This window comes from Anser cygnoides, chromosome 2, assembly GCF_040182565.1.
Source record: "Anser cygnoides isolate HZ-2024a breed goose chromosome 2, Taihu_goose_T2T_genome, whole genome shotgun sequence".
Taxonomy (NCBI): Eukaryota; Metazoa; Chordata; class Aves; order Anseriformes; family Anatidae; genus Anser; species Anser cygnoides.
The window spans coordinates 6,560,732-6,835,000 of NC_089874.1; the positions used below are offsets into that span (position 1 = coordinate 6,560,732).

Sequence of the window (274,269 nt, forward strand, 5' to 3'; positions counted from 1 at the left end):
GCAATGAAAGCCATGCCAGGAGTAAGGAAGACCTGCTGGTTTGAGGAAGTTCCCACCAAGATGACCACCTTGGGCTCACCTCACTAAACAAAGTGAAGTGTTCTTTGCTCTGAAGGTGGGGTGCCAGACCCCATTCCCAGCATGGTACCTTCCTCCCCTTCTTTTCATGTACACCCAATCTTCAGCATCCTCCCCACCACGAAATCCTACTTTTCCATCTCTTGTATCCCCCCAAATACTTGTACATCTCAGGTCTTTGGCTTAGGTCAGTTTTGGGAGCCACCAGCAGCTTCCCAAGCTCCCTGCCCTCCTACAGTCAAGAAGGGCACAAGCCTGACATGGAGTGTCCTGGCTTCTCCTGAAGGCTTATTTTTTTAGTAACTCTTCATTTTCAGAGATTATTGGCTTGCTTTTATCATGAAAGCTGCCCCTGGCGATATTCATCCTTTCTTTGTGAGAAAAACATCCCTGGCCCGAAGTTATATAAGTGTCATGTGGGTTTAAGGCATTTTTTCCCCACTCACTCATAAGTGTCAACTAGAGTTTCTTATCCACAGGCGGGGAGTCCAGGAGCAGTTTGGGTCTCTTTGGCTCCAGTATCTCATCACTTTTCACTTCAGAAATCTCTCTTCCCTTCTCAGGCTACTCCTCAAGTCAGGAGAAAGACTGTGAACTGATGTCTGAAGGGGGTCAGCACAGCAAGCAGCTTATTTTTTTTCCCTCTCCACAAAGCTGGAAGTCGGGAGTGTTTATAAGACAGAAAGATGCAAGCTGCTAACCCTTTCATCTCACATTTCCTTGTGAAAGATTTGAACCGTGCACTAAACAAGCAGGACACCAAGAAAAGTCCCAGTTGCTAAAAACCTCATAGCTGTGAGAGTCCCCTTGTTTGTGGAGTGATAGGACAGGATTCAAAGATAAAGACTCTTTATCAGGGGGTGTAGTGACAGGACAAGGAGTAATGGCTTTAAACTAAAAGAGAGTAGATTTAGATTAGATATTAGGAAGAAGTTCTTTACTATGAAGGAGGTGAGGCCCTGTCCCAGGCTGCCCAGAGGAGCTGTGGCTGCCCCATCCCTGGCAGTGCCCAAGGCCAGGCTGGATGGGGCTGGGGGCAGCCTGGGCTGCTGGGAGGGGTCCCTGCCCATGGCAGGGGGTGGCCCTTAAGGCCCCTTCCATCCCACACCATTTTTTGATTCTTTGAAAGATGTATAAATAAGTATGAAAAAATGCTGGGAAAGAGACAGCAGAAGTTGGAGAAAGAAAGAGAGTGCCAGGCTGTCCTCATGCTGGGGAGGTGAGCCAGCCATCAGCAGCACAAGCAGACCTGAGCTGGAAAAGCTCAGTCTTCTCCCTTATCTCTGTTGTGGGCACCTTCCTCCACACTGCCAGAAGTTCCTAGGAGCTATGGTCAAAGCCATGGATAACAGCATGCAAGGATGGTCCCTGTCTCTTCCAGACACACCCTCTGTACCAAAATCCAGGGTATCTGCTATGATTTAGCCTTAGACCATGAAAGACTCTCCCAGAGCTTAAGGACACCTCTCCAACCCCTTCCCCTGGATGGCTTTGTGGGAAGAGACAGTGGAGAAGTTTCCATGATTAACTCAAGGCTGGAGCCCTGAAGATTTCTAGTCATTAGGGCCAGCTTTATGAATCTGTGCTAATGTATTAGCCTCCTAATGTACCCATCTACATTAATGGTCCTGATTTATATCAGTGTTGAAATGACTTTGTTTCACTGTGTTAGCCTGAACACAACAGATCCTGAAACATTAAGATCTCTTAAGGAGAGGACACTTCATCATTTAGCTTGCTGCTAGGACACTTTTTCTAATATTCCATCAACATCAAAAATCTTTAAAATGGCCATGAAACTCAGATATAGAAACAAGAAAAGTAGTGTGAAGTCATGTTGGGTCCTGACAAGTTCTGGATAACTGCAAGCAAGATTTTTGCTCAAATTTCACACAAACTGTGCAAAATAAGATGGAAAGATGTCCTCCCATTTTTATTTTTTTTTTTTTTCTGACCAGAAATGATTCAGTTTCTTACAGTTTTAAGAAAAACACTTTCAGATGTAAAGCATGGTATTTGGACAAATGTCTCTTACACCTCTGGAACATGTCTTGCTGATCTATAAACTGCTCCCTTGATTCAGCCACAAATTTCTGCTATAGCTTTATCTAGGTCTCTTTATCCCCATATTACAAGAGTTTGATTCACTTCTTTCCCACCCATAAAATTTGTCTGAATACATGCAGTATCACAGAAACATAACTGCTGTCATACAAGAGGAGACTTTCCAGAGCTGAGATTTGTGCTCTTGCTTTCATTTTCTTTGAAGTACTTGAAGTGTATTATTTTACAGTGTTGTTAGCAGAGAAGTGTAGCACCTAAAATAAGAGTCTGAGCTGTGGACACGTTGATATTAAGGATTTAGCCAATGCACTTAATCCTTACAGCGGGGTGTGATATACTTCCTGGGTTTAGTTGAAAGAAATTTGTTTGATTTTGTTGTTGGTGGTTGGTTGATTTGGTTTTTTTTGTTTGTTTTTCTGATTCTTAGATCTTTTACAACAGCTTTACAGCCCACCCCCAGGCTCTTTTGATGAGAACTGCCACTGATCAGCACTGATAATGCAGTAAAAGAGGGACTTGATGGACATCTTCATATCTCTATCATCCAAATGCTGATGGGAACGCTTCCAGATCAATTGTATTGCCGTGTATGAAACCATCTGAAATACAATATTTTGATATGCAGATTTTTTTTTATAGGCTTGAGCAATGTATCTTGCTCAATATAAACTCAGAAAGAGGGGATAAATGCCTCCTCCAAAACCAAAAGAACCAAAAGAAACAGACCCCTTGGGTACCTACAGATTAGATGGCAGCTGAGTTATGGCTTTGAGAGCCTTGGTTATGTTGAAATTTGGTAGCCTTGGTTATGTTGAAATTTGGTATTTGCTTTAAGGCTTTTGGTTAAAGTTTCAAGAGATTGAAATCCCCAGTTCATTTTATTTCTCTAGAAGATATTCATGGATCATTAATACATTCAGTTTATTTAATAGACAATAATAGCATTACAACAGGAAAAGAAGGGGAAAAATCAGTACAATAATTTGGTTAAGTGGCTGAGCCTGCATGATGGGGCTGGGACTTCTGGGTTTCATTGACCCCATGTGTGACCTTGAGACAGCTGTGTCCGACTGTTCATTTGCCTTCTGAATAACAACCTGCATTACAGGGGTGATGCAAACTCACTGTTCTGCCGAGGAAGTCCCCAAAGAGCATCTCATGAATGGTACCTCCTTCACCTGGAGGAGCTGGCAGAGGATCAAGGCTAAACATCCCACCAGGACATCATCAGGGTGTGACACGCAGTCCTGCTCCCTGCCAGGGCATCATTGTGCCTGGCAGGTTTGGGTGAGGCAAAGGTGGGATATGGGAGTAACCAGAGAGATAACCTTGCACTTTGAGCTTCTCTCTCAGAGCTTCATTAGCACACAGTAATGCTCATTAAAACCAATGACCACCCAGTTCAAGCCCCGCTATTTCTTCATTTCCATTTCTTTAGTAAACTTGTAGCATCACCATTGAACATTTCATTAATATACGGCCATAGGTGACCTGCACTTGATCGATTACCTAAGCAGGTATCATGCCTCGTCGCCTACCTAATTGCATCCCTAAAAGAAATGGCACTTGGTCCTGTAATGCCCTATTTAAAAGTAATACAGTTGTGCTGGAAAGCTGTTAATGGTGCTGTGCCACATTTCAAAACAACACAGCGGCTAAAAACTCATTCAGGAGGAAGGCTCTGATGTTAGGTAATGAAAGGAGAAGTGATGTAAATCCTCTGTGTGTGCTCTTCTAATTGTTTAATGCATGAAAATGGACAAACGCTTGTCGAGTGTTTCTTTGTTTCAAAGACAGAGCTGGTAATGCACGGGAGGATGGGTTGGCTGCTGCTGGCGTGGGCTGGCCCACTCCCGATGGGGTCACCACACTTCTGGCAGTTTTTACATCAGCAGCGAGACTGGCTCTACAATTATGCCTCTTCTGAGGAGCTAATTGCATGCTTCATATCAGGCCCTGCCTCTCCAGAGCAGTCTTCGGTACCGATTCCTAAATAAAAGTGCATCTCAAAGGAGTTTGATTCGGGAGGCTGCAGGCATGATATGGATGACCTGCTTAGGTCCTTAACATGAGCACAGTGACAGCAAAAACACCAGGTGCCTTGCCATGCTAGGATGATCCAGACTGCCTGCATCGAGCACCTCCCGATGTTTGCCACCACCCGCCTGCGCAGGATGGGTATATTTTGGTGCTGGTGCCCTGGGGGGCTGACAAATGGGAGATCAGGTTTCTAAGAAGCAAGAACAGGCTCCATCCTACAGCTGCTCTATGCCAGCCCGTAGCTTCTCCATTCTAGCCCTGCCACAGGCCATGGGTACGCCAAGAGTAGGACTTTGTCCATGTCCAGCTCCAGAGGTGGAGCTGGGATGTCTAGGATTCACCATACCTAGGAAAGAGAGACAGAGCATGAGAGCATCACTCGCAGGCAGACAGACCTGCTCTGGTCTCTCATCTCAGGAGTATTCCTGAGTTTTTCAGCCAACAACTGTCTCATATAAAAGGAATAAGTCATGCTTGAAGGAGGACCGGCCATGAGGTGAAACTCAGCAGCCCTCCAGGGTCACCTGGGCCAGAGCATCACCCATCACTTCGCGGTTAGGATGCCCTTCCCTGAAACCTAACTTTATTTTTCTTTGCTGGCAAAATACAGCAATTTCTTCCAGCTCTGCCCCCACAGACATTCCCCACCCGCCTAGATTAGAAATTCATAGAGCACACAATAGGACCGTGATTGCTATTTTCCACATTCTGCTCATCGTTTTCTTTAGTCACACCTCTGTGATGTTTAATAAGTCCTTATTGAATTTGACAGCAGTCGTATGCCAGAAGCACAGACACAGCATTAGTCATATTTCCTCTACTCTGGAGTAATCCAATAATGGCTAGGTAATTAAAGCCTGCCCCTTACTAACATGTTGGGCTTCATGCTTTTTCTTTTGTATATTCAAAATCTAGTCATTTTTCTCCCCTGCAGATCAGCCTGCCAGAAGTGCATGGAACCTTGTGAGCTGTGTGGTGAAGGCAGTGCCAGAACATCAAGGAGCAAGGGAAGAGCAAGTAAAACGAGAGCAAAAGAGGAAAAAAAGGAAGAAAAGAAAGATTGAGGGAGAAGTGAGAGGGGACTACCTGCAAGCCACAGGCGCCCCAGGCCTTTTCCTGGTGCCTTGTTTTAGACTTCTGCAAAGTCACACCAAAAGTGAAGGAGCAACACGCACCCCATGGTGCAAGGTAATATTGCAGTAGGACACACAGGCACATCAGGCAACGTGAAATAAGAGTGCTTTAGAAAAGATGCTGGTCTCTACACCAAAATCCTTTTTTTTGAGTGTTGAGCTTTTACTTCACATCTGAAGAGAAGCAGCTATGAGGCAAGACAATTACATCTGCTGGTAAACCCATGATATTTGAACCTTTTTCTCACCGGTGCTCCTCATGGATTTCCTTTCTCATTTTGTTCTCCCTCGTCCTCTTCTACCTTGACTTTCTTTTGAAAGCCAAGGGCAGCACTTTCATATGCCAATGCTTAAAATTAGGACATAAGCACACTTTAAAATAAATATCAGGTCAACAGCACAACTATATTATCATTAAGACTGACAGCAAACTAATGCTGTCCACATAAGGTGGTTTCTAACCATTTCAGGTATGAGGTAGGAGAGCGAGGACCTGGTCGCACAGAGTGACCCTCAAAAGCCAGATAATTGGGGTATTTATCTAAATGTAGCAAGTGGCTTTAAGACTTTTCTTGGGAGCCATGATATATTGGCTTTCCCTAAGGGAAAGATCAGTGTGCCAAGGGTGCAGCGCTGTCCTCTGACCGTGGGCAACAGCATCATGAACCTCCTGGGCTCCAGGCTGTTCTGTGGATGAGATATCTTTTTGACATTAGACGTTTGCTGATGAGAGCTCTGGGGACCCAAACATCATGGCAACATCCAGAGCTGGAGCTCCACTTGTTGATCCTGCTCTTTTCCTGCACTCTCATTTGCAGTGCCTGCTACAACAGCACAAACAGGGGTTAAAACCAGGATCATGCCAGAACCCGAAAGCCAGTTCAGGAGTGACTTAGCAACATTGGCAGGAGATGGAAATATAAACTATGAAGGAGGTAAGGTGGGTCAAGGAGCCAAGCATGGTTGACCATGAGTGCAGATCCACTTTCACCTATAAAAAATGCTTAAATGTGCCAACCAACTCAAAGAAGAGTAGCAGTAGCAGCCAGGAATACAACACTTGTAAAAATAAGTGCACTTTCCCCGACCCCCCTTTCACATAATACTGAACTTTCAGCCTAAATAATGCCTTGAAGGCCAAAATCCCTTTCACATAGCTAAAGTTGGGTATATGTTTCTGTATCCTGATGCTTCAGGGCTTTTTGGAACCCAAATATAGCTGAAGAGAGCTAATATTAGTGCTTTAATTTTTCAAAGTCTTGGCCGTCAAGCCCAATATATTAGTGTTTATATTGTTAAATGTCTACCCTAAATTATATAGGTGGTGCACCATGACTGACTCAATGTTTTCATTTCCTGCCTTCTTAACTCTAAGGAGGCAAATTTCCTTTTTATGAAGAGCCCCCTTTGAAGTCATTGAGACTACTTGTGTGAATACATGTTTGTAGGATCATGCCTTGAAACTGTAAGTCTTTTGGGTGGGAGCCTCATCCTCTCACATGTACACAAAAGGCAGTAAACAAGTACATAATTCTGTGAAATTATACATTATAGCCGAGGCCTCTGCTCTGCCATGTGGACTCATTTGGAGCTATACTTTGCTCCATTAAAAAGAGTGTGTCTACTCAATAGCTAATGCTATATTGGTAGAAACTGAATATTTCATCCCCTGGTTGCAGATGTTATTGCGAAATCAGAACGAGAGGGACTTCATATTTGGGGTGAAACCCTCTAGCAAGACTATTCTTTCCTGAACTTCAAGGCACATTCAGTGTGTCTGTACTGGTAAATTAAGCAGCGTGAGATCTGCTTACTACAAATGGTACAGGGGCTTACACTAATGTTTCTCTTTACCTCTAGACTGGTTGGTTTTATCCAGATTTCTCAGGGAGAGAAGTGCCTGGCTCACACCATCACCCCTCCCACGGCCAGAAGCGTGCTGGGGGGCACGGGACAAGCCTGTGACAGAAACTGTGCCAAACTCTGGACACCCTGGATGCTGTTGGCCCCACACCAAGCCCCATCCTCATCCTTTGCATATTCCGAGCACGCTTTCTGCTGTCTTGGAGCCCCCCACAGCAGGTCCCGTAGCCCCCTGCCCAGCTCAGCAGCCCACTCCCTGAATAACAAAGGGGGTGCTGACACCCTCAGAGCAGGGCATGGGGCTGCTACATTGCCATGGGGTATTGCCCTTGGGCATCTCTTGCCTTATCTCCACCAAAATGTGGAGATGTTTGCTGCCAGCTGCCTGGAGGAGGTTGCTGGTGAGCCCTGTGAGGGCGAGAGCAGTTCCTTTGGGGAACTGAGCAGGCTTAAACCACCTCTCTCCTATGCCCCAGTTTAAAAATAAAATCGTGCTCCCTTTTTATAAGCCCGCTCCTTCTTGCGAGTTCCCAGAGATCTCTGAAAGGTCACGCAAGCTGCAATAACAGTCTTCAGTAATAGCAAAATGCTTCTTTTCAAGCGTTCGTGTTGGACATTGCTTACTAAAACATTCACCTAGCGGCGATGAAAACACCCCCTCAGACACACATACACACACACACACACCCCACGGATAAAAGCTCCTTCCAATTGCAGCAGGAGATGTGACATTTCAAACGGGACAGACGAGGGCACAAATAATCCCTGGTGAAGAACAAACCTGTGGGGACTGAGAGGGGAGTGGGCAACCGCGCTGCTCTTTTCCAGCCTCAGTGCCAATATTCACATTTTTGTGATTTAATCAACAGCCCTTCAACAAGCCCCCGCCATTCCCCTTCTCCCACGGAGCAAATACAAAGCGGAGAAAAACCTGTGCTGGGACAAAGGGACAAAATCAGTTTCACAGTTGTTTGATAACAGATGTATCTTAAATATTGTGTACGTTAAACTCACGGCTTGCTGTCCACTCCCCCAGGCTGTCACAGTCCCTCCAGATATTAACAAGGATGTAAATTCAGATCTTCAGCTCAGTGTATGATCACCAGGACCACCTACAAGCAATGCCATAGCACTTGTCAAAAGACACATCAAATGACACATCGAGACATGAGCTCACAGTCAATAAATTACCCATCTCTAATTTAAAAATCCCATTTCCCTCTTCCCCTCCACCAACCCCTCTTTCTCAGGCATGTGTTGGCTGCAGCATTTACCTGGATCATAATTATATGGTAATTATTCCTTATCCTACCCCATATGCAGACACAGCCCTCTGTGACACCGAAACTTGGCAGCATTAGGTGGGCCCAAGGTCCAGAAAAGTCCACCAGGTGGACCAGTTGGAACGCTGATCACCACATTGACATCTCAGTGTTCCCTGAGGCTTGAACAGGCTGAAATTGGGGCAGCCATCAGCACCAGTCACAACCAAAGACACCTTCCTGCAGGGAAAAAGCTTAAGGTGTCATTTCAGAAGCCCTGGCAGGGTGAGGCACCTTCTGCCCTGCCCTATGGGCATCCCAAGATGCGGGATATTCGTCTTGGACTTGTCCCATGCAGAAGAGCTGGGTTGGATGCGTGAGTCCGCACAGGCTCAGACCTTGGGGACAGATGTGTTATTGGGATGCTAGCATGGAAAACACAAGTCTCTGGGATATTTGCATCCCACCTTGTCTGTTTTGCTCCTTGCCCACCCATGGCACCAGCAAACCTTGTAAGGGAAAGGGCTTGGTGGAAAAAGAAAGGAAATGGGGTCTTAAGACCCCATTTAAGGTGTTGGCATCACCCCCCCCAGTGTCACCTCGTGCTTCCCTCGCCCCCCTTCCCTCTTCACCTTGCCATTGCTTTGCCTTTCTCAAGCTTCTCAGTCCAGTGTCCAGCTGCATTCGAGGAACGACTTTGTCGTCTGGGGGAGGAGGGGGTAGGAAGGGTGGGGGGAGAGAGGAAATAAAAAAAGGAAAGAAAGAAGAAAAAAGTAATTTACTGTGAAGCACTGGCTGAAAATCATTTTCTGAACCACTGCACAATTTTAATCAGGCGACCATACTGTATCCAATCAAGGGAGAATTTGCGAGGGGAGCGGGGGGGCGTTCACCGTGGTCTTCCCCAGAGGACTGTAAATCCAAGCTCTGCTCAGGAAGACAAGATGTCTCGGGCTTCGCAGCCTGCCCAAACCTAATTTGCACTAGAATTACATGGCCATTACTAATGTATACAGTGACTCGAAATGATTACTTTGCTATTAGTAAGAGCAAGGCACTGGCTTTGGTGATGGCAGCTTCCGACAGAGGGGGAGAACCAGGGGGCGATAACAAAGCCAGGCGGCTGCGCTGAGCCTGGAGGGGGGTGAGGAAGAGCGTGGGGATGAAGAAGGCCATGGGGATGGAGACGGTCATGCTCAGGGGGGAGTCTGGCACGGCAAAGGGGATGGGAATGGCTGGACTCAGTGTTTAACATGCTTAGCATATCTTGCATTAAATATATATATATGTATATATATATAAAAAAAAACCTGGCTATAAATATATATATATATATTAATACACATATATATTATATATATATATATAGCACCTGACTTAATCTTGGGCTCACCGAAGTTTTACCATGAGCACCAAAGCTAGGGAAAGCAGAGAAGATTTAGCAGGAGAGCTCAAGTCCCACCTCCTCCTATACCCCAACGGTGACTGTGTCCCCCCCAGTAGTGGGAAACTGGTGTTCAAAGCCCTGCTTGCATATTGACCCCTAATATTCACTTCTGCTTTTTATGGACATTGCTTTTGCAAGAAGGACATGGCCTGCCTTGAACACCTGGCAAGGGTTCAAAATGGGCAACTCCACAGATGGAGAGAGTGATGCTCTGCTACCGGCAAGAATTGTTCTGAGGGCAGGAACATCAGTTTCTCTCCTGAAACCACCTACTCACTACAGCACAGATCTCAGGTAATGAAAACGTAACCCTGGAGGCAAAGCTCCCTCTCGCAGCCACACGCAGATCCTGGCTCCACACGAGCACACCCTTCGCATCCCCACCCGCGGGAATCTCCCCACGCACTTAAACACCCGAAGATGAAAGAGGCTGGGGAAATTTTGCTGCAACCTTTTTGCTGTTCCTGCACAGCCGCTGTTACAATTGCTCGGCAGACTACAGGGTGCCTGCAACAAAGCAAAAAGGAAAGGTTAAGAAGTTGTCACCCACGCTAATGTGCACAAAGCAATCGCTCTGCTCGCTCTCTGGCCCTGACAGGTACTCGCAGGGCTTCCAAGTGCCCCTGGCAGGGTGTGGGGACAGCGGGTGGCTCCGGGGAGACATACCCCATCACCAGCACATCTCTGCAGGTATCACAAGGGACCTGTTGATGGCACAGGGACACGGTTTGGCATCCCCCCTCCAGCAGCACCATAGGTTAGGTCAGCTTTGTCACCTTGCTTTCACAACCTCGTTGTAGCTTACCTTGCATCTTGCAGGGCTCAGGTGTTGCAAATGAATCCGAGCCCACGTCCACTTTCACAGCCACACTAATTCAGCTATGGTTTCATTTCACTATGCTTTCTGTCCTACTGCAGCTCCCCAGGTGCTCAGGCATGGCCAGCCTGTTCCCGGGGCAATGCATTGCCAAAGAGCATCAGCTGGGTCACAAAACAGCCATGCAGGGAGGAATGCATATTTTTCCAAAGGGGAGTAAAATAAGGCTGGACTACTAGAAAATGGGTATTTTTTAATCTGGACCTGAAGCAGAATCCACGTGTGATTTTAGCCAAACTGAGATGTGCTGCCTTCGTTTGCTCTCCCCTCTACTTTATAACTACTGTGCAGAGTTGTATCCTCCTGCTGGTGCTCAGTGACCACTGAGCAAACATCAGCTCCTAGTGCAGATTATGGCTCCCATCCATCACAGAAGTGGTGGACCCAGCCTGATCCAATCTGCCCGGCTCACACAATGCCAGGGAGATGGGCTGGTCCTCCTCTGGATGGATGCACCATGAGAGGAGGAGATGGGGCTTGATTCTGAAGGGTCGCAGCTCCCAGTCCCAGCCGCGCTCAACGCTGAGCCCTGCTCCATCAGCTGCTAGAGAAGGTTTGCAAGGGCCTTTTTTTGTTGTCCCAGAAAACATTTATTCCTGGCACAAACCAAACTTACCTTTGTGAGCAGCCAACCACCTCCACTCTGCTTCGGAAGCAGAGCTGGAAGCACTTTGTTCCAAAAATGTTTTCTGCTTCTCTCCCCACCTGCCGAAGGCGCTGGCAGGGAAGCTGGGATGCCAGCCACTGTACCTCTTAAACCAACATCGAAAGCCTTGCATTCAGCAGTTTGAAGCGAGTATTTTGGGAATATTATGTCGCCACAGCCATTAATTTTTCACATGGCAGGTGGGAAACCTGCCCTGTTTGAAGGGCATAGTGGGAACTGCCAATCGCTCTGTAATATTTTACACCATGGGAAAGGGGGGGATGTTTGTAGCCAGTGCTGAGCATCCATCCCAGGGCATCCATGCAGACAGTTCAGATATTTGAAGGAAATACTCAAATCTCTTGTTCGGTCTTTTCTTCCAAGGCACGGCAAAGGCAGATAAGCCATTAATTGCACAGGCAGATGGCTATTAGGAAGCATATGAGAACTGGCTACACCAGCACTGTGTAGGTGGAGTTGATTAGATGGACCTGAATCAGAAAAAAAAAAAAAAAAGAAAAAAAAAAGGAACATTTCCTACAACCCCGCCGATACTGGCTGATCTGCTTTGCTGCATGGTGAGAAAAGCTTTTCCTGTGTAACTGCAGGAGAAGACAATTCAAAATAACAGCAAAATTGCTCTTCACTTACCCATTGAGCCAGGTTACTAGTAAGAGTGCTTTGGGGTTTATACATAATTCCACCACAGCTTCGCTGCCAGGCAACAAAACATGGGGACAGGATGAGGACAGAAGGATTTGCTTCACACCAGCTGCCATGGGTTTAACAGCACCAAGGGATTGGGTTGGCTTGGCAGCACCTCAGGGTCCCTCGGGCCCAGCCCCTGCCCCAGCAGGGCCACCCCGAGCAGGGTGCCCAGGCCCATGGCCAGGCGGCTTTTGGAGCTCTCCAAGGAGGAGACCCCACAGCCTCTGGGCAGCCTGGGGGTCAGGGGAACCTCCTGGGCTCCAGGCTGGGCCTATGGCCTCCTGTCCTGGCACTGAGCACCACTGAAAGGAGCCTGGGTCCGTCCTCGTTACACCCTCCCTTCAAGTGCAAACACAAAAAGAGTCCCAGGCGTTAGAGTACCAGAGGTGCCCACTGCTCTGGAAGCTGCCACCAAGTCCTAATGCCCCTCCCTGTTCCTCTGCCATTGTCTCTTTAAGGTGTGTATTTTGGGTGATGAACTCCTCAAGAGCCTCCTGGGGGCCCGAGGCCTTCAAATTCACCAGGGAAGGCCCCAAGCCAGGCTGCTTCCCCCACAAGCAGCCCCAGGGGACAGCAAGGCCCGAATCGGCTGCTTTGGCAGCGTTGACATAAGGTGGAGGTTTCCACTTGGAAGATCGGTGGCTTCGAGGCCGTGAACTGAATAAAAGGGCCTGTGACAGGACTTCTGCTTGGATGTCTCACAAAACCAGGTGGCATACTGGCCTCTGATGGTTTTCCATGAAGGGGTTATCTAGCCAGTTCCATGAAAATGCTCATGACTGAAAACCCTCAGTGAAACCCGGTGCCCACCTCCCACAGCAGTCATTGCTGGAAGCTTTGTACCTTCCACAAATCCTGGTTTTTCTATCTACCTGTCTCCATTTATTCTACACCCAAGTGTCTCTGTCAGGGAGATGATTCCAGTAATTGAAAGGACACAAAGCTGGGTGTTGTAGAAACTGAAGCTCTTTTATGGGTTTCAACCCAAATTTCTGGGTGTGTAGGTTCTCCCCTTCCGGTTGTCACCTGCTGTATCCAATACGTATTACATTTTCAGGACAGGGACTGTTTCTCCACAGGTTAGTACAGCCCTTAGCACAACTAGCTAATGAGACCCATTTTTTTTTCCACTGAAGTGCAAATTGAAAATTGTAAAACAGTGCTCCAAAGCGAGCCAACCACACAAAAAATAAAGAGCAGAACTTAAAACTGCTCAATAAGATGCTTTTATAGATGCAAAGCAATATTATTGCAAGGCTACGGAGTTAAATCCTCACCTAGAATGAGATTCATGAAGAAGCTGGACTCAAAATTGTCTTTGGAGCAGATACTCAATTTGGCTGGTCAATCTAAAGGCACTTTAAAACATTGTCAAAACCCTTATCCATGAAAAAACATTAGCTCCATCCTGCACTGCTGTCAGTATAACATTTCAAACAACAATTCATTTTAAATGGATAGCTTAGTATATCACAAGCAGAAAGAAAGTTATTACGGGCCAGATATACTCGATTCATATCCCCCACTATTTCTGGCCACCGAGGCCGACACTGCAGAAGCAGCCTGCCACCAAAAGGCCAGACACCAACAGCACACTGAGCTGGGACGGTGGCTGCAAACCCAAGCAGCACCAGCCCTGGTGAAGGCAGGAGCTGAGAGCCCTTGAGCACAGCAGCAGCTCTCACTGCGGTGTTTTAGACAGCATCGTCCTATTTACCACCACTTTCCCCGAGTCAAGATTAGGAGCAACAATCAGGAGTACGTAGTCAGTGGAATATCAGTAAATTACTGTATCAGGCCACGGCCAGTCTAGCTGTCAACTTCCCTCGCAAGTCAGCTATTTAGCTTTCGAAACAAACATATTGAAATAGTGGAGGAATGAAGGAGTCTTCTCTGTTTCTGGGACTCCTGGCACGTAGGTGCATCAAGGGGTTCACATCATCACTAGAGATGCACAGCTGCAAGTGATTAAGCTCGCAAGGGGAGTGACAGGTGGACGCAGACACAAGCGCTGTTCTCATGAAGAATCTTGAAGCAATTTCTTGTGGAGGTGGCTCAGATTGGTGTTGAGTCAGTCCCCACACCCCCTTGCCATCACTTGTCCTGTATTTCTCAGTAAAAGAGAACACATTTGTTTTGTTACATGCTAGACTCCACAATTACCTCAGGCGACATAGCCAGCCGAAGACGTGCAGGTGACCATATCCTTCAGCACATGAACCATGGTGTACAAACCTTTGACATATGAACCACCATGGACGTGGTTACACAGTTCATCACCTGCTGCCACCCTTCGAGGGAAGCTGAGGAACACCAACCGTGCTGAAACAGCTGAAAATTACACAGGGAGTCGATGCGGTAAACCACAAGGCATGAAAATTATGGTAGTTGGGGCTTGCAGGAATTCAGTGGGGCACAGAAGGCCCAAGGAGGTATTGGGTTAGGGGGCAGCTGGTCTCCATAGCTGGCCTCTGTCAGGTGAGCCACCCTCAGCACTTCTACTCCTGCTGTAACAGCAAGCTGGCAGCAGAACAGGGAGATAAGAGTTCTTCAGATACAACTGGTGCTGTCCAAACACAGGTTTTTGCCACAGTTGGACACGTACCTGTAGCAATGAGATCTGTTTCAGCTGTAGCTAGGTGTGTGTGAGCATCTGTACCTCTCTGTCCTCTCAGCTGAAAAATTCAGTGACAGAGGAAGAGGAAAGTGGAAGGTGGAATTAAAACCATAAATAACTTGGGTAATGTCGAAACGAGGAAGTTGATGCAAAAAGCAATGACCAAGTACCTTTTCGACAGAAGCTGATGCCACCACAGCACCAGAAGGCAGTTCTAAGGGCTGCCTGGACTCCTGTGAAGCACATGCAAGGCCCCCAGAACACACACGAAGCAGCAGGCAGTTTGTTCTTCCAGGCAGTAACACTGACATCTATATCCCACACAGTGAGAGGTGGCTTGTTGTTTTGCAGTTTACTGTTTTGTTACATTCAGTAAGATTAACAACCAAAATTCTGGGCTAAAATTGAAATGAGCAAACATTTTGTCAGGACTTCGCCCAATCTGTCTCTAATTTATGTGGGTAGTAAGCTTTTACGATGTCCTTAGCTAGGCACACTTCTCTGCTTTTAAATGTCTGGATTTTGTAAATGGGTTCTTGGCAAACACAGAAGTATCATGGGAACCATAACGACATTATAGCGATCTGCTTTTGGATCGTGCAACTGAACTGAGATGAAGGAAACTATACAGTTTTTAAAACATACACGTCAATGATTCACAACAGCCAAATAATGCTCCTGATTCATCCTTTAAGGAAACAACCCAATTCAGCCTGGCATCACGAGACCCTTCTCAGAAATTATTAGTTCTCACAATAAAACTATTAAAGGTATTTTTACTGCACAACTCCAAATTTATATAGATGCTTTTCATTAAAAAAAAATATTCTAAATATTGACTTTTTTACTCTTTCTTTCCAGACATAAAATCTCACAGGATACAAGTCACACTAATTTATGGCTGAAGCTAAGATGCATACGCAAGAAAACAGTGCAGAACTAATGAAAAAATTTATTAAAATCTCCCAAGAAGGTGAAAATCAGAGCAACTTCAGCTGCAGCTGGAACAGAAGTGGAAATGCATTTATAGTCAATCTGCTTTCATGTTGCAAAGCTGACAGACCAAAGCCTATGATGCTGGGCAAAAAGCCAGCGAGTGACCACCACAAATGAAAAGAGCAGCGTTAACCTCTCAAATCAAACAATAAGCAACAAAACACATCTATCCAAACTTAGTGGTTAAAGTGAAATATCTTACATTAATTTACGAAGACCTAATCTACGCTGGCAGCAACTTGTGTAAACTCTGCTTCAGCTGTTTTGGTTTGCTTTTTTAAATTTGCAATATTCTATGGGAAGAAGCCTGTTGCAGATGACAACAGTTGACAGCTACTGACATGCTACGGTATCCAAAGCATGCAAGGTCAGCAGAGGTAAGAGACAATGTGTTTTGTTTACCACAACTAACTAAAGACTGTAAGGGATTCAGATTATGCCTTACAAGCCTCTATTAAATGTGTTAAGTATTTCTAAATTAACTTAATTTTAAAAAATCCCAGAAACTACCCCCATTTCTACAGCATCATTCTGAAAGACAATTGCAGGCTGAATTACATTTAGACATGTTCCTGCTATACTCCCAAGGTGTCTACTGTCTATTTTTATAATATTCCTAGAAGGGATTCCGTACAAACCCCAAGTCTGACGTCCAGCTTGGAAAATAGCACAAAGCCTTTTCTGGAGGTCCTGTAATCTATTCATGCCAAAAAGGGGTCATTTTCATTTCCCACATCTAAATACTGCAGCAAGCCATGTGTGGGCATCGTGTTACACAAGAATGAACATTATCCCAAACCCATCATCTTCCAAATGTTTCTTTATTGTTTTCACAATTCAGAAAAGGATCATTTATAAAGCCCTGTTTTTTGTTTGCCTTCAGCTCCCCTCTCAAAGTACAAACACCAAGCATCTTCCTAAAGAAGTACTCAGCCAGCTTTCCCCTCTCTAGCTGCTGTTTGTTTTTCCTGCAGTAGTTCTTCCTCCTTCTTTTTGTGAAGCTTTAGGAGATACTCATCAGGCTCAATTCCTGCCTCCTTTAACTCTGACATGGCTTTCTCTAACCGGTGCAACGTACGGGCACTCTGCACTTTTCGAGTAGTGATGTACAACGTAAATTCCTTGAAGCCTATCAGTTTACAGGTGTCCACCTCACAGATATTTTTAACATCTCTGGTTTTGTCCACTTGGGGGAAGAAAACTAAACCTGCCATTTTTTCCAGCTCTTCAATATCTACTTGGAACTCAGTCAGCTGGTGACTGAAGCCTATGGGATCATTTGGCACCACAAAAGCCCCCAGCACCAAGGGTTCTGTCGATGTTCTGGTCCGTCTGGCAAGGATCACCTTGTAGAGGTGGGATGGCACAGCTACGTCATCCTTTCCAATTACCTGTCAAAAGAAAAGACACAGATCTTATTAACTGAGGGGAAAAGAGAAGTGAGACCAATCCTACTACCTCTAAAAAGGTGTCAGTCACAACACATAACTACACATTGAAATCATGTGCAATGTTATCAGACCAGAAGCTGAGGTGGAAAAGGCACAATTTCATTGCAGCTCCTCATATAGCTGGTCAGGACTGGACTAGTCATTCTACATCTGAATCTCAGACAGAAGAAGCAGGGCAGAGAACAGTTCACTGCAGGGTTGTTCGGCCACCATTGGTAGAAGACTCTCCCAGAAAGTTCTCTGCATTTCTCATACCGCCCCTGACTTTACATTGCACTATTAAAAGCAACGATGCAGACAAAAGGCCAAAGGATTAGCCAGTCATTGTCTACATATTTGTAAAGATCCAGAGCAAGGAGCTCTGGTAGAAGAATGAATTCAACTTAAATCTCCCAAGCACTTACAAACCAGAGCAACTTCAGTTACAGCTGAAACTGAACTGGAACCGAATCTGAAAAACATATTTGGAACAGGGAGTCAGTCAAGACCCCAGCTCCCTAATCCTCTGGTGCTGATCTGTAAGTGTAGCTGACATGAAGGCACGGTAGAGGTTCTTGTCATGCTGCGTCACACTGTTAACACTTTGAGCGCTGTTTTTAATAACGCTGGGTCTATACGTTTTACATGAATCCTGATCTGACTGCTCCAAATCATGTACCTTTTAGCACCCATTTCAAATCAGCTCTAGCTTACCTTCTGCCAGTCATTTTTCATATCTCTAATACCCTTACACAGGCTGTTTTTACAAGCTGTATTACCTAAGGAAATACATTTTTGAGAGGCTCTGGATATAAAGTACATTCGGTGACTCAGTATCCTGAAGAAAGCCTATCCAAAGAAAATGCATAATTTGATGAATCTACTTCTTCCATGAATTCACTATGATTCAACTTAAGAGCTCGTATGTATTAGATTTCCTGCTGTGTCACTCAGATCAGGATCCAGGAATTTAACTGAAGCACCAGGATGGGATGATCAGGAATCTGACGTCACATAAAGACCACTGCGAACTCACACACGTATGTACACAGAAGATATCCCACCATGTCTCAAAAATTAGTCTCAGGGAAGATACCTACGATCAAAAGTGTAATCTCTCCAGTATTCAAAAAGTGATGCTCATGCATGCATTGTTAGGCTTTTCTTTTTTTCCTGCAGCATTGCTGAACTGGGTCTGCCGTGCCGACAAAGTACAACAGGCTCATGCAGGGGAAGTTTCAGTTTTGCATAGCCCTTCTCTATAATCACCCTTCCAGAACTCATGCTTATATTCTAATGGCAACAGAAGAAAAAGATACAGACTCCCTGCAAGAACTACAAAGGCATCTTGTTTTTACATCAAATCCAGTAATTTGGTAGTATTTCCAGTACTTGCAATACCTGCAGAAGCAAAGACTGCCTATTTGATTTCTGACAGCTTTTGTTAGATGCAGTTAAAACACAATTTCAGAGAAAGCAGGCATTTATTTTGCTGCCACAACTGATCACATTAATTGCAAGTATTTTACAAGCTAAGTTGGTATATCAGTTCAGACATGCTTTGTCGATTTATATATACAGTATAACTCAACCAAAGAAGAAATATTTCCTATGCATGCTTTATTCTGATAGTAGTCAGTACTTCTGCAAAAGGAAACACTTTTTTTAAATTAAAATTTGACTGTGGGTACTGAAACAAAGTTCACTTCAGTCTATTCCAACCATAAACTATTTTCAGTTACAAATTCTTTCAGTGCTGGACGTGCGTCTTCTACTTCTGATGCCAGTCCTTTCAGTCTTACTGGTTAGACTGAAACCAGAGAAAAGCATCTTTAGGAGAAAGGCAAACCTCTAAATACAGAGAATTTATTTCATGCTTTGTACAGCAATGTAGTAGTAACCTTACTACTGTCTGTGGCAAATGTGCTCTTAAGATTTCTTTACTCTGTTACCAAAAACAGAGTATTTCCTCCCCTTCCCTATACTAGGCTGTTTAACAGCATTGCTGTAGTTTACACTTTTCTACAGAAATGATCTTGCTTGTGCCACCAACACTCTCCTAAATAAAGCTCTGCTTAAACATCTAGCAGTGATTGAAAACGGAAAGCAATAAATAAATGCCTTATGCCAAAGTTACTTTCCTTTTCTACGACAGATGTCTTGATAGGGAAATGAGAGCTCCCGAGTGTCAAAGCACTTTACATTTAGCATTCAGTGTGGGTGAAACCACAGTTACAGCTCCTCAGGATCGACTGCATAAATAATCAAAACCGACTGACGTACAGGTAATTTTAAAATACACTGAAAACTACGCTTCGACCCACTGTTATACCTGGTGGGCTACACTGAATTACAAAAACGAGGAGTGTCAGAGTGTAACCTGCTTGAGATAGCTGGCACTCAAACCCGGGAGCACATGCGATGTGTTGGGGGTGGGAGGGAGGGAGCTAAGCAGCATGAAAAGCCCTGAGGGGGAGAGGAGGAGGGGATTCATATTTCCATATTCACCCGAACACAAGCAGTGACTGATGCTGTTGAAGGCTGGAGCTCTTTTTTTCCCAGTGGAGAAGGGAGCTTGCAGAGCCTGTGCTGCAGTCCCACCTCCTGCATGCTGGCAGGGCAGGGCAGAGGAGAAAGAAGGGGCTGTGCACAGCTGCGCTGCACCCTGAAGCTGCTGTGGCCTCCCCAGGGAAGGCAATACTGAGAATAAACCCTGCTCCCCAGATTCCCCTGGGCCAACAACCCCTCCTCAACATCATTCCTGTGCCTGCACTGCCTTCTCCAGGGCTCTTCGCAAACTTTTTCCTACTATAAATACCTGCATAACACCTTGGTCCTCCTTAGCTTTGTCCTCTCCCCTCCTCAACACCTCCCACACACAAACACACACCAGCATCCTCTGCCTGTCGTATAAAAGACCAGAGGAAGGGTGAACATGTAGCTGGAGCTGCTGGGAGTACCTCCAATTAGGGGATATATATGGCATATGTAAAACAAACAGGTGAATGTGTGTGAGCGAGCTAGCAGAGGGAACAGGGGATTGAGGCTGAGGACTGAGTGGGTGGAGAGAAAGGCGAGGGAATGAACAGAGCTGCACAAAGAGGGGTTAGGTATGAAATGGAAACGCTGAATGCCTGGAGTGGGTGTTAAGGGAAAACAGACCCTGTGCTTATGCGATATTATGCCCCCCCAAAATACATATATATATTCCATGCAAAATAATGCACATTTATGCATTGTATATGAAGTAAAGAGGAAAAGAAGGAAAGAGAGGACTAGTTCCAGAAAAAGGAAGGGTTGGCCTTTTGAGAAAAGCAGTTCTAAAAAACTCAGCTCGGTACAGGCAATGGCCATACGTGTAATTTATGTACCACTTCTGTTCCATGCAAGCTCTCTTCTGAGGATTTAAACAAAATTTAAGGAGTGCACAGGCTTTATACCGTATCCTCTGAGTAGCAATAAACTATTTCTGCAATTACTTTGCTGAGTTCTAATACCGTTAAAATGATTAAGACAAATTCCAGCCTGCCGAATGGCCAGAGTCCATGGCAGCGTCCTCTCCTTACACAAAACGGGGTGTAAAAGCTCTGCCACCAGCTCATTCTGCAGGCAGGGAATACCACCAAAGGAAAACGGAGGGTGCCTCATTTCTCCGACAGACTAAATATGCCTGACAAAAATTTTTCTGCACTTTAACACTTACATGAACCACACACAGGAAGCATCACCAGTCAGCTCTGCTGCCAATATGATACAGTGATTCCTGTTAAAAAAAAGTGCAGTTCTGGAGCACACCATAATATTTCCATCATTATGCTCTGTGATATACCACAGTTTGCCTTTCTCTGGGAGTTGACACAGAAGCTGCAGACGAATGAATCCATATCACTGGCCCAGACACACAGCCCAGCAGCCAGGGAACGAAGCAGTGTGTGATCCTGAAGAAGTGAAGTTTGCAACAGAAGCAACTGGTAAGAAAAACAAACTCGACAAGTCATTTCCTAATGCCACCTAGAGGATTTTCCTACCTAACTACAGCAGCCTGAATCACTACCCTGACCTGTGCCATCCCGTTTATATCAATGCATGCCTAACAGAGGCAGGGAATATATGCCCCTAATGCACGAAAAGGGAAAATGGGTTAAGATTATCCATACAGAAGCTGACTTTGATTTGTGCTAGTCTATCCACAGGCAGCAGATGATCTTTTAGCAATCAATGCCTGCAACAGCTATCTGTCCCAGTTGGAAAAGAGCAACAGTTTTTAATAGTGTATGTGACTCAGAAATATCTCACGAGCTAATACAACAATCTAGAAAATACAGCCGTGGCATATTGAAAATCACTGCTGTCCCACATGCTTTTGCACCCTGCTGAGAGCCGGCCAGACGGAAAGTTTTCTCTATTCCTGTAAACTTTTGCTAAATCTTTCAGATTGTCAACAACCTCATGACAAGGAAAAAAATGCACTCTACCTGAAAGTCCTCTTTTTACAGCAGTAAAAGTACTCCTTTCCCATCATCGTTTGGGATACTGATGTGAAGTTTCAGATATGACTTCACTTTTTTTTTATTTGTATTTGTTCAGCATACAAATGTTCACTGCCCTTTTTGGAGCTGCTTATTCCGTTAGTTTGCTTTGTTCTTGTTTTGCTTGGTGATTTGGTGCTGGCTATAACTAAACTGGCATCATCTAATAATGCAACTTTATGACAATGTCATTTTCAGCATAGTGTTTATTGTGTTTTTTTTTTTTTTATCATTATTGACATTCCACAAGCGTGTATAAATTTGTTACACTCAATGTTAATGCCCAATTAAACATGGACAGCAGTCACAAGGACGGGCCATTAAAATGCACACAATTCCTGACATTTAGAGATACTTATATACTGCTAAAACAACAAATATAACAGCAGTTATCCAAACATAAACAGCCCACGTGGACAGACGAAGATGAGGGCAGGAACAACAAGATTTCTTAAAACAGAGAGAATTTAGTGAACTTTGATAAATTCAGTCTCATACCTAAGTCACTGGATGAGGATTCTTCCTAAACTTGTCTTTTTGCATAATATTTTTTGCATAACTATTCTTGCTTGCAGTTTCTTCAATTAGAGGAAGGACAAATTTGATAATACCTGCAGAGCAATTAGGTATCACAATAAAGAATGAAGGCATTTGCTGACAACGGCATCCAGGGTAAATTTAAGCATATGGCATTAAATAATGTCACCTTCATGGGGGTAATTAGATAAAGACAGGAAAAAGCAGTCCCTAAAAATCACAGTTTGGGTTTTATGAGAAAGAAAATTCCATTCTTACATAAACTGCTTAATGGCAGAATACCTGAAAGATTGTATTAGAACAGTAGCAGAACTGTTATTCTTATTAGACTTTTTAAAACAAGCTTTATCATATCTTTGTTTTACATTGTACTTGTTACAGCTGCCCAGAGCAGTAAAAGCCTTATCTTCTCTTGAAAGGGTAGGAATCATTTTTAAAAGTAAGGACTCATGAATGGGAAAGTAGTATTTTGCCACCTAGTGACGAGAAAATGAAAATCAACCACGAAGAGAATTAGCAGAAGGGACTAGCCTTTTACCAGCGAGTGCCAGGTCTCGGCTGGCAATTATCCGAGATTCTTGTAGAACCTGGTAAACAGAAATCATGTTCAATCATGACTTAACTGCCAGCACACGCTGAAGAGTCCTTGCATCAGAGGGTACCATCACAAAGACATTAAAACGATAGCTGCAGATTTTCCCTCTGCACTCCAGTAACCATTTCTTCCATCCCACTCTGTCTTTAATAACCTGATTTTAGAACAAAGCCATGCTGCAAGCCTGGATGGACTGAAAACAGCACACGTACAATTCTCCAGGTAACAACACTCCTACATCTGGCCATTAATGAAATTAAGACGTCCGTCACATTTCTTGAAGTAAAAAGGACATTCCTGTCACCCAAAATAAGACTGCATCTCTCTCTGAAGAGAGGCTTGTTTCATTTTAGCTGTAACTTACAGCATGACACTGACCAGGCCCATCAGATGTTTTATTGTAGATAGTATTCTTCCTGCTGATACGACCCCGTGTTTGACAGTCAGGAGCTCATTATAATTTGATATTGAATTCTATATAGAAGCAGACAATCTGGCAATGTAAAAAAATCCCGTTCCTATCAGTATAATTTGTTTACTTGATTGTTGTGACAGCTTTAACCGCCTTCACTCCAATTCCTTCTGGATTTGTGTTACGCAGCACTGATTCTGCTGATAGTGTTTTTTCCCCAGTATTTGGGAGAACTCCATCAGATAGCACTGAGAAGAACTGAATGTTGTGAAGGCAGTTCTAGTAATACAGAAAACATTACAGATAAAAACATATTAACGAACTGTTACAAAAATGCACAACTGAGTTCTCTAAATGTATGTACTTCTGAAAAATTTGTTACGGCCATTTTGCTATTCCAAATCTTTGGCAATCTTAAAAAATAAATGAAAAAAAGAAACAAGAGATGGTAAAAAAGCTGTGCCTAAAAACACAATTACAGCATTAAAGGACACCCTACGCCCTATTTTTTTTTTATTTTAATAGAGAGGATGTGTATAGGCATTCCAATCCCATATTTACGTGATGACAGACTACTACTCCCACAAAATCCATTTAGGTTATACTCAACACTGAGTCCACTACAGCCCCTATCACCACTCTTCCTATAATAAAAGAACCTTCAGCAGGGGTACAGTGCTAAATAAAAGCAACCCCATAAATCTACCCTGCACCTTTGGTGTCTCTTCTCCTCCAATCTTAACCCAGCGTCTATTATTTTCACTTGTACATCATGTCTAAATTTAGGGCTGACAGCGCTCTGGTCATTTACACCAGCTGATCTAGTAACTACCCATTTGAACGTAGGTTTTATGGGACGTGTATAATGGACCTACATCCCCTAGGTGGCTGTGCAGCCTTGAGCACATTTGGCAAAGCCCCAGTAGTCCCCAGGTTTATTTCTTCCTTTAACAAAGATGCCCGCTCTCCTGGCTAAGATACTATAGGGGAATCTCTACCACTTCTGAAAGCTGACTGGGGAAACCATAAAGTACCATCTTATATTTGAGAGGTGCAGTTTGTGTCCCAGGGACTTTTTGCCACAGAAATAGATGACAAGTAAGTGTATTTTCTGGTTCAGCTGTTGTGCAACTCAGGCCCAGCTTAGGAAAGGATCCATTCCATTTTGAAAATTAAACCACAAACATGATTCCAGTATGAGCTCACTAAAAAGTACCGGAAAATGTTGTCTTCAAGCAATAAACAAAGCGTTATCTAAACCATAGTTTCTTTCATAGGAAACCTTTCTCAAATTAAATGTTAACTACAGTGGCATAGGGAATAAGAGAGCGGAGGGTTGAGCACAATGCGGCAGAATTACTGCAAAATTTGTATTTCCAACTCCAAATCTGCTGACAGAGGAAAATCACTGAAGTGACAGTCACTGGAGAACAGCAACGTACAAAACGAGACAATGTCATTTTGATTCAATCTGGACGAAGACGAAAAACCTGCATCTGCCTCTCCAATGACACAGAACAGATTTTTCCTGTTGGCATTCTATTTTACGTATATTCTCAAAATGTATTTTTCAGATACCAAGCGTGGTCATCAATCTACTCTTTGCAATAAAAGCCACTGCTGGAGACAGATGAAATGACAGAACATATCTGAGGATACAGCAAGTTCAGCCAATAGATAGAACAACGCTGGCATCTAAGGAGTTCAAGGTTAATTCCCTTTCTGGAATTAAACAGCAAATGGTACCAGAGTCCAAGCAGGAACTGGGAACAATGCCATGACCGATGCTCTGTTTTTCCTCTATAGTGATCTAAAAATAACCTTTTTGGATGTCTGATGAGAAAAACACCAGCCTGTAAAGCCACGGATACATATTTCATCACTCCTTTAGCCAAAAACCAAGGAAACTACAATTGAAGAGATGAACTGAAGCAAATCAACGGGGACACATTCACTGTAGTACTTCTATGTTTTCTTTTTCCACGGCTCTACTCTTGTAGGATGAGAACAACATCAGAAAGGAGCTCAGCCTTAACAGTTACGTTGCCAGATTACACGTTGCGGGTTTCAGCACTTTGGTGTATACTACAGCACTTTCCCCTAAACAGCACATACAAAGAAAAAGGACACTTCCCACATCAGCTTCATAAGCCCAAACAATGAGGAGTAAAAGCCTTTCATTTCTAAGTCATTTGTTTGAACCTTACAGAGTTTGCTCCTGAAAGACAGCTAAGAGGTACCTTCCTGTCTCGTTCAGCTGCGAACTCTTTAAGTGTTCTCGTTTTAGGGGCAGAAGCCCAGACTACCAAAATCAATGGCGATGACAGCAATTGTGTATGTTTGAAAAGAACTTCTCCTCACTGTTTTGACAGGTTGTGTTCCCTCTTCTAAGAGTACGTGTTGATGGATGGAGAAAAAAAAAAAAAAAAAAAAATCAAAAAAAAAAAAATCCCTCGACACTCTACTCTGAACTCTCTCTCCCTAAAGGAGGACTCCAATGGCAAACAAAGGCACTTATGCTATAAAGAAATCTCACAATAACCAAATTCTCAGCCTGCATTTATTTATGCTTAGGAGTGTACCCAAACAGGATCCAGCTCAAATAATTGCATATTCAACCCAAACTAGCCTTCCCCTTCCCCCAATCAACATTTTATTTTTCCACCTGCTGACAGCATTATCTGTTCTTAAATACAGCTTAAATACAAATCAATCTATATAATGAATCTCATCCTAGGAAGCTGACCGAAGGATTTATGAATGGCCAAATGGCGAAATGAACACGTGAGTATGATCGTTCCACCCTTTTCAACTCCACACTGAACTTCACTTCATAGTTTATATTAAGACCAAAACTGATAAAACATTCGTAAAAGACCAGAGTTGTCATCAAACCCAAAGATGATGAAGACATCTTGGCAACAGACAAGAACAGAACGATATGATAATCAAAGCAGCACGGACATTTTGTGCAACTATTATTCCAGCACCAGATCCTGGTATCGAGTTACTTTGAATAAAGGCAGTAAGATGCAGTGCCTGCCCTTATTTTTATTTTACCTGGGGAATGCTAACGTTTACATTTCAAAACCAAAATGTAGAGCCATAACTGTTTTTCAGAAAATGTAATCTTTCCTCTTTTAAGTAAACACTTTCTCTAGAGAAAAAAAGTAGATAAAGACGAGCAGTATTAAACCAAAACGGTTGATAGATGCAGTTGATAAATGATTCAACTGCTTCCTGGAAAATCATTTTACCCTATACAATTTTCAAGTCTGCTCAGGATTTTTAGCTCTTTGCAATGTAAGACTAAGCTGTATTTTTAAGGATAAATAAATGAAGTATCTTGACAACTACAAGGAAACAAATTCCAGCAAGCTATGTGCAAACCTGGAGAACTCTTACGGTACCATTCTGCATGACAGTAAGCCAAATGTTCAGCTTGACACTGTTGAAAAGGAACATTTCCCTTCTGCTCCCAGCTACGTGGTTTTGCCACATATCTCACAGTGTCACCGGTACGTGCCGGACTCCTCTGTGTGCTGAGGTATCTTTCTATAGCAGCAGAAAAAAAGCCAAGGAAACAAACAAAAACAACCTGGTGTGGATGGACCTCTATTGCACTACTTCACTAAGTACCTTGTGGAAGGATGTGCCAATCAGCACCTGCACACAAGGTAAAAGGCTGCAAAGTATAACGGGCAGTAGCGAAGACAGCCCTCTCCCCTTAGGTGGCAAGGAACCAGAGCCAGAGTAAAGTCACCCTTGCCACTAACTTGTCGTGTGACACTGGTCATATCCTTTAGCCATGATTTACTACTTATCCCCTTGAAAATAAGCACGGTTGTCACCTTCCTCACAAAGATACGGTGAGAACTGAAGGTTGCAACTGCCACCCGACATGAAAAAGATGAATTATAATTATTGCATTTTCATGTGCGTAACATAGGACTGTCTGAGAAACAAACAAACAAAAAAAGAAACAAAAACCAAAGCAGTGATTTCATTACAGTCAAGGTTATAGACTTGTGGGTGATATAAGGGATAGCTTTTAAAGACGTAAACAGGTAAAAGTGAACAGGAAAAATTACGTTCTGTCACGACTGAGTTCCAAGTTCAATCAAACAGAACTGAATGTGCATTTACAACAGAGAAATAGTGCCTAAATCTTTCTGCTAAACAAGCTAGCATTGAAAGCTGAACATCGTTCCCTTTTGTCTCTCTCATATCCCTCAGCTACAGAGGCTTTTTTTATAGCAAGCTCGTTCATTGCTCCTCAGAGAACTAGCTGGACAGCTGAATCACTCGCGAGCTGAAGCTGCAGTTCATCTGAGCACTTACTTTCAAGGAGAAGCGTTTTTTCAAGAGGTACAAAATATTGTATTATTTGCATAATGCTTGCTAGCATCTAACAACTGAAAGCAGCAATAATATGTCATTACAGTAGGGGCAGAAGAGCATAGTAAGGTTTTCGAGGAACCTTACAGATCCTACAGATGCCTAAAAGCAAGCTTACAAGAAGTCACCACAAGCAACAGTAAATTCACCTCTCAACACGATAACCTTTCCTGTTTGTTCTATCAGTGATGGTTTCTAGAGACTGTGCCTGATCAAACACCTATCTTCAGAGTATTTAAAGCAAATAATAAAATGGGGGACCAAAAGAGGTACCAGTACCATGGACAAGCAATTATACTGCATTCACCTAAAAACTACCGAACTTGAATGAAGTCTTCCAACTGACTTTGGCGTTCTTAGAGAAGGCCTTGCAACTGGGATTTTAAGTGATGCATATGGGGTACCACCAAGCAGCTGCTTCTGAAATTGCTTTTAGCGGAGCACAGGCATTGCAATCCCCTAAACAGGTTTGAGAAACCCCCACTACCTTTGTAGCGCAGTGTTTCTAAAAAATACTTTAGCGACTGCATAGATGCATTCAAATCAGCAAAACCCACTAACTCTCTGCTCAGACACTGTCAAATATAAGTCAGAAAACAGTTTTACTGCAAATCGTGAAGACATTCAATAGTTCTCTCAGTGTAAATAAAACAAATTATTTTAAAATGATATTTTTAACATGTAGGCAAGATATTTCCAATGAACTAGTCCCAACTACTACTGGACATATTGTACATAGTAGGATGTTTAACTTTGTTTTATCAAGCTACAGAGATATCAGACCTGTTCTTAAATTTTAAATAGTAATTTTAAAAAAGTATAACTACTGCATTATTAACCCAGCAACGTATGTACATACCTGGTAAGTAACACTCTTCTTTCCGTCATCATTTGTTTGAGGCAAGGTCAGAGGTCCAGAAACTACCCAAACATCCTCAAATCTCTCGGTCAATTCCCGACAGTACATTTCCATTCTGAAACATATTTGTCAGACTGAGTAGAGCCAGCTGGGAAAACTTAACGCAACAAACTTCAAAACAGACTATGAAGGGCAAGAGGACTTCTCCACGCTCACACAACTGATTCACATGCCAAAGAAGGTAAACCACAGGCCCAAGTCATACTTCCCTCTTGTTCCAGTTTCACTTATGTACAGATAGGCATGTGTTATCACGCACATCTGAAAATGATTTCTGTAGCCTTGCCACCTAACTTGAAAATCTGAATTCTCAACTTACTCCCACACCTGACACCAGAAAGATAACTATTGGTTAGATTAGCAAGACACTTGTTTTAAACAGGCTGTGGCATTCTTAATTCAAGTGGTTCTACCACGTTACTGGGTTTGTATGCATCCCCCAAGGAATTAATGTCCTGAATAAGCAGCTCTCTCTGTAGCTCAAAGAACTTTTAGAGTTACTATGTGCCATTCCTACTAAGCCTACTTACTGCTTATTTTGATATGTAACTAATTAAAAATAAAGTAGTTACTCCAAAAATATTAACACTGTTTTTGTTTTCTAAACTAACTGATACAGTTTACAACATAAAATACTTCTCCAAACAAAAAGGTTTCTGGACCACACCTTTATTACAGAAAATGGGAGCTTGTAGCCGCTCTGATCTAACATCCCAGGTGTTACAGAAATTACATAAAATGAGTACCTACTGGGCCTTTACTAAAGACAGAACTGTACCTCACTCAAATGGACAACAAGACCAGAAAATGAGACAGAGAACTCCAGCTAATCTGGCTGCTTGTATGGGGGAAAGGTTTCACCTCCTTCTCCCTCCTGTTCCTCATACCTCTTACTTGGGCTACCTTTAGCACTCCTCACCTGTCCATAACCCTGAACAAAACCAGACTTTTTTCCTCTGATGGGTTAGTGAGTCAAAAAAGCTCACACAAACCAGAATTAGCAGGAATTAGCCCATCTTTCTTTGGTGATAGTGCGCTGCCATGTGACAAGCCAAAGCACTGACCACAGGCTAATTTTTTTTTTCTGCTGTTAGCTTTGCTTCCAAGTAGCTCAGCTCCTCTGGACGTCTCCCTGCATGGCAATACAAACACCACCTGGCACAAGGGAAGAAGGAGAATAAAAGCAGCTAGGGAACAGACTGCTGTTAGTGGCAGCAGGGACAGAGATCAGACTACAGGGACCATGAAGTTATACTCAAGACAGAAGGGAAGAAAGAAACATGTTGGTAGGAAGAGAATGACAAATAAACAGTTAGACCACATCAAGAAACCAATCTAACAGTTTACTATCTAACAGCTTCCTGAAAGACAGTCCTGCAGTCTCCTTTCCCCCTGCTCCCCTTGCCTGCCCCAGCTGCACTGTCCTACTCCATCTTCTACATTGGCTCTAGCGTTCGTCTCACCAGTTGATCCAATTTTCTAATCTGGCAGAAATGCAACAAACCAAACCAAAACGTGGATCAGTTTAACTGGGTTAGTAAATGGCGTCGACTCGCTGTAGAGTAAGGCATGTATCAGAGCTGGAACTGGGAAAGCAGCAAAAACACGCAGCTGGAGGGCAAACACCACTTTAAAAATCATCAGACTGTTAAACTGTCTGAGCTGTACTGTCTGCACCTCAAAAGACAATTCAAGAAGTGATTAAAATAAAGAAAGGAAGAGAGTACTGAAGACAGGAAGGGATACAACACACACGAAGCGCAGTATCCTTAAAACTACATATCATTTAAAAAGTGACTGACAAAACAAGTGACACAAATATCTGGCTTGTGTACTTAAACTGTGGGGATAAGGTGCTGGGGTTAGGAGAAAGTGATAACAGCAGCTTAAACTGCAGGGCTGATAGTGCCAGGGAAAATTCCGAAACGCTCCCCATGATTTCCTGATCAGGCACCAATCCTGCTCCAGAGAAATAAGGAGGGTTTCCAGCCTTAAACTGGTACCAACGCTTAGCTTTGGTACAAGGAAATTTTATGCTCAAACACTTGAGGTATTAAAACAAAACAGAAACATCTCTTAAAATGTTATAGCATTTTATTTGTCTATAAAATAGTGTAACCTTACTGAATGCCTCATATGATTTTATATGCATTCTTGTAAAACTGGAAAGCAGGTGTGTGTCGTTGAACGATGATGCATTTCTGATATACTTTTAGTACAATACTGTACACGATTTTGCCAACCTTCCCTTGAGTGAGCCTTGTGAAATTCATCATTCTCCCCTCCTGTTTCTGAGTCTTCACATTCTTTAAGCCCTATGCAAGAAGCACAGAATGAATGCTCGTTTTATTAGGCTTTTTTTTCTGCTCAAGGGAATGAAAGAATAAAAACCGTACATAAAGAAAGGTAAGATTTACTTCCACTCGCTTCACCTCCCAGCTGATCCAGCCAGCATTCACAAACAACAGAGAACTTGCCTGACTGCTACTTGGAAGCCAGCACTCCAAGAAATACCTAAAAAAGACCTGGAGTAGTCACAGCTCAGCAGGGAGCACTCAGTTCTCCTATTCAAAGTGAACAGATGTCCACGTACAGAGATGGGGATACTCTGATACTGGAAGTGCTTTTTTGGAGACGTTAAAACTAGATCTAAACCCCTTTCCCTGCTCCTACTTATTTTTCCTCAAGGACAGAAATGTTAAGCCTGGTACCTTTACCCACATCAGCCAGAATAAATGATTTTATTCTAAGTAAACGCCCTGCAGGGTTTTCCTGAACAAAGAACTAAAGCAGTCATTATACTGCTCTTGCATTGTGAGTACTGTGAGTTACCTTTCAGAGAAGGTTGACATGATCTCTACAGATAGCCCGATATTTTTCATTTAGTTAGTTCCCTTATAAGCAATTGCTCACCTGTTCCAAAATCCAGCATTATTTTCATAATTCTGAGGCACAATGTTAGAGAGATAAAATGTTTCAGCCATAGCTCTCTGCATGAAGAAAGAAAATAGCATCATTTCATTGAAACATCTGAGCTGTAAACACATTTTAAAAGTTTTTGGATCAGAAGCCATTTCTAGTTTAATTTTACCATTATCAAAATAAAAGGTCAGACAAGACCTGAGTCAGAATATCTACAAAAACATTTTGGAATAAGAGGTGTAAAACTGAGGAGCAAACCTTGCAAATTAGATCTACTTTTTTTTTTTTTTTTGACAGAAACACAGTATAAGAATGTCCAATTCTAGAGGTACAGTAGTAATTGTTAACATGCTAACAGACTACCAATTCTGTAATGTCTTTGGAAGCAACTAGATACTCTTTATTATGAAGAGGACAATGCTTTCACTTGTGCTTTTCATTTATTTGAGTGATTAATCACCAGCTTTTTCTTTCTGTTAGAACAAAAGATAGAATATTCACCTCTATCTTACAATTTTGCAAATACATAAGGTGCAGGTAATGAAATGACGAGACCATGATATGCCAACACCTACATACCTGTTTAATTTTATGCTTTAAAAGTGTCAGAAACCTCTCTGAATTGAAGCTTAACGTATCTCCAGATGTAAGGGATCTGGGGCTAAACAACTACACGTATGCAGGAAAATACAGTGAAAAAAAAATCCAAAATCTTAACCCAGAATCTTCACAGGTTCTGTAGCTGTCAGTGTTTTTCAGATACTTCATCAAAATGAAGGAGCTGACAGAACTGTTTAGAGTAATGGGCAAACACTGCCTGCACTAATTAAACTGTGAAATTAAGGTTTTATAACCCAGTATTGGAAAGACTGTATTATCTCACTGCATTTCAAACCAGGTAGAGAATCTCTCTGTGCAGGTAGCTCATCTGCTATAGCTCCACAGCTAACTCAAATAACCTCCCACCAAGATGCTTCTAGTAGAAATAAAATGACTGGTTCTTTGATCTGATACATGCCAGGGTGCTGTCAGTGCCCCAGAGCATACTACTCTGCAGAGCAGAAATACAAATTCAAACTGCTTCTTAATTGACAAATTGCCTGCATTAGGCACATTTCACATGAGGATCCAATAAATCCAAGGCTGCTTTGTTAGTCAGCCAAGGCATTAGGGCATGCTTTTCTTACAACTCAAACAAATGGCAGGTGAGGACATTTTATAGACTGGAAGAACTATGGCAAAAAGGTTCTAATTTACCTCGTACACATTGCCAGAAAGGAAAAAAAGGTTTTTAAATCATCCAGTCAATCCTCTTGCCAACGTGGAACAGTACTTAACAGTATCTTTGCTTTGCACAATCTAGCCTTAAACATTTCAGCACCTGCTGGCTGAAATGAAGTCATCTCTCCTCGTCTCCCTTTGACTGAGCTTCAGAAGACACTTGTGAGGTTTGGCTGGTGAAGGTTCTCACCTTCTTTGTTCCCATTTGACACTCTAAATTTCACTCAATTTAGACACCTGAATTAGACTGCATGAGCATCCTACAGTGCTCAGTCAAGAACAGACCTTGTAAGTCCGAGCTCAGGTCTGTGCTTCAACAACGAGGCCATATTCCATCTCAAAACAGTGAAAGGAACATCAGACATCACTCTTAAGGGTCTTTTTACCCTTTTCTAACCGATAAACACAAATTAAAAAAAAACTCCTACTGTTGAAAATTTGTTATCTCCTGCTGGTGCCATGTGTCCTCGCGACCACCCGCTCCCAAGGTAGTCTTCATTGACGGCACTGAACATTAGAGGGATGTTAGGATCTGGTCTGAATTTACAGTGCCTTCGGTCTGCATTGCCTAAGAAATAACACACTAAGTTGTTATCATTAAACTATCAACAACAAGACATCTCACCAAACTGCCCATGGTTAAGGATTCAACACAGTAATCAGAGTATTTTTCTCCTCAGCCATACGAGACAAGAACTCTACTTACAGATCCATGCTCCAGTTCCTACATTCCTTCCCACTACCCTTCCCTACTACAGACTACGTTTACTGTTTCATAGAGAAAAACAAAAGCAAAATAGTTTACCCTTATCATAGAGGCCGACTAATATCAAAGGCAAGTCTGATAAAGATATAAACCAGTATAGATTCTCTTTTTAGGACAATTAAGATTTACAAATCTTCACTGGAAGCAGTTCCATTTTTTAATGTTCGAACCACTACAAGCATTTTGTCTTTTTCCAAGTCTAGCCTGGAAGTGGAACGGCTGTATTTTATAAAGTTACCATTGGTAATAAAGCCTTTCCAGAGAACATCATTTCATTTGTTCTTCACGTGCATAGAATTAAGTGAAGAGCTTTCCTGCCCTTCTCTAGGATTCCCCTGCTGCCTTTCCAGACATTTGGAAATGATGTACAAAAAATGACCAGGCTTAAGCCTTCTGTAGGACAGGTTTTATTTTTATTTTTGCAGAGGGTTGTGGGAGGAGTTAACTGAACTGTTCCAGAGATGGCAGCCCACACTAAGCTGCTACCTCTGCCAGGGAGCCTGTGGCCTCTTTCTAGATTTCCTGGGCATACACCTTTTTGTGTCCTTGCACTCTGTCAAGTCCCAGTCCGCTCCTTGGGAAAGAAGTTACTCAGAGTGGGCTGCAGCTTTGAGAAAACTTCATCCCAAACACAGGCCACTTCCTTGAAAAGGTGATGGCCAGGAGACTTGCATGAATTATTCTGGCACTGACAACCTCCAACAAGACACCATTTTTCTTAGGGAACAGCCTTGGATCCATCCACGAACACCCATTACGAGCAAGGTGTCCCAGGGAGGCAGCTGAGGGACACCCAAGGGCTGATTTGGCTGTGTTTGTACAACAGGGACATGCAGGTAGGGGAAGAGCTTCGAGCACCATCACTGTTGTCCACATTTTTTTTTTCCAAACGCCAATATAATTCAAAGTGTCCCCAGCATACTGATTTTTCTTCATAAAATTCAGGGTGTCAGGCACAATTTCACACGCGCAATATAGGGGACCATTACATGTTCTCTTTTCATTCAAGCATGAACCAGGGCCTGTAGACAAGAATTTTCCTCAAACTTGGCACTTCATAAAGTACTTTCTCTTGCAATAAAACGCGAAGGGCAATTCTCAATGATTACCACTGTTAGTTGTTAGTCTTCTACAGCTGACTGTGCATATACATTCAGTGATATTACTGAGTGCATACACACCCTATGCATGCTGTGCTCCATGCTCTTCACTTGGCAGCTTCTCTATCCGAGAATATAAGAAGGACCACAAGAAAGAAGGGAAGGAGTGGGAAATCAGCATACATATTGATAATGTATATTGGGAACCAGTGTCTGCAAGCAATTTCCTCTTCTTCACTGGCCATCTGTGCATATGCCCACGGAGGTAATGTCAAAACAGAGAGGTGGTCAGAGCATCTTTATGCAGTGCAGGTAGAAGGAAGGAGCTCTCACTTTTCTTTTTTGGGGTAAAGAATGTGGTACGATACTTTAACACAGGATCAACGCTTAGGAAGCAACACCGATGATGTTATCAGCATGCAAAGCAACAGAATTATCATTTTAAAAAAAAATGACACTTCATCTCAGTATTTAAGACAAAGCACAAAGCGTAATTTATCAATAAACTTGAAAAATGGAAAATATATCATGATTTATTCTCTGTCCACTGCTTTGACCTCATTTACATTTAAAGCTAATGTCTTCCCACCATGCTACTTAAACGCTTAAGTTCTTAACAACACCCTTCCCCCCTTTTTTTTCTTTACATCACACAGTTTAAAACCTCCAGTACTTGGAAGGTTTTTGTGACAAATACCCTGAACAACACAGGTATGCCCCAAACCTCACTTACAGTAGCTCTCAGATATGTCTTGAGCTGAATGTCTCAAGATGCTTATTTTCAATTTGCAGTTAGATGTATCTGATCATTTGGAAAAAGTTTTAACAATTTAACTTTTAAGGCCTGCTTGAAAGTAAGCCTGGAACTACTGCTTTCTTCTCAGAAAGAAGAGAAATCAATGATGCTACTTAGGGGTGGGTTATAAATATTTTCAGGATCATGCTTTTAATTTTGAAAGGTAATTTGAAGACAGTGATAAAGATATATTTAGAGGGCTACTGCTTTCATAAAACATTTTATAATTATACAGTTACCTCCATTACTAATAATTCACCTTATAAAAGCTGAACTAATGTTATAAACTTGATCTATAATGACTGTATACCATTCACATTTCACTCAGCACTGACAGCAAAAATCACTAAGCCTGTCTTGCATAAAGAACAGGGAAGAGACTATTAGATAATGCACATCAGAAAATACAACAGAACTGCATCAAAGTAGGTAATGACTGCAGCAAGTAGGTATACATTATCTAGCTTTGAACAACTATAACTGTTGATGCCCTCTGCTCCACTTTTATCTCAGGAACACAGATTCATCTTTTCTTCACATTCTGAGCAAATCTCTTCAAGATCTATAGGTGAAACAGTCTGGCTATTAAAGGCATTGACTCATCTGGGGCAGTGCCTCAACTGACATAAACTGTCGCACAGAACTAACTACGCTAGCTAAGGAAGCAAGAACAATTTGAGGGACTTGAGCAATGAGACTGAACTTTGCAGGTCTGAATAACGTAAGAAGCTTAATTTTCAATTTTACTTTTTATTTTCTCTCCATTCACGGTTATTAGAGGGAACATGACTTAGAATGTTTACACTGATTCAGCTATACTAATCTGGTGCTTTTATACTGTTTCATAAACTCACAACAGAAATTTCTCCTGGAAGGTAGCTCTAGTTCTTCTTCACTCCCCTTTCACACTCAGCCCTTGGGCTGTGTCTTGCAGACCTGTCATACGTGCAATACTAGACAAATCCCAGCAATATAAGGAATACTGAAGAGACCTGTCAACCAGCAGTGACAGATCTCTTTTAATTCACTAGCAACATCACCCTTAAAACGTAACAGAACTGACAACCACTCAGAGGCCTGCTGCCTCCAGAAAGATTGCGAATAGGTGGAAAAAGCCATACCTCGAGATCACTACAGGGTTTTTCTCCCAGCCTGCTCCTGGGTCCACCTCCTGTGAACTGCAAAACCCATTCTCTGTGCTGTAAATCTAGTAAATAAACACCTACATACCCAGTGTCTTCTGTTTGGAAATATGTTCAATCACCCATCTAGGCACGCGTTTTGCCTGATCATAAGACAGTGCATGATTTGTGTAACATCTGGTCTCTGTTCCAGCTTCAGGGAATCCATATTTTTCCAGCAGAGAGTCTTCTACTGGTTCTAAGGAGAAAAATAAACAAAAAATAATCCAAACATGAAATGTGATCAGAAACAAGACAGTAAGAAAAGCATCTTGTTGGATGTAAATATACTGTATAGGGAACTACTTGAGGTTACTGCCACAATTAAAGACAAAAATAATTAAGAAAGCAATCCAGTGAAACTTTCTTCCATCAAAAATCAGCTGTGCTTTCCATCATGCCCTCACAGGAGGATCTGAGCTCTAGGACTAACTCATTCACTGTTATGCCTGCACACATCCACTTAGCAATCACTCTGGGCTGGCCTCAACAGGAGAAACTATCAGATATTTAGGGACGCATCGGACAAAGAGGAGTTAAGGACACAGGATATCAACACACAGATTTCCCCTTTCAGAAACTCAGCCAGAAATCAGACTCCTCCTTGCAAATCACAGTATGTTAAGTACAAGTCCTGCTATCACTAGGAATAGTTACACTCTGCTGAATGAACGAAAACTTCACTGTAAGATTTTTTTTACAATATTTTTATCTCATGGAGGAATATTCGCATCCACCTTACTCACTTTTAAAGCCTTCAAACTACAGAGAAATACATTCACTGCCACCAGACCCTGAGGCACCCCCAAAACCCCCTCCCTACAAACCTGAAACCCCGGGGGAAAAGGGGAGAAAGGGATGAAATATATTTACGGCCTGCCCGAACTGTGGGTTTACAAGTAAACATATGTGTACGTGTGCATGCTGTATCTTTACACAGACATGCCGAGTGACCAGACCACGCAGGGCTGCTGCAGCTGCCCACAGGGGCAGCATCCTGTCAGCTGCAGGCACCCGCTCTCCTCACGCACCACTTGGCTGCGAACGGGAAGCCGCGTTATAACGCTATTTTCAACCCTGAATCCCCAAAAATAACATCCCTCCGCCCTCCCTTGCCCCCTTCGGGCCCTCCACGGAGGAAAGAGCCAGGAAAAAGCAGCTCCGAGGGGGAACGGAGCGGCTGCGGGGCACGGGCGGCCGTGGAGCGCGGGGCCGCGCTGAGGCGGCGCCGCTCCCGCCCCGCGTTGCGCTACGGCTCCGCGGCTCCCCGCGTCCCCTCAGCCCCCGGCTCTTACCCTCCGGCAGGACCCGCTCGGGGGCCGGCTCCGGCTGGCTCTGGCTCCGCAGAAGCCGCCAGGCTGCCCAGCACGACGCGGCAGCACCCGCCGCGGCCCCGCAGACGAAGCCGCCCAAAAAGCGGCGATGGCGGGGCAAGGCCGCCATAGCGGAGGGAGGGAGGGAGGATGGCGGCGCCGCGCTGCGCTACAGCGCCCCCTGTCAGCCCGCCATGGCGGCGTCGCCTCAGTACAATAACGTGCTAATAAAGGGTAAAACGGGATTTCCCCGAAAGCTTTAAAAAAAAAAAAAAAAAAAGAGAGGGCTCGCCTTCGCGGGGACCGTGGGGACAGCCCGGAGAGGTGTGCTTAAACCAGTCCCCAGGCAGGGGACCGTACCGCCATTTGGTGACTGGACATAAGGTGCTTCATCAGTAAATCCGACAGCATGATTATTAAGTTTACCCCTCACTGGCATCCAAGCCTGTAAGCATTTCCTTCTCGGCTCCAACAAAGCAGCATTTTTGTTGAAAAGTAACTGGTATAGCAAAGAAAAATGCCAAAATATGAGGGCTGGGACTTCCCACCATCTCTTGCCTGGAGAAGGCCAGCCATGCTTCAATTTGAAGCTGAGCACACCTTTCTGCCTCACGTTTGTGGGATTACACTACTCACTATGCTGGTACAAGTATAATAAGCTCTTTAAAAAAAAATATTTTTCAATATTTTTCTATGTCCACCCCCCACCCCACGGTATCTTTCAGGGTATTCAGCTGAAGCTGAAGGGGGGGGGGGGGGGGGGGGGGGGGGGGAGAAATAAAGGCCATGAGTGGAAGCTCCATTACAATTCCAGGTCCAACGCTTGCTCTGAGCCATACCTCACACCAAAGCCATTTCCCCGCCTGTGACAGACCCCACAGCACTGTGCCAGCAGGGAATTTGCCAACAGCTGCACCAGTGCATCCAGCTGTCCTCGCACACTGTGAGCAGGGGTGTGCTGCCCCGGATCAACCATGGCTCTAAAACCGGCTTAGGGTTAGCGTAACTTCCACTTCCAGCAAATATTAAAGTGTTAGAAGGGAGGGTTTTGTAAATCCGGTTGGAACCATTTTAGGTGATTACTGTCCCTTGCTCTGTTCTGCTCCTCTGCTCAAGCTGGCAGAAGAGAAGACACTTTAGGGCAAGGTCCTGGGATTAAGCTTAACCCCCATCACTGATGCTTGCAGCTGTATGACTGGACCTTGTATTGATACAGCTTAGCGTGCACGTAGTGTTGTATTTGAACAGTTCTCTGGGAATAGTAAGCGCTGTTACCACGGTGCTACAAGGGGCAACACGCTTGAAAGGACGCAGCTATCTGAGCTAATTCCCTCTTCCCCTTAGAGGGGTTTGCGAACTATAGATCGAAGTACAGGCCTCAGCTATGCCTCTGCAGGGATTTCGTTTTGCAGCAGAGATGCCATTAAAACACCAAAAGGTTCTATAAAAAGAAAATACTTCGGATAGATGCCAAAGATATTACCAAATAGCAATGAGTTTTAACGTCGCAGCAACAACAGAAGCAATTATTTGTAATTTATTGTTTATTTTCATATACAAAAAGATAAACTTGAAATAGTTCTTTCTAGTTTTTTTCCTCCTATCTGTTGGGGTGTAGCTGCTTCACACAGGGCAAATACTACATTCATACTGGTTTATTCGGACACCCAGTGCAAAGCTGAAGCAGCAAAACTCCAACTTGGCAGATCTAATTTCAAACTTGAGACTCATTTCTAAAATACCACAGTAAAAAGGAACAAAGATCCACTGCAAATTCATGAACTATGATACAATGTTTTTTCCAAAATGTCTTCATTTCATAACTGCAATACAATGGATGTCTGCATTAGGCCTTTTTATACATACATTATATATATACTTTTGCAGAATATATATATAATATACATATAAAAATCAGCACACTTCAATCCAAAAGGGGTTACAGCAACGAGCTTAACTCTCTGTATACTTTTTTAACAGGATACTTTAGTATATCTTTTGTTAACTCAGTAGTACAAGCTATCTCTGTTCTACATTTTTATAGCTACAAGAGTGAAATATAACCTACAACATTTACATTTCACATATCTTGGTATACAAACAGTACTTATTGAATTTGAGCCAAGGACCAAAAGACTCTTTAAAAATTATTTCACCATCTGATAGAGCTTCCTGTAATTTACACTCAGTTTATTCTGCAATCTTCTAAATCATTTACGTAATCTCATAGTTTGAGTTTAAATCCATTCAAACTGGAAATCCTGGAGAAACAGGTTACTGCAAACTCTTATGTATATTCTATATATACAAGTTAAGTAACACAGCGTAATAAGACTTAGCTATTTATCCTAAAACTGATATACACATATTTCACTACGCTAGACAAGTCTTAGGATTTTTATTTTATTTCTTTAAATAAAGCACAAATTTAGAAGTAGCTGGTAAAACTTAATATACGATGGTTTAAAATGACAAATGGTTAGGGTGAGATTTCTTTCTGCTGGTGCCAAAACATTTTCTTGTGAGTTTTGTACTATGCTGTGTTGTTTAACTGTATGTGTCTAATGTTACATGCAGAAAGCTCTTTCCACAAGAATTGACATCAAACTGTACTTAAGTCAACTTTACAGTATAAAATTTGTCAAACTTAAGGACAAATGTGAAAATATTAACAGGTGAAAGATCAGGCTTTCAACTCTATCATGAGGATCATGCAGAATTCATAAGCAGATACTTTGAGCAGGTTGACAATGGCATTGTGCGGACTTATGGCATAGAGTAGAGGTCGAGAGTGTTACTTAGTTTGCAGTAACCACCTCCTTCAATTCTGATCCACTAACACATTCACTTTTGCATCATACTTATTCCATTGGAAGGCCAACAGCATTGCAAATGCCTGCTTCTGGGAGATTTTAATACTTTTGCAAATTATTTACAAAGATAATCATAAGCCATCAATAACCATAGAAACATTAGATGGAGAAAAAATGGGGAAAGAGAAACAATTTCTTTTCTTACTTCAAATTAATTACTATTTGAGTTAGAAAGTTACTTTTTTGGCTAAGTAAAATGAAGACTGTAGTGTGCACCAGTTACATAAAAAAATAATTAAAAAAAAGTCTTTCTTGGGGGGAGATTTATATAGTAGACTGTTAATGAAAATAATGTTTTTTTGTTGTTGTCATTTTTCTCCAGAAAAAATATCCTGAACCCAATTCTCTTTGGCAAAGTACTATTAAGGAGAAGTCATTGTGGTTGAAGACCTGTTTTTATGAGAAGGTTCTCCGGAGAAGGTAGTTGGAAAAAAGAAAGGGCTAAACAGGTATCAGGTCTTGCCAACATGTTTCCTGATACCCAGAAATTGTTCTGATGCTTAGTCCACATTCAGGAGCTATGAGTCCTCCTCCAACTTCCTCCTCCTCCTCATGGTTGTTTTTTTATTTGGTGGGTTTTTTTTTTTTTGTTTTTAATGGGGGTGGCACTCCAGAGATGCCAGTGACTACTGAATTAGAATTTTAATTGACTAGGATGGTTACTGATTAAACTTCAGTTCCTTAGAATGGTGGAAAAGTTGAGTAAAGTATGGCCAAAGCCCTCCCTTTCACAAAAAAACAAAAGCTAATGAAGTCTTCCCAGAATATGCTAAAGTTTTGCAATACTAACCTTACTGGAATGTTGTATACTGAGTTTTATTGTTTTTTTTTTTTTAACAACTGGAAAGATTAAGAGGCCCCTGCTTCAAAATGGGCCCAAAAATGCAGATATAGTGTTTGAATCACATCATCTGCCCCATTAAAATACTGAAATAAAAAGGCTAACAAAGGAAGCACTTTTCTGAAAACACTTTCTTAATATATATCCAGCACAATGCCATTATAGAGCTTCAGAGAAGCCCTTTTGGTTTCGATGTTTGAAAACAAAAGTTTTGCTTTTTTCCTTCAGTCCTTGGGGATCACTTTCCATTTATATATATATAGCACATACATGTATATATGTATATGATATATATATATAAACACATAGCAAGGTTCCTGTTTGTGTATGTTACAATATTGTAGTATCAAGGAGAATCCAGATAGCAACACTGTTTAACATGAGGTTTGAGGTAATTGGTTCTTGAAATACCTGGATCACAGACTGCATCCAGAAATAACAGCTGGGCAATGAAAAGTGTTTTTTCAGACAGAAAAAACTAGTAAACGAAAAGAAAAAAAAAAGAAAGAAAAGAAAAAGAAAAAAAAAAAAGCTTACAGCAGTTGCTTTTACATGGAAAAATAAAGGCACAACAGAATAGCATTACATTTCAGAACAGCTGGATGGGCATAACACAAGTATGACCTCTTTCTGTGGAAGTGTCCCGACAAAAAGGATTACTGCTTACTTGATTAGGTTATTACTTCAGTCAGGGAACAGAGCTTCACCCAAAGACTAGAATATTAGAAAACAAGTCCCATGTTAGTGAGTGAGGGTATTGACCAGGTATGTTTAGAAAGTGCTCCAGGAACACGCACACTCACGGTCCCACTGAATTAGATGCCAGCTCTGCCCCGGGCTTCCACAGGGCCAGGACTTCACCAAGAACAGAGAAGTAGGATTCAGAAATCACAGGGGCTTGCTCTGAATCATTCAAGCACTAATTTCAAAAGGCACACTGTCAAAAGAGCTTTCAAGTAGCACAACATATTGTTTGGTTTTAGGTTTTATTCAGTTAACTTTTACCCTGCCAGCATTGTGCTGTTGAGATTAAGAGAACCAAAGGCTGGAGTGATTTTTAGGTCCAACAGGCAAAGTTAGTTTACGTGAAAAGAAAATATTTTAAAGTCTTTTTTTTTTTTTTTTTTTAATACCTTTAGAATACGTTGGATTGGCTACACAAATTAGGAATGCTCTTTTTCTAAGTAGGACTTTGGATGTGCCAGTGCTCCTTTTCCTTAGTGCTTCTGACCCAGACAGTAAAATCTGACACTGGGAACACAGAGCACATCTGCATGTTCTGGTGAAGTCTGACTACTGTATTATTGGTGTCACTTCAGTGAGAAGGAACTTCTGGGAAATGCTTTTATCAAGACTCTACTGGCAACAGCTCCTTACAGATCATATTGTCAACGCAGCAAACGCAGCTGCTATAAACGGATATGGCAGCGAGTTAGATCAGCCCAACTATTTGGTCTCAGTAAATTTTTAACACCCTGACCTCACAACTCACTGCAGCATCATGGCATATCTCAAAAGACACACTGCTCACACATGGATACTTGCATGATTACATGAAAAAAACTTCCTGGTTAAACTGAAGATGGTCATAGAAAAGCAATAAGCATTTTTAGCAGAAGGGATGTGACATGCACGATAACCTATTAAACATATACTCAGTGCCGCCCTCAAAGCATGTCCAAGTACATCCAAACTTGCTCCTCACACTGGTTTCAGGCTAAATTTGTTCTACCCTCTAGACTTTGATGTAGTGCACACTTATTTTAAACAATATATATATATATTTATTTGCTGCGCGTACACAGACCTTTCTCCCTTTTCCCTGCAGAAACATATTAGACATTACAAAAATAATTTGTGGTATAAAAGAATTCTCACACAATGTAGAATTTTTGTTTGTATATGTAACTAAAATATATATATATATATTTCCAAAAGTAAAAAAGTCAAAATGTCCTTATTTTCCTCTATTATATAGTCTATTTTATTTACAGTGTTACCAAACAATATTCTGTATGTAAAAGTGATAGTAGTTTGTGGGACACTTCCTGCCTAGCAACTTCTCAAGGGGAGTGTGGCTTGTAGAGGACTGCAACAACAGCACTGTCACAATATTATCAACCAGCACCTTCCTCTGCCATAGCAGTTTCTTCCTGACTAAGTGAAACCAGATCTCTCACCTGCAAAACAGGTAAATTCTGACAGTCTGCCTAGAAAGCAGCACAAGAGGAATAAAACCTGTGCTCTCCAGTTTCTATGCTATGATATTAAGGGGGGGTCAGCATTCCTAACGGCAAACGCCTGTCCAACCAACCTGGAAACCCCACTCCGGCAACGCCGGCATTCAGAGGACCCAAGGCTGCTCCCACTGAACTGAACAACAGAATCAGCAGTGAATCACGAGACCTAAGCAAAATGCAGTAGAGTTACTGGGGTGTACTCACGTACCTTTTCTTTGAAACAAACATAAACACAAAGACCTTGGCATTTCCATAGGTGTAACTTTACCAAGCATAGTTTATTCTGTAAGAAAATTTCAGCCAAAGAATGAGGCAGAATAAAAAAGTGCTTTTCTTTTGTCTTCACTAGAGAAAACGTCATTATCAGGACTAGCTGAAATCCTTAATCAGAATAACGAGTAGGCCAGGTATCACTTAACTGATGGTTAGACCAGTTAATAATAGCCTTCTCTTAGAGTGTGCACATATATTTCAACAGGAGCCACATACACTTTCCAGCCTTGCTGTACTAATGCAATTGTAGTAGCAAGTCACAGCTCTATCACCTCAAGAAAGCAATTTTAGCTCCTGTGGTATTTCCAGTCTCAAAACGTAAGCTTAAACTTCCTTCACCTAGGAAACCGACCCAGCCAGTGCAATAAATTAATAAAAGGAGTGAGGCCGGAGAGAGGGGAATCCTGGCTCCTCGAGTCATGGAGAATTTTTACCAGGATATTCATGGTTAATATTTTCCTAAGAACTGCTATACAAGAGAAGAAGTTCAACAATACAATTTTGCGACAAAATTTTTAAGAGCTACTTCCTCAAAATCAGAATGGGAAGTGAAATTTAGTGTTTGGGAAGTAACATAAGATGTGTTGCACCCAGCGTTTTCAAGGGAGTGTTAAGAGGAAAAGAGTCACAATTGCTTATTACAGCTACACCTATGGATGTGCCCTGTTGCTGACCCGGAAAAAGCTTCTGCAATACTGAACAAAATGAAAGTTCAAATGCTAGATTAGTGATGAGGAAACTACTTGCTTGACAGCTCAAGTGTTTAAAGACCAATAAGTTCATCAGAGCTTGTCTTCAGTAATAAAATAAATAAATACCAGTTAAAAGAACAACTTTAGCTAAACTGGCACAAATTTGTAAATAGGTAAAAGTTCAGGATTTCCTTCTCTGCTGCGGTAGCAAGACACACATACCAACACACATTTACAATTTGTAACCGAGCACACATGCATTTTGGAAATTGTTTTTAAAATCAGTTTCTGAACCCTGCTGACAAGATGATCTATAAGGAACCATTACTCCAGCTAATACAATCAACATTCGGTCAGTTTGTACAGTTCCCCGCAGTAAGGTAAGCTACACGTGAGAATTTTTGTTTATGCTTTCTCAGAAGAGACGATTTAAGAGACTGTCTAATAGGCTATTAAAATCATATGGCACTTTCAATAAATACTTTAAAGCTTCTCAAAGAAATCAGGATAAAAAAGCAACTGCTGTAATAAGCCTGTTTTAGCCATTATACATAATGCTGAAGGAAAAAATCCAGAACAGCAAACAGATATTGACAGTTAAAAGACAGTACAGCTTTTTTCTTTCTGCAGCAGTGTGAACCAGCTCCCATTCTTGGGGAAATGGGAGCAAGCCCACCTCAAAACAAGCATTCACTCAGTCTTAACTCTGCTCTAGACTCCACCCCAACCCTTAAATCACTTCACTTCTAAAACATAGTCACATTTTCATATAAATCTCAGTGCAGAAATGTATTAGAATGTGAGAAGCGCTGATCCTGCAAACCTTTACGACCACGCTTAACGTTAAGTGAGCGATCGATGGCATGCCACCAGAAAAGCCACCCACACGCTTAACGTTCAGCATAGGCACGCTGCAGCATCAGCCCCAAAGATGTCAGCCCTCACCAGCGACATCGGCTGGGTCAAACTGGTGTCCTTCTGTCCGGTTTTGTCACGGTGTTCTCAACAGAATCACATTAAGGAACAGAAACTTCCAATCCTACACACGGAAACACAATTACATGTGTGTACATACTAATATGCAATATACATTCAGTAACTTGAAAGAATAGGTTAAGACTTTATTCAGATAGACAAATTAAGGCAATTATCTTCATGTCTCTTCGAGATAAAGGACTGCGTCCTCACTTGTGACCTCTAGGTTTTAAAGCTATATTTTTCAAGAGATATATTTCAATTTACTTTATATTTTCTCCATATTTTCTCCAATTAGCAATTTTGTTTGCTTAGTAAATTACATTTGTGCAAGGGTCCACACTGGCAATTTAGCAGTGACAACAAGCCCAATTCATCTGTATAGTACAGAATTTTACATGTTTTGTTTTTTTTTTTAAAGGGTGATTAGTTCAGGACTGCGTTTTGGCTTAACACAAGAAAAAATTTAGAAGTTCTGGCCATCCCATGGACATAACTTTGTCAGTCTAGCAAGACACAGAATTCATGTTATATTCAAAGACCAAAAAAAAAAAGAATAATAATAAAAAATAAAAATTAAAAAAAAACAATAATAATAACAATAATAAAAAAGATGTACTGTCCTTTCACTAAAACAGACAAAACAAAAACAAAAACAAAACAAAGCAAAAAAACACAGAATGGAAACAGCCTTCACAAATAAAAGTGAATAATGCCCAGGTACCTTATATAGGCAGTTATTCTACAACTGTATACAGTTATTTACAATGGTGCTTTATAAAACAAACAAACAAAAAAATGGTAGCACTTCCTAAAAGATTTTGGAACTTTTTTTCTTTTTTTTCTTTTTTTAAAACTCCCTTGTCATAAAAGCCAACTTACATTAAAATATACTTACTACAAGACAACACAACTAACAAAATATATAATAAAACTCATACAAGTAGAAAATTCTGAGGTATTTCTGGTTTGAGGTGGTCTGTGGTCATGAAGTTTTTAATTTTTTTTTTTCAGTTTAAACCTCGGAAGCCACGTAACGTGTGTGTGTGTGTGTGTGTTTTGTGTTTTTTTTCTTTTTTTTTTTTTTCTTTTAACATTGCATGTATTGCAAATTAAAAAAATATTTCAATGTTGAATCAGCAGCATTAGGAACATTCACTGACTAGAGCGAGTTTATGGCATAATAAGAGTAACGGTATTTTAGAATATGCACCACTTGAAGACAAAAGAGTTTAGTCACAGAGTAAGGAGAAAGTAGCGTCAAAGAAACCAGTCTGCGAGATGCCGTGAGAATCGCTGCTGCTGCTCAGCTGCCTCGGCAGTCTGCAGCCGTACAGTTCCTAGGCTTCTGGGATGCTACAGGAGCCATCTGCCACCGGTTCAGGTAATTTCCACCTCCCTACAACCCCAAATTAAAAAGAAAACAAAAAATTTACAGAGCCAGTTTTCACACTTTTCCTCTTTCCACCATCTGCACCGGTGGCTTGGGCTGGCAGATAATCAACCCCGAGGCCAAATTGCCTGAAATGACTCACGCTTCAAGCGAGATGCAAATTTTTTTCCTATGTTCCAGTATTTTACCAAAGTGCTTCTGAGAACACACTTTCCCACCTCTTCCAATTATGCTGCTTAAAAGCATCCTTCCCGTTACTATCCAGAGTTGAAAAACAAAAGGTAATCATAGTTCTGCTTTTTTTCTTTAACCACCCAAGCCCCAGAAGCTGGAGGAAGGATGAACTAGCGCCTTGCTTACAGCCACTGGCTCTTTAACTCAGCTTTCTCCATACGCTGCAGCCGTTAATACTCTGCCCAGAAATGTCCTTCCTCTCCTCTAATGGTTACCTGAGAAGTAGCTCCATAGCAAATGATGTTTCCCCAAATGCTGCCAAGTCCAACGTCACTCTCCCCACCCCTATTCTACGCTCCCCCCTTCAATTCTACCACCAAGAATTAACATTCTCTGCCCAGTTACTTTTTTTCCATGTTACAATGACACCCGTTAGATCCGTAAAAGACACATCTGCTGTTTTTTTTTGAAGCTCACTTCCAAAAAGAACCCTAAAACAGAACGGAACCCAAAAACCAAAACAAAATGGGGAAAAAATCCTTTTGAGGAAGGTGTAATCTTATATAACAGTCTTAAGTTTCCTCCAAAGTTTGCAGCATTGCATTTTCTAAGATGGTAGGTGGTTTTCCTTTATGTCACAGATGCTCCGCTCAGAAGACAGACCGATAAAGAGAAACCCAGAAAACTGAATAAAAAAAAAAAAAAAAAAAAAAAACGAACTGAAGTGAGTTTGTTGAGGTTCTGAGGTACCTGCACCTTTTCTGCATTCATTAGTCGGCACCTGAATGCTTGCTGAAATGTCCATTTTTTTAATACAGTAGAGCAATGTGCTGGTAAAATTGATCCAATCCAAAAAAATAATAATAATAATAATAACAATAATAATAAAAAGTCAAGATAAAATAGCAGCTGCATTCACGTGTTTGTTGGATTTTTGCGTTTTTGTTTTTTTGTGTGTGTTTTTCTTTAAAACTTTTTTCTTTTCTTTTTTTTTTTTTTTTTCAAATCCACTGAGTCTGGAAAGACAAATGTGAACCAGGACTTAGATACTAGACTCTTTGGGCGGCAAGTCCACGTTGGTGACGGACGTCACGATGGAGACGAGGCAGTCCGAGGTAGTGCCGTTTACGGATTTGCGGATCTGAGCGATGCGCTCCTCGACACAGCCCGCCGAGAGCCGAGCCTCCGCATCGTGGTCCCAGCACTCTTCGATGGTCACGCAGAGCTGCGCCAAGCCCTGTGGAGAATAGAAGAAAAGCTAAGCATCGTTTCTCCGTGGTATGCAAATTAGCAGGAGATTAGCTTTAAAAATTGCTTTCACTCCGTTGTTTTCGTTTTTTAAGCTTCTGGCTTTTAAGGCTGTAGGGTTTGGTCATATCCAGCTTTTTTCATAGACCCGAAAGTACTTTTTTTTTTTTTTTTTTTTTTTTAATAACAAAGTATATCACGAGATTTAGCAGTTAAAGCCTTAATAGACAAGCCATGATTCCTATGATAACACCACCAGAGCTGGCAGTTCTGTATCAGTTATGATGAAGCAGTTTTGTTTGCAATCACTTCTGTAGATATCCAAAAAACACCTGAATCCAACACTGCTGGAAGAGCACTGCTCATATTTGAATCCCACTCATCCGGAAACTGGAACAGTCAACTCTATCTACACTCAGCAGCTCTCCCTGACGTCTAGGCAATGAGTTATTACACCTGAATGTAGCCCAAACAGCAGCAGCTTGGCCAAAACAGAGGCATTTGGTTCTTACTGAAGCCCTGTGAGATTTCATGATCTGCTCACTTTCCCAGTCTGAAAAATCAGCTCTTTTATTAAAAACACTCATTTGAAATTATCTACCTCTGGGAAACCCATGCTGCATTTTACCTCATTGTCTGTTTGCCTTCATGTCTAATTAATTTTTCCCCAAAAAATTGCTCAAGTCTTGCATGCTATCTGGGTTGTGAGGAACATGTCTCCGATGGTATGGATCATTCTCTCTTCAATAATCAAAGGGACTTTATTTTCCATTCTTTAATCACATTAAATGAGTCCTACTAAACAAATGCACAGCACACCACGACACATTCCCCGTTTATTTGCTCCGTCTGATTTTAATCAGCCAGTTTACCCTCCAAATACAAAACGGGACAAACATAAAGGGAAATGCGAAGGTGCCATGCAAGCCCTCGTTCCCTGACTCTCTCTGCAGGAGGCCACTGTGCTAGGACAGCACCAGGGAGTGGTGAAGACATGAAGGTCACCTGCAGTTTAGTTTGTGCCTCGGGGCACCTCAATCCTGCCAGATCACTAGAAGATTTTCCTGCAATTTTTCCCTTTGAAGCTAACACATGATGCATAACCGCATCCCTCGTGCCCCTCACGCAAGAAATAACTTCCCCCGTTAACCAGGAGGGACCTACAGGGTGTTTCAGCCAATGATCCTTGAACACGGGGCGCATCTTCTTGTGAACCACCACTTCTTGCAGGTCCTCAAGGGATGGGTGCTGACCTATTTCTTCTTCGAAAGGCAGCATGTATTCATCCACCGGACCTACAGTGCAAGCAAAGGACCGGGTTAGTACAGAAACAGCCTCTGTAGAGCCACAGCCTCCACAGAGCCACATCTTCCTCGTGCACAAGCTGTGGCTCCAGAGCAACCTCAACCCACTGCAGCAAAATAACCTAAAGAAAGGTTTCAGCATGAGCATAATTTCACTTTAGACACTGACTAGCAAGGTCAAGCATATACAGCACTTGTAACAGCTTCCTATGTGATCTGGCTTGTTCACAGATTTAAGTCAGCCCTGATAGAGTACAGCCAGATGCATTTGTCCCAAGAACCAGCTCCGAACTGCAAAATGATTTCTGAATGCTTTCGTTATACCTGTTACGGCTGTGAACTGCTCTGGGCTCCGAGAATGAGAAAACTGTTCTGAGTGCCAGTGCAGACCCTGGACTGCAGCAATAACTTCTGATCATTGAAACGTCATTTGGCCTCTGGCAATGTGGAGATGCCCTCTTAGAAAAACGCAGCCCAGCTTAACAAATGGGCTTTCTCAGGGTGCTCAGTGGCATTACTTATGATTTCTCAGTAGCGAAAACTGACCTCTTGCAATAGTGGGAGTAATTCAAGAGGGTCTTTCCAGAATAAAACAAAAGAACCGACCACTTTAGCTGGTCATGAACTGTGACACCAAGAAAATTATGTTCAGGTACTCTGAAAAAAAAAACAGTCACTAAAACAGCTTATCACTATTCTTGTTGACACAATGCTAGTCAGTAAAACAAACTGAAGTGCTTGTTCCAACAGATGGCACGATAATGCTCATGACCTTCCATTCCTCTTCTTCAAAGAGGAATCAAGACTATAAAGAGCTGCACTGGTGATCTCCAAGCCAAAACCTACTGATAGTACAACCATGCTCTCCAACTAGCCTACAGCTGGAATTGAGTCAATGCTCTGTTTCTGAAGTTACACTCACTGCCTTTCAACTTCAATGAGCAAGACAAGGCCCATCTGTCAATGAAGTCAACAATGTTGACCATAACGATGGAACAGATCTGTTAAATAAGGTTTTGTACGATATCACTTCTGAGCTAAAAGTGCAGATAGGGTTCGGCGTAACTCTCCCTCAGCCCAAAGAAAGTCTTCCCTACGATTTAAAGGTGCTGTGTGTGACACTTGGAGTATCCTGGCCAGCTACTTCCTAAGCAAAGTTGAAAGGGGATCACAAAAATAAAAAGCAAAAATCCAGATAGATATCTGGGGGGGCTCAACTGAGAAATCTTATTGCTGCCTCTAATAGAGACCAGCAGAGTGATCCTGGGTACAACTGCTTCACCCTGCTATGCTCTTACGTCCCTGCTCCTCTGGCATTTTATCTGGTTAGACAGGAACTTTTTGAAGAACCACACTCCTAGGCTCACATCCGAATTACAATCAAGTTCCTCTGTGCTCCTACAATATTAACGTCAATGTCTGAAGTGCAGGTAAGGTACTATTAATTCACAAACTTGATGTTCAGTCCAGAGCACCCATATCTACACAAGTAGGAGTTGGAGCAGGCAGCTTTGGAGATAGTACAACAAAACGACAGCTTCCGTGACCAGAGGCAAAGTCCTGCAAATAGCAAGGATGTAACCAAAAGCAGATGGGCTACTTGGACAGAAAAGATGACCCATTTTGCAGCATCATTTTAGGATAAACCCCCCTGTGAAAGGGGACACCGTGAACTTTGATGGTATTAAAAGCACTTTGAGACTTGAACACTACAAAGGCTATTACCCACATAAAATGACAGCTTACATTATAAACGAAGCAAATGAAAAACATGTTAGCAGCCTAATAAGAATATGCCATTGATTTTTTTTTAATTATTATTTATTTTTAACAAAGCCAGGCCCATTCTCTGGGCCAGCAAACCATGCTGAAACAGAGCTGTCCCTGGGGCAGATCTTTAGTCTTACCATCAACTGCTCTACATCTGGAGACTAATTCCCACAATACCAGTCCCATTGCATACATGTCTATTCTCAGGAAGGCGTCTCGTTGGAAGTTGATTGCTCCCTCTAACACTTCAGGAGCCATATACCTCCTCGTTCCCACCTGCAGAGAAAGAAACAGCTCGAGTTAAATTCCAGTTGGGTCCGTCAGCCTCCGTTGGTCAGAGATGAATGACAGCTGCTTTCATTAGCCTTAAGGCTACTTCTGCCAAATTTGCACCTCGCTCGAAAGACAACCAAAAGGGAGCTGTTTCTTCTGACACCGATTCTCATTAAGCTCACTTGAGCCTAGATAAGCTACCTGAAGGAAAAAGCCAAAGAGCATGGCTATATGTGTCGTATACATTCAGCGTACGCTATAGGTCTAATTCAGATGCAGCGAGGCACAGCGAGTGGGGATGAAATCCTTTGCATCCCACTGCATCTTGCTCCAGCAGCACATGCTGGAGGAGAAAATGCTGCCTTTGGAGACACACACAACACCCCGAGGTCAAGACTTGGTTATTGCAGCCGGTGAAAGTTCAATTCCCTTTCTCTAAAAATACATATGGAAAAAGAAAAAAGAAAAGAAAAGAAAAAAGAAAAAGAAAAGAAAAAAAAAAAAAAAAAAGAAGAGTAAAATCAATGTATCCTGAAATGGTAGGAAAAGGTGTTGGTTTCAGAGCCCTGGATAAAATCATCCGCAGGAATGGTAAAAGCACAAATCCCCCCTGCCATGACTTACCAGGGTCTGGTTTGGAAAAAACTTCCTTTCCCCACCACATAGCACGCCTGGGTGCGTTCAGCCCAGGCAGAGCCATACAAAACTTCTCAGATATTTATGGCTATGTATGGGGCAGAATCGTAGCCCATGATGTAGGAGAGAGGAGAGCACAGCAAGGTGAAAAGCACCTTTTTAATATGGGAGCTGAAACAGTTTTTAATATTTTTCTTTAGGGGTTTCTCATCTGATTTTACTGCAACCTGAGGAATTGGGCAGAAGGGGAAACGTAGATGTGAGAAAGCATGGGAAATGCTGGAAAAATCCAAAGAAAGGTGGCAAAAATGAGGAAAGCTGTGAGGAGCTAACCTGAGGTAAGGGTAAAAAGGGAGATGGCATTGGAGACACGCATTCCTAAAACCCAGGAGGTGCCCGGAGGAACAGCTGCCCTTGCTGCACCCCTGCCCAGAGACACGGTGAGGGGCCACTCGCTGCAGCTCACCGGTGGAAAATCCAAAACTGATCAAAACGCAGGAAATTGTTCACACAGCGCAAAGCCAGCACGCAAAGTTCACCATTGCGAAAGGTCACCCTGGCAGCGAGCCTGGCTGAATTCTTGAAAACAACTCTACAGTTTTAGGAGTGTTAATGTTTAATACCGAGGCAATAAAAGAGTCATCACGTCCCGTGTTTGAAGGGAGAAGTCGCTTGCCACCAGGGCCAGGACAGATTGCACCTCTACTTGTACAGAAAGTGCCTGTATTGGAGGAAATTAAATGCACAGAAGCGACACTGCAAGGAAAAGGTGCGTGAGGGGACAGGGGAGATGTCATGTTTGCACCAGCATGTAGGGGTGGGTTCCCATCACAAAGGGCCAGGGGCTGAGAGCTGCGGCTGGGCTCAGGGTTGCATGCTGCTCCCGTTCCCCTTAGGTCTCACTCTCCAGGGTCATGCTAAAGGGGAAAAAAAAGGTGCTTTCCCCCATATGAATTACACAAGGAAGAGGAAAACATTCCCGTAATCTCCCTGCCTCCAGTCTGCATCTGCACAAACCGCCTCCACACACGAGAAGCTGACTTTTTACAATGTTATTTTTAAAGATAAAGATTACCTGTCCATGAGTGTCCCCTGGAGGTTTTCCAGGTTCAAACCGTACAGCTAGACCAAAATCGGCCAGCACTGCCGTCAAGTCGTTCTTCAGCAAGACGTTTTTACTCTTGAAGTCCCTAGAGAGAGCCAAGAAGCGAGTTTAGGAGGGTTTATTACAGCACGGGTCTGAATCACAGAGCAACACACCACTTTGTAACCTCTACGTTTAGCAGCCCTGGGTGGCATCAGCTCCTTCCTTCCTTCCCCAGCTGGCAAATTCAGCTGCTCCCTGCTGCTGGGTGTCCGTGAGATGCCACCAGGCAGCCCCGTGCTGCTGGGCTGGGACCAGACCTAACCCAGGGAAGGTGCTGAGGTCCCTGCTGCCACCCTGACCCCGACCACGCATTTCTTGGGTGCTTTTGTTGACTGCCATCACCTGCTGGAAACAGAGGTGACTGAGGGTGGCACAGCAGCGGTGTCATGGGGGTGCTGGCAAACAGTTTCGCTCAGCGCTGTGCTCACATGGTGTGAAGGTCTCCAGCCCTGCTCTCTGCAGGAGCTCACGCTTGGCAGGAGGGTGCTTTACAGCATGTTTCGGGCACATAACCCTGAGCATCCTCAAGCCCTGGGTACCGGGGGAGTGCGATCAGACCTCGATGCGCTGCCCAGCCATGTGGCAGTGCCACCTCCTCTCCCTGCCCAGAGGGGAAGCAGGGCACAGGGACAAGCAGCGGGGCAAAGGAAGGAGAGAAAGCACAGCTTCAGGACAGGCACGCTGCAGAAGTTCTGAGGAAATTACCAGCAAAATAAAATCCAGATAATGAGTTTCCCACCCACAGCCTGTGTAGGCCTTTGCACCACCAGATAACTCCGTATCCCTCCCATCCCCTCCAAGAGGTATCAAAGGAAGAAAGAAAGGGCTACATATTTATCCCATTTAGAATAGAATAGAATAGAATAGAACAGAACAGAACAGAACAGTTCCAGTTGGAAGAGACCTACCAAGATCACCAAGTCCAACTGTCAGACTACTTTGGGGCTAACCCAAAGCTAAAACACATCAGCACGTGCATTATCCAAATGTCTCCTAAACACTGACAGGCACGAAGCATCAACCACCTCGCTAGGAAGCCTGTTGCAGTGTCTAACTACCCTCTCAGTAAAGTTTTTCCTAATATCTAATATGAACAGCCCCTGATGCAGATTTCAGCTATTCCCACGTGTCATTAAAACAGAGAAAACCAGGACCGAGCCTTCCTTGGGAATCAGCCACAGTCTTCTATTACACTTCTGCTTTAATTGCAGGACTGACTTCCCCTGGTTGGAAAGCAAGCAGGAGAGGGGGTGAGCCCCCACGGAGACGAGCTGCCGGGATCAGCCCACGCAGCCGACCAGTGGGTGTCAGCCTTTGCAGCGGAGAGGATGGCACTGCGCTTGAAGATGACTTCAAGGGGACATTTGGGTCAGCCCTGTGCTGCAGCACTGCTGTTTCGGGGCAGCTCAGGTGAGTCTGCAGGAAGCGGGGAGGGGGGGTTGGATGGCACCGAGATGACTAACCAGCCCAGCCTCGTTCCCTGGGCTTCCCGCATTTTCATCTGAAAAGGAATGTTTGGCAATATAATTAAATTACAGACCTTAGACAGCAGATGGCAATTGTCCTGTATGCTCAGCATTATAATTTCCCTATCATCAATTCACTCAGTGACCCTGCTGATTGCAGGACATTGCAGGCCTGCGCAAAATAATTAATGAGGGCAGATACAATTGTTCCGCGCTAGAGCGACCTGTCAAAATTCCTTGGGAAGAGAGAAACTGCTGGACCAGAGAAAAGAGCTGCTGCCTGTGGCCTTGGAGAAAGCATCACGTGCAAAACTCATCCTGTGTCACCCGACCCTGATTCTTAGCTTAAAACATCAGAAGGTTTGGCCAGAGCGCAGCAACACAGCAAGCTATCTGCAGCACGATGGGCATTGCTGGCTCGGGGATTAGCACGGGGGAAGTGGGTTATTCCCTTACAGCTGTGAAGCTTGAGAGAGGAATACAGGCAGGGACCCCCAGCAGAAATCTGCCTGCTGTGGCCACAGGGTTTCCAGGGACACAGGGCAGTCTTGTAGAGCCTGCAAAACATTTGCACATCTCTGTTACACCTGAAAACACCCCTAACCTACTACTTGCCGTCTTAGAGACTGGCTGCTTCCAGGCTATAGCACTTTGCCCACAGGCTTAGAAAGCAGCCATCGCCCAATGACACAGATAAATGACTTTGCTCGGTCAGCATTAGGGGATTACACCCTCCAGGACGGTACAGATTGTGCACGAGATTTCACAAAGCAGTGGCTCAGCTGGGACCGAACAGAAATTGTGCAGCACTCTGCCTGAGCCACACCTTTCCCAGGTGAAGTGAAATGTAAAGCAGGATCATTGCATGGGTGCTTGCTGCTGCTGTCCACCCACACCGCCCTTGGGGCATGCGACAGCTACCTGCTACACCTACACATGGAAGGCAGGGATTTCTTTTTGTGCTTCCTTTTTTCCCCCATATCTCTATAAACTTCCCCGTTTTTCCTTCCTTCCACAAACACCCTGAGATGGCAAGAGTGAACTCAATGCAAACATACCCAGGACTGGGAGAAAGGCTTGATTCAACACACACCCAAGAGAATTCCCACCAACACCATTAGTAAGGACCCTAAAATAGTTGCTAGTAAAAAAAGTGGCCTGAAAAGGAGAAAATACCCTTTCCAGTGTCATCCTTGAAATCAGGGAACAAGGGAGCGAGCGGACAACAAGTGGTCGGTGCGTTAACCTGATTTAGACACCAGAGATTTTATTTTCAGCTTCCACGTGGGGGCACTTTAGCACCGACGAGCGATCCCATAACCTCCATCCTGCTGTGCTGGGGCCACTGTCCTAGGAGTTTGCTCAAAGTCTGCAGAGCAGCGACTCAGGGAGTCCTAACCTGGCCTTCCAGCATCTTCGCACGCATCGTGTTAACCCGTTCGGTGACGCCCCAGCTTTAAAAAGTATTCAGCACTGTTTGTTTGTTTGCAGTACAAAAGAAAAGAATGGGGTAATCTGAGGAAAATCCACTGTGTCCTGAAATCCCGCTTCTATAGGAATGTATTCAGTTCACCCGAGTGGCACGCTCTCCATCTTTTATCATTTATTAAATGGATGGGGACACTAATGAGCACGATCTGTTGCTTTAAAGCCTTTCTGTAGCTTTTCTCTGCTCCCCACCCTCAGGAATTTTCATGCATACACCGCAGCCTTTATTTTCATGGGGACAAATGTCAGGGCCACGGGGTCAGCCCCAGGAGCAGCACAAAGGCAGCTGCAGGCTCTTTCACCAGACCCCAGCTCCCACCAACTTTAAGGTTCGGGGGGGCCCACGGGGGCCGGGACATCCTTTTAAAAACAGAGATCATCTTGCCGTATAGGAAGACGGCCCCATTAGGTTGGATGCAGATCGCTGCAGCTGGGCACAGGGTTTAAGTCTCTCCTCGATGAAGAGCAGCGGGGGAGCACGGCTGTGGATTACCGCCCGCAGCCACACAACCCTCACAAATCCCTTCGGGAAAGCTCCCCCTCCTGCCATGCTGCTGGCGAACAACTCGGTAGTGAGGGGGTTGGAAATGGATGATCTTTAAGGTCCCTTCCAACCCAAACCATTCTGTGAATCTACGAGGTTTTAGGCCAGGGCAAGGGACGTGGGACTGCAGGGATGGGCAAGGGCTAAAACAAGCATTGCTGCAACCAGGATGGTTTCACCCCCTTCATTTGGGATTCCTGCTGCCCCCACATGTGGGCAGGGAGGTGTTGGAGGCACAGCGCCCTTCCTCTGCTGTCTCTCATAAGCACCCTGGCAAGATTTGGGCACCATAAAACTACCGTGAAAAATAAATAGTAGCTATTTTCTACATTTCTACATTTTTCTCATCAAAACCAAACACTCAAAAGCTCCGTGGGAAGACATACAGTGGAGTTATCAGCCTAACACACGTAGGGAAGAATACGGTCCAAACCTTCAGGTAGCCATACAAATACATGGATTATAATGTAACTCATCAAGCACAATCCCTGCCAAGAGAGGTTCTCCAGCAACCAGGTTCCCCTTCCTCATACACATCAAGAGAAGAGCTGAGGGCAGAGGGAAGCGCCTGCCCTTCAGACATTTGCCATAAACCACCACCAAGCACACATATTGCTTCACAAACAAGGTGCTGATTACCTGCTCTTTGCCATTTCAGATGCAGGTGAAAGAATTCTTCTCTTAGCACAGGATTTTGGGGGCTAAAAGGCATTTACTTTCCAAAAGCACAATCTCCTCCTCTGTTTGACAGCATCATTTCAAAGAGGTTGCGAGTATCTCAACAGGGAACTTGAAAAGCGTTCACAAAAGATGCCATACCTGTGTGCTATAGCAGGTTTGTGCCCTTCACCCTTGCACCAAGGGACATCTTCATGTAGGTAGGACAAGCCACGGGCCATGGTTTCTGCGACATGGCAGAGCTCATTCCAACTGATGATGTTGCCCTTCAGGTAATCCGTAAGAGACCCCTATAAAACAGGACATCGCATGTTCTTAACCACAGCCTCTGCTACGGACAGATGTGCAAATTCATCAGTTTAGAAAATGGTTTTCGTCAGTGCTTGAGAAACGTGAACCTTCATTTGAGAGGGAAAAATATCACTAGCAAAAGTGAAAATGAAGGAGAAATAAAAACCAGAAGCATTTATGAGTTCTGAGCCCTTGACAGCACAGAAAGTGTCTGATCTCCAAAACAAGCCCCAAGTCTACTTGCCTGCCAGGGGAGGGAAGGAAGGGAAAAAATGGTCTCAAAACAGAGCAAGTCGTACAGCTTAGGAAAGCGGAGAACCTTGCATGCAAGAAGATGTTGCATGGTATCAGCTGGTGGTGGAAATGATTGACTCAGTAGGCCTTGAATTAAACAGAGGGATAATGCTGCTGGCTCAACCCCGATTTGTGCATGTTTGTTTTATTTTAAGTATTAGTCATGTTTGATAACTAAAGCAATCCGTGAAAGAGGAGGTACGCCCCGAGCTTCTAAAGCAAACACAAAGCCTATCTGCAAGGGCTGGGTTGGGATCTACGTGTGCTATGAGACGGCAACCACGGCATACAGGAGCCATGGCCTTTTGTACCACCTCTCTCTCCCCAGCTCCCACCTTTCTTCATTGTGTGTTTGTGCAAGAAAACCTTGAAAGCTAAAGGAAGGGCCTTTGAAGAAGAGGAGCAGGAGCAGCCCTCCACAACCACCAGTGGCAGACTAACTGGACCAAGGGGGAGCTTCTGGGAGAATATTAGACACCAAATGCTGCTGCTTCACGCCCAGCCAGCCCTCTGCCTCCCCTGAATGTATGTGCAACGATACGTTACCTTGTCGTGGAAAGCTGTGATCAGCCAGAGCTCTGTCTCTAGGTTTGTCCCTCTTTTCTCTGCTGCGATAAATTGCAAAAGGTTTTCATGCTTCATGCCAGGAGTATTGAAAATCTCCCTCTCGCTCTGCCAAGATTGCTTATCCTAAAGCAGGGAGAAATGCACCATCAAAGATCACTCTTCCCTTTAAAGCAAACAGCTCCTTCAGCTCAGTCAGAGCTGCTCATGTTCCTCTTAACACCATTCTCCAGCGTGAGGATGTGATGCATCCCTTCAAAATGAGGGTGTTTTTCTAAAGGGTGGGTGCTGGAGGAAGAATGGAAGTTGCTGTTCTTGGTCTCCCTTCTCCAAAATTATCCTCGGCTATTCCTAAAGCGCATATTTGGGTTTGGATTCCACCCCCCTGCCCAACCTCACTGAGAAATAACATTTCCCAAGATTTCCGAAGAAAGAAGGCAGAGATAAAGCCTGTGCATGCAGCACCCAGATCTGCATTGTAGCCGTAATTGTTACGACTGCAAAATCTAATCTAGGCTCTATTGAATATTTACTAGTAGGTCACAGCTGGCATGGACAGAAGATGTGCAAATCTCCTTTAGCAACGCTATGACAACAAATACAGGGAGAAAAAATTAACGAATAAGGAGGTAGCAGAGGAGCACAAAGGCGTTTCAGTCATTCTTCTCTCATTTGACTTTTGATTGCTCTACTCTTTCCATTTACCATTCCTAGAGAGTCAAGTCAGGAGCATTCAAAGGTTTCCTGGAGTGGAAGACGTGAGCTGAGAGACACGCTGCAGTGCTGTGAGCTTGCACAGTACCAGGGCTGTGCCTCTCTCTGTAAGCTGAAAATTGTTTGCTAGGTTGGGGTCTGGGTTTAGGATTTGTGCGCCAGGGCAGGACACACAAAGCCAGGGATTTGGTCCTTTGTGCACTTCGGGCATTGCAGACCGGCTTTTAACAACACGGCCATTTGCAGTGATCCCGTGGATTTCAAAATGTGCTTGTTTGCCCTTCTTGCAGCAACAGCTACTGCAGGAAGCATTCGGTAATGAGGTAACAGAGAAAAGTATAGGGGAGGGAGGGTCCTTGAACTCTTTCCCCCAGCAGAAGAGCCCAAATACATCTTTGTAATGGTCTCGAAAATACCTCCACAGGCACTCGGAGTGTCTCAGCACTGGCAGACAGCTCTGCAAGTGAGCCCTGAAGGTGATGCCCTTCTCACCTGAATAGGGAAGATTTTCACTGCCACGTAGTCGTTCATCAGCTGAGCCTTCCACACGCAGCCAAAGCGTCCCCTTGCCTTGATCTCCAAGAGCTGCAGAGGTTTTAGGCCAACCAGGGGAGAAGGAGGTGGTGGGCCGGGGTCCTGCACAAGAGAAAAACACTGTCGCAAGTTGAAGTGAGACTGTGGAACAAAGGGGGAGGAATGGAGAGGCTGTGTGTGGGGAAAGAGAAGTGAAGAAGGGGCCTGTTATCTAATCCAAATTATTGAGATGTGCTCTTCACAGCAAGAGCAGCACTAAATTCCCTATTTTGCTTTGCAGGGTATTTGTACAGAACATATATAACAACCTATGCCTTCAAGTGTCACTCTGTGTGTCAAACCACTGCCTGTCATCCTCTGGCAAAACCTGAATTCTCCAGTGTTTTCAAAGCAATGGCTATTTTGGGCTGTAAAACACTGATGACCTCAAGGCTACCTCCTGCCAAAAGTAGGAACTTTTTCACCTTTGTGACCCAACGGCAAAATACACCTAAAACCTCCAACTGCTTTGCAGTTAATTAGGAGTGCTTCCCATAGCCCTAGCAATGGGCAGTAAACAGGTCTGTCAGCATTATAAAGATAGTATCTGTCGGGAGAACAATGCAGCCCCGACATGTGGCAATGGAGCTCTGTCCTATCTACTTTCAGCTTTGAAAGGCTCCCAGCATGGTCTGTACAGGGCAGAGGAAGATGGCAGAGAAAGCTGCTGGCCCCTTCAGAAGAAACCAGAAGGCTCAGGGCACAGCAGAGCCAGCAAAGACCAGTTCTCGATGGCTTTGGGCTGTGAGGATGACCTCCTGCATGCATTCACTGGTGGCTCATAAAAACTGAGTTTCAACAGGGAAAAAACATCTCCTCTCACCCCATAAAACTGATAGGGACTTTCTAATCTCTACAATCTCCACTCCTCCGCAAAGTTGGCTGAAATTAGGCAATGGGTTTGACGGTTTTGGAGGAAGGGTAGCCACCAAGCAGGGTTGTGTAACCCCATCCCTTAGGAATTTTGGAAATGGTGATAACCCAGTCTAAACCCACCAGCCTCACAGGGGGTGCTAACACTGTCATGGGGCCGACTGTAGCGCTAACCTCATAAAGATGGAGAAGAAAAGTTAGGCCACCTGAAAAGTGTGAAATTTGAAGAAAAATGATGAAATTGTTCATGATAAGGGTGGTGAGGCACTGGAATGGGTTGCCCAGAGGAGCTGTGGGTGCCCCACCCCTGGCAGTGCCCAAGGCCAGGCTGGATGGGGCTGGGGGCAGACTGGGCTGGTGGGAGGGGTCCCTGCCCATGGCAGGGGTTGGCACTGGGTGCGCTTTGAGGTCCCTTCCAACCCGAACCAGTCGGTATTGTATATGCACTGAGCAGCCTCTGTGCCTTCCATAATGTACAAACAGAGGGAAACGACTTGGAGAAGCCAGAAATTTCTCCTCACCTCATTGATGTCGACGTGCCCGTAGGGGGGCTTGCGGTGCCGATACATCCAGAAGGCCAAAAGGATGGCCATTGACAGGACAGCAATGGGGAGCAGAGAGTACACCAGGATGTTGAGCAGAGAGGGCGTTGGTGGCGGCGGCTCGTATATGACTGTGAGGAAAGATCAAGGAGAACATGGGGAAGGACCCTTTAGAAGCGTAACCATGCCGTGAGCTACCTGTCCAGACATAACCAAATACTGTCCTTTCTTCTGCTTCTAAGTCAACAAGGCTTAGTGGCATGCCTCATCACATCCATTCACAAGGCTCCAACATTTACTCTTTTCCATACTGCTATTACCAACAGTCCAGTGGTCCAAAGCACACTTTGCAGAATGAGCTTCCCTCTGACCTTTATTTAAGATGGGCATTCTTACTGGGATACATAAAGGCCGAAAATTTCCTTCTCTTAACCCCTCCGAAGATATGAATCGAGCAGAGCACAAAACCCCTCACGGAGTTGCTTTGCCTTGTGCAGTGATTGACAAGACGTCAGTTTTCAGTAAAGTGCTGCAGGAGCCACAATCAAATGCACTATTCCCACAGTAGTTCTTGTTCCAAATTACATCAGTGCAGTTGAGACACAAACAATGGGAATACTAAATGGAGCCATGTTGCTATGTTGGAGACAGGGAAGGAAAAAATAGCAAGACTTGCCAAATTAAACAAAAAAACTGTGAGAGAAAGAATATTTGCTACTAGGTTGCTACGGGTACATTAATAACAGGAGATAATAAAAACCATGTAAACAATTAAAAACCTAACAGGAAAGCCCAGGAAAATCTGATAATGGTCTCTGGGAACATCTCAGTAAATGCAGGTAGTTGATAGCAAAAGAAATCATCTTACGGAAAAGATACACCTGCTTTAATAATTTTTATTGAATGATACTTGAATGTGAGCCTACGGCAAAAAGAACCAGCACTTTTCTATTAGCCTCTAAAGCAGGACCGACTATGACTTTTTTTTTCCTTGAAGTACATCCAAAACCTCACACCCATTCCCTTTTAATCCTCAGACCAACACAACACCGCCTTTCAGCCAATAAAAAGCAAAAACTCTGGATGCCCGAGGTTTTTGGAGTCTTGTGAAATGAAAATCTAAGAAGTAGGTGTCAAAATGCCTTTAAGAGATTGAGTCTTGATCCCCCTTGTGTAAGTTACACTGACCTCTTCCTTCAGAGCTTGTAAGAGCCCACTGTGAACATCCACCACCAAGAAAACCCTACCCTCACTAGTGATGGACGAGGTGTTGGTACAACACACTTTATCCAGAGTTAAATGACATTAAAAAACTGTTCTTAAAGAACCTTAGCAGAAGGATTTGGGAAGTTTGTAGGCAAATGACAATTTGTGTCCTGTCAGATGCATTTTTGTGCTCAGCATCCAGCAACCCAAAGTCATCACAAACTGGGTCAAGGCAAAGAGACCCCCCAGTTCCTCATCCACAGCAGTCACTCACCTTCTGGGCCGGTTACTTCAGGCAAGTGGGTGAACTTCTCGTTGCAATAGTTGCCCTCGCAGCAGCAGAAAAAGACTTGAGGGTTTTCTTCTGTGGCTACACACTCCTGCCTGCGTCAGGGAGGGACACGCACACCAGCAAAGGGAAGAGAAAAACAACGTCAGCCAACTCGTGTCTTTGGGAGCAAATGCAGACATCCTGCAAAATCGTCTTCTCCACATGCCTTGTCCTGCCGGCACAGCCTGGCAGGCTCTGCTTACAGGAAACCCGGCACTCACATACCCCAGTGGATAGCAAGGACCCTTGAAAAGGCCATAAAGGAAACAAATGCTTCCATATGTACTGAAGGCATTAGATGGTGAATAATAAATAACAGCAGGCTCCGCTAAGTGAATGAGAAGCAGAAAAACAACGGAGAGGTGCCTCGCATCCTGAGTCGTGCCTCTCCTGCAGCCTGTACCTATGCTGCCAGGGGAGAGAGGTGTTTGAGCGTGCAATTAAAGCTTGTGCCATAAAGCTCGTATGAAGAGGGCTGTGCTAAGACTGCTCTCACAGGCGTTAGCATCCCTAACTGTACGCGCCGCAAGACACCTGCAGTGCCTCTGATTGCTGAAGGCAGGAGGGAGGCTGGAAGTTTGTTGGGTTTTTTTTGAGTTTTATCTTCAAGTGCCATCTCCTTCCCCTTTAAAAAAATCCCATACCTGTACGAAAGCCTTTAAGGAATTCAGGTTGCAGCCCTCGCGTTTCTAATTTCCCCTTTATCAAGGCAGCCTTCTTGGTGCTGTTTCCCTCCCCGTTTTGCAAGGCGTGAGGGGGCTTCCACGTGCCAGAGCAACTCCACTTCCCCCCATCCTCCCTCTCCCACAGATCAATGCAGAAGAGATGATTTCTGCAGGGCTCCAGCAGTTCTTTCTTTCTGTTTCTTAAATACCCACTTACCTTCCCTGCCACTTTTCGCGGTGTTGCCCTCTGCTTTTAGTTATTCCGCTTGCAGAGCTGCTCTCTGCAGAGAGCTGTATCAAACTATTTCCTGAAGACCAGCTAAATTATATGCATAACTTCCTTCCTTCAACCACTCGGAGGAAGTAGCAAAACAATCATATGTGTTTGACATTAATACTCATTTATGAACCCATGCCAAGCCTCCCTTTCCGTGGTATCACTGACTTAATGCCACGAGGAGGATGGAAACGGCTCTCTTAAATCGTCATGCAGGGTAGTTGTCAGGACTTTATTCCTTTCGGGGAAAAAAAAAAAAGGCAGCTTTAGCTGAAATGCCTCATGCCAGGCCTCAGCTGGGAAGCACTTGGTTGGTTTGGGGGGCTTTTTCTTTTTCAACTTCAAAGAAGAAAGCAGCTATTTGAGTTATTCAAATGGACACAGATATTTCAACAAGTTAAGCAATGCTTCCAGATGCTTTTCCTTGAAATCAGATAACAAGCCATTTGGATTTAAAAGCATCGGTATTGGAGTCTTCAATAGCAAACACATCCTTTGCTAAATCTGTTGGTTAAGAAATCAAGCTAATGAGTGAAAACAGCCTGCTCCACATCTGCAATTCATTATCCCTGTCTTTCAGTTGGTGCGCGCTCAGGGCAGCCATCCAGGTACATCTGACATGTTATACTTAGCAAATATTAAAAATGATATAGTGGGAGAGAATGACACATTTTTCTATGGCAGCGAGAGCACGTTTCGAGGCAGTTCACGTGCTCTTCAAGGGAATGTGAGCACGACCTCTCCGGTGGGGCTGTGTAAATAAACAAATAGCACCCGGTTGATTTTTAACCAGTCCCCTTTCTCTACAGCCTTCAATGCACGTGTGCCGCGTTCTGGTTTCCTTAATATAAAGAGCAGAGGAAGGAGCCCTCATCCTCAGCATCCCGACTGTTGCTGTCCTGCAGTTGTCACCTTCCTGTGACACAGTTACAAGCCTGTCTTGTAACACCAAGTGCTGCTGATGTGCTGAGCCCAGAGATGCTGCAGGAGGACACAGCAGGGCCATGTCCTGCGTGCAGGGGACACTGCAGGGAGCTCCAGGTGCATCGCCCAAGGAGCTCAGCACCCAGGAGCTCAGCATCCTGCACAAAGGTGCCGCAGATGAAGAAGGGAAGGGCAACAACACAGCACCGCTGATTGCAAAAATCATCTTTTAAGCTGTTTTTGCCATCATGGGATGCGACGCTACCTGCATGAAAGACTGAAGAGGGCACTCAAGGGAACAAAAAAAAAAAAAAAGACTCGATTTAAACAGCCCTTATTTAATTAAAGTTAACCTTTATTTCAAATGCTGCTTTCAACACTTGCACTGTTTGCTAATTCTCAGAACATCTTTTAGCTCTGCCCTGAACTGCGACTTTGAAGAATCGGGCTGCAGGATAATGGATGCTCAACCCCAGGGCTGAGAAAAGGCTTGTGAGGAGCCCTGGAAACTTTTAACCATTGTAACGAAGCAACACGTTATGACAAAGATTAAGAAGCACTACATCCCTGCGCGGAGACTCTCAGTGACAATACAAGTGTCACTGTGTACGAGAGCAGGCACTGAAAGGAGAAATCTGTTTACAGTAAACACTTCTGCTTGGAAGTAGGGAACTGGCGTGACCTTCTGTTCTCAGAAGGATTGGCATTAAAAAGACTAATGGGCCGAGAAGGATTGATTTATCAGTTAAAAATAAAAAGTTAATTTTATACAGAGCCCAACCATGCAACTGGCAAGGGAATAGGTGTGGTAGGAAAGCAAGCCTAGCGCTAATAAGAGAAGGAAGATGAGGAACTAACTCACAGCTGGGACATGCCAAGACAATAGGCACAAAACCAGGGACACCGTGCAATGACTAAGGAAAACTTCCAGCCATCGGACAAAGCTGGTCCCAGCTAAAGCCCACAGCTTAGGACCTGGTGTCCTAAAACCTTTGGAATCAGAAGCTACAAAAACGATGCTGTGATTGCACAAAGGTGACAGCAGCTTATGCTGCTGTGATACCAAGGGAAATCCTTGAATTCTGTATTCTGATACTGCTTATTGATAGGGCTGGGCTTTGTTTGGTTGGTGCTTGTTGTTTTGTTCTCGCTTCTAACAGAAACGCTGCCTGAGCTCAGAACTACTGAGCATTGTCCTTTTGAACTGGGAAACTTCAGAGGGCTGTTTTCTTTAGCTGGAGTTATTTTCCCCTCTGTAGAATTGCATTAAGGGAAATGAGAAAAGACTAGCTTATTCTCCCAGATATTTAATGAGGCCGGAGCCTTCGTACTACAAAGCTGCTCTGCTTTTCAGCTCGCTACAGGCAGCAACACGCAAACATGAGCTTTACTTTTGCTGTCCCACTCTTTCTCCCAGCCCATCTCTTCGCTCAGCCGAAGAACAGTCAAACTTTTTGCAACATCACAAATGCCAGAATATCTCAACCTCTAAACACCCCCAGATATCTGTTTGGGTTTTTTTTTTGTTTGTTTTTTTTTCTTCTAGAGAGCTCCAAATGATTCCAAGTTTTCCTTTGTATCGCCAAATGCTCTTGGAAGAACATATTGCTCTTCGTTTGATGGTACAGGACACGTTTTTCAAAGCATGCCAGAATTATCAAAGCTTTGCTAAGGGAAAGGAGAAAAAAAAAAAAAAAAAACACCACACAACAAAAAAACTTAAAGTGCATTTTGCAGCCTCTATTTAGAAACTAAAGTGACAATTTTGAGAGCTGCATTAGCAACAGAGGTAATTACTGGGGATGAATGGGCCAATTGACTTGGACTTGCTTTCTTTTCCTCGATGCAGAAATCACAAGCTTTTGCACTTAGAGCAACAATTAAACCTGCCTTCAGAGAAACCAGTTAGGCTATTACCTGTCGTAACAGTTGAAGTCGTCTAACCAGCAGCCTTTCTTCACCAGCTCGATAGAGCCCGAGTTGTTTCTCCAGGAGGCGTAGCAGTGGAGCCGCTTGTCCTTCTCCCCCTCGCAGCGCTCCACGCCGCTCTGGTTGGTCTTCTCCAGCTCCCAGTTGGCGTTGTAGTAAATGCATTCCCTCGTCTCCGCCTCCCCGTGGCCTGGTCCTGCAGCAAAAGTCAAAGCCCAAGCACGTTCAAGCAAAATCATTCACAGATCTCGGGAGGCGCATCTCCACGGGGCTTTGGTTTGGGTGACGCACGCGTTGGTATCGAACAATGCTTGTCATAGACACGAGCTTCAGCATGGCGTGTTCTCCTTTGCCAATTTGAGGTGGAGAGCAGAGATCAGGTTGGCCTCGGCTCACACCAGGAGCCTGCAGTGAAGTCAAGAGCCCAGCACAGATCCCCCAGGTCCCCTCTGGCCAGTGCCTCAACCACAGGTCCCTAGCACAGGGAGGCACACAGCAACCCATGCCCAGTATTTTTTAACCACTGAAGGCCTGTTTAGGAAAGAGAACCTCCTAGGGTGCTGCTTGCCACATGCAGGGCTGTCACACAAGGTAGTTACAGCCTCCCTCTCCACCACTATTTCAGGAAACACCATGTAAAAATAAAGGGTTTATTATGTGGGTAGGACATAACTGGGAATAGAGAATATTCATCCTGCAGAGGAGGGCCAGACCGGTACCAAGTCCTCACTTAGATCCCATTTCAGGCTTATTTCGCTAAGCCTCCTCATGCTAAATGCCATGTATTTATTTCATGCCACCTCTCCACCCGAGCAAGACCCTCGGCAAAAGCAACTCCACTCCCCGAACAACTTTGGTCACCCCACACAGACCTCTGGCCACCACAAACCAAGGGCTCTCTATGGAGAGCCTGTCTTTTTACTACATCACAACCTCGTATCAAAGAACCAAGGAGTTCTTGCAGCCCCTAAAGTGAAGCAATTCCTCCACGGCCATCAGACCGCACAGCAGAAACACAATTATAGATACATCAGTTTAAAAAAGGAGTTAAGCAAGGACATGGTGATATCTGCACGTGACATATTTTGTCTTAAACCTTAGAAATCCTCTCTTCATTTGGAAATACTCTGCATCACGGCATTTTGATGATTTGTTTAAAACGAGAGGAAAGAAGGAAACCAAACACACGAGATGTAAGCAGATAGCCAGAAATAGCACCACGAAGCGCGTGGCTTTCTGAATCCTGAGATGTTCTGCAGCCATCTGCCCTTGGGATCACCCAACCAAGGCAAGGTCAGACCGGGCTGTTACACTGATGGATCGCAATCACAAAAAAAATGTAGGTATCCCAATAAACTGTGCGGACAATTGGGTAAAACACATGAATGGGTCCCACAGGATGGTGAAATGAAAGTGCTGTGCTCCCAGAATAGCCAGAGCTTTGCAAAACACTGAACTACGCTTCTGGCAGGAAAATTTTGCAGTGTTTTTATGACTCTGCCTTCTCCCAAGGCCGTGTGTGCAACTTTTAATGTTGGGTTTAAGGTGGTCAGGGCCACGTCTGGATGATCTAAATGCAACTTCATCTGTGATTCCTGCTCCACAAGGCAAAGCAGCCACTTCTGAAAGGTCTCTAAAAGGTGATTCAATTCAGCTTTCAGGAGACACGGAGCAGTGAGTGGTTTAGAGCTGGCAGAGAAAACACCCAGCCAGGCACAGACATCAGCTCCTGGCCTTGGACACTCTTTGTAACATCGCACTTAGCCCATCTGAACACCCATCCGCCGCCAATGTAAGCACACTCACCACTCTGAGCTGGAGAAGGCAGCACTGCTCCCACCTGAAAAGCTAAAGTATGAAGATTAAAGGACTGGTCCCATGTGAACAAGGAGGGAGCCTGAACTACCTTCCCACAGCCTGCAGCTCCTGAAGCCCCCACATCTCCAGACTGTCACCAGCATCAGCTTCCAGTTGTGCAGTGCACAGTGCACTCAGGAGACGGCACTTGAGCTGGAGATGGCAATCAAGCTATTGATGCAGCCTTCTGCTGGCCACAGGCAGCAGGTAAGGAGTGCACAGCGTCACAGCACCCTGAAGCTTGGAGAAGATCTTCGAGATCATCAAGTCCAACCATCAACCTGACCTACCGAGTCCTGACACCAAACCACATCCCTTAGTGCCACGTCCATGTCTCTTAACACCTCCAGGGATGGGGACTGCACCACCTCCCTAGGCAGCCCGTTCCAGTGCCTAACCACCCTTTCCATCAAGAAATTCTTCCTGATGTCCAATCTAAACCTCTCCTGGTGCAATTTGAGACCGTTTCCTCACGTCCTATCACTTGTCACCCGAGAAAAGATTACCTGGTACACAGCAGAAGTGTGACCACAAGAAGACTGACCACAAGAAGACTGACCACAAGAAGTGTGACCACGGTGGCTGCGTGGGCTGGGGGTGATGTGCCCAGCCTGCTCCCGGTACTGACACACCTAACCTCAGCAATGGGTAATTCTTGTGGTACTTAGCAAACCCATCGGACTAGGAAGATCTCTTTGCATTTTGAAGAGGTGTTCGATTCTTCAATAACTCTTTTTTGGGAAGAATGTTTCATCTTCATCGTGGGAGAGACTGGAAGGGAGGAGGGGTACGAGCAAGTCATAAAGCTGACTTCAGGAACTGGAAATTATATTCAAAGCACACACGAACAAGAGCTCAATTTCAATAGCACCTGCAGGTTTTATCGGCACTTGCAAAGCTCCATCTGAGTTTTCCTCTGACAAGTTGCTTACTATAATAAAAACAACCTACCAATATCCCTCAACACGGAACAGTGTCAATATTGACACTCCTTGTTAAAGCCTTGATATTTGTTCTGCTGCTACTTATGCTGTGCTTTGTTAGGGCAGATTAAGCGTTTTTGCTAAATAAGAGTTAAATCAGCAGGAAAGCGAGGGAGCATCGCCTCGTGTGCAGAGGGGTTGATGTCTTTTTATTTATAAAGGAATGGGTAAATATCTTAGCATCATTGTAATACTTAACATGGCTTCCAGCTGATACTCACTGTTACCTTGTGGTCCACTCCTCGAATCCCATTTTGTAATATCTTTCCCATCAGCCCAACCCAAATCCTGCTTCTGCACTAGATGGAAATTTCCTCTCCCTCCCCCAGCCAAATCTCCCAGAAAGGAGGAGATTTAATGAACCATTTGGCTGGGAAGCAGCCCCAAAATCTAATCCCAGCTCAGCTACCGCTGTCTGTAACCTCAAGCAATATTGGGCAGCCTCCGCTTTCTCCACCTGCGCCGAGGGCCGATGCAATGCACAAAGCTGTGGGGAGATTTGAGGTTTCTGCTGTGCTTTGAAAAGAGAAACTTCAGCCTGCTAAATCCTGAGCTCAGCCCAGGCTCCCTTCCCCCAAGACAGTTGTCTTTTCTGGAACAAGTTTCAGATTAAGAGTACGATCTGCTTGCAAACACGCAAAGCGAACTCTGCAAACAGCAACCGCGCCAAGAAAACGGCCTTTCGCAGTTTTTTCCCCCTATCAAAGTTGAACAAAAGCACGTACAAAGTTTGGGATGGATGACTAAATACACATACGTTTCCCTTAACACCGCACTCAAGGATGCTCACCTTCGGGAGATGCTTTAAAAGTCCCGTGTGTTTGCTACATGCTTTCAGATCTTCTTAAAAAGCCCCTTGGTGAGCATCCCCAGCCTGCTGGGTGCCCGGAGCTGCAGGAAACCCTTCTGCTTGTGCCTGAGAAGGTCTCAGCATGAAGGACACAGCTCCAGGAGTGGTTGTTGATGTGCCCACTGCTTCAGCTCATCAGGAAACCCTCCCACCTTGCTCTGGGATGGATCAGGCAGAGAGCAAAGTTTGCAGCTGGCTGCCTTATCTGCATTCGCTGTGTTAAAACCCCCTTGCAATGGAGGGAGAGAAGGGTTAAAAATGGGATTTGTCCCTTGGAGGGGGAGTAAGAGGAGGAAACCTCTGCTCCTGCTTCTTCAAGGCGAGAAGGTCTTGCTGCCTCCTGTTCCCCCCTTCTGTCACGGACACATACCCAGTTCCCCAAATCCCCATTAGGTCTGCAAGAAATGCCAGGCTGGAAGCTGCTGCGGGTGGGAGAGGTGCAACTGAGCCGTGCCCCGCTGCTTGCTTCAAGCTGCAGGAATCAGAGGGTTTTGCCCCAAAAAGGGCAAGGGAAGCACTCTTCTCCTTCCACCCGTGCACACCCGATGCAACAAGGCTTGGCTTGGAACACGGGCTTCTCTTTGTGCACAGCAGCACCGACTGGTTTTAACACCACAACCTACAAACACCCATGCAGTGAATAAAATCTCGAGTCCTGCTTGAAATCGAAGAATAACGAAGAATTAAGGCTTTGCACCAGCGACTTGGTTTCTGGCACCCTGCTGCACCAAGCTGGAGCTTCGGGGACGATGCAGCACGGCTTCTCCCCAGCCTTCCTCGAACAGAAGCCATGCACAAACATCCTCAAAGCACCACCCAGCCCAAACAACACCCAGCGCCCCAACACTACGAGGACAGAGGGAGCCCACCCACCAGCACCCAAATTCAGCCGAAAAGCTGTCATCAGCCTGATTCCCTCAGGTGGATTTTCTGCTCCAAATGAGCGGAGCATCACCAGGGTTTTGCCGAGCAAGGCCCCCAAGCATCCATCCGAGGCAGGTAATGATGGAAGAGGAGCCGAGGCACCGTGCGACGCGGGAGGACCACTCCTGCACCTGGGAGCCGCCAGGCGCACGGGGAGCTCATTAAACAGGGTCCTCCTGACCCGCAGGACCTCAGCCTTGGGACCTTGCTGTTGATCTGAGACTCAGGCTCTGCTCTCCTCATTTGGAGCGGCCGACAGATCAACGGGGCTGTGTCATTATCCGACAGCCGCTAAATTATAGCCAGGATCCTGTGTAGCAGCGCCAGGTCTAGGTGTTAGCAGTTGCTGGGCTCCTAACTCATAATTAGATACACAGGGAATATCTTCCCCAAGGCTGAAGGCTGCTATAAATCTCAGCTCCTTATCTCTGCCTGCCCCCTTTTTAAAACCTAAAATGAAAGTATATACGAGAAGATGGGATGTGTCAAAATAGTCTGCATAAACACGGAGTGATTTCCCAGACAGTCTGTTTGCCTAACTGTCAAAACCACCGGGCTTTATACATGAAACTGTGTATGCAACTGAAGTTATTTGCAAACACTTAGTTATGTCCCTATATAGCTATTTGTACATGTAATTTTATAATATAAAATGACAGAGATTGTACACCGAATTGGGGTAATTGCCCTCTAATTTGGAGGGTAATTGCATGTAGCAATTAAGCAACTGCGGATGCATTCTTGCATGTGTGATTATGAAAGTCGGGCCCTTTGTTTGAGGTTTGGTTTTGTTTCCAAGAGCTATCCCTCAACTCACGGCATGGTTTGGGCAGGCTGGGGACTGTGAGGGTGCTGGGCGTTCACCTGGCCGCACAGCATCCTCCAGGGCAAGCCACTGCAGCGCGGGCACACGCACGCCCCTGGCCCTTGCTCAGCACCCATGGGGATGCTCACCCAGCCACCAGGGCTGCCTTTTGGCACAGGGACAACATTTGGTTGGGGAAACAACGATATGAGCAGGTGTAGAGCACACCAGGAGGCATTGGGTGCGGGAGGGAAAGGCAACGAAATAGGGCTGCTGCCCCCAGCTCTCCCTGCCCCAGACACCAGCCCTAAAGTTTCACGCAAGTCTGGAATTTAAAGGAACTCCAGTTGTTGTTGCTAGCGTTTCAGATCACGAAACAAAGCCAGGAGAAGCTTGCAACTGGAAAAGTTTGGAAAACGTTGCTCTAGAGAGACCACCCAGTTGCATCTCCGCAGAGCCTATAACGAATCCACAATTAGTATGTGGTGCTCCAGCGCGTATTCCCCGAGCGCAGTGATTTCATTCCTGCCGTCCTTAAATAATAGGTCTAAATACGTTTTTAGGCAAAGCATCAAACCAGCGATGACATCTGTGGTTAAGTATGTAACCGTGCGTGAGGATTTAAAGACTCGCTGCTCGTATCCCCCGCTCTTTCACCAAAGCTTTGACACGGCGAGGCCCCACGTACCAGAAACAAGCCAAAATTTCGCTGTGCCCCTGGGGACCCCGGGGCTGGCAGCCCAGCCCCGTGCCCACGGACACCCAGGCGCAAGCCCCAGGCTCAGCCCTTCCAGGCAGCTGGGTGTGGGAGATCCTCCAGGGCAGTGCCTTGGCTAATTAAAAATCCTGGTAAAAAATCAACTATTTCAAAACGTTTTGGCTCTCGAGCCGGCTCAGGTAAAAGCAGCCCATGCAGCACTGAGAACATAACGCCAAGGGAGGATATTACTTTGAATTCTGTTTTCTGTCAATAGATTTGGCATATCCCACGATAAAAGAGCTCCAAGTTTTCTAGTCAATCAATGGCTGTTAATCTATTATCTCAGCATCTATTGCCATGGTAACCTGCAATGATGCCATTGACAACCAGTCTCAAAAGGACAGGAGGCTTTAAGTCATTTTCTTTTAAAATTAAAAAAGGAACTTTAATATTAAGAAATACATCCTCCCTGCTCACCAGGGATGACAACTCAGGGCTTCTATATTCACACCATGACTCACGCTTCACAGCTTCCACGGACATCTGTGTAGCAATCCCCTCCCCATATATCTCTTTTTTAACTTGGGCTTAAGTCTGTTAAAAGATAACAAGGAAATTATTTAAAAGAATTAGATCTTTATTACAATTTCCCCCCAAACTGCCAGTTAAACCTGTTTTGTAAAATAGAAGGAGCACGATTTAAGTCATTACCACCGACCGGGGGAAAGGATGCAATAAAGATTTAATCCCTCTGAATGATTTCCCTGGCATTTTAAGTCAAATAGGGTGGGTAGAAAAAGGACTCAGTGAAATACGGAGCGCGCACGCACACGCGCGTGGCCGGTGAGATTAATCTCTTGGCCCAAAGGGAAGGATCGGGCAGAAAAAGGCTTTGTAAATCATTTCTCCGGCCAGGCAGAGGGATCCAAGGAGGTTTGGCCAGGTCAGCGGCTGGACTGGCGTGCAGCAGGACAGAAATGTTGCCAGCAGTTAATCAATTTTTGGAAGCAGTGCATTTTTTTTTTTTTACTTGAACTCAGCTGGTTGTTCCTATATTTTATCTAAAGAAGAGATCATTTTAGTTAGCCATTAGAAAAATCCTATTTTGTACCATTTCGGTTAAAGACAAAGCCAAAATGTAATTAGATTTCTCCCTTTGCATTGCTAACTGTTTCTGTCTCCCCAAAAAAGGTTTTAGTTCTTTAATAAAGCCATCAGGGAGATCAATCAGAAGCATTTAATGCCATGGTGCTTCTGCAGTTCATGTTTAAATGCACTCGGGGTCACAAACGAGGCAATTTGGACAGCAGCGCTCAAACTGGATTAGTAATAACACACAAAAAGGCCCAATTTCTTTTCTCTTTTTTCCTTTTTTTTTTTTTTTAACATAGACACGCACACACTCCTCCACTGCCCACAGGAGGATAAAAACAAACTGAAGCCAGCCTCAACCAACGCGACGCTACACACCAAAAACCGGCCCCGCACACGGGCTGAGCTGCTCGTCCCCAATGTGTCACCTCCCCGAAGGACACCTGCATGTCCAGGACCATTGCCACAAGTCTACCAGGAAAATGCCAAGCTTATCTCCACTGACTCCTCTGCACCACCAGTCTTAAGGAAATGTCTTTCTTGCTATAGGATTTCCATAAATGAGAGGTCGCTTTTTCCCCTGATCCATGAGTTTTTGAACAAGCATATCGTTTTTTCGCTATTTCTTTTTTTCTTATTCAAGATGCACATTTGTAAAAGCATTAAGCAGACAATTTATTTGCCTTTGGGTAGCAACAACTACTCTCTGGCATGAAAAAGGACCCTCTTGGGATACACATTGTGCAAATAACCTACCAAGAAGGTTGTGTCAACCCCCAAACTTTGCAACCTTGGCGAGAAAATATTAGAATTTAATGACAAGATAAAGATATTTCCAACTACACTCCTAAAAATCAAATACAGGGCAGATTTTGACCAGATGCCACAAATCACTAAGTAAAATATGCAGCAAATTCTGAAATGACATTTAAAACAAAATCATTTGTTCTCTCCCATTCTCCTCGGGAGACAGCATGAGGTCTCAAAAGAGCATGGGAGGAGGAAGTGAAATCATGTTATGTTCATAAATATTTTCTCCCTGCATGCTGAAGTTTTGAAAAGCATTCAAAGCAAGCCTACAAAACCAATTTCCTTCACGGCAAAGGGATGAGGATACAGGAGCATCTCCTTGTGGAGTGCAGAGACTTAAAGAAGAGCGATAGCCATGCGGTGATACCTTTCCCAGCCATTTCACACGTGCCTACTCCATCCCACCACCTTCATCCTCCCATGCTGCTGTCACCTGCAGAAATGCCCTTTCAGAGCTCCTTATTTCTCAGGTCTTCTCTAGGCAGAGCCTGATGTGTCTAACACACCATGCACACCTAAAATTATGGTGAAACAGCGCCCCTGGTAAGCCATCGAGAGTTTTGGTACCCAAACAGCAGCACCTCGATTCATAATCTACACGTGGTCCTCTGAGATTTATCAGCAGGGACATTTCAAATATGCTTTAAAATGTGCTGAGTCTACTAAGATTGGGCCCCAAGTGCTTTTCTATTGATTCTGCTTGACATTTCCAAATACCACAATTCCAAATTTAATTCACTGGTAATTGGAAAAACTGTAATGCATGTAAATGGACAAGGAGATGTTGGAAGTCCAAAAGGTCAGGCATCAGGAAAGCATGCCCCCAAGAACTAAATGATGTTTGTTTGTCTTCTTGTCACCCTCTTCCACTTGAACGATCAAAACTCGGAGTTGGGCGGTTTTCTCAGCAGGATGGAGGAAGAATGAAAATAAAACAGCACAATCTTTCTAAACTGCCAAGACAGGGTTCAAAATCACTATTTTAAACTCCATCAGTGACCGAAATCCAAATGTACCCTAGAGAGGACTCACTTTATCAGCAGATTACACAAGTGAGTGGTAGACTCATGGAAGAATTAATCTCGTAACTCTTTGTCACTAGAAGATTCTCTCTGTCTGGAAATCTGGTTTGTAAGGTCACCCCCCTTCTCCTCCATGGCTTTACAGGTATTTAGCTTCTCCTTGCCAGCCAGGTGAAGAGAAGGCACAGGAAAATTAAAAATTTTACCAGATCTCCCCCTTTCCAATGTATGAGGACCAACCTCCATTCTATCCTGATGATGAACATTTGTTGGCTGATCCAGAGCCTCCACCTTATCCCCTAGACAAAACCCAACTCCTGCTTCAGAGGCACAAGGGGCTTCAGCAAGAGGAAACATTGCGGGATCACACAGGGGATGCTCTTTATGTAGAGGCCTGAGTCACAGCAAAGCCCACAGTTCCCAGTCTGCTTAGATTTGCATGGTCAATGTTTTGATGTTGTTATAAGCCCTTTTGGGCAAAGACTCATATTATACGAAATACAGAATGACAAAATCCCCATATTTCAATATGTACTAAAGAATAAAATGTGTAAGTTTTAGTCGCTGGTCCTACCTGCAACCACCAGTGCGTGAGCGATCACTGATGCTCTGTCGCCCCAGTAAGTTTAAGCTTAAAAGGTAAGAATACAACCCAAGCACAGTGCACAAACAAGCACCAGCACGATTTATAGTTTATATAATTTATAACTGGTGAAGGACAAACACACGTTACCACATCCCAGTCAGAGTTTCCTCAGTTCTGCCCACAGCATTATGTATGAAAATAGGGGATAACTCCTTGAAGCAAGCAACATTTATTATATTACTTACATCATTCTACTTTTGAAAAAAAAAAAAAAAAGGCCAAGGAAACAAACGAAAACAAACCCACAAATATGCTGACTTTTGAATGCCTTTTTTCCAGCATACACTGGTATTTCAAGAGTTAACAGGCTTCAGCCAACGACTGAGAAGGAGGCTGAACCTAGGGAGAAAGAAAAGGGAGGCAGCAAGAAAAGCAACTCTCTAGCCTTTGCAATCGCACACTAGCCTTAAGCCCTCCAAAAGGAAGTAAAGACATTCCTAAAATTCTTCACAGGATGAGAAGCAAGTTGTCAGCTGAATCAGAAGTCCATTTCTCCAGTCTTTATGCTCCTAATGGCAAATCCCACACGAGCAATTTCAAAAGCCTCCTTTACAATGGAGTATCTCCCAGGTGACTACAGCACATCTAGGACTTGTCTCTTGTTTACAGAAATATACCTTTCTCCTTTGGGCCTATTGAAAAAAGCAACCATCAAATGACCTGAGGAAGGAATGCAGCACAATCCAATAGCATCATGCAATTTCCAGTGATTGTTTCTGTTACAATAATGAAAGGCACAAAAGAAACGGCTGGATAACTACAGCGAGTCTCTAAAGACAAGTTATACAAGAGATGCTGAAGAGTTATTATGTAAAGAGACCAAAAAAAAAAATGAAATCACCTTATTAGCTTTTATCTTGATTACATGCAGTCACCAGCATTTGGATTGCACTTTGAAATAAATGTGTTTCTGAGCAGAGCTGTCCCAAAGAGCTGAAACTCTGCCTGTTCCTGAGGTGGAAAACATCAAAATAATTGTGTGCTCTTGGGCAGGTATTCTCCTTCCTGGTCTTTTACAGTGTTTTCAAGCCATAAGGAAGACTAAAACACTTTGGACCACTTTGGCATAGAAGCATTTACCTTCCATCCATGTCCAAGCTTTCTGGATGACAGGAGCTCAACAGTTCCACCCCAGAAACTGCATGCATCCTGTTCAATTTTCTATTTAGATGCCCATTCCCATGGTGACTAAGCTCCAGTATTACAAAAAATGACATTAAATAATATTCTAGGATTCAGGAGTGTACTCCTAGATGACTTCCAAACCACAGATAGGTTTGGGAACCTCCACAAGCCCCATTTCTGAAGCTGCTCCCACATATTCAGGTGCTGACATATGAGAACAAGGAGATGGAGGAGCTCTTGCCTGGGCACTTTCAGGAACACCGCGAGTCTTTGGAGGGATTTATCACTGGAAATGTAATGAGAACCCAGGTGGTGGAGGCAGATGAGTTGCTGAAAGGAAAACAACAGTATATGGTTGGCAGCCTTGATGACACAACTGTTGCAGTGACAAGAGAAGGTTTTATCCCTGGCGATTCACATCATGTTGAGTGCTACTGGCACTGCTCTGCTGCCAAAGTCACCGTCCTGTTTCCACCACAAGTCACCCCCGACTTGCCATGCCTTGGTTTCCCCGTACATAAATAGGATGATCAACAGGCAACAGTGTGCGAAGCACTATGTGAGAGCGGGCTGCATTTCTAAGCTATCATTTTATGCAGATATCCTCCCTCTACTGACCCGAATACTCAGCGGAGAGACCTTTCCTGATTTCAGAGCGCAGGTCATACCCAACCTTGACAGAGCAGACTGCTTCAGCCTGGAGATATTTTACATTTTTTTCCCTCTCACTCCTCCGGATTTCACTAAGAGGGCAACTGAGGATCAATTCATCCTTGTTTAAAACACCCTGCAAAAATCAGGCAAACGCTCCCTCCACACCCTGCAATACGTTCATTTTAGGCTGCAGACAAACCCTTTCCCTTCTCCTCAAGAGCTTCATCAGCAAGGTGCAATAATCATTTGTTTACCTCTGCGTGCATGCGTTGTAAGACGAGAAAGGTGCCTGCAGGAACAGGCTCACGGAGGTCTGGCAGCCACACAGAGATGAGTAAACTGCAATCCTGAACACATCTTCTCACTGCCTCCCCACGCTTACATACACTCGGGGGGACAGGCGTGCAAACTACTCCCATCTGTCTAATAAAAAGGTGCGGTATGAGACATTGCTGCGCACTCCTGGTAATCAGCGGGAGCAGAAATGGAAGACGTACCAGCAATAAACTCCGTTTTTACTCTAAATAAAATAAAACAAAAGAATTCCAAGGCAACGTGAAAAGTTTCCCCGTGACGGCAGCCGGTGGAGCAATAAAACCAGTCGGCTACCCACTAGGGTTGAACGTACGGCTTTTCAGCCAGTTTTCATGAACTTTGGTAACGCGTGGCAGCTGTCCAAGAAGAGCAAACAAAGCTTTAGATAACTTTTTGGAGGGTGCAGGCCTGTCCATCTGCTTCACACGGACAAGCAGGTGAATGCACCTGCCCCAGGCAGACCAGCTCTGGCCAAAAGGATGGAGAGCTCTCCACCTTTTATCTTTATTTTTAAGGTCAGAGTAAACATAGGACTATGGGAGTGTTTCAGCCCGCTGCTACATGTGGACATCTCCCATGGGCATCCATCACATTTCAAACTTTCCAATATAAATACTCCAGTATGGGATTTATGTTCTTTAATATAATAACCCCAGCAAAACATAATCTGTTATTATGTTATTATCCTAGGGCTTCTTGTGAGCGCAAAGACGCGCGCTCTTCTTAATGCTGAACTAAGACTGGAGAATAATATCTCTGATTGATCTCCTCCACCTCAGGGATGGCCCCAGCTTTGCAAGGGTGAAGCCACCGACGATGCTACAATCAAAGCTGGTGGGATACAGGTCCAAAGCAGGCCTGGAGGAGGTGGTTCCTCACGCAAAGGGCAGGTGATGTGGGGAACCCTTCCTACAGGGTGCTCAATCAGGTGTATTTGCTTGTCCTGACATTCTTCCCCAGGTGTCTTTTGGCAACAGCTGGGGACAGGACACTGGGCTGGGTGGGCTTCTGTTCTGGTCCACTCTGGCCAATGTACATTGGCCATACTTCATGTCCTCAAACCAAAAAACACCATTTAAAAATATTCTGAATTTACACCTGCCATTTAAAGAGGAAAGTATGGTCATTATTCACTAATGACACATTATAAGTGACCTCTACACTGAAGCAGAGGAACCTGTCCGTGCCCACTCCACTGCATCCTGGGAGAAGACATGGTCCAAGAGTTTCAAAGGCAGCGGAGATGCTCATGCAGGGCAGCCAGCCTTATCTATCTTAAAATGATTCTCAAGGGGGATGAAAACAAGTTTTAAATGTCTCAGAGTAAGCACTACAAGCCACTACATAGTTTGAAAATCTAAGCCAAGAGTCCCCACAGTGCTCTGTCTGAGCCAGCATCTTGCAACCACGTTTGAGCTTGGCATATCGAGGATTCAACATAGTGTCTTCCTTGCCATAAAAGATATGTTGGGATAACTGATGGGGATTAGTTTTCTCACCCTGCAATCTGAATTTACAGTGGCGTTTCTGCTGGAAACAGTTGTACAAATTGCACCAAAAGCCAGGGCAGACCTAGCGACCTTGCAGCAGGAGCTGAAGTCCTGCTTCCAGAAGCCTTTTCTAGTGGGATGGGAACTACACGTTGGTTGTGCTGATATAAGCCTCATGTCTAGTGGAATATTCAACTCCTGTCCCCGTGCCACTGCTTTTTTGGAAGGAGATAAGTAAGCTCCTTTATTCTCAGAAGAGGACTAGTCCCGTCTTTAGGCTAGAGTCTCAGGTGTGCATGGAAGCAGGTCGGAAGCAAAGCCCCATGCACCCATGTGAGAAGAAGAAACAAAACACACGCACACAAGTTCCCGACAGCAGAGTCATTCACAAAGTAAAAATAACGTGTGCATCCGTTTACATTGTAAAATTACAATTCCAAAAAGCAAAAAAGTGTTAGGAAATGTTTTTGAAGACAGCCAGGAACGTTTTGCAAGGATCGCTGACTCAAGCCCTCGATCCGGCTGTTTAGCTGATGACTGGAAGTCAGCCCTGGCTGTGTTTATTCTTTAGACAAAGTCCAGCTAAAAATGCATCCAGGCTTAAATAATCTGTGTAACAATGACCTCAGAGCCCCAGATACAACATTGCATGATGTGCAGGTTTCCCAACAGCGGAAGGCATTGTCCGGGCTGATACCCAGCTCGCCCCTTCCGATGCGCGCTCTGCCAACACAGCGTTCTCGCCCGCACCACCACGACTGCTCTTGGATGTAACACGCCATTTCATTTCCATTTGCATTTCAGTATGGCCCCAAGGGCTTAACATACATCTGGTCCTCGCTGCGTTAGTCTCTTCCGAAGCGGCCATCGCCGGAACAAGGCGAGACAAAGGATGCCCACGCTCAGCCTCACGCACGGCACTGGCGAGCGCAGCCTCCTGCATCCCCGTCCTGCGACTTCTCCTGGTTCACCTTGCAGCTCCCCATCCCAGCGCTGCTTTACTAACGGCAGCAAATATCCTCGCCCTGGTGTCATGGGTGGGGAGAACCGGAGCAGGAGGCACAGCTCCAAGCCCCAGAATCCAGACCAGCTATGAGCCAGCAGCGATATTTGACTCGTCAATGTCACAAGATCCCAAACTTCCCAAGTCCCAGTTGACAAAAGCTGAATATAAGACACTGTAACTCAGCTTGGGAACCGCAGCTCTTGCCTGCAGGCTCGTGGCTTTACACCCATCCCACGCTATAGCTGCCCCTGCACCTCCCCATGCAGCAGTGGTTTCGCGCACGCTGTGAGCATCGCCTCCGGTAGGAGCCAAGGACTTCGTGTATTTGTAAGATGTTTTGCAGGAGCTCAGCAACACGGACTGTAGTGCGCTTATCTCTCCATCTCTAAAATAAATATATAATATTCCAAGCAAGGACACATATCAAAGAGCACAGGATGCAGTGCAGTGACTCATGCAACCGGCAAAGTATAAAATTGGCTGCATGCATGCCCGCGTAGGGCATTCTCAGCTCTTCCTATAATTAGTCCTTCAGACGCTAGAGGGGAAAGTAACAAATTCAAAGAGGTTCCACTTCCCAATTATTCACATATTTCCAAATCAAATGGTTGTCTGTCAGAGAGCAACATGCCATTGCCCTAGGATATCAAAATGCAAACTGAAAAGTCTCTCCAGGAACAGGATTTGCTTTCATTACATTTATATCACCTAATTCATTTTAAGATTATATATAATTAGTCTCTCCCTCCATTTCTTCACCCCCCCCCAATTCAATATTCCCTGCTAAGCAATTTCAGAGCACACCGCACATGCCGATGGCCCTTCTTCTAAGCCTCTTGCCATTCAAACAGTTTTAGTTTCTTTTTTTTAGCATTTTCTTTTTTTGCCTTTGAATTGTCAAACCTTTCGGGTATGCACTAGCGAAAAGCTGCTTCCAAGAGATTTTATTTTATTTTGCTTGTTTAAGCAAACACCTCTGAGGAAGAACTTTTAGCTTCACTTTTCGTTTGCCTTCTGGCCTCCCGAAATCTCAGCCCGCCCTCCGTAATGCTCCAGAGCCAGTTCCCACCACACTCAGACCAGCACACTGCCTTCACCTCAACATCTCCACTTTTCTTCAAATCCTCTCGTCTCCAGCAGCTTCAACATTATAGAAGCTCAGCCCAAATTCTTCGTAAAGCTGCACGTGTGCATGCCCTCCGTGGTTCTGGCACAGAAGCAGGTACCTGCTGTCAAACTTGGGATGTGGGAGCTCCCGAAGGTTATGGGGCAGCATGGTCCCCACCCTTTCCTCGGTGCAGATGGGGTCTCACGCCGAGTTTCTCCTTCCCACCTTCGGTGGGGAGAGCTGATAGCAGAAGAGAGTGACCTGGTTGAGGCACAGCATGCATTAAACCAAGCAGGTAAACCCGCTGCCAGGTTTGATATGAGATCCTACAATCAGAGTCACAGAATCCCCTGGGTTGGAAAAGGCCTTCAAGATCACCAAGTCCAACCAGCAGCCTGACCTACTGATTGCCATCACTAAACCATGTCCTTAATGCCATGTCCATGGGTCTCTTGAATACCTCCAGGGATGGATGAAGCCACTATGCCTGGAGCTCTCTCCCACCCTGACCGATGCGCTATCACAGCAATGTTCCCAACAATGAGAAATTTTCTTGATCTAGAATAAAGTGGGCTCTGCATCCTGAACAAGGCTTTTGGAAAACACTTGAGGAGACTCCTGAGATGTTCAAGGTATTTCTGACCATTAGTACAAAGGACTATTTCAGGACTATTAATTTTTTTTTTAACGGGGAAGGAAGAGACTCTTTCCCCATCAGGGAGAGAGCATTTGCTGCTGTTTCCAGTTGGGCTGCAGCCTTCTGCTGAGATTTCCTTGAATTCAGGGGAAAGTCACATTGATCACCAGTCGTTTTAGTGCAGATGATGTTGGGGCTAGATGAAAAGCAAGGATTTCTGTTGGATGTGTATTGTAGAGCATAGTATTGAAATAAGGAATACGCCTGGTGGGCCACCACCACCACTGTGCCACCAAGCCCAGTTCTCAGTGAAACCACCCAGCTGGTTTTGCTAAGATAAAATGAGCTGTTCCCTTATGGCCAGGAGATGTCACAGGGCTGTAATGACTCCAGTAACCTAGGATCCTGCAGGACTTCACTGCTACCCCCACCAAGGACTTCAGCTGCAGCCCTGGTCCTGTCCTCCCTCTGCTCTTCCCTTCTACCTCCTCCAGTTCTGCTTGTTCCCCACCAGTGATGTCGAGATGGATGGACACCTGAAATCCTCCCCTTCCAGGGCAGGAAAGCCTGGGTAACTGCTCTCTTTTGCAGCAATGAAGGGGGTTGTGGTTTTGAGTGACCCATGAAACAACCTTGTAGGGCTTCTTCCAACTTGCAGAAGCAATTTATACGAAAACCCAAAAAGCCAAGGGAAGTTTCACCTCATTCCCACCACATCCAGAGCCAGCTCTATGACCACTGCAGTGGGTGCTGGGATGGGTGCTGTTTAGCACCCAGGCTTTGAGCCACCCTACAGGGCTAAGAGGAAAATATTGTAAGTCTTAGTTTGGGTAATTCCCAGCCTGGGTGTAGAAATAGCTGAAGTACACCATCACAACCCCCCCACGAGAAGGAAAAAAACAAGGGAAAAAGAAGAAGTGTAGAAATAAAAAAAAAAGGCAGATTTTCTATTTTGAAAAGCAAAATGTGGCATCCTGCATTGCTTCAAAGTCGGGGACACGGTAGCCGGAGGAGCCCCACAGCCGCACATGGCATTTCTGCTCCAGCAAGGCCGGAGTGCCTTGAGAGTTTTGCAGGCTGCTCGCCCTCGACTGGGAAGCAAAGGTGCTGTTATCCCTCCCTCCTGGTCCTCAGGCGTGACTGACACATCACCTGCGAGGGATTTTCTACATCATGGGCTCCCTCTTCAAACTGCAGCCCACGACTGCTGGTTGCAATCGCTCGGTGCTTTGTGCACGCACGGGGCGATTGCAGCAGAGCTGTTCAGGCACGGTTCTCCCATATATCTGCTAGCAAACACGCTTATCCTGGAATAACATTTCTTTTTCCAATTTAGCCTCCTGGATACATTGCAATGACACAAAAACAGATTAAAAATTAATCTCTGCTCCAGATTAGGAATATCCACATTGGCGCAGCCATTTAGGAGTAGCTATTACACATTACATTTATATCGCATTTTATTTTCAACAGCACATCTGACCAAATCGTTAGCAGCTACTGCTTAAAAGCTGCAGAGCTCAAGAGCAGGAAAGCTAATGAATTCCTGCAAATAGTTTCTGTATGCAGGAACTGGTAACACTTTAAACCGGGTAGGCAAACACAGGGTGTGCTGAGCGAGAGCGTTACAACAGCAGTCCAAAGAGCATTTCCCAGCGCAGCATTCAGAGTTTCTGGCAACAACGCTTTCTGTCACATACGTGCTCGGGTTTCCCTTTCCAGAAAACAAAACCGAGGTGGGATGGGGAGAGGGGAAGCACTCGCAGGTCACTGCTGAGATGTGGGGCTGTGCGAAGCTCGCTGCAGCGGTGGCACTGCAGCTCACGCAGCCAGGTCCCCGTGCAGCGGTGGTGCTCCCGCTGAGATGCATCGAGCACATCACTTGAGGCTACCTTGTATAGCTAGGACAAGCTAAATTAAGGCCAGAGCTAATTAAAAACAAAGTACACAGCCCTTGGGCTTTTTTTTTTTTCCCCCGAGTCTTCCCAACACTTCTAAGAGCGCTGTTTCCCTGGGTTAAGGCTCTCTCTGTGACTCACCCTGCCGCATTTCCAGGCATCACAACAAACCACACAGAACATTTCAGGTCACCAGCTTCGAGCGTGCAAGCACCCAACTGCACCCAGTGTTTTGGTGCTGGGAAAACCAGAAAGCTGCTTCCCAGAGCTTATCCGCGTGGGAAACCCCACTCCCAGCTCCAGGGATGCTGGCTGCAACTTTCTGGCATAAAAACAGAAGGTCCCTAAAGACAAAAAAAAAAGAAGAAGCCCAAAATGAAGGCGCCCAAGAGGCTTTGGATCAGGGTCTTTCACTTCTAGCCATTGTCGCTATAGAGGGAAGACAGACGAAGAGCTGCTGTAGAACTGAGGTACGAAGCCTCCAGGAATCCCAGCTATCTGCTGCACACAAAATCTTGGTTTCAAAGAGCAGCAGGCAGCCCGATCAAAGCACATGTGCAAGTCCCCCCAGACCCGAGCAGTTCCAGGAGGGGTTTCGCGAGGCCCTCGGCAGATATCTCCCCTTGCAGGGCTGAGTCAATACCGAGTGCTTTGGGGAAATCCCGCCTCGCAAACTATCTGCCTAAGGGACAGGGGGAACAGAGCGTGTCACAGCAGTGCTAGAAAGCAAGTGACTCTTTCTCGTGCATTTCAATGCACAGTAAAGCCCAATGAAGCTGCAATATGATTTCTGGGGCACAGCAGGAATCCCAAACTCAGTGCATCCTCAGTAGGAGATGAGGAATTGACATATTTTTTCACAGAAGTTCTATACAGCAGCCAGATGTGCCTCCCAGGTACCTTCTCCCCATGAAACTCTCCCATCTTCACCCCCATTTCCCTAAGGTGCAAGATTTCTACCTCCCGACCTTATTTCCATTCCCCATTTACAGATGCATGACACAACTTCTGCACGGTTCCTCTTGGAAGCACACCGCCTTATCTGGCTGGAATAGCAGGAGAGCTCGAGCAGACGGTTTTCAACTCAAACGCCAGCGTGGATATTAGATTTCACCGCAGCCAGATTTCTTGGTCCCAATTCCTTCAGCAGAGCTTCGCCTCGGTAGCAGCCGCCGCTGCCACATCCCGGGTATCCCCGGCGGATTTGGAACCGATGCGCCGAGTATCATTTCTCTCCTCAGCCAACCGTGCTGTTTGCAGCTCTGCTGAATGCTAAGCGATCTGAGGGGCTTAAGCAGACTGTTATCTGGGAAGGGATGTTAAGCCCGAAGAGCACCCCGCAGAAAAGAGTCAGGAATCCAAGGATACAGTCCCGCTGTCCACGCACTGCAGAGGGCTCAATTAGTGCATCACAGCTGCCTCGACAACCTCAACGTCTGCAAAATCTAAAGGCCGTCGCAGTAAGCTGCTGGGTGACTCCTTCGGGCAGCTGAACGCTTCCCCGAATGGTCAGCCTGTGGCTGGGGATCAAGAAGAGTCTTCCAAGCACACAAACACGCCACAAACCCTGCTCACGGCAGCATCTCTCTAACTCAGGTTGACCAGGGGATGGAGTAAGTTTGGCAGGTTGAAGTTTAGCCCTGCTTTTAAAACATACTTATCAGAAAGAAAGTGAGAAATACGCATCCTGCCCTCCGAAGTGAAACATTCAGGGGATTAAGGCAGGTGGCTCAGGTAGAAACATGCTTCATTTCATCCCAGAGCACCTCTTCCAGCTGGCCTCGTGCAGTGCCACGGTTACCCCAGCCGTGGGGGCATGGTGTGGTCATGAACCAGGTGCCAACCAGGCTGAATTACGAAGGAGGGCTGTGCCACAGGTGGCTCCAGCAGAGCAGACACATCCCTCCCTGGTGCACTGCCCATGAGCTGAAGGAGACCTAACCACAGCTTTGGTGCTTTCCACGTGGCTATTTCATGGGGTAGGGCTCATTCATTCCCTCTGCAGCCACCACTCCTGTGTCCCAAACCCAAACCACGTCCCACCTGCATGCAGGAGCAAGGTAAGAGAAAGGAACAGAAAGGGATGGGAGTAGATGAGCAATCTTCTTTTTTTTTTTTTTTCTTTTCCCAACCAGAACAAACCTCCTCCATCATTAGCGATGGTAAGGATGAGGATGCATTTACACCCTCAGCCACACAACCGCTCTGCTTCAAGAGGATGAGAGGTGCAGAGGGTGAGAGAGAGACACAGTCCTCGAGAAAGAGATACTGCCCTTGAAATGGTGGCTGCAGTGATGTGTGGCCACGAGACAAAGCCTACCTGGAAGGACATCGGAACAGCAGGAGCCCAGGCACTACCACGCAGTGACACAACAGCATTTTCTAACGGGACAGAGCCCAAGCAAGGAGGCTGTCCATGTCTGTGAGTAACACCAGGCAGATCGTCATGGCAATTTAGACAGAAGCAAGCCCCAGTTTGCGGGATTTCTCCCCAAAGCAAAAAAAATCTGCCAGGTTGCTGGCTGCTATGGATGCTCCAAAGCCAGACCCCGCTTTACCTTCGCCCTAATAAAAACCATGCTCCTTTTTCATTAACATTAAAACATTCCTGACCACAAACGCCCGTTCTCAATTTCATTTATAGCATACTTAGATTGAGAGTCGCTGGCCAAACAAAAGCCATTAGTAGTCTAGTGCTCAGAGCACTGGGAGGGCTGATCTCGCCGTATACTGTGAAATGCAGATAAATCATTCCCATATTTTAAATGCAATCTCCTTCACCTTTCACATTTTATTTTTTTATTTATTTAGCCGGAACTAAATGCCAGTGGCAGGTGCTGTTACAAATGGTATTTCACATTTCACATTCGCCAGTCGATGGATGGATGCTGCGTTAGTTCGCCCCTCGTCACCAAAACTGAGTTTTGGCCAGGACAACATGCAGATACACCTCAGGACAAGTCACAAGCTCAGGGTATGCTATCTGGCAACCATAAATCACCGAAACAAAAGATTTCTGCTGGTTTTTCCTTCTGCAAATACATTTCATCCTACTTTTTGTTGATTAAAAATGAGGCGGCGTCCATGTACCAGAAGAGCCTTCTCTCACCAGAAGAGCCTCATTCCTTGCCCACAAGCAGCCCCAACACATTAGGTACCGTAGATTAAACTGCAGCGAGCATTAGAGAAATTAATGTAAAGGCAGCTCATATCCATAATAGGGGAAGAATAAGCCCAGATAGAAGCAGCACATCTGCTCCTAGCATCCTCAGTGTATTCTTCAAACAATGGAAAGAAAAGCCTAGAGAAGCACTGACCCTCACTTCATTCAGAGAGTGCCCCTGCTCAATTCATGAAAGTTTGCCTTTCCTTTTCAAGTGAAAAGGCCAGAAGAATACTTGGGAAACCAAAAGATCGCTTGAAAAAAAAAAAATTCATTTTAACTGCAGGAGGCTTCAAACCATCAAACCCCATAAACTTTATTTAAAAGATTTACAGCAAAGTAGTGTGCTGGGAATTTCATTTTTTTTTTCCTTTCTGGGTTTTTAGGGAGCGAAGCAAATACAGTAGTTTTTTTTTTTTAATCAATCCTTCCACAAAGAGATTTACGACACTAATGTGCTGAAGCATAAACTGATACAGTGACAAACCCCCTTTCTCCTTAAATGTGCTAATAAGGTTGATCCTTTCTCCAAAGCTTTGTTCTTGGGAGGTTTCTGCAATGAGTTCACGTCTTTCACCGGCACAGAGCCCTTCTCATGTGGAAATCATCGGGCTGAATGCATTCGCTGCCTCATCTGCCCCTCCGCATCAGGTCTCAATTGGGGTTGGGGTGGTGGGCGAATGACCGGCCAGCAATGGGGAAAAAAAAAAAGGAGAAAAATAAAAAGAAAATGAGGGGAAAAAAAAAAGGAGGGAAGGGTTATTTTTACAATGCAAAGTAAGGCGCTATTTAAAATGATCTGTCTGGGACCGGGAGCAGCTAGCACACGGCGTAGCCCTCCTCGCGTACAACTTCCCAGCGCCTTAGTGAGACAAACAAGGGGCGAATTTTCCATCTATCAGGGCAGCAATAACCCCACACCAGAGACTTAAGAAGACTAATGGAAACACTAAACTGAAATTACCTGCAGAGGTGAAAAGCCTTCGAGACTCCCCCTTCTCGCCCTGCACGACGGAGGCTTGCAGCACTAAACTCTTGCACTGACGGGGGTGGAGATGCTCCATCCTGCAGCCGCGCAGGGGCAGCCCATCTCAGCACCCTCAGCCCATCTCAGCACCCTCAGAGGGTGCTGCTTTTGGAGGCAACCACAAAACCGGCAGCCTCCTCCAGCCCACGTTGAAGATAGCAGCCCAACAGCTCAAGCCTGCATCCATTTTCCGGTGCACGGGGAGGCTAACAGGGATTTTAGCTCCCCTACCACCCCAGGGACACTTCGGAGATGGGTTTGAAGCGCCTCTGGTCTTCAGCACAGCACCGGAGCAGCTCAAAATTCTCAAGCAAAGTTTAGAAAACAAACAAAATCCCTGACTTTCCTCACTAAAACCTCCCCAGGAAATCACGTCTTCCCATAAGCTGCTCCCCCCTGCCAGCGCGACGGCCGAAGGAAGCTCTGCCTGCAATATTTTAAGCCGAACAAGCTCTGTGTTTATTTCTTGAATAGGAGAAACCTCCTCAGGGCTGCGTTGATGAACACATGTAAGCCGACATTTAATTCTTTCCGTGAGACAAATGTGAGGATAAACATCGCTGCAGACATTTGGCGGAAAGACGGGGATTTCCTCTTAACACCTCGCACGTTTCAGCTCCTGCAACCCCTCTTCCTCCATCCCTTAACCAAGAGGCACCTGCAAACCCCTTTTACTTAGTCTGCTGCCCAATGGCCAGCTCGTCCCTACGTCCCTAGGAGGAAAACAATTAAATTGTCCTGTTTCAAATGAAGTTACCACGAGCACACAGGTGCCCTAGCCTCTAACCCTGGTCTGGGTTGCTCACCCACACACCGCTCAGCCCGGTGCTCTCTCCTGGATGCTGTAGGGGAGGGAGCGGTGCAGGATAGCGTCCTCAGGAGGTGCTGAGTCCCATGGCAGCTCCTTCCCCAGCTGTGCCCTCTGGCCATCATGCCCCACGGCCACCCCACACTTGCTGTGGACGGGTGGTTAGAGGAGTATTTATGGCAGAGGTCTTCTTCCATAAAACAAACACGACTGACTTTGCATCACTAACGCAGTCTGGGCACGCAAGGCAGAGAATAAATAACCTGCTTACCCTTAAAACCTTCTTCCAACACACCTATGCCAAGTATTTCTGCAGAATCCCTGTCCTAATTTAGCAGCCAAGTGCATTCTGAACAGGAGCGAGCACTGAGCATCTCTCACCTCCCGGCCAGTGACCAGCAAGGAGCTGCTGCCCTCAACCTCATGGTTTCACGTACCCACTGGAGGGATACTGCAGGGAAATACAAGGAATAAAAGCAGGGATGAGCACAGCATCTGCTACGTGTCTTCTTCCTTTTAAACGGGACCTGAAAGTAGCCTGGAAAGGCAAAGCCCCAGGCTGGGCGGTAGCGTGGGGACAGGGCACTGGGATTCGTGGAGGTGGCAGTGCCACCCCTCTCCCCGCCAGCACCAGGGCACAAGGACCTGAGGCTGGCCCCAGGCAGAGCCCGAAACCTGCCGGCCACCTGCGTGCCAGCCCATTGGGAGCTCAGCCGTAGCCAAAGCTCTTGAGGACAGGAGCTCAGCTAATCCCGGCTCATCTCGCCCAGAGCCACCGGAATGATCTCAGCCTGTGGGCAAGGTCAGCGAGGTGCTGCTGCAGCACCCAAGCACGGGTTACAGAATCAAGGAGCGGGTTTGGGTCCCTCGGGCCCAGCCCCTGCCCCAGCAGGGCCACCCCGAGCAGGGTGCCCAGGCCCATGGCCAGGCGGCTTTTGGAGCTCTCCAAGGAGGAGACCCCACAGCCTCCGGGCAGCCTGGGCCAGGGCTCAGTCCCACGCTGTCTGAGTCCCACCTCATTTTTTCATTCTGTTTTTGGTTCTAGGCCTCTAGCAAGAAATATTTCATTAAAGAAAAAGAGTTCTGAGTGCTTCGGGAACCCCAGGCTCTTGGAGACCCCATGCACACCTATCCCACATGCCACGTGAGCTGTGCAACATGGTCCCTGAGTGACTGCACCGCTGCTCCTGGCAGAGCCTTGAGCTGTCCCAGCGTGGGGACACCGAGCTGCTCGAGGGATGGCTCAGCACGCCCAAATTTTGGCCCCTGGTAGCGAAAGGTGCAAGGCCAAAACTCCATTGATACAAGCTGAAATTCTATTTACTTCTGCAACAGGAGACGAAGGGGGGCAAGATTATCGCGAGATAATCACTCCCTTGATGAATTACAAAGCAAAGCCAGCTGCTTCCAATTCCGACACACAGCCGGCTGCTTCCCGAGGAGCCAGCCAGCATGGGAAAGTTTCAGTTGCGGGACTCCTTGATGGTTTAAATCTCAACTTAAGAAAATAATCGCCCCACAAACAGTCCCACATCCACCCCCAAAAGCACTCAAACTGAATGGATCGCTGCTTTAACGCGAACAGCAGCGCTGTACAAAACCTGCTCGTTCGGGATTCATCTGCGCTCAATTAAAGAACACGGGAGCAGCTGATGAATGCGTTTACAAGGCATTATTAAATTTTACAGAGGGGGAAAAAAAAAATAAAACAAGCTGAGAGGAATCCAGATATTCAAATTTTCGCAAGGATTGATTTTTATTCCACACGCACCAAAAAAAAAAAAAAAGAAAAAGGAAAAAAAAAAAACCAAGCAGTCACTGTAGAAGGTTGTTTTGCCTCACCAGAATTGCTAAGTGCAGCTATCAATAATCACTGCAATAAATAAAACATTTGCAGGAAAGAAAATACCTGCATAATGATAAATTCGATGAAAGTCATCTTTCGTGTTTAGGGACTGTGCTAAGCACCAGGCAGGCTGCCTGGCACAGCTTGTCCAAATAGCAAAGTAACCTGGGACTCGTAGTCCGGAGGGACGTATGGGAGCTGCACTTGTAAGAGCAATGGAAATGGGGAAGACCAGGATGGGTCCCATGTCCCATGTCCCATGCTATGGGGGCAGCCAGAGAAACCCCCCAACCTGCTGCGTTTCTTCCTATCGAGGGAAAGCTGGCAATTCCCCAAAAGCCATCCTAAAAGGAGAAAATCTCCTTTTTCCTCCTTCCCCACGCAGCCCTCAGGGACCAAACCTGGAGGGGACCGGGATGCTGCCCACGGGCACCGTGTCCCCGCAGCAGCCCAGGAGCTGATCACGTCTCCTTGTGTCCTGCTGGGCGCTGCTGCTGCCTCTCGGGGGAGAAACGATCCCGGGGGGAACAACCAGAGCAGGTTTTTGTGACCGTGAATTCACCCGAGAGGCTACACGATGCTTGTATGAAAGGGAACCTGCGCCGAGGAGCGGCAGTGGCAGGGATCAGGTGAGAGCCCTGCAAGCATCCCCGCTCGTGTTTCCTTAGCAACTTCAGCTCCTGCTTCCCCCGGCGCATTCCCTTCCTCTCGCTTCAAAGTAGGCCAGGACCGTCCCCATCGCTCTGCTGCAAGAAACAGGAGCTGGGGGAGTCCGGCGAGCCCTGCTTGCGTTTCGGACTGATTTTTGACATGGGATGCCCTCGCATTGAATCCCGTCTCTGCCCAGGCGACCGCGGAGCTCCCCCGGGCTCCCCTGCAAACAAAGGAGGATCCCTGCGGAGATGCGTCGCAGCGTCTCACCCCAAGCCTCTTAGCACTCAGGAAAAAAGGCAAGGAGGACCAAACTCAGTCATGAGTATCGCCAAAAAACGACACTCACCAACACCTTTTGAAAAAACAGCTCCAAGGCTCAGAGCTTCCAAGACACTGAAACACCTAAATGCCTTTTGGGGATGGAGATGTCCAGCATCTTTTCCATCCTGGAGGATTAGCAGCCAAGGCAAGCACCTTGGATCCCTGGCCACCCGTGCTCCTACCCAACCCCAACACGTCACCACTTCAACCAGCTCCAACCCCAACGCATCACCAGTTCAGCCAGCCCCTGCAGCTGCTTTTTCTTTTTTCCCCATAAAAACGACTCAGGAATGAACGTCCAAACCCAAGAGCGGGCATCAGTCCACATCCATCCATTCCGACCTACCCCACGACGGAGGAATCGGTTCATAAAGCAGCTATTTAATCATCCCAATTTGTGCAGCTTGGTGGGAACAGAGCACTTCTCCTCCTTGGCCACTTTGATGCTGACGGACCAAAAAGGGTTCTGTGTCTGCTACAAGTGACATCTCAGTGAAACGTGGCAGTTCAGAAGGACCTAAATCCTCCTCTCTCCAAGGCATGTGGTTAATTGAGGCTCGGAGATGCTCAAGCTAGTGGGTTTTGTGGAAGGCACACACTTAAAGAGAGCAAAACCGACAAGAAACAGAGCAAGAAATGCTACGGGGGAGAGGAGGCAGACAGCTTTCTCATTAGGAAAAGACACACCAGATTGCAGCTGAATCTCAATCCACGCTGCAGGAACACATCTTCCTCAAGCCAAGAGCAATTTTTGGCCCCACGGATTAAAAGAAAACCATCAATCAATCTAAAAGAAAAACAACTCCAAAACCAGTCCCCAAACGAATGAATGAATTTCAGGATACTTCTCCTGCTTTTGCACCAATTCAGCAAGAAGGGACCCAACCGAGCTATTTTGAGGCAGCCAGCTTTAAAAGAAAATCCACCGCAGTGCTGGGGAACCCGATACTGCAGGCACATGGGCTTTGCCAACCGGAAAGATTTTCAACGTGCTCAACAAAACGCGCTCAAAACCTGGATGCTGCAGCTAAAAATCACCCAGGTCTGAACCAGAAAACACTGATGGAGTGGGGAGAGCCCGTCAGCAGGCACCTTTGAGAGGCACTCCTCCATTTGTCTCCTCAAACACACAAAATCCATTATAGACAGGGAGGGAAGGGAAGGGGGAAGGGAAGGGAAGGGAAGGGAAGGGAAGGGAAGGGAAGGGAAGGGAAGGGAAGGGAAGGGAAGGGAAGGGAAGGGAAGGGAAGGGAAGGGAAGGGAAGGGAAGGGAAGGGAAGGGAAGGGAAGGGAAGGGAAGGGAAGGGAAGGGAAGGGAAGGGAAGGGAAGGGAAGGGAAGGGAAGGGAAGGGAAGGGAAGGGGAAGGGAAGGGAAGGGAAGGGAAGGGAAGGGAAGGGAAGGGAAGGGAAGGGAAGGGAAGGGAAGGGAAGGGAAGGGAAGGGAAGGGAAGGGAAGGGAAGGGAAGGGAAGGGAAGGGAAGGGAAGGGAAGGGAAGGGAAGGGAAGGGAAGGGAAGGGAAGGGAAGGGAAGGGAAGGGAAGGGAAGGGAAGGGAAGGGAAGGGAAGGGAAGGGAAGGGAAGGGAAGGGAAGGGAAGGGAAGGGAAGGGAAGGGAAGGGAAGGGAAGGGAAGGGAAGGGAAGGTTGGTGGGATCACCCCAGTGCTGGGCATGTCCCATCAGCCAGAAGTTTGCTATAACTGGCCACATGATTCACACCCCAAAACCCCAAAAGCCCAGATGCGAGAAAATATTTGACAAAAAGATGGCAGAAGCACATCTCATTCAACCCAGCATTTTTTTCTCAGGGTAAATGGAGAAAGACATGCTGCCTTCAAAAAATTCATCCGCCGAGGAGCAGAGACCAGAACAGGTGGACACGCAGCGCTGCCAATTAACGTCCCGTTAGGAAACCTCTTGGGATAAGAAGTGCTCATGGAAGGAAACACCAAGCTCTGCAGAAATTATTTCAACAATTTTGTTGAAAAATGGTTAGTTTTCAGAACATTTACTGTCATCTGCATCTGGATACACAAATGTGGAAGATGAACAACTATGTCTGTAAGCGTTAGAAAAGCAGAGAATGATAGGAAGAGCTTCCCTTCCTACGCTCCATCTGCATACGCCCCCCAAAAACAGGCTGCCGAACATCTGGCTAATGTTATTAAAGACCCAGATTCAGAAGAGCATTCAGGTACGTGTGTTAGCCCGTATCTTTCAGGTAAAGGCCTTAAACATGACATTTGGACAATATTTATAAATATATGATGGGTGTAAACTAGAATCACAAGATGCGCTCCACTGAACTGGGGCCAAAACTCAGAGACGGGAAGATTTCACTCAAAATCTCATTTTCTTTGAATGAAACAATTGTCTTCAACGGCAGGAAAAAAAAGATGAAAAGAGCGAAATTTTGCTTTGGAAAAAGCAAAACACTCAGTTTTTTTCAGCGCTGCCTCCTTGGAGAACAAACCACCACGCTGCCCCGCAGAGAAGGATCCTTCAGCGAGGATGCTGCGATCCCGCGACTGCAACTCTGACTTCAACAGCATGACAGGCACAACATATTTCAGCTGAATTAAAGCACTAATGTACCATAAGTAGCACTGGCAGTGAATATGTGTTTATTTTATATTCACATATTGTATTTATGTGTGCATGTGTGTATATGCGATCTTTTTAAAATCCAATAGTATGTGTTTAGCTGGTCACAAATCTCTTTTTTTCTTCAACAAAAATGAAGTATTGCCTGGGTTAACTGGCCACAAATCTCTGCAAATTCTTGGGTTTTTTTTCAACAAGAATGAAGTATGATGCAGGTTTGAAGATGAGGGCTATGGATCCAGCCCGGCTCCATCACACGTGAATCCTCCTCGCTGGGGAATGCTTTGCATCAGCACCGTAAGGTTATATAGGAACATAATTAATAAGGTGACATCTCCCACATAAATAACTTATGAGAAGCCTGCGGTGTAGAAAAGAGATGGCAGCCAAAAGGTATCCTGATTCACTCTAATAACGGATTAGAGAGAAAATACAAATACCTGGATGAAGCGTTAATCTTGGAGCTGCCAAATATCCTCAGCCAAGAGGCATCTGCACATCTGCCTGGAAAATATTCTGCTGTTTTTTGATCCTCTTTCTTCCCCGTCACCCCCTTTTCAGGGAGTGAAGGCTTGCATTTGGGGCACATTACAGGTATTTTCACAGGAGAAGAGTTTATGAGGAACTTCTAGAAGCTGCAGAGCAGCTACTGAAAGGTAGAAAAATCTATAAACTGTTCCTCCAAATAAATGGATTTGCTTTTGAGCACAGCAGTCTGACAGCCCTGACACACAAATGCCATCCTTCCTCCTTAAAAAGAACTTGAAGGCTTTACATATCCCCCATATTGGATGCTAAACAATTTTGAAGTCATCTAGTTTATACCAGAGCTGGCACGTTCCCCTAAGTGCATCCTCTTCCCTCCCTCTGGAGCCCCTCTCTTTCTCCACATGTCCTTCCTTTCTCCCTGCAACCTTCTGTCTTGGAGTTGCCATCACAAACTCATGGAAGCCACCAACCACCCCAGCTCCCGCTGATGCCCAGGTCTTTGCACCCCTTTCCTGCCTTCGTGATAAAGGCAACTTTCGCTGGTTGCTTTGGCCCATCTGATCCTAGCCACTCTTTACCTTTCTCTTTCTTCCTGCTCCTAATGCTTTCTCCTCAGAAGATATTTACGTCTTCCATGAGAAAACGAGGTAGGAAATAAAGAGAACAAAAAGACAGAAAAAACCCTCCCCAGCTCACACCCACCAGCCCATCACCCCCATCACTGGAAGCCCATCCTCCTGCAGCCCCCTCTCTGCTCCCTGCCCAAGGAACACCAAGGTTGCTTCTCCCTTCCTTCCTCCCATCTCCTTCAGCACAATCCTACAGCTTCATCAACATGCCCACAGGACGAGGACCCAGAAACTCGTTAGCATCATTGTGCTGAAGCCACATTAGCTTCCAGTGATGCCAGAATTCAATTTGCTCCATTGTGCTGGACCATGGATGGGAGCAGGTTGCGCTGAGAGCTGGTGGGAGGGTATGAAGAAGCCACCAGAAGGTCCACCAGAACATCTCCCCTTCTGAAAGGGCCTGGAGGCATATATCACAGAGGTGACATATTAAATCTGCAGCTATTACACGGAACAGCTCGAGATTATTTGCTGTTTTATAACAACGGAGCATGGGATGCTCTGGCACCGCTCCCACTCTCTGAGCGTAACGAACCTCCAAGGCTGCTCAGGCTGTCAGGAGGCTGATTACATGAAATAAAACACTGCATTTGACTATTAATTAATATTGACTTCACTGCTTGACCCCCCTAACATGTGGAAATTTATAGGATCACTGTCCAGGTTTATTAGGGCACTATTAATAATTCTGGAGTCAGTCACCTTAAAGAACTGAAGAGAGCTCTTCGGTACAAAGCAGGCGCATCATCTCGGGCTACTTTTGGCTCGCGAAAGCATTTGGCTAATTTTCAATTTGTCAAGCGGGTCCTGACAAGCTGGTAACATACACCAGAGCTGATCTGCGGGGATCTCCCGCAAGCTTCTTCACAGCCGTGGCCGGCTGCTTGCATGGGGGTATCGCACGGAGCCAGGTACCAACCCGGCGGAGCAGTCACCTGCACTATCCGGGTACCTCCTCTGCACATGAGCAAGACACAAAAGACAAGGAACTCCAAAATGTCCGACACATAAAATAGTTGTAAATAGAAGTTCTTCTTCTTTTCCCACATTTTCCCTAAATACTGGGACTTATACAATATTCAGATTTTTTTTTCCCAGCAAAGATGTAATTAGCCACTTCAAAAAAAATTCAAAGGGAGCTTTCAAGTATGAAACATTTTCACTCTATTAAAAAGCAAGAAAAATTAACCACTTCTGTTAAAAAAATGTTGTTTTTTTTTAAAAAAGCAGCTTTTCCTTGAAAACTAAAAAGCATCTTGGCTTCTTATATGTGTCACGTGTTAAACCATAAGAACTATATTTTGAGTAGTTTCTTCAGAGACAGGGAGAAGGAGACTTACAAAAAAGTCTCCAGAAATCTCACTTCCGTGCCATCACGTTGTTTACAAAACCCAACATGCTTTTAGAGAGGCCAAATCTGTAAGTATCAATCTCCAAACATTAAAAAGGGTAAATTTAGCACGCGTGCTCTCCTCAAAAGAAATAATAACAAAAGTATGCGCTGAGACGACTAACAGCCTCCAGCATTTTATCTCATAAATCTATTTGTGACTTACAGATGCTTAAAAGCAACGGTCCAAGGCCTGGGAGCGCCGTGCCGGAGATGTTAAAAGCACTTTAAATCCTCTAGGCTGCTTTGAAAAATCTCGGCGTCGCTGCCATGTGCAGATGTTTTGCACTCCCAGTCAGGAATCAATGCGAGTGTTTAAACTTCCTTTTGTCAGGAATGACTTACAGGGGAGGGGACAGGGGCTCGTAAACAGAACTGCTGACACCTCCTGCTCGCTGCAAGCGAACCGTGATGTGGCACCGCTTGAAGGGGCGCCTTCAGTCCCTCGAGTGGCACAGCACCGCTGGGGCTGCTGCTGGAAGGGCTCTGCTGGATGCTGCAGCCCTGAGCGTCCTGCAAGGAGCTGTGACACTAAACGGGTGGTTGTGATAGCTGGAGACCTGTGACTGCGTGTGTTGGGCTTATGTGGCAAGGGTTTGGTTGGTAGCTGGGGGTTGCATGGGTGGCCTCTGTGAGGAGTTCAGTCCCATGTCAGATCAGAGCCAGGTCCAGTTGCTACAAAGGGACCCACCACTGGCCAGAGCCAAGCCATGAGCAACACTGGTTGGGCCTCTGGGAGAGCAGATTTAAGAAAGGGGGGAAAAAAAACTGCTGCTGAACAGCAGCTGGGAGAGTGAGGAGACCCAGCCCTGCGGCCCCCAAGGTCAGTGCAGCAGGAGGGCAGGAGGTGCTCCAGGCACGCAGCACAATTCCCCTGCGGCCTGTGGAGAGGCCCCTGGTGGAGCAGGCTGTCCCCCTGCAGCCCACGGGTCCCACACGGAGCAGATCTCCACGCTGCAGCCCGTGGAGGAGCCCCCGGTGGAGCAGGTGGATGTGGCCTGGAGGAGGCTGCGGCCCACGGAGAGCCCCCGCAGGAGCAGGCCCCGGGCCGGAGCTGCAGCCCGTGGAGAGGAGCCCCCGCAGGAGCAGGGGGTCTGGGGGGAGCTGCCGCCCGTGGGGGACCCGTGCTGGAGCAGTTTGCTCCTGGGGGACGGACCCCGTGGTACGGAGCCGTGTGGGAGCAGGTCTTGAAGAGCTGCTGCCTGTGGGCAGCCCCCGCAGGCTCAGTTGGGGAAGGACGGCATCCCGTGGGAGGGACCCGCGTGGAGCAGGGGCAGAGAGGGACCGTCAGGGAGCGTCGGGGACAAAGCCTCAGGGACTGACCGCAGCCCCCAGTCCCTGTTACCCTGCACTGCTCGGGGGAAGGAGAGAGAAGAAGGTGGATGAGGAGTGAGAAGGTATTTTTAGTTTGCTTTTGGTTCTCACTGCTCTAGGCTGTTAGTAATAGGTGATAAATTATATTAATCCCCCTCCACTGAGTACAGCCCGTGATGGTAATTGCTGAGTGATCTCCCTGTCCTTATCTCAACCCATGAGCTTTTTTTCATCATATTTTCTCCCCCTGTCCTTCATAGGAAGGGGAGCAGCGTGCTGGAGCTCAGCTACCTACTGGGTTTAAACCACCACAGGGGCCACCTCAAAGAGATACAAGGACCGGCACAGCCTCTTCAGGCAGCCTGGGCATGATCAGCAGCACCTACGTGGCTACTGGGAGTCTCACAGGACCTGGAGAGCTCTGCCTTTCCACCCGTCAGACCCCACAGTTCAGGCTTATCCTGACACAAAACCCAAATATTTTCCTTCCAGCACTGCAGAGTCACCACAGCCATGGTGTTCAGTTTTGCGCAGCTTCCCGTGAAGACATGGAAGAGCTACAGAACAACAGAGCTTAAAAAAAAAAAAAATACAGAAACAGCTTCAATAGAGGAACATGAAATTGAAGGAAGGTCTGGACTACCACATCACGACCATTGCTTCAGCTGAGATCCTGCCATCTCTGGAGCAGAACACACAATCTAGCTTAAATGGCTGAACTGCTTAAAACCACTTTACCATGTGAGCAACCAAGGCTTCCACTTCCCTTCACGTTAAAACAAAAGAGAAATAGGAATGAATAAGAAGATGCTTGATTTTCAACCTCATTCTCCCACTGCCTTTACCCTTTCTGAATAGAGGAGTTGTGTTACACTTGTTTTTAAGTAAAGGGTTAGAGAAAGACATTTGCCTCTTCAGCAGAGAAAAGAGAAATATGTAGTTCCAATTAACTAATTTAAGAGAAAGTTTTTCATTAGCAGGGCTCTAGACTGCTATAAAGATGGGATTATAAAAAAAGCAAGACCCCAGCACAAGAGCTACTACCCTCCCAGGGATCTTCTCCTTTGGTGGGAAAAAGCAGAAATCAAGCTTTTTCTCTTTGCTTTGCTCTTCTCTCCGCATCCAGCCTGCAAGCCTGCCAGCATGAGCTTGTGATGCCCAGGAGGGCAAGAATCAGCAAAACAGACTGATACAAAGCTCCTTTCTCCCTGAAATGACCCAGCTTGTTGCAGGTGGAATTATTGTTTAATAAATGATGGTTAACCATCAGCAGCAGTTTTCTGGGGAGACAGCACAGCCCTGGGAGGCGACATGATGCTGAGCAGCCAGGATGAAAACCTCCTTCTGCTTTAATGTGCATATGCTAATTTGTGTGGTTTTTGGTTATAGTTTACCAAAACAAGTGACAAGAAGGCACAGCCTGAAACTATGCCCATTTAATACAACCAAAACTCTGATCAGCAGTGAGCAACTGATTGTTATTGTCACTCCACTGATGGAAAGGGTTTTTACCTTTCCTTCTAACCATATTCCATCCTCTCCACGTCTTTAAGTCACAGTGTTTTGCAGCAGGAACTGGAATTCTGCTTGGCACTAGAATTAATTCTCCCTACTGCCTCATTTTTTTTGTAAAAACCTGTAAGTACAAACACTTGAATTGGACAGACATCTGCATTATTGGCTCTTGTAACTCTAGGTACAAGACCCCTCTCAACTCTCTCTCAGAGCAAAATTACTAGTTTTTTTCTTAATTACACCACCCGTTAATGCAACCCCTGACAGAGGAAAGGTTGAACATTTAATTTGGCAAGGTTTAGTGCCAATCTGCATTAGGCCACTGCGATTTCACCTCTACCTCCATGGCAGCGTGCCTTCAACACTCTGCTAATAGCTGGCGTCCCTGCCCTGCGCATCTCACTGGGGACTTGCGGCAGCTCAGCCCCAGCACCCTGAGCCAGCAGAGCTCAGTGCAGGAGTCAGGGACACCCACAACCCAGCACATCGACGTGCATTCTTCCCAACCACTCCTTTGGATGTCAGAACTAAGGCTTTCATTAATTAGAAGGGTAATTACACTGATGATTACACTGTGCACCCAAATACTTGCTTTCCATCTCTCAGAAAGACAACTCTGATCTCATACTCCAGTATGAGTTTCAAATACAGAAAGAAAACATGAGGTAGGAATGCTTGCAGCCCACTCTCTCCAGTGACTACAGGCATCCAGATCACTCATTGTGTTTTGCTCCTGAAATAGCCCTGCAAAACTGTGTGAACTCCTAGCACACTTTCCACGATTTCAATGCACGTATGTATCAATACACACAAGATGTACATAACAGTAGTAACAAAGACAGAGACTTGCTGATCGGGGATGACGCATCTTGTTCTTCGCATACTGAGTGCACTTGTCATGACCTGGCAGTCCTTCAACCCAGCCCGAAGTGATGCAACCTGATCACCTAGGGCAAGGAGCACCTTATATACACGTGGTTTGAGCACAATGCCAGTTTCTTGTACGCCTAGCCAGGAGACAATTTCAAGTAGCTCGTGCTGGATGCATACATAAGCTCCACGTGATGGCTCGAATATCTTGCAGACATCGGTATAGTATTTTCAGCCTCCCAGTGCAGCATTTTCTGTGCTTACAGACTAGGAGGTCTCAATACAGTCAAAACAGAAAGAAAACAAACAAAAAGCTGTGAAATGTAGAGGTATTGTAGCATAATAAGCCAAATTTCAGCCTCGGGGCTAGCACTAACTCCTACCAACTCTTGGATTTTTCACGAATTGCACAGCCCAGGAGTGCCCCAAGGTCTGCATGAGGCCAGCAAACCCCGGAGTGCTTTCGGTGCTGATTTCTCATGCAGCGCCTTCCCCACTAATGTGTCCTTATCCGCTATCTCTCAGTTATTAGAGGACAACACTTCCCTATCAACAACCCGTGCTGCCACGAACGTGCCGACACCGCAAAGGAGGGAGCTCACAGGGACTGGAGCAGCAGCGCTCCAGCCACCTTGCTTCGCTCAGGTCTCTTAAAACGTCTGTCCTGTGCTGAACCATTTAACTTGTGCAGATGTCGTGACTGTAAGGGGAGCAGGCTCTTTGCCAAAACCAACAGAACCAGAATTTTATCACAGAGATAAGAGCGTTTCCCTGGATAGCAAGGTATTGCTGTGGAGAGGCTCCCCCGCTGTGCCTCGGATGGAAACCTCCCATAGCCAAGCACGGTGCCAGCAAAGGCAGAAACCACAGCTCCGAAGTCTTAAAACCACCGTGGGACTGCAGGCAGTGCCCTCACCTCCTCTTCTTTGCAGACACCCCACATTATCATCTGCAGACTCCCTGCTCGGGCTGGCATTTGGTCTCTGACCTCGGATAGCAAACCCCAAGGAGCAGAACAAATCGCCTACTTTGAACAAGGGAAAAGCACTGCTCAGTGTCATCCCAGAGGGCTCCTGAGGACCTCGGTCACTCCCGTTGCCCCTAATGGCATTCCCAGCCTGCAGCCCCGACCCCGGCCCCTGCCTCCAGAGGGTCCCTGTCTGAACCAGCTGCCCGAGGAATGCGAGGAGCTGCAAAAGCCCCCTCGGTGTCAGGAGCATCCCTTCCCCTTGCAGCATCTCGCGTTCCACCGTGGGAGATCAAAGCAGCCCCCGTGTCACGACAGCACAAGGGAAAACGTGGATGTTTTGCATTCTCCCCCACCAGAAGCACACACACAGACATGGCTGTGCCACGCAGCTGTGCTGCTCAAAACTTTCCGCCTCCTCCTACAGAAGCAGAAACGACAAAATCCAAACCTGGAACTCCATAAAAGAAGCCTCAGCAGTTCACATGAGGGAGAATTTTTTTAGTCCTTTTACTCTAGCTACATAAATCAGCCCGTTAAAAATAAGACTCTGACACAAAGGACCACTCATAAAAGCAGTCCAATTAATTTTCCACTAAACAGTTCAAATAAATAGCGTGCCATTTCTGCATTTTGAGACTATTCAATTATAGAAGAAAAAACTAGCCAGCACTATAATGCAGCGATAGCACATGAATAGGTATGAAACCAAAAGGATGGGATTTATTTATTTACTAAACTACTGCTCCACTATCTATATTGCAGGACTGTCAATGTAATTAGAATGAAGCATCCAAAAAGAAGGTCTCTAAAACATTTAAGGGAGCAAGCACCACAGCGTGAGGCTTCTCTGAAGCAGACCCTGCAGGATCTCTGAATATTTTGGGCAGGGATGGTTACTGCTCAGTCATAGCACAGCAAAGACGACCATAAACGTTGCAGTAGATGGGGCTGCCATACACACAATCATTCACTCATTACCAGCACTATTAAAAACTAATGCTGCCTTCCTCGGCATATCAGCTGGTCCCAAATGCCCTGCTTACTTTTTTTTTGCAGTGCTAATTCATCAGTTTTGAAATTTTAGGAAATCGTGCCCAGTTAAGTAAATCATTGACTGTACTTCTTGAAGGATGTCACTTTTTTTTTCAGCAGAAATATTCCTCGCTGAGTTTGCAGACAAATGATAACAGGGAGACAGAAGAACTAATAAATTGCCTAAACTTTCCTACTTCTTCCCCACTTGTGGCAGCTCACAACCCATCGAAATACTCCAATTTTACATTAAAAGTCGTGAATTCAGTCTGTACTCAGAAGGAAGGTTTGGTGGGCTTTTGTGCTGTTTTTCCATTAGCACATGGAAAGCCAAAATCAGCAGCCTCAGCCCTCGTCCTGCCCTCCCACAAAGCCAGCCCACGCCCATGGCAGCTCTTCCTCGAAAGCCCATCGGTGCTGCGGGAGGAATGGTGCAGGGCAAGGTCAGGGTTTTCCCATTCCAGCTCAGTCTTCATTGAAAAAGTGGCTCTGAGTGTTCTGGTAGAAACTCACTTACCAGTAACAGCGCCATTTAATCCCTCCTTCTACTTAAAGGCACTTAAAGGTACTTTACTACTCTTTAATTTTTCTTGCGAATATATGTAGAGACAAAAGACTAAATTAAGAAAATATATTTAAATTGGGTATCTATGCATTGAGGGAAATATGTGTGCTTATTTAGGGTGATTTTGAGTATTTCCTTGCAGTCTCCACTCGCATCAGCCAGCACCCTCTCGGTGCTGCCATAACACCAGCATCCTCCCCACTGCCCCGGGCAGAGCCTGGCCGTTCCCTTTTCCCTTCCCCAAACCTACAGGACTTAAAGCTGGGCAACAAGCAGGCAGCGCTCCCCCCCTGCCTCGAGCGCTGCCATTCAGAAAAGGCAGCCGAAGCCCAGACACGCACCTCTCACCGGAGAAAGACCATCTCGCTTCCCTGCTCTCTCCTTCCCACGCTACCTCCGAGCGCTCGGCTGCTGAAGCAATGCGCTGCTTGGCCGGCGGCCAGCTGGAAGCCAAAAGGGGCTTTTCCTTTCCTGCCGCTCAACCTCATTCAGGCGCTTCTTGCTTGTACACAAGGCTATTTATAGCCGCTGGCGAGCGCCCAGGCACAGCTCGACCGCAGAGCCCCAGCGGTTCCAAAAAAAAAAAAAAATTTAAATAAATAAAATAATCGTCATCGTAACAGCAATGGAGGCAAAAGGAACGGAGCTGAGAGAGGGTTGGGGTTCTGCTCGCATGGGCTGCGTCGCGTGCGGGGAGGATAGCAGGGAGAGGAGAAGCACGGCTGGGGCTGTGCCTGGTTAAAAATAACCCGGCCAAAAAAAATCACGGCAGGGAAGCGCGACCTTTACACTACTACTACAGGAAGAGAGCGAGCTGCGGCACGGCTGACCGGGTGGGTTGTGCTGCTTTGTGAGGCAGAATGCAAAATAAAAATGTTGGGGTGAAAGGGAGATGGAAGGAAAAATTAAAAAATAAAAAAGTTGCAAGCAAAAAAGCTGTAGATACTGCCCCAAAACAGGAATGGTCCGTTTCTTCTGTTCTCCAAAAATGCAGAACTCTCCTTTGGAAATTTCTTCCAGAAATATGTTTTGGGGGCGGGAGAAGGGGAAGAAGCAGCTAATTTTCTTGTAGGATAATTTTATTATTATTATTTTGGAAAATGAAGATAGTAGAGAGGATGCAGCTGCACTCAAAGCAGAGCTGGCCCCAGGCAACGCTGCAGCTGGGGCAGTCACCTTCCTGCAAGTGCCAGGTGCCACAGTAAAACCTACCCAAATCCTCCCCTTTTACACCCGTTTTCCTCCCAAGTCACACTTAATCCTAATGAAAGAAGCTGCTGCCCACGGTGGAGCTGCTCACCTAAAGCAAAAACATGGCTTGACCTAAAATGACCACTCAGCACTGACCTGTCCCCAAATCCTTGAGTTCCCCCCCCCCAAAAAAACGAAGAGGCACATCAAGTCTTGCTGAGGATGAGAAGTAGGGGAGCGACCCGCGGCGGGTGAGCACTGCCAGGTTTGGACTCCCCCTCTCTTCCCCTCCTTCTCCCCTTTTTCTTTTATTCCCCTAACTGAAAGCACTTTGATTTTGCCAAGACAGGTGTTTCAGATACAGCTTGAAAACTAATTAAATCATATCTGCAGCTTGAAAACTAATTAATCCTTTATTCCCTATTATAATAGATAATTACAATGCATGATAGGAAACGACTTGTCAGGTTTTCTGTTTAAAATGCTTGCACTTTATGGAAAATAAAATGGGGGAAATGGTTACAGGGCCTTCCCATCCTCCCGGAGCCCACCAGTTGAGACTGCCACACAGGTTTTTCAGACGTAGCGCAAACAAAGCCTACAGTCACTGAAAATAGCTTCGAGAACAAAAGGCAGTGGTAGGTCACATTTCTTGAGTTGCTTTTGTTCATTCCAACGTACGGTCAAGGAGCTCCTGCTAGAGCCCTGCCCCCATGCAAATGAAAGGTAAAATATTTGTAATTAAAACAATGAGCGAGGCAGGATTCAACGTCGTCCTCAAGGTCCATGCTGTGGCTGGTTCTTCGTTCCATTGGCTTCCCCCTTCTTACTTTCTCCTTTTCTCACTTTCTCTGAACAGCACAGATATTGCGGAGACTTGAACTATCTGCAAAATATAACCTCCTCTCCCAATAGTTTTTCTTAGTACACAGCTACAGAGAAGATGGGTGGAGAAGCCAACTGTGAGCAAACATCCAAAAACCATCAGTCAGTCAAGGCTCCCAAGAACCCACTTCCCCCTAGATTTCTCAAAAATGCTCCAGCATCTTTACTCCCACTGCAAGATCAGAAGTGCGATCATGCTGAAAGTTTCCATAACTCCTTTGCAACACTACCAAGTTTCCAGTCTTCCTCTGCGTTTAAAGAAATAAAGAGCTGAATGGGACCCAGTCCATCAGCTGAGGCACCACTGCAACGCAAGAGATGAGGAGTTTCAAGCTACTGATAAAAGAAGCCGTAGGATATTGGGATTACTCGTGAAGGGTCCAGGAAGCAAACTAATAAAAGTAAGTCTATTGACAGAATAATTAAATGTTCCACAAGATCTGTAAATCTAGAGCGAAAGCGAAGAAAGGTCCACAAACCCACACAGGACAAAACCCACTGGGTACCAAAAGATAAATCGTGCCAACGGGCGAATGAAATGAGATGATGTGATAGCATGTGATGGAAAGCTGCCTACCCCACAAACACACTGGATGCCTTTTTTTTTTTTTTTTTTTTGGAAAACCTCTAATTAATCAAGGTCTTTTTGCATTCATTTTCCCCTTCTCCACTTGGTTACTATTCTGTGAATCTCGTAGCTCTGTGCGGCACCATGTTGTCATGCACTCGTGTTTTGGGGAAGCAAGAAAAAACACAAAACGCAAAGCCATCCTGCTCCATGCTTTTCTCATTTTACACTTTCAGTTCTGCTTTGCTTTTAGAAACAGGTTTTGCTAAAGTACCAAAGGTGAGAAACACCTTTCAAGTCCACCCCATCTTTCCCCTGGGTTTAGCAGGGGCTCCCACACCACCTCCTCAAATCCCTCCCAACAGCACCAACAAAACAACCCTTGCTGTATAAAAGGAACTAAAATAATAAAATATAGGCAAGACTGCTTGCATTTCAAGGAAACTCTTTGCCGTTCAGGAAAATTTCCAACCCCGCGTGCCGCTGGCAGCAGCAGAAGGCTGACACCAGCAATTAGCACCACGGACAAAAATCTTCAGCACGTCCTGGTGCCAAACGCACTTATCATATACTCCTTTAGCAGGATATCCTTGGAGCGATCGCCCAGAGATTGATTGAGACCCCGTGTGCCGTATTAATGAGGCTAATTATAAACTCTGTTACCAGCAGGGGGACTAAAGGGTGAGAAAACAACTCGAAAGGGCCGGCTCCCCTTTTCCCTGCCCTGGGAAGCTGCAACCCAGCCTGGTTTTCGTCTTTCCCCATGGTGATGACCAAATGGCCCACACCCAACAGCAGTTTCAGACTGTACCTTGGCCCCATCCTCTGCCACCAACACAACAGAGCTCCTCCATCTCCTCCTTCCCTCTTAAAACCGCGCTCGCCCTGCAAATCACCACCTTCAGCCACCAAAAACCATCCACATGCTGCCCAATTTTACTATAGATAATCTGTCGCCAACAGGATGACTGTGGCAAGAGATTGGGGAGCCGGAAACGGGAGGAAAAGAGGAGAAATGGGTTTTAAATCAACACAATTAATTGCTTTGGTATTTGTTCATATATTAGATTAGTAGACTTGAAGGCAATTAAGCATCTTTGACAAGAGGATGCCCCGTGGCAAAGCTTACCCAGCTTTTCCAGCCATATATGAGCTCAGGAAGAGATGGATAGAAGGGAGGGAGGAAATTCCACTACTTCGGATAAGGTTTTGATCAAAGAATACCATATGTCTAAACTTTGCACAGCAGGTTAAAATATTAATTTGGAAATAATCCTTTGTGCTTACCACTTTTCTTTAGAAATATGAATTTTGAATAACAGAACTAATACTGTTTATGAATAATGAATATTAGAGAGAAATTAAACTCTTGACCTTACTTGCCTACACTGCTTTATTTTCTGTTTTTCACCCCAACCCAAACTAATGTTCTTCTAATAGCATTTAATAAACCCACCATGGGGAGCTGTGTTTCTTCAAGCATGAAATCATCTGAGGATACTTACGCTGACCTTTTATATATCCTAGAGCCAATCAAAAAACCTCATCTCTTCACCTGTTACTGACTTTGTTTTCATTGCCACTGTCAACATGTCACAGACTTTTCCACCTATGCAACAAATAGACCCTCCAAGGCCACCGAAGCATAGCTTTGGGCATGCATTCAAAATACCACTGAGGTTATCTCCTAGTTTTGATTACTCAAGCACAGCTCTCCCTCCACTCCCGTATTAATCTCCACCACAATCCTAAACTTGTTTGTCACCCAAACACTCATTTACTACTCTTTCAGTAATTAAGGTTGCAATGGAACAGCCTGGCAGCATTTAATGCTGTTTTTATTAATGCTGTAATGACTCGAGTTACAAGATATCGAGCCATTTTCATGTTTCTGCAAACAAGCCTAACAGTTCCCCACGCTGCTGCCGGGTTTTTCTTTCTCCATATTCCTATTAAAAATATCTTCTAGATTCCAGTGCAGTGCAGGCAAAGCCCAAAAGGCTTCTGAGTTGAACTCATCTCTCTATGTAGTCCAGGGACAGAGAAAGATTTTTCAAAACTATTTATATTACAGCTTTGAATTTTTCTGACGTCCAATTTGCCCGACGTTAAAAGGTCCCAATTTTTTAAGAGAGTGCCAGCTCTTTATCCTCTGAATAGAAACCCTTTTAAGTGATACCTCAAAGCCCCTGAAGTCAGTGACTATTTGCAAGACCCTGGCTCAACACCTTGCCATTACGATGAGAGATGCTCAGCGGCATCTTGCTTGGTCAGTAGTAGCAACATTTTCTTTAAGAAAACTTTGAAGTGGTTTCAGGCAAGTTACAAGACATATTAAATATGACACGCCATCTGCTTCCCAATGCGATGTTTTGTATTGTGTAACTAAACCAATTTAAGAACTGAAGTCTATTTGACATCTAATTAGTCTGTTTGGTAGCCTGATCACTTGTAGATGTTTTGGAGGGGAAGAAACACTCTAACAATCTTGATCTTTTTTATAAAGAAAACAATTAAAAATAATTAGTCACAGAACTGTTTTTCCTTCCTAAATATTTTCTTCTTCTCCATTTAGGAATCAAGGCATATGTTTCTCCCATGCCACCCTCTCTCTGTTTCCAGTAAAATCTAAATCTAACCATCTTTAGCGTCTTTTTTTTTTTTTGGGGCACCACAATCACAGAGCTTTACCAGAGCCCTGGGAAAGGGGGAGGAGCATTTATCGGGTTGTAGAACCAAAGGCTCCATCACCATTGCCTAACATCACAAGGCGATTTCCCAGGTCATTCATTTGTTTGCTTAAGTTAATTATATTTCTCAGGCAATGCATGGTCACCTCAAGAGCAATTTATCCTGGCAGGATAGCACTGGTGTATAAAAGTATTAGGCACAATCCAAACAGAAACAAAACAAGTCATAACAGAGCAATTGGAATTCAAAATCTAGACACCAGCTTGTGTGCTGCTCCAGCTTCCTCACGCATTACAACAGCACGAAGAGTAGGACTGCAGACAGCCAGCATCATGACACATCCCAAAGCACTGAAGCAGGTCAAACTCAAAACCAGAAGTACCTGGTAGCATCTGCTCAGTATGGATGGGGATGTTCAGATCCATTGGGAAAGTGCGTCAAGAAAGGGTTATTGTGAGCACCTCGAAAAGGGTCAGTACATAAGGTAGTTGCACCAAGGAGAAAAGACTATTTTTCATTCACACACAGATGATGGAGAAGGAAGTACACATTTAGAGCCACATCTCCAGAAGCATTTCAAACGTCTTGTAGAAATCAAATAAAACAGTTTCCAGTGCTGTGCGTGCACCCACACACCAAATGCATACGCACGCTAGAAGACCAGAGACAAAATCTGATTCGAGCGGCTGCCATAAACAATAGCTCGCAGAAGCACAGCACTCCATGCACTGTTTCCCCAGGAAAGACAAAGGGGAAAAACATCAGGCAGTTTTAACCCCTGACATCTATGTCAGATACAGTCATACTCTGACAGCTGGGCTACGACAAAGTGCAGAGCAGCCACCTCCAGCCACACTTGGAGCTCCTACCCCGGTGCTCTTCGGAGACGATCCCGTCTCCTGCAGCCTCTGCCCACAAACCACATCTGCTGCAAGCCCTAAATGTTGTGGTTCGAAGGTGCTTTGGGTTGGGAGCAAGGACAAACAAACGAGACCTACAATTAGAAAAGGGTGACAGTTGTAGGGAGGGTCAGATCGGGTCACTCCCAGAGGATGTTGTTTCTGGAACCTTCGCATTTATGATTTGCAACCTTTATCAGCTCCCGCAATGAAATACGACCACTCTCCTGGCCCCTCGTGTTTTCCGAGTTTTATTTGCTATTGTTCTGTACGAAGTAACTGTCGGCCCTTATCACTGCCGCCCTGGTCCCGCGTGTTTTCCTGTTACCTTCCCTTGCACGGCGCTGATTTTTCAGCTGGGAGTTTTGGAAGGAGTGATGAGCTCCATAGCCTGATCTAATCACCTCCCAAAAAGGAGTCAAAAAGGAGAAAAGAAAAAGACCATTTCAGTTTAGCATGAGCTAAATGGCTCTAGTTAAACATGCTGCTGCCCAGGAAAAGAGCTGGAAGGAGATGGGGGAATTTACTAACTTTCACTCGGCAGCGGAGCAGAGCTGCTTTCAATGTGCCATATTGACTTACCGCTGCTGGAGGCACAATAAAGGCAGGCCTGGGAGTCAATGCGGGCTCCTGCGGCTCTGTGTAAACTCCGCTTAAAATGTATTTCAAGGAACTTGATCTATTGACATGGCAACTGTGAAAACTTGAGGCCATTTGAAATTTAAATAGCATTTCCACCCCTCTCTAAATGCCAGCCGCAGGGTGGGCCCCACGGCCGTTGTGTGGAAAATGCTTTCACTGGAAGACATCTCCCCCAACAGAATGCCTCCAGACACAACTGCTCTCCTCAAAAGCAGCCAGCACAACTGATTGGGACCTCTTTTTGATGCAAATTCATATTATTCTGTTGGGGAACAGCAGGTGTTCAGCCATGCTTTCCTTTAGAAAAATTAGGACCTTGCTTTCCCCCCCTCCTCCTCACTCTTGGCTCCTGGTTTGCCCCAAGCGCTCACGCTCTGCACACACTTGGGTGCCTCCTGGGCTGGGAAGGCCAAACCGGTGATATTCAGGATGGGGATGATGCAAATATAACGTGATATGACTTATTGGACACAGCAAAAGCTACACGGCGAATGCCCACAGCAGAGAGCACTGGCTTTGGCTCATGGAACTGGACTTAGGCCTCAACTGGCAACTGTGCTAAGTTACCTACTCCAGCGTCAGGAAAGGGCCACAAGGAAATAAATTTGGTCATTGTTCAGTACCTGAAGGACATTGTTGTCTATGTGAAGGACATGTGAAAGCTTCAAGAAGGTGACAATGGACTGTGGTGTTGGGGAATCACTCGTGGCGCTCAATGGAAAGGGCTGTGTTAAATTAGTATCCAAAGGTATGAACAGGGCCCAGCTCTCCCTGTGCTAGAAGTCATTTAAGCATGGAAGGAAAGGTTCCTGTCCTCCCTCCTGCTCTGCACTGCCCTGCCATCCCGTAATTTGCAATTTAATTTGAGAAGAAACAATGGAAAGGGACAGCACTATAGACAAGAACAGAAATCCAAAACAAGACACACAGATAATGTGATTTACACGGGCACCATCTAAAATTCATGGGGCTTGGCAAGTTAATGCCCTCAGCCTCCCATGGAACCACTTCTCCGGGATTCTCTGAATTATCTATTTCAGCAAATCCAAAGGGCCTTTCTCCTAGCGTGTGTGAATACCAGCTCTCTGTGGGAGCTGGGGAATCTTAAAGAACAATTTGGAGGAAAAAGAAGCTGCTTCACAGACCCGTTTAAGAAGCACATGAAATTGCAGCCAAGGAGGCCCACAGGAGAACCAGACAAATGGAGGGCGAAGGCCGGCATCGCACCAGCAACGCGGCAAAGCACCCCATTACCTCAGTGCCTTAAAAATGAGGAAAAGGAGATTAAAAAAAGATGGTGTGATACTGGGTACAGAGAAAATACGTTGAAAGGGAGAAGGAATAGGAGGGGGTGCTGACAGACATGATGCCATGGGGGTGGCTGTAACGGGGATGCAAAGCAACGAGAGGCCAAAGAGGCAAACGCCAGCGGCCTAGACATGGGGAGTACATAGTATTTACCTATCACTGCAACTTACTTTCAAAATATAAAATAAAATAAAATAATTTTAAAAAGGCTCAAAATCTATGTCTCATGTCTTCAACTCAAACCTCAACTCAAAGCTGCTATTTGCAGTCGAAAGCGCATACTAAAACCAACAGTACCAACATTTCATCTGAACACATTCACAATATTTCGAAGCTGTCGTTTCAATCCTCTTCACTAATAAAAAGGGAGGGGGAAGAGTGATAAAATGAAGCGGTTTTATTTCAGCTCTTCAAAGTCAAAACAAACATCATGAAACTTGTGGGAACATTAGTCTAATTTAAGCCTTTGATTCCTAATCTGAGACCCGTTTATTTAAGCATAATGTAAGGAAAACATCTGAAGTTTTAAAATCACAATACATTTCCAGTGATTTTGCCAGTTTTTATTGCTAATAATGATCACTGTCTCTATTATGGGCTCCAGTTAGGACTCTTTTATGCTGGACTCTTTATAAAATACAATCTGTACCATTAAGTCTACCTGGCTGGCTTACAGCAGCTGGATGACACAAAGAGGAATAGCTAATAAAGAACTGAAAGAAGGTTTGAAAGTCTTCTATTTTCTTTTAAAGAAAATTTTAATCAGACAGACCATTACTCAGCAGTTGTATCTGCAATGCTAATAAATACATATGTAGGCTGAGCGTGCCACATCCGACCAGATTTCCTCTCCTTTCTCATTTGCAGAAAGCTCAGGCAAGTTCTCGTTTGGAGCAGTTGGTGCAGATACGCAACTGGAGCACGCAGAGACAGTCCCAGCACTTTAGCAGAGATTAATTTTGCAGATGAATACAGTCACAAAGCAAAGGCAGGCATGTGCTGATGCAAGCTAACTGGTTTTTAACTAGTTTTAGAACAACCCCTCCTGTATCAAGCTTTTAGCTCTCACTTCCCACCATGGGCTCAATGCTCAACCCTTCCACAGCTTCACTTGGCTCTACATATTCTTATTGCAGCAGCAGAAGGCACTCTGAAACAGCAGGGCACTTCTCAAGTGAGGAAAACAGGAAAAAAAAAAAAAAGTAAAAATGCTTTTTGAGGAAATACAAAGGAGGTTTGCTGCTAATATTCTTCAGGACAAATTGATATAGAGCGATCCCTGTAACACCCTGCTCTGTCAGGAGGATTTCTTCCCCTGTGCCCAGCACACATGGAAAGGATGCGGAAAGAAACTCAGAGTGCTGAAATGTGGGATATAAATGTGCTATTGAAACTGGAGGTTTTACACTAAAAGATGGCGAAAAAAAATACTCGTGTCCCCCAGGCGTTTCATATGCCTGCCTAAATATCCTCTATTAACATAAAACTTAGAAAGAGTTGCTGAATCAATGTCAACGTCAAAGCACAACACTTGGCACTTGTTTCCCAGAAATTAGTTATTGGCAGCATCTAAAATGCACTGTGCCACCCCAGTTAACAGCTCGGACAAGAACTACAGTCACAGAATTCACTTCTTAGCTGCTCAGATCAAGGATAACAAACATGCATTTGTCAGCCACACCACGGTTCGCGCTAGCAGCATTCCTGACGTCCGATTATGTTTCATTCTGCCTCTGGCAGAAGTTTGGAGTTTCATTCTTGAAGTTGTATAATAGATACTTTTGATTTGTAATTGAATGGAAGATTATAATCAACCTTGGGATGTTCACTCGCTCGTGGAATAAAGCCACTAAGTCCACTATAAATATTTATAAATTTTTCCACATTTGTTAGTATAATTAAAGGGAAGGAAATTCAATGCAACAGTTGGGGGAGGAAGGGAAGTAAAACCTGTTATTTACAGTGTCCTTTAAAATTAAATGTATAGGCATTAATTGCTTATTATACACACTGTTATTCAACCAGCAACCTGCAGAAAACCGAGCCAAAGAGAAGGGCCCACTGCTTACAAACACCCTTCAATAATTTGTCCCAGCTGGTCATTCAGACAAGAAAAGGCACAGAGCATCTCGTTCGCTCCATTTCCACCAGCAGAGGATATAAGATGCTACCGCAGCAGCTCGGGATCATTTTACACAGCACAGCACCGTGTGAATGACTGTGCAGTGTCAGATGCTACCAGCCCAATTTAGGAGCATTTTATACTGCTACATCCCAGGCAAGACAAACGCAATCGGCCCCGTTATCACTATATATAAACCACCCACGAGTCCCTGGCAGAAATGCAAGGGCACGTAGTGGTTAGGAAAATGCTGGCTCCAGCTCTATCCTTGCTGCTGCTCCTCTTGGAGGAAAAACACCCATCACCTGGGAACTAGATTTGCGAAGGCAAACAACAGCCTTGTCACCAGCTGAGAAATTCCAAGTTTTTACACTGCAGTTCCAGAAGAGGAGCACCCATTTTTAAAAACGTTGACTGTTTTGGCTTTAGGATTTTAAAGCTCATCTTCAAGCAAGAAGATGGGGTAGTTCATTCCATTTCTGTCACCTATTCATTCTTCTTTTAATAATGCATGTTTCTGTTAAAAAGGGCAGCGTTCCAATTTTAGACTATCCTATAAGATATAAGAAGGCATCCACCAGCTTTTACTTCTGGTACCAGGAAGGTTTGGGAGTCTGTAAAAACCGGGCACAAATAGGAGCTGGTCCCAGTTTGCAGGGAAGGATGTGCACACTAGATGAGAAAGCGCCAAAAACGTGCCCGGCTTTCTTCGACTGCCTGAAACGTGCTGCCAGAAAAGTGGGGAGAGAGGAAGAAACAAAACAAAAACACTGAAGTGCTATTGCTTGGAAACCACTTTAATGAAAGCTGCCGCAGAATATGACAAGATACCTAACCTGCGCTGACAGGGGAAGCAGCGAAATGAAATCCACACAGCCACTTTTACATGCCCTCCGCTATAAAAATAGCTGGATAATAACCATTTCGCAGCTGAATACGTTTGAAGGATCCGACACCTCTCTGAACGTAAAGACTGCTGCAGAACGGGGAGAAGCCCTTCTGGAAGCATCAGCTTTGAGGCAGGAAGCTCCTTCTCCACTGCCGCCGTAAAGGACAAAGAGCTTACTGGAATTAAGGGATGTCTCAGTCCCTTCTCAATAAAATACTCCCTCTTCCTATTTGCTTTGCTACAAATAGGCTTAGTTTTTTTTTTCTTTTCAACAGAGAAGCATGGTACGTTCCTAAAGGATGCTGCCTGCGTGCTCATTTTGGGAGCCCTGCGTGTTTCGCTGCCCAGGGAGAGGTAGCCCAGTCTCTGCCCAGCCTCCGTCAGCTCAATGCCCTGGGAATAGGAGCAGGAACAGCCTTACGGTCTCTCTAATTTCTCTCAAATTCATTCCTCTGCAAAAAGGAGTTTCTCCTTCTGGCACTGAAACTGAACTCCTGCCCAGGGATTTGATAAGCAATGCTGAGTTGGTCTGATAAAACCCTGACTCCTGCCGCAAACGCGGGACAGTCAGACACCAGGCTGTGTGGCAGGATCACATCAGGAACAACAGACGTGGAAAAGGTCACGGCTCCAACCTTTACTCATTAAGCCCTTCCTAGAGCCCAGCAGAGTTTGTTTGCTGGACATAATGGCATCCCCCCAAAACACGTCAGTGATACACGGGCTTTAAAGCGGATCATTGAACCAAAAAAATAAATGCCAAGTCAGAAGCAGCAGCGTATGCCAAGGGACATTTTGCTCAAATAAAACCAAACACATTTTAAAACCTCCCCATTGAGTAGCTGTGCCCATCTACACTTCCGAACTCCTCAGCACCTATCTGGAGACATTTACTGTCTACACATGAGCAGTGAGCAGCTAACAAGGACAATATCATCTTTAGAAAGCCCAATGACAAATGGAGAAAATAGGGAAAAAAGAAAAAAAAAGTTTAAAACTGGAATGAATGATTTCTAGCCTAATATTTAAAAAAGCCCAGCTGTGAAGCATGCCCAGGTCACACAGGCAAGCTGCCTTCAGATTTATATCCTAATCCCACCTTCATTCCTTTCAGACTGTACAATTTATTTATTTATTTTTAAGAAAGCAGAGTTCAACAGCACCATGCTTTATATCACTCTTGTTTTATTTCAGCCAAACCACAGAGTGACCCAGGCAGGTGGTAGCACTTCAGACCCTCAGAGCCCTATTGCCAAGCATCACGCCCTGTTTGCTGGAGGATTTGCAGGTACTACTGCACTGCAGTGCCTCTTCCAAGAGGCTACAACCATATGCTGCGCTTCCAGATAAAAAAAGAAAACCCATTTTTCCCTTCTCTCTCTCTCTCTTTTTTTTTTTTTTTTTTTTTTTAAGCAACACCCAGTACTTGCACCCTGCTGCGGTGTACACAGCGTGGCCAGCTCAAACTGGAGTCCAGCTAAGCACCCTAACCCGAATCCCACCAAATTCATCCATGGCCAAAACTCACTGGACAGGGACATGGGCTGGGCTCCCTGAATTCACTTCTGTCCTCAAATCCCTCCTCTGCCACTTGCAGCACAGAGATGGGAAAAGCCTCCATTAATCACTCCTTATTTTGGAGGCAATGTATTAGCTGGGAAAACTGGAGCCCAGGAGGTTCCCCTGACCCCCAGGCTGCCCAGAGGCTGTGGGGTCTCCTCCTTGGAGAGCTCCAAAAGCCACCTGGCCACAGGCCTGGGCACCCTGCTCGGGGTGGCCCTGCTGGGGCAGGGGCTGGGCCCGAGGGACCCCGAGGCGCTGCCAGCCTCACTGGGCTGTGATTCTGTGAAAAGCTATTTTCCGAGGCACTGGGCATAAACAAGGGCACGGGGCAGCTGGCCCCACACCACCGCAGGAACCTTTAGGGCACGGGGAGTGGAAAGGCTCGGTGAAAGCATCTGCACTGCCACATCCACAAGGGAAGCCTTAACCTGGATCGGGACCAGCAACATGCCAGGCTACCCGGAGGTTACTTTGTGTAGGACAACAGAGGAAACCCCCATGTACTGCGCAGGGTGGGGTTTTTCCAAGATTTTTGCCCAGCCAGCGATGGAGAAGCAACAGAACAGCTGCAGGAGATGAGGAGATGGATACTCTTTTTTTTTTTTTTTTTTTGGTCCAGTTCCCTATCACAGTGTAAGTAATCTCTGCTCTCATCACCAAGAATGTTTGCAATGACTGCAGAACAGAAACCCGATTTTCTCCGTTGGATCCCTCTCTCCCGTCTTCGGCTAATGTCTATATTAAGCTTTCGGTTCCTGGCCTGGGTTTTCAGCTTTTGTGTTTTTTTTTAAATTGATCCTCCCTGTACTACATGCAAGCCTTCCACGTAATGAAGTAAACAGCACCACAATGCATTCCTCAACACTAGCTGAACCCGCTAAATAGCTGCTTGTAGTTGGAGGCCGAAGCAGCTGGGTGTTGGATTACAAACGAAAAACAAATGCCAAGGCATGGCCGTAATATGTGCAATACATTGATGACCTACTGCACCGAGCTCTCCGCGCTTAAATAACTCCTCTCAAAGCAGGCTGCCCATTCAAAATGTTTTACAGCTAAGGGAAGAGAGCGCGGTTCATGCTTGAGAGGCACGCTTTAAAAATTCAAGGCAACCTTTTTGCGTGATTTTTGCACAAACAAAAATTTCACTGTCCAAAGGGGGGGCAGGGAGAAAATTCATGCTGCTGGACGGCATTTCACGCTCGTGAATCGCTTCCAAAGGGCAGTGGCCCTCCCCACCGGATCCAGGCTCAATGCGGTCGGGGGGAGGATTTGTGAGGCTGTCCACAGCCACTTGAGCCCCCCCAGAGCCTCCTTTTCCAAGCCTGCCTGCCTGGAGAAGAGCAGCGCTTTTCGGAGTATGCAGAGTACACAGCCACGGCCAAACAGCACGCACAGCATTTTCAGGCACTGTATCAGCATAGCACAATCTGGAGTGCACCTAGTAAAACTAGCCACGTAGCTCCCCGAGTGCTTTTAGGTTTCAGGCGAGGTATGCAGGGTCTCTGACCTCGTGCGCAGCAGGAAGAAATGGGTGTTTTCCCTCAAGCTACGACCGGAGTTAAGTTAAAGCAGCTAACAAGTAAAATCTCCCTGAAAATTCTACTTTTTTTCCAATAAGGTAACAACTGCACGATGGTTATGCCGCTCTAAAATTGTAGCAGGGAAGCTCTCATCCACAGTTAAGTGAGGTCCTGGGAGGTCACCTAACCGTGTTCCCGTGAACAACTTTTACATCTCATCTCCAGTAAAATTCCTAGCAGAAGGGGAGGACGTGGTAGCTCATTTCACTGCAACAACACGCCTACTCAGCCGCAGAGCCGCAGCTCCCACTTGCCTTGTCTTCCCCCAAAATCAGAGCGTGGCCTAGTTTAAAGCTGTCGTCTAAAGCCGCACGTTGCGGGACCAGAAGCAACATTTCAAAAATTCCTTTTGGTCCTGCAAAGTTAGCTGTAGGAGCTTGCACTGCACCACGGCAACTTTGCAAGGAGAAATGAATGGCCAGCGTGCTGAAGGATCCCCCCCATGGGAAGAGAGACCCAGGGGCTGGCACCCACCTGCTCTGCTGCCTGCACATTGGGAGGTCTTTGCAGAGGAGACGTGCCTCCACTCAGGCAGAAGGATGTAGTGGCTTGAACTCTAGGAATGACAAATCAGCCTCATGATAAAGCTTAAACCCTACTTGTAGTAAGTACAAGTGTAAGACTGCCTCTGACTCTGAAGAACTGCTCACTTTGGAAGAGGGGGATCCTCATAATACTTCACTCGACCTTGATTTCTCTCTACTTTTTGTTTTTGTTTTAAATGCTGCGTTTAGTGCAGAACAGGAATATCTCACTCCGCAAAGACTAACTAACTCAAGTTGTCCCAAGAGAGTCAAAACTTCTTGGGCATATTAGCAGTGAGTGGGACACAACCATCAACATCTCATCAGCTCTGCCAACATCTCGGTCCCTTGGTTGTAGAAAGTTGCAGACAGCTGAATACGTCTCAGGCAGGATACATGACTGCAGACAAAAAGCCAGTGCAGCAAGAAAACAAAAACAAAATTTCACCTTATTAAAAAGTTTATGGATTAAGAGGTGACTCAAACAGGAAAGCAGGCCGTTTAAGAAGGGGGTCACAAAGGACACATGCTTTATAAATCAGAGTAGTGCAGGCTGAAGAAGTTGGCTCTTCGTGTTTTGTTTTGTGACAACATTCCTCACCAAAAAGAGGTGAGATGCTGCTGGCAGAGTTTTTGACTACACATCCAAAAGAAAAACAAGTCAGAAGCCACTGGCTGCTCTGCACTTGGTCCTGACCCATGCTGTTGGTTAGGCAGGGAAGGCTCCAAACAGTTCATCATCACCTGTGCATAAACCATAGGCTTAAATCTAAGAGTGCCTAGGGTATGCTCTTATGAATGCAGAAGCTGGATAGGGCCCAAGAGTATTAGACTGAGACAGACCTGGAGAAATCTCTAGAGGAAGCAGAGACATTTGCAAGTGCCAGCCTAGATTAAGATCAGTGCAAGTGTACCTGTCCCCGATGGAGCTCTCCTGCTCCCCATTCCATCCTCTTCTGATTTATCTCATTCATTGAAAATTTGTCCCTTACTCCCTTCTCCTGCTGGGACAACTGTTGAGCACAGTAGAGTCAGCTCACAAAGAGGTGAGGACAACAAGGAAAAGTCCAAAATCACCAGAGATGCTCACTCCACTTTCTGACCCCTCACATGTGCTGTTGTGGAATAAGGGAAGGAAAAAAAGCTCACTACAGCAAAACGCCATTTCTTTCTTGGGGTCTATAGTTTTGCCAGCAGCTGGACCACAATCTGCATGGTATTTCCAGAAGTGCTTCAAGGACAATCTACTCAACGGAGCTAGAGCAGCTCACTCGTTTTGTAACAGCAGCTGGAGAGGTTTGCAGCACTGCTGCTTTTAAGAAGAGGAAAAGTCTGGATGACTTTTAGGAATGCAAACACACACACAAGAAAAAAAAAATAGAAGCAAGTTTGGTTCAGCTGTGATTTCAAATTAGAGGGCACTCTAAAACTTGGCTCCTGTGAGGATAACAGCAGCTTTTCCACACGGGGATTTTAACCCAACTTCTAGGAAGGAAAATCCTGAAGAGCACTGAAAGCCACACCAACAGCACTGCAGGAAATGACGGACCTGGGGAGCCACCCATCAAAGATCCCCAGATGTCCTTCGCCTTCCCACTGCCACAACCATGTCCCACCAACGCATCTCCTCCTGGCCCATCCTGGCGTCTGCTCCCGTGGTGGCCAGGCTGGACCTTGCTTTGGACAGCATCACCTGTCCCACAGCCTGGCCGGTGGCCCGCAGACCAGGCGGAGCCACTGTTGGGATTACAGTAGGTTTTAAAAAGCACCCAGCGGGTTATCTTGGAAAGGAGCATTGGGCCAAGGAGAATCAGGAATGTTGGATGAGATGCAACTGCAGGAGTGCATGTGGGCACGGAGCCGCATGGCCAAGTGCCTGGCTCGCTGGCTGTCCTGGCAGCGTCCTCCTCCTTATGTCCTGGTGGGACAGGGCCATTTCTTCTGGTTTTCCCCATACTTTGGTCACTTCCAGAAGAGAGCACGGTAAGAAATGTGCTGTTTCCCCAAGCAGGACATGGAAGGGCAAGGGGAGCAGCCGCCTCGCCATCCAGCTTCTGGAGGCTGGAGGGAGGGGATAAGTGGAACAAGATGCTGCTTTTCCTCCTGGAGACATCAAAAGTGACAAAAATTCAACCTTCCAGCAACTCTTAGTCCCAACAACAGGCTTTGAATCGCCTTAACCAATGTCTCTGCAGCCTCTGCACCTGTCCTGCCAGTCCAAGTCCCAGGAGATGCAACAAGGGCAGGGCACGCAGCAGCTCCCATGCCGAAGCTCGGGTTTGTCCTGTGCTGACAGCATGCCCAAAACCCTACAGTCATGGAAATCTGTATGTCAGGCTGGAGAAACCTCTTCCTGGCGCAGGGTCAACAGAAGCAGACGTAGGTGGACATGGAAGAGAAGTCTTTACCGTAGAATAAAAATACCCTTGCCTTATAAAGCTGTCATTCACCCTCAAGATTAATATGTCACGAGGGTCTGTAGCAACTCAGAACTAGCCATTTCCATGCGGAACCACCTCTTCTCAAATAAGCAAAATGTCAGGTAGCATCAGGTCAGCCTCAAATGGGATTTCTCTTTCCCTGCTTTGACTGCTAGCCACTTACCCGGCTTACCTTGAAGGGCACGGGATACAGAGCAACTGAGGTGAGGCCTGACAGGACAAAGGTTGCTTGGTTGCCTTCAGAGGCGGCAGGCTTGCACACACACACCCTGACCTTTGTGTTTTGTGGAAAAGATGATTTTTTGCTTGGAAAATCGGTCTTGTGTCAGGCACCATCTCAGGGAGAGGAGCTTGCAGAGTGCTCAGGCAGGCAAGAAGCTGCTGCTGGGTTTTGGAGCGACATCCCATCACAGAGGCCTTCCCCACCTGGTTTATGTCTTTTCCTGGCTGACTTGAGGGCAGGACTTCCAAAGTTTGCACTTCCAATGACAAATGAGGGGAATTAGGTCATCAGTTACGTTCAGTAAGTCTCTCTCTTGCCCTAAAACCTGGTCTCAGTTAGGGTCAGCGTCAGCCCTGCTTACAGGCCTGGCTGGATGCCACCACAGCTCATGACAGGAGTGGGCCCCATGTCTTTACGGCTGCAGGTGGAAATATTAAGAACAACTTAGGTAGCTACGTTTCATACAAAGGTACCAGCCTGAGACTTTTAAACACCTTCCAAGCTATTTTTTCCCTGTGTTTTTCTGACCCAGGGATTCCCAAGTGGTGCTCAGGGACCCACCAGGCTGTCAGTGCCCCACAGTCAGTGCAGGTTTTCAACTGCACGTCTGACCATAAATAGGAATTTCTTCATGAAAAATTCAAAGGGGGCATCAGTGTTGAGAAAGCTCAGGAGCATTTCTCCATTACACTACAATCGCATCTGAATTCTTTCCAGCTTTGGCCTCGCTGCACTGAATCCATCCTTCGCAGAGCTTGTACGCTAAAATCTGCCAGGACTTCTGTGTAAATGGGTCCCCAGGTGCTCAGCAAAGGGCCATACATGCCACCAGCCTTCCAACCCAAACGCGACGTGTTTTTAACAGGAATTTTAACAGAGGGACACACAAACACACCAGAAATGCAGCTATCAAAAGCTTTAAGTTGCATGATACCACGATCCGGAGACAGAAGAGGTGCAGAAACAAAAAAGCAAGGGAAGTGCTGAAAGGAAACATCAGCGAGCCTCCTTGTCTCTCTTCCTGCAAATCTTCCGACTACCCCACTCTTTCCTCTCCGAATCTACTAATGTTTGGCATTCCTAAAGGTCCCCTTCCTCTCCTCCCCTGGGAACCAGGCCCTCCACAGCTCCAAAAACAGGATAATTAAACAAAACAAAACAACAAGCTTTGCATGCTATTAAACTCGAGCATTATTGTAAACATACACTTTCTGCCACTTGGCCAGCTTTGGCAACAGAAAGGAATTGATCCTTCCCCCTCTCAGTTTCATATCTGCTAGAGAAATACCAAAAAGCCAGGGAAAAAAGTACTTCCAGGCTTTTTTTTTTTTTTTTGAAGTACCACTAAAAATAAAAACAAACACATTACTTTCACGAAACTGACCACAACACTTTGAGCCCTTGAGGCCTCAATAAATATTTTTATGATGAAACTGGCAAGAAAAGATAATACTTGAGACATTTATAGGGCTTTTTTTCCCGTCTTTGTAAACATACCACGAAAGTTGAAGCAGAAAAGACAGAATGATTATTTCCCTAACTCTCCAAAGTTAGAGCAGAAGAGACAAAAAGAGATGCCTTAACATTTTATTAAGAGGCGACTTCGTTGGGAGACCTCTCTCAGGAGCTCCCATTAACTCATTCTTGCAGCTTCTTTGAAGCGACATCAGCAACAGTAATTTAATTTACAGTCCAGATAAAAGGCATTTCCAAAGATGTGACAGTAAGGAGAGCGGGCTTGGTGGGGCATTGCCAGCTGAATTCAGCGCAGTTACCTGCTGCCTGCTTGTGATTTAACTCCTGACAGCTCATCCTCCACAAAACCCCAAACCGCTGCAGAGCATCACATCCCAGATGCCATTGGGGAAAAAGGGGGAGCAACAAATGTGAATGTCCATATACGTGAGTATGCCCTACAACGTCTTTAAATTGCAGATGAAATGCATTGGATCAAAGCAGGCAATGCCCAGATTTTGCAAAATCTGTATTTTGTATCAGATTTTTGTAATTTGCATGTCAAGGTGGCTGGGGGAGCTACCCCGGGCTGCAGATGCTCCATCCCCGCAGGTTTGGTTTGACCCCTCTCCAGGGCCCTTTGAACAGGAGGAGCAGCAGCAGAAATATGCATAAAGAATCGCAAGCATCCACCCCAAACAGCCACTTGGGAGAAAGATAAATAAAAAGCCTTTATCAGGCATGGGGCTTAAGGACTCCTGACTAATAGCCGGCCGTTTGTCACTCAGGCTCCAAAGAGCGGGCTTGGACAGGGCCTTCCCCTCCACAGGGACAGGACAGGGAGGGCTTCCTCCGTTTCCACTAGGGATCCTCCAGCCGTGAGGAGCAACAAACGTGTGTGATGGCAAGGGAGCAGAGTTCATTGCAAAAGCAGAGAGCCTGACACGACCATCGCTGCAGGACGACTTCACTCTTGCGAGGGAGAAGCTGTGAGAAGGCCCCATCCACAGCGCCCATCGCCTCCTCTATCAGGCAGGAGGACGTGTCTGCTGCCAAAGGTCCTGGAGGAGCGGTGTTTACAGCTGTCACCTCCACTGAACTACCAGAACTGACTTCAGGCTACCCTTCCCTGCAAACAGGAGATAAACATCTGTGGAGATATGTAATCTGTAAAGGAGCCTGGCTTTCCCGGCCCAGCCGCCGCTGACAAGCTCGGCAGCGCTGCCCATAAAAACACCCTGACACATTCCCTGCACACACACAAATAAAAAAACTACCAGGCTCACCTGCTTTTGTTCTGACAAGTGAGAAAACGTTTACTGAAGTCGGAGCAGACAATTTCTTCTGAAGAGAGAGAAAGGTGAAGAGAGCGCACCCAAAAAGAAGCAAGAAAAGCCGACAAGTTGCATGAGAAATGTTAAAAGAAAAAGGTTAGTAAAAGTGAAAAACACAGCCCAAGCCCCTGTATTACTTGCTACTGGTCACATGTCCCATTAGGAGAAACCTCCTGTAAATGCCCCAGCAGCAGCACACAAACCTGGATTGACGCAGGGACGAGGAGGAGGTGACCAACATGAGGTATAAACAAGCCCCGTGTCCTATAACAGGTGCCTGATCCTACAGCCTCCAGGATCTGAAGACCTAAGAACCCCACCCGGCAACTGAACAGAGTAAAACTCCCCTAATTGAGGCTATTTTTCAGCAGAACACAGGGATGACACCTGGGGAAAATTTCACTGGCTAGGAAGAGCTCAGGGACATCATCCATATTCCTTCATGGAGACCATGCCCTTCATGGAAAGTCCCAAAAGGACCAGAGCTGCTCACATGAACCCATCCTTCAAGCGGTACCTCAACCTGCAACACTGAAAGAGCTGCTAGCAGCTGGGTTGCACCCCAAAAAAGACAAGAACCTCTTTGTTTGAAGAAAGCATGCAGGGACAAACTTCACGCACTGCCATGCCCAGCTGACAGCAGCCAACCTGTCTCTGCAGATGTGGCAGCATCAGCTCCTGCCCTTTTCCTCCTTTGCAGGGTTTCTCACTACCCTGTGAAGAGCTGGATTTTTGTCTGCTGCAAACCCATCTCTCGGAGACATTTAGAGGAGATGTAAAATGTTACCTTCCATTTAAAGAAAAATACCTTCCAGCCCTCAAGCAACAGGAAAAGAAATATGAAAAGCACAAGAACGCCACCAGCGCGCATTCTCACACCTGAAGCCCCAGATAGCAAATAAAAACAAGCCAGTTATATTGGTGGTTGTTTGCTTTCAATTCCCAATATCTAAAGCCAAGTCTGCAGGTTTTACTGAGAGGGAGGGAGAGAACAGGACAACAAACTCATCATTTTTAACACTGACAATAATCTGCTGCTCAGACCTGTTCGTCCGGCGCGGCAGCGGGATGGGAAGGAGCAGTAGTATTTCACGCTCCCAGACCCACAGTCTACATCCATAATCAGCTTTCCAGCACCACCACACGCTTCAGGAGAAGACCCAAGCAGATTTATAGGAGGCTGCTTCTGGATTACAAGTCCCCAAGGAAATTTTCCTCCCAACACCCACAAGTCAGAGGTTGATTTATACCCAACATATAATAGACTCTATTCCTCGGAGACAACTCCTTGTCTTCAACCTCACTACCATTGCTGCAATTGGAGGTTCAGTTTGTTTTAACAGTTGTAGAGTTTATAAATACTGAAAGCAGCACTCCATTTAGGCTGGAGACAGTTAAACTAGCCTACACCAACAGGACGCCAAGTGGTAAAGAACAGTAATGAGATGATGACACATTCATAACCTAAAGCTTTCATTAAAAACTTGCAGCCCAAGAAAGCTCTCCTGTTCTGAGCCGAAATGTTCGCTTCCCGTAATTGCTCAAAGAGCAAATTTTTGCACAAACCCGCGAAACCTGGAGAGAGCTCCTGAAGAGCACATGGATCTGTTTGACAGAAACTGGGGAAGCACCAGCTGGAAGGGTTGCAAATGAGGTGGGGTGCAAAATATTTCAGACGCCACCAAATCTCTGGCGCGCATCCACACAGCAAGGAGCCACTGACAGTGGTACCAGCATGAAGTCGGGAGCCCTCGGAAAGCCAATTCAGGAAAAATCAGGATTCCTGAAGAGGAGTTGCTGGATGCCACAAGTCCCTAGACAGAGCTTTCTTCATCCGTAAGCACATCACAGTCGCTTCTCCAGATTTTGGTGGGTTTAATTATTTTTTAAAGGTAAAATATGTAACACTGGGGCATGAACTGGATAATATTTAAGGTGCCTTCTAACCCAAACCGTTCTGCAGTTCTATGAAACTCTGAACAAAGCCATGGCACACCCACCGACCAACTGCAAAACCAGGAGCTTGACACAGAACCTGAGCTCGAGGTGAAGCTACCTACGTGGTAAATTATTACAATGATAACAACCTTTCGTATTTACCTCCCAGCATTTTCCCTGGCCTAACATATGATGGGAACATTGAGATGATCTAGAGGTTCAAAGCCCTGCCTTTGGGGGTCAGACCACAGACTTCAACTCACCCAACCACCACCAAGGGTGCAGGCATTGCTCCCACAGAGCACGTCCCTGCTTTGGTCCCATCTGTGCGGGTGATAGCAGAGTGTTCACACCCCACTGGTGTGGTACACCCAGAACATTATCTTCAGGATGTCTGAAAGCTAAGCTGGCACTTGCATCGCAGAAGACAGCCCTTTACAGAGACGATCCGATTGTGCTGTTGCTGCTTCTGCAAGTGTTTCTGACACCAGTGAATGTCTCAAGGACACAGGCACTTCCAGAGCATCACAAACCCAAATACAGGGGGGAGAGAGGCACCAAGATTTAGTCTCCAAAACCCTGCGAATGAAGCTCTGCCAAAGCATGAGTTTAACTTTTATAGCTGTGCAAAATCAGATCAAACTGTCCAGTAAGTGAGAAAGATCCATTTATCTATCCAACTAGAAAAATATCTGCTGGTTAAAGAAACAGCAGCCAAACAAAGAGATTTTAAGCTCTGGCTATGTTTCACAATGCAGAAGTCAGAGCCTCAAAACTATGTCCCTGGGAGTGCCAACATGTAGCACGAATGAAAACAAGACCCAGAATACAAAAAGGGGGCAACAAAAAAGGGGCAAAAGCACACAACCTCCTTTCCCCCACAGTTCTGCCCTGTGACCACATGCCACTGAAACAGAGTTTTGTTTGGGTTTGGTTTTGTTCTTTCTTTTTCCCCCAAAAAAATTAAACCCTTTGGCTTGGGCTTAAGGAAGGACAAAAGTAACCACTTTTACAATTAAGTTTGGTTTCATAAAGTTTTGTGTATTTGTTTTTTCAAACAGCACACACCAAAAGGAACAGCTGTTCCTTCCAGAAGGGCCACCCCCTAGATCTTCTCAATACAAGAGGAAGAGAAGAGGAGGCCAAACACCTTGGCTCTCAAAACCATGGCCACAGATGGGAACCATCTCCATAAAGAACATCCCAAAAGGGGGAAAAAAAAAAAAAAAAAAAAAAAAAGCTACCAACCCCATCTTCAGAGCCTTCCCCTTTGCAGGATTCTCGGAGAAGAAGAAAGGAAAGTCATAACACAAATTCGCATAGAGAAATGCATTTAAGAAAGCAAAGCACAAAGATTGATTAGAGTGTTCCGCTGCTTTAATAAAGAGCCTAATGATGTCCAAATTATAGCAAAGCTCAATTGTGTAACCAAGGAGCCAAGATTTCATCCTTGATAAGGACATGGATTTCTGTCTCGCAGGAGAAGCCTGCAGTTCACTAACAAAGATGACCTTTTATATTATACCCTTCAAGGCCACAATTAGCTGGAGAAATACTGTACTAACTTGGCAACATGAGTTTTTGTACACCGTGCTAATTTTTAGCAGAATCTTGCCAAGACCATTACCATCTCCTAACAAGAAAAAAAAAAACTACAAATACAAAACCCACTGCTCTCCAGACCCAAATTACTTTCCACAATTCAATGCAATTTTAATTAAGATGATTAAATTACAGCAAAAATGATTAAGATGATATCCCACAGCAAACCACTAAAGGTATAACACCTTAATCCAGAAGAAGCTGGCATGCACATATCCATGATAAAGCATTCATGAAAAGCTAGAATTTTACACATGAACCAATTTTACATCACTCAAACAATACCTTGGGAGATATTTGTCACAAGTTAAAAAACAGTGACATCCATCAACAGAGCACAGTTTTTCTTAGACTACACAGAAAGAAATCTACACAGAAAAATTGAAAAGGCTACAATTACTTTGACAATGTTTCTACAGCTCAAAGGAATTTGGGGGTTGAAATAAATGGTTTCCTTCTCCTTCCCAGGGCTCCCAAAATCAATTTTATATATAATTCTTTTCGTTTTTAAACAGAAGTCAGATCAGAAATACATGTGAAATCAGGTCAGCGCAATAATCACGTACATGGTACATTTCCACTATTGCCTATTAACTACGAGGGTTAAATGAATGAGGAAAACCTCAGATCCATATTTCACCAGTGGAAATTATTAATAAAAACATATCGCCGCTCAGCTGCTAACCCCACAACCCAGCCGGGCCTCTTCTCCTTCAGGGCGGGGTAAGTGGCACCGAAGTGGTGAGCAGGGCTCAATGCACAGAGCGATGCACCCCATCGAGACTTCACATCCACAAATCCTTTAGGGCCACGGGCTCACCCACACTATCTGTTAGCCCTCAGAGCGGGTAGCAATGTGGGAGAAGAAAAAATCCCTAAAAAGTGGAGGGGGAAGAAAAAATCTGCACGTGACACTAAGCAGCCAGAGTAGGATGCCGCGAATGACCCTGCAGGGTTACCCAACGGCACAAGAGCTCAGGACACAAAAAAGCTGAAGTGTTCTTTAAGGACAAGTGCATTAGTGACACTTGGATCTTTTAATTTATTTATTTATTTATTTATTAAAGATAACTCTGGCTGCTCAGTTAAGTGCTGGCTTCCTCCCAGTAGTAATTAGCCAGAGCCAGCCCAGGTGAGAGGTTAACTCTGTATTTTTCTTTAGTAGACGAAGATAAGTCTAAATGGAGAAAGATAAAATTCCAGCGTAATCCTCTGCCACGGCTGCTATGAAATAACTCTTTTGTTTAATTATTATGAGCTGGATGGGCAAACACTGGATCCCGATGGACAGAGAGCAGCTGTTACTATAACAGAAAGACATTCATCTTCCCTTCCCGGGACCCTGAAACTCGACCAACAATGCCTGTAAAACGACTCTCGCCTCCCTCCGAGTTTTCAACCGCCTTTCATATCCAGGCCTATTTTTAGCCGACTTTATCTCGTCGCACTGCGCTTCAAAGTTTTGCACGTTGGCTCTTTCGAAATCATTTCCATGCGCAAAAAGCGTCAGTCGGGCAATAACCGGCCCCGGTTCTCCCGCAGGAACGGCGCGTCCCTCGGTCGGGTTTCTTCTTTCATCAGCCACTCACCGGGAAGGAGCCTGCAGACGGAGGCACACGGCGAGGTACGCTCGCATCTGACTTTTCTAGCAGGGTAGGAGCGATCTCATTTACCTCTGGGGCTTCCCATTACCTTTGAAGGGCTTCTTGTAGCTGTTATTTACAGAATAAATAGTCAATCCGTACAGGATTGCGTGGGAAAGGAAACTCTATCATCAATCGAAAGAGGTTTCCCGTGTTTGCTTTTAGCAGCACTAACTCCGTCCCATTAGACGACAGCAGAAGCTATCTATGGAAAATTATCTATAGCCATAAAAATTATCTATAAAAGACTTCCCCGATTATCTCAGGTACAACATAAATGTTAAAATGCCCCCCCAGGAAGGGGTGCACGGGGACAAACTCCCTGCTGATGCCAGCGGGCACGGGGCCAGGTGGATGACGCTATGGTTGGAGGGAAGTGTTTATTTTTATTGCGGGTTTTTTTGCACCTACCACCTTCCACACAGAGGAAGGAGGAGCTTTGTGCCACCCAGTTTTGGCCACGAGGGGAACCGAGCTGCCCAGCAACAGCAAGCGTGCCCATCAGAAATGCTCTGTCAGGTGCCCGTGTGAAGAAGCCTGGCAATCGAGAGCACAACCTAAGACACTAAAAGGTGATTAAATCTATAGGGGAATTTAATGTTATGGCGAAGCGTGCCAAGCCTGCCCCCTGCTTCATGCTTGCACTTTAAAAAGATGCACCAGGAGCTCAAGAAAGAGACTACAGTTTATCGCAAGGCAATAAAACAACAGTGAGCAGATGAAAATGGTCACCTCCGTGAGTTTATGTTTTGCTAAAGAAAAAAAAAATTGTCTTTGGACTACGTAGAAGGAAGCACAGAGGAGGAGGCTGCATGGCAGGGTGCACAGAGTGACAACATCCCCACCCGAGGGCACCCATGCATGTGCACAGCGGTTTGGCCGGAGATGCTCTGGTCCTGTAGTATCCCACCAAACCTACCCACAGCCAGACCCCAACAAGGCAGCACCAAGTATCAGACACAGCATCTGCCCTTCTCCTCCTGGCTGTGCTAAGCTTGACACGAACAGGAATCTCACGGCAGGGCATTCCTTAAGGTCTCTGTCTCAGCACCGGTGCCTGCTGGCACCACCTCAAGCTCGCTCTGTAGCATCTCACTGCCAAGCGGGCGAGCGCTGGCAGCGCTACCACAATAAGTATTTTGGAAAATGTGTTGTCCCAGGCACAAGGCTGGGCCTTAGCAGAGGTTTTCCTACCAAAATAAACTGCCTGGTGAGTTGTGAGCGCATGTGAAAGCGATGTCGAGTTCAAACTGGAGTGCACCAGAGCGCTGCCCAATAGCTGCTGGGCTGTAACTGGATACTCCCACCACGAAAACCCAAGGAGAGCTGAACTTCTCAGCCTGCACATCTATAGGAGAATTAGCATTCTGAAGCGATTAGTTACTCTCAGGAACTAAAGCAGGAATACAAAAGCCGGCTGTGTTTCGGTTGTCACATTGGGGAAAGAACCAAGACACCCACGAGCCGCGTGCGCCCGGGTTGTGCTGCCAGCTGGGTAGTCCCAAGTGAGCCGGCCAGGACAAAGTTCCCCACAAGGCTACCTCACTGAGCAGCCACAGCGTCACCCTGCTGGCTGCTGAGCCTTCTGCGAGCACACGTGGTAGCATCCCGGTCTCAAACAAGCAGCAAATGCCCAGCGCTCAAGCACAGGTGAGGGCAGCTCACAGCTCTCCTGACACCAGTACCGGTCCCCTTAACGGCTACACTAAAGGAGGGCTCAGCTTTCTGCTGCCTCGACATCAACTCTGCGAAGCTTGAACGCACTCGTTTCAAAAAAAAAAAAAAAAAAAAAAAAAAAAAAGAGTATCGATAGCAAATAGAGCCCCAGGAGAGCGGCGGAGTTTGCAGGGCTCAGCTGAACTGCAAACAGCACCAGTCCGCAGGAGCGAGCCGGAGACTGCAAAACACGAGCAGAGCACTAAAAGGGCTTAAAAAGCCTGAAATGCCCTCGTTTTATGAAACACTTTTAAGAAGTCGCAAAAAGGAGACAGAGCTTGATCGAACACCTCTTCCCGTCCGACCCACGTTCCAATTCCTTCCTCCCCACGAACTCAAACCTGTCTGCAGAGGTAAATTAGGTACATGTAAACTATTCCTAAAAGCCAAATTAAAAAAAAAAAAAAGTTTCACACGTTATGTGATGCATTTTAAGCAGACAACATTAGAGGAAAGAAGAGTTAGCTGCCCAGATTGACCATTCGATAAATCAGGCACAAATGGAGCTAACTTTATCCCTCTCATCCACTCAAGAGGCTTATAATCTCACACCTTGGAGCCATACATTAGGAATAAGCATTGCATTAACACTACAGTCACCGCACATAAAAGTTCAACTTTTGCCACCAGTTAGAAAGCCGGTTATATAATGGGAAAAGCTTTAAATAATAATAATAATAGTAGTAGTAAAAAAGAGAGAGAAAAAAAAAGGAGAGACAGTCACAACACCTAGGATACTACTGTGCAGTGGCAGCTACTGTGTACTTGTTAAAATGAGAGCCTTTGCTGCTGTGCTGGGGACAATTCGGCACAGGCCTAGGATGTCGGATTGCCCTGACAAGTGCCAGGGACATGCTCTTCCCTCCCAGTGCTGGTTCCTTTCTGTGCTCTTGTAGAGAAGTCGACTCTTCCAGCTTTACTGGATTCATGCACTGCCTCTGCTGCTGCGAGCCTCTTCTTCTACCGTTATCAAATGAGGGTGGAAATCAGATGTGAAGAGCAGAGTTCAAAACACAAGGCTGTATTCGCACAAGCATCCACTTGGATGGAAAATTAATACAGCTCAGACTGCAAAGCACCGCATCTTTTCACGAACACACTTTATTCTTCTTTAAATAAAGAGCAGGAGCGCATGTATGGACATGGCAGTATGAGACGGTGACAAGAAACAACACATTGATACATCTGGTATCATATGTTAACGTAGCACTCTGTCTTTTTTCCAGCAAATTTAATTCCAGGTGGATGAAAAAGGCTTATATAGTGGTCAGAGCTTGGGCCATGGGCCCACGAGCAACACGCTCGCCAGCATCCAACTCCCAGCACCTCAGGACAGTCATGGAAAAGGGCAGGTCCCCCAGTGCAAAACCGTGGTAGGTCTCTGCCTCGTTGGGTGTTAAAACAACAAATACAGGTTGGTAAACGTTTGTTGTGTCCCATAAATTGCATGCTGTAGGAATAGGACACAAACATACGCAGAGAGGGGTCTGACTCCTGTGCTCCCCTCAGCTCCTCCACCTCTGAGGCCCACTACCGCAGGCCGAGCCCTGCGGCCTCCTCCCCGAGCCTCCCCCCAGAGCCTCCCCCGGCCCAGAAACCCAACCTGCCCTGAAACAGCACACCACAACAGGCTGGCCACGGCGGAATTATTCATGACAGCGGGTAACTGGTGCCTTCACAAACAGGCTCAGCCTTTCCACCTTGCTGCTTTTCTGTTCAAACTCCCAAACCTCTGCGCGCAAACCCGACCCTGCTCACTGCCAGCCCAACCCAAAAGGAGCGGATTTTCTCCAAGAGCAAATTTTTGGCGTGACCTTGGGTGAGCCCTTCCCTTTTGCAGTGATTTCTTCCCATGCTTGTCCCCCAGGGCTCTGTGTCTTTGGGGCAGGGACCCCCTCTCCACACAAGCATCGCCTTGTAAAAGAGGAGCCGTTTTTTGCCAAAGCACCTAGACATCAGTAACACTTTTTTCTTTTTCTTAAGTACCATGATGGACTGATGCCACATGCAATAACATAATCAGAGCGACAAAACTCGAATACTGGCAAAATAAGAGGCACTTGTGTGCTGGAGGGAAGTATATTATTATTTTACAGTGTACACTGACAATTGCTGCTCTTAACTTTTAGTTTGAATTGAAACCATACTGTACTAAAGAAGGAAGATGACAGAGAGAAAAGAACATGAAATTGGTGGAAAAGACCAACAGTTATATTCAAATCTAAGCATAAAATGTGCTGGGTCTGCAGAACGCAGGCAGAGTGTTTCATCTTTAATTTACTTCTCTGCTCCCTTGACTTCAACGGCTCCAAGAAAACTTACGAGGAAGGTTTAGGAAAGCAGGAAAAAAATAGCGATGTGTTTTTCTTTAAAACACCTGAAAGGAACAAACGACTAATGAGACTCAGAATTATTTCAGAGCGAAGGACTAATGAAGAAAGGATATTAGACATCAGTTGATCCTCAATGGTTAATGGAGGGGAAAGGCAGGGGAAGGAAGAACTTATACTGGTGCAGGCTGCGGCCACAAACACCTCTCTTAAACACATCCAATTTCACTGATGTGAAAATCTCCACATGAAGGAACAGGCGAAAAAGAGCTTAAGTGGGAACAGGGCGCAGAATGCCAAGTGCTACACTGAATAATTCAGGTCCAGGCAGCGCTATTGGCCAGGCAAGAAAATCACACCCCCCTGCTAGTTTTAAAATCAAAGGCCAAGAAGGGATAAAAGGGAAAGACAACACCTCTTTAAAGCAGAGATTTCACCCCGCGGTTCCCACTTCCCAACTTCCCACCCCGTTCTGGAGCACCTGGGTGCTGCGGGGACGCTGAGCGTGGCCCCGTGCTGCCGCACCGCTTCCTGCAGCTGTCTTTGGGAAGTGTTTCCTCCCTTCCCACCCCCCTCCACCAGCCCCAAAGCGAGGGGAAGCCCACCCCGAAGCAGATACCGACCCTTTGCAAGGAACAAATCGCCCTTCAGCGAAGGAAGCTGCCCAGGGAAAACCCATCAGGGCTTTCACTCGGGTCCTGATCAGGGCTGCACTCAACAGGTCATCAGCTCCCTGCCTCCAGCCTTCCCAAATCGCAGCACGCTCCTCCAGCGCTGGCTGCGGGTGTCCGGCCCCAAGGGGAAGCTGCTCTGTTTCTCCCTGGGGATGGGATTTCCAGCAAACTGCCTCAAGTTGGCCCTGTGCAAGCAGCAGCGGAGGTTATCGGGCGCTTCTGCAACTTTCAGAGCAGGGCTGTGATGTTAAGCTGGAATTAACGGGCCTGGGTGCGGTGGGCAGGTGGTGCTGGATTTTAACAGGCCCGAAAGGTGCGGTGCTACCAGAACCCCATACAGCCCTCGCTCTGTCCCAGTGTGGCTCCAGGTGGTCAACAGTTATCAACAATAGAAAATTTTAGAAATCCTAGAACCAGGCCCTGAAACACGACAGCCAAAACCCTTGTCACTACAACACCCAAAAGTCCAATAACTTTGACTTCTTCCCTTTATTTTATTTAATTATTTTCCAGATGCCCTGCCTTTTGAGGAACAAACACCATGAGCACAGAGCATGTAAGGACGCCTTCGCTGGATACCCAGTCTCAAACCACCTCTTCCTTCCACCTCCTTTGCTCTCGATGAACTACGACAGACGGCCACTGGTTCCTTTTACACCTACAGCACTCCTGCAAGGGAACCGACCCCACAAAAGCGCAGCGGCTCAGTCCCTGGGCTGGTCCAGCAGCAGTGGGGCTCCAAAAGCTACTGCTGCTCCTCCATCCACCCACAGCACTGCATCTTCCCAAGGGCTGGCGAGGCCAGGATACCCCTCGGGGTTGATCTGCAAAGCACCGTGTGAGTGCCAAGGAAGGATGACAGTGGGAGGGAGGGAAGAGAACAAAAGTAAATAAATAAAAAGAAGAAAAAAAATCAAAAAAAAAAAAAGAAGTGAGGCTGGCCGGCTTCTTTCTTCTCTACCATCTATTCAGTGGCAGCAGGGGAGGTCTACAACTGTTGCGTCACGCCAAGCACAAAAAAACCTGACAAGCGTGTTTTAGCTGATGGAGACCAGACTGGACAGGAGGTTGGTGACAGCCCTAACGCGGAGAGCAAGAGCCCACCGCTTTAATTGGCTGCCTCTCGCTGTCTCATCAAGCGAGCAGGGGTGTCACAGCCCCGACGGGCTGCTCGGAGACACGAGAAATGGCAGAAATTTCGGTGTGTGGATACTTGGGCTGACCGGCCGGGCTCACATCAGGCTCTCGCCCTGGTCCAGGGATTCCGAATTCGTGACCCTGCCCGAGCAGCAGAAGCATGTGCTGAAGGAACAGTGCAGGAGATGCTCTGAAATGGGGAGGGGGGAGAGGGAGGGGGACTAAACCCAGGCTGCGCAGGACCCAGTTTATAAATAATGCCACTAAAAATAATGCACCGCACCACTCGCGCCTTTACCACGGCATTTTCTTCTCCACGGAACTGTGACAATGGTTATCTCTGTGGTATAATTATCTGGATTTGATGACAGATTAAAAAAATATATATCTCAAACACCTGTTCAAGAGTTTTGTGTTTTTAAAGGCCATTGCCATTAACCTTGGGCCATACACTTCATTGTGTTTAATTAGCAAGCTAATGAAGCCAGTTTTATTCCCTTTCTCAAGCACAAGAGGATAAACACAAGACAGTGAAAGAGCAGACCAGATCCATTTGCAGCACAGTTCATTGCTGCATGGCATTACTTAAACTTGCACCAAAATAAAAGTAATGTAATGGCTCGGAAAAGCATGCTAGCAATGCATTCTGCAAGACAAATCCTTTTACACCTTCTGTATTTTCTATAGCTCCTAGATTAAAACATGATTTCTGAACATTTGGGCTGCAGAAAATTTGCAAACAAAGGGCTAAAAATGAACATAATGTTTTCCTCAATGAATCCTCAGTATTCCAAAAATTAAGCATAACAGATTTTTTTTTTGATTTTTTTTTAAAGAATAGCAGCCCGTGCTTGCTTTGTTACAGCCAGCCAAGGTAGCGATGAGAAGCATCAACAATGGAGGTCAAGCGATTTTCGAAAAGCCCACCACTTTCGCCCAGTCCTGACATGTACACACACAAAAGACATACTTCAAGCAAAGCCCAGCGCTCTGAAACCCCAGCAACACGCTGCAACTTTGGGTATTCAGGTTTGGTTTCGCTCCTTTTTTTTTTTTTTTTTGACTGTGCAGCTTAAGGAAAAACTGGACAATAAAGATCACGTTGATAAATGCTCATAAATATCACAAGAAATGCAGAAAAGGCTTTAAAAGAGAGGGAGGGATTTACGGAATTGCTAATGCACTGATTGAATGATCCAAGGGGACCCCTCCAAACAAACAGAGTAATATTCATTTTCTGGGGTTTCTTTATCATATTTTCGGGGGGGGATCAGCGTAGGTATGCCCGATCAGATTATCCTTTTTATAACATGATACATTTAAGAAGCTTTCAGGGTTAATTTTTTTTTTTAAAGCAACTGTGGGTTTGTTTTTTTTTCCCTCCAAGTTAGGTTTCTGCCACTGTACAGACAGCTACAGGAACAGGTTAAAACCAAACCAAAACAAAAAAATCAAAACCAAAAACCCACCAAAACAAACAAACAAACCCACCCCAAACAAAAACAATAACAATAACAGAAAGAAAAAAAAAAAAAAGGGAAACGACCCGGAAGCCATCTCTTTTATTGAATCACACGAGATAAAAGCATTCCAAGATATATGGAAAGAAAATACATTGACCATAAATCTCCCTTATGCACATAATAGAATTTTCCAGCCAAGAGAGCTGTTGTGCTGATAGCAACGCCGAGCCCCGCGACTGCTGATGGCACCGCACCGCCCGCTGGCTCCCAAATACCTGCCCTCCCAGCCCCGCGATGGAAATCCCAGCCCCTCGCCCCCCCCCCTTCCCAACACACGGAAACAAAGCTGCGCGCAAGTGTCCCAGCCACCAGATATTAAAAAAAATAAATAAATAACAACAACAATAAATAAAAAAACACGCTGGCTTTGCCCATCATCAAATCCATTCATTTTTTTTTTTTTGCCTCCCCCCCCCCCACACACACACACCTTTCCTTTCGCTTTTCCCCTCCCACCCCTCCTCCGGTTTTGGGGTGAGTTTACCAAAAAACTGGCAATAATTAAGCGATGGCACCGTTTGTCATGCCAGAGGCAGGCGGTGGCAGCGCATATTTAATGGGCACTCGGAACAAAGGAAGCCCGGCTGCAGGAGAGCCCCGGGGCCGGCCCCGCTGGGGGGGTGGGGGGTGGGAAGGGGGTAAGGGGGGGGGGTAAAGGATGAGGGACCCCCCCCCCCAGCCCCCCAAAACACCTTTTCGCAATGCAATGAGAGCGAGGTGTTGGCGCCGAGGGGATCCCCCCCCCCGGCTGCAGCATCCCACCCCCTGCCCCTGGGAGCCCCCAAGTGGAAAGGTGCCCCCCCTCCTCGGGTGGGTGCCCCCCCCCCCAATGTGTCCCCCACCTTGATGTGCCCCCCCCTTTCTGTGTATGGGTGTCCTCCCCACCCCTCTCCGGGGGGGGGTGGAGAGTAACAAGTTACTGCCCAGCGCTGTCTCGGGGCAGGGGGTTATTTGGGGGGGGGGGTCACCAAGGGGGGGGGGGGCAAAAGAGCTGGTGTCCGTACACAACCATAATAAAGAGTGAGGTAATAATAATAATAATACTAATAATAGAGGAGGGAAAGAAAGCGGGGGATAAAGGGACTTCAAGTGGAGGGGGGGGGGACACAAGAGGGGTCCCCCCCCTTCCCCAGGGATGCTCTCCGCGGCGCCCCGGCCCTTTCGGTAACTCCCCCCCCGGCTGCAGCTGAACTTTGGGGTTCACGCCGGTCCCACAGAAGCGGAAGGACCGAAAGCAATCCCAAAGCTGACCACCCCCGTGCAACAAAAGCCTCGTCCCCCGGGGGGGGGCGTGCTCCCCCCTATCCCCCCCCACACACACACACTCACACCCCTTTTTCCCAACTTTCTCCCAGCTCCCCGCAGCGCGGAGCGGCCCCAGTAAATGCTCGCTCCCTGCAAACAGCCGGCGGCCCTAAGGGGGACCCGGGGGGGTCCCATGGGTGCTGGGGGGGCTCTTCTTTGCCCCCCCAAGGCTTACACAACCGCAGCCCTACAGGAGCGGGGCGCACACACGGCACTACCTGAGCAGCTCCGGGGCACCCCAAAGGTCTCCTCCCGGTTGCTCCCAACTTGTTACCCCCCCCGGACCCCCCCGGCACCTTCCCACCTCCCCCGCCCCAGGACCACATACCCTTTTCTTTCTTTTTTTTTTGTAAAGTTTCCTCGATATCTCGCCGTGTTTACATTGCCATTAATTCCCACAGCCTGCCTGAAAGGGAACAAAAAGCAGCACGGGAAGGCTCGTCCTGCGAGCGGGGGGCAACCAGGAGGAGAGGGGCGAGAAAAAAAAATAATAAAGGGAAAAAAAAGGAAAGAAAATGAAAATCGCGGAGGGGGGGGGGGGGGGCTGTTCCCCAATGGGTTGGGGTCTTCCCCCAGTCGGCCGGCCCGGAGGGTGGCTGCAAAGAATTGAACGGCCCATTCAATTCTGCATTTGGAGAGGCGACCGCAAGCCCGAGCGGGAGGTAAACACGCCGAAATGCTCTTACCTGCACAGAAAGTTCCACAAAGCAAGGCGAAAGTCAGCCACGAAGCGATCATAATTCCTTTTCCTTTATTTATTTTTTTTTTCCTCGTGCGCCCCTCTATCCCCAAGGGGAAAAAAAATAAAATAATAATAATAAAAAAAAAAAAAGAGAGAGAGAGAGAGCGAAAGGAGGAGGGAAGCGAGGCTCTGCCCTCTTAAAAAAAAAAAAAAAAAGAAAGAAAAAAGAAGAGAAAAAAAAAAATCCCGAAAAATCGGATTTAATTCCTTCGCAGCTGCAAAATGTATCCAGTGGAGAGGAGCAGCCCCCCTCGCAGCGCCCGGCCGCCTCGACCTGCTCCTGCCCGGCCCCGGCGTTTGCTCCGAGCTTTCCAAGAGTTTCTTTCCCTGGGCTTTTGTGCTGGGAGCGCGGCGTGCACCACACACCGACTCCCCCTCCTCCTCCTCCTCCTCCTCCTCCTCCTTCTTCTCCTCCTCCTCCTCCTCCTCCTCCCAACCCAGCCCCTCCGGCTCCCCCAGCAGCCCGAGCTCCCCCGCCCGCCTGCGCGCACCCCGCTGCGCTCCGCGCAATGTGCGCGCAGCCGTGCGCCAGGCGCTCAGAACCCCCCCCCTCGATTTTTTGGGATTTTTCCCACCACCACCACCTTTGTTTTTTTTTTTTTTTTTTCTGCAAGGCACGCTCGTTCCCAGCGCAGGCAAGAGAAACAGGGGAAGCGGCGGCGAAACTTTGCGAGGTTACGGCCCCTGGAAGCCCGGGGGGGTGCCGAGCTGCAAGGCAAGAGCCCGCGGAAGGGGCGCGCAGCGGGCGCGGGAGTTGCCATGTACACGGTGGGGGGTGGGGGGCAAAAATAAGATAAAATAAAATAAAAAATAATAAAATAATAAAAAATAAAATGAAAGAATAAAAATTAAAAAATAATAAAAAATAAAGGTTAAAAAAAATAAAGATTAAAAAAGCAGAAAAAAAATAAAGCGGGTGTCGGGGGGAGGTTTAAAAAAAAAAAAAAAAAAACCTGAACCGAGTCCAAAATGGCTTCTAAAAAAAAAAAAAAAAAAAAAGGAGAAGGCGAAGCGGAGCCAGCGGGGGAAACCCGGATGTTTGATACAAAGAGGCTGGAGGGAGGCGGAGCGGCGCGGGGGCTCCGCGGCCGCTGAGTGGGGAGCGGGGCTGCCCGTCACGGCCGCGCCCCGCACGGGGGTGTAGGGGGGAAAAGGGGGCTCTGGGGGCCGAGGGGTGAAGCTGGGGAATGGGGGGAGGTGGTGGGAATAAGCTGTGTCCTGCTTGGAATAAAGCCTCGTCTTCCAGGCGTGGGGGTCCTGCTGCTGGTCAGCCTGCCCCGCAGCACCCCCGTGCCCAGAAATGTCCCCAGGGAGGCTGCAGGAGGGATGGGGACGGCAGCTGGGGATGGCAGCGCTGGAGAAGCACCTCGGCAGCCCCATTTTTCAGGCCCTTTCAGGGTTAATAGGGTTTTCTCTATTGCCAGGGCTACAGGAATTGAACTCTGCCTGCAATTTATTTTAATTATAACTAAATAACGCGGCGTTAGGGAGCCTGAAGGAATCTTAGGGGGAAGGAAGAGGAAGGGAAGATGCCAAAGTTCAGCCATGCCCAAGACTTTGGGGTGCAGAGACCCCATCACAGGACAAGGCAGATCAGCCTGATGACTGTCTGATGGGGAGCGAGGCTGAAAATATTCATAAAACCATTTGTTTTTCCCTCTGGAGGGAGATAAGAGTAAATATGAATCACTCCTTCGAAAGTTTGAGAAACGTTTTGGTCCAAGAAGAAATACTTCAATATTTATTTATTTACGATGAGAAGCTCGCAGGAAAGTGCGGGAGGTTTTTGTGAGAGCTTGTAACCTCTTTGAAGCTGGAGGTTTGTTTTTCTGTCTGTATAACACCTGTGTAACAGGCTCTTAGCTGTGAATGGGATTCTTAGGTGGAGTTGCAATAAACTGATTAATAGTATCGTTCACAGTATGTTCGCTGTACGTACAGCGGAGTACCTCTGCAGGAATGCAGCAGTTGTGACTTCAACACCAGACTCTCAGGGAAAAGTTAGAGGTAGCACACACGTGGCAGGGCAACCTGTAAAGCTACAAAAAAGGGTCACGAAACTAATTTAGGTGTTGTGGGGTAAGAAGCAGCAAAGGCAAGCCCATGAAGAGTCGTGATGGGCAGGTGAGGAGGGAGCCAGGTCGTGTCACCTCGCTGCTCAGAGTGCAGGGAAAGCAAGATGGGGATGTGTCTGTGACAGGGCGGTCAGGGATCCATCCCTGGCCGTACAGAAACAGCTCTCACATGTTTGGGTTGGTTATTTTTTCTTAATCTGGGGGCACCCAGGGCTCATTTTGTCACTGAACCCTTAGGGGACAACGTGCTGAGAGGGCCCTGCAGGGTGTGACAGGGACAGCGGTGCAGGAAGAGGTGGGTGGCCTGGCCAGGGCAGGGCCTCGAGGGGAGAGACAGGGAACAGGCCGACGTTTCCTATAAGGCTGCTTGTTTCATTCGAGGGGTGCATTCTTAAATGAAACAGCTGAAGTATGGGGAGATGTGTGGGACAGGAAAACGTGATCCATTCCTCGGTGCTGGCATCCACATGGATAGCCACAAGGAGATGTTCGGCGGACGGGCGGCGCGGCCTGGCTGAGGCAGCACCCGCTGAAATGCTCCCCGGCCAACGCCACTCCTATTTCTACACCCTATAAAAAAGCTCCTTTCCCAGCACCCAAATTTGTGATCTACAGGCAAAGATCTCCATACACAGATATCATCGTTTTTGAGGAAACAGGCCTGGTATTCTTTGGCCATTGTCCTGAGGCCTCCACGCACGTGGCCATTTGTGCCTAGGCATCCTGCCACGGGCACCACAAGGAGCAGAGGCTGAGAGCCAGGCCCCAGGGTGATTTTCTCCTCGGTGTGAATGGCACCCCGAATTTTCCTTAGTCCCCCGAGCAGTCCGGCGGCTGGCTGCCTTGCTTACATTGTTTCACAGAGAGGCGTTTGCTGGCCTGAAAAGCTAAAATGTTTTCTCCTCTTGCAACTTGAACACCCAGGACTGAGCATTGCGCTGGGGATAGTGTTACAGCCTCAGCCAGATGACACTTGAAAACTTCGCCAGCCTCCAAGAATTTCGGAAATGGCGGTGAAGAAAGGTAGCAAGCTGTAAGAGCAGTGCCCTTACAAGCGGTGTTTTCAAGAGCTTTTTCCTGTTTCCAGTTATCATTAGAGCTGTGCAGCTCAGACCGTTTTTAAATAATTACACTTAGCAGTTAAAAAACTCTCCTGCGCTAAAATAAATTTTAGCTGATGGTTTTATGCTTCACAGCATCATATGACACTCAATCTTTCTCGCGTGACTGTCAGAACAAGTCAGATTCATGTATTTTGATACCCCGCACGTGATAAAGATACTTGGATCACTTAAGCCTGTATGAAACTGCAGTGCTCACATGTCATTTATCTTAAAATCCTATTGTAGCTCTTGTGAAATGTAATTTCTTCAGCAAATGGAAATTTATACTGACAGAGGTGTTATAAAGCGTGGAAAATACTGGGGTAAGGGGACCCAATGTTTCCCTTATCCCTTCCTGTATTCACTGGCATGGATTTATTTTGCAGCTCATGGTTCATTGCAGGGTGCGGAGCCCTAACGCAGTAGCAGTGACCCCTCTGCAGGCCTGTGAAGCCAAACCTGTGCTCCTTGCAGCAGGTGAGAACCACATCCTGGGGCCCCAAGACAGCAACCTGGTTCCTAAAGCTGACACTGTTCGTAGGAAAACATCCAGCCTAAAGAAGCTACCAGCACCTCTCAGCCTGTACCTTCCCATTTCAAAATGCATGGGTAAGAGAAAATAAATAAATAAATAAATATATATATATTATATATTAATAACTTCGAGTAAATAAATTGTCACTTTACACGTTGTATTGTAATACAGCTCATTGCAGTAATACCCAACCCACACTACGGAGCGGTTTCTCAATATAACAGTACTCGAAGTTGTCAGTTGTAATTAGGAAGGTTTTAAAAGCACAGGCCAATTAATATGGCAGGGCGGTGTCGCATGCTTATCAGCACACGGAGGAAAGGTGGTTTTGCTCCAGGTCTTTATCTGTGCTGTGTGGCAATGCAGGAGTTGCGCAGTCGGTGCCTCACCTGCAGGATTTCCCAGGAGGATGCATACCTGCTATCGGCCTGACTCTGCTCCCGGTGGCTTTGCATAACTTTAAAAGGCAGATTTTAACCTTCCTCGGCTTTCGAAGGAGCTGCTGGTGTCACCTCTCCGTAACACGGCTACAATTAACTTTGCTGGAATTTCTATATTTGAAGCAGCTTTAAATTAGAGCCTGGACCTCCAGACGTTCCTGCATATGGTCTCTGCTGCTGTCTGAACGAGCCCTTGATTTTCACACTAAAAAAGCCCACCCACGTTGCCAAATTTGCCCTTTGCGGTCTGGCTTCAGTGAGGCCGGTAAAAATAGTGAGTGGTAGGGCAGACAGAGCGGGCCCTAAGCAATACGGCGCTATTTTCAATAGCTTTTCTTAGCTCCAGACTAAAGAGCAAGGCATCAGATGTTGACAGACCGGGGGGAGACATACCAAGAAAAGGGATCTGCTCCCAAGATACCCAAAACCCAGTAGTTTTGCAGGTCACCAGAATCTGAGCTCTTCCCTGTTGTTTTTATTATATTGAGGTGTAAATTCCAGCAGCCGGCACGTGTCTTCTGGCACACGATGAAGCTTTGTTCCCGTTGGATCCTTAGCGCCGCTTTACTCATCCACGAATTTTGCTAGGGCTTCTGGGGCATAGCTCGTTATTTTTACTGCTGTAAGCAGCAGCATCGCCGTGTAATTATTTCCCTTTAAATCCAGGGACACTTGCCCGGACTGTGGGTGGGGAAGTTAATTGCGAGGAGGCTCCAGAGGGCTGCCAGCACCCAGTGCTGGCAGCACTGTCACCGTGTTACCTCCCCAAAAAAGCAGAGTCCCAGCTTTAATCCTTACCTCGAGCCCTGCCAGCTAGCTGGGAACCAACCATACCCATGCTCAAGTTGGAGACTTCTGCACTCAGACAAGGATTATGGACATCATATGACTAATTCTGCAGTGACGGTATATGCTTAATCGGTAAAGGGCTGCATTTTCTATCTTTTTTTAACCTAGGACATAGCATCAAAGTCTGCCTAATACTTGAGGTTCCTTTCAGGTGTTTTCTTCATTGAGATTCACTGTACTTAAGGTTATGTGGTTGCTGGTTTTATCTTATTAGACTTTTGTCTGTCAGGCGTTTTAGTGATGAGATGACAGCATTCAAATGTCCCCAAAACACCGGGCTGTGCTGCTCTCACCATGGGGGAACGTCCCTGCACTGCATGGACTAAAGCTCTTTTTGCAGCAGCTGGCCAGGGCTCAGAAAAAGCTGAGTGGTTCTGGAAGTGGATTCCTGTACCTCACTTCAGACATTCCCATTAACATCTTGGTTTCAAGCCCTCTGCCTCAGTTTCCCTGTAAAATACAAATACGATGGTTTCACTATTGTTGATGTTTACCTCCTGAAAACTAAACCTATCTGACTTTCCAGAGTGGGCATTGCAGAGTTGAAGTCAATGCTTCTTAAACTCAGTGGAAGGAAGATATTTCTAGCATCTTAACAATTCAAACAGATTACCAAGTGCTGTGGCAGTAAAACCCCTTCCACTCAAAATGCTTAAGACTGCCTGCATGTTCTGAACAGGTGGTTGCAACACCAAAACCAAGTCTTTGGGATAACCATAGTGAGTGTGACAGCCTCTAGAAATGGGATTCTATTAATGTCTTTCTCTGTGCCCATAAAACACACCACACTCCTTTCACGAAAGGCTGAAGATAAATAGAGGTCCCACCATCAGAACTTTTTGCTCCCATAGAGATTGTCTATGAAGCCTCTGCATGAGTTGGGCAAGCAGCAAGGACAGAAAAAAAATCTTCCCATTGTCAGCATAACGCCAGGATGCAATGCTGGGAGCCTGGGGCTGGGGTGAGGACCCCCCAGGTCCCTCTGGTCATTCAGCTCTGCCTTATGCAGCAGCTGCTGGTGCTGATACTGGCTGGGGCAGCAGGCAGAGGGTGAGTGTGAAGCATCCTCTGGGCTTGGAGTGTGTTAGGAGCAGGTCAGGGCAGCATTAAGTGCCACGCTCATTTGGGTGCCTGCCAGCAGATCCTGCAGGGTTTAGCAACACCTAAAAATGAGCCTGGGAATGCAACAGCCCTTCAGCTGTGAGAAGAACGTGTTTGATTGCTGCCCATAGGCTGGTCCCTGAAACTCCACTTGGGTTACCACCCTCTATAAAAGAGGACAGTAGGTATTTACCCACATTGTCTTTATCTGTTGATATTTTACCTGAAAATGCAGGTGTTTTAAAGTGCATTTGGGAGCTACAGAGCCAAGACCTGTCATATCTCTAGCTCCCTCGCCCTCTCCCTCCCCAGGTGTTCAGCTGGCAGAAGAACATCTTTCAAATTCCAATTTTTATTTAAAAGCCCAGACTTGGCATTTTTAAACCACTTGCAATTAAGCTCTAACAATGGGAAGGTTCGTACAGAGGCACCGTGCCTCTGAAATCACTCTGCCTGCAAAATGCTAGCAGCAACATTTCAACGAGAAGCATCCCCATCCCTCCTGCCGCCCAGCCAAAACGCCCGCAGCCAGCTGGACTGCGCTGGGGATTTGGCTTTCAGCACCCTTTACCTGTGGCCTTGTGCCTCCCGACACGCTCGAGGCATGCATGGAAGGACCAATAAAATATGTCCCGGAGTGTTTGGTGTATTTTTAGAGTTTGTCCCGGATTATTGGCCTTTGTCCCAGATTTCAGTGGTTAGGGTATAAGAATGCCCGGTGGGGCCAAGTACTTCCTGCATTGCTCTCATGAAGGCTTGACTCAGGAAAAATACCCTCTTGGAGAAGGCAAATAATTAAGTTTTTGTGGCAAATACTCTGCTGCCATTAGCAGGAGGTGATAAACACTCAAGACCACAGTATAAATAGAGCAAGGCAGATGCACGGAGCTTTAAAGTGCAACATTACTGTGTTACATGGTATTGAGTAATAAATTGGGCATCTCTAGCGTGGTGGTTTTCCTTGGGTCCAGGGGTTTCTTTTACAGCATAAAGCGGCTGTCTCTGCTTATCCTCATGGGGGAATGCTGCTGTAAACCGCCTGGAGGAGGCTCATCTCCATGTATTGGCAGCTGGTGATGTACACGTGGGGAGCAAGCATTGAAAGAGATCTTTCTCTTTCGATGGAAAGGGCTCCCTGCTGGGCTCATCCCAGCAAGTCCCAGGTTTCACAGACTTCCACAAGGGCCTTACGTCTTCACCGTCCTATCAACTGCTTCTTGCCCAGATGCTCAAATGCATTGTCTCAGCAAATCTCTATTTGCCTAGCTTCATACCACATGTCATAAAAGTACCAAGTGTAAAAACTATTCTGTTAAGTTTCCCATCACTGGTCTGTCTGTTTTCCAGGCAAGAGTGACACATTGCCAATACGGGTGTAGGTAAAGCACTGCTGCTTGTGAGAAGAACCTGGTCTGCTTCCCAGCCCTCCACAGAGTTCATCTCTTGTACATTTTGGCCTGTTATCGGTGAGAAATGCATTCACGAGTGAGAGCAGCCAGCCCTGCTGGCTGCGATGCCAGGGGATCGTAGGTTCCTGGCACGGGCAGCGCCTCTCCATGTGTTTAGCAAGAACCTCAAGGTTTAGTCTATTTTTAGGTCTCTTGGTGTCCCCTAAACTGGGATCAGGTCCTTTGGAAAGAACACTGCACTTCACACCTTGACTTTTCTGGCCCCATATCCACTCGGCCGCTCTTGCTCCCAAAGGCCACTGATCTCATTCTTTGTTTTTGTCACCAAGTGCCACTCACTTGTGTTGAGAAGCAAGAGCTGGAAGCAGGGATGTCATCAATAATCCATCGAGTGACCAATGTTTTCCCGTTGTTGTAGCCTAGCCATTCTGAGGGATAGTGCACAGACAATTATCTCCCCTACCATCATTTAAATGATTGCAGCTACGAACATCAGATCTGAAAAGATTTCAATAATAATGAAGGGAGGAGAAAGATTCAAACCCTATGCCAGGGATGGCATGGGACAAGGATGAGAAGGTTGAAGGATGTATGGCAAAAGAACTGGGGATGTTCTGGTGGCCTGGGTTCCAGCTCGAGGTTCTGCAGGATCTCTGATAAGCTTTGCTTTACTTATCTCTTAAGTCCTGATCAGAATGGGAACAACGGGCTTTATCCACAGAAGTAATTAAAATGTTGCACTCCCTGTCAGGAGAGTTAAAATCAATTTCTCAAATACAAGACGAGGAGCAATTGGCTGGACTGCTGTCGTGCGGAAAGGATCCAGGGCTGTGATGCTTACGAGCTCTGCAGGAATCCAGCACTGCTAAAATCCTGCAGCGGTGCTGGGATCCTGTTCGGAGGGGCACCCCACAAGAGGCACGGGACAGTCTCTCCATTCAGCCTGGCAGAGGCAGGGGCTTGGCTCAGCAACAATTTCCACACCTCGGGAAAGATACAGCTCAGCTGGGAAAAGCCCAGAGAGGTGCAAAAGGAACAACTGGAGGTGTAGAAAACCTAGCTTTGAGGAAAGGCTGAGGGAGAGAGAAGCGTGTGGTCTGACGGGGGGACCGGGATGAAACAAAGCACGTTGCCAAATACATGCAAGGCACAATGTGTCCTCGTATCTTCTGCTAGTAGGGTGAGTGATGGGCTTAAGCCTCAATGGGTAAGGTGCAGATAAAACATCAGGAAAAACGCCAGTGCTAGGAATAGTACAGCATGGGGATGTACTCCTGTTGTCACTGCAGGTTTTAGACAAAGACCATGCAGGGATGGTCCTGGTGGTACCGAAATCATTGGAATTCAGCACTGCAGTGCTTGGGAGGACCTGCAACAGCAGTAACCTCTATTTGCAACCGAGGAGATCACCCTGTGCATGTTCAGCTGCTGTGCAGCTCCCAGGGCTGTGGGGTACAGGCACAAGTTAACAGATACATGTGCCATAGCCACAGAAGTTAGTTATTTGAGATTATTAAAAATCCAACCTCTCTTTGACAAGCAAACACTGCAGATGAGCAGAGCATTTCCGTGTGAAATGCTGCAAAGAAATATCAGTTATGTTTAGTGTAACAGAGGCACAAAGAAAATCTCATTAGAACCCACTGACAATGATCTGTTATAAAAGGAACAGAAGCAATTTGTGAGCTCTATGAAAAATAAAGTACATCTCTGTTCTGCCCTGTTCTCACAGTCTGCTGCTACTTTAGGACAGATTTCCAGCGAGCAGGATCTGTGCCTTCTTGCTTAGTTAGCTCTTATACATCACATTTTATTTGCTAGGAGACTTGAACGATAAACAGCAAACACTCTTGTTCCTATTTTAAACACATGGTAACTGCAGCACAGAGAAATAAAATGACTTGTTCAGGGTCACAGAGCAATTTTGTGGCAGAGCTAGGACCAGAACCCAGCTCTCTTGTTCCCAAACCCATCTGCCAGCCTTCAGCTTTCCACTGACCCTGGATTTTAATCGCCTTCCAGGGAAGGCTGTTGGTGTCTTCCAGTTGACTTCCATGGGAGTAATGCCAGGTACCAAATGAAGTCACTGGGAATATCAGTGCAAAAGAAGCCAACGTTAGATGCAAGGAGAGAACTGATGGAAGGGGAAAAAATAGATTTTACAGAAAAAGGAATAAGTTCTGATGTCGCTTCCATAATATCATTCTGCCTTTAATTTGTGTCTGGTCAAAATTAAAAAAAAATAGATTGCTAATATTAATAGATGAAATGAATCTTGAATTTTATAATAGTGGAGGAAATGAAAGGACCAAAGTGATATTGTGTTGTTAACTGAGATTTTAATAATGATTCTGTCCTCAGTTGGTGCATTTATTCCACAGAAAGTAAATCATTAATGAAGAGGGAGTGGAAAACAGTTTTATGGTGATGGATTTTTGCAAGAAAAGTTGAATTTTGCTGAACTTCTAGAAACTCTGCAATATGCCTTCAGCTCCAAAACCAAAAGACAAACATCTCAAAAACAGTCCATAGAGATGGGATTTGGCATGGTATCTGCCTGGGTTAGGATGGAGCAATGCCTGTGGCTCCTCTCCAAGAGAGCTGAGGTGGATGGAAGAGTTATGTTGGAGGTGTCATTTTTGATGGAGAAAGGAAGGTTTGAACAACAACACGGGCTGGTTGTGTTCTTATAAGATGGCCCCTAGAAAATCTAAACTGAAGGAGCCCACCAAAAGGGGCTCTTCCTACAGTTTTTGTGGACTTTTGTGAGATTTTTCCACCTTGTCCCCTACAGAGGATGGGTGGACTCCAACCACGCTTGGTTCCGTGAGGGTGTTTGACTTCCCAGGTGAAGAAAGAGTCTGCCAAAGTCACTGTGTCCAACGGCAGCTCTTGTCCTACCCACCTCTACCTTCAACTACCTCCAAGGATTCCCCAAACCAGCCCCACCCCAGAGCAGCAGCTCATTTCACACCAAGCTCCTTGAACTGTCAAGTACAGGGAGGATTTCAGGCTCAGAGTGGTGGAGAAAAACATCTCTGTAGCTGGAATTTGGGGCCTGAAAAAACCAAATATGGAACATACATGCCTGGGTGTGCATGAAAGAGGTGGGGGAAAAGAGAGAATTCCCCTGATTCCTTAATGAGCACAGCACCCCAATGCTGAAAGTAGAAATTTGCAAATTAAACAACATTTTTGTATTTAAATTATCAAATCAATAAAGAGATACAAACATTAAACAACATTATATGAGAGCCTGGAGTGTCACCACAAAAATTAAGACTATGTAATTAAAAGTACAATGCAATTTGTTTTTATATCGTTCTTCATTCCAATCAACAAATCTTATTACTTACCCAAAAATGTAAAGCAGACTGCAAACTAATTTAAAAGATGAAGACAAAGTGGCTACTGAAAAACCTATGTTTCTTGGTCCCTTAGATCTGGCAGCTGTCATGATTTAATATTTTAACTACTGTAATAGGTTATAGTGCTGAAGAAAAGTGCATTAATTACTATGGGAAACCTAAAAAAAATCTAATTAAGAAGAATGAAATCATTCTTATTGACTGGGAAAAATAAAACTATGTAAAGGGAAATGAAGGATGAAAAAAAAACCAAAGACAAATACTAATAGATGTGGTCTGCGTGGGGTAGGAAACACAGTTCTGGTGTTGCTGGGGGTGTGGATTTGAATCTGGCGAGAGACCGTGGTGTGCCATGGCTAAAGCATTTCTCCGGTACCTCACCCACTGGAGGCACCCTCTAATCAGTTACAGGGTAGGGATTTGCGTTTGCTCAATGTGTCCATGCAGAGCCAGCCCCACTGGCTGTTTCTGAAACACCAAGCCAAGAGCAGGAGATTGCCCTGCATTGCTAGATACAGTACAGCTAACAAAATAGTAACCTCAATAGTTGCCATCCTTCCAAAGGGTCACAGAGGATACGTTTAAGAAATCAGTCCTGTGTCCCAAACCATGCAATAAGCCATGCCCGGGGACACAGTAAGGTTGAAACTCCATTGGCAAATGCAAATCTCCCTTTCAATTAGCCATGGATCTTTAAAGTGATGTAAATGCAGCCTCTCTGTGTGAAGTACCCACCACCTCCTTTGCTCAGGCCCGGCTAAGGTTGGTTGGGTTCCCTGTGTGTACCTGCAGGGGATGCCTGGGGACTTAGGTTTTTTATAGAGGCAGGCACATCGTGTAGCTTCCACAAACATCAGCCCAAAATGTTAGGAAGTGTTTGACCCCTTTTTCCATATATGAATTTAGGTGGGCATGTGGTTTTGTCATTTTGTCTGACTGGGTGCTGGGGCTGTGATTCTGAGCTTTCATCCTCACGTGGAATAAGGGTGGATTTATTTCATGACCTTGAGCATTCTCATGATGGGCAAACTGTTTCCTGTCCAGCTTTAACTGCCCTCATTGCCAAAGATCCCATGGATTTTGAAATATCTGTGGATGTTAAAAAGAAGGATGCCGTAGGGTCAACAGCTACACTAAGTGTTTAAACAAATACTTGCATTGTCATTACTTCAGCTGATATCGGTAACATTAATGCATTCTCAAGCCAGAAGTTCTCCTTTGATCACTTATATTTACTTCACAGATAAAATAGGCTACAGCAGCTCAGCCAGTTATCTTGTACCGAATCTGGTAGCTTGTACATCATTAATACCTTCAAATATGAAAAATTACTGGTATAAATTTTGAACAACCCTTCCAGGATTACAAATCTTCATCCAAGGCAAGAGGACTTGTCTGAGGAATAAGGACTTAAAGATTCAATGAGCACGTACCATGCCAGAGAGGAAGAAACCAAGTGAAATCTTCACAATGATGCTATTATGGATACGTGCTTGCATGGAAAGCCAGTAGAAGGGCACTGCACCACCTCAGCTATATTCTGGTGATATTCCTGACACCCACAGTTGCACAGCTCTTTGCTCAAAGGTAAGCACGTTCCCCTTTCCCACCCTCACCCACAGGAAACAAGGTCATGCAGCAGTAAGTGTAGGCAGGGATTTTTTTGCAGGGGGTTTTGGTTGACTGGGGGTCATTTCACAGCACAGAAACATTTGAGCAGTGATGGCTTTTGATTAGCAAAAAAATAAATAAAATTATGTCAAACCTTGCAAAACACACAAGGATTACTCATGAAGGGTATCACGTAGACCATATGTAGATATCTACACAAGGATTGCAGAAACAGCCCTTAGTTATGAAACAAGAAAATAAGCAAAGACTCAATTCACATCTGAGGGAAAGAGAAAAGTCGGGTGTTTTTTTGGTTGGTTCAGTTGGGTTGTGGGTTGTTTTTTGGTTGGTTGGTTGGTTTGGTTTTTATCTAGGAGTGTCCACAGGCTTCAGCCTCCTCAGCAACGGGACCACACTCTACCTTTCCAGGACCTGTAGACATTAGAACATTGCATGGTCTGGCCTGAGCATGACCAGACACCCAGGACTGATGTGATCCCAATGCAAAAGCCATTTTGAGTCCTGTGTCCTTGACACGTGAGTAGGTCTGGGTGGGTCTGGGAACACACTGGAAGACCTGGTGCTGTGGGCTGTTGACCGGGGTGGTATGTTTTTGAGTGTGGGACTGCCACCTGTCCTCTGCTCTGGCATCTCTTAGGCCAATCGTAGCTCTCTGTGTGCACCCCACGATTCAGAGAGAGTTGCACTGGCAAAAGCCCAAGATGTGCACAGAGCATCAGGACAGGGCCAGGTGGGATTAGACTCACCTCACTTCACTTCAGGTCTCTACAGAGTAGATGTCTACATGCAGACAGTCACTGGGCTTTCCAGGCAGCAAGAAGAAATAAGTGTTTTTATTATGCAATTCATCTGCTCTGTTTTAACCATCTACTTTAGGATGAGATGAATCACTGTAGACTCCATTGACTGTATTGACTGGCTCTCCATTGACTAGCAAGGAAGCCACGGGTGACCAGCTCAGATACAGATTTCTGCTTTAGTCGGGTGAATCTACCTAATGCTTCATGCCCGTGGTATAAGAGTCGGCTGCTCTGAGCAGTTCGGGCTGTGGCATTTCAGTCAATAATTTCCGCAGCAAGCACAGTATTTCTGGAGGAGTGACACCCATCAAGAGGAGTTTGCAATAAAAGTAGGTAAAAGAAATAGCGGTTGGGAATCAGAGCAAGGGTGGACAGCAGGAAATACAACCTACACCTCCTGCTCCTGCACCCCTGAAACTCTGCGTCTCTTTTATAGCAGTTTTCCAAGTCTTCAGGTTCAGGTATTTGTTAAATTTTGTTGTCACCCCTCCAACTGAAGGTGTCCTGTTGAAGCCCTCTCTGGTACCCCTGTGGCTACTGCTGCACCGTATCCTCAGCACATCAGCCACTCCTGAGATCATCTTGGATCATCAGAAGAGACACCGGCTGGATCAACAAGAAAACAAAAGCTTGCAAGAGAGAAAAAAAATTCTGTCTGTAGACGCGTATGCCATTAAAAGCAAAAAGCAGCCTACACGTGTAAGAGCGGCAGCCTCTACAGCGTGGTGTACGTCCACACACTTAGCCCGTTGTTTCAGAAACTCCGTCTCCCTTTGGCTGTGATCACTCTTGACTGTTTGCAGTCTGTGTGCAGGGACATGCATGGAATATTACTATGAAAATGTGCATTCTTGTTAATAGGTATAGTTTAGGATGATTGTTAGCAGAGCATAAGGCCTTATTGATTGAAAGTGGCATATGGCAAGGATGTATAATGATTCACTTTGGCTGCTAGTTTGAAATCCTATTCACGGGAGAAAAAAAAAAACACTCTCCTTTGCAGTCAGGCTTCATTCTTTCTGCAGCATGTTTTTCAAACTGGGCCATTTTACAAGTGATCCATAGGAGAGATTTCCTGCTCTCCTGGGTGTGTGCTCAAAGCTCTTTTCAGTCTGGCAAGGGCAGGTCACAGGAACAAAAGCTGAAGTTATCACACACCTCCCTTTGAGGAGCTCTCTCCTCTAAAATTTTTTTTCAGGGAATTTAGTGTTTGTGAAGGGTGGAAGACTTGAAAACCTGATGCAGTGTAGAAGTCAGGGACAGGTACAGCACAAGCAATGCCCTTTTTCCAGCAGCACACCTTGGTGCCTGGTGGGACAGCTCCTGGAGCAGAATCACAGGAACGATGCTGACATTTGTACCCACCATATTTTTGAAAGATGAAGCAGACAATGTGCTGAGAGCTGCACTGAAGGTGAGCGCTTCTCTGGAACTAGTTTGTCTTCACCACAGGGAAAAAAAATGCATGTTTCTACATGGCATTAGCAAATACAGAGTCATTAGCCGGAGGTGAAATCCCAGCGAAGGCAAAGCAGCCAAAGTATTAATACATATGAACTGACAGAAATAAGCCCTGAGGACCTCATCCATCTTCCGTGTGTGCCAGCAGGTCCAAGCAAGGCTGAGATTGTCTCACCTGGTTTGCCAGGTGGGGGCTGACAAGGTGAGCACTGACCTTGTAGGTCTCTGTTAGACCCAAGTGCTCCTCGCTGCCACGTCACTGGTGCTTCTGGAGGATGTGCTGACCCTCAAGAGATGTGTCCCTAAGGAAACCATGAACAATTCAAATGGCATTCCCCTCGCTTCTGGAGATATGGCCCTTGTGTTTCCGCCCCAGCAAATGAAGAGTGGAGCTTTCATATCTGGCTTTTCTGGGAACTGATGCTTTCTAGGAATTGCATACAAAGAATTAAGTAACCCACTTGATTGTCATCCAGAAGCTCCATGATCTTGCACGATTTTTTTTTTTTTTTTTCCAGAGAAATACATCTTCAAGGTGGTCTCGAGGGTTTGCCTGTGGTAGGCAAAACAGAGCTTCCTTGAATGAAATCTCTCTGAACAAGAAAATAAACTGAATGCCTTTCATTATACCTGTCACCAGTTTATTTACTCCATGGCCTCTTTCTGCCATAAAAGTCTTGAGTGATTTCAGCATACTAAAACATCTGCACTCATTTTCAGAAAATAACAACAACTGCCAGCGTATGAACTCACTATTTTCTCAGAATGCCTATTGTTCAGTGTCCAACCCTCATTGTTTCTCATCTCTTGCGAGTGGTTTGCAATGAAATCAACTTTATTTACAGTGGAAAGCAAAGTACATCAGAGCAAGACAATTGACTATAAGCTTTCAGTCAATAACAGCTTAGTTTTGTGCATGCAAAAATGTAGCTGTTTCTTGCATTCGTTGAAACTGGTGGCAAAATTCCCATTCTGAGGCGTCTGTTAGGTCCTGGGCCAGATCCTGGATGCCTGCTAGCCATAAGCTGGTGTTCCTCATCCTGCACCTTCTAACACCGAATCCATCCTGCAGACTTTGCAGACTCCATAAGCCATCCTGCAGCGAGCACTCACACTTTAAGACCTCACATCAGTACAATTCTTGAGCATCACTCAGCTGGTTTGCTGATTAGGAACCTTTGTAAGAGACTGAGCTATTGACAGGTGAATCATCTCTGTCCCACAGTGTCTCAGTCTTTATTCTTGGTTTGTGGCCAATGTCAACTCCCACCGAAGGTCTTTCTTATGTAGTTTTCCAGTGAATGCTTTACATGGGGTCATCACATCTCCGAGATAGACACTGAAAAGCTGAAACATGCTATTAAGCTTCTTAAAATATTAGAAAGACAATCATTTCGACAGAATTGATGTTAATCACGCTTATATAAAAGCTTTTCATCTTCAAAGCATTTAACCAACATTAATTACAAGTAATTGGCTTTTCCACGTACGTCACACAAAATGCACCTTTCATGTCACTTGTCGCTGCTATCTTAGCCAGGATTACTGAGAAAAAAGCTGTGCATGTTCAATTCAGCACAGCTTCCTGAAGCCACCTGAGGCCTCGTCTTGCAAATCACAAAGGGAAACATTTAAAACAGCAGTTGCATAAAACAGAAACACCTCAGCTGAACTGAGTGATCTGGGATAAAGATGATGCCATCCCACTTGGGTGCCTGTAAAGTTGTAAGTCTCCATTTCCATGGCAAACGCTTCATAGAAGGCTCCTTGAAGATTTGATCTTCTCTCTGTCTGGGGACGTCTTGTCTTCACTAAGGCAATCCAGGTCCTTTACCCAGATGGATGTTGGCACCTGCAAGCACTGATGCTTGCCTGAAGTGCCCAGGATGCCCTAGCCAGAAGGCAAGGTGCCTTCTGGACTCCAGAAGCATTGTATTTGAAAGGACACAGTGAAAAGAGAAGGAACCACATTTTCTGTTGTAATCTTGTCTTCAGGCACCTACCCAAGAAGTTGAAGACTTGGGTCTATTCCCTTCCTCAGCCTGAGGACATCTGAAACCTTTATCTGCCACCACTCTGCCATGATTTTCTTGCATGGCCTTTTCATTGAAATAACTGCTATATTCAGCCACAAGCAACTTGAAAAAGTTAAGATTTTTATTCCAATTTATGGTGTGTGGGGGACCAAAAAAAAAAAAGATTTCTTGCCCAGTTAACTGTCAGGACTCAGCTAGGAAATATGAGTTCCATGTGTCCTCAGAAGAGCTGGCTAGTATTCAGGTTCCTTAGTGCTCAAGGCTGAAAAGAATTTTGGAAACATCAGTCACAGAAAAAATAAATTCCACCAGAAAGAGTAAGTGAAGAAAATTTCCAAGAAAAAAAAAAAAAAGAGTAAATGTATGCAAGGACTAGGTCACTGGGAATGTTTCTTGGAGGTGAGCATTACATTGAAGATACAGTTGAAAGCAGGTAAGAAACCCAAGCACTGACTGTAACCAACACCACCCGGGTCAGAAGCATAGGACCTTTCCTAACAGCAATTAGTGCAGGTCCTAATAGGTGTCTTCACTCTGGCTGTCTTCCAGAAGGCAGTACTGTGGGTGATATTTTGCTTTCATATTGCATGTAGTGCCATTTACAAGCTGATCACCTCTATCCCCATTCAGATATGTAGCATTCCTGCACTGTGCTGCAGTAAATAAAGGTGCTTTTCCAGAAGCCCGGGATTTTCTTAACCCTCAACTTTTATTCTTAACCCTAGAGGACTACTTAGGCCCACGCCTGAGTTTTCAGCTGAGCTGTTCAGGTCTGGGATAACAAGGTGCAAAACTCTTCAGCTGTCTCACCCATTGAAAGACTCTCCATCCATCATTAGCATGCATTAGAGAAAAAGATGCCTATGTGGTACGGTCAGGATGAGTGGAAAAATAGTCCTGCAGTGCAAAAGAGAATTCAAGGAGCCAGGGGACCTAACCCAAATCATCAGAAGGGAGGTTTTTAGAGAAGCATTTAAGCAGCAGGTTCCACTGCAAGTAAGAACTGTGCTCATAAATCAACAAGATCCTTTAAAAACCCCACAGTGTCACCTGCCCTCAGTAGTTGGAGTGGTTGTTTATTTTGCAGACATCTTCACAATTTCATTCTCAAGATTATAATTCAGTTGGTGGTACTGCAGCTCTGTCAGACTACTCCTACCCTTGAAGTTAAGTAAATGGTTAAGTGCTTTAGTGGTTCAGAGCTAGAAGACTCTCCATCTTGCAGGATTGAGCCCTGTAATCTATTCGTATTTCCTTTTCAATTTCTGCAAGTAACCCCAAACAAGCTGGAAACACTAAGTGCAAAGTTACGGGAGATGACTGTGGCAATTTCTGAATGACAAGAGCATTTAAAAGAAATGTCAAGAGTCTGTGGGCTGCAAGCTTTTATGTTTCAAGGAGAAACAAGAAGAAAGGAGGGACAATAAATCAAATGCAACAGCTTAGCGTGCTCCATCTCTGAGAGTTAACCTCTTGAAAACCATGTCCCTGACACAGAGTGGGCCATGCTCCTTTGATCAGGTCCTTTATTTTCTGCAAATCGATGGAAGACGCATGGTGGGCTCCTCCGTGCATGCCCAGGGGCCATGCATACTCCGCCTTGCTTAACATGTGCTACGCATTTATGGGTTAACATCAAACATGAGCTGATTTATAATTTTTAATCAAAAAAGGATTATAACCTAATAAATCCTAATAACATATTCTGTCTGGAGGTTGTGTGATGTAGTTATATAATACACTGGTAGCCTTGCTCTGCTGAGTCTGGAAGACCAGGTAAAGTTTTTTACTTGTCAGTAAACGGCTCCCTGGAAATGCTGGATGGAGACTCTCTAAGAACCGTGATGCAAATGGTCATCCCTCTGGATGGAGCCTTTCTTGCTGTCACAGGTTTTGAAGTCCCTAGACAGAAACATGCAGGGAAGTTTGCAGCATCCCTGTGTACCGTATGTCTCCTCTCACTTCAAAGGCTCAGCAGAGCTGGTTAAGGGCTAATTCTTGGTAGTTAGCTAGTTGAATGTAAGCATTAAGCATGTCAAACACATCAGTGATGATAGAGCCCTAAGGAGACCTCAACAGCCAACTCCTAGAGGCTAAGTGTCAGTTTGTAAAGAGCCATTGTTTTCTAAAGTTAAAAATGATGACTACACAAAGGGAAAATTAACACTATCTATTGGATTTCCTGGATTTTGGATCTCCCACCTAGAAAGACAGGTATTATTGCAGGGAGTCTGTAAATAAGCTGGTCCTGCCAATTATCTAAGGGGATTTCTGAGCCTTCTGTTCCCAAAGAATGATCATCTCTCCAATCCATACTCTGCCTCCCAGCAAAAGGCTGTCCTGGAAGAACATTTTACTTCCCGGGAGACCTAATTAACATTGCAAGACTAATGGAGGCTAAGAATAAAGAATTTTTTTATAAAGTTCTTTGACTGCAGTGCCATTTTAGAAACTCATCCTCCCTGCTCTTTGTTTGCACACAATAGCTCAAACACCGCAGTGGGGATGCAGCAGCGGCCAAGAAGCCCATGGTAGTTTCAAGCTAGTTGTGGTGATCTTTCTGCTGCCTCATGCTTCCCTACTGTGTTTGTACTCATCTGGTTGTTGTCATTGTTGTTGTTTTTTGTTTGTTTGTTTGTTTGTTTTCCATACCCAGGGATAGTGTATTTGTATGTAATGCAAGTGCACGGCATGATGATGCTCAGCGGGTGGTCAATGAGCAAGAACCCAACAGAAACTCCCAGTCTTGCTCCATCTTCCACTGGAAAACGGTGTCAACGGGAGCATGGCCCAAGGCACAGTAACCTCAAAAGGGAGTTGGAGTCATTCCTTTATGCATTGGTTTACTAATTAAGGAAAGATTTTCAAACTGATCAAGCCAGAGAAATCATTCAATACCAACCAAGCCCATGTCAGTAGAATTGCTCTCAGGTGTGGAGACCATGGACAGGATATTTCTAGGAGGTGATCCTCTTGCAACTGTTTGGGTTGGAAAATTTCTCAGGACAGCTGCAACCCTGAAGACGTGTACCTGACAAAGGTACCTCTTTTGGTCTTTTTCCACTGGGCTACAGTTAAAACTCCTAGTTTCTCCAGGGCTCAAATAAAACAAGCCCAGGCTGACAACCCTAGGTACAAGTTCTTGTAATACTCTTCATCGGTACTTTGCAGTAGGCCCTGAACGTGGAGATTGATACCCTTTTGTCTTAATCCATCACTTCCCAAAACATCGTCAAGTACTACTTCTTCCACTGGTGTCTGTGGAAGGAGGAACACCCTTACCATTTTTTTCCTTCCATGGTTCAAAAACATCTCCTGCTCTCCATTTCTCAACTTGTCTGAGCATTTCCTGGGAGAGAGGAATGACTCTGTGAACCAACAAAGCTCAGCCAACTTCTCAGAAGAGGAAGTTTTCTGAAACCAGAGTGAGATTTATCCAAAACACTGCCAAAAAAAAAAAAAGGGGGAGATTTCCAAGAACAGGACTTGTTGGACCTGACAGAACCCACCCCAAAATCCTCTAATTACTAAACTGCTGTAATTAAAAAAATAAAAATAAAAATAAAAATAATAAAGTGCCAGTTGCATGCAAGGCCCAGCAACAAAACAAAGAAATGAGAAGCAGGGAAATGTTCCTGATTCAGACAAAATGCTTCCAATATAGAGCAGCCTCACTCACCGCAGTCGTTCTCCTTCACCAGCAGCTTTCTGGTATAATAAATAAGAGTTTGGAGCATGGATAATTCATAGAGCCAAATCAGATTTTATTTCTGCTTAGCCCTTATCACAGCTCGTCTCGAACCCTAGTCTAAAAGAATGGATGTTACTACAACAAATGCATTAAACAGCTTCATGACCTCCTTCTTCCCCTCTTCCTGGTCTCCTTCTTTCCCCTCCAGCCAGTCTTTGCCATATCTGCAGCATCAGGCTGCAATCTTCATAGGTAACTTGATAAGTCTATCTATTATGACCACAATCTTTGCCAAACCTGGAGGCTTTAAAGCCTAAAATGGCGATCTGCCACAGTGTGGGTTAAAGACACCAAAGGCTGTCTGGATGGAGCTGCAGTAGATCTTTCCTCTGAGGATGAGATAGTAAGAGAGTCATGCAACACACACCTAGGGCTCCTGCCACCCAGCTTCCTGACTCAGCCTCTTCGAGGCATTGCACAGCCGATGTTTCAGGGAGCTGGAGATGCAGTTCCAGGGTACACGATGATTGCTGTGATCCTGCTCAGTAAGATCCAGAGAGCTGGAAATTCCTCACGGAGGTTGGTCCTGCACCCATTGATGCTGCGGGGAAAAAAGTACCTGCAAGATTTAATGCTGCAGTTTTAGGTTCATAATCAAAGCCTGCATCTGTATTGCAGGTCTTAAGGAGTATAGCTGGTTTTCTCAAGAACTTCTTTAATTGCACATAAGCACTGATTTTTGCAGCTCCAGTTTTATAAAAGTCTGTTTAGCTCTTATTGCCTTAAACCATCTGAGGCTACACAATTGTCCCCAGTATTTTAAAGCTCTGTTTTTTTTCAGTGGTGTTTTAGTGTCCTGAGACTTTTTGGAAAAATGAGAGTTAGAATTGCTAATAAAGAAGTGGTAATAATTAGAAAATCTCTTGCTCTGTGCAGATTTTATAGCTCCACAGATACCGTGGTATTAACATTCTGTTTGTCCACCTGTTGGAAGAAACAGATCTGAAGAGTCATAACTCTAAAACAGTGGGTGACAATTTAATGAAAAATTGAGCTCTGCATTTAATTTCCTTTTAAGTTCGGTTGAGCATTCTGCAAGATCAAAGGGGCTTTGTGGTTTGCAAATGATCTACGATATCAGAGAAACAGATTATAACCCAGGCACAGTTTGGTATTTAAGTAAGTATCCGCTTTTAATACCAATGTTTAAAGTAGGCTAATGGAACTAAAGCGCAAGTATAATTTCCTATGATACAAGTCTATAATCCAGTTTAATATATCAGCTGAACACTAAAAGCATATTGTGAATTTAGTTCTATGGTTTGGCCCTGTTTGTGACACCATAAAACATTCTTTTAACTAAAAATAGGCCTACCTTAATTTGTAAGCCTTTGGGGCAGGGACCGCACCTATGTGTCTGCAAAAATGAAGCTTCTGAGTCCAGCATATTAAAAATAGCTAAGCAATAGCAAAACTACATGTCAGGGAGGAATTATTTATTTATTTTTGTTTATTTTAAGCCTAGATGCTGGAGTTCTGCCCAGGAGACATCCTACGGCTGACTTTTCCCCTTTCACATCCATGCGATGCTACTGGGTGCAGCAGACCTACCAAAATAAATAAATAGAGTTATAACAAAGTTATTTCAGGTTAAAGGGTTCCTCTAGATTAATTTTATTTTATTATTTATTTTGTTTTGTTTTGTTTTGTTTTGTTTTATTTTATTTTATTTTATTTTATTTTATTTTATTTTATTTTATTTTATTTTATTTTATTTTATTAACAAATTCCTTCAGTGGCAGATCCTATATTTTCCCTTTCAGAAATGTTCATGCTCCTACTCCAACCTAACCAGAGTTTTCCCCTCCCCAGTTCAGAGCAGAGGCTGCTCTTCTCTGAGAGACTCACTCCTCCTTTCTCTTGCACACTTCTTCCTCTTTAGTAGTTCACATTTATGCCCAATTTTTTCCTGCCTATTCTTGTGATAACATTGTCCTGCAGGCTAACAAATCCATCCCCCTTGATGTTTACATCGCGGATATGTTTATAAACAGTCTTTATATATGTTTGGCTTTCCCAGGCTGAAGGAGTCCAATTTGTAATCTCCTCTGGTAAAACAACTTGTCCATTTCCCTCCTGATCAGTGGTCCTTCCTGCTTCGGTCTGAATTCATCAGCTGCTTGCACCAGCGATGGGAATTGTACATGCTGTTCCAGGAGAGGCCTCATCAGCCACCTGTACGGTGGCATTAGTCCAGCTGTACCTCTGCTAGAAATGTGTCTCTTGATACACATCAGGGTTGCATTAGGCTGACGTGACGTGATGTGACGTTGGTAGCTCAAACATGATTAAACGGTACATGCAGGTCTTTCTCATCTGCAACCTCAGGGAATCCACAGAATTTCTGATTATGGCAGGAATTAGTGGAAAGTGCAAGGTCATACATCCAGGTTTTCACAGTTTCATCCTGTTTCTACTATTCCAGTCTGTGAGGTCATCCAGGCTTTTCTGTAGGAAATCTGGATCCCTTTCAGTATTGATAATGCTTCTCAATTTTATGTTACCAATACATTTTCCCCCTTTTGCCTTTGGGGCCAAGCTCAATTTGTATTTTCTGCCCCATGGAAGAGGTCACCATCAACACAACTGATGATCATTTCTCCTTAGCATAGTTCCTTGACCTTCTTATAGTCTGCTGCTCATTCTTGGTTTCTCCAACGAACTGGTTATTTTCAATGTGTCATTGGACAAAAAGCAAAATGAGAGAGCAGTTTAGGTTGATGGGGTAACACTGGAGGTCCTCTGATTAAAGCCCCACTCAGACTGGTACCAAATTTGGAGTTAGAGGCATTTTACTAATGGCAAGAAGGACTAATCTGCTGCACATCATTAGTCTTGAATATGAGTTTTCTTTGCCATGCAACAACAACAAAAATGTTTCCCTGATTAGAGGTAGATAAGAGACGCTGTTTGCTTATCACTGATTTGGAGAGGTGAACATTTTTGCTGGATTTGTGATTAAAGCAGGTCTTCAAAACTGGCTCAGGCAGGACTTTGTGGCCAATTTGGGATGCCATGCTGTTGATGCTACACGTACCCATGTTACCTCAAATGGGTCCTCAGAAGGAACATGACTATTATCTTCAAACAAACTCAGAAGAATAAACTGTACATTTATAGGAGTTGCTCCTTTGCTTTGAAAGACTAAACTTACATCTACAGTGCTTCCACACCCCAGTTTCTTCTACTCATATCCTGAAGTGAAAGAGAAGGCATCCAATCAGGTACAAAAATACAGGATTCCATTGCCAAAAAATAAGTGATGGTCAAATGGATGTAGGGATATCCATGTCTTCTGTATGGGGCTGGTAGATACAATGTAAAATCTACTTATGTTCCTCAGGAACAAGAGATGGGAGATGCTAGACCATATAGCATAGAGGTCCTGGGAGCAGGGCAAGAAGAAAGAAGATTTAGATAGACCTCAGATTACATCCCCAAGACTTTTTCTATATCCATGACCCTACTGACCAGTTTTTAACCTAGTTCCCCTTTCTGAAGCTGGACAGACTCAGGGCAGCAGCTTTGCTTAGACAGGATGTGCAGGAGAAGCAGAAGGTGAATAGTAACTTAGAATAAATTGAAACACTGAAGTATCAAAATTAGGTCATCAGCTGTAGTATAATAGGATAGGTGCTTCAGTTTTCACTCTGTTAATCCACTTGCCCCCTTGGATAAACAACTCTGCCTTGTACTTAATCTTCAAATAAATATGCTCTTAAAACCCATTGGACAGTTATCTAATATAGGATAACTGTCTTTAGTGAAGTTAAATGAAATGCTTTGGGGTAAACTTAATATATCATCTTACTGGAATGTGTCCTGAATGAGGTGAGGGAGAGGAAATGTGCTCCTGTCCAGAGCAAGGATGGTGGCACCAAAGGCTTTATGCTGGGGACCAGTGCCTCTTGGGGAGCCTGTGATGAAGCTGTGAGCACCCCAGAGCTCCTGATCTTCATTCAGAGCTGCAGTGCCAAACCCCACTGCTTTCTCCAAGCCATGAGGAAATGTATAAATGTCATGAGAGCTGAGCTTCCTGGAGAACAGCCCCTTCCATGCAGGGGAACAGGCAGCTAGTCACACTGAAACTATCCTGCCTAGATCCTGCCGTGGACCTTGCCTCAGACTATTTCATCCCAAGTGCAAGAAGAGAGATCATGGTCTCTGTGGAGACCACATTCTGCATGAAGATCTCAGCTCCTGATTGTTAGGAGATGGCTTAATCCCCAGAGATGGATACTGTTTGCTCCAAATACTCCGTTCATGTTCACTGTGGCAGTACTGGGTTTAATTCCTCATGGGAATGGTCAGCCTCTCTTTGAATCTTGTTAAGTCCTCTGCATCTACAACACACGGTGGAACTGAGCCCCACAAACCCATCAGGTTTCCCACAGCTGCTTTTCTCATTAACCTCAAGTTTCTTGCCTTCTACTCTCTTACTTCATGCCTTGGTTCGGTTCAGGAGACGTGAAAAAAATACGGAGCCTGCTGAAAGACTTTTTACTGTTCCTGAGTTAAGGCAGGAAGTTTTGGCAACCAGCATGTGACTCTTCCCTTTCCAGCCCAGGTCACGTCCTCAGCTCTAGCAGGGTTTCTGGCTCCTTCCCGGTGCCCCCAGCTCTCCCACCCCCTTCCTGACTTCTTTCCCAGCAGAGTCGTGGCACCGCTGCCCATGGGCTCGGGCACGCTCACACCTCTCGGGTTCCTCTTCCCCATTCCCCCTCTTTCCCTCACCACAGCCCTGACAGCATGAGCTTTTATTACAGCCCTTCTTATTTAGCTCCCTTCTACCGTAAACACCACTTATCTTTTCAATCTCTCCCCGTATAAGATTTTTTTTCCTCAGGTCTCAAATTATTCTTGTCATCCTTATCTGAACATCCTTTAATTCCCTTGGCAGTGACATATAGCATTCCAGATGAGAGAGAAGCCTTGGTTTTATACTGTGCTGAAATTTACTCCGTCCCATTTCTAACACACCCTCACCCTTTGTTTGGCTGCTTGACACAAGCTGTACCCTAAGCTGAAGACTCAGCGGAGGAGGGTGCAATAATGATTCAGAGAGATTTTCTGCTGGTCACTGTTGTTACTAAGGTGCTTCTTTGTTTCTCAAGCTTTCTCTCTTCTCAAGCTCATCTACTCCAACCAGGGAGCTGCTAACTGCCTTTCATTGCTGACAGCAGCTCGGCCCTCCAGGGTGGGAGACGAAGAGGCACCTGTAATTAGTGGTTGCAGGGATAAACACACGCTAGCCCCCACAAAGGACTTGTATTGAGCCAGTGTAAGTCAACAGAACTCAGTTTGTTTTCTCTTAATTAATACTTTTTAATTAATAGAAGATTTTTGTAAACCTTCTCTAGTCAACCTTTGAATTATCCTGAGATCCCCTGCCATCTATCACTGCAAGTCTTGTGATAGCACAGCATCTGCAACTAACAAATGTTCTCAAATTCCTTTCCACTTTTAATATGGCTGATTTTACATTCACCAGTGGTTTAAATGAAGGATAACAGGGCAAGGACTCTCACCTTGAGCTGAGCTTATATGGTGTCTAGCAAAGTAAGACCTTGATCCACAGCTAAGCCCACAAAATAATGCTACTGCTAACACTAACTTGTCATGTGCCTTCATGCTGTCCACTCACCTAATTCAGTTACGACCTTCAGAAATTCTTTATCACCTATTCTGGACACAGGAGTGATGTTAGCTATAAATTTTACCACCTTGCTTCTCCATCCTTTTTCTCTATCACTCTTTCTTCTCTTTTAGTTTGTGTCTTCTTGCCTGCTGGTCTTAGGTTTCAAGTTGTTTTGGATGTGAACATTCCCTTGTTGAATGTGTGGTCTAACATGTTATGCGCTCTTCCAAAAATAAATACAAATGAATAGCATATTTTAAGATGAACCCTCCCATTGAATTTAAGAGAAGTCGTGGTGGGAAAAGGTACAAGACAAATAACAGTAGTAGAATCTGCCCCTAAGAGTTTGTCCTAATTAAAAGTATAACTACACACATTAATAATTTACACCTGAAAAGGTTATGGATGTGTAATGTTTAATAACAGTAATGCAAAAAGGTGATATTTAGTTTCCAGCAACCACCTGAATGCTCAGCCTGTGAATTTAGAAATAACTATGGCTGTGTGGTTTGGACTATAATTAAGATTTGATTAATCCCTAAAGCTCAGTTTAACTTAGATTAGACCTATATTGCTTTGTATTTCTTTACAATTACACTCTTAGTACAGCAAACTTTCCTGCTTATCATGCTGCTGTTCATAGTGCTAGTGATGGAATAGAGTCTGATCTCCAACTAGGGTGTCATATAATAGAAAAAGTGTCCATGTAAAGGAAAGGCACTCACTTGGTTATACATGGCATTAGGAGAAATGACCAATGTGATATGAATGGAAAACACCATTTCTTCCAAAATTAGCTTATCTCTGTGGGGCTGTATGGTATGAATCACAAACCACAGTCCACCAAAGCCAAGGAGAACTTTTTCCCCTTAATCTCAAACACATGGCTGTGGGTCTTGCCATGAGTTTACCTTCTCACAGAGGAGGCAAAAAGCCTTTTATGGCATACTGGTTTCATTGCCAATGAGATGTGTTTACAAGAAACGTATAAAGGTACAGCTGTATGAAGGTGAAGTTCAACACCAGGACTTCACAAGGTAGGATTAGACCAATAGTTTTCGCATAGCCTTTGTTGAATATCTCAGTAAAAATTCCCTTGGGGACTCACATTGTTACAGTCATTAAAGTACTAAGAAATCTTGAACCTGGTGTAAGAAAGTCCAATTTTTCTAGCCTTAGCAGAACGGCAGTTGATTGTCATGGTTTTCCTCCAGTGAGCTCAGTACTCAGTCATTCAGAATAAATATACAAGGGTGCAGACACGGTCTGTATTAAAAACAAATAGGGAAAAATGCTGTTCTTTCCCTAAAATTTACAATAATTTTCCCATGTTAAGATTAGGGAATCAAATAAATGAACTTGTTTCTAACCCTGGCCAAGGACTTGGACAACAGCACTGCCCCCAGAATCCACAACTACCTCTGTTTTATATTTTGGTGGCAGAGTTTTGGCCTGGGCATCTTCTCTCATGCCCAGCCTTGCTGCCTGAGGCTTAAAGAAGCTGGGCCCAGGTCTGTTCCCCAGAATTTGTCCCCAGGGCTGGTCCCGAAACCTGGTCCCCAGACCTGCTCCTCTGATCTGATCCCCAGATTACTGTAGCCTGTCCTCTTCCTATAGCTAGATACCTGGGTTAACCAAAGTTGTAGTGTTTCCTGATCCATGTAATTCCATATTAACCATAACCTTCAGTCAGTCAGGCTCAGCGACTAAATCCAGAGATGTGCTGAGTTTGTAGGCTACCTGAACACTAAAAAAATCCTCACACGACTCCTTGTCCTGTATCTAGTAGGCAGCCCTTCTTACTCAGCTCAGAAAGAAGCCGTCTGTTAAACAACTCCCCAGCTCCACATCAGCTCTACGGGTGCAGTGGAATTACAGTTTCAGTGAACCATGCATCCAGGCTTAAAATGTATTATTAGGAGGATTTGCAACGACTTCTTAATATCCAGAGGAATTCTGCCTTCTAGAATTATGTGGCTGAATATTTCTTTTTGGGACCTGCAGGCTACCTGTTGGCAGCATGTTACCCTGAAGTGGAGCTTTTAAACAGCCAATTAACCTCCACAGGGCAGTCAGCATCATGCCCACAAGAGGATACCTGGAAGGTGAATAACATTTGTTTCGCAGGTAACGAGGAGTGGTTGCAGCCATTACAACCACAGTGGCCAAGTGTTAGGCTCACCCATCTGTTATTGTCTTTTTTTTTTTTTTTTTTCCCCTGGTTCCCTCTATGTTTTAGAGGAGGTTTCAGAACAAAGTAGCAAAAGTCTTCAGCAATGGCAACGGAGCTGCTGGGTAGGGATGGCCCAGAGGCAAACACTGGGATATGACCCCTAAAATGTGGGGAAGGGAATTATGAAGGCACCCACCTGAGACTTTGAAGATATAGCAGTGCTCCCTAGTCACTGCTATTCCATTCAGACATGCAATGTTCTTAGTTTCACACTGCCCTCCTCCTCAGCCTGATATTTAGCCCTCTACGTCATGCCTCCAAAAGCAAAGTCTTTGGGGCTGAGCCACTCTCCATTACGTCAAAGCCTCAAGCAAACACCTCTGCCCCCCACGCAAAACTGGAGAGCACATACACCCTCTGCTTCTGCTGCACTTTGGGATCCCCGGGTGTTTTGGGATCCCACACCCATGTGCTCAGCAGTTTCCTGTGATACAACCCACTGGGGAGAAGCACAGAAGTACCTGCCTTGGTGCAAACACAAAACACGGACTGGAAAGACATGGTTTCCCCTGTCTGAGTGTGCTCTGCTTGCCAGACATGAACCCGTTTGCAGCTGGAGGTGATGGCTTTCTTGCAGGAGATATGAGCAGCAGCTCCTGAAAATGGGGATGGAATTGCTCTGTAAAGACCTGGGAGGCTGTGTTGTGCATCTTCCTGAGGCTGGCCTCTTCATTTCTGCTACTGTTTATAAGGAAGGAGCACATTTGCGGAAACAAGACTATGCAGCTCCTTTAATCTTTCTGGGGATTACTCAGTGGCTCTGCCTCAGGAACATAAGGAGAGACAGTTCTGGGGAAATCATATAGAAAATATGTGGTGAGTGGATTATTAAAGGAAAGGCCTGATTGCTATAGGGGTGTCAATGTAGTGCATGTGGTATATAACTTTATAAATAATGCATCCTGCTGCCATAGGTACAAACGGGAACATCGCACGGGGAATAGGACTGATGCCATCTCAGACACCAGCACAAAATCCAAGCAGGCAGCTATGTCTCCAATAACAGGACAATTTTATTATTTTTTTTCCTCACATGCTACACAGCAGACATGGTTATGGGCTATCAGTACACATTGACTTCCAAGCTCAAAGGCCTGTTCAGTTTGGGAGGAAGATTTAAATGTTCCCAGCTCAAGTTATGTAGAGTCCTGGGAAGATCAAAGCAGTCAAGCTATAAAGAGTTTTGGTTTTGGTTCTCTCTGTTCCTGTGGAGTCTGAAACATGGTGCTGTTATAAAATTTTCAGTTTATGGCCCCTTCTGCCTCGGGGGTCTCACTAAAGCAAGTTACCCTATATACAGACTGCACCCGTGGTAGCGTTCCCTCTCCGATGCAACCTACATGGCTCATGCTTTTTGTTACTACTCAGGATGGGAAACTGGGGTCTGAGAGGGATGTTTAGCTTTCAGAGAGCAGTCAGACTGGTTTGTTACATGTCCCCATACATCTCCAAATTTCACTTTAAGTAAGACAATTGGTAGGGTTTCCTAAAGAGCTGTCATCATGCTATTTTGTCAAACCCAAGCTTTGGTCCATGATCATTTGAGACTGCTAAGACCCCTTTAGCCACAAAATCTGAAGGGTGACCTTTAAGCATTGCACCCCTTCCTGCTCTATGTGAGCTCTGAAGACCAGTTTCCACATACTACAGAAACAACAGGACCTTCGCCCTCACCAAAAACTCTTGCCTACCATCAGCAGACCTGGCCACCTTGAAAATGTGAAAACAGACAAAGCTGTTCATGCCACATTATAACAACACTCCTAAGCCATGCACATACTTTACACAGACACCACAATAGTTATACACCTGCAGGAGCATCCTGAAGATGTGAGTAATGCCTTCCACAGAGACCCAAGCACTTCCACACATTCTCCTTGACCCTTTGTTCTGCCTTGTGTAAGTCCCACTCACTGGAAAGAGTTTTAAGTTCTGTAGTAGTTCTCTTTGCTTATAGTGGTGCCCTTTATCAGATAACCACTTGAGATTATTCTGAGGCTCTTCTTTGGTAGCTTGCCCCTGATATCCATGACAGAAGTCCAGCCTGGAAGAGCAATGTTGCTCACGGTGGTAGCTAGACCTCCACACCAGAGTCTTCCTTCTGAATAGATTGCCATGTTTATTCATTTTCTATTCTGTTCTAGGTATTCCCATGTGTTTTCCCTAATATTTCAGATCAAGTGCCCCACACTTGCCACACCATTTCAGATTCAGATTGAGGTTTTTTTTTCTTTTTTTTTTCAGAAGTGAAGGCAGAGTATGGTTTGGCAATTAAAGTAGCATTCACAAAAAGTGTGAATTTCTCAGCACATGTTCATCTGCCAAATCACTAATATCGATGCTGACCAAAATAGGTGCACAGGGGAAGAAAAAGAACAACTTGGAAGTTCCATTCCTACTTCTGTCTCCATGCTGGTTAAACCATCAAATCTTTCTTACAGTGCAATGACACTAAGACAGCAAATGAATAAAAAGGCATTTCTAGGAGAGGGGGAGCTAAAAAGCATCCAGAGTGACAAGTTCCTCATTTCCATAAGTCATTTCCTTACTGAGAATTTGGAGCTCCAAAACAAGTACCCATTGGTGATGAAAGTGAGGGTAATAAACGCTGCCACGTAACCTTGGCTGTTCCCTACACACTGCAGTTACCCAGAAGCCCAGCCACCTAACATAAAAGGAAACTATCCACTTTAATTAGCAGAGCAATCAAAAGGCTCTTACGCAGGAAAGCATTTATCACCAAATAGAAAATGAATGATACTTTAAAATTAGAATATGCAGAATTTGTAGCCAAAGGCACTCAGGAGAAAAAGAGCTTTGCACCAAACCAGACTGGGATTTTTTTGGCTTCAGTCTAATGAACTTTCACAATAGATATCAAATTCTGTCTGGCAGCACATTTTAGCAAAGGGGCTGATTTTCAGAAATACTCAGTAGCCCTCACCAGCGTCAGGAGGAGGAGACGAGCATTTAGGAAACTCTTATTAACCTCTATTCAGACCTCAGTGCCAGATCCATGGGAGTTTGTGAAAACTCTTGATTTATACTTCCAAATACAGTACAAACAAACAACAGGATTTTTTTATATTTTATTTCAGTTGTTAATGCTGATGAAGACTTTATTTTATCCCACCTACAGCCAAAAATGCCTCTCAGGGCAGGAACCAGACAACAGTGTATTTCATTATCGGCAGGATGAGCAAAGCCTGAATTGGAAGAAGAGGACAATTTTCTCTGAGTCTTTGCTATATTTAATGAAGCAATTGAAATGCTCAAAAATAAAGAAAAGTAGAGAGATAAAAATACTTTCCTGTCACCTTGGGAGCTCACAGGGATTTTGAAGTACAGGAGATCAGAAAAGTTCTGAAGACAGTAGAAGATGCTGTCACTACGTGGTCAGTCTTCCTAGAGCTAATTAAAATGTAAAATACAGAATTTTTCATTATGTTTACAAATCTCATCTTGCGAGGAATCTGAAAGACAAGAGGATGGAGGTGTAGCTCAGCCAAAATGCATCCTACCAAGGAAGTTCCATAATTGCTGCAAAAAGGCAACTGTAAGTCAGCCTGCTACAAACTCCCAAGTACAGATGGGATTATTTGATTGTAACATTTCAAAATGCACAAGCTTCTGTTCATATGAACACAAATTACGCAAGCCATCTTAGGTCTGCAAAGTTAGGATCCCACAAGCGGCAGCCAGAGAAAAGTCGGTTTGAATGCTAAGTAAGGCCGTAATGACAGATTTACTCACGGTAGCTACTCAGCCATTTGAAGTATAGAGAGCATAAAGGGAATGAGACAGGGTGTGAGCCCTGATAAGCAGGAGGGAGGCAAATCAGGAAGCCAATCCATATTCAGCCTGTTTGTTTCTGCTTTCTTCAAAGGCCCTCCTCTGGTTTAAGAAGATCTGTGATTTTATAGACCCACTGGAGTTGCCATTGTCTGCAGACTGCAACTGCTAGGGCCTGGCTTGAGATATACAAAGATTGCTTTGAACTGGGAATGTAAGATGGGTCCCCAGTCTATTGCTCCAGCCGCATATTCTGCAGAAATAACAGTTCTAGCTGTGGTCAAGGGATATCGGTGCCCTTGGCTACTGGTGAAGTCTCTCAGTTCTTTTGGCTAGTGCTATAAGCAGGCACTTGCATGACTTAGCTACAAGGGATTTGCTGGCTCAGAAAGAGGTAACACAGAATAGTGCAAACAAGAAAACCACTGTCTGACAACGAGAAGGTCCTTGTCTGAACCCAGCCTCACTTCACATCTCCATGCAATGAAGCAACCCTAACTCCATCTACTTCCAGTTGGTACTTGCCTTTTGAGTTTGGAATTCAGGTTGTTCTGCGCTTCAAAGACACAATAACTAGCAAGATAATTCTTGAAGGTCTATGTACTAAAGAATTAAATTTGTCTGTGGAGATTTTCAAAACACCTAATAAAACTTGTTTATTACCCCCTTGTTTACTTAAAAATCTCTCTTAAGTCTGAAGCACCCTTGGATATCGCAGTACCAGGGTCAACAAATATATGCACAGAATAATCTAAAGCATCTGTTCTTACATTTTGGTGGAACAATGACCAATCACCTCATAGTTCAGTGGAAGATTTGAATAACTTTGTTCACCTTGTTTAAGAAATGTGGCTCATCTATTAGCTGGTAGCAGTCATAAGCCAAGGTCTTATACTGGAGTAGGGAGAGAAGTGCCTGGTAGAGCCTTGTTGATAAAGTCCAGTGCCATCTGCCAGGAATGGCCTCAGAATAGCTCAGGATGTAAAATCCATTACCATTTTTCCATCCATGGTTTTGATGGAAGTCAAGCTGGAAGATGCCTTGTGGGCGGTTGTATTCTACTGCTGATCTTTATCATTTCCAGAACTAGATTTAAATATCCCAAACAATAGAGCTTCCACTGGAAATCATTCTATAGCATAAGAGATCTGCCTGTTAAGAAGTAGCCCTGATTTCTAGGCTGCTGTTCCTTCGGCCCAGTCTTACTCTTTGTTAGATAATCCTATAAACACCAAGGTTTGGATGTCTTGTGTAATGTGAGATGCCTGATCTATATCTGAAGTCTGCCTTGAGTATACAGCACTGGGCAACACACATTAATGCACCAACAGGGGTATGGTGGTCTGCCTAAGCTCATTAGGCCTCCATCTCAGTTGCAGTCACATCTCTTGGTATAGGAACTCTCTGTCCTTCCAACTTCTAATCTCTGACTTAATAAAGTCACCAAGGTTATTGGTATAGAGACAGTACAAAGAGCATACCTGAGTTCTTTTTTTTCTTTTCTTTTGTGTCTTTGTATAGGCCTCCAGAAGAAACAGAAGCAATTGTAGCTTGAATGATTCCTACCTCATTGTAAAGTGTTGCATGCATCTCCATGGTGAGTTTGCACTGATTTGATAGTAGCCTGAAAATAAAGAAAATAGAAACCCATGAGAGCAGTGTTTAAAAAGTGCATAGGTTAAAAACAGTTGTGGAAATAGTATGCTGTTTATTTATGGCCTAAAAAGAAACATTGAGGTTCTGACGATGGTTTACATACATGGAAAGAAGAGAAAGACAGTTTTAAGAGAGGACTGGGGGTAGCTGGTGCTGGAGGAAAGGTTGAGTTGCCTATGTACACAGATGAACTACAGGTAACTGTGATCCTGGGAACTGGGCACTTCCTGACACCCCTGAGTGCCTAGCCCTTGAGCTAGACCTGGGCAGAGGACTTGATCAGGAGCAGTTGCATCTAACCCATGTTTGCCTTGGAACCCACAGTTTCTCAACAGGGATGGTGAAGGAACACAACTCTGAGAAGTGTATCTGGGGTTTCTCCCAGAGATATCAGTAGGTCTAATAAAAAAATTGTCACCACTCCCTCCCCCTTCTGACTTGACTGCACTGAATTCTTGTCTGGAGATTGGTTCAAGATATGAGCAAATCTATCTTGGCTCTATATCAATCTGAGCTTGTCACACTCAGGTCCTCTTATACTCACTGCCAATCCAGATGGTAGAGCCAAGGGAGCCCAGGACACTCTTCACTTAATCTTCATCTTAATGCCGGTCAGAAGAACCCCATTTACGAAGGTTTATTTCTCTCTCTTCCGTTATACATGGTGACTGGCTCAGGGGGGACATCAACAATGCAGACTACTGCAAAGGTGGTTTGGGTGAGCTTCATCTTTCTGTCTCCTTGGAAGTAGATTTAGGAAAAGGTGGAGTATGGAGGTTTTAGGAATAAGTTCCAGGCAGGAAGGAGAAAAGAAACGTTAATAAAACCAGCTCCACTTTTTAAAATCCTGTCATTGTGTTTGCATTTCAGCCTTGGATCAAGGTTCTGGACCCCTTTAGCATTGCTTTTGAGAAAGCTCAAGAGCTGAAACAAGAGCTTTATACAGAAATGAAAAAATGATGATTTATTAAAGGTATTTACTCTGCAGGCAGATGCAGTTGGTCAAGAGTGGTGAGGAACATGTTGTTCATTGGTTTCAACAACTCTAAGATCAAAAGGATTTGGTCTTACCTCCCACAGAATGTAGGCTGGAGAACCTTACTGCTGGACCTTACCACTTCAGGCTCTTAACTTGGAGCTGATTTGGAGCACATTATCTATGTACACATCCAGACTGGATTTACAGATGTCAAATGATGGGGAATTTAGGTCAGTTGTTCCAGGAGCTGAACATCCTTACAGTTAAGAGTGTGTTCTCATTTTCAGGTTAAATTTTGAGAGATTCGTTTTCCACCTACTAGATGTCATTGTGGGGAGGGAAAATCCACCCTACCCCTAATACGAGATGTAAACATGTAGCCCACTGTACTAAATCTCCTTGGAATAACTCTCCTCATGACAGAAGACTTACTGCACCTTGAAAGTGAAATGGCCCACCTTGTACTTACTGAGCCAGGATTGCTAATGCATTCTTTACCTTTCTGTGCAACAGCTTCCCCAGGTAGCCTTTAATCTGCAAGATGAAAGAGCCTTCTCATAGTGTATCAGGAAATTTACCTGCACACTGTGATTAAGTCTGGCTTAAATTTCTGTTTGTTAAATTAAACAGAATAAACATTTCTCTCCCTCCCTCCCCCCTTATGGCTAGCACAGAAGCTATGGGATGTTCCAAATCCCAGAAAACCCTGATTGTTTTCTGTCCCAAAGGCATCTAGCTCTTTCTTCCTTAAGTCAGAAATTGCTAAAGAAGTACATTTTAAGATATACTGCAGACAGGGATTATTTTTTTTTTCTACACTACATAAAATAAGGAGACATGAACAGAATGTCTATTAGGAACCCATCTAATATGAAAGCATAAAATTCTTCTTGTTGTTAAACACTTATAAGATCCTGTAGGATCACAGGCTATTTACTCTGACATCTCTGTAAAAGTTGCTGAAGCTGCCAACATTTTTTAAAAAAATAAAAAAACTGCAGAAAGAGTGTCTTAAGGGACTTCTCCAATGATAGTTCTTTATTTATGACTCCATTTAAAAAATTTAACTCAGCGCATTTGTTTGCTTATGATGGGACTGGCTTTTCCCCATCCCACATGCCTTTGTAGGGGAACAAAGGAGTGCCAAGAGCTAGCCCTATAGCAAGCAGCCCTGTGGGACATGTTAGTGCTCTCTCTCTAACATTTTTCCCATTACACCCAGGGCGGGGAGAAAGTCACAGCCTGGCATAAAGGAAGCCAAGAGGAAATGAATTCCTTGGGCTGACCTTGGGGGCTCATGCTTGTGACAAGTGAAAGATCATCGAGTGGACCCTTATGGGCAAGGCCAACATTCAGCATCGGGGGGCTCTGGGAAAAATTGCTACAAAGGAAACAACCCCAGTCACAGCCTGCAAACCCAACAGGGAGCAAACCCAGGTGCTTCCAGCAACCCCGTCACCCCAGAAGTGACACCTCCTTTTCAGTCCCACCCTGCCATGGATGCAGACCGCCACCACAGCCACAGAGGACTGCCTCTTCTCCTTGTCCCCAAGAGGAAAAACCTCAGGCCGTTCGAGGGGTCATAGAGCTAAAATTTAGTCTGAAAGCCAAAAACGAGCCAATTTGGAACAGTGAACAGAAGAGCTATCCTGAGTTGGTCAGCATGCAGCAGATCACTGCGACCTGCACCCACTCAGATTTCCACATGAACTACCAGCACTGAAAGGACCAACTGCCTCCATCATTTGGTGTTGGAATTGTCCTGAGATGCTCAAGCAGAGAAGAACCAAAGCTTGTTTTTAGATCTTCCTATACCTCAATACCCCTGCAGTTTGTGGTAGTAAATGGGTGCAAGTTTTCTAACTAAAGATGGAGTGAGAAGGTTTCGAACGCACTGGATTTGTGCCTGGCTGCAGGACTGGATTGTGTTAGGGAAACTTCACAGAGCTTTAAAAGGGATTGTGTAAGGGCAGCCATGCCCCTCCAAAAAATAAATGTCTCTCCAGCCCGAGCTTTGTTTCCCCATTGTCTCCCTTCAGCGGCCCAGTAATCCCACTGTTTCACTGTTTTGCTTTGTCCTATTCAGAAGGACCCCCCTTACACAATGAGAACCCTTTGGCACAGGCGAAACGTCGGGGGGTGTTGAGCTGTGAAGAGCTGTGTCAGTTGTAAGCCTGTTCAGAAGCAGTGTGGGTTTTTTGTCCCCAGAACTGGATAGAAACAGGGGAAGAAAAAGAAGGAAAAGAAAAAAAAAAGGAAAAAAAAAAAGGTAGGGGTCGGAGGACTATGCACAGACCTCCTGAAGTCTCTGTGATTGTAGGAATGTTCCATTTCCAGGTGCTGTTTGCGAGTGCAGCTGCAAATATCCTGATGCCAGCTGGAAATCCCAGTGCTCTCCTCCATGGGCAGTGTATGGCCAGGCAGATGCCTCCCGGGCTTCCAAGCCCCCAGCTTCAGGGACTGGAGAAGGCTAAGCCCTACTATGGGCTCTCAGAGCTGGACATGTTATTACCAACAAGAACATCAGCACAGGATGCCCCTTTTCCATCCATCCTCACCGTGTTTTCGCCACACACAGACTGAATGTGAAGCTTGAACATCTCACTGATGTGATCAACACTGATTTCCCATGCTGGAATAAATCTGTGCGGTGGCTTTTGCAGAGCAGCAGGGCCCAAGCCGAGGGGCTGTTTGGTTGTCCCTATTTATGAATGGCAGAAATTGGTATTCATCTCTTCAGGCAGGTTTCTGAAATGCATACTGTCCTTTAAATGATTCCTTAATATTTAATATCATGGTAGGATGAAGTCTGATTTTATGGTTAAAAATGTCAATTTTCACAGCTGATTGAGCTTGTTTAAATGGCAAGCAGTTTACTTGTATTGAAAACCATATAAACAGATCAACTTATTTACTGACATTAAAAGAAGAGGGCACTTTATACTCCAAAGCCATTCAGTTTTGAAACTGAAAATGAGCTCAGATGACTGAGTTCATTTTGCAGTTTCCCCCCAACGGCAGATTGATTGTAGTTTGTAAAACAAGCCCATATATCTGGCAGCAAAAGGAATTGCTTAAGATGCTAAGCCACCCTTTCAAAAGTTCCCTATAATTAATTATTAGCTGCTTGCAACTCCATTCTGTTTTTCCTTTTGTTTGTATTATTTTGATGGTGACTATAATGTACATATGATGAGAAAAGCAGCATCTTGTAAACATACAAATAAATCTTAAGTCTTTAAGCAGGATTAAGCAAGCTAAAAGAGAAAAAAAGAAAAAAAAGAAAAAAGAAAAAAAAACCACCCTGAAATCCAGATGCGTGGAATCACAAAAATCAGCTTTGTTAATGCTTTCCTAACCCTGAAGCCAATTAAAGCATTCATGGACATGAAGGAACCAAGATTCGCAATGGCACAGATTTCCTCTGCCTCTTCTTAAAAATAGCTGCAACATTTAGACCGATGTCTGCGCTATTAAAATATATATACACTTTATTTTGATTCAAGAGAAACAGGGAATAGAAAGTGGCTTAGACATGGATATTAAGTCTCCTGCCTCATTAGTGGGTCAAAGGACTAGATCCTATGCGCAGTTCTGCTTGGATGAGGAGCTCAGTTTGAAATCTATCCATTAGAGGGCAATGCACTATCCACAGTGACATCCCGGAGACAGAGAACAGCAGCAGGAGTTTGAGGAGGGGGCAAGAGAAGGGCAGAAGTGACAGCTGAAGAGCAAAAGCAAGAATTAGGTCTGTGCTTTGGGTGGTGCCTGGAAGATGCTCTGGAAGACGCATGATGCGAGGCAATAGCAAACACAGAGAGAGGGAGGGTAACGTGGAGCACTTGAGCCCTGGCAACATCAGGCTGATGGGATCTGCAGGTTTGTACTTAAAGGATAACAGCCCAAGAGGGTAACTCTTTACAGGCCAGTCATCATCACCAGCTGGGTGTCCCTACATGCAGTGTCCTTGGGCAGTGACCAGTGGGAACCATTGGTTCGACTGATCTATGCAATGGGTTGGTAATATCAGAAATGCCTTAAAAATTTGAGCTTGCAAAGGGAATCACAGTCTTTCTCTGAATGTTGTGAACACAATGAAACAATTTCCTTTCTACCAAATCATGCACAGGGGCGTGATGTTTTCAAAGAGTCCTTCCCATATCTGCCCCCAAGGCAACCACTGACCTTACCATCCGAGGCGACCCCTATGGCATCCCCCAAGGACATCAGTTCCCCACCTCCTGCCCTCTGTACTGACAGATCTGCTCCTTTGGAGGCTTTTCTGGGGGGCACCCCCAAGGTCAGGGAATCACTGCCTTCCTGCCTGCTACACCTGGAGACCCCCTGGTGCCACCCATGCCATGAGACACCGTCTCAAACCCCAGCCTAGCGACATCAGCACTGTCCCCGTGAGCATCCTCTCCAGCAGCTGGCAGGGCTGCTCCCAGCGGGATGTGGCCACCCAGTTTTTCAGAAGAAGAAATTTTGTCCAGGCGGGTGCCAGGTGGGCAGTGCCAGCTGGCCTGAAGATCAGAGAATGGACGGAGGGCAGCCTGCTTTTGCTGGTTCAGGGATGTGCTGGCTGGGAGCAAAGGAACTGCTCTGTAATTCTTGCTTACCGACCACCTCTTTGTTGCAAAGAGCCTTGAATGATGGTGCAGAAATTGTGCAGTGAAGAGCGAATGAAGAAGGCACTTGGATATCACCGTGACTGCTGCTTTCGAGAGAAGAGTAATTTGTCTAATATACAATCTGTCATCCTCCATTCGTGCTGAAAAAGTGAGGAGCTGCTGGAAACTAACCACACATATGGTGACATGGCTCCATCATTAGCTTGGGTAGGAGACAAATCTCCCTACATCGCTCTGGCATGCTGCATTGGAAACGCATCTCTCGGGCTTGTGTTAAAGGCTGGCCAAGACGGACCCTTCTTTCCACCTGCTCTGCCTCACAGGCTGTGTTGTCACCACACAGCATCCACCAGCAAGTAAATGTTTCTCCTAACTCAGAGCAACTTATCGGTGGTAAAGTTAACTGGTTATGCTGGGGCTCCCCAAGCCATATATTCAACGATGCAAAACCCAATATATATAGATATATACCAACAATTTTAGCTGACTCTTCCCTAAATCAAAATAGACCCCAGAAGAGGTATATTCTGCAATGTTTCAGAGTGTTCAGAAATTGCCTTCTGGGTGGGCATGGGTGTTTCCTCTTCCTCTTTTACTAGAAAGTTTTTTTCTAAAAGCTGCCTCCAGCTGGGGCTCATTCTTCTTACTGGGATTTCCACAGGCTACATTTTGCAGGGCCAAGGAGTTCAAGATCTATTGATTGCAATAATAATAATAATTAAATAGCTACTAATTCAATTACCATGTCTAATAATGATAACAATAGCCTGCAAATTATCATTTCAGGTCCCTCCCTACATTGATGAAAATGTTATGGCAACCCTTCTGAGGACACTTAAGGGGTCCTGCAGAAATATTAAGAGGAAGAGAGGTCTGGGTCTTCCTGATGGCACCAAAATGTTCGGTCCCACTGGACAGAGATTTAGATGCACCATTTTCGGGGTGGCTGATATCAGCCCAGTTATTCCAGATTTACACCAGTACAGCTGGGAGCAGAGTCAGGCTGGGAACTTTTAGCAGAGCATATAAAACAGTGGCGCATCCACCTGACATACCCTGAGCCTTCACATCAATATTTATTCCCAGCCCTTCTCCCTTCCCCTGGGCATTCAGATGTACGGCCAGCCCCTGCTGAAAAATTTTATTTGTATTGCACGTAGCCGAAACAAGTGCATGCTAAGTGCGGAACGGTGGTGTGTTTGAACGCATGCCATCTCCAAGGGCCTTCTGCCCATCATGGTGGGGCTGGCTCCTCTTGCCACTGCTGGCTGCAGTCCCAAGGGAGGCTGTGATGCAGCAGGCACAAAAATGCTTACCCGATGATCCCATCACATCCCTCTGCCAGAGCCAGCAACTAATTTTTAACAGGCCCATGGGATGAAGACCTCAGAGGAGACCCTTTTGGAGGGCTAGTTGGCTGCTAGCTCTGTGGCCACTAGTTTTTTGCCTCCAACATGGGCCACAGGAAAGGTGTGAGCGCACAAGCTAAATGATTTCCAGGACTAAATGAATGATGCTTTTTGCAATAAAAGACCACTGAAGAGACATAACGTGTTAAAAGAACATCATTTTTCCATCCCCTCAGCCTTCCCCTAGCCTCTCCTCTTTCCCAAGGCCCAGGGCAGCAGGCAGGCTTTGCTGCTTGCCTGTGACAACCAGGTCTCAAGTCATTACCACACGCTGCCAGGTCCAAGGAGCCGGCTCGCATAACTAAATTGTGGATGAATTTTTATTTCCCTGATGCAGAGGCAGGTTTCTCTTTATGCTAATCCCTCGTGCTTCAGGATGTCACAGAGCACGGGAAGCACAATATCATGCTTTATGAGTACGATCTGTCTGCAGATGCAGTACCACTTCCCTCTCCATCTTACCTGCCACAGCCAGCTAGGGATCATAAATACACCCCTAATGCCACAATTAGCATACGCTCTTGAAAGAAAATTGTGCTTGTAGCAAGAGTCCCCAAGGGCCAATACCAACAGAGAGACATTACAGAGCAGAAACCGGAGATCAGGGCTGAGCTTTTATGTCTGTGCTCCCGCGCTTGGCAGGTCCCTGAGAGATTGCTCCTGCCTTTATCAGGAACAGGCAATGCAAGAGGACTGCACGTGCTAGCCCTACTTTGACTTATGTTCACACCATTTTTTTGGTGGGGCAGTAACCAATGCCAGGCTTTCAGCTCCCCACTTCACTAAATTATTCTGGCTGAATAGCTGGAAAAAGAAAAAGAAAAAAAAAAAAAAAAGAAAGAAGAAAAAAACCAATGACCTAATATTTAGCTTCATTTTTCTTTTTGCTCTTCTCCATCAGTTTTCTAAGCTGCTCCTGGCAAAGGGGACTAGCTCTCTTGCCAGCTCTGATGGGATAGATTGACGGAGTTCCTGCACAAAGCAGAAGGACAGATGAAGGAGACTATTTAGAAAGCAAAGGTAATGAACAAGGCCTGCCTCTTTGATTTGCGCGTTTGTCTTATCAAAGCTGGTCCCCAACTTTCAGGGACTTGCACGCCTTTTTTCCTAGGAGTAGAGTTAAGCACCAGCTTAGGGGGTTGCAGCAGGGCACAGTGCTCTGCAGACTCTCCAGAGCAGGCTCAAAAGAGCATGGGTTTGTCTACTGCCTTCTCTAACAAGTCTTTGATCTTACCGAGTCTTCTAATGGGATCCAATTGCAGCCGTAATCATAAATAAGTGAAAAACATAAAATAGGTAACAAAAGCAGCACAGATGTGTTGCCACTTGAAGATTTTGAATTCCTCCCTTGCACAGTGTGGTTCACAGAAGTAAATGGAAGCAGCGGACCTGCTGAGGAGGAATACTGACATTTTGTGGCAGCTGATCTGCAATGCGATGGGAAGGCTGGGGGGCAGTGGGGACAAATTTTCACTTTATATTCTGCTCAAATGAGACAAAGATTACAGTTAGGAGTCAAGCGCTATCAAATTATTTATCGAATTCTGTTGGGGTGGAGAGGGTATTTGCTCTTTTTTTCCAGAAAAAAATATCGATTTTAAGGATGGCTTTGATATCAATTAGGCTCAACATGAGAGACAGGCAGTCACTTTGTATAGGGAATTTAATTAAAAGCTCTGTACTTAGTCAGAAGAGTGTTCTAAGGATAAAATTGTTTTCCCCCTTTGGGTCAATTTTCTGTTATGTTTGTATAATGCAATTAAAGAAGAACCCATGCCAAGCAATACTTATGTCTGGTATAAAGCCGTCCATACATAATGACTGGCTCCTTGGACTTCCAGTGCATAAACAAGTGTTAGCCGCATCTGGATTTTGTTGTCTTTGCCACAAAAACTCATCTTTATGGATGCACACCTCTGATAAAGCTCTGTAAAGGCCAAGCAAGGGTAGAAGCAAAGAAACGAAGAGTGGTATTTCAAAAATCTCTTTCCTCTTGGAAAATTGGAAGTAGCAACTGACTTGACCTAGAGCTGTTCAAGTTCATAGGTGGTTACTAATGAGAAGTCTGTGTCAGTGCTTGTAAGATTAGTCCTTAGTATAACAGCATGTAAACTAGCAGCTTTTTGTGAACGAGCTCCGAGGGACACAGAGCTAATGTCCACCAGACATCCTGGAGCTGAATCGTTAACACTGGTTGATGAAAGCCTCGCATGGAGCTGGATGCCAGCCCAAGGCTCCCCATCACCTCAGTGGGCTTTGGGGCATCGGTGGTGTGGTTTTCCCCAGGAACAAGCCTGGGAAGGATCACAGAGACCTGCTGGCATGAGGTGAACAGAGAATAAGCCAGCGCCAGCCTCAGGGCATCCTGAGGTCTGCACATGCTGCGGTCCTGTGACTCGCCACAGCCTCCACTTGGCACTCCAAATACGAACAAGTGGATTTTTCCCTCAACTTATTTATATGCATGGGAGGTTGGGGCTGTGTTTATGATTCCGAACAAAGTTTTGAATACAGCTAGTTTCCTTTCTGTAAATTATATTCCGTTTTCAAAAACATATATCTGTCACAGCCGTTTTAACTCCTAATTAGAGAGGCAACAACTGCCATTAAGCCTGCCCAGGTGGGAAAGCATCTGCAGAGTCTCTGAAGCCCCCTTGATTTTCTGGAAAAAAAACATGATCTGCTAGTTTTTGCTCATCATAGGATGAAACTCCAAGCTATTTCTGCTGTAGGGCAGGATACCCAGAAAAAAAACTCAGCCCGGCTCTGGATCTACTCCCATGGATGCTGGTGGCAGACCCTTCATCTGAGCTGAGCTAGAGCAACATCCCAGAATAACTGAAAATCCCAGCCGCAACTTCAGAGGAAAAGTGCAAAGCCAAACATGCACAGGAAAGAAGCCAAAAGAAATTGGCATTGTGGAGGATGATTCCTGCCTTATACATTGCAGTGGTGGGTACTAGGGAAAATAAATACATAAGACAGATATGTAAACAGCTAGGAGAGTTACAGAGACAGACGTATACGTACACAGGGCTGATGCCAAACCTGCTAAGTCAATGAAAAGCCACAGACGGATGTAGCAGATGACTCCAGAGCAGGTATAGATAATGTGGGGGGACAGGAGAAAAGACCCTGCTCAAAATCAACCTTTGGCATACATGTAGGTGCTCAGAAGACTGGAGCAGACTACTGAGCCCCTCAGAATGATGCACAAACATCTCTTGTATCCGCTCATCCTCTTGCTGTTGCACGTGCAGTCTTTACACATCCTTCCAGTAGGGCAGAAAGCCCACACGAGGCTCCTGCATCACTCAAACCCTCCCCACATGCAGATCCTCTGTGCCGGAGAGCTTCACTCAGACCAAGATTATTTTACAAGATAAAGCCGGCATATACTTGCTCTGATGTAATTATGTTTTTGCAGCAAGAGGCTGCAAATCATTCAAAAGCACTCAGGTCTCACTTCTTAATGGTGCTCAAGATTTCAGGGGCAGGTACGTACCTAATTACCTTGGGGGTTGTTCATAGCTCATGTCTTCTTCTCCTCCTCCAGCAGTGATTTTCAGCCTGTGCTGCACCAACCCCTTTCCCCCGCTGTTACGGCAGCAACAAGTTTCTGGACCCTTTGCACCCATCAAAGAACGTATGGAGGCTGTGACCCCACACGAGGCCCCGTGTTCCAAGTGATTTCTCACTTGAATGCCATATGGATATGCCAGCACATACAGTCTTTTTTTTTTTTTTTTTTTTCCTTCAATTTCCATCTGCTAAGAGGGAGCTAGAGTGTAGGGCTTTGCAAGTAGTAGATGAAAATGTTAAAAACCTGGGGAAAAAAATGTTATTCAGGGAACATAAAAATTATTCTGTTCATTGGCTCTGGGTTTTATGTTGTATGAAAGGAAAATAGCTTTCCTGTTACCCTTGTACCCTGTCCTGTAAACCCCTCAGTCTATCAGAAGTGGTTGCCTTAGGGACACTCACAGGCATATGCAATTCCTTTGATTTTAGCAGGACTTTTCCAAATTTGCCCTTTTTGAGGGTTGAAATGTGGCCTCACCAACTTGTCCAGAAAACCACAGGCTGGCCTGTTGCTTTGGCTGCCCCAAACCTCTCAATTATTAACATTTTGATATCACTTTTGGGTCCCACAATGATTATTTGCACTCACTTATGTTATTTCCCAAAAAACAAAAAGCGGGCAGCCTGGCATTACAGGCCTATGCCTTCCCATCGTAACATGGAGCCCGGAGCAGTCCTAACCCTTGGTTTAATGATAGGCCACTTCTGGCACGTGGTCAAATTGGTGGATCTAAAAGATGAAGTGACATACAACATTGGTCTGGTAGGGGCTCAGTAGTTCAGAATTATTCACAGATTAAACCCATATCAGAAGTTGTTCTGCTAACCATGTATTTATTCTTCCCACAACTAGGGATATAATTTCCATCCTGCCCACCCCTGTCAGTTCATGGCAGTGCAGGTATGTGGCTGCTGGGCCTCGGATCTGTAGCAGGGGCTGATCTGGGGCTGCACAGAGCTGACCTGGAAGCGCGGCTTTAGATTTGGGGCAGCCCTTCACAGGTTGCACGCTCAGCACGTTAAGTCCCGGATATTTTGTAAAAGCAGAGTTATGGGAACAGAGGCAGCACCTGAAGGCATTTACAGCCATGTGCACTTAACTGGCCTTAGAAATGAAGGGAGGATGAGCAGATTTCTAATGACAGGCAATCTGCTGAGTGCAAAAGCGTGAGATGATCCCGTGCAACCCAGCCTGCTCTGCAGAGTGAAAATGCCCATTACTTACTGGAAAGAAGAGATTCATTTACCTAATCATCATATGCAGTTAAGACAGCAAGAAGAAGGTTGCACAAGACAAAACAGAGCATGGCAGAAGCCCTCCCTTGTGAAAAGAAGTTCATCAGTATAAATGGAGCCTTGTGTACGGGCTTTCAGTGCATTTCAGCTGCGCACTTCAATCAGAGCTAGATAAAAGGGAAAGCATCTCACTACCGGTAGTCTTGGGAGCAAGTAATTCCCCATGACCCATCTCGGTGAAGACCATTGAGCATTATGGGTTCGTACTAGCTGGCATGTTACCCACCATAGGCAGCACCACCCCAGTAGCCTCTTTGCAGTGGAACCTGCCCTACCTCTTCCTTTTTGCTGCCTAACACCTCCACGAGCCGCCCAACTCCCGCTCTTGGCATGGGACATCCCACACTGAGGGGTGGAGCTGCTGGTGCATGGATGCTCGCAGTGCTCAGGCTGCACCTCTACAACCATTTAGCCCAAAATTCAGACCCTTTCTGCTCATTGAGCCTGAAGCAGCAGGAACAGGAGTACCCTCCCCATGGCAATTAGGAAGCAGCCATTGGGAAGGAAAGTCCCATAATGTTGCTTTACAGGGCACTTTTGTACCAGGCTCATGTAGTAATTTGTGCCCCCTCTTTCTGCAGTCTGGTAAGAGCCCCTGCAGAGCCAGTGGTGGCTCCAGTGTCTCCAAGTGGTGCAGCAGCACCCCAAATCCAGCCTCCAGCAGAGCATCCTTCCCTGCACCCAGCACCCATGGAGGGCTCAGCCAGCAAGGACCACATTGAGGAGCCACGGGAGGCCTCTGCTCAGGTCCTGTCCAAGCCCACGCAAGTCAATGGGAGTTCTTCCATTAAATTAGGTCCCCAAGGCATATGCCTCAATGGCTCATGGCCTTGCAAACGGATTGCTTTCCTGTGCTGGTTACAGGAGGCCCAGCTAGCGCAGTTATTTCAAAAGATGCTGCTACAGGCATGATCTTAACATTTAATTACATAACATTTTAATAAGCGCTTGAGAGCATTTGAATATGTCTGCCACCCTTTCGGATTCTGCCAGGTTTGTTTCTCTTAAAAAAAATAATTAAGCAAACACAGAGCAAACCAGGCTCTGTTTGTCTCCGGCTACTAAAGATCTCCTTAAATTTCCCCAATGGGTACAGGCTTTCTGCATCAGACAGATCCTCATTCACACTGGGGAGAAAATGGGGGAGAAGAAAAGACAGAGAAAAAAAAAAAAAAAAGAGGCTTATGTTTCTAAGTTCACTACAGGCCAAATATTCTCAGGCACCCTGGCTTTTACAGAGAAATCCTTAACAGTGTAAAAATGGAAACACTTCAAAGATAAAATAAATAATTTAATAATAGTCTGCTTCTCCAAAGGGTTTTGAACAAGTTTTAGATTTGCCAGTGAATGTTTCCCTTAGGCAGTAGGCCAGTGGAAAAAAAAGGCACAGTATGCCTCTTCTTTCATAAGATGCATTGTGCGTTACTTTATTTTTTGATAAGGTCCCAAACCAATTCTTTTGTCTTTCACCCTCCCTTCACCTACCTATATATATATATATAAAATCTTTGTTTTTTTTTTTAAGATAATAAGCCAAAGATGGTGCAGATGCAAATGATCTCTTACATATACCACACACCAAAATAATTGCTGAAGTAGATCCAACACCATCCAGATTGCGTCTTTGCCTTTCTGGTTGCTTCACTTGCTATCATACACTGAGGAGAACCCCAAATACTTTAATGAAGTAGGTGTAAAGGGAAACTATTTGAAGACCTGTTGTGGTTTAACCCGGCCGGCAGCTAAACACCACACAGCCGTTCGCTCACCCTCCCCCCTCCCTCTCTGGGATGGGGGAGAGAAACGGGAAAGTGAAGCCTGTGAGTTGAGATAAAGACAGTTTATTAAGACAGGAAAATAATAATAACAATAATAATAATAATAGTGATAATGGTAATAGTATTAACAATAATAATGTGTAAGAAAACAAGTGATGCACAATGCAATTGCTCACCACCCGCTGACCGATGCCCAGCCTATTCCTGAGCAGCTGGCCCCCCACCCCGGCCAGCCACCCCTATATATTGTTTAGCATGACGCCAGATGGTATGGAATACCCCTTTGGCCAGTTTGGGTCAGCTGTCCTGGGTCTGTCCCCTCCCAGCTCCTGCTGCACCCCCAGCCTGCTCGCTGGCAGGACAGAGCAAGAAGCCGAAAAGTCCTTGGCCTGGTGTAAACACTGCTCTGCAACAATTAAAACATCAGCATGTTATCAGCGCTCTTCTCATCCTAATCCAAAACATAGCACCCTACCAGCTACTATGAGCTACTTAACTCTGTCCTAACTGGAACCAGGACAAGACCCCAATTGCCTTCTGTGTAAGACTCCAGTATTTATAGGCAAGACTTTACAGTATTTATAAGCAAGACTCTACAGTATTTATAGGCTTGTAAGGAAAATGCACAAGACTAGACTGTGGCATTAGTGGTTGTAACATTCTTGATAAGTCAAAAGGTTCCAATTCTAGTAAGAAAATAATTTATTTGGCAATCACACAAACACTAGGAAGGATCTAACTGCATTAGTATCTTCTTAAAATTGGCCTCTACATGTTACCTACTTTTATCTCAGTTTATACAACATTTCCTGTAATTATTTAAAAGGAGAAAAAAAAAAAGAAAAAAAAAAAAGAAAAAAAAAAAAAAATAAGTAATATGCCTAAGTAATTCAAAGTAATTCATTGCTGGATGTTGTGCTGAAGGATCTTGTCTTTACTGGTAAGTCTTGCCTCCAGGAATTCCAGGACCCTGAGACCAGTAGGAAATCATGGCGCAAGGAGACCCACCCTTGTTAGAGGAGGATGAGGTTAGGGAACATTTAAGGTTTGGACATACAGAAGTCCATAGGAAGTCCTCCTGGAAGCCATTTTCAAATGTATGAAGGACAAGAATGTGACTGGGAGTAGGTGGCATGGATTTATGAAGAGGTAATCGTGCCTGAACAACCTGATAGCCTTTTGCAATGAGGTGAGGGTTTGGTGGATGAGGGGACAGTGGTGGATGTTGTTTATCACCATTTGAACACGGCTTATGACAGTGACTCACATAGCATCCCCATTGACAAAGTGATGAAGTACAGAGGCTGGGAGAAGTAGCTGACAGTGGTGCTGCCATCAAAGGGATGTAAACAGGCTGAAGAAATGGACCTACAGGGACCTTATGAAGTTCAGCAAAGGGAAATGCCAGCTGCTGCACCTGGGGAGGAAAACCCCAAGCAGCAGTACATGCTGGGGGCTGATCAGCTGGAAAGCAGCTTTGAAAAGAAGAATCTGGGGGTCTAAGCCAAACATAAGTCAGCAAAGAAAGCCCACAGCCTCCTGGGCTGCTTTAGGAGGAGCATCACCAGCAGGGCAAGCTCTGCCCAGCACAGCTGAGACACGTCTGTTGGGCTGGGTCCACTTCTGGGCTTCCCAGTTAAGAAAAGGGTGGACATACTGGAGTGGGCCCATTGAATGATGATGGCCAAATGATGATGAATGGAGTGGAGAGGAGAGGCTGCAAGAGCTGGGACTATTTAGCCTGGAGAAGGGCAGGTTCAGAGGGATCATATCAATGTGTATAAATATTTGATGGGTGATGTAAAATAGATGGAGTCAGACTTCTCCCAATGCTATCCAGTGACAGGGCATCTTGGCAATGGGTATGAGCTGAAATACAGAAATTTTCATTTAAACTAAATATATATATATATTTATGGTAAGGGTGGTCAAACACTGAAACAGGTTGCTGAGAGCTTGTGACATCTCCTTCTTTGGGAGATATTCAAAACCCAGCTAGGCAAGGTCCTGCACAACGTGCCCTTGCTGACCTTGCTCTGAGCAGGGGTGTTGGACCAGAGGGTCTCCAGAGGCAGCTTCCAGACTCAGCACCTCAGTGATTTTGTGCTAGGTGGGTGTAAAAGGTCTACATCCGTCTTGGAGCACAACCTCACCAGGTTGGGCACGGGGAGCCCTCACTAAGAGTGGATCGGCTGCTTCTGTGGTTGTGAGCATTACAGGCTGTGGCACAGACTCCAGCAATGACAGCAGTAAAAGCAGTCTTTTCCAATGATTTCACCACCACTGTATTTGATTCTGTGGTTTTCCCATGTTATCCAACGCAGATGCCTGTGATTGCTTTTCTTGCTCTAATTATCTTCTCCGTGTTAACTTCCTCGCATCCAGCAGCTTTTCTTGACCCAGGTGTGTGCTGGAAGACACCTGGGAAGTAAAAATCCAAAATTAAATTATAATATATCCAAGTTCAGGGGTGATATTGAAGTCTATACTTTGGTCAAAAGAGTGACAGTGGGAGGGGAACAAAGCAAGAGAAGTGAGGAACGGTGAGCAATAGGTGAGACATCCCCCTTCTACTGCAATATTTCTTTCAGTTAGGTTTCCACGAGCAGCAGCATTATATGCAGCATTATACACATCACTTTTGACCAAGATTTGTGTGAATGGGATGCTGACAACCACACGCGGGGTCTGACTCCTTTCTAGGGGATGCTAATGTAATGCAGGAGGACCTTCCTGCAGGCACGGGGGCTGTCAGAGCAGGGGGACCACAGGCTTCAGCCACGGCCGCCTTGGGAAGGAAGAGGTTAGATTATGGCAAAAGGAAATGAGAGGGTTGGACTAAGAAATTTGGGTAACTGCCTGACCCTCTTGAACCAGCACAAATCAAGGATTATTCTGTTGCCATCCAGTGAGTTATGTGGTTGTAAAACTGGTACGAGTGGAGAAACAGGCTTTACATCTTGCTGACGCTTTGTCAGTAAAAAAGCATTTTGAGTTATTTCACCTGTGTCACACTGATATTTACACCATATCCACTTCCTTGGACTTTCGCTGCTTCTATTTCCCTTTAAGGTATTCTATACAGACACACAATATTACCTTTAATGTGCAAGATCATCCTACTTTCAAGGCATCTTTCACCAGGGAGATGACATACAGCTAAAATAGGGAATTTTCACTTCTTTCTTTCCTGTCTCTTGCATCCTACTGAGTATAGGATATGCCTGGAGATTACATACTGGGCCCAATCCTGATCTCAGTTGCAGCCTTGGCACTGATCCGGATTTACACGGATGTAGCTGAGCAGAAATGAGCTTGCCGTCTGTCTCTCTTTCATGCACGCACATCACGATTCAGGATTTTGTTCTGACTTCAAAGAAATGTGGTATGTAGATTAATATGCTCTACCTCAAAGGAAGTTGTCACCAGGCACACAGAGTGCTTCTTCTTTTATGGTAACTCATAATTTATCAAAGAAAATCAAATCAATTTGTTGGTAAAAGAAACATGTTTTTCATGAATTTAGTCAACACCAAAGGTTTTGAAGACATAGCAAGAGAAAGCTGTATTAATCAGACTTAGCACCTAACACTTAGTGGGGAAGCCCAAAAAGCTCATCTGGAAGGTTTATTCTTTTGGGACCTCAGCCCCCAGATGACAGCTTTGTCCCCTGGTGCCACTCACACTCTTTTCCCACCTTCCTCTCTATACAGGAGCAGCTGCTGCTTTGCAAAGATCAGTAGCCACACAGCATGGATGCAAAATGCTGGTACACCCTCATGCAGGTCACTACTCAACGTACAGGTCATTGGGAAATTAAGCCAGAAGGCTTACATACACAGATTGCACTCGTCTCTGTCCCTGTATGTCCAAGGTGGTCTGCCTTGCTACAGGCAGAGAAACAAAGGCCAATTTCATAGCATATCCTAAGAACCAGAAGTCATCTCTCAAAGCTGGGCAGCGTTTTCCTCTCACTTCCCAGCATTTTGGATGCGAGGTTTCCATTAGTAACCTCTCTGTTCAGGTCAGAATCAAGAAACATTCCTCAACACAAAACAAACTAAAAGCTGGAAGAAGAATAGGACTGATGACGCCATCAAAAGAAAGGAAGAACAGAGCAGCATCCTACAGCTTGAATAGAAAAGCAATGGCTAAAATAGTCATGTCTAGTACACATCCAGTACTGGGGCTGGATCCCGAGGGACACTGGGTGCAGACGTACAATACAGAGATTGTTATTAACAAGGATTACTTCACCACCTCCTGCAGCCACTTCAGAAGGGAGTTAAAGGTAAGACTTGAAAAATGCTGAGAAAAAGTGTAGCACATCTTAGGTCAAGAACTGTTATATCTATAAACTAACAGAACTGAAAGCACTGGGGCTGGAAGAAAGACACCCAGTCCCAGTCCCAAGGCAGGCTCAGGTACAGATAAACTACTCCTGACTTTTTTTAACTTGTTCTCTAAATTCTCCCTTAATGAAAATGCGACTCCTTCCCCAGGACAGATGAAGGCAGGGATGGCCAAGAGGCAGCAGAGAGCAGACCTGCCTGCTTTGTAGCTGCGCACATGAAAGCTGTGCTGTGCTGCCTGTCCTTGGAGACCCAGCCCATTGCATTTGCTAGCACAGAGGGAGCCTCCTTGCATTAAAACCTTTTAATATTTGTAAGCAACCTTCTCACCTTTTTAGTACTGTTTATTTGTAGTTCTACTGAATCCTTCTCAAGATTGGGCTGGACAGCCAGAGCTGCACAACAAATAAACGATGTGGCCAAACAGCACCGATTCAGCATGCAGTTTTTGGAAAGCTTTATTTTTTCTGGCAAGCTTGCCCATTTGTAACACCCATTACATTGTTGGCAACACCAAACAGTATTGCTGAAATCTTGATAAGCTTAAATTTAACAACTGGGCACAACCTCAGATCTCTGATAATTGAAAGAATCTAGTTACAGCAACCTATATGAAGAAAGGGTGGTTTTCCTTGCTGGCAAGTTTTTATGTCTTTTTACTATTAGTTGTTCCTTTTTGAAAGTAATTCAAATGAAATGTGCCCTCTCATGATGCATTTTTAACATGCTGATATAATTCCTTAAGTACAATATTCATGGCACCAAAATGCTCTTCACCGTTAATTACTGTGACAGCGACATGGACTTTTTTTGTCAAATGCCTTCACAGCTTATCTGGTCAAGGCTCCTTTTAATCATTTATACGCTCTTCTCCTCACAGTAATTCGTGCTAAGCTTGTGACGCAGCCTGAACCCAACGGATGGGCCAGGTTACCTCATGGAAGAGCAGAAGTACAAAGCTCTTCAGCTCAGAAGCCTGCTCCGGAGGCAGACACAATGCAAGAATCTTGTCAGGGCGAGCGCAAACCACATCCCCTCCAATTTGCTCTTGCTAATGAGAAGTTACAAGACCAGCTGTAATTTATATGCACTGGTTGGTCATGATTTTCTTTTTACAAACAGCCAACATATGCTTTCAGTCTAACATCACCTAGTTCAAAGAAAACAATAAAAAAAGAACAAATGTCAGAGAACCATGAGCATCAGCAAAGCAAGCGTGTCTTGTCTGTAGCAGGCAGTGGCTGTGCCAAGGTTTCGACGACAGCCTCTTGCCACGTAAGCAGCATGCTTGGAGATGCAGAGAAGTGGTACATGAAGACAAGATACTGTAATTTCAGCCAGAGCCCAGAGCAGTCTCTCTCCTTCCATGCTGAAATGGTAATCACTAACATGCAGTTCTTAAACTTTAGGCAGTAGTAACAAGGCCAAGATCAGTTTTGTGCCAAGATTGGGTTTGTTTGTTTTTCAGTGGGAATGCAAGCCTCCTCACTATTTTCCTTATGCGAGATCCAGCCTGCTGATTACCTTTCACTTGTCTGGTCTTGGGACTCCAGCCATTCACTTTTTGGTTCCCCAGTGCAAGTTTTTAGTCTGTGATTGTTTGTGGCAAGTCTCCCTGCAGAAACATACTCATTTACACATAGTAATATTAATGTCAGTATTCTTCCACCTCCTCTCTGGGCTTCAGTTCAATGCTCATGTCTTGCTTAAAGCAATAAACAAGTTGCAAATATGTTAAAAAACTCTTGGGTGTTTTGTTCTCCTCCTTTCCTGTTCTGGTATTGACTGGCCTTGTGAAAATACTCTTTTGATTTTGTCTTTCAACATGTTTAGTAGTGTCTTCCAAGTTGCTCTGTGTGAAGGTGGAAGGCATAATCTGTGTCTCATTAATGCTTGGATCTCTCAGAGGGGTCTCTCCCTTGGCTGAACTAGCTGATGCTTTAAGAGACAGGGAGCACCCTGGGGCATAGCAATGAGGACACAGTGGGCAATTTCACCCCTGATGTATCTAAGAAGTAAGTGAACAGCATATGACCCAAATAACATGTGAGAACACCATTTTCTTAGGCTTATCTTTGACTGCACTACTGCAAAGCACGGCTAGCTCTGCAGCACAATTGCCAGGCAGTTCAGGGTTAGTTGCCAAGTGTTTCCAACAATGCCAGGGCCATCAATGTGAGCGTGGTTTAAGGAAAAATTATGGGTGTTGCAATGCCCACTATTTCAGATTCTGAACTAACAAGATCTTGAAGTTGCATGGAACCAGTCTTCTGAATGTAGTCAGAGTCATGCCAAAATGGCTTCCAGACAGAGATAAATGAATCAGGAGATAATTTTTAAACAAAAGCCATAATGTACGTTAACCTATTACTCTTCAATCTCTAATCTTTCTTGAGTATATCCCCTTTATTTTTTTGTCCCTAAAATATGATATGCATGTAAGTTTCGAGATCAGCTCCTACCAGCTGCACAATGTGGTTTTGTGTCATAAATTCTCAAAAACAGAAAAGTCACAATATCAAGTTTATAATTTACTGCAATGACTCTTACACACCTCTTTCACCCCATGTTCACTATACCTCTTTGTGACATTCATCTTTGCCTTAAGAAGACAGAGTAATGAAACACATATGTAAACACAGAGTGGAAAAGTCAAACCCACCAAACAGCTTTTCAGAGTGCTCTCCTTGCTCCAAGCTCAAATACAACAAGGTCTTTTGCAGTCCTCAGGCTTCTCAGATTATTTATGAAGCAACAGCCACTACACTTATTGTACCTCCTGCTCTCAATGGGACTCATCGTTCAGAGCTGTTGAGCAGTTGGGAACAATTACAGAGGATAAACTGAATGAAATATGCGATGCTGTGAATATGTCAAGATTTCGACCAGTGGAATTTACATACATGAATAAATATTGAATACTGTTTAGTAATGAGACTCCTTGCATAGCCTCTGTACTGGGCATCCTGCAATGTAAAAATAATTGCTACTTTTATTATCAGTTACCAGCTTTAACAGCAAGAAAGAAGCAGCTTCAAGTCTGCGAGGCAAAGAGGGAATTAGGAGATGTATCTCCATTAGCTTGTGCAAATAGTAAAAGCTCCTTCTTAGCCTCTCGTTCAGAAGGGATGGTTTGTAGCTTTCTCTTTGTGGACTGTAGCTTTCTCTTAGCCTAAATTTAGATTATGACAAACAGAAACATGAACATGTTGTGGATTAAGATAAATTCTCCCAAGATGTTGTTGTAGAATTATTAGGACAAAAAAGATGGATTCCAAAAGTCAACTGAGCAAAGCTGTTATTCACGGAAGAGGAGAGATCTCCAGACACACAGCGATTTCACAATCCTGGCTGGGGCCTCAAGGTTCAGGGAGGTTCATTTCCACCATGACTCAAGCCCCAAATAACTCTTTTGCTCAGCCAAGCATTTCCTTGGCTCACTGGAACTTGGCTAAGTGTCTGGTGGGTACGAACACAACATCTGAACTGGAATTGCCTGTGTACGTGCCAGGAAAGACATCAAAACTTTTCCCTCCCCAAGAGCATGTGCTATGTAAGATGGGCAGCCTAGTGGGTCCCTGAAGCTCACAGCTTTTGGATGGGTAGCATTTTGTCTACAGCTCCTCTTTGCAGCTGAAGCAGCAATGGATTGTTTTTTCAGGCTCATTCATGCACGCATGTTTTCACGACTCCTTCCATCACAAAGAAGGAAGGAGACATCACTCCACATGAATGTGTTCAGTGTCCTAGCCCAGAGTGCTTCCCAGATGCATAAGCTTAACATTAGCAAGAATAAGAAGAATATGTAAAAGAAAAGGCCATAAATGGATCAGATTTTATGATGAAGATCATAGTGTCCCAGCTCAGGGCAATATAATCGTTCAGGGTAAGCTGGAGGCATTCCTGATTCGAAAGCAGCTCATCAGTGTCGGCCAGGAATGAAATTAAACAAAATATCCAGTGGGTTGAAGATGGCTTGAAACCAGTTTCTGAAAGAGGTGTGGTCACTTAAAAAAGCAGGGAACTGTACTTGTTGTGCATGAGTTCCTAGGATAGCTCTTAAGCTTTTGAAGGAAACTTCAGCACGTGTATGAAGTTAAACAAGTAGAGTTAAATGTGAGGCTGTGGGTTCAGTTCAAAGCTCTGTCATGCATATCCTGCACAAAGGAGTGTAGACTAATTCATCCGAGTGGAGCTTATGGAGCTTATGGAGCTTTGAGGATAAAGATGCAGTGCTTCTCATATCTCTTCTCTGCTCCTTTAGGTACTGCAGGTTCTTCAGTTTATATCTGATGACGTGTCTGTACATTTTGTAGGTGCTCTCCTCTTTGCCCACCAACCCTTGCAGTTCCATCTGCTGTGTATACACCCACCTCTACTGAGACATTCATGCCCTGGTAGCAACTCTTTTGGAGGCAATAACTGTACAGCTCACAGAATCTCCAGCCACAAAATATAACTCTTTATGAAACTGAACTCCCAAAAACTGACCTGACTTCTTCTGGCCTATGAACCTAGTCAAGGTGAAAACCAACCATGTTACCACTTTGTCTATTAAATGTGCCACCTGCAGATTTAAAAAGTGGAAGTATTGGTATACCTCAGTGCATGTATTCAAAAAAGATTTCCTCATCAAACCTCTAACCTCTAAATAATAATTTTCCCCATAAGCCATGTAAGCTCTCTGTTTTACTTTTCTTTTTTTTTTTTTTTTTTTCCCAAATTGAGAGTAAAGGGTGAAGGGAATTCTCCCTTTCTCCAGTTCCCACAGGTAGTTCTAATGTATAGAAAAATATATGTACAATAAATAGATGTATACAGATACTTTGCTGTACAACCTTCAGCAGCAACAGCAGAATGGACTTGACCTGATTTTTGGCTCAGTGTTGTTACCTGGATCAGTGAGGACTAATGAGGTTCTGGAGAGTTTTAAATCCCTGTACTGACAAAACTAGGAGCAGCAGGAAAAACACCCAAGCTACCTATCTGACCCAGGAGCTGGGAATATTTTCAGGTACCTAGTAATTGTTCAGGTTGCAAAAGGACTTTCTAGAAACCTGTGGGTCTAGGGATTTCTTTCCTCTTTAATGAATGTTTTGTTGGGTAGGATCCAAAGACGATTTACAGAGAGAAACTTCCTACTTGCCACATGATATTGGCTTTTTCATGTCCTGTTTGTATGTAAATTGGATGCTCAGAAGTATTATTTAGGTTTGGAGGGAGAGGCATGCTGTTTAAGAAGCATGGTTTTCACAGATGAGGAGTGTGCCATGCTTTCTGAAAATTAACTGTAAGGTATTTCAATTTGCACACCCAGAAATTATGGCATCCAACCACCCTGAAATCATTGCATTTGTAAATCTTGGCCAAGTCTTTGCTTAGTAATTATTCTAATGCAGGCTTTTTTACTTTTCTTCATTTTTATTTTTCCTGTAATCTGGCACGTACAACCACCATCTATGTTAGACTAAAGAGACAAAAGATTACATGGGCCACACACTGGATCTTTCACTCCATATATTTTCTTTCATCCCAGTCTGGTCCAACACAGGCTTGAAACATATTAACATGACGGTGTCTCACCCTGCCTGCAGTCTATGCTGTCACTGTTCTGGCAACAAGCAGAGTTGTCAATCTGGCACTTTATACCAGCTCTGAGTACACTTGAAAACGTATAAACACTAGCAAGATAGAGAAACTTCCTTCAGTATTTATTTAACAGATAGAATGGGAGATGTCCCCTCTCTTTCAGTAAGCAATATGCATTTTATGACCTTCTCATGACGGTTTTATGCCTATTATGATTGGTTTGCCTTTTTTATTAAATAAAGAAAAGCAAATGTAAAGAACTAACATTCAAATAACATTTAAAACAGAGATAAAGTGACAAAGCTTGGACGAGTGGAAGTTATGACTGACGTTTTGTCCTTTGTTGGTGGTGGTAAAAGGAGAGAAATGCAAGAAAAAAAAAGGAACTCACTTTCAACATTCCATTTAATTATCTGGGCCTCTGTCAATTAGTGTCACAATTTGTCATTTTAAGGGTAGGCCCCCAAAGACGTGGTAACAGCTCATCTGTGAGCATCACTGTGTACTATGAGCATCACTGTGTGTTGACAATCTCCTCATGCTACAAGTGGGGAGCACACCTTGGGGTTTGGGGCAGGAAGGATTTGGGGCCAGGGGCTCCCCAGGATGGAAGGGGCTGGTTTTAATCTTGGCATGGGATTAGTGTGCAGTACCTAAGCCCCAGTGCTGGTGAGAAGGATCCTGTGCAGGCTGGCCCCAAGAAGAAGGGTTTGTCTAGCTACTCTTGTTTTTCCCACTCAGCCTTGGGGATCAGGAGGAAATGCAGCTGATTTTCCCCTCTTCTGAGTTAATCAAGAGCCTTCCAGAAAAGAATCACTATACCGAATATTTTGGGTAGTGGAATAAGTCAACACCAGTCAGAAACCTCATTTTTATTCCTGCCTTCTTGTACAAATCACTATTCCCGTTCTTAAAATGGTGATAAGGATCTCTGGCTGAGAAAGGGTAAAATAAGGATGACACTAGAGATATTGGTAACTCTGGAAAAAGATGTTATTGATTCATGCATTTTCCCTCCTCCCTACTTTCATAATTGAATAGTTATAAAATAAAGTGTTCTTGCCCCCCTTCTGTACTTGGAACATGGTGATTTATCAACATAGACAGTCTGAGGCCCAGCAGATAAAATGCAAAGCGTGAACTGAAGTAAATAACTGAAGTTCACAGCATGAACTAAATCATGTTTTATTACCTTTAATATTTCAATTGCTTCTTAGCATGAGAAGCAGAGACCAGGGTGCATACAGCAGCTCACTAAACCTCCCTGTACTCCGCATTGCTTTAGCCTTCCTTCTCCCTCTCCCGGGGAGCCATCCCTCTCCATATGGAAGAGCAATGATGTAAATTCATCCTCTCCAGGAACCAGCTCCGGGTGAAAGCAATCTCACGATTCCTCACTGGGCATCTCCTTAGGGCATCTGATTTGGAAACTTAATCACCCTGGGCTGCTTCTGTAGCTGAGGGAGACAGGACTCTGCATTCAGATCTCACATATGCTGAATTTTTGCCCAGCAGGTGCATTTTTCTCTCTGACATTTATCAAGGGTATGTAAGGCACTCTGGCCATCCTACCAACAAGTCTACATGCTTGGCAAGATCAAAAATCACCTTTTCTCCTGCCACTTTTCCAATAGTCTGGTTATTAACTAAGACCAGCCCTGGTTTCCATTTTGAACCTGGATGATCCCAGAGTTTTCCTCTGGGTTTCAACATATTCTCTCCTCTCCAGCCAACCATCTCTAATGTGTTCAATCCTCTTCAATAAATCAGTGTCTCCTGGAGGGCTGAACTTTGCAGCTGCATGCAGGCTGAATGGCACCACATCTTCTCACCTGGATCTTGCATAGTCCCTCAAGAGAAATGAAACACATGGGACTTAAAAGTACACTGCATGAAAAACTGTGGGCTGCAGCTCATTAGCAGGGACCCTGACTTGATGATCTGCTATAGGAATTTAAGCGTGGAGCAATTTGCTGCAGAGAAGAAAACCCTTCTCTTTCTGATTTATAAACCCTCCATTTTTATATTCTACCACCATCAAATCAATTATTGGATTACTGGATCCACAAAAAAGTAACCAGAGGAAATGTTTAATACACTACTTCACACCTTTCAGCACCTGAAAAAAAATCACTGCATTAGATGTTGGTATATGATCACTGATTAACATTTTAAGAATTTCTGCCCAACATTTTTCATTTCTTGTGTTTAGGAAAAAATTCAACTCTAGTTTCTAATAGAAATTATGTAGGGCAGACTAATTACTTTAAAATCATCAATTTTATCAAGCACTTAAAATTACCAACTTTAGCAGCAACTTTTGAACTAACGGGAAAAAGAGGAGGTGGGGATTATAGCACAATATGTTTGGGAAAATTCCCTATCTCACAGATCAACAACTGTAAACTTTAATTCAATTGCTTTCTCAAAAGGCTTTACAATTTCGCACACCAGTATATTGGCAGTCTCCAGTGAATGAATATGAGGATGATTCTTTTCAAAGAGTTTCCTGGAAATGCCACCTTTGGTTGATATTCTTCTTTTCCAGGAATGCTGAGAATTTACACAAAAGATGCAGTGGAGCTATACACACAGAGAAGCAAATGTATTATTCTCAAACCACTCTGCTGCTACTTTCTCACCATTTTAGGCTTTTTACAGAGCCATTCCGATCATCTTTTCATTATCAGACAAATCCTTAAGAATTTCCTCTGGCAACTCAGGCACTGCAATAAGAGGATGTTTTCCTAGAGCAAGGACGAATCAACATTAGGTGAAAGATTCAGGATTTCACCAAGGCTTTATAAGGCCAGAGAACACCAAGCTAAAGCACATGTGTCTTTTGAACTTCATTCTCCTTTCACCCTTAATGCTAGATGCAGTCCTGCTGGTTTTGTATCCATCACACCAAGAAGCAAATCTTGATGCTGTAGAGGTGCCGAACATTTGCAAATCCAGCTGAAGTCATTAAACAGGAGGATCTTAGCATTTCTGAAATTCAGGGTGTGCCTTTTATTACTTCCTCTTGCTTCTCTGTTTGTTAGCAAGAAGATCTGCAGACATGTCACATCTCCTGCATTATGCACGGGTCACAGCTCACAGGGCTGGTACCTCGGTACTGCTGTCATCTCCTCACCCAGGTGTCCCTAAAACAAATGCCCTTGCTTGGAGCAGTGATTTGGCTCTCCGGCATCCTCTAATTCATTTTCATGTGGGCTGCTTGCCTGTGCCTATATCTGAGTCTTAGTGGAGGAGAAGATGGCAGCACTGAGAAAACTGCAGCGGGACCAGGCAGAGGATGGGTGGTGGGTGGCTCTGTCCGTTGTGTAGCTCCTGCTGCTACAGGGGGATGGCAATGCCAGTGACACAGGAACCCTCCTCTGGGAAGTTCCTTTCTTCTCAGAAAGAGCAGTCAGGCATTGGGACGGGTTGCCCAGGGAGGTGGTGGCGTCACCGTCCCTGGGGGTGTTCAAGGAAAGGTTGGACGTGGTGCTTAGGGACATGGTTTAGTGGTTACATTGGTGGTAGGGGGACGGTTGGACCAGGTGATCTTGAAGGGCTTTTCCAACCCTAACGGTTCCATGATTCTATGATCTTTTTCCATTTACATCAGGGGATCTTTTTCCTAACAAAATCACTCATTTCCCCAACCCCAATGTATATTTTCTTCCCCAGCTCACCTTCCTCCAAGGAGGAAATTATTATGGTGACAAACAGTTTTCAGCACGGGTCTAGCTGAATACCAGAGTATGGGCTGAAAAACTGCATTATGCATTAAGCATTAAGTTATTTTAACAGCACTCAGAATCGCTTTGCTTCCAATCAGCTAGAGATCCAGCAATTCTCCTGCACTGGGAGCACCGGTAAATATTTGATCTTTTCAGTCTGCAGCCAGCCAGCCAAACAGGGACTGACTGTTCCACCAGCCTCCTTATTTTCTTATCCCATGCTCTTTGGGAGGATTCTTAAGTCAACAGACTCTCTCTCCCTCCTTTCTCCTCCCTCTTTCTCCCAGATAATGCTTCTCTGCCCTGATTCACATTGGTGTTAAGCTCCATTGGAGGGTAGAAAATGCCAGCCACAGATGTTGCTACAACATCGTTACACTGCATAAGCATAACTAATTCCACACCCAAAATTTCAAGGGTTGCCATATAGCTTAATGCATAGGTAAGTGTTGAAAAAGGGGTCAGAGAGCTCAAGGGAGCTCTCTGATACACGTAAATCTCTGCTTGCAGCCCCTGTGTGCTGTTTCTCAGCACTTAGAAGCACTTGTACCTCTAAGTTGTGGTAGGAGTGGCAATAATTTCCCACAATACAAATTTCCCCACAGTACAAATTTAGCAATTCATTCTCCTTTGAGTGGTCAAAAGAAGCTCGCCAACAGTAAGATTTTATAATTAAAGAGCTGGAATAAGATTCAAGAGAGCTAGGCTGATTTCTCTTCTTCAAACTTGCATAGTCTCAGGAAACACTTCAGGTTCTCCAGCCGATGCTAGCTGATATGACTACTGATTTTGAATGTTCCTCTTGACACACGTAGGTTTTCAGAAGCTGCAGAGCACCTGAAAACTTAAATCCCTGCCTGGCATCTCCAGGGATCCATGGTAAAAATGAAGAAGTTCAAAACATCCAGCCACTGAAAAAGCCACCCTACCATCGCAGTGGTTCTGCCCAGCAAAGGACTAAATACATCACTGAATTTGGACTGTGAGCTCCATGTGAGCCCATAATTAAAGTCCCGGGTTCATGCAGCGCCCTGCAGTGACCCACGCAGCTGCACTGGGAGCCCAGACCCCGGGGTGGCTTTTGGCTGGTGCTCGCTGGCTCTCCCCCAGGCACAGCTCAGGGCTTCCTGCTCCTGGCTATGGATGGGAGGCAGCTTGGACACGGCCACCCTGAGGCTAGGGGGAGAAAAGAGAGAAAATAAGAGGGTTTAACACAAGTTATGCCACTCCTCTTGGCTTCAGGATTAGGGCGCAGTCCCTTCTTGAAGTCAATGTCACAGCCACAGGCACCACCCAACATGAGGTTGAGCACAGGTTCCTGGAGCGTGTGGGACCCCAACGCACATCTAAGAGAGTCTGGATCAGGTCTTTCTCTTCAGAGAGTTGGTGCCTGGACAGACAGGAGACAGCGAGGCCAGAAAATATATCTGATCGTGATTTTAAGGTCTCTTCCTTCTTAGGAATTTCTTCTTTAATATTTGCATTTTTGCCATCATTCTTTCCACACTCTACAAACGAACAAACCCAAATATATAAATAAGTAAATAAATTAATAAATTAATTAATAAATAAAGTTCACAACCTATACCTTTCTTCGGGAGACAAAAATTTAAAAAGCTGAGAGATGTTACACGTACAGACAGCTGGTACATTCTTTTGCTGTCAGTTCTCTCCAGCAATCAATATTATGAAATGTTATGATTATTATCAAATATCATTATGTTAATTCTGAATCTGTTACGAGTCCCATCTATTGCAGTCATTATGCTTTGAATAAATGATCATCTCGGTTTTTAAAAAAAAAAATAATTAAACATATATATAAGACAAAACTCCCAGCCTAGCTATTAGCTAGAAAGGAAGATTTAGGTAGGCAGACGGATCTGCTCCTAGTGGTGTTCAGTTTGATAAATTGTGGCTTTCCTCCAAATAGAGGCAGAGTTCAGTATTTCACACCATGACAGGTTCTCTCTGTACTTTGTGGATAAGGTTGCTTGGATCAGAACCAAGCTCGCAGCGATTCACGAAGGTGGTAGAGTTTCCAAAGGAGCATGTCTTTATTGCATTGTGGTGCTGCTTCCTAGAGGCTCGGCTGAGCCCCGAGCCCTGTTGTGTTAGGCACTGCGTAAACACGGAGGAAGACGCAAAACAGTGAAGAGTGGTAAGGAACAAAGCTGCATGGAGAAGCTGGAGAAAGACCACAGCTGGGCTCCTGATGCCCAGTCCCATGCTCTGTATCTAGCGGACCAGAGTGTTTCATACAACCTCTCAGAGCTCCAGCAGATAAACACGATGAGCATTGCAAGGGCAACAAGAACATGCTGAGTTATTTGAGCTGCTGCAGTTTAGGGGTTCAGAACCATGGGAACCAGCAGAAAGGAATTTTAGGAAATCATCAAGGGCAAAGGCTGCTCTCCCAGAGCTTTATTTCATCACCACTAAGGATCTGGAGGCTCGCACCGTTGTGTCTGCAGCCCTCCAGCTCACCTGGATTTCATTTCACACTTAAAGCTCAGCTGTGCCGTGTCAGGAGGGTGGTGGAACAAGGGGCTGGCAGCTGATTTATGGCTTTGCGGTGCAGAAGCCAGGTGTAGACTTGCCAGGGGGTTAGGGGCTGCTGGCCCCCTGCTCTAGGGCTTGTTGCAGCAGGATCCCTCCCGGCCACGTGAGGCAGGAATGCCTGCACAGCCTCCCTGTAGCTCTGTGCTGCATCCACTGCTCACAAGCTGGATGAATCTTGTGGTCTTCTGGTTATTTGCATGCCAGTGCAGGAAGAACGCAGAGGGCAGAGCTGAGATTTGCTCCAAGTTTGGGATTTGCGAGAATGCCAGATTCAGAGATGCTCCAAAGGGCAGACCAAGGGTGAAGGCACAAAGGTTAAACAAACAAAAATAAAAGTGTTTGCATCAAACCCTGCAAACAAAAACCACCCAGCTAACTCCAGCTCTGAGATGCAAGTATGAGGCTGGCTTCTCAGGATTAACAAATATATATATACACTCTGCTATTTCAGACAGAGAACTAAATAAAGCCTTTCCTGCTCTTCTTGTCTCAGATGCTAACGAAATTAATGGCTGCGTTTTTTTTGGCCGACGATTCATTAGCCTCTTTTCCCTGCTCCCTAAACCTTCGTAAACACAAGCCAAAATCCTCCCTGAGAGAGATCTCGACTACAGTCAGGTTTTGCTTCTCTCCGGGCTGGTGTGAGATTATAATGCTTCTCAAGGTGTTCCCTTCCTCATAATGAAGCTCCATCTGTTCTACAGATGGTAAAGATCACAAGAACCAGCACTAAATATCCCTCCCCCACCGAAGAGTTTTTTACCTTATGGTAATGTTGCTCTTTGTTTTCCCTGGTTTTCCCAGGAGCAGAGGCGCGTGTTGCAGAGCACAGGGACTCGCCTATTGCCCCAGCTAGCCCACGCGATGGTGGCTGCCCCTGAACGAGGAAGGATTCATAGATTTTGGCTGGGGTTGAGTCAGAGGAACAGCTCTCCAACTGACTTTTCAGGAAACTCTGCTCCCTGGCCACCTCTGAAAACTCCAGCTGTATTTTTCATCCCAACACCCCTTGACTGCCACTTGCACCAGTCCCAGCTTTGCCCCCCAGTACATAACTCTCCCTTTTCTTCTACCTTTTGCTGTCATGTACTTTGCTTTCAGGGCAAAATAAAATCTGCTGCAGGAAGGGTCTGCCATTGGAAGCACAAAGAGAATTCAAGAGGTCAGGTCCCAAAGGACAGGAAAAAAATTTATAGGTCTTCGCTGCTCATTTCTGTGTGTGTTTGGCTTGGGAACAAAAGGATTTTTCTTCGGATATCTGCACGAGAATTTGAGCCTGTGAAGCACTCAACGGGGGTGAGCTGCTGGACATGCTGCCAGGCTCTGAATTTTGGCCTCCTCTGGTGTAACCTATCTGAGCACCAGAACCCAAAGCACAGAAAGTGGAGTCACCTTCAATGATCTTCCCCTCCATGCATAATCCAAATAATTGGATTCACCTAGCTAGATAAACAAGTTTTAGCTCTGCAACAGGATAACTGCACTGGATCTTTAGACAATCCTCTAAGGTAGCTGGCAATGGACTAACTTCATTTATGTGGTTTAACATTTGCCTAACAGAAAATACCACTGCTTTTCTCTTCTTGACAGGTAGATAATCCTAAGAGGTTTGACTGCCATATTAACATCCAAACCACAAATGATAGGTAATATGAAAAGCTGGATTTTCTGACACACACACAGTCTTTACATCTGCTTTCTACATCGGAGCCAGAATTAGTTCTAATGCTGTGTTTGTATTAAAAATGTGGATTAATGGAGCTCAGCAAGAGTGCTGAATTAGCTCTTCCTGTCTCCAGTGGCTTTGGACTGCATCTCTCCATGCAGAGACAGATGTGTAGCTTGTTATTTTCTGTGCTTTGCACTTGAAAAAACTGCGGCTTGGGACTAAATCAACAGTTGCTTGTTCAAAAGAAGTGACTCCAAACATCTATTAGAGATAAGCAAATTTGGGCTGGGGGTGCAACAGGGATGAAGTCCTACAAGGAAACGTTTTGGTGGTGTTGGCTCAGACCGTAGCCCACCAACAGTGCCATTGCTCAGGGAGAACCGACCCCTCTCATGCATGCTAAAGACCAGAGTCCTGATCCAGGAGGATTTGATGGCACCAGAAAACCCAAACAACGAAGATATTTTGTTCCTGTATCCTGGCTCAGTCCCAGGTCGGGTAATTATATCCCACTTATTTAAATTTCTTCCTCAGTTTTCCCTGGCATTTAGCAATTTTCTTCCCTTCCTGTCCAAAACAGCAGTTTAAGAGTCCAGCTGGCTGCTGAATAGCTACTGTCCTTTGACTGATGGCTAAATGTCCCTTCTGTGCACATGTATGTGCACTTTGCAAGGCACCTCGGGACAGTATGAATTGGGGAAAGGAGAGAAGCGGTATAAGATGATGGGTTTTGTTTTCATTTTTATTGGTCTCACAACTGGGAGCACTATTGGCACAAGATCTTAGAAACCAAGAACAGGTAAAGCAGCTTTTCCCCAAATTAATAACTCCGTGGAAATAAAGCCAAAATCACAATAAGCTTTTCCATACCACTTCCCTCTGGCAAATATCTTGCTGAAATAATAGTTTCAGCAAGATTGGGACCCAGGTGAGCTCTGAGTCCCAGAAAGGGACGTGCATGTCCACAGCTGAGGTACCCAGAGACACATCTCTGGGTGCTTGTCTGTGCTGTAGAAGCCACAGCTGGGGTCCAGCATCACCCAGGTCAAGCCCAGAGGTTCTTTGTGCTCCAAAGAAGCTGAGCAAGGCACCACAAAAGAGTCACCTGGCTGCAGATGTTGGGTCATGGACTCAGGGCCATGGACAAGGTGGCAGCAATGTCACCTCCTGGACTGCATGCACAGAGCTGGACATAACCACAGGGACTGAGCTGAGGAGGACCTGAAGCTGGGAAAAGACAAATGGGAAAAAAACTGTTTTCCATGCTTTCCTCTGCAAAGTTGAGTCTGCAGCTCCCCATTCTTCACGTTACAGCAAGACTGGGGTGAGGGGCTCTCTCCTTTTCCTGCTTTTAACCACAGACAAGCGGGCAGGAATCATGGGACCAGAGGAGCAAGCAGAAGGGGCTTTGGTTTTGCAGCCCAACAATTGGGAAAGAGAGATCTGCACTGTCATGACTCATTCCCTAAAAATACCTGTGTCTCTCCATTGACGGTGCGGGGAGCCCAGGGTGACCAGCTTGATGCAGAAGTGTGCTGCGAAGACGTCTGAAATTAGATGAAGTGAATCCCAGCCCTGAAGCCAGTCTGGGTGGGAGGTAGTGTAGGACGGTGCAATGCAAGAGTCTACATGTGAGCTGGAAGTCTGCACTCCCACTGCCGGCACTGGGGATCCAGTCAACGTGGTCGGCGGAGCCTAGGAAGCGATTTGTCTCACTGTAAAGCAGACTCCTACGTCTGGTCAGTGAATCACTCTCTATACGCCCACATTTCAGTGAGATGGATCCTATCCCCGAAGTTAGGAGAGATGAATCTCACCCCTAAGTCTTCTTCCTCCTTTTTGTATCTGCTGCTAAGTTTCCAACGTGCTATAACACTAAATCACTTGCTCAAGTTAGCTATTACTTCACTTTCCCTCCATCCCCAATTGAACTATCATAAACTAACATATTTTGGCGTTCATTTTCCAAAGTCCATTTCCAAACTGGAGTTAAAATCTTCCAACTTTTCCTCAGTTTCGGTCAGGCTCTTCACTATCTACATACTTCACCAATACATTAGGGTTTTCTTCTCCCTTCAGTTTCCATAGAAAGCTTTTGTAGCTCTCCATTACTGCAGGCAGGTCAACCAGGGCATCTCTCAGGCAGCGATGGAAATATCCCTCATTCTTCCACCATTTTTTCCTCTTTTCCAGATACTGAGAAGCAATATAAATGGAGAGTTCCTGTCAACGCTAGTGCCAGTGTGGTTCTCAAATAACTGCATGTCAGGTGTACAAATTAGAGAACTAATAGAGGTTGTGATTACATTTCATGTATGGGTTCTCAAGGCATACGATAATGAATATTAATAGAAACTATTTCTCTTGTAAATGATTATTTTCTAAATAGTTGGTATAAATAAAACCACTTGGATAGGAAACAGATTTTTTGATGTCTCTATCACAAACGCAATGATGTATTTCCACAAGAAAAGGAACACCTGCCAGTATATACTAGTAGAAATGTAAATATTTGCAATTTTTGCAGTAATTAAGTCCAATCCTCCAAGGCCCATCTTGCAGCATCAGAAGACAGAATTTAGGTTCACGAGCTAATAAAGAATGAATGAAGTGACACCAAACCAGACAGAATGAAATTAAAGCTCAGAAATCAGTCGGAGAAGGCAGGGTCTGTTTCACCAAACTTCAGATGCCTGTAAGTAGATGGCTGCAGGTGAGTTAGTCACTCTGCCAGTTATTCCCGTGTAGTCAACGGAGAGAAACAGGCACCTGAAGCGTGATTCTCTCATCCATGTTAAGCATCTAATTTTGGATGAAATGAATCACTGGCTCCCTGGACTAGATCTCCACTGACTGCAGAGGGAGCTGGGGGTGACTAGCTGGGATTCAGAAGTTTAGTCAGATGAACACAAGGCGTAATAGCCTACCTTAAAAACACACTTTTTAAAAGAAATCCACAGAAAACAAGTATTACTAATTTAAAAGAATTACAGACCCCAAACTGCTTATCTGGGAGGCTGTATCACAGCCAACTTTATCCTCCTGCTGCCTTTTATTCCACTGTAAGGCCAGTGCTGTGGAGCTGTACCCTCCTCTGAATTGCTTCACTTGGCAGCTAAATCCCATATAAAGATGGAGTTATGGGTAATGGATGACAACAGCAACTCCATGAGGATATCAAGAGAAAAAAAAAAAAAAAAAAAAAACAAGAAGGGAAGACAAGGCAAGGTAGGGCTAGGGAGGAAAAGAAAAAAGAAAATGGAAAGGGAAAAGGAAAGGGAAAGGGAATTTGCCTGAAAATATCTGTGTTTTTCTCCCAAAATGGAAGTCCTCTTCAGGAAGCAGATATTATTCCTAAAATGTTGTGTTTACTGAAACATCCAAAAAAGAAAAAAAAAGAGAAAAAAAAAAAAAAAAAAGGAAGGGAGTTTTGACAGATTATTTCTGGCCTCCTACGGTTTAGTTGCAGTCAAATCTGTCAATAAGAAGTGGACAGGGGACTTGAGGGAATATCTGCAGACATCCATTCCAAGGAGATCAAAGGGAGCTTTGCTGATGAATTTACTGTCCTTCTGACTTATTTTTTTAGAAATCCTAGACACCTGGAGAGGTGTTAAAAAGATGAAAGGGTAAAAAAAAAAGATCAACAACATGCTGCTCTTCAAAAATTCAACCTATTACATCCTCCAAACTGAGCTTCAACACCTTTTCAAATAACAGAACAAATATTGAAAGAAAAGAAGAAGTTGTAACAGATCCATGTGCTTTTATACAATTTACACTTGTTTGTGATGGCTTTTTAAAAACAGCTAATGGCCCAGCTAAGCCAACACGTGTTCTCCTCATCCTCTCTGTGCAGCTTCATTCCTTTTCATTCTTTCTTTGCAGCATCTTTGCTGCATCATCTTCCATTAGACCATAATCTCTTCAAAGCAGGAATCCTTTCTTAGCATTTGTATGAGCAGAAGAGACCTCAGTCATGACTGAAGCCCTGAGATGTTATCATGGTACAGACGAAAAAGAAACGAGGAGTGAAGTTTTGTAAGGGAAAGTAAGAAATCAAACAAAGCATCTAGGTATTTTTATTGAATTACGGTGTTAAAGCCTCTGATGTGTTGCATTTGGATCGCATAAACTGTCTGTGGCCTGTATCCTGAACACTTTGCAGGCTCAAAGAGGTACAGGAAACAAAAAGCAAAGATACTCAGGGTTAGGTTGTTGTTTTCTAAATAGCTTCAAGGAGCTCAGGTGGACTTGCCCTAAAACCAGCTGGGCTTTATGGGTAGAGAAGCAGAGCACCACAGTCCCAGTTTTGGCAAGTTACTTGAGTACATGCTTAAATTTAAGCATGGGAGTAAGATCCTAATGTTAATGGGATTAATCAGAGGTTGTGTACACTGGGCAGTGCAAAACATGTCTTTCCTTACGTCACTCTAAAATGTCACAAAGATGAAGCTTTCTGAGGGAAAACATCTCCATCAGTTTTTTTGTTTGTTTGTTTTCTGTTTTTTTTTTTTGTTTTCTTTTTGTGTTTTTTTTTTCCCAGCAAAAGGAAAAATAATCACCCCTGACTTGCTCCAACCCTAAAGTAAGTGCCTTTCACAGTCATCATCTCCTTTTTACAGAAATACAAATGAGGGAAAAAAACAACAATAACAACAACAACAGACAAACAAAACCAAAGATACAGACATAGAAAAGACATCTTTATAGGAAATATTTGTCTCAGCCCTGCTCATGCCAACAAGTACTGTCTTGTACATACTGACCCTGGTTCATAAGTCTGCCTATCCCTGGTTTATATTAACAAGACCCAGCCCCTCAAAAATAATGCAATTCATAAATATTTTCTCTCAAAGACAGTGACAGTGGAGCAGTTAAGGCCCTTAATGGGAGCCAAGTTCCCTTCCTACCTGGAGTGCTGGGGTATGAGTCCACCTGTCCCAGGTAAATGGCTTGAAAATGTCCCCGTTTCAGGAATACAAGTTTCCTGAGTCAAAAAATCCTTATTCCGTAGCCTGTTGGTAAGGGGCAAAGACATCTAGGGGTCCTGGGCTGCATTCAGGCATAGTTATGCCCTTGATATTAAATGATATTCCATAAAAACACACAATGACTGCACGAATACATGAACAGGAACCCAAGCTTCAGTGGTATGATTTATTTTTATTTTTATTTTTCCCAGCTGAACTGTGAAAAAGGAAGAAAAAGACAGGAGCAATATAGAAGTGGTGAAGCAAAAAGGAAAATTCAGCCTCATTTCTCCACCATTTACAAGAAAGATTCAAGGACTACTTTGCTTTGGGTTGGTAGGGGAGGATTTCAGGGATACTTTAGCCTCAGTGTCAATGGTCTGAGACACGCAGCTGAAATTCACACACAGCTCATCCTCCTGCAGCTTAACTGACAATACAAAAGATACCATCTCTACTAAAGGAAGAACCCAAAGCTTAGATTTTCAGGAAATTGGTAGGCAAAGCTGTGGGAGGAATAAAAATAAAATAAAAAAATAAATCCTAAATTGGTTGGTGGATGTGGTAATGCAAGGGCTGAACTTCCTGAAAGCCATGCTGAAAATCATAGTCACTTTTCCCCAGGCTGAGCTCAAGACTGTATGGTCTGTCCTGTGAAAAGTAGATGAGAAATCCAAAAATAAAATAGCTGACAGCAAGTTGCGATCAGCACACTATACATATGTAAATCATTGCTGACCCTGAGAAGAGCTGCCTCCGCATTATGATAAGGTCTGAAACCTGATTGAAATTTTTCATAAAGGGCATTATTTTGGAGGTGATCCTTAAATGAGCAGAGAAGGAAAATCATCAGTCTCTTTCCTCAATAGTCAGAAAAATAGGTTACCGATGAGAGGGACTTTAACCAAATGAGTTTCTTTAGAATTCAGCCGCTGGATTTTCTATCTCTCAGAGTCCTCTTTAATGACAGAATAGTTCTGGGACACAATTATATAATTATTATTGTACTGATAATGTGCCGGCATTTCCTAATGTTACCACCACTGCTGCTCTAATCTAGCTGATAAAGGCCTTTCACAATACAATATTAATACCAGTGTATGCTGGATGCAGTATTGCATCACTGTCCCTTACTGGGTCCATTTAGCATCAGCAAGATGACTGAACGGAACAGCACCAGCCATCTCTACAGCACATGCATTTAGGCCACTAGTATTTTTCCTTATTAATAAAGAAGGCTGAAACAACAGAAAGAAACAGAGTTCTTCCCACATTGCTCAGTCACAAAAGGGTCTTTTCTATTTTTTTTAAAGAAGGGAGAGGATTTTCCCAAAACTGGAAGTCAGAACAATTTCTGCTTGCTGTGAACGTGCCAGGCTGACAGCTGGAAGGGCTTCCTCTGCTCTACGTGTGAAGGGTGCTCCTGCATCTCGGAGGAGAAAGGGGAAAGCTTGGTATTCGGAGATGCTCTGCTTATGCTGGTGCCTCTGCAATTCAGTTGCTCAGAGATATTCAAATCAGACCCATGTTCAGAAAATGGCTTTCTCTTCACTCCTATGACTGCAAATCTTTAGCTCAACCACATCCTTGCTGTTTTCCCTGCACCCCTGCCCATCTGAAAGGCTGCAGGTGTTTCAGCAGCAGCATGCTCCCTCGGCAGGATGGTCAGGATAATCTTCTGGGCTTCCCTTGCTGTGGTTGTGCTGCTCTCCGTGCTGGGCTGTGTGTACCTCCACAGCTGTGGACTTTACCTATTCCCTTTCAAAAGCTCAGTACATGCAGTGGGACGGGCCAGGTTGCCCAGGAAAGACTGGCCAAGTACCAAAGGTCACTCTGCAGTCTCTAACCAGTGACTTTTGTTGCATGGCCTCTCAGAGTCACACAAAAAAAAAAAAAAATGCATTAAGTTCATCCCCTCCCACCTCAACCCCTCTCAACGTTGCCTTGTTGCTCCAAGGAGAAGAAAGGGAGAAGTAAATCTTTCACCTGGCTGACTTATGCTAACTGCTAGTTTTTTCTCCCAGTTATGTCTTAAATTACAAGATCTCAGAGGGGGAGAAGATGGAGGATATCTGAGAGGGAACTACTCTAGGTGCAGGGGAAGGAGGATATCTTTATTTCTTCATTTGCAGTCATGTTCTGAAAATGCTCTTTTGAAGGAGCTTTATCTTCCACCCCAGGCACTGGTAAATGTTTCGGCATGCTGTCCCTCTGAGTGTGTGTACGCTGTGCTAAGTAAGTAATCCTTCCTAAATTAGCTTTGTAGCTTCCCCCCCAACACCTCTCCAGGTACATCTTCTTCCTTTCCATCTCCCACCTACAAAGAAAGAACGTTCCTGATTTAGTCGTCTCCGTGTTTCTGCCTGTGGGAGTGTTTGTGGAGCTCACAAATGGAAAAGACAACTCCAGAGTGTGAGCATTCGTACATCCTCTCCTCTACTTTGGGGCCAAGGCTGCTGGAGGAGAAGGAAGGAGGGTTGATTTCGGGTTCAGCTGGGGGCAGGCAGATCTGAATGTTATCTCCTATTCAGGAAAAGGGCCCTGAGACCTGTTGAACACATGGAGCTTCCCTCGGCTTTCCAGAAAGACTGTCCCCAGTCCCTTCTGTCCCCTCCTTTAGCTTTATTCAGAGTTTTGCTTGTCCTCAGAAAGACCAGGCACTGTTGGCCTCTAAATTCCAGCCATTTTTACAATGTTGGGATTCTCTGGAAAGACCCTTCTTTCTTCATCTATTTTGGGCAATAATCACCCAGGAGTAAACTCAGGGGATGCCAAGTGTTCTGCCTGCACCAGCAGACCCCGCCAGTTACATGTGCACATGCGTGTAGCATGGACCTGTGTCCTCCAACCCATCACTCATGAAGCTTAACACCCGCCTACAGACCGTGTTCACCCCACACTATGAACTATTACCCAGACCTGCTCAATATTTTGGTCACTATTTAACTCTATTTTTCAACTGTTTGCCAAGCCATAGAAAAATGTGCAGCAGGAATCTGACACTGCATGGTTTGTGGTGAAGATCTTCTGGTAACCCCATTACAAACAGACCTAGTCTCCATCTCTGCCTTAGCTGATGCTGTAAAGAATCATTTCCAGACACCACCAGAGTGAGACCTATACCTTCCTTCAGACAGGAACTGGACACACAGTCTATGAATTTATATGGGGAATGAAAAGGAAAAACTTCCAAATAACCTGTTCACTGTAAAAGGACTTGAAGAACTTTCAGATGAAAGCATTTCAAGGTGGAACATAGCTTAGCATTAGTTTTTATAACAACTAGCAGTGGGTTAGTAGACATTTAACACCCACAGGAATTTAAAGGAGTAGTTTTATCTGCTGAAAGAAACCTGTACTATTCCACAAGTATGATCGAAACAGATTGAAATTTATAGGATGAAGGAAGCAAGCTATTTGAATTGGATCAAAATCACCTAAAAGTTCCAAAGAGTTATACATACAAAATTCAGATCTTTACTAAGATCTGAATTTTGATGCTTTGTGTCAAATAATATGAGACTGGAGTCTGGACAGAATTTCTTTTTGTAAATCCAATATTTTGTTCACAAATGTAACTAAAGCTGGCGTATGTAATCCAGTAATATATTCAACTCACATTAGTTTAAGATGCTTTATAAATAAATAAATAAAAAGAACTTGACTATGAAACAGCTATTGCTTCTAGACAAATCCTCATCAGATTCAGTCCCTATTATATGTCATATATAAAAACATTAGAGCTTCTTTTACCCTGGCTTCAGGTAACTACCCAGACTGTCAATATGAGAGTGCTTCATTTATTACCTCCAGTTAGACATATTAAGCACATTGCTATTCTCATTAACAAACAGTGGTTTCCCTGTACATTACTTCAACGACCAACTATTTTTATAATTACCTTGCAAATTTTAGCTTAAAGTAACATTCTCCTGTCTTAAGCTGTTTTAACAAATTCAACCCCTTGAGCTTGATCCAAGTGAAAATCCAATGAAATCAGTGGAGAGGCTTTCCTAAACTTCAAGGGATTTTGGAGCAGTTCCTATACATAAACCATAATTTGTACATAGAAATGTGGTTATTCTTAATCTCATCCTTGGATGAACAAAATCAGTGTTAGGGAAGCTAACTCTGCATACTACTAATCCAAGCCAATGCTTTTCATTAAAATGTCCTGCTTTTCATTTTGTACAACTCTGCAAACTTCTGGTCGTATAAGAAAATGTTTTCCACACTAAATGTTGCCTCAGGTTGGTTCCTTTCAATATAATCAAAAGCAGTCCAGATTTTTCTGAGAACACACCTGGGTGAACAGGGGAAAAGAGTCCAGCTTGCTAAAATTAAATATTGGAACTGATTTATTTTTTCCAACACTGTATTACCACCTTGGGAAGAAAGACTCACACTTGGGAAGAAGGGTGGCATTTCTGATGGCATCTTTTCCGTTCTATAATTGCTTGTGATTTTTACATATCCTCTTGTTTCTTGTTTCTGTGTGCTAATCTCTGCCTGTAGCACTGTAGATTTTAGAAGAGAAAGAAATCTCAGTCAAGAATCTCTTCTTTTTGCTTTGCGCTGAGTTTATTTAACTTCTGCTTTGTATTTTGGTCTAGGTGGACCACCAACCTGGCATATGCTGTGATACTGTGTCCTGGAGCGGCAGCACAGGCTATATAGCAGGTAAAGCCATCTTCCTAAAAGCCTGTGAATGCTCTGAATCCGCTTCCCTTCCCAGGAGTGTGCTGTATGTTTTGAGAAGCACTCACCTTGCTGTTATTTTGATATTTCTCCCAGAACCTGAGGCTGCCATTCCTCTGGACCTGCTTCTCTGGAGAAAGCAGAAAGCAAAATCTCTAGAGAGCTGCATTTGAGATTGCTAAAGAGCAAACAACATATTTTGATGGCTCTTTAGTTCTGGGCTGGATATTGGTCAGGCATTTGTTTTCGTACTTGTGTGGTAACTTGGCTATCATTGCCTTTCCTGTGATAGATCTTCACATCAATAGGGTTAGCCATGACTGCAGGTTTTTGTGTACCATAAGGTGGCTGGACAGACAGAACACTGTGACAGGGCAAACAAGAAGTGACCAAAGGATGACATTTTACCTTATTGCCCAGTCAAGACCAATAGCACCTCAGCAGAAAATATGGGACCCTCACAGACACCTGCAGTGTCATAGGACTGTGAAAGAGAGACAGATAGTTGTGGAGCTGCATGGACATTCATGCTACTCCAGCTAAGATTAACCCAGTTTCTGAAGCTGCTTGTTTGAAAACCAATCATCTGCACCATCATTGCACCACAGTCTCCTGAACAGCATTCAGATGCTAAGGATTACAGAGTTTCAGCAGGATTTTTACAACTCATATTTTTATCCCTCTTGTAAATTATCACAGAAAAGCTTGAGGGAGTAGGATATCTCTGATGCCGTGACCAACACTCCTCATCTCTATAAGCTCCACATCCACCAGTGAGCCCTTGCTGAGCTGACAGTCCGAGCAGTACAACTGTATCATTACTTCTATACCAATCAATTACTTTGCAAAGCATACAGAGAGTGTACAGCTCTATATAAAGCCAAACTCTTCCCTGCTGTGTGGTGCTGAATATGTCAAAAGAAAGCAAAAAAAAAAAAAAAAAGAAAGATAAGAGAATTCCACTATAACTGCAAAAATGTTTATCGTTGCTACCGTTGCACAGTTCTGCGCCCAATGGAAGACAATTCCTCTCTCATTAAGTCATGATGAATGATAGATATGGCCAGCGGCTAAGACTAGTTCTTAGATTAAATGTTGTGAGAAATGTCTCTCTACCACCAGGCAGGTGAGATCATTTCTTTTTCCCATTATACCGGTTTCTTCTCTCTGTTTCTGAGTAACACAGCATGACTTGATAGTTTGTGCCTCTAAACTATTGACGTATGTTTGCTTTGAGAGGGGCCTCCTAAAGTGTGAAGAATGGGCCAAAAAGCTCCTAACTACTCGCAGTGAGTGTGGCCATTAGGCTGGAGCTGCTGTAGTGCTTAACCCTTTGCCAGGTGTTAAAGAATTAGGTCCATCAGGTCTTGTCGGATTTTCCTCTGGAGAGGCAGGAAGGTGGTTTTCCTGCTCTCTGGTCTGATCAGCTGCGGTCTCTCTTGATGCCTAGATGTTCTTGAATTATTTGCCAGTCCCACTTCAGAGCTTGTCTTTGCACATCTCCAGGTGTAAAGAACCACCTGTAGCCTCTCTCTTGGAGAGGACTACAACCCTTCTTTATTGAAGAAGTCACTTGTGAGTGCTTAGTGGACTTATAGTAAGGAGAACAGAATTTTGTTCTTGGAACAGTTCCTGACTGATTTTGACCAAGAGAAAGCTGCTCTGTCACAGTACTTATCTCATTGTTCATTCAGATCCTGACCCCACGCAGATTTCTATGTACACCAGGTTTCCACATGCAAAATTGAGCAAAGAAGTATCATTTTGGATCAAGGTCTTAAGATTACAGGGGAATACACAGCAAATCAGAAGAGGGCTAGGGAGGACGCACAAATGCTGTCCCCTTAGCCACCCATGTGTTAATTGTTACCTTGCCTCCTGCCTTGGTGGTAGTGTCCAGTCAAACCTTAACAGATACAAGTCCTAGGATTTTTTTTTTCTTTTTCATTTTTAGTTGGGAAAAAAATAAAAATAATAAAAAGAAAATCCTACGTCCCATGAGCCTTCCTCCATGTGCCAGCTTCTTGCACTTTACTAGCAAGCAGGGCTTTTATTCCTATTTCAAGACAAGATAAGGAAAGAGAGAGTGGTATGCAATGCAGAGTTTGGAAACCTTGGGTGTCTGACTAGGAGACGTTTGCACGGATTGTTTGCAAGTGACAAAACAGAGTTGGAGGCTAAAGGACAGATTCTGAAGCCTTGTGTTATTTGAAGAAAACAACCATTCAATTAAAAATACCTTGCAATCCCTTGGAGAGTGATGTGAGTTGCAGAACTTTGGTCTGGATCTCAAACTCTCCAACAGTTCCAGGATATTTATTCCTGTCCAGAATTTTGGCTTAGATCATTGGAGGGAAGAGTCAGCCATGAATTTTGGATCAGATCATTGGAGGGAAGAGTCAGCCATGAATTTTGGATCTAAATTCAGACTGTGCTATCATAAATCCAAAAGAACTGGACGTTCTCATCCAGAAATTCATTTTTTCCTTTAAAATGTGATTCACTCAGCATGACTAAGGGCATGTCTACATGGATGGACGAACAACATCTTCCCACTCACCCCACTAACCAGCTCTTTTCCAAGGGTTATATAGCCACCTTGGCTTGGTGCTGCATGTGGCTTATTAAGAGTACTACCAGAGAGAGGCCTCACAGTAACTGCTGTGAAGTGGACAATTTTCTCCCTTTAGATCTGACTTTAATATTCAGTAATTAGAGGATTGCTTTTCAAGAATTTGACCAAAAAAAAATAATCTGGATTATGTGCATGTATATATGTGTGTTTTCACATACATACAAAAAATAATAATTAAAAAATAAATCCCATTAATGTATACCTCAGCTGTGATCCTATAAGATTCCTGCGTGTTTGGATGGGACTATTCCTACATATAAGTGCTTTGCTGGATCAGAGCCACTGCCAGGAAAGTGGAATGTATTTCCTATATTATTCTGATTACAGAGCAAAGAGGATTATAATTAATATCTGCATTGCATTCCGCCTTCTTCAATCTGCAGTAAAAACAAAGCTCTAGTAGAAGTGCCTACATGTGTTTTTCAGAGTGCTTTACCTATTAGATGCTTAGTAAATCTCTTGTTAACACCATAAAGGTCAGATATAAAGACAGAAGGAATGTATATATAGAAGACATCACTACCCATAAGTGAATTTTCACACTTTAAATAGAAACTTTTCAATGTAAAGAGAGTACCAGTCACTTAAGAAAAAGAGAACTGAGAAAGAAACACATAAAGCTCTTATTTTCATCTCTGATACCAGTGTGCGTAGGATCACACCCAAGGTGGTGGCTGGGTATCCTAAAAGAAACAGAGAAAGTCTCTTTGACTTGAATTACAGCCATTTCATTTTCCTAGCAAGAAATTTCAAAAGATTTCATTCACTAGCCCAATATCTGTGAATCTTAACAAAAGATAAAAGACTACATATTAAGGCATAAACTCATAAACTGATCTTAGTCATTTGCAAAAGAATATAGCTAGCCGAAATCCTGCCTCAAGTGAGACCTAAATACTTGAAGTCCATCATAAGTCCCAAATAGCCTCCATGTATGCCAGTCTGCCTTGTCGGAGGGGGGGGTCTAAATCTACTAAACCTGAGATATCCTTGGTTGTGTAGCTGTGTTCACCCATCCATCACAACATGCCCTTAACCTAGAAGACAGTGGCCATATCCAATGCAAGGAGATATACTAGGGAGTATGGTGTGGTGGAGGTGTCACCAGCCTCTGGCCTATTTCTCTGGTGGTTATGGAATCCACAGTGCGGTACCATAACTTCTGTCTGCTTGCTACAAGAGACTGACTAATCTCCCTCTCACTTATCTCCTGAGGTCCTTAACCAGTAGGCCATGAGATAGCCTAGAAATGCCTGCTCTTGAACTCTCTTCTCTTCCAGCTGTGCTATTTCTGCAGGCAGGAGAGCAAGAATTTACAGGACAGGAAAGGATATGGAAGACTAGTACCATGGACTAGATAAATGGGAAAGGAGTGGCAGGTGGTCAAGAGAAAAGACTAGGCTTCAGGTCCCATACTTCTTCACTTACCCCAATGACCAGCATTGCTATTGTCACCACCACACCTCATCTGTTTTTTCATTTTTATTTTTATTTTTTTTTCAGACTTCTGCCTTATCATTGCCTCCTGGTATTGTCAGGCAAACAGGCAAAAGCAGACTGAATTGTCCCCTGGACTTAGGTATGATCCAGAGAAAGTCTCCCGAGTATGGAAAAAGAAAGTACCAAAATTAGGTAGAATGGACTCTAATCTGAAGGTCTTCAGAAAGGTCAGACTCTATCACAGGAAAAGGTACTTAGGTACGTTAGGCAATCTGGACTGCATCACCTCCATCCTCCTTCAGGGTGGAGCACACAAAATCCGATGAAATAGCATAAAAGTCAAGTAGCCAAACATGGCCGGAAGTGTTCCACCCTACTATTAAATGCTAGGAGAGAGAAGTGCATCTGCTTCATGTGTATTCTTCATGTAAGAACAACAGCACAGGGAATGAACAGAATACTAAGGAAGAATTGCACACATCAGAGAAGCCATCATCCCCTACTACTTTCATCTTTTTTACCATTCAAAAGGAGGAAGCAGAGTATCAGACTCCCACCTTATCAGTGCCACTGGGCACTGGAGGAAGTCATTTTCACTTCTTTACCCAAACAGGGCAATAGTCTCTGCAAGGTTTCAGGAAAGTTCCCAGAACTGAGCCTAAAACTGAGCGATCTTGATGATAATTATGCAACATCAAGCATTTTCATAGTGAGAGAACACCAGGTTCTAAAGGGCTTTGTAGCAGAGAAATGTTATCAGCTAGATTTGGTGCCTGTAGGTTGAACTAATTTTAAATAGATAAATGACCCTGCTCCTTTCTTTTCCTTTCCTGAAAGCCAAAAAATGCAGAAATTTATCAGAATATCAAGGATAAAGAAAGATTCTCCATAGACTGAGTTATCCAGGTCAAAAGTAGATGTGTTTCTGGAAAGAATTTTTAGCTGGATATACCAGCCAGGCCTGGTATGGTAACAATGAGATTTTTTTTTTCCTTAGCTGTTCTGAAGGTTTTCTGGCCTTAAAATCAATAATATTTAGTCTCAACTTCTATAGTTACTGAAGGTTCAACAATCTTATAAAGATAAGGCTAATTCCAGTTGATTTTGCTTAGGCTTTAGAGGTCTGCCAGTGGAAAAAAATATTTGAAAGTGTTAGTCTTACCTTAAAATAAAACTTCACAGTATACCTAGGCTGAAAAGTCATGATTTGTGTTGGGAGGGCCACTACAACATTATTTTTCCTTCTTTATTGTAACTTATGTAAATATTTTCCTCATTCCCAGTGGAAAAGTATTTAAAAGTCTTTTTTTTTTTTTTTTAATTTCATTTAGGAAAAAAGTATATTCAGAATTGTTTCAAAACAAAATTGCTATTTATAATTTAATTTGGTTGCTTTTGTCTTGTTTCATGACAACTCATTAGCAGCAGTGGCTTATACCTGTCATATAATGGGGTCACAGAACAATTATCAAAGTGTATTTTTGTGTCTTTACAGCCCTGAAAAGCACTTGTGATTTAATATTGATTGAGGCATCCTATTTAGCAGCCCAGCCTCTTGGAGTTGTAACAAAATAGCTTCATACTTTGAACAAGGAGTGAAGATGAGAATTCAGTGTACTAATTAGAATAGTGACTAGTTTCAGTTTCTTTGAAAAGATTCCTGAGTATCACAATAAACGATACAGAAGAGGTATATTTTTCCTAATTATTCGAAGTGTATAAATTGTGCTTCTCTCTCCTGAGTATCTTGGTGGAGCAGTTCTGTTTTCCCCATTGGTTGTGAGCAAGTCACTCTAAGCGTGGGAGGAAGCCTCACCCCAGTGCAACAAGTTGAAGACAAAGAAATACTCAGGATGTATTCCTCTGGATGCCAAGCTTCCTGCTGTATATATTAACAGGATTTTCTCTTGGCTCTGCCCATAGGTCTTGCCCCTGTTATTCACACAGCCACGTTTTGACCCCTTCATAGGGAAGTCTCAGAAAACAGCTGTCTGGGGAGATGCTGGAGATTTTGGGACATTCAGATAGTTTAGCTGAGGTCCAGCCTACAACTACCAGGTCAGACAAACCCCTCATTTCTTCAAATCATTTCTTTCATGCAAGGTTTATTCCTGTTTCACATGTTAACCAAGACTTCCTGTTTCCACCTGGAGCAGAATTAAACCATTGAACTGAAATCTACTGAGGCTGCTCCTCTGGGGACAATTAATCCCATTCCTGAATTTAGATGTGTGTTGAAACCTGGACAACTGCTAACACAAGTGGGAGAGATGAGGTACAGACATTGGGCTTGGCCAACTTTGGGAAGATTTTTTTGGACTTGGTTAGCTCCGTGCAAGCCCTGGTCCAACTCTGATCATCCAGGGCTCAAGGTCCTGTAGGTCCATGGTTCTGGTTTGATTCTGCCTTAGCTCACATACACCTTCAAGGAAACATTAGCTCGAACAATGTCATCACAATTCCCATACTGGTCATGATAAGAGACAAGACAGTGGTTTGTGGGCCCTTAATCTGGCCCAGTAGGTTTCTATACTATGTTGCAAGCTGCATGCATAATAACATGCACAGAGAATACTAAAAATATACTGCTACTGATAAAATACAGCGTTTTTGTCAGGATTTTCCTTGCATCTTACCTTCCCCCCTTCCCATAAAAAAGAATTGGCAGCAAAATAAAAATCAAGATTCAGTGTTTATCTTCAGAATGCATATGGTTTAGGTAGCTCCAATGTGACCTTCTACTCAGGTCTGACCTATGAAGAACACAGCTAAATTATGTATAATGGTTTTGTGATGAAATGCAATGCCAATTATAGGAGTGAGATGAGGCCATAAACATACTGCACATAAAAATCAGAGAAGGAACTTAAATCCCAGTCCCAGAACCAAAAGATTAGTGTTCTAACCACTGACTGTAGTCAAAGCTTCCTTCTGGAAATGAAGGTTAAATTTCTTCTTGCATTCCCGCTGTGTGGTCAGAAGAGTAATTTAAATGCTTTCAATAATATGGAGGTTAGAGTTTTCATCCTTTTTCTTTAGGAGGTTTTCTACATTTAGTACAATATTTTTTAATCAAAATTCAGGCAGTTTGCTTGTAAGGCTAAAAATGGATAATGACTTTTCGGTCAATTGCTTTTGACTGTCAATATGAAGCCTGCATTACCATTCCACAATATCATTAAACAATCAATAGCAATTAGTGTCTAGTCAAGCCTGGTGTTTTAATCATTTAAATCAAAATGCCCATAATTGTTATTGTATGTAAATATTTGAAGATGTTTATGGTGGAGATGAATTTTACCCATCCAGCCAACAGAACTAGAACTGGTGAGCACAAAGACGGGCTCCAAGCCTCACATTCCCTCCTGCTGAAACTGGGGGAGAAGGAATGGGAACTTTCCACATCTGGGGTGCAACCCTGTGCTAACAAAGGCAATATGGGTTTGATGGTGGGCGACCACTGTGTGTTGGGGCTGTCAAAGCTTTGTTTTACCTAATTTCATAGAAACAGAAAATCCAGAGACTGCACTGTGCATTCTGGCCACAGGCTGAATTCACGCTCCGTACGACAGACTAACACAGACTATTTACACACAGAAGAGCCCCTTGCTCACTGACATCATTATTTCAAACCAAAACTGGAACTCACGGCACTGGTACTGATGTATTCTGTATCTCAGCTCACACAGGGAATTTTCTGTATTCGTTCTCCAGAGCACGTAAAAGGATTTCCTAGTTAAGGACATTTTGCTGGCAGTGTTTTGTGCATGTAGCAGTGTAATGTAAGCAATGACAGAGTGGCTCTTCCTACTGCTGGCTTTAGCCACAAAGATAGCAGCTGGGCACAGTGAGCTATATGCAGTGCTGGTACAAAACTCACCGAGGTCAGGCTGAGAATGAATTTGGCCTATTAAACAGACCAGGAATCTTGCTGAGGAACAGCATGTGAATTATTTTTAAGGGATCGGGCTATCCTCACGAGCATGGTTGCAGGAGCCGACCATGTGTCTCCCAGCCTGCCACATCCGTGTTGTAAGTACAAATCACCAGTTCATTTGGCCTGATCCATCACCCATTCTCCTCCACAGAGCAACTCTTAATTGCTGTGGGAGGGATTTGCCATCGCTAGAGATTGTTCAGGCTCCTGGGTCTTATTTCTGAAGCCACATGGGAAACAGTGGCAGGAGAAGGTGCTTGGATTTGCCACTGTTAATAATCTCAGATTGTTCTAAAGGCATTAGTAGAGAATTGGCTGGACATAGAGAAGTTTTGAAGAGGGATACATCACCAATAATGCTCTTATTTTGGGTTTAGTAGGGCACATTGTTTCAAAGTAGCACAATCAGTGCTAACATTAAAAAGCAAAAAGATAAGTAAGGCAACATTGAACCCAGCAGAAAATGACCCAGGAAAAATGTAAACCCTGTTAGCCCATCGCTTGAGCTGACATGCAACCAGAGCCGTGCCATGAAGATGAACCAAGCTGCTCCCCCCAGCCAGTACATTCATTTTCCAGCTAATACAAGGAATAGAGATTAAGAGAGTGCTGAGGGAACGTTAAAAAACTCTGTGTCATACAGGTCAGTTCAGAATATGGAAATAGAGAATCAATTTTCTTTGGATTCAAGTCCCAGACATCTAAATATTTTAAACCAGCTACTTGGCATTCCAAGTCACCACTGACAGTTTATTGTCCTGGTTACTAATCCAAGCCCTCATCTCAGGAAAGGCTTGAGAGAATGTTTAACAATAAGCTCAACTAGTCCCAACTAAGTCAATGTCTTCAGGAGGCTGAGCCCTTGCAGGATCCTTCCTTAGACCTCCCGGATATTTCGTCTGTAGCAGACCTCTACCTAAAAAAAAATAATAATAAAAAAAAATAGCTCTAGATAAATGATAAGACAAAACCCAGAAAGCAGTGTTCACCCATGTCCATCACAGCAAAGCTTTTAGCAGGATGAAGCAATATAACCCATGGGGAAGTGGCGGCAGAAGGACATTTTGTATTTGTCATTTAAATACAATGCCATCTCCATGGCTCAGATGTCCCTCATGTCACACAGACATTTTCTAGGGTGTCTTTCTCTTGCCGTTTGAATAATTGTCCCATTGTTAGGGCTGACATTGTTGGAAGTAATTTGGTCCTGATTGCTTGAGAAACCCAGTTTTGCTCTTCAGGGTATTCTGGGAGGTCTGAAAAACCTATTTCCTGCCTAGTGTGAATGACCAGTGACTCTCCGGAAGCCTAACATTCACAACCGGCGGGGAACCTCTACAGAATTGGGATTCCCAGCTCTCCCATTACATACAATTTCTCCTGGGTTTGGTAGTTCACGAACAATCAGGTTTTAAATGTCACTTTCTTCAGGCTATTTTCTTGTGTAAACTGCAGCCTGAAATAGGTTCAGCAGAACCTATGCAAAATATCAAAGCAAGCCTCCTACACCCTCGAAGTGTTAACAGCAGAGCCTGCATTCAGACTGTGAGCCTAACAAATTTCCAAAATACCATACCAAGAGATGCTGCTGCACCAGGCTCTGATGCCCCAAAAAGAGACGTCTGGGAAAAAAGAATAAATGAATAAACAAATAAATAAATAATACATTTGCACAACAATGGTTTGTGTATCTAAAGGATCTTTTGGAAGCTTTAGCATAGTTGCAAATAGGAACTTTCTTCCTTGAATCTCATGATCCTATTATGTTAAGTGACTAAGCTAACAGTGACATTCATTAGATTCATGGACCAAAGGCAAAAGAAGACCTGGTTAAAGAGTTGTTCCCCACCTCCCAGTCCTGCAAGCAAAGAGTTTTTCCACTTTCTTTTTGTTCTCTCCTTCCCTATCCCTCTCCTTCTATTGCTCTGCAGCATGTGCAGTATCTCTTCACCAATTCAGCATCTGGGTATACCAGAAATGAGCCTGAAAGACTGTTGAATTCCTTTCAGAATTAGTTCCCTAATAGACATATCATCTAAAATTTTTCATCTGGTTCCAGTCAGCAACCAGGTTTTAAAAAAGACAAGCCAGCAGTGCTGGACAATCAGTTCTCAAAGCTAAAGTCTCTCCAATAACATGCCAGTGGAGGAAGAATTTTAATAGAACCCACAGGAATTTAGAGACTACATTTTTTTGCTTATATCCTTTTTTTTTTTTTTTTTCTTTTGAAAGACAGGTTTTCCCTTCTGGTGAACTCAAGCAACAGGCAATTTCCATTCATCTCTCAAGGAGCTCAGCTATTCAGACTAATGGCCGAGTTGCACATACATTATTTTATTTTCCAGCTAAAAATGCCTTCCAGTTCCAAGCCAGCCCATGGGGTGATGTGGAAGATTTCCAGTAGCGTTATCACTCTTAATTTTGGGATACCCCTACCTTAAAAAACGTAAAAGTAATGCAGCTGGACTGACATATGCTGCCACAACCAATTTCCCCATCACTCTGCTGAAGAGAGCTGACATTCCTGCGAGCAAACTTCTCCCATGCGGTGTGAGGTCAGGGGCTGCATCCACCGAAAAGCAGGGGGAGGAGGAGACCTGAAGATCCTCTAAACCAGAGAAAAGACATAACGAAAGATCTTCGGCATTTTTCTAATATAAAACAGCTCTGCAAATCTAGAAGTGGCTGTGGGAAGCAGTCAGAAATCTGCTCTTTATCCCATCCCAGCACTGCTAAATGGTGAGAAACTTGGCAGAGGGCCCACACTTTTACTTATCTCCTAAGTCTAAAATCATGCTGTTTCTTTTTTTTTTTTTTTTTTTTTTTCTTAATTCTATGCTAACTGTCGTACATAGAAGGGAAAACATTGCTTTAGATGTGAAACCGGCAGCAGAGTCTGCGGCATTTGGGTGTTTTATTCCATCAAAATGAGCTTTTCTTCCAAGGTGAAATGTACAATGTAACATTACTTAATTGCCCGCGCTGCTTGGTGGATGCTGACATATATTGTGGAAATGTTAACTGCTTTACATTTCAATGCATTCCCTCTCCCAAGCCCTTCTCCTCCGCCGCTTTGCTAGGATGCTGCTGGCCAGCTGCCAGATGGGAAGCTTATTTTTCACTGGTGATCATAACTCTGGCTGCTTGTAGCAAATAACGCAACGCGCGGCGTTAGGAGGTTTACACAGGAAGCCCTGCTGTGCCGCCTTAATTGGGATCACTCTTCTAGCAACGGAGTAAAAAGGTATTAAGTTAAGATAAATGAACTGCTTATTGGAAACTACAAATGTCTCTCTGCATCAAGTTCACAGATAGGGAAAACGAATGCCGCTCCTCTCCTCTTTCCTCCAGGCTCCTCCTTCCATCCTAGCAGCTCCCCAGCCGGGCATTCCTCCCCTCCAGCCTGGCAATGCTGCTTTTACAGCCCCCACCGAGGCTATGTGGATTTGTCCGCCCTAAAGACCGGATGGCATCCTACGGCCAGCTCGGTTTTCCCTTGTTCCTGACGCCCTGCTGCCCTGACACAGTCAAACCACGGGGCTTTTCTCCAGCCTCACATGCATCTGGCCTATGACTCTTTTATAGCACTGCTCTCTGGAGGCCTTCCTCACTGCATGGCTTGAAACTCAAAACACAAACCGCAGGTCCGTGAAAAGAAGGCAGTAAACATTTACATTGTGTGGCTCCGATGGTGGTACGAGATACAGAGAGGAGTCTGAGGTTGCTGCAGCCAGGACCAAGTTTTGTCCCCGTGTTGTGAGGATGCTGACTCCAGAGATGCGCGAGGCACATCCCATCAATCCTTCATGTTGTCATCTCATTGTCTGCTAGGTCCGGGCAAATTGGATCCAGGAGTCTGGCCGGTTTTCAAGGGCGACTTGAGTAAGACACATTTACACAACCCGACAGAGAGGAAAACTTTTACATAAATGCATTGGTCCAGCAATTAGTGCCTGCAAGAGGTGCTGTGAGCTCTGAAAGGACCAGCTGAGCTACACAGCACAGCAAGGCAGAGTCTACCTGAGGAAACGCAAGGAGTTTCCAAATGCTCCCATCCAGATCAAAAATAGCTAAGAAGCTCATAGGTACTGATTCCCCCAATGGTGACTCAATTTCATTTCTTTAAGCAAGGTCTGCTTCAGGTCTCTCTCACCCTCCCAGCAAGCTGATCCAAATGTGCACTTGACTGAATCCATGCTGACACAGGGAGGTAACATCTGAAACCTTGACTCATCACCCATGCAGTTCATTGTCCCTCCTGGAGCTGAGAAACACAGGAAATGAAGAAATCCTGCTGGCATTATTATTGAAATGCCAACACATTGCTTCATTCTCAGACTTGTAACAAGACAAAAAGAGAATAGGCCAGATTTGTCTGATTTGGGTCTAATCACAAATACCTTCTGTAAATTGGACATCTGGTCCAGACCTTTCCCTTTGTGGTAGTGAGACACGAACACAAGTGTTACAGGGACTCTGCAGACACCTCTTGGAGGGGCTGAATCCCCTTTTCTCCCTCTCAGCTATAAAGGATGCCTGAAGTGTTTCAAACTCAGTCTCTATCTTTTAGATGTATATGCTATGCCAGGTGAATCCCAGATGAAGTTAGATGGGTGTAAATCCTGACTTAGATGGGTGTAAATCCTGTTTAAAGTAAGATCTTGCTCCCCTCTTTGGGCACATTAGCCCCAGAGGGGCAGCAGCAGGAGGTTTTCCTACAGGTGACCACCCCTCTTCCACCTCTGTGGGACAGCAAAGCACAGTACGCAGAGATGGACACAGGCAGAGTGGGACCTCACATGAATCTTCAACCTCTTGAATGGAGGAAGAGAGATCTGAGTGACTTTCCGAGGACCAAATTTTAGGAAACACCTGAAGACTCAGCCCACTTTTCTGTAGGACAAACTCTGAGAGCGCACAGCAGAGCATGCCTGTTACCCACAGCTGCACAGAAAGCCCTGTGCTTTCCAGGCTGGCTGTGCTGGTCATGCTAAATGTTCGTACTTCTGCAGGAAATTCACTCATCCTCCTCGCAAGACACAGTTCTGACATTCTCCTTTGGCTTTAAAAATAGGAGGCATGCAAGAGAGCGTTTCAAACCACAGCAGGTGCTACCTTCCACCTTTCTAAGTGCAGTATTTCAGTTTGCTCTCTGTGATCAAGGGACACAACTGAAACCTGCCTGACCCAGCTCCCATCTCGATTCCCCTGTCTCATTTTCTGGAGGCCCAGCATAGAGGTCACCTCATTCAAAGCCCAGCACAACTATAAGCTGGTGGTTTCTTTACCCATGCTATAGTCCTTTCAAGACGTGACGGCAATTCATCGTTAGCTTGTTTCCAACCAGCTTTGCCAGCAACCCGATGGATTTGATGAGTGCTGCTCCCCCATTAAGGCTGCACCTGTAAATACCTGCAGCTCACTGCTGCTTCACCTTTCAGAGCTTTGCCAGGGCTTTGGGTGAGGGGATGAGTGGTAGCAGGATATATGGGGTCTGTTCCCTGCTCTGATGGAGAAAGTGCCATAATAACACCAGCGGGCACTGGGGAGCTGGAAATATCCAGCTTGGTCCTCGGGTGCTGCAGAGCTGTTAGTGATCACTCACAGCCAAGGTCCCTGCCAGGGCTTGGTTTCAGCTGGGCTGCGTGGGTCCATCAGAGCTGTGTGGTGTCACCCGGGGGCTCACCCCACATCAGCTCCCTCTGGCCTGGGCCAGAACATCCTAAAGGAACAAATACCCATCTCCTGGACATTCTTAACCAGGGGTTTATGCTGGAGATGTGAAGACTTTTAAGAGCAGGATCCTAATAAGAGACAAAAATGCACGCTCTTTGCACACAGAGCTTCTTAGGTCAAGGAGGCTGCTTGCTCTTTGCTTCCACTTTACTTAGGGAAACAGGATTCTGTTGGCATTGTTTGGTGAATAAACAAAAGAATATCAGTCTGGTACCTGGCCCAATTTGCTGCTTGCTCATCCTAACAGAAACAACCTTGCAAAACCCAAACAGTGACGTGCCACTGGATCACACAGCAGCAGCATTATTTCCTTCTTTTTTTTTTTTTTTTTTTTTGGTTTTGTTCTTTGAGGCAGTGTCAGAGATCAAGAGAGAAGACTTTTCTCTGTTTATTCACTGCAGAAATCAATACTGATATATCCACAGTGGGTTTAGGTGGGATCTTGGGACTGGGTTCTGCTCTGCGTGCCTCTGCGCTGCGGTTGGGAATCGCATCATCGTGGCAGGGAAAGGCTGAACCTCATCCTCCTACCCATGGGAGACACCTGCAGCACTCTGACCCCCCCCCAGTCATGTTCGTTTGCTGCAGAGGATGAGAAAAATCTGGAAGGAGTCGTGGGGAGGTTGCCATGAGCTTGAGGATCAGCAGAGCAGGGCGGAGGTGGGCTGGGAAGGAGACCTGCACGTCATTGTCACCTGCTTCCACTGTGACAGCACGGTGACAAACGGCTTTGTGACATTCCCCTGCACTGCTCTGACAACCCATCAGCAAGGTGCAAACAGCAAAGTGTTGCATGATAAGGGGCCTGGCATAACGACTCAGGAGAATGTGCAGGTAGGCAGTAGGAAAGCCAGCAGTTCACACGTAACTTGTTAAACATGACAAGGGTGTTATATACACAAGGCTTAGAGATCTCCATTTTGGTGGAAAAAGAGATACCAATACCTTTTCATTTTCAAGGCCAATAACATCATAGCAATACTTATTCAGGATGCATCAGCAATGTCAATATAACTTCTCCAGGTAGTCCCTGACCCCCTCCACACAGCTCCCAGCCCTCCCCTATGGACTGCTGACCTCCCCAACCCCATGCACAGCACCACTGCCCTCCTGTGTATGACCCCACAGATCCCACCATGGTCTGCATGCCTCACATGCCCCCAAAAGCCCACCCACACATATCTTCACCTGCACAACCCCTCAGCTTACCTCCTCCCAGCCCCACATGCCACCCCATAAACCTTATCCACCAGGCCTGGACTGGGATTCACCAAGAGGAAGGGATGGGATGGATTAAAGCTGCTTCCCATGGGTACACCAAAGCTGCTTCTGTTTGGGCTTCCACCGTATCTAGTTCCAAACACTGCACTGGGACGCGGGTGACTTGTCCAGTCACCCCATTTAAGGGGTTTCTTGGAGGCATCATATGGAAGATCCATGCTCCTGGAAGATCCAGGAGCTTAGAAAAGTAAAAAACAAGGAACTATAACATTGTTTCAGGGAAAGCATACTTTGAGCTGGTGGTAATTTAGGGACACTAACATTTTCCCCAATAAAGGGAAGTTGTAGACAGTGAGGAACGCTGTGGAAAATTGATTTGTTGAACCAAATCCCATGTACGTTAGAGATGGGAATGGAGAACTTGTTGCCCTTCCACAAGCCGCAATTCCATTTCATATAGCTCATGGACACATTGTTTCTTGGCATTATTAGGGGCTGACATTCATTTCTGGTCCACCAAATGAGTCCGATAGGCTGAGTCAACTCTTGGAAAAGTTTTCTAACTCTAGCTTCAAAACATGTATAAAAAGCACCTGCCCTGCCCTAAACAGTTCACCTCGTGTTGCCAGAAATCCTTTCAGAGCAGACATCAGTTCCAGTCCACGTCTCTGTGTGATTTTTCCCTGTTTGCAGAGCATTGCCCCATACTTGCTTCTGTCTAGCTGCTTTCCTAGCGCCTTCTCAGCGAGATTTGATCTGGTTGTTTATTGAACTTTGTCCAGTGTTTATTATTTAAGGAATTCACAAGATAGATGTGAACACTTCCAGCCTAGCTGTGCTTTGGATTACCAGGACGATTGTTTAACATGGCCCAGCCTCCACAGAGCTACTTGCCAAATAAAAGGGTCCCAGTGGGCTCCTGTTAACCTCCTTGCATACTGAAATAAAGCAATTTCTCTCCTTATTTCCTATATTTCCACCAAAGCTCTTCAGTCATGCCTAGAGCCGGGCAACCTGCTGGCTGGGAGCTGTCTCAAAAAGTCAGCTCCTTTTCCTGTTTTTCGCCACTAACACTGGCTGATCTTTCCCAAATCCACACTTATTCACAGCTCATTACTTTGGCTGCTTTATACAGACCTGTGCTGACATCAGGATTGTTCACACACTGATCATCGCTGCTGTGAACAAAAGGATCCCGGCCCCTCATCTGCTCCCCATGCTGCCAAGACTAAGTGTCCCATCACACCCTACAACTGCATGGGGTGGGACAGGGCATGGAGATGTCCCATGGCTTCACCAGTGCTTCTTGCATGAACGTGTGAGTGAAAGTGTGCTTACTCATGTGTTGATATGCAGAAATAATTGCACACCGGAATGGCAGTTATACCACATGGTAATATGGTTTTCCGGGTTACGTTCATATGAGCTAGGGTCTGAAAGCCCATCCCACTGTTCAAGACATTTCTGTATAACTGGCTGGCACAGCTTGGAAAAGTCCCTGAGAGGTCACCAGACACTGCAAGTCAGTTCTGAAGCACCCTGCACAACCAGTGTAGCATGGATGAATCACACACACTTGGAAGTATCCTGACAGCAAGGACTCTTCAGTCACATATGGGTATTTTTTGACATATCACCCCTCGTTCCACAGGATTTTGACAAAAAAAAAAAAAAAGTATACAATAGAGGTATTTGGTGGATCATTACCCAAACTAGTCTTTTTAGTAAGTCAGATACTTAGTCTTATCATCAGAGGTGCAGCATGAAGAGGTAGACACCTACTTTTTGGCTGTACAAGGGCTCACAGCTGGTCACACAATGGAGGAAGCAGGAGGGCATGAAGGGAGCATGGCCACTGATCAGCTCTATTTGGGTCCAAAACCAAAAGCCAGGCTCCACTATTCAGTTTCTTGCTCTCTTTTCAAGTGAATCAATGCTCCATTTACCTACATATCTCAATAACTTCATCTCTCGTTCTCTTCCAAGCAACATCCATGACATCGGTGAAGACAGACTAAGGAGACATCCAACGTTTGTCACTCAGGGGACAGTTTTCTGCATGCCGTGACTGGCAGGTGTCTTGTAACGTGACAGGAGGTGGCAGAAGACCTGCTATGAGACCTGACGTGCGTCAGTGCTGTACTCCTAACGGAGTCTCCAAGGGGAATCCTAACAAAGTAGACTGCCAGAGACGCTCACCTGGTCCACAGCTTTGATAGGAGCAAAAAGTCATGGGAGAAGGGTGTGAGAAAACAGGTTATGAACGGGCTGAACTTGCCCACAGGCCATGGCGTGAGCACCCCTGAGCTGTGGAGAAAGCTCAAGTCCTGGAGCATCAGCGTTTGTGTCTGAGTGATACGGGCTGGCAGGCTGCACAGATACCTCCAGCCCTGCCTTTTTGCACATCCAGCTGCAATCACAAGAATCTGTAAACAGTCAAAAAAAATACAAAAACATGATTTTTTTTTCTTTCTACAAGCCACCTGCCGCCTGTCAATGTGGAGCACAACCCTTTGTGTAGCAAGTCCAATAAACAAAACCGTAAAGCATCTGTCCTGCAACTGGATCCCAGCCCATGACAAAGAGCAAATCTGATCCATGACAAACAGCTGGGAAGAGCACTCAAAGCTCACGCTGTAATTCACAGCCCGTCTGCAGTTTCCTACCAAAGCCAAACACAACTTCTGCTCAGCGCAACAATAAAGGAGAGGGGGAAAGAAAAAGGTGAAGTAATTCTGTAGCACTGAGAGCTTACGTATGATAAGGGGAGAGATGGTGTTTGCCACAGTTTTATTATGACTGAAGACCACAGATGAGCAGTCCAAGTTTGTTCTTATTAAATTAAAATGCAAATTTCTGAGAGCTTTTATGAAACTAGGGAAAAAACAAAACAAAACAAAACAAAATGCATAGGCCACCTTCACCTATATGATTAAGCAGTGTCACCTTTAGTGGACAGAAAGCCTTGACTTAGTCTTTCATTCCAAAGAGTTACAAGTCCTGGTAGACCAGGAGCTAAGCTTACAGCATTCAGGGCTAGATTTAGGGAGTTGCCATGTCAACACACCTCCACCGTTAGCAAGAACACCTCAGAGACTGGGATGTGAACTAGGAGCCCTATTTTTAAGTCTCCATATTCAAATTCAGTGCAATACAAACCTTGGACTCAAATTCCCCTGACCGTGGCAAAACACTCCCTGCTTCATCCAAGGTGGGATTTGGCCAACGACCCTGTGTCCATCTGGGGGCAATAAGGTAAAAAATGTCCTTTCTGCTGAGCAGCAGCTAGAACATCCTTCTTCCTTAGAAGAATACCAGCCCATGGAAAAGTAAATTCACTCAGATATAACATTTCCAAGGGGGTAATTCTTCTCTCTCACTCTCAAAATGGGAGAAAGCTCTTTGCCGGTATGTAATTTCTTTCCTAATCACATTGCAGTGTCACATACCAGTGAGCTAAGGGCTCCCGCAGCAGCGTTATTCTCCAGCATATGTGACTTTGTATAACATGTGCTTCGCTCGGCAGTCATCAGCAACAGAGAGCAAGAACATACTTCTTCCTCTATGACATTATTAGGCATTAAGAGCACTATATAGCAGTGCATTTCAGCTTCTTTATTTTCTCCCAGTAAAAGCAGCTTGGCCACCTGGTGTGCTGCACACACAGTTAAATTCCAAATGTAATGTATTTTGTAGCGAAAGAGATTAGAAAGCTGCTGTAATGAATCTCATTACCAGTGTCTTTATATCCTCATCTAGTTGGAAGCAGAGATCCTCCAGACCTAGGTACTGTACTTATTTAAAAGAATATCATCTACCTCTCAACCCTGTCATTACAAGACAAATTGTTTCCTTTGGCTTGATGTTCCAGCCATGCTTTTCTCAGTCTTAAAACATGTTAGCAGACAGATTTTCTCAAGAACTGAAGGCCAGATTTCTAACTGCTCAGCACCCACAACTGGGCTAGATTATTTTACGAGTGTTTGATTCCCATTTAGTCACCTAAAATAAGAGCCAGATTTTCAGACATGCTCAAAAGCCTCCAAGATCTTCTGAAAATCTGGACCTAGACTTACTCCAGCAACTTGCCAAATTAGTGGAAATTAAAGTAGACAGCATCTCATCATGTTACTCATTGCAATGATAAACACAATCTCGCTGTTAGATCCATTTCCAAGACTCAGCCCCCCCTTCCAAAGGCAGTAATTTGCTAATCTATTCCAGTCCAATACATCCAACTGTGATTTCCATCTCAAAAAAAATAAAATAAAAATCTAGATTTTCATGTCTTCATATGTTCTCAGAAGAAGAGAAGATATCGTTTAGGCTGTATTTGCTCAACATTTCCAAGACAGTTCATCTAGTGGCAGATAGTGGCAGAGAGACACTACCAGGAAATTTCCACCCAGACAATGAAGATTGGGAACAGAATTGCAGAGGGCTAGAGGGAAGAGTCCTTTGTATCTCTGCCAGCTGAATGCATGCATCCTCCCCTGGTCCACAGCTGGGCTGTGACAGACAGGACCCTTTTCCCACCTTTCTCTTGTACGACTGCTCAAACCTATGTAAATACATCACCTTTGCATGCTGTAAGTGCTTCGTGGGACTGTGGCTGAAGTGGAAGAAACCCTCCTCTTTTCCGAGCCCACCGCTGTGCAGTTTGACTGACCTCAGGCTTCAGGATTAGATGTGGCCCAAAACCGATCTTCCTCTCTCAGAAACGTTTCCAAACATTTTCATATGAGCATGACAGAAAGCCTCCAGACTGAAAATTATGGAGGTGCTCAGTCACCAAGGAAGAGTCACGCAGGAGACTCCTTTAACCAGTGCCAGACAGAACGGGGACTGCTCTGGGCTAAGCCTCAAACTCTGCCAAAGCTGCTCCTCTTTTGTACAAGTAACTTAGCATTTATTAGGCAATCAGAAAAGATTTACTATCTATCATTTGGGTGGTCAGAATAAACAGGACATTATAATTTCAGGGATGGAGACGTTCCCTTCTACTCCTTCCTCAGTTTGATGATTTACATGCGTAAGGATTTCAGCTCAGCCAAGTTCTGATTTGTGTCTCTATATATCTAATTATTAATTTGAGCTGATCTGACCTGGCTGTTCTTGCAGGTGCTGTCTCAAATCTCAATATGGATGAACCCCTCTATTTATTCCAAACTCTTCAGACCAAATACACAAATTACCAAAGGAAATCAGGAGTTATCCACACAGGATCTGCTGACTGGATGAGGAAGAGTCCCTTACAAATATTCTTTGTAGGGAAGTTTTACCTGTTCTAGAGGTAAATAATGGATTTCAGTTTGAAAATATAGCAGATCATGGATGATAAAACTTGTTCTATGATCAGGACTCTGGAAAAAAAGACATGGTTTTAGTTCTCTGATCTGACGATAAAGACTTTCTGCATGACCTTGGGCAAGTTATTTAATGTGTTAGTTCCTCAGATGAGGATAAAGTCACCTCTTTCCACCCACTCCGTCTGATGGCTATGGTCTGCTCTCTTCCTATTTGTTACAATGCCAAAAAAATAAATCGAGGACCTCAGCCCTATTATTCTAGAACAAACATATTTTAAGGAGAGCAGAGAAAAGGAGCCAGCCAAATGTGCATGCCCCATTAAGAAAATCTGAGGCATTTCAGGTGACAGATTCAGTGCCAAATAGCAACAATACTCACATACGTATTCTAAAGAGAGCTTTCAGGTTTCCTCAGCAGCCTGTTCTGCCAAAGCTGGCTCTGGGAGCACCACCCTGCAAACCCTAAAGGCAAAGATATGCTTTGCAGCTCCTTTTGGAGTCACACAGACAGGGAGGAGATCTGCTGGAAGATTCAAGCAAAAAGCCATGCGAGTAAGAATGCCATCATTTACAGATAAACACAGAATGCATTTTATTTTGGAATCAATGAGGTTTGGTAGGCACAACAAGTCACCCAGTCCCTGCTGCTATCCTTCATCTCTCGCTCCAGCCTATCAGCATTGTAAGTCAGCATATCTGGATGGGAAGCACTCCCCACATGAATGGGCCATTCATCTTCTGACACTGCGCAGGCAGAGCATGCGAAATGTCGGGAGATTAGACACTGCCAGAGTGAGAGATTCCTCGATGCAATTAAAGTGTGAAGAATGCATAAATCACAGATCCAAACGACTCCATCCGAGCAGCCGCCGCTGTAACCAGCCCCAAACCCCACAGAGGAGCTGGGTCTTGCAAGGAGGGGTGAGCACAGGGATGGAGGTGTCCTCACCTAATGGGCTGGGATGGAGGAGGCAGCGATGGGCTGCTCTGACAGGTGAGGCAGGGATGGTAAAATAGCCCAGGGAAGCAGGGCGAGGAGCAGAGGCGAGATGAAACAGCAATATTTGAATAAAACTGGTGTCAGAGAGGCGGCCATGCCGATATAATATCAGCAATGAGAGGGAGAACGTAAGAAAAAGTACATGGTAAATTAAGCACCAAGGCTGTTAAAGGTCCAGTTATTTTCCAGCTAGTTGCCTTCTGATTGTTCATTAAAGTACAATATCCAGCCCTGAAAAACAGCCAGGGAAAGTTCACTCGTTTTTCCTGTTGGCAAGTGGTCGCAGGAGCTGGAGGCAGCCTGGCTCCCCAGATCCTGACACTCCGCGGTGCTGCCTCAGTCATTAATATTCATGCAAGAGCTAATGGTGCAGAGTTGGGTGCTTGCATTCGTCCTTCCTGCTTTTTCCTGGGCTTGGATGTGGGCAGTTTGCACATTTTCCGTGGGAGAGGCACGAGACGTGATGCAGTGCTCATGCCCTGCCTGCTGGAGACAAGCCGGGAACCCCATTTTTCATTAAAAACAAACAAGATACGAGAAACACGTTCCTGAGAGCTGAGGGCTGAAGAGTGACCTCTGTGTCAAAAACACCAGAGGGTGAGGGAAAAGAATTGATTTCTGTTTTGTAGAAATCTCATGATTTTTAAGCCAGTCTCCTGATTGTGGCAGTGCTGAGCGTGATGTTTTTAGCAATTTCTGAGTCATCAATCCTGGCTCTCCCAGCAGGAGAAGAAAGGAGAAGCAAAGCAGCAGTGTCCTAAAACAACATATTTTCAGAAAAGAAAAAAAAAAAGAAAAAAAAAGAAGAAAAAAAAAAGGAGGTTCTGGGGTGGCTCAGGAGGACACTCATTAAAGCTGCCATCTCTTTTTTGGTCCTTGACCCATTCATCCCGCATAGCAGGGACAAGCAGAGGCAAGGTGGTGGCATCCCAGGCTTGGCAGGGTGCTACCTCCCCTGTGCACACCACACCAGGGGCTGGGGCCGGGGAGATGCTCATTGCCCAGGGGCTTAACACAGCACCACGGGCGACTTGGGGTTCCCAAAACTGGCACTGGGGATGTCCAGGAGAAACCCATCAATGCCCTTGTAGAATGCATATGACCCAGAGGCTAAAACCCCCGTCATCCCTCCCAACCCCGCCAACAGCTAACCCCATCATGATGTGACCATGGCAAAGCCAACTTTCCTAAATGTGCTGAACTGCTGGGACACCAACATGGGTCTGCAGGAGCTGTCAGCATCATGCAAAGGGTGCATCAACAAAGGGTCCCCTACCACAGCTGCAGACCTGAGACCTTCTGTGCCACTGCAGAAGGGTTGTGACATCCCCAGGGTGAGCCACCACAGCTGCAGCCCTTTATTAACAGGGACAGGATGAAATGCGGGAGCTGAGCACGGGTCCCCAGTGCCCAAAAGTCACTGTGTGGGCACCATGAGATGCAGCACATCGGCAGGTGGCGAGTTATCTGTGAGCGGCTGGATCTCTGTCTCCAAGGATGGTGAGGAAGAAACCAAGCAGCTAGACACACAGTTTGGCTGGAGGCACTACCCTCGAAATACGGGGCACCAGTGTCCCTGCTTGTGCCTGGCATCTCTGTTGCATCTGCTGCAGCTTGTTGTGCTCCAAGGGAGGACTTTCGGGGCAGAGACCTGCTCCCAGCTGGCATCGATTCATCTGCTGCTGTGTTGCGGGGCTGCGGGAGCTGGCAGAAAGCTCCCACACTGATTTTGTCGGAGCGCCGGGCAATAATGGAACGACACCTCGGCATGTTTGCAAACAAACACTGACTCCCTTCCTGTTCAACGCCATCTGCCACCCAACCCAATTTCCCTGCCCCCGTCCCTCCCCAAAAATGACAGCCAGAGACAGCTCCAAAAAGCAGCTGCTAAGACGATCAGTGCTTCATCTTGCTCGCTTTTGAAAGGTGCTGGCGAGGAGCAGGCTGTGCTCTGTACAAACGCAGCCCCTGCGTGCACACCAGCACACACCTCAGCACCACTCGGGCTGGGAGCTCTTCCTTGCTGCTGAAAAAAAGAATGACTCAAAGAGAATTTGCCCTTGAGCTGTGCCATGGCACGGGCTTCTTCCTGATCTGTTTTTGCCTCTATGCGTGGTAGCAAGAGCTGCAGTGAACACACTTTGACCAAGGTGGGGGGAAAAAAAGCAGTTCTTTGAGTAAAGAGACTGTTTGGTTGAAGAAAACCAACCACTGCTAACAGCACTGCAGGTGGGAACCTGCTGCCTTATTTAATGGTATCACAGAGCTGCAGAAAACATAAAATGAGTGTGTTGCATCCCATAATACCCTGGATAAGATATTAACACTTCTGCGACCTCTTTATTCTATCTCTCCCTTACCATTAACAACCAAGACTGTTAATTAGAACTCACGTGCTTTACTTTAAAAATCAAAGCCTGTTTACTGCCTGCTCTCCATAGCACTCACATCTTCATGTGGCAGAGGTGTCCCTGCTGTCAGGCCCAAAAACTGAGGAGCTGCCTCCATTTTGGGTCCAAGCACACGTCTCCTGGCCTCAGCTCCTTCACAAAAGCACGGAGGCACCCAAATTCCTGTATTTAACCACCACCCAATAGACACACTGTCCTGATATCATCTTAAGCCACTGCTTAAATAGAAGGAGTCCAATTACTTTGAAGTAATACCCAGAAATAATGTAGACCGTCAACTGCTGGCATTTTTACGTGGCTGGTCTTTACACAGTGCTCATCCTTTGCATGAAAGTGAGCGGTTTGTGTTTTCGAGGCTTGCTTTATTTCTTCTCCTGCGATGGGATAGATTAAGGCCAAATGAGTGTTATCTTCCTGCTCATCAACAGCTAGGCCAGGCTCGCATCCGTTGTAATTTGAGGCATAGTTCAAAAGAAATCTATCTGGATCTTTTTCCAAGCTCCCATTAATCATCTCCTTCACACCCTCTTTCTAGCAGCTCTCCGATAAGCCATTTGGAGCTGGATTGTATTAAAATGCTTGAGCATATTTAAGTCAATTCTTGCTCAGAAAGTCTTCCGTATTTCCATGCTCACTGCTTTTCAGACTCCACAGCCCCTGTGGGTGGTTTCTGCATAGTCACAGCAGGTCTATGGCTTCTGGGGACAGCAGGAGAGGTTTCTGAGATCATCGTGGACCCCTCTGGAAGTGTAAGTCCCACAGTATGAATTTTTAAATCTGGAGAGGTCAATCTGACTTGCTGGAGGGGAGGGAAGATGGGGAGAGACGGGGGAGATGGCCCTTGATGAGCAACCACGCTGATGGACTTCTCATCTCCTTTTCACCTCACCTAAATTTTAAGATTTTAGGCAAAAGTGCCCCATGCATTTGATGTAATTCTTGACCTCTGAGTGTGCACAAATGTATATTGCTCATGCAGCATGTGATGCTGCACCTGAGCCATCCTTTCCCTTTGCTGGGGAAGGGTACGTCCTCGCTTGCTTGTGGCCAGTCTCTGCAGTACCAGCAGTTGCCAGAGGGAGGACGTCTACGTTAGCCTTCACCCTACAGACCATCACTGCCTACATAGAAAAGGCTAAATCCCAGCAGAGCAGCCGTCCGGGTGCGTTGGCCAGCTCACCCCTGCTCCCATGGAAGAATCCTTTCAGTGGGCTGCGATCTGCCAGAAAAATGAAGTACTTCCCATCTAGGCAGCGATGTTTTATTCCTAGAACAACAACGCGCCTTTCTTTCACCGGCTAATTTAGTCGTTTCTGCCCTAGTCACTGACCTGGAGATGAAGCCATCTGTCCACCCTTCAATAGCCTTCACGGTACATACCAAAATGTCACGGGATGCAGCACAGATGATCTTTGCAAGGGTCAAAATGTAAAGCGCTTCCCATGACCTCACAGCATTTCAGATTTCTCATAATCCTCTTTTTGCCTTTTTTCACCGGCAGCAAGTCACCTCCGATTTTCATGTGATTGTAAAGGGATTTAAATATTTGAGAGCCACTCTGATAATAATTTTTAACCAACTCAAGTATGTTTCATAATTATTTAGTGTGGTGGTTTTACCCAGTACAATTAGCTGCCCCCTAGGTGGCTGGACTATATAATGACCACAAGAAGGGTGAATCCTTGCCTTGCTCACCAGGTAGCCCAGGTATCACCAGCTGGTGGGTTATGAGGTCTTGCTACCCTCAGTGGCTAAAATACCTCCTCTTGCACTGGGGAGCATCACCTCTTCTCACCACAAACCACAGGGTCCCTTTCAGTGATTTTTCATTCACGCTTAGGGGATCTCCAAGGCTTGTCATTGCCTATTTTACTCTCCTGGGACACAGATCCTCATCCTGCCCTGTCTGTGTACCCCGTACATTATGCTTTCAACCCCTACCTCCCCTGCCCTGACAGTGTGTGTCCCAAGGGATGGGCTGCTTGTGTCCTCCGGAGACTTGATTCACTGTGGCTCTATAATTGCAGCAGAGGGAACTGGCTTCTTCTGGTTCAAATACAGGGACTCGAGGTGCAATCGAAGCAGACAGGAGCAGCTGTGAATGATGCCCTCCATCCTCATCCCTCCTCAATCCTTCCTCCAAGGGCACGGGGATCTAACCCTACTTGCAGCTATTTCAGTGTGAGCCCATCGTCAGCATAAATCCCAGTTATTCCCCCTTCTAAATGTCCTAGCCCTTTATAAATCCCTGCATGTATTTTCATGGAGAAGTAGTATACCCATTGGGTTTACTTTGACATTTTCCTTCTAATTCTTGCAAACAATCTCTACCTGACAGGTTTTGGTTTTGTCCCGGGTATCTAACACTAATATATTTTTATCTCTGCATTTGTGTTTTAGAGGAACAAACCAAGAGCCAAAAGGAGTTCTCCAAAGCAAGCCCACATATCAATGTGGCACTCAGCAGTGGATTCAGTCCTCTTTTGCCCTTCAGGATATATATTCATTGATGGTTGTTGTATGAGCTTCTGTTGAAGCTGACAGGCAGTTTAACTCTACATTTATGCTGTAAAGTCCTTCATTGCCTTTTAGTAAACATATAGTGCATGCATCTTCTGCCTCATCAAAATCAAAAGCCCCCTGCTTCCTTCCTTCACCTCTGGAAGAAATACTGGCTTTTGGAGGCTTTTATTGAGAGCTGCTGTTGCTTTTTCTGGCTATACATCCCATCCTGAGGCATATATCACCCTGGGCTACTTCATATGTAGATTTTTCAGCAAAACAAACTCCTCTTTCACAGCAGAAGAAAAAAAAAATCCTCATCATAGTTTTCCATTTTATGGTTGGCCAGCTCAGTTGTCTCTGCTTTCTAAATGCCCATCTTTTCAGCATTTCACAGCTTCCTCCTTTGCCACTGCTGACAGCCCTGTTCTGGGCCAGGTGAAGTTCTCCTCCACCAGCAATCAGCAGTGGTTTATGGCACTCGTAATGATGAAATTCCATCTGTCTCACAGCAGATCCCTCAGGAGGCTGCTAATCAAACAACATTCAATTAGCCCCTCTAGCTCCGCCACATATTCAGCTACATCATCTCTTCATCCTACTATGAAGCTCAAAGGAGCCTACAAAATTGCTTGGCTGTGGTGCACAATACTCTGTTACATCTTTTGCAGCTCTTCTAAGCATTTATCTCCTGGTTTCTGAGGTTGTAACAAACTCCTTAAAGGTGAGTGGGTTTTATTGCTACAGAAATCAATTTTGCTTGGTGTCTGTCGGTTCTTATCTATAATCGTCTCTGAAAGAAAATAGTGGCCCAACTATTCACTGTATTGCTGGCAATCCTTATTTTCTTCATTAAGGACTTCCATTTTTCCCAGAAGTTTCCAATTCTAGTTGTATAAAAGGACTTCTAGGGTCAGAGCAAACTCTCTACTCAGTTTGGGAAGCTTCTTTGTTTAACCTGTCACTGTGTTTAATTCATTTACGCTATATGACTCCTACCCACAAAACAGAAAGCAGTATATCGAGGGGACAGGGCTTGATCCCAAAAATACAGAACAATTCCACTTCAACCATTTTATCTTCATTAGTATATCCTGCACTGTTGTCTCCAGAGATCTGCTGCAGTGATTGTAGTGAGGAGACTCAGAAACACGTGAAGGCAGAATTGAGCCCTCTCTTTGCTTTAGTACTGTTGGGGCAGAGTTACATTGATTTTGGGGAACATCAGCAGTGCCGTGCCTGAGTAATGGACAGATGATGTGTTATTTAGGATGTCAATTGAGTGCCTTCCAGGATCACTTGGTCTGAATTAGAAAAAAAAAAAAGTCATTTGTCTGAATTGCTGCAATTGATGAGGACTGAAAAGCCATGATAAGATCTGGAGGTAGATGATATAATCTAGGCTCTTCCCCACAACACCGCTGGATTTCAACAGGACTTTAACAGGACTTTGTCAGACCAGTTAAGTGAACTCAATAGAGGTAACAGGACGGAGAGATATGTCCTCCCCACCCACCAGAAATACCTTCTGAGAAATCAGATAACAACAGACTTTGAATAAGAATGGAAATTTTGCCAAGTCTGCAGAGAAAGTCAGAACCGGCTTCATAAAGACATGGTTGCTGCTTGGAATGAGATGCAGTCTGAGCAACAGGAGAGGTTTGGGTATGCCTTTCCTTTTACACAAACCTGTTCACCCATCGTTGGGTTCAGATGACGACCTTCCATAACCTACATGCTGGCTTTGGTTTGGAAGCAACGTCCCTTGAAAGAAGCTTTACAAGCAACTTTCCTGTCTTTCATGAAGCAGCTACAATGGCACGGCTTTAGGTGGTGGCAGGAGGTGGACAACTTTTGTTGTGTGTCATGAAAAATTTTGGTCTTCAGTGGTTTCTTGTCCTATATTACTTGTAATTAGAAATAACAGGAAATTTCAGAGAATAAATTAATACAATATTTTGTGCCTTCTGTAAATAGTAGACTGCTCTTAAAGGTTTAGAAAGTGTGGTGCCAGAGTCCCTTTTAGGTACAGCCTCTCTTTTTACTGCCAGACAAGGATGGATGGATTTAATGAAGCGCAGAAGTGGGCTCAAGCAGAGCAGGGTCTGACCCACTCCCTTGCTGAGGGTTTCTCCAATCCTGATGTGGGACGTTTTCTCTGTGGCTCAAGCTGCCATCACAAAAAAAAGGGGCACGATATTTCCTTCCCCTGATGCCTTGCCTTTCATGGTGTAACTTAAAGCTCTTCAGGCAGTGGCCTACTTCTTACCTTGTGTTTGCTGTGCTGCCACCACCGAAGAACCCTGTCTCACTTCAGCTCTCTAGACATGACCATGGTGTAAATATTAAGCAGCACTGACAGCTGAAAGCCTACTTCCATCTTATTTCCTTAGATGTCAGTAAATGTCATGGCATCGGGGATGACAAACCATGGCCCAACATAACAGAAGTGGCACAACATGCTGGAACCAAGACACGACAGAAATTCAAGGTGTTCCTGAATCTCTTGTCAGGCGGCAGGAAGAGGCTGGAGTAGGCCCTGGCAAGCACATCACTTGTTGCACATCTTTCAGAGCCTCTAACAGATGAACAAAGTGAACATTTGGCTTGGCTGGGTTTTGCCTTCATCACTAAACTCCCCTGAGGAGCAGGAGAGCAGGTCGCTGGACAGAAGGGGATGTGAAGGTCACTATTTCCTAGGTCACTATTTCCAGACAAGACATACAGACCCTTGTACATCCATACCGAGGTGGTCCTGGCTAATCTTCTCTCAGTGCTATGAACAGCTACATGAAAACAGACTTAAAAAGAGCTCATCTGTGCCTCATGCAGATCTGCCTTGTCCTTTGCCCGGGCCCCCTCTGCCCGCAGGCATGCACCCTATGGGGCCAGGAGCCAGCGTGGGGCCAGCAGTCGCCTGCCTCTGCCCCCGGGCAGCCTCGTGTTGCTGCCTGTTGCTGCTGAGGCTGTTTTTCTTCTGCAGATCAATAGGGAACTCCAGGTCCGCCTCATCCCAGCTGCGATAAACAAGTGGCACTTCAATACTGTGATGACAGCTTCCTGAAACACTTAGAGAGAGACAGACAGGGCAAAACCCATGGGTTAGCATAGTGTGGGGTGGGAGATTAGCACTCATCCAAAACATCCAGCTTTCCTCAAGGGTGCCCTACCTCTGTCCCAGCCCCAAACACAGAGTTTTCCCCTGCCAGAAAGTGCCTTTGCCATGTGCAAGGTGCAAGTAGGCAGTCAAGGCTGAATTGGATTTCTTGTCCCCTTAACCAGCACCTCAAAAGTTGAAGGTAAATCCTTGTGCAGTCAGCAGACAGGGAAGGAGCCTTGTAGGTGGTGGCCTTGCAGTTGGAAATCCTCTGCCAAACACAGACTTGCTGCCACAGAAAGCTCCTCCTTGAAAAGAAATGTGCCCATGACCATTTTGGAGCAATCTGACCTTTTTCATGGAGATATATGCCTCCCTGTCAATGGCTCATAAATGGATGAACAGCTCAGCTCTTTTTAATAGAGTTAGGCACAGGGTAATAATAGACTTGTGCAGCTCTCTCTCTTTGCTTAATTCATCTTTCTACAAATCATTAACATTGTTGGAATAACTGCTATCATTAGCTTGGATTCCTGCTTGCAGCAGCTATCGGCAGCGTTATGGTGCACGGTGCGTGGGAAACGGGGATCCCTGCTTGTGTTTGCCCAACAGAGACTTGGGTCAGGTCTTTTCGTTCTCCTTTCAAAGAAGGAAAGGTGCAGACAAAGCTACTTTCCTACTCCATGAAAGAGGGGATCCGTGCAGCAGGTGCAGACACAGCAAAGACCCCGGCTGCAACATAAACCCAGCACAGGCAAAACCCATGCAAGCATCTCCAACGTCCCATAAGATGCCACTAACCCATCTGAACGAACCTGCAGTCTCCACATGCAAGCAAATGTTGCTGTCCTGTTGTCATGCTTCCTGCAAGGCTGATGCTTACCAACAAATAATGGTAAAGCTGCTCCTTCTGCACTCATTTTCTTCATTTCTGAGCCAAGAGCCAAGTGCATATCAGGATCAAGGCATTGCAAAGCCATAGCAGTGATCTCCCTGTATAGCATCAAATGGGTTCAATGTACCTTAAACCTTCCAGGCTGATATTCCTTTTGAAGTGTCAGCAGCTTCTGTTTGCTGATCTGGTCCTTGTTGCTGTTGGACAAGGCAAATCCAGTGCTGGTTTGAGCTGAACTCATCCTGGTCATAGCCTGGCACTGGATCAAAGCATGCTGCCTCCAGTCCTGCTCTGGACACCTCTGCTTGCTGCCACCACCAGCCTTGGGGACATTATGGTGCAGGGGGGAGCGTTCCTTGACAAGTAAAAATGTGCTTCAGTTCAGCAGCAGAACACCCCAAAGCTCAATCCTACGGTTCCTCTGACCCCAAATTATTAAGCACATCCATGGCAGCAGATGGGGCCCGATCCCGTAGCTGGGATCTGCACATGTATCTGATTAGCGTTGCGGGATCATCCTTTAATTAAATTTACTGTGTTTGGTTTATAAGCACAGCGGTCTGGACGTGATGACAGCAGAACACAGGATGGGGTCCGCAGCTATTTAGGCATGTTGGGGCACAAGGCGCACTCTCATTTGTGCAGCCCTAAATGATGTCCCTGGGATTACACATGTGCAACTGAGAACAGCAATTGGCCTGGGTTTGAGAGTGTTGTGTGACTTTTCCAGTAATCTGAAATGGTCATTTCCTAGCAGTCTGTTTGTTTCTGTGTCAAGGGAAATAAACTAATTTGAGCGCTGTAAAATTTACAATTATTGTGCAACGATTTTAACAAGGCGGGATGGAGGGGGGGGATCGTGGGAGACGGCAGGATGAATTGATGTGGTGTGAAGGTGAAAGCAAGCAAGAAAGAAAGCTTTCTCCCCAGAAAGCTGAAAACAAAACCCACCACTCCCGTACAGTGTGGCCATCTGCAATTAATGAAAGCTCACGTGTGACCCCCCCATCCTCACGTACACCAAGAGTGGAGCAATGCAAAGATGAGAGACCTGAGAGGCACATGGCTTAAAGGTGTCAGCATCCTCGCAGCTCAAGCTGTGTGCAAAGCACTGGATTGGGCTGCTCTGACACAACTGTTTCCAGCAAAGCGTCTGAGTCAGCTTACACATGTTATCAACCTGCTCAGACAACTCGGAGTCAAAGGGTCCTGAGCCAGGTCTGTGCACATTGTGTTCTTTCATAAAAGAGCTCCGTGGTGAGTCCTGTCGGTCCTGCATTCAGCCTGCCACGAAATTATAAATTTCCAGCCCAGTGATCCCAGTTTGGCGATGGTGCAGCAACAAGGCTGTGTTCAGGTCTGTGCTGGCCCGAGGATGTGGGAAGTGGCTGCACAGGCTTCCCCAGCAGCACATCACATCCAGATCTTGCTCACAGGGAAGCATCCAAAGACCTGAGCAAGATTTCAGTGCTGCAGCCATGAAATTCTGCTCTGCTCATCTCTCCATATGCAAAAAGCCAGGGAGACCTCTTGTAATTTAAACCATGTGATTTAAGTGCAGGGGAGAAAGTGCTGCGGAGATGGCAGAGATGGTGAAAAGAAAACCCATGCTGATACAGAGGAACATAGCAGACCCACCACAGTGAAAAAACTATCCCCGGGGTGGCTGTGACAGGAGGCTGGGGTGGGAAACAAGTGGACTGTTGTGTCCTTGGGAAGGCAGGGCCAAACCTCAGGGTCAGGAGACCTGACCAGGGCTTCTCACTGCCGGTGTCAAGAGAAATCAATGCAGAGGGCATGGCTTGTACCTCCAAGAGCACAGAAGGAGCCAACACTGCAAAGCTTGGTCCTGTTTCTCTGGGAAGGAGTTTTGCTGGTTGTGCTTCCTGGAAGAAAAAAGTTCTGCCCTCTCCACCACAATTCAACTGTGTGTTAGATATGTCCCGTGTGGCCCAGGACCCATGAGCACCAACTGAAGGATCCCAAAGAAAATTCTCTGGGGTACCCATTCTCTTGGCAGAATGATGACAAAGGGAGGACAGGGGTACCTGCATAGTGTATTAAATGTTTCTGCTCATGATTCCCCAGTAGCCTTGTGCTCATTCTCCTGGGGAGAGTCCTCTCTGTGTTTTGGCGTTGCCCATGTCTTGCAAAAACCCAGACTGAAACCATCTTTCTCCAGCCATGCAAATGAGCCTCTCCGGGCTCAGTTCGTGGTGGCCATTCCCCAGTTCCTCCTGCCTCTCCCAGGTGTCAGACAGAAGGGGAACCACATCCCGGCCACAGCTGGGTGTTGTGTCTCATTTAAAGCACGCCCCGAGAGGACACTTCACATTGCTGCCTGAGCCACTTTATTCCCAGCACACAAGCAGCACTCGAACTAATGCACAGCGAGTGCCCTAGCGGGAAGTTCTTCAGGAGGAGGTGAGAGCCAATATGTAAAGTGGCTAATGAGCTTGTCAGACAGCAGCACATCAGGTTGCTGCCACCAGAAGCAGATAGAGCCAAGCAAATGCTCCTCTTCTGCAGTGGTGAGCACCTTAAAACTTGTCCCTGCCCCAGGACCAAGAGCACAAAGAGCAGGCAGGGCTGAAAGGAAGAGCACATCTTGTGACCCAGTTGAAGCAATTACCCCTTGTGCCTAGAGGCAGCAGGAAGAGAAACAGCCCACCTCCATTCCAGGAGCTCTTCCACCTCCCTCTTCAGGGACTAACAGGCTCTGCAGGCAACTAACTATGTGTGGTCTCTCCCGAAGCTTTGGGGTTGAGAAAACAGAACCAAAGTACAGGAAAACATGGTCATAAAAGTGAAAAATCAACTTTGGGAGTAGGAGAACCAGAACCAGCTCTCAGTGCTTCTTTTAGGTAGTCTAGGTTAAGGTAACAGCATTCCCTTAATAGTAACAGGTCAGTAAGGTCTGTACAACTTCTAATAGATAGCACATAGCTCACAGGATGAATTCAAAAGGCTGGAGGAGAATGGCACTTGGTACTGTGTGTAATTCAACAACTGCACTGTGCTGCAAGAAACTATGATGTCTTGACCGAGGCTGAGAGCTCAGAAGGATGCAGAAAAGGGGAAAAGCATTTAAATAGAGAGAGCTCAGACTGTGTAGACTTGCCATGAACTTGGTTAAAGCACAGATTTTGGAAGCGGAGTGGAAGTGAAGGACATTAACCTGCACCAGGCAAGGTCTAACCAAAGAACCTGAGGTGTGAACTTAGCTAGAAGGGGGGTTTGCTGGCTGCCACAGGGCTCTTTGTCCTTTGCAATACCTGGTGCCAGTCACTGCCCTCTGGTGGAGCCTCCAGTTTGACCTAAGGGTACCTCTTCATCACACCCCATCCTGGCCACAGCATTATAAAGCCTAGCTATAAATCAGAAGACACTGCAGCTAGGGGTGGGTGCAAGGGGCGTAAACCAGAGCCCAAGTGCCACTTTCAAAAGAAGAAATCTGGAAGGCAGGTCTGGCACATGGGTTCAAGTTTTCAACACGCTGTAGTGTCACTGAAAGCCCAAAGAAGTGTGTGATGTTGAGATGAAATAGATATGGGGAACAGGAGACTCCTGACATTTTAGGACAGTACATTTTTTTAAAGATGACAAAACAAACAAACAAAAAAAAAGGAACAAAATTGCCAACAACAAAGCAGTTGTGTCATCACCTTCAGACAATGGGGGAAAATGCAAGGAAAAGCTTTCCTGTGACCCACACTACTCTGAGTGTGATGAAAGTGCAGAATTCACCTATAGTTTTTCTCCCCATTTCAAAGTCCCAGAGGTCTCTTGAATCCTGCCACCGTTCCTCTGCCTTACTCACTCAACCTGGTGACTACAGCACAGTGCTGGACTGCAAGAGCACCCATCACAGGGGTAAGAACAGATCGTTTTGCATACCTTCTCCTTTCCTCATTCATTTATTTTCATAATTAGATATAGCCCAGGAAACAGTCACTGCTCAAAAGGTGTGGGGGGAATGGAGCTTGACCTTTTCACGTCGTTAATGTGAGATGAGCCTAAATCAAGGATCCCGTCTCAGCACCATGCTAATTTCAACACATTATTCTCTTTAGGCCTTCAATCTTGTTCCCCATAGAAACCATAATTCATGGAAACATGTAAGAGATGGACTTCAGGCAAAGAACAAGGACAGGACAAATCATGCTAATTTAATTTGCTTGCTTAATTACATTTCATATCTCATTCATTTGAGATATACAGATGAGTAAAATTCATATGGACACAGACATTGAAATGCCAAAAATAAAGTCATGAACAGTTTCATCTTTGAGTTGTGCAGAAAATGAAAGTGAGAAAAGAAGAGAGAGAACGTGTTAGTTAGCAGATGCAGTAAGGGGACAGGGAAAATACAGTTTGTTCCTTCTGTAATGTCTCTGACCTCATCTTTCCCTTTTCCACACTCTTCTGTAATTATTTTGGTCTTCCCAGTTCTATCGCTACATTTTCCCCTTCTCAGGTTTGTTTTGCTGCACAAGCTATCATTCTGCAGTAGCAGGTTCCCTGTGCCCGTCGTGGTCAACTGAAATATTTCCAGTAGATGACCAAAGGGAGGTACAAATAACTATAAGTTCCTCCACTACAACCCAAATCCATCAGCGGCTGAGCTCTAACTTACATGTATGATTCTAAGGAACTGCTCCCACAAGTGGGGTTTCCCACTTTTCCTTTCTGAATTGATTAGGAACAACACCAAAGAAATACAGGGATCTGCCAGTTCTGTGACACTCAGAGCTTCAAATCCTAATTTTATTGCTGTGTTTTATCTTGAAAGCAGCTGAGAATGGCTAAGAATCTGCGCCTCTATCTTCACACATCCAAATATGTCTTTAAACCTCACTTCTTCAAACAATCTCTCCTTACTTTTTTTTCAGCATCTACAGGTTACAGGTGCCTCCATCCTCTTCTCTGGTGCCTGCTTCTCATCTTTACAGTTGTCCTTGCTTTGGAAATGGACTAATTCTCATCTGCAGCCTCATTCTTCCACATCACCTACTCACAAGATATTATAACTATCACTGTTTTTCACTGTTGTTACCAATAAACTTGACCATAAAAATACATTCTTTAAAGTGTCAGCCAGTGAACAGATGTAAGGCTTCACAGATGTAGAAACTGAACATGGGTTCAGCTAAGCCAGACACCATGAAGTTCTGCATGCATTCTTGCAGAACCACAGGATTATCACTGGAGGAGTCCCCAGTGCTTGTGGCTGGTCAAAAACGTCTGGATAAAGCAGTGGGAAGGTCTGGCTGTGAGAGTTTAGCTACATGGACAGGAGCCACATGATGCCAGTGGCTTTTAGGAACAGAGCATGGGCCCTGGTCTCTTTTATTTGTAAGCATAGGCATAAGCATTAGGTCTTTAACCGTAATGTGTTGGTTTTTTTTTATTATTTTATTTTTTTGCTTCTCTTCATCTCAACCAATCCCTTTGAATACTCATTTTCATCTGCACAGTATCTCAGGATTGCTTTCAGCAACATCTTACACAGTAACTACTTATACATGATGTCGCATCAAAACACAATAAGAAAAAGTACTATTTTATTACGAAGTTACCGAAATCAACAGCTGAAAGAATTAACTTGCAGGAATTGTCTCAGGGCAGTACTGCAAAGAGCGCAGCTCTCAGAGAAGTGAGTGGCAAATTGCAAATCATCATCTTTGGCCCAGGCTAACATCGCTTGGCCCAGCCACCACATAACAGCCATCTGAGTGAGCTGTGTCCAAAGCCTGGTGGGAGAGATTCGTCTAACCCGGCGTTCGCCCTGGCAGTGTGAATGTCTCCATCAGAGCCGAACAGCCTGACTCCTCCGTATCCCTGCAGAGAAGCAGGCGCTTTTATTGTGCACTTCAGCTCACCCTCAAACGGCCAGCTTTAGGGCCAGATAAATCACACCAATTTCTCTCCGTTGTCTCTAAAGGAAGCCCTGGGTGGCTAGCTCAGCTGGACACCCCCATATCGCTGGGTGAGTTGCACCTCTCTGCTATGCCTGAGCCCCATGGGCACAAACTCATCTCCTTTGGTGAAAAAAACTGCTCTAAGTGCTGGGCCGTGGACGCTTTCACAGTGGTGGCCACACTAGAGATGCACCCTGCAATGACAGCCTCTGCCTCTGCTCTGTCCACTTTGCTACCTCCTGTGCCAGGCAAATCCCCAAAATACAGGTTTGATGCCTTCAGGCAAACTCTGTAATGAGCACCCTGGCATTCATCTTCAGGTAGGTCTGGATCAGAAAGGTATTTGGCTTTTCCCCAGTAGTTTCTTGAACACACAGCATTCATAGACGTATCGAATTAGCCTTTTTTCCTGTCCAGGTCTAGCACCATTAAGCACATGGAGCAGACTTTCTATATCATCCAAACAGAAATGGTTTCCTTAAAAAAAGGTCCTCACATGTTTTAAACTGAATAAGACCCATGCTGGACTACATAAAAATCACCGTTATGCCTAGTTCCTATAAAAACAATAAGTATTGGGAGCATTGGTGTTTGCCCAGGAGGTAGAGCCTGTGCCAGGCAGCGCAAGGCAGGCTGCCAAGCAGGAGGTAGACACGGCTACAGAAACAGCCTTTTCCAGATCTGGCCTCTGAGACTAGTGAGAAAGGTTTCTGGGAGTGAAGGAGGTTTCCCATAACACGTTACATGTCAAAGGCAGGCACGTGCTGAGGGTGGCTGAATGCTACACTGATTTCACAGCTCAGCTGTGTTACAGGTGCACCCTCTGTGGTCTTTTGGTGAAAACTGGGGAAGGCAAAATAACCATCACCTCTAATTGTGCCTAGAACAAGTTCAAAACTCTCTTCGTTCCTATCCACATGTACGGAATTGTCTTGATTTTTCAGTGGAAATTGACAAAATCCACAATATCTTCAGAACTTTGTCATTTTTGATCTGGAAATTCTGCGGTGTCTTCTGGAGCTGTATTTGACCTATTCCACAATTCTATTGCTGTCATTATTACCTGCAGACCAGCTGGATTACATCCTGCGTGACAAACCTGAGCTACCTTTTGGGAACCCTTATTTGTGGCATGCAAAGACAATGCAACAGAGGCTTGGGCCGTAGAGGGCAGTGGATGGAGTAAACTGCAATTTCCACAAGTTTCTCCAACATTATTTCCAAAAAAAAAAAAAAAAATTTCTTTTCTGCTAGTGTGTTTTTGGGTATGGTTATTAGAAATTTTAGAAAAGAACAACAACAACATTTTTTTTTTCTGGATTCTGGAGTCTCCTTCTCTAGAGACAGTCAAAACCTACCTGGAGGTGATCCTGTGCAACATGTTCTAGGTGACCCTGCTTAAGCATGGGGATTGGATCAGACGATCTCCAGAGGTCCCTTCTAATCTCAACCATTCTGTGATTCTGTAATTCTGTGAAAAATTAGAAATGATGTGTATTTGTTTCTTATCAGAAAAAAATAAAGTTAGTATTCTCAGAAGCATATTTTTTTCCTGAAAACAATGTAAATACTAGTGCCAGGTTTATCTTTTATCTTGTCCCTTTGGCAAACCATGCGGATAGGCTGGTGAATACAGAATGACCAGTGATGGTGACATCAGAAGTATCTGAAAACCTAACTACTCACTGCTGAAAAGATCAGGGCAGCTCCCATCTAATGTGCTTTTCCAGGCCACATACAGGCTCAAGCAGACATGTCTGAACTGATTTGCTCCTCTTGTGGTTTCAAGGGTTCCTTTATGAACATCACAACAAGGAACACTTCTCGTGTTAAGATCTGAAAGATTTGGGAGACTTCTAAAACAGCCTTTTTTCCCACCTCACCCCTTGCACCCACCTGGAAACACTGAACTGCTGTTTCTGCAGCCACTGCAGCCATACACACATCACTTGGTGAAACATTTCGGGCTGCTGCCTGCTCCTGGGAAAAGCTCGTGGTGAGGCACAGCAGTTCTCAGCCCCCTTTTGCAGACATTTTGAGAGAAACAAGAGACTACAAACAATCAGGTCATACGTGCCAGTAAGCACTTAGGAACTATAATCTTGTGCTCTGGCAGAGAAGTAGAGCCAACCAAACTACGTTTACAGTATTTCCTTCCTATCATGCATATTTCAGGCATAGTAAAAAAGAAAAAAAAGGGCATCAAAACACAGCCAAACACAGCCAAGTTGTAAAACCTGACCATCTGCAGGGCGGCTGGTGGAAAACCATTTTTGCTTTGACTTGAGAGGCATTTTTCCAAAGCTGTCAAACAGCTATCACCAAAGACCACTAGATTATTTACTAGTCCAACATCTGTCAAGAAATAATTAGGTTGTTAAAGGTATGTTGTTAGTTACCAGCATTAGGCATCCATTAATATTAATTGAACTCCTCAGAATTATTTAGGAGCAAAGTCTGGCCCCATTGAAGTTAATGGGAGCTTTACCATTAACTCTTGACTGCCCTGATGGATTTGACTCAAGGTAGACAGAGCAATCATGTTTTTTTGTTGTTCAAGCCACATACCTGTGAATGGAGACATCTGCTGTGGGGACATAATCTGAGAGAGGCTGCACAGTGAGGGATTAGAGTATTGGTAGTAGTGTGATGGTTGGACCAGAAGATCTTGAAGGTCTTTTCCAACCTTAATGATTCTGTGATCCTATGATTTTATTTCACATAACCTGATCATTTTGGGATATTCATTAGAATCTCCTTCACCCCTGATGTGTCTATTCTTCACTTAATCTGGACACACACACTGGGACAAGCAGGTGTTTGCTTCTTAGTGAGCCTACACGTCCACACGTTCACATCAAGACAGGGATCCACACCGTGTTTTAATGATACAGTTTGTGAAATTCATCATCTTGAACCCAATGCAATCCTTGGGGAACATGAACTGCAGCATTCGGAGGCTGGTGTGAGGGGTAAGTCAAAAGCCTGTGAGGTGATCCAGCCCTCCCTGGCCTTCACATGCATTTTCCCCTACTGAAGCTAATGTGCTTCTGGTCTGCTAACAAAAGTGGTTGTGGTGACTTTGTGGTATCAGGGGTTGACCCCTCTGCAACAGCAGGGCAGAAGGAAAGGCGGCCCCTACACAGCTGAAATTCAGCCCCTCACCTACACTAAGACACGTTTTCAAAGCCACGTGTGTCAGGAAGACACCAGTGAACTAGCTGGTGGGTAATTAACATTGCTGATATTTATACCATTAAGGATCCAGAGAGAAACAAGGCTACACCATACATTTGCTGATTGGAGATGATTATGTTTCTGCTGATGTCAACATTTCAGTGCAGCAATTTGCCCCCTCCGTTCCCCACTCCACACACCAGCTTTGCAGCCCACAGGGATGGGTTTGATGGGGTCTTTGGGTCTAGGTGAGAGGGTGTAACCTCGCTGCACGTGCAGCAGGTAACAAGAGGCTATCCAACCTTAGTTTTCCATTAATACAGACTTCTGGACTTCGCTGCTAGGTTAAGAGTTAAACTTTTAGTTATTGGATCCCTTGTGTGATATAAACTATCATTATGAGATACATTTTCTTTCCATTATGCTGTAATAAAACCCTCCTCCTTATAATATAAATATATACATTTCCTCCGAGGCATCCTATTTGCTAAAGAACATCATGGAAATCTAATCTCCTTTTAATCAATAAAACACCAAATGATGTTTCTATTTAATGCAAACTTTGCTTCTTACCATGTAATGAACCTGTTTCTATTAAGAACACAGCCATTAATGGAATAAGTAATGCATTACTACAATTCCACTGCTACAGTCAGGTTTCTCTTAGTATTTCCATTATACACCCTGCTATTTAAGGATCTGCAATTTGCTGCAAGCTGAAGTTGTGCCTATAAAATCCTTTTATACCACTTGAGGGGCTGGGGTTAGGGCTTGGGTAGGGAAGAAGGTTGCAGTTGTCGTCACGTGCAGGGGCTCTCTCTTGCTCAGACACAGGCTCACCGAATGACCCTGGCCAAGTCGTTTGGCCTTTTAGAGCTTCAGTCAATCCAAATGGAAAAAGGTCTGAAAAAGAGAGAGGCCTCAGAGATGAGAGAGATCCAAGTTTAACTACATTTAAAAGGATGGCTCTAGGGACTGATAATGGACTGGAGAGACTTTTGCTTTTGGGACATCAGTACAATTTATTGTAGGTCAGTAATGAAAAGAAAATGGAAGCATGGCATTGTGCCAAGAACAAGAACTATGGGTGGCTGCTCAAACCGCTTGTGATGGATAGCTGTAAGAACAGATAAACAGCTGTAATTTGGGCCAGAAAATACTTATGACCCAATCTACGCTTTTGCAAAGCAACTCTTTATTCCTACGCTTTTGTCAAGCTTTTGCTGAAGGAAGTTCAGGACCTTTTTCTTCACAAGATGCTCACTCAGAATATTTTATATCCATATTGGGTTGCAGTTCATCTCAGTCATACCGTTTCTATTATCTGATAAATGACAGGGCTTTCAAGGAAGAGAATAAGAAACATGTATTAGGAAACCCTGAGACATGTAATCACTGGTGCAGAAGTTGAAGGGAATTTGAGGATTAACAAACATTTCGATGAGCAGACAGCAAACTAAAACAAGGAGACAGACAATTCACAGCTGAATTTCACGCTCACATCTCCATGAATGCTGTCACTTCTTATGCAAGCAGATCAGACTGGGAGATCAGAACCTCTGACAGGACGTGAGGGACGTGGCTACCATGAAAAAGGTGGCAACACCTAGCAGGGGTTGGTGAGCTGAAACAGCAGTTTAAGGCAGCAATAGTAAAACAGTTTGGATTTTAGGCTGGTTTAGCAGCTCTAGCTGAAGCTGAAAGGAAAGATGTAGTGGAAGGGATGCTGCTATCTGAAGCTAATATCCAAGTTACCTTCCATTTGATCTTGTTCCAACCTGGGTGAAGAATTTCCTGCAAGTTGTGTACGAAATGCCTTCAGTGTATGAGGAAATCCTGGCTGCAGGAGAACTGGGACAGCCATCCTCAACTCCTCTTTCTTTTCCCTCTCACCCCTGAATAATGAGACTGGATAAAGGTAAATCTGGGCCTGGGAACACTTCAACAGAGGGACACCAGGGCTCCAAACCCTTATAGATAGCTGGCACAGCAGCCTGGAGAACACTTGTCCTGCACCCCTGGAAAAAAACAGATGTCTTCTTTAACCCTCAAGGCAAGGTACTGAGGGTCAATAAAAGGTCCTCTGTTATTAATCCAGTAACCAAAGCGTATTTGCTGGGACTTACTGCCATCTTCAGTTTTCAGGCAAAGCTAAGGCATGAATGACAGGGCACTGAAGCTTCTCAGTCTGGTGGGGGGGCAATGATCCTCTGGTCATGAGCCTCAAAACTATCGTGCCAGTTACCTACACATGCAAATAGATGTAGTTTCCTCCACTGTGTTCAGTTCACATTTCCAAGTTTTGCTTCACAGGTGTGAGCGTGCAAAACACCTCTTTAGACACGGGAATAAATCTCACTCTGATCCAATTGCCTGAATCCAGAGTCATAAACAATCCCTGCCTCTAAATAAGCAAGAGAAAAAGCAAGAATCACTTTCTCCTGGCAACTGGGAGGTTGCATGAATGGTGTTTAAGCTCATTTGGGAACCCCACAGTGGAGTCAGGAACCAAAGTTAGTTCTCCAAATCCCAGCAGAGGGCTTTGGTCATGGGATGGGTCAGGTAGCACACATGATATGCAAAAGTGTTTGATAAAAAATAAAAACGCAATGTCTGAGGTGTTTCCTGCACCTGAAGCTCAAGGCAGAAGGCTTGGGGAAAGGCCCAGTCCATACATATGGTCCGGTTGTCAGCAGTGATGGCACTGGCAGAGGGGGCAGAGGAGGAAAGAGCAGAGGAGGAAATTGGCAGAGAGAACCATCACATCCGGAGGCTTTATCCTAGCACAGGTAACACATTCTTTATTTCACATTTATTTTCTTGCCATGTTAGGGAAGGGGAAAATAGACACACTTATTTCTCCTGCTCATTTTCCTGGACCATCTGGTGCTGAAGCAGAGATGACATATCACTGCGAACAAGGGGAAGATGTCACAGTTTTCACTAATAGCTGTGGGAGGAAAATAATTATTTTAAAAGTATGTGGGCTGTACAGACCGTACTTGTTAAGTCAGACTACCAGCAAACTTACTTCAAACACAAAATGTTTGATATTAAATAATCAGTGATGTTAGAGATCAGCAGTCCCAGCCGTAAGTGCTGGGCCCATCTCTGCCCCTACCACAACCGTAACTCAGGCACTGCCTCGATGAAGTTGGTGCACAGTTTTCTGCACTTACTGGATCCAGTCAGAATGAGAAATTATAGACAAGGCTATGCCACAGATTATTCACACCGTGTACATCAGTGATTGCAATCAGGTAGGGAAATAGGTCAAGATGAGAGGTGAAGCCAATAATGTGACAAGTATCACCTTCCAAGCAACGACAAGAATGTATTGATTTTGTTCCCCTTAGCTCTGATCACTTCTGTATTGTTGCTGTGATGTCCTCAGGGCATCTATATAAGCTTACAGCTCCCGATAATTTCATAATAAGTGATAATTAAACTTTGAAGTACTAAAGAAGTGAAGAGAAATGAAATACTTGTCCTATATAGGGATTCTCAAGAAACATCACTCTCACCGAGTAGACACACATGGAATTCACAGCTGTTGTTCACCAGCTTTAGGGGCCTTTGGAAAATGTCTCAAAAACTATCAAATTCAGCACAGAAACCTGCAAGACACATGGAATAATAATTGAAAATAGAGCTTTTTGAAAATCAAATGGAACAATTTGACTCATAAGTAGTCTTCTTTTTTGGAATGAAATGAACATTTCCTCTCCCTCCCCCCAAACAAATCTGTTTCACTGAAATGTTGGCATTTGAAAAATGTTGATAAACTCTAGTTACAATGAGAGCTAGTCAGAAAATGGAAACAGATTTGGTAAATAAGTATAAACAAAACAGCTTGAATTTGATTCCTGGTATTTTGTAGAATTGCTTTGCTTTTTCTTTGCAAACAAGTACAGCAACAACTTCGGGCATTCAGAAAATAAGCACAATGCCCAGAATGCTTCCAAATTCATGTCAGGATAAAATAATAATATTCATTATTCAGTAGTGCACAATTCATTATAGTATTATTTCCCCATTTAAAGGGTTCCTTTAATCAGATAGCAGCCAATCACACAATGGAAGTAATAGATAGGCAGAACAAAGAGTACATAAACTAAACTCCTGAAAATTGTTTTCCAGAAAACTTGTTGAACACAGAATATTAAACATTCATGGAGACATTTGGGCCATGTGTACTTGTAATGATGAACTTCAGATACAAAAGCAAGAATTTGTTCACATGTCCCCTTTTTCCATAGACACCAATGGAGCTAGATAAATACTGTACATCTACTGTACATTATTTTTTTCTCTAGGAAACAAAGATCATCTCAGTGGTATTCTGGACAGGTCTATGAGTGTAGTTTACATTGCAAGACTAAGTTTTAAGTGTTGTCAACCCAGAATTATTTATCAATACTAGTTGGAAGGTATCTTTCATTTAAAAAGAGAAAAAAAAAGAGAAAAAAAAAAGAAAAAAAAAAAGAAAAAGGAACCTAATTCAATAGGACTTTGTTAAAAGTTCTGGAGACAAGGTCACAGATGAGACCTCCAGAGGTTTTTGTTGGAAACACTGTACTTTGTTCTTTCACGTAGAAGGGAGCTGCCATATCCAATTGGAAATAAAAAATGTCTATTGCAAACTTAATGCAATTTTATTGGAACTAAATTCAATCTCTTCATTTTTGATGCAGTAATGGGTCAGCAAACAGAACTCGGGAGCGTAGCATCAGACAAGTAATGTTCCTGCGGTCAGAGATGCCACCACCAGAAGTATACTTTATAAACAAGCAAGCCCTGAAAATTTATTTAGAATATTTAAAAGAATGGTGTTCTTCTCAGATGCTTACAGACCCGCATTCGCCAACAAGCTGTTTCTCAGTCATCATTACAAGCTTAAGCTTCAAACAGAAAATCCATGCCCTAGATAAAGAAGATCACTTCTCTAATGTTATTTTTTCTCCTTCCTCAAATAGGTTATACAGCAAGCTCTCTGCTTTGGCTGATTAAAACATACCATGCATAAGGGAGTGGGAGACACACATGGAGTCAGACCCTCGATTTATATAATCTTCATTGACTTCAGTGGAGTGACACCAATTTATAGCAGGAAGGGGCTGCCTACAGATTCTTAAAGGATTGATTGGTAACATACAACAAACCATTTTCAGGGAATAAGGTGTTTTTGTGAGAATGATTCTTCCTCTGTCTTGACTATGAGACAGAAACTTTGCTAACACAGACAGGGGCTACACTGTGATATTTATGATACCCAAAAGGAAATACTTTGTATCTGAGATGCTCGATAGTCTAATTTACATGTTTATTGCACAAAAGAGCAATTTATTTACAGGAAGAAAAGTACCTATACATTTTAAAGCAGTTTTTAAAAGGGAATGATTTTGAAAGTGCAGAATAAGAGGACGTTTTTCATCTGTTTGGGTCTGTTCTTCCTCTTCTCTTGGTCGCTAGGAAGAAATACTGGAAAGTAACACTTCAGATAGTAGAGATCATTCATAGCATCTCCATCCACTTTCCACGCCTGCTTTTGGCAGCCTGGCTTGTGTCATAACTATCTCAAGTTTATTTATAGTTCAGCTGTGTTATGAGAGGTCAAGCAAGGAGGAAGATAAAATCACCAGGGAGTCCAGGGAGGAAATTTGTTGTGCTGTTTTGGGGTGGTTTTTTTGTTGTTGTTGTATTTTTTTTTGGTTTTTTTTGTGTGTTTTTTTTTTTTTTTTTAATGTTTATCCCCAAAATAACATGCTTTGGAAGATGTTCCTTCCTTTCATTTCTCCATGTTCCTCCCCCATCCCCATGGCTGTTTTGGCAGGGATGCTCTGGAAAACAGCAACTGCTGACACCTCTTCCCAGAGCCTGCACTGCAGGTTGCGTGAGGTTTCTGTGTCGGTGGCCCTGGGAGTTAACAGAGATGGTCCTTGGCTGAGGCACTGGGGACTCAGCCTCAAGAAGCGCTGATGTGCCGCCCTCAGAAGTGGCTGGATTTAAAAAACTGCAGTTGTGCAGGACCAGAAGCAATGAGCTGTGCTGACCTGGAAGAGTTCATGGGCAGGGTTTGCCAACAACTGGCCTCATGGCTGGAGGAAAGTTGCTACTAGCCCAAAATACTGAGTCCCTGCTCTCGTGTGCACCTGGGAAGGCTGCTTCCCATACACTGGCACTGAGGAAGCAGATGGATGCAAATTCCCCCAGGACTGCACCAGCTTCTTCCTCTCTTTCTCCTCCACATCATTTCCCTTTCTTGAGGGTGTGCTGGGGTGCTCTGCAGAAGGATGGAGTAAGCATAGATGTCCTCCATGTGGCAGAGAGGAAAATTTAAGACAGAGGGTTGCCGTGAATCCTAGAGGTACCCAGCAGCTCTGGGGCAGAAGTGAGCGCAGCCCAGGAAACCCAGGCTCTTCTGCGATCCCATGCTGGCTCGGTGGTAAAGCAGAGCTCTCTCTGAGCTGGAATGGGGAAGATCAAGGACTCCTGTGAGCAAACACAGGAGAAACAATTTCCATACCCCTGCATGAAGGGTGTAGTCAGGATGCTGCTTCTTCAGCAGAGGCAGTAATGCAGCGATGGCAGGTCAGAGCTGGTTAATATATCACCTTCTAACTGGGATTGAATAGATTCACTTGGTATGTGCAGCTATAGACGAGGCCCTGATTTCAATATCATGCTGCCTATAACACATGACAGGGTCAACAGGCTGCTGTAGAGATCAAGAGAACAGATCAGCCTTCCAAAAATTCAATATTAATTATTGAATATTTATGTTTACCGGGGGGAATGAGTGATCAGAGTCTCTCTCCAAGGCTGTGTATGAATCTTTGTATTTCAAGAACAATATAAATCAGTCCTTTTTATTTGTCATTTATGTGAGATAATTAACATCACAAGCATTATTAATAAGGCATGAGACAGAAAGAGAGGAAGCAGAGCAGCTCACTCCCTACAAGTTTCTCTCTCTGCATTACGTATATTTATCATGTACCAATTCCCCACCCTACCCACCACTTCTTTTCCCTTCTCTCTGGCAAATTCAGGCTTTGATAGCATTCATACACCACTGATTAATATACCTCAGCCATCAAGTTATAGCCCCTTACAAATATTAACAAACTCATCCTTGCATCAAGCCTTGTATCAGCAGCACCAGGTACGAGATCCATCCTCCAGGGTGACACAGGGGGAGGCAGATGGAGGTCTCCAGGGTGGATGAAGGCACAGAAAAACAATATGTCAGGCCTAAAAGAGAAGTTAAAGGATCAGTACAAAGAATGTGCAGAAGAAGGTTATACAGACAACACCTATCGATCACAACAGTCCTTCTGGCCTTCAGAATCCATTTAATAAAAGTTAACTCTAGTTGGCTTCGAGCCCTTCAGCCATACATCTCAGTCTGCTTCTAAAGGGAAATTATCGTCCTCAGCCTCACAGGTGAGGAAAGTGAGGGACTGAGAAAGTAGAACCACAGCCTTGAGGGACTGAGAAAGCAGAACCACAGGCTAAGGGATACTCAGGTGTTTGATTTTAACAGGGTTTTGCCTAACACTGAAGTCTGTCAGGTGTGCTGGTTGAGAGCTTAATCCTCAGATTTACAGCTCCTTTGCTCAGGCTGAGCACAGAGGCAGCTGGAGGTAATGGGAAGGTAGAAAGAAGTCCCCCTGTGCCTTGGTCCTTCTGGGTGATTGATGCACAGATGCAAAAACTCTGAAATTCACAAGCAAACCCAAACCCTGAGAGCTGATGTTATGAGTTTATCACTGCTTACTGCCAGCTGGAGAACTGTGCTGAGTCTTTGGTGTGGACACCCAGAGGTGGGAATGGAATTGCCTCCCCAGAGCAGGGAGGAAAAAACTGCAGAAGGCTACATGGACCACTCTGAGGACACCCTGGAGATCCTTTTTGGTGCTCAGCAGTGTAAAACCTGCCTTTGAAGAAAATACATTTGGCTGAAGCATTGCTGTTGGTGAGGTGTAAAGGTGGGTGAGGTGGTGGTTTCCTTAAAATGGATAGCTGAAATCATGGCCATTCAACTGCCAGATTTTCCAATGTCCCGTTTAGTTTTGTTTGGCTTAGTTTTGTTTCCAAATGCCACTTTGTTCTGCCTTCTCCTCACTCCTTACAAAAAGTCCATACAAGCCAGGTTACCACCAAAACAGCTTTTTGGTTTCTGTCCCCCAGCGCATGCACCTTTTGGACCCCCAGACCAGATCTGTGCCCGCTGGGTCAATGCATCTCCAGATGTGAAGACAAAATTGCAGTGGCTGCTGATTTTCAGCTCACGTTTTTCACACTATTTACCGTGCAATATTGATATATTAAAATATTACACCTAATCATAATTAACAATGATACTTAGCAGCATCTATATGGCTCTTCACACCTTTGAAGTGCTGTGCAAACACTCATTAATTAATCTTTGCTTCGGGGATCCTGTACGGCAGCCTCTTCCGCAGGGCACCAAAACCTGGTCCCCAGGTGTGGAGCCGTGCTTGCTGGGACATGCTGAGGACTGCCCATGGAAATGGAAGCTGCTCTCCCAGGGGAGATTTAGCTCTCGACATCTCTGAGGTACCCAGAGCTGTCTTTCTACCCCCATGGGAGATACAACAGCAAAACCGTGCTGGAATGAGCAGTACAGACCAGAGAGGGACAAATGGTTGTGATGCTCATAGTCCCCAGCACTGGTGCTGGTTCAGCTTGGTGACCTGAAGTCATCTAGTAAAGGTTGGTGCCTTTTCTTGGGTCAGCACCAGTCCTGCGTGCCCATAAATATGGGGTCCCCATAGCTTGCCTGAAGCTGGGGGTGAGGAAGGAGGGAGAGGTAGTGGTGGGGGAAAGGGGAATATGACAATCACAGGACCTGCTCCAGGATCATATCCCAGCAGCTGCCCCTTCCTGGATGTCCTTCACACACCACTCACACCTATTCAGATTTGGTCCCTGTGGTAGATATCTCTCCAGTCTGTATTTCTAAGGTGAATGGAGGTAGTCTTTTTGTGTCTTGTGCATCCTGCTCAGTGCTGGTATCTCTGCCTGGATGAAATGTATCTTTTCTCAGCTTTTCACTGTCTTGCTCTGAAATCTCCACTCCCATCCCTCTGCAGAGCTCAGTAACAGCTTGCTTCATCTTCCTACTGTCAGCACTCTGCTTTGACCCTTTAATCAGGGGACTTGGCTTTTATCTGGAAGACATATGCCTTAGGTGTCTTGTATAAGGTGCCACACAAAGCAAATTCAGCCAGGCCTGCCAATAACACATCATCTAACCAGATGGGGATAAACAGACTTGAATTCATTTGCTCCCTTTTCTCCACTCAGTAGTAGCAAGCACTAGAGAAAAGGCTGTTACGAGCTTCGTGCACTGTCTCTGGGTAGAGGGATTTTGTGCTTTGCGTTTGAGGAGAGCTCAGGTCAGCCTCACAGCTTCTTTCTAACAGGGATGGTTGGCATTAATAAAGCGAGAAGCTTTTTGCCACTTTGTCCCTGTGACATTGTAGCTACCAAAAATGAATGGTGTCACGAAGGTTTTTTTTTTTTTTTTTATCTCAGTGAAATCTCAGTTTTGCTTTTTTGTGCAATTTGGATAAAACAAGGGGGAACTGTGAGGCCCCCTAGGCGAAGATAAATGGTTTGTGTTGAATCGTCAATGGAGAAGTGACCAAGCTCATTTTTTTCCTTTGGTGACCTCAGCAAGATTGATATCTAGATCTCATCATCTGAAGTGAAAGAGTTATTATTACAGAGCCTGGAGCAGAGCTGACATACTTGCAATGAATGAAGCTGTTTCAAGCTTAGGGAATTCAAATAGCCAGGCCAGGGGCATGCTCTGTATGGGAAGAGCAGAGATACCAGCATTCAAACCAACAAAATGGGTCTCAGACAGTCAAAAGATCAAAGAAACACTTTTGAGCAGAACAGATTTTTTTCCAAAAGTGTTAATTGGAATATTTGATAGTGGCATCATTCTCTCTCTCTCAGTTTTCATTTTCCCAATGCTTTTTAAAGCTGTTATTTTTCTTTAGGTTTTCTCAGTCAAAATTATCCATTTTTCTCCTTGGGAAATTTAAAGAGAACATCCTTGCAAAGCAAACAGGTTTGATCAAGTTAAGAAAAGACAGACATGGAGACAGTTGCCTTTGTGCTAGAGGACATACCCCTCACGTAACAAGGCCAACTTAATCCCTGTTGTGCTCTCTGCCTTGGGTGCACTAGGTATACAATTTTAGGGTGTGGACAATGACAGACACACTATGAAAGTCCTGGACAGGAGCATGTCCATGGGAGAGCATCCCTTGGGGTGGGTGGCAGGGCTTTGTTTTTATTATTGGGTATAGGCAATCCTCAAAGTGGCACCAACCCCCACGTTGTTGTCCTGGAATTTGCACAAATGGCAATCCTGAGGAGCTTATATTTTAAATAAAACCAAGTGTGTGCCCATTTACTGATTGGGATTACAGGCACACGCAGATTAAGACCCTGATCAGACACCTACTGAAGTCAATGAGGGGAAAAAAATTGCAACCAGCCTCAGTGAGCATATGGCAGTCTCAGATTCAAGGTCATACGGGTAACACGCAACATCGCTGATATCTCACACCCCAGGTGAATGCATTAACCCTGCTTGGAAATAGTCATATTTGCTCACATACCTTAGCCTGAGCTGAGAAGAGCCAGGTCTGTGATCATGCTGCCTGCCAGCTTCAACACAAAAAATGACAGAGTGAAAGAGGTCTCAAAGACCATGAAACTTTAGGAGCTTAATTAAAACCAGCATCTGGGCAATTTAAAGGAGAAAGACTGAAATTAGTGCCTCTGCAAACAAAGAGGCAGGCAGCACCTTGCTGCTACACATCTGCCTCTGCTCCAAGGGGACTCCGCGAGGACCTGGAGACACCGCAGGGACAACTCCATCCGTCTCCTCCATCACCACTCACAAAACCACTGGCTCTTACAGGAGACTGTGCAGGTGCACATGTACCTGAAGATCAGGGTTTTACTTCATGGATAATTTTGTATACTTGTTGGGAAAAAAGTTGCATAAAAATGGAAAAAAAAAAAAAAAAAGGATATTAAGGGTAAAAAAAAAAATGATGCCTATTCCAAATATCCTGGTGACTCAGAAGCCAAAAAAAAAAAAAAAAAAAGCCAAGTAGGGCACTCTTTTCCTTCACATTTTTTTTTTTTTTTTTTTTTGGTTATTGTTCACTCAGGTGTCAGTTCAATCAGACTGTCCACAATGGCCTTTTGAGGTGTGCCACAGCGTAGTTCAGCTTTGGGCTTCCTTAATCTGATAGAGAAGAGTGGTGAAAATAGGCAAGGACAGATGTTCAAATACTTTCGCTTTGGCAACAAGAGGAGCAAATGCAGTGAGGAGGTCAAGGGCCAGCAGAAGAGAAACGGAAGAAAGGCCACAGCTCTCAGTAAAGAGAAGTACCACGGCTCAGAGCTGCATGGAAGCGAAATAATGAAGTCAAGGACCTCACATGCTTCTGCTGCAGCTGGAAAATGCTTAAGTCTGAAAAGTCGGATTTAGATCTGTCATAATAACGCTATGCATTTCAGATTGATTGAATTATAACTCACAGGTGCTCCCTGCTCCGCGCATTTCATCTTTCTTCCCTCTACAACAGGCTTTAAACTCCAGCACGCGAGACAGATGAAAAAGATTGCTTCCCTGCATTCTCCTTAACACCGCGAGGTCCCCGTTGCATTTATAAACAAGTATTTCTACATGTAACGCTCTGCGGAGGAAACCCAACCGCCGCCAGTGCAGGCTGTTTTGATGGACTGAGTAAACATGATACTCTGGTGACAGGTAATTTTCATACTCCGCTGATTAATTCCAGAGCACGGGAACAATGGGGCTTTTTCAGCTGCTGAATAATGCATGTATGGCATTGCAACTGGTAAGCAGCAGGGTTCCCGGTTAGCAATAGAAATTCACACACCCATGCTATTTTAATAAGCTATCACTGTTAAAGAAGTCTATTTACGTTATTCATCTCCAACATTTGCACAAACATGTCAACTGGGGAAGTGTGTGGGGGGAGGTAGGAGGGAAAAATGAGGTCATATTCATATACACTTTCTTAGCTGTTTAATTTATATAAGCCTTAAAACAAGCAAAAAACCCTACTTCCATGGGAAAGAAGGCACCATGACCAACACCTGAAACCTGGAAAATATGGACACAATGAAAACAGACTGTAGCAGGAGAGAAAGAACAGGACAAGGATATGCACAGGGAGTTGGGCATAGGATGTTACAGAGCTTTGTGAGCCAGAGCTGTTCTGGGATTCAGTCACCAAGCTGGTCCATGGCACTGGCTCCTATTAACCCACCCCAGACCCTTTGGAGCCATCTGGAAAGTGTCCCCGTCACTGTCTCCCCTTGAACCAGCCACGAGCTCCCAGAGGAACCAGAGCTGACATGTTTCCCTGCTGCAATGCATTTGGGTTTGGGACAGGGGCCACCAGGCTGGAGTTCAGGGCTGCTTCACTTGGGTTGTGAAGGTGGAGAGAGCAAAAGGAAGGAATCAGCTCTTAATTACGGGATCAAGCATCGACTCACTTGAATTTTGGTGTGGCATGAGCTAGGTGATTCATTTCCTTAATTGTCAGTGGAGACCTACTCAACGCTGAACATGTGTACAAGTCCGTTTTTCTTGACTCCACTTAATATTGATCAGGGGAGGAATTCATTTGCATAAAAAAGAGGCATTTAGTATTGTCAGAAGCTCCGGGGTGTCCTGTTTGGTTTTCAGCTGTGCTCCAGAGGGGTGCAGGTTTCCCATAGGTTCTGGGTGATGTTTGCCAGCCCCAAGGGGATATCTTGGATACTCAAGGGTATTTAAAATGGCACTAGGTGCCTATGCTTAGACAACTGCATCGCACCCTTGACTTCCATTGATTATAATGGGAGTTTGGACAGCTGGACAGCTGAGTTTGTTGTGCCGTAATCTGTGAGCTGAATACCACCCAAAGAAAATGTCAAAGTCTCCTCATTTTCACTGGAGGCCAGATTTTCCAGAAAGCAGCTCCTATTTTGGCATCCTTTCAGCTGCCAAACTTTCAAGAGTGATCAAAGGCAAGGCTGAGTCCCGCTGGAGAGGGGGGTCTTGAGCAGGTGAAGTGCCACACTGCTCAGTACAAAAATGGAGGTAAAGCAGAATCTGAAGACAGACTTGCAAACCTGGAAGTCCCAGACCAGGGAATTTGACGTGCACGCAATGGATCTCTGCACGCACAGCACAGGAAACACAACCATGCGTGATCCCACATATTACACTGTCAGAAATCCAGCAAATCTCACCACAGGCAATAGCATTGATGGAGTTGGGCTAGTTGTTCCTTTTCTCCTCGTCTTTGTGTCCTCTATTCATATCCCTCAAAAATAAAGTTATTTTAAAGTGAGGAAAGCCCCAAGCAGTTAATCTCATACATGGTTTCCACTTGCCATTATTTTGCTGGTTGGGATCTGTATGCTGGTACTGTGTCATCCCCTACAACTTCACATCTAAGATTTTATTTGCATGGCAAGTATTGCTGTCATAACATGCATTCTTTTAAATCATGCTCACAAATTTTGTTTCTCCTTAGCTGTCTGCGAGGTTTCCCTCTCCCTTTTTGGGGATTCATCTCTAGAAGATGGTGGGAAGAGAATTTCCTCTGTTTTAGAGAGCGGGGCCGTTTCCCAAAACAGCATAAGAATTGTATATACGTGTTTTTCAGGACATGACTATTTCACTACATAACAGTCCAAAAATTTATATCATTATACTGGAAGCTTTGAGCTTAATTCATTTTATTTCATTTCTTTTGGCTCTGCAAATAGAAAAATAGGGGGAAAAAAATCTCCAGATCTTTGCTGTGGGACACCCTGGCGTGTATTAATGAGTGTGGGGGTCGAGGAGTGCCCAGCTATGGGAGGAAGGAGGTGGAGCCCAGGGCGGCCCCAGCATCACATTGTGCAATGTGTTATTTCAGCCTCCCTGGAGGCCGGTAATTACGCACGTCAGAAAAACTTTAAGGTAACCAACACGCAGGGTAATGGCTGCATAAGGAGACCAACTGGCAGAACACATTGAACCAATTTTCTTCCAGCCTTCCCCCCAAGTCTTTCTTTAAAAGCCTCCCCTTTCAGTCTGGGGAGAAGCATGAGAAAATTTGCCCGAGGTTTTCTGAGAAGCCAAAGGAGGAGGAGGAGGAGGAGAGCAGGTGATGGGTTACAGAACCTCGTCTCCCCTTCGTGGCTCCCTCTTCTCCCTCAGCCCAATTGTAATTAAACTTGCTGTTGCACCCACTGTGCTAGACACTAATGGGAAAATGCAAATAGACAGCCGTGCTCTGCGGGGATTATATTCCAAAAAGATAAGACGAGGGAGTATTATTCTCCTGTTAGAGCAGCAGTGGTAGGCAACGGGGATTTTTAAAAAGTTATTTGCCAACACTTCCAGCCAGCTTTGTAGTGTCTGCAGGAAAAAAAAAAAAAAAAAAAAAAGGCGTTTACTCTTCTCAAACAAAGTTTTAAAGGAGCTGATTTCATCAGGACTGATTTTGGTTGTTTGCTGTGAGATACCACAGAAGTATAGCATGGTTTTCACTGATTTGGCTTCTAATGCTCAAACCTAACTTAACCTGGCTCACTTTTTTGAATATTTGATGAGCACCCACAGCCCCACAGAACACTACTCTGCAGTGATGTGGAGGAGCAAAGGAAGAGGGAGCTGAAGGAGAGCAAAAGAGGAAGCTATTTTGAGCACAAAGCCTCTAGGCAGATGTAGCTTGTGGAACTATCACATTCTGCCTGAGTTATTGGAGCAAATCAATACTAATTATTTTAAGGCTGAGGCCTTATGCTGGGGCTTCTCAGAGTACTCCTGGTGATCTTCTACTGCTTCTTTTGTAAACTTGCTCTACAAGAGATTATCGCAGTGTGCAGAGCGAGGATGCTGTAAGGCAAGGGGACGTCCCACCAATTAGCCTCACCATGCTCTCAGGCACCCATGCACAGCTTCTGCCTGCAGCAGGGCGTGTGGATGCTGATGTAGGATGAAATTCGTGCTGTGATTCTTTTGTGGGATGGGAGAATCCCCCAAACTCCTCTTTCTCATGGACAGGACTATGCTTAGGCTCCTTACTTTAGGAGAAGAGTAAAGGACCTCATGGTCTCTTCAAGAAATCTCAACTAGAAATTAGGAGCCAAATGAGAAAGGGATCCACAAACCAATCCCCGGTGCCATCTCAAAGTGAGCAAGAAGACTACATGTGGCTGAATCAGGTGAGTTTGCAGCCTGGCCAGCACAGCTGAGGGCATATTTCACCTTCCCCACGCAGCAATGAACGTGTTTCCTCCTGCTCTTGGAGAAGCCATTCCCTCACCATTGCCAAGCTCATTTAGAGGATACAACTTGTGTAGTTATCAGCCACAGCACAAGACCAGGATGCTACAGAGGATCCAAGCCCTCCCTTCAACCAACATAGCTGTTCGTTGTGGCTCCAGTGATACTTAAGATGAATTTCAAGCTCATATCTGCAACCAGCTCCCTGAAGCTCTCAGCCCAGTGGCTGCCCAACCCAAACCTGAGAGCTCTCCTGTGATGAAGGCTGATGCTTCAGATCCCAGTCCTGTCCAGCACGGCCTCTATGGGGTTTGATACTTACCTGTACCTGGCAGGATCACACCACAAAACTGACCAGCAGCACCCGTATTTTTATTATTTCCAGGAGCTTCTGCATCCCTTCTGCTGTCTGCTGATCTTCACACAAGAGAAGCTCAGAAACACAGGTGCTCTGCAAACTGACTCCTTCAAGGGTCCTGCTTTACACAAAACGAGGGAATGCAGGCTGGAATCTCAGCACTCTGCTTAAGAAATCGTAAGCACAGCATAGCTGGCTTTGATGCATGACATAGGTCTGGGAAGGGCAAGGGTAGCCAGAAGGTCAACCATAAAAATCAGTGCAATGATATCCACTACCACTCAGTTTCTCCACATTGCAGGAGGGGTTATAATGTTTTTCTCTTATAAAAGCTCTTCTCAGCATTGATTTTATTTTTCTTGATTCAGTGGCTGAAACAGCAAACATAGAAGTTTATTTTATTTCATCCAAAATGAAATATTCCTTTCATTGTCTGTTTTGTTTTGTTTTGTTTTTATTTAGTGGGCTTTTTGTTGTTGTTAAAAAAAAAAAAATAGTTACTTTCCTAAGCAAAATTCTGGTTTGAGATGCAATGTTTTGGTTTTGCAAAGATCAAGCTTAGGGTTGTAATCTTTCCAAAAATATTTTTTCTTTCATGCTTTGGGGGTGAAAAACCTTGAAAATATGGCATGATTTCACCACTCTCAGGTTAACCAAAACCGACTTGTTTATGGCAAGTGAACTACTGTCTGAGAACTTGCCTCGTGTAGCTCCATTCTCGACTACCCCTTTTTTGTCTTTTTAGATTTGAAATTCTTCAGGGAAGAGACTGACTTTCCGTTTGCACAGGGGAGAGCACTTTGAAGATAAAAATTGTTAGAGCAGTGCTAAGTATTGTGTAGCCTCGGAAGAACGTGTTATCAGCTTACAAAGCCACTTTGAAAAGTAGCATACACTCAAAGGCACCGAGATCTGTCTGTAAAAAGAAAAAAAAAAAAAAAAAAAAAAAAAAAAGAAGTGTAGGTGGGATTTACTGTCTGCTATATAACTTTCTCCTAGACCTTGACTGCACGAAGCATACTGCAAGCGAGGCAGAGTTTTTCGCAGTAACAACTGCTCTCGATGAAACTTGTTTTTAAGGATTCTGTGGCAGCACAGGGACACCAAAGCTTTCTACACCCAGATCCAGAAGACCTCCCCGGGTCACAGCAGATCAACCCTGTCTCTGCAACGCCGTGATTCATCGGATCAAGCTTTATTAACAGCCAATTTGCAGGTGACTTTTCTTCTCAGAAATGATTTGCTAAGAGCATTTGTGGGGGGAGAGGGAAGGGTTCCTTGTGGGTATCACTGCAGCAAACTGAGTCATCAGCACAAACAGGGCTCCAAAGCTGGATACAAGCTACGTGAGACCCAACAGTGCTGTACTGCCTTTATGAGGGAAAATAACTTAAGACTTATCCCTTCCTGGCTAGACAGTCTCTCTAAAAGCTCTGGGGATGCCTGTTATTCCTTTAATCAGAAAAACGGAAAGCTTCTTACAGACTCTCCCAGGCTTCCCCATGCCTCTCCACCACCATCCTGGATCTCGGGTGTGTGCATGAAGTCCAGATGTTCCTCCTACTCTGGAGTCACTCATGCATCTGCTACGGGGCTCATCAGCCTAAATAAATGGGAATTTCCCTATCCAGCCATTGCAAAATGGCATCCACTCTTAACTGGTCTTCCCCTGCCCCTGAGGGGACTTGGCCTCCTAACGAGGTATGTGAAAACCTTCCCAATGCATAGACTTGTTTGCTGCTCCTCATTCCTACTCAAGGATCACCCATGCCCACAAACAAACACCCTTCCTCTTCACTACAACACCAGCTTGAGAGGGGCCCGATATGTCAGAGTCATTCTGAAGAAGGCCCCTTTTAGCAGATCTCTCTAAAATAAGCCTGGAAATCTGTGCCAAGGCTCTGCTGCTGGGGAGGACATGGAGCATCACCTCAAAAACAGCAGCAGGCAACGAGGCGAGCTCTGGGCTCCCTGGGTACCTCCATCCCACGGGGGCTGCATCCCTGCTGTGGGGTGCTGCTAGCGGTACCCCTGCCCTGCGGGGCCTTCAGCTGCGGAGGAGGAGGGTTTGTGGGAAGGGATTGCGAGTCAGGGCTCCCTCTGCTACGGCACCCCACTGCCCTCTGGCTCATGGTGAGCCTGGCTGCCTCCCACCTCCAAAAAGGGATTCATCCACCTAGAGGAACGTGGGGAAATTCTTTGTGAAATAAGGATAAACACCTCGAGACATAAGTTCTTAGCTAAACGACAGCCAACCAGTTGTTGTTATTATTTTTATTTTAGTTCCAAGGCTTCCATTAATAGCAAAAGCATATCCTGGGGCATGAGAAGAGCTGAACATGAGCCTGTGAAGCTGCTCACCTGATGGAGGTGTTTTCCGGGGACTTCATCAGCACTTTTCTGGTCTCAGAAGAAAAGGCTAAGCGTTTCCCACCTGGCACATCTTCCCTTCCAGGATATGGTGTTTGTTTTCTGTACCTGGAGCAGTAATTTTGCCCAATCCCAGCTCACATTTAACTCCTGACTTGCCACAGACAAGAAAGGCCTTTGCAGCCTCTCAGGGTCACTCCCTTCTCCCTTTTGCTCAGCAGGAGATTCCAGAGCCATCAGTGTCCATCTGATGACATGAGGTTTTCAGAGTATCGCTGCCCACAGACAACAGCTGAACAATTTTAGCTGCAATTCCAGCTGCAAATCCAATCCCAGCTGCAATTTTAGCCACCTTCTGCTCTTAACAATTTCTGTTCTTCTTCCTGGTAATAGACAATGGTCACGGGGTGCTTCCCAGTTGAAAACCCCAATGCACCTTGCAGAAGGTCAGCAGCAGTACGTCATTTTAGCAAAGGGAAAGTGTAGCACAGAGAGTTTGGAAGCCTCCACCCATGTTGCGACAGTCCCAGCTAAACGTAGGCAGCTGTAGGCCATCATATTGCCATTTTTCAAGCCACCCATGCTGCAGCCCCAGAAGGTGACCACATGTTCAAGGTTATCACAGGATGGCCCTGTGAACCAGAAGACATTTTCAGGATGTCTTAAACATTTTCTGGGATATATGGGCACAGAGTCAGTTTTTTTTCTGTTTGTTCAGATCCTCTTGCTGCACCACACTGACTCCATGTGGTGCTGGCTGAGGGAAAAATACCCAGGAGAAGGAGGGATGGCTGTGATGGGCACTGCTCCACGAGCAGTGATGTTCACTTCAGACATTTCCTTTACTCAGAGCACATGTTTGTGGTACTTACGGAGCATTTCCAACTACACATATTCAGATGTTGAGTTAGTGGAGAAAAAAAAAATAAATCATGCTTTTGTAAATTTCACTCCAGCTTACATTGGGATGGAAGCTAGGGGTTGTGACCCTAAAAAGTGATTTGAAGAGCTACTTGTAGCTTGTTTTATCGTGGAAATACTGTTTACACAATCATAGCTTGTGTGTTTTCATCCTAAACAACTTTTAAACCTAATGGTCACTTCCCACCAAGTACAAAAGGGATGAAGCGTTCCCAAACCTAAGCAGTTCTCCCGACTTCCATAAAAATGGGCAGCCAGCAGTTGAGGGAGCCCCAGGCAGAAGGAAGTGTGGAGATCCCCAGTCAGCATTAGACACGAGAGAGGCCAAATCGAAACACGCACACACACATGCATGCAAACATACACGGCTTTCAGTGCCCCGGTTGACAGAAAATCCTAACTTTGTCCCTGTGCCAGAGAATACAAACAGCAGACACGAACCCTGGAAATGAGGCCGCTTTGATCCCGCCGCATGCTGAATCGCTGATCTCCTGTGGAATTTGCCCTCCTGAGGCTGCAACAAAGAAGTCAGATGAATGCGAGGAGGCAGGACTGCAGCAGCCACCTCTGTCATTCTGCCCACGTCCTCCCTCGCCCCTCTGCAGCTCCCCTTGTCATTTGCTTGCCATGTCCTTACTGCAAACACTGCTTCACTTAACCCGTGACTGCTCTGCCTGGACCAAAGCAGACAGCATGGTGGGAACCCCTAAAAGGACACAGCCTTCCCACGGTGACACATCAAGTCGAGCTAACAGCATCCCTGGGAGATGCTAATGAAACATATCCTGCCACGGGGGGTAATCCCAAGGGCTGTTAGGGCTCAGAAGTCCATCGCTTATGGGTCAAAGCTCTTGCTTGAACCCTTGTGCTTGCACCTAATACATCCTGAGCCCCAAACCTTCATGAGGTGGACCCAGCATGGACCCAGCAACACTTCTAAACCTGCCCCAGATTTACTGAGATGAGACAGGGAATGCTAGGGAGGCTTAAGCCCTCCTTTTCTCACTGCACACTCCTATGTTTTGGCAACAGTCCCATGGACACAGCCTGTCCCCTTTTCACGTTGGGCTTGCATCCGTCTCCAGCCTGAGCTGCAGGAATGCACGAGGGCCAAAGACCTGGGATGGTTTCTCTAGCCCCTTCCAGTCTCCAAGGTGGGAACTCAAACCAGTGCCATTCTCCCCATACTTTGTCTGTAAAACTGCAGGGACTTGCAGAGCATTGAGCATAGTAATAAATAGACCTGCTCTTAGCATGGCATTTTGTGGCAGCCCCAAGAAGCCAACGAGGTACTGGCCCATTACTCTCAGAGCTGTGGAAATCTACAGTCAATGACAGCTTCTGCTGCAAAGACCTGCAGGTGGTGGTTTATGCATCTCCATCCCCACCTCTCTGCAGGCCACCATCTATCCAGCTGGTGGGCGCTGCTGCTCCCAGATTACGATTCTTAATTTGGAGAGTCTCTTTTGACATTTTTACTACTGCAGAACGATGTTTACATGCTCACGGGAGCAAGCTGTGCTCAGGAAGGATGAAATTCAGCTCCTCCAATTGCACCCAGTTTCTCCCTCACACTTTCTTTTCTTCCCTTCCTGATTCATTTATAATCAACTATGAAAAATGTCACTGGTTTCCAGGAAAAGCGAGGGGCTGACCAAGGCACAAGTCAACCCTTTAATTTAAAACAGTTGAGGAGGGGGGACACAATTC

At 45.0% G+C, this 274,269-nt stretch overlaps 2 protein-coding genes and 3 long non-coding RNA genes across 7 annotated transcripts; 2 read left to right on the forward strand and 3 right to left on the reverse strand.

Moving 5' to 3' along the window:
- Positions 1–7,790: 7,790 nt before the first annotated feature.
- On the reverse strand, positions 7,791–12,021 carry LOC106036791 (uncharacterized). Its single transcript, XR_001207658.3, has 3 exons — positions 10,339–12,021; positions 9,073–9,144; positions 7,791–8,290 (listed from the first exon to the last, which is right to left on the reverse strand). It is a non-coding gene; the product is annotated as an uncharacterized lncRNA (long non-coding RNA).
- Positions 12,022–16,533: 4,512 nt separating this feature from the next.
- EXOG (exo/endonuclease G) lies at positions 16,534–38,076 on the reverse strand. The gene is made up of 6 exons (XM_048062321.2): positions 37,893–38,076; positions 36,647–36,796; positions 33,183–33,322; positions 31,465–31,541; positions 28,492–28,606; positions 16,534–17,122 (listed from the first exon to the last, which is right to left on the reverse strand). Exons 1-6 carry the CDS (start codon positions 38,038–38,040, stop codon positions 16,661–16,663), a joined length of 1,092 nt encoding a protein of 363 aa, XP_047918278.2. The 5' UTR covers positions 38,041–38,076; the 3' UTR covers positions 16,534–16,660.
- A 1,360-nt stretch (positions 38,077–39,436) lies between these two features.
- On the reverse strand, positions 39,437–139,569 carry ACVR2B (activin A receptor type 2B). 2 transcript variants are annotated; one of them, XM_048062319.2, is made up of 11 exons: positions 139,094–139,569; positions 67,097–67,304; positions 63,257–63,366; positions 61,756–61,907; positions 60,281–60,442; positions 59,057–59,200; positions 58,067–58,215; positions 53,678–53,792; positions 51,831–51,969; positions 49,784–49,914; positions 39,437–48,608 (listed from the first exon to the last, which is right to left on the reverse strand). In XM_048062319.2, exons 1-11 carry the CDS (start codon positions 139,143–139,145, stop codon positions 48,414–48,416), a joined length of 1,557 nt encoding a protein of 518 aa, XP_047918276.1. In that variant the 5' UTR covers positions 139,146–139,569; the 3' UTR covers positions 39,437–48,413. The 2 variants fall into 2 exon arrangements, with proteins under 2 accessions (XP_047918276.1, XP_047918277.1); XM_048062320.2 differs by having other exon boundaries at positions 60,281–60,424; positions 139,094–139,568.
- Positions 52,855–65,176, forward strand: LOC125182611 (uncharacterized). The gene is made up of 3 exons (XR_007162702.2): positions 52,855–53,371; positions 54,961–55,159; positions 65,065–65,176. It is a non-coding gene; the product is annotated as an uncharacterized lncRNA (long non-coding RNA).
- LOC125182610 (uncharacterized) lies at positions 129,440–136,323 on the forward strand. 2 transcript variants are annotated; one of them, XR_010829047.1, is made up of 3 exons: positions 129,440–129,732; positions 132,665–132,811; positions 134,956–136,323. It is a non-coding gene; the product is annotated as an uncharacterized lncRNA (long non-coding RNA). The 2 variants fall into 2 exon arrangements; XR_007162700.2 differs by having other exon boundaries at positions 129,440–129,703.
- Positions 139,570–274,269: the final 134,700 nt, after the last annotated feature.

What these genes read in the sequence shown, in the direction of transcription:
- EXOG (XM_048062321.2), bottom strand. Translation starts at nt 38,040, where the DNA reads ATGGCGGCCTTGCCCCGCCATCGCCGCTTTTTGGGCGGCTTCGTCTGC. An exon ending in CGAGCGGGTCCTGCCGGAGG is followed by an intron (nt 36,797 to 37,892) that starts GTAAGAGCCGGG and finishes TTTTCTCCTTAG; the next exon opens with AACCAGTAGAAGACTCTCTG. An exon ending in TTCCAAACAGAAGACACTGG is followed by an intron (nt 33,323 to 36,646) that starts GTATGTAGGTGT and finishes GTTATTTCTTAG; the next exon opens with GCAATGCAGACCGAAGGCAC.
- ACVR2B (XM_048062319.2), bottom strand. Translation starts at nt 139,145, where the DNA reads ATGATCGCTTCGTGGCTGACTTTCGCCTTGCTTTGTGGAACTTTCTGT. An exon ending in TTGTGGAACTTTCTGTGCAG is followed by an intron (nt 67,305 to 139,093) that starts GTAAGAGCATTT and finishes CTTTTGCTGCAG; the next exon opens with GACCAGGCCACGGGGAGGCG. An exon ending in CAGGGGACACTCATGGACAG is followed by an intron (nt 51,970 to 53,677) that starts GTAATCTTTATC and finishes CTTTCTCTGCAG; the next exon opens with GTGGGAACGAGGAGGTATAT.